General features: G+C 35.3%; 1 protein-coding gene and 1 pseudogene across 3 annotated transcripts; one reads left to right on the top strand and one right to left on the bottom strand.

Annotated features, from left to right (window-relative positions):
- Nucleotides 1-75648: 75648 nt before the first annotated feature.
- On the top strand, nt 75649-282730 carry OLFM3 (olfactomedin 3). 3 transcript variants are annotated; one of them, XM_010360616.2, is made up of 7 exons: nt 75649-76136; nt 106654-106714; nt 249023-249169; nt 255232-255387; nt 260448-260667; nt 279094-279200; nt 280368-282730. In XM_010360616.2, the coding sequence occupies exons 4-7, from the start codon at nt 255241-255243 to the stop codon at nt 281043-281045; spliced, it is 1152 nt and encodes a 383-aa protein (XP_010358918.1). In that variant the 5' UTR covers nt 75649-76136; nt 106654-106714; nt 249023-249169; nt 255232-255240; the 3' UTR covers nt 281046-282730. The 3 variants fall into 3 exon arrangements, with proteins under 3 accessions (XP_010358918.1, XP_010358917.1, XP_010358916.1); XM_010360615.2 differs by lacking the exon at nt 106654-106714; XM_010360614.2 differs by lacking the exons at nt 75649-76136; nt 106654-106714 and adding an exon at nt 238651-238886.
- LOC115899144 lies at nt 193740-214980 on the bottom strand (annotated as a pseudogene).
- Nucleotides 282731-288358: the final 5628 nt, after the last annotated feature.

Here is a 288358-nt window from a genome sequence, read left to right as displayed (position 1 = left end):
AATTAGAAAAAAGTTTTCTAAAATACATGTGAAACAAATAAACAAACAAGCAAAAAGCCAGAATAGCTAAGGTGATCCTAAACAAAAACAATGAAGCCAGAGACTATCGCATTACCCAACTTCAAAGTATACTACAAGGCTGTGGTAACCAAAACAGCATGGTAGTACAAAAATAGACACAGAAACCAATGGAAGAGAATAGAGACTGCTGAAATGAAGCCATTTAGCTACAACCAGTTGATCTTCAACAAAGTCAACAGAAATAAACAATGGGGAAATGACACCCCATCCAATAAATTGTGCTGGGAAAACTGGCTAATCTTATGTGGAAGAGTGAAACTGGACCACTACCTTTCATTCCATAAAAAACTGGCCCAAGATGGATTAAAGATTTAAATGTAAGATGTCAATATTTAATATAAAAGTTGAGCGCATTCTATCTATCCTTTAAGATTACCATGATTCTTTTATCACTTCAGAAACCTGTCAGACAAGTTAGCCTGATTTTTATGCCAATCTTGCTACTTTTTACAGTAATTAAGTCACCTTAACTCTGAGTTAAATGATGCAATTTAGTTTCTGCCTTTCGCTAATCTTATTTATCTCCTATATACTAGAGAGCTCAGTAGCATGATAGCATCTCCCAGCTTATAGAAGACAGCTGTTACTGAACTTCTCAAGATGGCTGTGACATATCTCATTTATTTTTTACTTTCTGCCTTAAAGGAGGTAGTATTGCCTGCGCCCTCTTAGGGAATATACTCTGGTGATATAATGAATCTCATTTATTTTTTTACTTTTCTATGTTTTCTTACTCTTGTTTGGTGCTACAAAATTTCCAACATCTTTGCTTTATTTACTCAAAGATGTTTACTCAAATATTTTAGCTTGAAATAGCCATTCCATCAAAATGTTAACAACAACTCTAGATGTCCTCACCAGAACACTGAATTTTTTGAGATATGGGTGAGTGTTATTAGCTAAGAAAATTACTTCACTAGAAGGTTAATCTTCTACCCTATCTTTTTGGTCTAACACTTTACAAATCACTGCCTCCTCTAGCTTCCTCTCCTTCTGATACCTAATAGCCAAACCTTACGATTCATTTGATGTGTAATCATTTTAATCCTGAAACACAGACTGTATTTCCACACCATTGGATTAAAATATGATTTGGGTGATTAAAATTACAAAAATTGGTGGGGGTGATGTTCAAGTATTATATTTGAAAGTCCATCTTCCAGTTGAGGTATTTAAGGGATCTTAAAGAATGGGGAGATATCTATCCTCTGTCAAAAAGTAGGAAAAGGAATTTTTTATAACACACAAAATGTTGAGGGAATTAGTGTTCCAAGTTCCACAGAATCATGCACCAAAATGTCCCCATCTCATTCTCAGACTCTTGCTATTAAGGCCTCAAACAAAAAGAAAGAGAAAAAGAAAGAAAGAAAAAAAAAAACACACACACACCTTTTAAAGCTATAGATTCATCTTCTTTGCAATTCTGCCTTCCTTACACTTAGATTCTGGTCTGATGTTCAACACTGTCTTGAGACAATAGGAGATGAAGTTCTCCTTATATTATCATAGAGACACATCAGTCTTCAGTTGATGGCTATATAATTTAACCTGTAATTTTTATTTCTCAAGGATCTCAATGCCAGCCTCTCCATAACCTTTGTAATGTTAATATTTATTGCCTCCACAGTTCTCAAATGTCACAGTCACAATATAGCACAATGTGCTTTCTGTGTACACTTCATTCCGGTCCAGCACAGGGAAGAATTATAGGAATTGTAAAACGAGTATGCATCTCAGGGTTTTTCAGCTCCCACTTAACACCAGCAATAGTTTCTTGTTGCCATATGACCTAATTCATAATCGACTTCCAAATTTTCAGCTTTCTAAGCAACTATGGGTACTATTGTCTTAACATGGGCTTTACAACAGAGCAAAACCTAAAATAGAAGGTTAAATATAAGTAATTTACAGGTGAAGAAAATCCAGGAAGCAGAAGTGAGGGATGGGGGAAAAAGGCAAAACAGAGAGAGAGGCAATACAAGAAGGCCACAGTGAATAGGCCATGCTATGGGCAACTAGTTACTCAATATCACAGAATCTTTTTTTATTTTTATTTGTATGTGTTTATTTATTTTTTTTTGAGACAGACTCTCACTCTGTCATCCAGGCTAGACTGCAATGGCACATCCTCAGCTCACTGCAACATCCGCCTCCCAGGTTCAAACAATTTTCCTGCCTCAGCCTCCCGAGCAGCTTGGATTACAGGCAAGTGCTACCACGCCCTGTCATTTTTGTATTTTTAGTAGAGACGGGCTTTCACCATGTTGGCCAGGCTGGTCTTGAACTCCTGACTTTGTGATCCACCTGGCTTGGCCTCCCAAAGTGCTGGGATTACAGGTGTGAGCCACCATGCCTGGCCCTCACAGAATATTGAAAAGATTTCTTAGACTACTACATCATAATGATGAAAGGAGAGAATATCTCCCTATTGGTTCTCATTCTCTGCAGGTCATCCCACAGAGTGTTAAATTCCCATTTCCCAACCGTGTATGTGTCAGATCCAAGAGCCTTGTGCCTGTGCCAGCAAATGCAAGGACAAGGAAACTAGACATTAAGGAGTTAAGGCCTGAGATAAGAAACCACCAAGTGGTCCCTACATGAAGCTGTTTGGAGCCCACACAGAACTAACTATCCAGCAGTGACTGATGTAAGACAGGGGAGGTTGAGCAAATCTGAAAGAGCACACACACAAGAAGTGGCTGATACAGGGGAAAGATAAACAATAAACAAAATGTACAATATGGTAAATTATGACATGTGTATGGAAAAATACATAGCAAGAAAAGGGGATGGAAAGATCAGGGACTGGTGAGTCAATTTTAAATAGGATGATTAGAGAGAGCTGGAGAGATAAAATGTGGCAAAGTTACATATGGCTTTGAAGGACATTTTAAGGAATTTTGCTCTAAGCAACACAGATAGTCTCTGGAAGACATTGAGAAGAGACATGATGTATCCTGACTTAAGTTTGTCTGCTGTCTGCAGAACATGCTACATGTAGGGAAATAGCTAAAGCAGAGAAATCTATTTGAGGATATCATAGTAATCTAGTGGAAGAATATAAAGTTTTAGACCAAAACAGTAGTGTTGGAGGTACTAACAGGTGGTCAAATAATAGATATATTTAGAAGGTAAACCTAGGACCATTTGCTGATTTTATGTGAGTTCTAATATTATGGACTTAAATAATTCAAAGAATTGAAATGGAAAAAAGTCACATATTATTTATTATTTTTAATGTGTTCCCTGCACAACTGGTGTTATTATCACCATTTTCTAGATGAGGAAACTGAGGTTCAAGAGAGGTGAAATGAAATATCCAAGGTCAAGTCGCAAGGAAAAGAGCTGGCATTTGAAAAAAGCCAGATGCTTTTCTCTCTAACATTACACTTAAAAGAAGTAAGGTCAGGTCTGAAAATTTGACAAAAATGGCTATTCTGAGTGTCATAGCTTGAAATAGAGCCTCTTACATCATTCTTGCCTCACTGCAGAATTTAGGAAGGTACACAGTTGCAAAGCATGTATTTAATAATCTCAGTTGTTGGGATGGGAAGGTCTTACAGTTATTTTGAAGTTATAAAAATTAAAGCGTGAAACTCTAAGAATTGTGAATTAAATCAATATCTTTATGATCCAGATTGTCTAAACCAATGCTCAACTTAATAGCTACTGAAACCCTGAAGATTCTCTGTAGTTGTCAGGTCTGTAATGCTGATAGTCACATTGATCCACCAACGGAAGAAGAGAAGGTCTCATGCTTCATAGTTTAACCAATAGACATTATCCTTCAATGAAGGATGGCATATTAATGAGCAGTGATCTTGAAGGAAAGGAGAACTACTCTGGGAATATCAACACTTAATTTATTAGTTTGGCAAGAGGGTATGAAGAAAGCAATCCCATAGTTTGAAAAATAGGTCCCTAGAGACTGTACAGTCTGCCTTTTCTCATTAAGTTCATTAGACACAGGGCTACCACTGATTTCCAAGGGAACTCTAACCTTGCATTGACATCCCGAAAGATGAAGAATTACAGGAAAAACTGTCTAGTTCCACTCGGAGAATCTGTAGAGATGGAGGATGGCAAATTCCTTTACATTGGGCTTATGATCTTATCACTTTAAGAATTCCACAGGTTGAGTGGGTACTAGGACAAGAATGTAAATATAAAAATAGAATATGGTTTAACATCAAATTAAAATTCTAGAATTAAGTTGTCATGTGCCATTAAAGAGATGTAGAAGAGATGATAAAGTATTTCTGCAGAGATTCTTCTTCCAGCTATAAAAAGAACATGAACCAATCTACAAAGCTAATGACTTGGTATCCAGTGACTAAAAGTGAATTAAGTAATTAAGTAAAATGTAAAGTAAAATCTTGGCAATGCAAAATCCTTCATTAATGACTCACCTGACACACTGAGGAGACATCATGGTAAAATCCACTGTACATTTCCTTCCTGAAAGGAAAACCAAATAAAGGATTTTTAAGAGAGTCCAAATAATAAAGCTTTTACTTTATGATTCATTGTCTTAAGTTATTAGTTATTCTGGTGCACTGCAGTGGAGTGTTCTATAATAGTTCAGCTAAAAATGGTGTTATACATAGCATTAAAAGTTTAGCAATTGTCATGGTAATTAAAACTTGATTTCTTAAAAAAAAGAAGTCAATCTGTCTCTTTTGCAATTTCTGCAAAGTATTGATTGAAGGATGTGCAGTTGCATTAATTGCTAAGTTTTGTAGCATCATTGTGTGTATATGTGTTTGTGTTTGTGTGTATGTGCTCATAGTTTTAACTGGAGAAGCAAAGACTGAAGCCATCTTTCTCCAATGGCTTTTTTTTCAAACATTCAACTCTTTAAAAAACTAAAATAAATGTTACTGTGTATATTTGAAGTTTACAACATGATATTACACAATACATATAGATAGTGAAGTGGTTTTAACAGTAAAGCAGATTAACATATCTATCATGCCACATAGTTACTTTTCTTTTTTATCTGTACAAGCAATGAAGAAACACATAGTTACTTTTTACTATTTTCATGATGAGAGCAGCTAAAGTCTACTTATTCAACAAAAATTTTTAATACAATTCAATTTTATTAATTTTAGCCCTCATTTTGTGTATTAGATCTCTAGATTTATTCATCCTACATATCTGCCATTATTTATTTATTTATTGACTCTGCTTGATAACATCTGTCATTTTGTTCAACTCTTTACACCATTTAAAATAGCATCTGATTTATAGAACACACATGGAAAGTGAGCTCCTTTTTATGAGCCTGAACTCATCATTCTAGGTTACATGAAACATGTCTGACCGTGGTTATGAGAAGTGGTAATTTCAGTATTTCAAGAATTTGAAAATTTTATTAGGAAAAACATGATTCAATGTTTATAATTGTCATCATCAGAAGGGGACATTTTGTATACGTATATTGGATGTCTAAGTCCATTTTGTGCTGCTGTATAACAAAAGACCTGAGACTGGGTAATTTACAAAGAATAAGAATTTATTTTTCATGGTTCTGGGGCTTGAGAAGTCCAAGATGAAAAAAACTGGCAGGTTCAATAGTCTGGTGAGGGACACTCTCTGTTTCCAAGATGCCACCTGGATGCTGCATCCTCCAGAGGGGAGAAATGCTGTGTCTTCACATGGCAGAAGACAGAAGGGCAAGCTTCTGAATGCTGTGAAGGCTCTTTGATAAAGTCCTTAATCTCATTTATGAAAGAGGAGCCCTCATGGCCTAATTACTTCTTGAAGTTTCCACTTCCTCGTACTGTTATATTGACTACATCTGAATTTTGAAGGGGACACATTCAAACTGTAACATTGAGTCATAGTATTTATTCCTTAGTTTTGACTTTTAATGTTAAGTCCAGAAACAAAAAGTCTGACATATTGAAATTCTTTTTTGATTTGTAGATATAAATGGTTTATTTGTCCCACAAAACACCAGCTCCTTTCCATTTAAAGCTAATAAAGTTTCCTCCCTAGTAGCCCCCTTGTTTCTCTTACTTTAGCCACTCTCTTCATTTAGATTTTCATCATTTTCACTAGGATTATTTTAATTCTCTGGTAACTGGTATTCCAATCTCGAATATTTCCTACATCTACTATGTATTCAGCAACACAGGGAAAACATATGTCCTAAAATATGGTTTTGATTCTCCTTAGAGATCCTCGTATGATTTATCAGTCATGGTTTAATCGAATAAGTGGAACTACAGGACACACACACATGCGCATACACACACACTCCCACACCACTGTAGGGGCTGGTTAAGCAGTCACTGTAAGAAAGACTGCAATCTTTGCATCTGACGCTAGAGCTTGAAGTCTGCAGGACAGGTAAGCTGACAATGGTGATGGATGTAAAGTGGGAGAGAGTGAGAACAATTTGTTACCTAAAAGCAGTGAGCTGGAAAACACGTGCATGTTAAACTCTGTGTCAGGTCTCACTTCTCCTGACTTTGTTCATATGTATGTCCTCAGAGAAGCTGGCATCCTTCAGGGAAAGATTGAACAGTTTAAAGACTGGCTGCTGCCCCAGGCTGATAAAGTAAGCCAGCAGACTGATGACAACATGTGTGTGCTAGAAAATGCATTGTTCACTTCTCCACCTAAATCTTGCATGAAATTCTCAGTTATAGCCCACCCTAAATGAAAACATATGCAGAAAAAACTTGAGGGTTATATATTTTAGTCTAGCCAATTTGAGACATTACAAAGCCACTACATATGACATACTACTATCTTAGGCTAAAGTTCAAATATTTTAGCACATTTTATAAGGTTTAAAATATTTTTTTCTGGTCTTTCTACCACTCTTACCCCCCTACCAAACTGCATGCTACATCAGGGGCTCAGAAATTTTATCTGTAAATGTTAAATAAATATTAAATATTTTACATATTGTGAGCCATATATGATTGCTCATATTCTTGTGTCTTTGTTTGTTGTACAACCTTAAAACCATTGTTAGCTCATAACCCTATAAAAACAGGTCACAGACTATATTTTGTCTGTGGGCTGTATTTTGCAATCCCATCCTACCCTATCCTACAACATAGAAACTCAAAATTATATTCATTGTCCTCAAATCTCCACATACTTTAAATCTAATTCTTCTTATACATACCTTTCTTTAGAAATACATTTCTCAAATTTTTGTACCTATGCCACTTCTATTTATCTCATACTACTCAGATAAAATGTCCTTATTCCTAGAAAAACTGTACCAGGCAATAAATTACATTTGGTTCCCACCCATAAAACGTTGTACATAATCCTAGTATAATGCCTTATGATTATTAATTTTCCATGCCTACCTTGTCCATTGAACTAAAAGTTAAATAAAATCAGAGTCAACACTTTCTACTTTTTTTTGTTTTGTTTTGTTTTTGTTTTTGTTTTGAGACGGAGACTTGCTCTGTCACCAGGCTGGAGTGAAGTGGCACCATCTCGGATCACTGCAACCTCCGCCTCCCAGGTTCAAGGGATTCCCCTACTGCAGCCTCCTAAGTAGCTGGGATTACAGGTGCGTGCCACCACGTCTGGCTAATTTTTTGTATTTTTAGTAGAGACAAGGTTTCACTGTGTTGGCCAGGATGGTCTCAATCTCTTGACCTCACGATCTGCCCACCACAGTCTCCCAAAGTGATGGGATTGCAGGCGTGAGCCACCACACCTAGCCACTTTCTCCATTTCAGTTCCCCAATGGCCAGGACAATGACTGGCATCAACTGGGCTCTCAGTTGGTATAACTTAAATTATAATCACATTTATGTCCACTTTGCCTTTCCATAAAGGAATTGAGGTGGCTTACAACAAAAGTATAAACAATGAAATGACAAAATAGAAATATAAAAACAGAATCTTGGAAAAGGAGGATACTAAACTATTAAAATACATATCAACTTAGTTTCTGTGGTGAGTTTCAAATTCGGATTTATTGTTTTGGTGGGGGAATGAAAAAAGAAACAATTTTTTATGATGTTTTGTTTATAAAACAGAAGCAGCAGCATACCATTTGATCATGAGAAGCATTTGCTTTCTCACTGTGAAATTTTAAACCATTCTCAAGAAGAACTTGATACAGAAAATTGGAAATTCTCGTAGAATTATAAGATGAACAGTGTCCTCCAGCTTTTTTTCTTAGACACAAGATCTTGCTATGTTTCCCAGGCTGGCCTAAAACTCCTGGGTGAAAGCAGTCCTCTGATCTCAGCCTCCTGAATAGCTGCAACTACCTGCATGTGCCATGGGGCCAGGCAATGCTTTGAAAGCAAATGCAGTAGTGAATTGTATATAGCTTTAACTTGGAGCTTAAGAAGAATGATAACTTTCAGATGGAACCAGGTACCTTGACTAATCTTATACTACCATTTTGGAGTGATTTTCTTACATGTGCAGACATTACATGGGCAGTTCAATTACTATGGTCGTTCCTTGTAGGAGCATAGGCTGAATCATTGAGTATGACAATTGAAGGAAAGAAGATCAATAGGTTGATTTGAAGGAAACATAGAATGAAAGACTGCATAAGAGAACTGCTCTTTCACACCCTGCCTAAAATACGAATTTGCAGCAAAAAAGGTCAGATTTACTTTAATTTATTAATCTGATAATTACTCTTAAGTGGAGGAGTGAATAAAAAGAGATAGAACAAACTGACTAATATTGATATTTCAAAACTGTTGTTCATGGCTGGGCACAGTGGCTCATGCCTGTAATTCCAGCACTTTGGGAAACCAAGGCGAGATGAGATGATTGCTTGAGGCCAGGAGTTTGAGACCATTCTGGACAACATAGCAAGACATCATCTTAAACTGTTGCTTCAATACTGAATGGCAATGAAAGTTTTCTTAAGGAATACATGGGGATAAGATAATAGAGGTCCACCTCACAGTCATGACTATAGGAAATAATTCCCAAGTGCATTAGAAAAAACGAAATTGTGGTTAGAGCCTGTATCCCCCTTAGGGATGATATTGCTGCAACAATACCTGAAGTATTAAATGGCATATACCTAAAATATATTTTCTAAGTATGACTTTTCTCAGTTGGAGCGTGGATAAAAACTCGGGAAGAAACAATTTTCAACTCTGTTTTTTTTATGAAGGCAAAAAAGTTGACATTCTATGATACTTCTATATTTCTTATTTAATAGCCCCATGAAGAATTTCTTAAATGGCTGAAATATAGGTGATTCTCTACTTACCACCATATCTCTTCTATTCTTTGTCCCTTCATAACATGTTCTCTTTCCTGCTGCCTGCAATAATTTTACATCTGTCTTACCTCAGTTTCTTTTTTTTTAATTTTTTACTTCAATAGCTGTTGGAGTACAAGTAGTTTTTGTTACATAGATTAATTATATACTGGTGAATTCTGAGATTTTAGTGCACCTGAGTAGTGTACATTGTACCTAATGTGTAGTAATTTATTCCTCTCTCCCCATGACCCTCCCCCTTCTGAATCTCTAAAGTCCATTTATCACTCTGTATGTTTTTGCATACTCATAGCTTAGCTCCCACTTATAAGTGAGAACATACGGTTTTCGATTTTCCACTCCTGTGTTACTTCACTTGGAATAATGGCCTCCAGCTCCAGTCCAAGTCCCTGAAAAAGACATTACTTTGTCCTTTTTAATAGGTGAGTAGTTTTCCATGGTGTATATATACAACATTTTCTTTGTCCACTCATTAGTTGATATGCACTTAGGTTAATTCCACATCTTTATAATTCAGAATCGTGCTGCTATAAACATACTTATACACGTGTCTTTTTCTCTATATATTTTTCCACTGAGGTAATACTGATTTACATTTCCACCAACAATGTATAAGTGTTCCCCTTTCCCCACATCCATGCCATCATCTATTGTTTCCTGACTTTTTAGTGGTGGCCATTTGTATAGGAAGGTGGTATCTCATGGTTTTAATTTGCAGTTCCATGATAATTAGTGATATTAAGCATTTTCTTTTCATGTTTATTGGCCATTTGTAGATCTTCTTTTGGAAAATGTCTGTTGGGTTTTATGCTCACTTTTTGGAGAAATTATTTGTTTCTTGCTGATTTGTTTTTCTATATGAATTCTGGATACTAGCCCTTTGTCAGATGTATAGTTTGCAAATATTTTCTCACATTCCTTGTGATGTCTGTTTGATTATTATTTCTTTGACTGTGCAGAAGCTTTCGAGTTTAACTAGGTCTCATTTATTTATTTTTGTTTTTGTTGTGTTTGCTTTTTGGGGTTTTAGTCATAAATTCTTTGCCTAGGGCAATGTCTAAAAAAGTTTTTCCAATTTTTGTTGTCTTCTAGAAATTTTATAGTTTCAGGTCTTGTATTTAAGTCTTTTATCCATCTTGAGTTGATTTTTGTATACAGTGAGACATAGGGATCCAGTTCTATTCTTTTACGTGTGGTTTGCCAGTTTTCCAAGTACTACTTATTAAATAGGGTGTCCATTTCCCAATTTATGTTTTTGTATGCTTTGTTGAAGATCAGTTGGCCGCACATATTTAGCTTTATTTCTGAGTTCTCTGTGATGGTCCTTTGGTCTATATGCCTACTTTTATACCAGTACTATGCTGTTTTGTTAATGATAGCCTTGTAGTATAATTTGAGGTCTGATAATGTGATGCCTCTAGATTTGTTATTTTTGCTTAGGACTGCTTTGGTTATTTAGGCTCCTTTTTTGGTTCCATATGAACTTTAGGATCGGTTTTTCCTTATCCTATGAAAAATCCTGTTGGTATTTGGATGGAAATGGCATCGAATCTGTAGACTGCTTTGGTTAGTATGGTCATTTTTACAATATCGACTCTTCCAATCCATGAGCATGGAATGTGTTTCCTTTTGTTTGTGTCATTTATAATTTCAGCAGTGTTTTGTAGTTCTCCTTGTAGATATCTTTCACCTCCTTGGTTTAAAATATTCTTAGTTTCTTTTCATTTGTTTGTTTGATTTTGTCATTGTTGTTGTTGTTTTCAGCTGTTGCAAAAGGTATTGAGTTCTTGATTTATTTCTTAGCTTGGTCATTGTCAGTGTATAGCAGTGCTACTGATTTGTGTAACATTGATTTTTAACCTGAGACTTGACTGAATTTGTTAAGAGTTTTTAGCATGAAACGATGTTGAATTTTATCAAAGGCCTTTTCTGCATCTGTTAAGATAATCATATGTTTTTCTGTCTTTTGTTTTGTTTATCTGATGAATTAAGTTTATTGATTTTCATATGTTGAAGCAGCCTTGCATCTTAGTAATGAATCCAATTTGATCATGGTGGATAAGTTTTTTTTTATGTCTGCTGGATTTGATTTGCCAGTATTTCATTGAGGATTTTTGCGTTGATGTTAATCAAGGACATTGGCCTGAAGTTTTCTGTTTTTGTTTTTGTTTCTCTGCCATGTTTTGGTATCAGGATGATATTGCCCTCACAAAATGAGTTAGGAAGGAGTCCCTTCTTGGTCTTGGGTAATTTTTTTTTTTTTTTTTTCTTGGCAAGCTATTTATTACTGCCTCAATTTTTGAACTTGTTATTGGTCTATTTTGGGATTCAATTTCTTTCTGGTTCAGTCTCAGGTGGGTGTACGTGCCCAGGAGTGTATCCATTTCTTTCAGATTTTGTAGTTTTTGTGCACAGAGGTTTTTTTAGAATTCTGTGATGATTGCTTGTATTTCTATGGGGTCAGTGGAAATATTCCCTTTATCATTTCTGAATGTGTTTATTTGAATCTTCTCCCATTTCTTATTTATTAGTCTAGCCAGTGGTCTATCTATTTTATTTTATTTTTCCAAAACCAGCTCCTGGATTTGTTGATTTTTTTGAAGTTTTTTTTTGTGTTTTAGTCTTTTTCAGTTTGCTCTGGTCTTGGTTATTTCTTGTTTTCTGCTAGCTTTAGGGTTTGTTTGCTCTTGGTTCTTTAGTTCTTTTAGTTAAGATGTTCAGTTGTTAACTTGAAATTATTCTAGTTGTTTGTTGTGGGTATTTAGTACTATAAATTTTTCTCTTAACACTGCTTTACCTGCATCCCAGTTATTCTGGGGAATTGTATCTGTGTTCTCATTAGTTTCAATGAACTTCATAATTTCTGCCTTAGTTTTGTTATTTATCCAAGAGTTAGTCAGGAGCAAGTTGTTCAATTTTCATGTAGTTGTGTGGTTTTGAGTTAGTTTCTTAATCTTAAGTCCTAATTTGATTTTGCTGTGGTCTGACACTTTTATGATTTCAGTTCTTTTGCATTTGCTGAGGAGTGTTTTACTTCCAACTATGTGATCAACTTTAGAGTGAGTGCTATGTGGCACTAAGAAGAATGTATATTCTGTTGTTTTGGGGTGGAGAGTTCTGTAGATATCTACTAGGTCAACTTGATCCAAATCTTAGTTTAGGTCTTAAATATCTTTGTTAATTATCTGTCTCAATGATATGTATAATGTTGTCAATGGGGTGTTAAAGTCTCCCACTATTATTGTATGGGAGGCTAATTCTCTTTGTAGGCATTTATGAACTTGCTTTATGAATCTGGGTGCTCCTCTATTGGCTGCATATATATTTAGGATAGTTAGTTCTTCTTGCTGAATTGATCCCTTTACTATTATGTAATGATCTTCTTTGTCGTTTTTGATCCTTGTTGGTTTAAAGTCTGTTTTGTCAGAAATTAGGATGGCAACCGTGCTTTTCTGCTTTTTTCTGTCTTCTATTTGCTTGATAAATTTTCCTCCATCCCTTTATTTTGAGCCTATGTATGTCTTTGCGTGTGAGATGGGTTTCTTGAAGACATCATACCAATGGGTCTTGTTTCTTTATCCAGCTTGCCACTGTGTGTCTTTTTATTGGGACATTTAGCCTGTTTACATTTAGGATTAGCATTATTATGTGTGGATTTGATCCTATCATCATGATCCCATCTGGTTATTTTGCATACTAGTTGATGCAGTTTCTTCATAACGTCATTAGTCTGAGTACTTTAGTGTGTTTTTGGAGTGGCTGATAATGGTTATTCCTCTTCATATTTAGTGCTTCCTTCGGGAGCTCTTGCAACACAGGTCTGGTGGTAGCAAATTTCCTCAGCATTAGCTTGTATGAAAAGCATATTTCTGCTTCACTTATGAAGTTTTGTTTGGCCAGATATGAAATTCTAACTTGGACATTCTTTCCTTTAACATTGTTAAATATTAGCTCCCAGTCTCTTTTGGCTTGTAGGGTTTCCACTGAGAGATCCACTGTTAGTCTGAAGGGCTTCTCTTTTTAGGTGACCTGGCCTTTCTCTCTGGCTGCTTTTAAGGTTTTTTTTTGTTTGTTTGTTTGTTTTTGTTTGTTTGTTTGTTTTTTGTTTGTTTGTTTTTTGTTTTTTGTTTTTTTTTTTTCATTTCAGCCTTGGAAAATCTGATGCTGATGTGTCTTGGGAATGATCCTTTCATGGAGTATCTTATGGGATTCTGTACATTTCCTGAATTTGAATGTTGGCCTAATTTGCTAGGTTGGGTAAGTTCTCCTGGATAATACCCTGAAGTACATTTTCTAATTTGGTTCCATTCTTCCCATCTCTTTCAGGTACTCCAATCCATCAGACATTCAGTCTCCTTATATAATCTTATATTTCTCAGAGGTTTTGTTCTTTCATTTTCATATTTTTCTCTATTCTTGTCGGCTTGTCTTATTTCAGAAAGATAGTCTTCAAGCTCTGAGATTCTTTTCTCTACTTGGTCTATTCTGCTACCAATACTGGTGATTTCATTGTGAAGTTCTTGTAGTGTGTTTTTCTTTCTTTCTTTCTTTCTTTTTTTTTGAGACAGAGTCTGGCTCTGTCGCCCAGGCTGGAGTGCAGTGGCGAGATCTCGGCTCACTGCAACCTCCGCCTCCCAGGTTCAGGTCGTTCTCCTGCCTCAGCCTCCTGAGTAGTTGGGACTACAGGTGCCCATCACCATGCCCAGCTAATTTTTTGTATTTTTTTCGTAGAGATGGTGTTTCACCATGTTAGCCAGGATGGTCTCGATCTCTTGACATCGTGATCTGCCCGCCTCAGCCTCCCAAAGTGCTGGGATCACAGGCTTGAGCCACCGCGCCCAGCCTGTAGTGTGTTTTTCAACTCTAACAGGTCAGTTACGTTCTTCTCTAAACTGGCTATTTTTGCTATCAGCTTCTGTATTGTTTTATCATGAGTCTTAGTCTCTTTGCATTGGGTTACAACATGCTCCTTTAGCTTAGTCAAGTTCATTATTGCCACATTCTGAAGCCTACTTCTGTAATTTCAGCCATCTCTGCCCCAACTCAGTTCTGAGCCCTTGCTGTAGACAAGTCATGGTCATTTGGAGGAAAAGGGGCACTCTGTTTTTTTGAGTTTTCAGTATTTTGTTGTTGTTGTTGTTGATTCTTTCTCATCTTTGTGGGCTTATCTACCTTCAATCTTTGGATGGAGTTTTTGTAGGTTTGTTGTTTTTTTCTGTTTGTTTTTGTTTTCACAGCCTGGCCTCTCATCCCTAGGACTGCTACAGTATGCTAGGGGTCCACTACAGACCCTAGTTGCCCCAGTTTTTCCCATACCCGGAGGTATCACCAATGAAGGTTGCAAAACAACAAAGGTGGTAGCTTGCGCCTTCCTCTGGAAGCTTGGTTCTGGAGGGAGCTGACCTATTGCTGGTCTGAATGTGCCTGTGGAAGGTGGCTGGAGACCCAGGTTGGGAAGTCTCACTCAGTCAGGAGAAACAGGGTCAGAGACGCACTTAAAGAAGCAGTCTGGCTGCTTTTTGGTAGAGCAGCTAAGTTGTGTTGGGGATCCTCTCAGCCCTCAATTAGTTTGGGCTCTCCAAGACCCATAGGATGGACTGGCTGAGAGGCCCAAAAAGGCCAAGGTGGCAGCTTACGCTGGCCCTCAGGCATTATATCTTAGGGAGAAATTAGAGCTTTTTCAGCTTCATAGAACATGAGTGGGGGTGGCTGGAAGCCCCAGCTAGGAAGACCCAGCTGGGAGGATGTACCTCGTGAGGAGGAATGGATCAGGGTCCAGCTTTAAAAAGCATTCTGGCTATGCCTTGACAAAAGAGCTGTGTTGTGGTGGAGAACCATCTGTGCCCCTGTCAGCTTGGACTCTCCAAAGGCCGCAGGTTGGAAAAGCAGAATTGTCCAACCAGCCCAGGTGGCAGCTCTCTCCTCCCCCAGGCATTCTGTCCCAGGCAAAGATCAGAGCTCTGCAGGTGGACATGGCTAGATGACCTCCCTTGGAGGCCCTGCCCAATGTGAAGAAATGGATTGGGGCCTGGCATAAAGAAGCAATCTGGCCATAATTTGGCAAAGCCACTGTCCCATGGTGCTATAGGGACCCATACTCATCTGGACCCTTTGGATGCTCCAAAGCTCACAGGCTGGAATGGCTGAGTTGACCAAACAGCAGAGATGGCACATACCCCTTACCCTAAGGGCTCTGTGCTGTCTCAGGCAAGCTCCATCCTATTGCCAGTGGCCTGGTTGGAATTCCAAGCCAGTGGGTCTCATATTGTGAGGTGCTGTGTAAGTGGGGCCCACAGAACAATGCTTCCTGACTCTTGTATTCTGCCCCCTTCCTAGGGGCATATGTGGACCTCTCACCTTATCTGAGTTGCAGATGCATTTGCTGGGGATCCCATGGCAGAAGTATATAAAGCACCTGGGTCTGTGCGTGCCTGAGCACCTGCTCTGCCAAGACTCCACAGACCTCTTTGTGTTGGACCCAAGGCCCTGGTGACATGGGCTCACAGAAGGATCCCCTGATCTGAAAGTTCCAAAGATCTATGAAAGAAGCATGATTTCCTTGGATCCCACAATCTCTCACTGCTTTTCTTGGCTGGGAATGGGGTTCCCTTTGTTGTGTGTCACTCTCAGGTGGGTCATTGTTCCACCTTACTTTTCTTCATTCTCTGTGGTTCGAGTTGTTTCCTAATCAGTCCCAATACGAGAACTTGGATATTTCAGTTGAAGGTGCTATATTCACTTGCCCCTTTTATTCCTCTCTGTGAGTGCCACAGATCACAGCTGTGTCTACCAGCCACTAGTCCCTCCCTGCATTAGTGATCTCTTATTGCTTTTCTTCTTCTAGGTTTGGGTTTAGTTTGTTCTGCTAGCTCTGCTTCCTTGAGGTGTGACATTAGGTTGTCAATGTATGCACTTTCAGACATTATTTTTAAACGAAGAGTAATTTATTTTTATCTATGTATTTATTACTGAGACAGATTCTCACTCTGTTGTGCAGGCTAGAGTACAGTGGTGCAATCTCAGCTCACTGCAACCTCCACCTCTCACATTCAAGAGATTCTGCCACTTCAGCCTCCCAAGTAGCTGGGACATGCCACCATGCCCAGCTAATTTTTTTATTTTTTATTTTTTGGTACAGGTGGGGTTTTGCCACGTTGCCCAGGTTGGCCTCAAACTCCTGAGTTCAGGGCAATCTGCTCACCTCGGCATCCCAAAGTGCGTGGATTACAGGTGTGAGTAACTGTGCCCAGCCCAGACTTTTTGATACAGTCATTTTAGTGCAATAAACTTTCCTCTTAGTAGTGCTTTTGCTTTATCCCAGAACTTTCAATAATTTGTATCATTATCATTCAATTCAAGGAATTTTTAAATTTCTATCTTGATTTTATTGTTAACCCAGGTATCATTTAGGAGCAGATTATTTAATTTCTATGTATTTGTATAGTTTTAGGGTTCCTTTTGGAGTTGATTTCTAGATTTATTCTGCTGTGGTCTGAAAATATACTTGATATAATTTTGATTTTTTAAAATTTGTTGAGATGTTTTGTGGTCTATAATATAGTCTGTCTTGGAGAATGTTCCATGTGCTAATGAGAAGAATATATATTCTGCAGTTCTTGGGTAGAATCTGTAAATGTCTATTAATTCCATTTGTCCTAGTTTGTCTATTGTTTCTGTTGACTGCCTGACTTGAAGATCTTTCTAATGCTGTCAGTGGTGTATTGAAGCCTCCCACTATTGTCATGTTGCTGACTATCTCACTTCTTAGGTCTAGTAGTCATTGTTTTATAAATCCAGGAGCTCCAGTGTTAGGTGCTTATACATTTAGATTTGTAATATCTTCATGTTGGATTGATCCTTTTAACATTATATAGTGACCATCTTTGTCTTTTATTGTTGTTCCTTTAAAGTATGTTTTGTCTGATACAAGAATAGTTACTCCTGTTCTCTTTTTGTTTCCATTTTAATGAAGACAGCAGATATTTGGATTGTGATTATTTTATCTATTCTGACATTTTATATCATATAAGTGGAACATTTAGGACATTTGCATTCAACTTTAATATTGAGATGTGACAGGTATTGTTCTTTTCATCATGTTAATTGTTACCTAGAATTTTTTTTCATTGTGTTATTGTTTCATGGGCCTTGTGAGTTTTAAGCTTTCAAAAGGTTCTATTTTGGTACATATCTAGCTTTTGTTTCAAGGTTTAGAACTCCTTTTAGCATTTCTTGTAGTACTTGTTTGGTAGTGACAAATTCCCTTCGCTTTGTTTGTCTAAAAATGATTTTATTTTTCCTTCATTTGTGAAATTTAGTTTTACAGGATACAAAATCCTTGGCTGACCATTGTTTTCTTTAAGGAGGTTGAAGATAAGACCTCGATCTCTTCAGCTTGTAAAGTGCCTACTGAGAAATCAGCCATTAGTCTGATAGGTTTTCCTTTGTAGGTTAGCTGATCCTTTTGTCTTAATGCTCTTAGAATTAGTTCCTTCATATTTACTTTACATAGTCTGATGACTATATTATTTGATGAAAATCTATTTGCAATGAATTTCCCAGGATAGTTTTTTGAGCTTCTTAGATTTGGATATCTAGATCTCTAGCCAGGCGGGGAAAGTTTTCCTCAACTTATCCCCTCAAATAAGTTTTCCGGACTCATTGTTTTCTCTTCTCCCTCAGAAACACCAGTTGTTCTGAGGTTTGGCCTTGTTACATAATCCCGTATATCTTGAAGACTTTATTCATTTCTTTTGATTTTTTTCATCTGATTGGGTTAATTCAAAAGCCTTGCTTTGAGCTCTGACATTCTTTTTTTCTACTTGTTCTAGTCTATTGTTAACACTTTCCACTGCAAATTGTAATTCCCTAAGGGTGCCTTTTATTTCCAGAAGTTCTGATTGATTTTTTTCTTGATGATGTCTAACTCTCTAGAACATTTTTTTATCTATATGCTGAACTGTTTTTTAAATTTCTTCATTACGGTTTTCACTTTTCTCTGATATCTCCTTGGGTAACTTAATAATAGCCCTTCTGTATTCCTTATCTGGTATTTCAAAGATTTCATCTTGGTTTGGATCCATTGCTGGAGTGCTAGTGTGATCTTTCAGGAGTGTTATAGAACCCGTTATGTCCTATTACCAGAGTTAGTTTTCTGGTTCCTTCTCATTGAGGTAGATTATTTCTTCTAATTACTCTTGAATTTATGCTTGATTAGACTGTGTTTCTTTTGTGTGTTTGTTTGTTTGTTCTTTAATTTCCTTTTTCCCCTTAAGGATGTGACTTTAACGCTTAAAGTTAATACATCCTAATTAGGTTTTTAGTGCTTTTGGGGTGAAAGTTCTGTAAGAGTTCCTTGGTTAGAAATAGTTTTTGTATGTGGCTTTCTTATATGCTGCTTGTGTTAGCAATATGCTTGGGGTGTGAGCAAGTTCACTGTCTCTTATGGGGTTGAAATAGTAGAGGTCTTTTAAAGCTTATCTCATTCCTCTACGGTGTTCACTTTTTAAATTATTTTTCCCTAGTATTTTATTTACTGGTTTGATGGTTCAAACTTCAGGCCAGCAGAAGAAGTGTCCCTGGGTGTGAACCGGTGTGGTTATAGCTTGTGAGTAAATGTAATACCCAATGGTGAGCAAAGGTCTTAGCCATGACAGGTGACTGGAGGAGCTCTCAATGAGTCACCCCGAGGTCTTATTAGGGGAAAAGATTGAACCCACCTCTGCTCCCTTGCCAGGTCAGCAGGAAAGTTATCCACCTCTCAGACACACTGTTGTCCCAGTATTTTAGCTATTCACATCAGACAGGCACCTCTTTTCGTCTGTAGAAGTATTGATGTTCCAAGTAGAGAAGAATTGTGACTCTGTCTCTCATGTAAGCCTGAACATGGAGGGTGCTCCTCCTGCAGGGATGCAGTCACATTGACATGTTCCAGAAAGATTATAGTTGTACCCACACCAAGTTCCCATGGTAGAGCCCCAACTGTGCCTGCAGTTGTGGACAAGAGAGAAAAAACATCCCCTTCTCCAAGACACTTCATGTACATCAGGGCTATCTGACTGTTGGGTTAGAGCTGAAGACTTTCCCTCTGAGTCTTGCACTGCAAATGTGCCTCTGCTGAAAGAAACTTCCTACCAGGGGAAAGATCTTGTGCTTAAAACTGCCATCCAGACTCGTTTGTCCCAAATGGTGTTCCCTTGATGTGATGCCCTTCCCATTCCCCTAGGAGTGGGGTTACCTGGGAACTAGACTACTGTGAGTGCTGGTGCTTTTCTGGGTCTAGCCACCCAGTGAAGTTGCCACACTCCAGGCTGACGTTGGGGAATGTCTGCAAGGTATCCAGTGATGTGACCTGTCCCCAAGTCTCCCAGCAGTGGGCAGCAGCCACCAGCTCTAATGGTGGTGGCAGGGGAGTGACATAGACTCTGTGAGATTCCTTAGTTATTGATAGCCTTAGTGTGTTGGCTTTCTTGAACACTGGTTATAGTAGTAATAAACTGGTCATGTGTACAGACTCAGGACCTCCTCATTAGACAGAGTGGTGCAGGCAGTGATGATGGCTGAGATCACACAGCCATCTTCTTCCTGGGCATAGTGTTATTCTACCAATAGATGCTGCAATCAGCTGTTGGTTGGCCTCAAGCCAGGAGGTGGCGCATGTAAAAGAGCATCAGCTGTGGTAGTAGCAGTCAGATTTTTTCTTCCCTTATGTTGCCCAGTGGGGATACTCTAGTTTCTCATGCAATGGGGAGTACCATATAGCTCCCAAGAGATTATGTTGTTTATATTAAGCTACTAGGATGGGTGCTATGGCAAAGCCAGGTTGGGGGTGGGTCACGTGGGTTTGTAGTCTGAGTCTCTACATACAGGACAAGCAGCAGTCCCTGTGGGTCTTGAGGGATGGGAGCAGATCTCAGGCCACTGGGTTGATGTTCCAAAGGGGAGCATTACTGCCTCTGATGCATAGAATTTGTGCAGGGAGTAGGGAGTTTCAGACAGCGGTAAGCCACACACAGATCCCACATACTTGGCAAGGCAGAGCCAGTCCGTCAGTGTTCTACTGGTAGCAGCAAGCTGAGTTCCAGTCAGCTTGCATTCAGAACTTGCAACTATCCTGGGTCATAAGCTTTCCCCATAGAGGTAGCAACTGCATCTTTCAGGCCATTCGCTTCCCCATCAGTCTTGGCTTCTGCATTTTTGGCTCCTGCCCTCACGTCTGCAGCCCACTTTTCACTCTCCTCAGCTCCAGTTCTGGACAAAGGAGTTCATCCCCACCCTTTGATATATCATGAAACTCCAATTGGAGCTTCTTTCAACCTGTGAAAAATGACTGAACTTTCTGGCTGTCTTCCACAAGGTTTCTTCTGACAAACAGTACGAATTGACTTCCTCAGTCCACACTAGAATCTGGGAGTGCATGTAGTGGTCTTCCCATCACTGCTTCTACTTTTATATTCCGCAACCCTCCCCAGGTCAGTTCCGGAATTGGGTAGGGTTAAGGCCTTCCATCATGGTCTGGACTTCCAGGGTCCCTATTGGGGGCTGTATATGTCAGAGGCAATCTCTTTCCTTCTCACAATCCTGACTCATAGTGTAGGCTACAACCTCCTGCTTCCTTCAAAGGGTCTATAGATGCCTTCAGTTTTCCTGTCTAACTCTTGCATAGCTTCTTGGAAAAAAGTTCACAGTGTGAATCTCTACACACTATTTTGTTCTTCAAAGTGGGAGAGAGATACTAGCAAGGCCTCTAGTCCTCCATCTTGAAAAATAAAAACAAAAACAAAAATATCAGTTTCTAATAAATGGTGATGTTAATGTGGCTTCTACCGATGCCTTCACTGGTCCCATATCCCTTCTGCTCTTCAATTCTACATGCTTGTCTCCCCTGCCAGGGTCACTTTTCTCGTTCTTTCTGGTTTACAGATAATATAGTCAGATATTTTTAAAAACTTATAAAATAGAGTGAATGTTTCTTTTTATGTGGTCATCAGATCTATCAGACCTAGGTACGATCTTCCTAACAAAGCCCAACTATCTCCAAATGTTCGGGGTTATTGTTGGAATGACTTTTAAGGCTAGGGGTTTCCTTGGGGTCTAAAAGTTCTTTAGACAGATTTCAGGTAGTTGAGATTTAAATTAATAATGCATCTGTATCACATTTTGTGACATTTAAGATTTCCAATGATTTGTTTTCAACTTACATTTCTGGCTTTTCTCTAAATGTCCCTCTGTGAAATCTGTGCTCTAGCCAACTTAGGTGATCTGTTGCCTCTTAAATGGACCTGGAAAAGTTTTCTTCCTTATGTCTTTCCTCAGTGTGTTCTCTTCTTGCAGTGCCTTCCAACCTGTTCTGCTAGTGGAATTCTGATTGGTGTTTTAAAACCCAGTCCTTATCTGACATCATCAGTCAGGGTTTCCTGACCTTAGCCAGATTTATTTCCCCCTTTTGATCTGCTATGATAATGGCAGGATTAGTTACAATGAAACACAAAATAAGAGACAGTAAGAAATTTTGATTTCTATCTTTAGTTCTACTTATTATATGACTTTAAATAAAACATTTAGTGTCTTATAGTTAATATTTACCCAGCTTAATATCCAGTTCTATTTTGAGCTTCAAAGACTTACTAAGCTTTAAAATTTTAGATGAAAACTAACACCTTTGAAAGTTTTAAAGTGTTTTTCAAATAAAAAGTACTGCTTTATCATTGAACATTTGTTTAAAGTTATTGTTTATAGTGATTTTATACTTTCCTTACACAAAAATTAGGACAATTCTAGTACCCACCTCTTATTGATGAATGAGTTAATATATGTGAAATGCTTAGCACAGAATCTAGCACATAGAAGAAGCCTAATCAATGGTTAACTTGATGCTTTTCTCTGACTACTTTTAAGATTCATATTGTCCTAAGATTCACGGATACTCACTCTTTTCAGTCTTCGTCATATCTATGTTTGACTTTAAATAGTTTCTACTATTAAATTTTTAGATTTACTGATTTTTTTCTGGCATGTCTAACTACTAATCTCATCCAGTGTATTTGCAACTTTATTTTATTTGTTCATCTCTAGAAATACAATTTGCCTCTTATTTAATATCATGCATTTATCTTCTCACTTTATTCTTATATTCCTTAACCTTCTAGAATTTATGGAATATAGTTATAATATCTGTTTTTAATATCCATATCACTAATTTCATCATCTCTTTTACTTGTGAGTCTGTTTCTACTGATTGTTTATTTTACCCTAACTATGGATCATATTTTGCTGCTTGTTCCCAGGCCTGGTAATTTGTGTGTGTGTGTGTTTGTTCATTTATTTATTTAATTTATTTACTTTTTGAGACCAGGTCGCACTCTGTCTCCCAGACTGGTGGGCAGTAGCATGATCACAGCTCACTGCAACCTTGACTTCCTGGGCTCCAGCATTCCTCCCACCTTAGTCTCATAAGTAGCTGGGACCACAGGAGCACACCACACCACCTTACCTGGCTAATTTTTTTTTTTTTTTTTCGGTAGAGACAGGATTTTGCCATGTTTCCCAGGCTGGCCTCAAACTCCTGAGCTCAAGCAATACACCTGCTTTGGCCTCTCAAAATGCTGGGAATATAGGCATGAACCACTGTGCCCAGCCATACCTGGTAATTTTTATTTGGTTTCCAGATATTACAAATTTAATATTGTTGGATACTCAATGTTATATTCTTTTAAATATTGCTGAATTTTCTTCTGGACCATAGTCTGTTACTTGAAATCAATTTGGGTCCTTTTCAGATTTGATTTTAAGTTTTGTTAGGGTACATTTAGAAAGACTTTTATTCTATGGCTTATTGTGTCCCAATACGCAGGCAATAGCCTTCTGAAGGTTCTGCATGAGGTCCTGGTATTATGAGGTGTTTACACAGTGGCTAGTGGGAACGCAAACTCCTCTAGTCTTATAAAAGCCTTGGGGACTTCTCAGCCTCTTGTTTGCTAGTTCTTTATCCATTCTTGATTAGTATCCACTCAAACAGATAGTACTCAGCTTGAGATTCCAGTGGCCCCTTCTGCAGATCCTTGAAGTGCTCTCTCTGCAACTTCTTCCTCCCTTAATTCAGCTCCACAAATTGATTTCCCCTAACTCTGATTCTATCTCCTTCATTCAACGGACCGTCAAGACTTATTTATGTCCCTACTTCCTGCACTACTAACTGAAAGCTACTTCTAGGCAGGAAGTTGAAGTAATCACAGGCTTACCTCGGTTGTCTCCCTTCTCTTAGTGAGCATAGTCCTGAGGTGTCTCCTGTCCAATATCTGAGAACTATTGTTTCGTATAAGTAAAAGAGTAAACAGTTTTTTCAAATCCCATCATAGGCTAAACTAGAAATTCCTATCATAATGCTTTGCACAAAGTAATACTACAAAATATTGCTGTTTTGCTTAAACAATTGGTGGTGAAAACATGACCAATTGAATATCTTCATTGTTGATTTGGCATTATTTTACCTTTATGAGCCTAAATGCTTTAGCTTGAATTTCCTATGAGAAATACAGACACAAGACCCCCTGAAAGGAAAACGGGAAGTAAAAACATGAAGGAGAAGCTAGAGAGAACATGTTTGGAGTGAGTAAAAAAGAACGACTATCAGTTAAATATTAAACTTACCAATTCATGAAATGCCCTCATTATTCTCCTTAGTGTTTTAAGAGGAAAACAACCAGAAATTTAAAAAAAGCAGTAAGAAAATGAAAAAAGCCTGATCTACTGAAAATAAAGAATACTTGGAATAAGTTTTCTTTTGCTGCTGACTGTCATAAAAAATTAAAAGTTTTGGGCATATGGCTTTTGAGGTTTGAGGCTTTAAAACCCTTAGATACAACACTTATGAGTCTGTCAAATTAATGGTAAATTAAGCAAATCCAGAGAAGTAATGTATCATGCATTTCCTATTCTAGCTTATAACTTATAAGCATTTTCTAAGTTTCTTTCTGTTTAAACTCTCTAGATTATAGCCTTATAACTTGCCAAATCCCAACCACAATTCTATTTCTCTTTCAAAATCTTGAACATCATAGACATAGAAATAAAGCAGAGTGAATAAAGAACAATTTAGAAATGCCATCAGAGTACCACAAACTGCTATATTGATTATGCACAGTGACATATACTACCATATTTAAATATAGTTCAATCTCAAACTAGACTACAGCATAAAGACAAATAGTCACACATATATAAGGGCTGCCATAAAGTTAAAAAAAGATTTTATGTCTGAACATTTTGATGTATTATAAATGTAAATATCTACAATAATATATAATATAAATGTATAAAATACAGTATATAACTATTTGATACATTTATAAAACATATGAAAACACATAGATATCAACCAAAAAATCAGTTTTAATCCCTCTTCCGTGTATTGAACTCATGTATTGCTTTACCTGAATTTCAAGTAATTTGTTTACTTTTTACACAAAATCATTCAATCAGTAACACAAGAAGCCCACATATTTTTCTAGATTTTATAGTTGACTTACTTGCATTGCTTTTTCAATATCCACTCATTAGTAAAATGAGTGTTTATGGACAGAGAAAGAATGAAATCAACACCTCCACAAAAATTTGATATCAAGATGTTTGCCAAGGGAGCTAAGTTATGATGATCAGTTGAGTTAACCAGCCACAAACCAAATTCCTGAAGAGTTTCAAAAGATGTTCTTTTTCATTTTTTCATAGTATTTTGTTATTTGATTGTCAGACAAGTGTATAGACTAGCAGCTATTACTTAAAACACACTCCACGAAGTATGTCTTTAAGTCTATGCTAGAAGTAGAGTGTTACAAATGTGGTTTTGTGCACTGATTACATTCAATACAAGAAAAAAGTTTAATTGAATCCTTACCAATTTGTTTAACAAATCATTTTAATGAATAAATTTCTTAATATAATGTCTATATTAAAAAATAAAAATAAAAGCCAACTCTTAAGAAGAGGAACTTCCTGTATACTTTATATTACTTAGCGTCTTGAACAGACAAGCGTTACTGCACTATATTACCATTCAAGAAGAAAAAGATAACTTTCTTGAGCTTTAATAAAAATTAAAATTTGTGTTTATATGTTATAAAAATAGTCACTTTTTAAACTCTATATAGTATGTCAAACAACCAATGTAAACAGTAAAAAAAAAAAAAAAACCTCTAATTTTCATTATTGCTTTGGTGTACATGGTTCAATTTAGACCATATTTTAAATGACTTAAAAATGTCAAATATAAAGATTAATTGTTTGAAAAGGTGATTATAACAGAAGACTTGCATAATAGAAAAGGGACAACTGAGATTATCAGAAAATTAAAAACATAAAGTTAATGTTTTCATGTTTTTCTATTTTTAGTAAAAAGTGACAAGTAAATATCATTCTGAAGAAGAGCAATAGGAAATTAAGAAGTACATGCAACCTTTTATTATTGACTTACAGAGATGTAAATGAACAAAACTATTAGTAAGACCACAAGACTCTCATGTATAAAACGGAAGTTGAACAAACCATGGTTTGCTTAGAATTGAAAATGACTATTTAAAAAACAATAAAAATGGGCGGTCCCGGTGGCTCACTCCTGTAATCCTAGCACTTTGGGAGGCCAAGGCAGGTGGATAACGAGGTCAGGAGATAGAGACCATCCTGGCTAACACGGTGAAACCCCGTCTCTACTAAAAAAAATACAAAAAAAAAAAAAAAAAAATATATATATATATGTATTAGCCGGGCGTGGTGGTGGGCGCCTGTAGTCCCAGCTACTCAGGAGGCTGAGGCAGGAGAATGGCATGAACCCGGGAGTTGGAGCTTGCAGTGAGCTGAGATCCAGCCACTGTACTCCAGCCTGGGCGACAGAGCTAGTCTCCATCTCAAAAAAAAAAAAAAAAATTTTTTTTTGCTTGAAATCAGATGCCTTAAGTGATAAAACGTTACACATAAAGTAAAAACAACATTTCTCTTTAAAGCCTTTGCAAGTTTATCTATACTTTTATGGCAGCTTATGGTATTGTGACTGATGACAAGTTCGCAACACGATGGCATGCCTGCAGCAATCCCAACCCTTGTCTTCTCAGAGGAAAGATTTCAACCGAGAGACCTAGGTAAGTTTTAAAGCAGAGGAAAAGGTTTTTAAAAGAGGCAAAGTACACATGGAACAGGGTCAAGAGGGTGACTGGAGACATCTAGTGCCCATCCAACTCTTGGCTTGGGATTTTTTTTTTTTTCTTTTCTTTTTGACGGTCTCGTTCTGTCGCTCAGGGTGGAGTGCAGTGCAGTGGAGTGTGAATCATGAAGTGGAGTGCTTGATCACAATTCACTGCAGCCTCAACCTCCCAGGCTCAAATGATCCGCTGACCTGTCTCCAGAGTAGCTGGGACTACAGGCACATGCCACCACACACGTCTAATTTTTTCTTTTTTTTTTTTTTTTTGTCTAGACAAGGTTTTGCCATGTTTCCTAGGCTGGTCTTGAACTCTTGGGCTCAAGTGATCCACTTGCCTCGGCCTCCCAAAGTGTTAGGATTGCAAGTATCAGCCACTATGCCAAGCCTGGGATTTTTATACATTGGCTTGGTTCCCAGGGTTTTTCTTCTCTTCCCTTGATCCCCAGCTAGGGGAGAGCTGTTGCTCAATTGGCACATGCACAGTGGCCTGCCAGCACTTAGGAGGGGCCACATGTTCAGTGTGTTTATTGAAGTCGTGTGCATGTTCACTTAGGGTGACTTTCCTTTCCTGGTCTAGTGCCCCCAGAGAAAGGTCATATACCAGTCAAACTTCGCCATTTTGCCCCCTAGTGCACATGCTTAGAAACTTATCAGGGAATTGTGGATTGCTAGTTCCAGGTGTTTTCTATTTGTTGGGAAACTCCTCTCCTTGTTTGCACCAGTTGTGGACACCACTTCAGATGGCCACTTTTATGGTCACCTGACCATCACCTAATGAGTGCCTACCATTTCTGGGTGCCCTCTCTTGCCCTACTCATATTTGGCTAACTAATTACTCTAACATTTCCCCACTCAAATGTCCAAGATCCAGTTCTTAGTGATAATGCGTGAAGGTCAGTTTTCTGTAACTGCTGCTGACAGAGGACCAGTGGTTGCCCTGTGGGTATCAGCCTCTTGCGAGCTGTCAGGGCAGGCTGGCTTCACAGGTTGGCAGAAGTGGTGCCCAGTCAGATCCAAGGAAGACAAAGGTAGGATTTTGTCTCTGTCATGTTCCACTGGTGGGCAGTTCAGAGGTCCCCTGTAGAAGGGTGACACTGGAATATTGAGTGGACAGTATCCTTCACTGAGGATCTTCTGGAGCTTGACAACCTGAATGCAAGAGGAGACAAATTGAGTTATTAGATTCAGAAGACATGGACAAAAAGGAGCAAAATTAAGAGACAAACAACTGAACCCACAAAGGGAAGAGTCCAGGAGAATCATTTCCACGTTCCTTCCCAGCCTAACCAACCCTGAGAGGCTTGTTCCAGTAAATGGGGAGCTTGAACTATGAGTTACCCGATGCTGTCTTGTACTTGTTTTTATTGATTGATTTATCCAAAAGTAACTTTTGTCTAGGGCCAAACAAATCCCTTCCTGTGATGTCATTAACATATATAGTCCTTGGCGATTTTAGAGGACTATGGCTGCCAAAGAGTCGATTTGTTCTTCTGTGGTTGTCAAAGTTTTAGCCATGGCATCAATGCTGTTGGCTGTTTCTGTTGAGAGTTGGCTATAGGTTAAGGAGGCTTGTGTGACTAGTGATTTCTGCTCCCATACTGGCTGTGATACAGAGTCCCACAAAAAGGGGAGTTAATTGTATAGCTCTCTTCACCCTGGGCAAGATGGAATGCCTATAGATTGACACTGGAAGGGAGAAATTGACAGGGGCTATAAAGATGTCCAAGGATAAATAGCCTATGATACAAGTTCTAGTTCAGTTAGTGGGGAGACTCTAACATAGATGGCTTCCTGGGTTTTAAGATAAATAGAGATGTCAAAATGAAACAAGGGAGTGAGGTCAGGTTTAGAAAATCCTGAGACTGCCCATCATGTCCAGGTAGCTGGTAAATATAATTATGCCAGCCAAGATTCGAGTGCATGGGGTCTGGCCCTGATTAGCTCCTCTTCTTTCAATAAAGAGAAGTTAGAGTTTGGTCCAATAGAATCTATTCTTTTGTAGAGCAGAAGTTGGCTATTTGCAGACATTGGGTGGAATTAGCAGACAAGCTTTAAAGGACAGACAAAGGTTTATTTAAAGAAACACAGTATACTTAGAAGAGGGCCAAGCAGGCAACTTGAGAAATCAAGTGCCCTGCCTAGTCCTTGACTTGGGATGTTTGTGCATTGGCTTGGTTCAGGCTTTTTCTTTTCCTTTTTCCTTTTCCTCCCTTGATTCCTTCCTAGGGGCAAGCTGTTGCTCAATTGTTGCCTGCCAGCACTTTGGGATAGGCCACATGTGCAATGTGTTTACTGAAGTTGTGTGCATGTTTATTTACTTGGGGTGATTTCCCCTACTGGTCAAGTGCCCCCTTAAAAAGATCACATATTGGTCAAACTCCACCATCTTGACCCCTATGGCACATACTTAAAACCTTATCAGGGAATTGTGGTTTGCTGGCTCCTGATGTTTTCTATTCATTGGGGAACTTCTCTCTCTCTTGATGCCAGTTGTGGCCATTTATCATTTCAGTGGGACAGTTTTATGATCACCTGGCCATCACCTGATGAATGCCTGCCATTTCTGGGGGCTCTTTCCTACCCTGTTCATATGTGTCTAACTACTCTAACATTATCACTCAGCGCATCCCTTCAAAAGTGTATTTAACAAAATACGTGTATCCAATACTCAATGTGATTTCAAAATACAAGAATTAAAAGTAAAATATAGATAGTAGTTTTGTAAATGATGTCTTCTTTTATGAGAATTTGATTATCTAGACATTAGACATTTTAAAAAAATTAAGGTTTATATCTCCACTCTGCCACTTATTATCCATGTGAGCTCTTGCCAATCACTTACCATTTCGGATCTTTATTTTCAGATTATTCATATGTGTAATATCTATCAAGATGGCTGCAATAATAACATGAGATGACATACATAAGACTCTTGATGTAGCAATCAGCACTAAGACCTCAATAAGCTGTGACTGGTAACTACCCATGCTGATAATTTTCAATGAATGTTTGGTGAAATACTGCCATGTTTATTTTCGTTATTCCTCTTTTTAAAAGTTCTTTTTTTTTTTTCAATTCAATCTTTTGTCCAACTTTGCCCTTAATTAGAATGCTAGTTGAAGGTTTTGTAATGAGAAAAACATTCAAGAGAAAACTGTATGGTAATATGTAACATCCTCAAAAATGTACTGAATCTATGTGATACTTTCATAGCTGCAGGCACCAGTGGATGCACCAGAGCTGGTATTATCAAATCCGTACTCCGTATTTCCTGAGTAATCCTTAGGTGGTTGGAGGCATTGGGAGAGTGGCTGTAGGGGAGGTGAAGATTGGATCTTCAGGAGCTGTGGAAGATCCAAACTTATTGCAAGGCGAGCAAATCTTAACTTATGAAGAAATACGCAAGTTACTCACTGTGATTCATTTATCATTATCTTTTCAGCATTACTACTTTTTGCACAGTTTTGTCACCATTTCCACAAGGGAGTGTGTGTCAGAACCACAGTAGTCTTTATGAAACAATATGACTGTTTATCACTAATCACTAGCTTTCCTTGCCAATCCCATTATATGTGTGTGTGTGTGTGTGTGTGTGTATACATATACACACACACACACACACATATATACACACACATATATACACACACACACATATATATATATATACTAGCTGTTATTACTAGTTGTTTAAAATAAGGATACCTAAATCTGTGTGTGATATGGAAAATACTTAGAAATGAGATGTGAGTTGTATTGGTATGCTAAAAATAGTAACATTTGATGGTAACTTTTGTTCTGTCTTCATATGACTATTGCTATATTTTGTTATATTTGCTGCTTTTTTTCTGAGAAAAATAAGTTAATTTTAAATATCAATAAGGATTAGAGAAAAATATATATATATATATCTCAAAGCGTAAGAAATATTGGGGAATCAGTGCCAATTAACATAAACCTCTGTATTCCACAAATCATAGTTTATTTTTAAAAATAGACGTTTTTTCCTCCATCTAGTTGACATTCTCCTAAATAGAAAGTACTCCAACCTTAATGTTTTGCTTGTTTTTTCTTCTCTGAGCTTTTCACAGGCAAACCAAATGTAAGAAACAGAAAAAAAAACCAAGTCGTCTTATTTCAAAGCAGAAACAGAAAAAAATCTCCAACTTTCTTCAAATTGTGCTGTAATACTGGTAAAGCAGAGGAGAAAGAAAATGCATTCGGAAAGCAATTCAGGAGTTTAAAAAAAAGGTTAAATATGTTTATAGCCCTTGATGCATTAAATTTACTTTTATTAATTTATTCTAATATATAATATAAGATGCTGATAATATTTGTGCCCAGTGTTTTTGTTGAAATCTTATTTGCAATAGTGGTAACTTGAACATAGACTACATGTTCAATAATAAAGTTCTGATTAAACTGTGCATATTTGCATTAATATATTAAATTGTGCTAAATACATTAAATGTATTTAGAAACATATTTTAAAAGTTGTTTAAAAAGCAGATAATATAATGTAATTGAAATGGCAGCATCACAGAGGCCCTGGAGTAGACTGTAATCCCAGTTAACCACTAGTTAGCAAGATGATGTTAGTTGAATGGGTCATTCAGTTTCTCTGTACCTCAGGTTCCTTTCTATAAAATGAAAAAAGTGACATGATGTACTTAATGGGTTGTAGTGAAGAATGAATGCTGTAAAACATTTGAAGTCATTGCAGCATGTCTGACACACACGGGAATCATTCAATAATACTAGCTGTTATTACTAGTTGTATAAAATAAGGATACTTAAATCTGTGTATGATGTGGAAAATACTTAGAAATGAGATGTGAATTGTATTAGTATGTTAAAAATAGTAACATTTGATGGTAACTTTTGTTCTGTCTTCATATGACTATTGCTTTTTTTTTATATTTGCTGCTTTTTTTCTCAGAAAAATAAGTTAATTTTAAATGTCATTAAGGATTAAAGAAAAAAAAAAACATACATAAACAACCTCTACTTCTAAATCAGCAGCACTGTCACCAGGAAAATGTCAATTATATAGCTCAATCACAAACTACAATATATGTTATATAAATCATAATTTATAATATGTTAATATACTGCTAAAAGAATAACAGAAACGCTCTTGGATTTTCTCAAGTACTTTAATAGATCATGCATTCTCTTTCTCTCATCTGAGGAAAAATGTAATGTCCTCATGGCTAGTCATACAATATCCAACTTGCCATTGTTCAAAGACTACATTTTAAAACTATTCAGCATAAATGGAAGAGGAATTCGAGTATAAAATGACTTGTTACGTTGAGTATTTCTCTATTTTGACATGTACTTTGCTATTTTGTAGTGAATTTCTTCCTTCTTGATCTTTGTCATTTATGTCTATTTCTAATGTCATTTTTGAGAGTCTTAACCTCAACTGTCTTCAGAGTTTCCAACTTAATTGGCCCACTGCAAGATTGTTCACTGCGATTACCCTATCCAGTGTTAATAAGTAATCATGATTTCAGCATCAATGGCAACTTTAACAGGCATGAGCAAAAGGTTTATAACAGTACTTAATTTTCAGAATGCTGAGTTGTAAAAAAGTGATTTCACCATGAGATGCCAGTAGAATTTATTACATGTGATGCCTTATTTTGTTTTTATTTTAATTCTTGCACATTTTATATGGAATTAGCACAGTTCAACTGATGTAATGATTCCTAATTTTACCCTGAAAAAACACACACACATAAATATGCTGCTAAGAATTAGAATTAGTGAAAGACATAAGATCCTAGAAATGATACCTGATGATGCTAGTTACATTTCCCAACGTCAGGAGACACATTCACTCTCTTGGGGCTGCAGTCTCTTTAAGTAGCCTACAACTCCTGGTGTACTATATAATACTCTGTTTATCTGATAGAACATATTTTTTAAAATTGGAGACTAGTTTGGTAGATAAGTAATATTGTTTACTATTTTAAGTGTTCTGCTTCTCAATGTGGACTTGTTTTGAGATTAAATTTAATTGGCATGTTTTTGTTTCTAAGGATCCTTATTTACCTCTCTTTTGTGTATGACTGTGACTATGATTAAGGTAAATCCTTGGGGCATACTGTGAGATCAAAAGGGGAAATATTTCTAAGAGTACAGCAATGAGGACACTGATACAAGACAGCCATGAAGCAAAACTAAACAAAACATCAAAGTAAATCTTGGGTAATACATTGGAATTCATTGGGTATCTGTAAGTCAACAGAGAGAATGCAATCTGACGTTGGTGAACACGAAAGAGAAGCTCTATGCATAGGAGTTGTGCCTTGGTAAACAGGGCACAGGAGACATGGCTGGATGGCAGGTAGAATACAACAGACTGTAGGAACACTAAGAAAATTAATGAATTAAAGAAGTAAGGGACAGACAAAAAATGATCGTGGTACTAGACCTAGCAGCAGGAGCAAGAAGGTAAGGTAATTGCCAGAGAATTAAACAGGAATGTGATTTTTAGAGAATAGGGAACTCAAGAAAGTTATCTAAATAACCACTGTAGATATCAGTAGGCAATAATAATTTATTTGTTAGTCAAGCTTTTAACCAAACCAATAATTTTCTAATACAATATCTGTTGAAGTAAGAATTAATCCCAAAGCTTAGACAATTGATACTCTGATATAAAGTAAAAAATAGTATTAAGCTTGGAGAGATTAAGTATTAAGCTAAAAAAGTAGTATTAAGCTTGGTGAGACTGTGGTCCATATGTGAAATACTCAATAGTAGACTCTTCCAAGTAAAATATTAGTGAAACTAAAGTTGTGCTAGATCATTTACCATGAGGATAACTATGAGGATGCCACTTTACCTCACTGGAGCTCATTTTTCTGACTTTGAAATTTAGGTAAGAATTCCCACCTCAGGTAGTTATTGCTAGACTGGAGAGAATATGTGAAATACTTGGTACATGATCAATGCTTTGTAAGCAATAGTTATTTTTATTAATAGAATAAGTCCTCACTCAACATTATTGATAGGTTCTTGGAAACTGTAACTTTAAGCAAAACTACATATAACAAAGCCAACTTTTTTCCATCAACATTACAGCAAAACTACACTAAACAAAATGATGTTATTTAAGGACCTGCTGTACTTCATTTCCCTTACAGCCAAGGATTCCAAGAACCTATCAACGACTTTAAGTGAGGACTTCTGTATTCGAGTCAGAGAAAATTTTCATCTAAATAATTCAAGCTGTAATATGTTGCTTTCTGAAAACTATAAAATTTTACTTTTTATTTAAAATTAGCCTCTTCAGAATGCTACTTCATAGGGATCTGTTACACTTTTTTTGTATACAAGTTACTGATTGTCTTATCTCCATTTTTTGTCTTATCTCATATTTCTTCACTAACGTTCAAAGCCACTTTTGCCGCAGATGATGTTTCTTTGTGTGTATGGGTCTGTTTATGGGCACTATATTTTATTTCATTGATTAGTTTGTGTGTATCCCTGTGTTAATGCCACAATGCCTTAATTTCTTCTGCTTTATAATAAATCTGAAAATACGATAGAGAAAATCTCACCCTTGGTGCTCCTTATTTAAGATCACATGTCTAAGATGAATCTGGCTATTCTGGCTTTCAAATAAATCAGTGGATTTTCAACAAAGGGTATTTTGCATCTCTCCCCCATCCCCCACCCCACTGCTGGAACACCACCAGGGGACATTGGGCTAAACCTGAAGCCATGTTTGGTTGTCACTACTGGGAGATTACTACTTTTACTCAGGAGATAAAATCCAAGGATGCTGCTAAACATCTTACAATGCATGAAACGGTCCCTGATGATAAAGAATTATCAGCTTCAAATGTCAACAGTGCTGAGTGTGAGGAATTCTTATATTGCAAAATTGATGGTCCTAAGTTTGTTCTCCCTTTGCAACTGGGACTTCTAAATTATATTTAACTTATTGTTGTTTCTTCCAGCAAGCGTTCAGAAATAGAAAGAACATGATACCAAAAGAGGAAAAAGAAAGCCAGAGTCTTTTTTGGATCTGGGTCTCTAAAGAAATTTCCTCCATCACTTTTACCAATCCTATTTCCTAGAATTGAGTCACTAAGCCCAGCTCATACATCAGGGAAAGGGATTACACAAGGCTGTGAATATCAGCAAATTAAGATCACTGGAGGCCATTCTATAGGTTGTCTACCACAGTCGTCTGTCTGTCTTTTAATGACTCAATCCCTCACTCATATAAAATATACTCTCCGGCTAGGCATGGTGACTTATGCCTGTAATCCCAGCACTTTGGGAGGTTGAGGTGAGTGGATCACCTGAGGTCAGGAGTTCAAGACCAGCCTGGCCAACATGGTGAAACCCTATCTCTACTAAAAATACAAAAATTAGCCAGGCATGGTGGCAGGCGCCTGTAATCCAAGTTACTCAGGAGGCTGAGGCAGGAGAATTGCTTGAACCCAGGAGGTAGTGGTGGCAGTGAGCCAAGACCACTCCATTGCACTCAAGCCTGGGTCACAAGAGTGAAACTCCATCTAAAAAAACAAAACAAAACAAAACAAAAACAAAAAAAAACCACTCTCCATAAGGCCCCCAAATGTTATCTTATTACCTCATTACAACACCAGCTCAAAGTCCAGAATCTCATCATCTAAACAAGATTCTAGGCTAGATAAGACTACTGAGGTACCCTTCTTAAGCCCTGAGGTGTAGTTATGCATGTGCATAACACACCGTGGAATGAGGATGCATGGAAAGTTGTGCATGGTTTCTTTTAGACCTTGCTTTTACTTTACCATATGTCTTTTCTTTTTGTTAATTTTAATCTACATCCTTTCACTGTAACAAACCGTAACTGTAAGTATAACAGCCTTTTCTAACTCCTTTGAGTCCTTCTAGTAAAACAACAAACCCAAGGGTGGTCTCAACACTTCTCTTCAACACTTTGCTTGAAAATCTCTTTAGCTATATTACTCAATTAATTAGGCACACTTCCTACGTTTTATCTCCCAGAGGTAGATATTATATTATTGCTAAGCTTTCTGCCTCTCCCTAACAAGTATGCCCTTCCTCCAGTTTCCAATAGCATGTTCCTTATTGCCTTTTGAGTCCTTCCAGTAAATCTCTTCAGTCTTCATATTTTTACTAACAGTCTTTTCAAAACAATTATTATTTATCTGACACCCACTTGAAATTTCTTCTAGCCTCCATCCACTGCCTGATTCCTAAGCCATCCCACATATTTAAGTGGGGTTTAGGTATATTTAGGTATTTGTTAGAGTGTCACTCCATGTACCAAAATCTGTATTAATTATCTATAAAAATTTCTCCAAAATACAGTGGCTTGAAACAACAAATATATATTATCGTATAGTTTAGAGTCAGGAATCCAGGCATGGCGTAACAAAAGGCCTCTGGCTCTGAGTTTCTCACAAAGTTACAACCTACATGTTGGCTGGAACTGCCGTCTTCTCAATACTTTATGTGTAGAATGTGCTTATAAGAAAATTAACATGGCCGCTGGCAGGCAGGTGCTCACTGGCTGTTGGTCAGTTACATCAGTTCCTTGCCAGGCAGGCCTCTTCATAGGGCCACTCAAATATGGTATATTGCTTCCTCTAGAATGAGGTATGATAGAGCAGAATCAGAAGTGAGCATGTGTCTATGTGTGTGTGTGTGTGTGTGTGTGAGAGAGAGAGAGAGAGAGAGAGAGAGAGAGAGAGAGAGAGAGAGAGAGAGAGAGAGAGAGAAATGAGAGAGAGAAAGAAAGAGAGAAAAATGATGAGAAATGACAAGAGAGCCAGATGGAGACCAAAGCCTTTTTGTAAACATCTTCAAAGTGACATTTCATCACATTTGTTATACTCTATTCATTAGAAAGAAGTCATTAGGCCCACCCCATACTCAATAGGAGAAAGCTACACAAAGGTGTATATACCAGGAGGTGTGGATCACCAAGGCCACACTAGAGGCAATCTACCACATCTAATTGGACCAGGAAAAATGAGAGGAGACAGACACAATCATGAATCAGAAACAAGAAACTATAATTCTTATAGAAATAAAATAAGAGAATATTCTGAAAAAATGGTGCCAATACACTTAACAATTGATATAGTTTGGATTTGCGTCCCCACCCAAAGCTCATGTCTAATTGTAATCCTTAATTTTGGAGGAGGGGCCAGATGTGAGGTGACTGGATCATGGGAGTGGACTTTCCCCTTGCTGTTCTGGTGATAGTGAGTAAATTCTCACAAGATCTGGTGATTTAAAAGTGTGTAGCACCTCCTACTTCTTTTTTCCTTATTCTCTGGCCCTGTAAGTTGTGCCTGCTTCCCTTTTACCTTCTACCATGATTGAAAGTTTCCTGAGGGCTCCCCAGTCATGCTTTCTGTGCAGCCTGTGGAACTGCAGGCCAATTAAACCTCTCATCTTTATAAATTATTCTTTATATATTTAATATTTATATATACTCTTTATATATACTCTTTATATAGATAGAGTATATTTATATATACTCTTTATCTATGTAAATTACTCTTTATAAATTACAAATTACTCTGTCTTAGGTAGTTCTTTATAGCAACGCAAGAACAGACTGTTACAACAACTTATATCAAAAGAACACATTTCTTCAAAGACAAAAACTACCTGCCATGCTGTAAATGTTTGTGTCCATCAAAAATTCGTCTGTTGAAACCGAATTTCCAATATGATAGCATGAAGAGGTGGAGTCTTTGGAGCTAATTAGATTATGAAAGTGGAGCCCTCATAAATGGGATTAGTGTCCATATAAAATAGTCCCTATGGAGCTTGTTTTTTCTGTTTACTGTGTGAGAACACAGCAGAAATGTGTGATCTATAATGCATGGTTCAGTAACAAATCCTTTTATTTGATTGGTAGTATTTCACTGCATGAATATGTCATCAGTTATTATTCACCTAGGATAGACATTTGTATCATTGAAAGTTTTGTTATTACAATGCTGCTAGTGAGTGCTCTTGTACATGTCTGTTGGTGTATATGCATAAGACATATAAAATTACTGGATCATGTGGAATAAGCATTGTCAACTTTGCATCTTATAATGTAAAATGTACTGATATGTACTTCATTAATTTGTTTATTCATATGTTAAATTAATGTTTATGAAGCATAAATAATGTGTCTGTCACTGTTCTAAGACCTTGGAAAAATTAGTTAACAAAACAAACAAAAAAATGTACGCCCTTGTAAAGCTTACATTTTATGGCTCAACAGCAGTATTTGAAAATTTTTATGATTATAGTGTTGCCTGTTTTATTTTTTGCCAATCTAGATAGTATAAAATAGAATGCCATTTTGTGTTTCTAAACAGAAGTATATATTGTGTTTTTAAATTATTTTATAAAACAGCTTTATTCAGAAGCAATTTACGTGCATTTCATGTCACACATTTTAAAGTACAATTTGATAAGTCTTGACAGAAGTATACACACAGAAAAGGAAACAAAAATAAAGGAAAGGAAGGGAACGGAAGAGAAGAGAGTGAAGCAGGAAGGAAGAAAGGAACTCCAATTCATATTACACAGTTAACTCAAAAAATAACTCAAGTGGTTCACAGACCTAAATGTAAAAACACAAAATGATAAAATCCCTAGAATAAAATATAAAGGAATACTTAAGTTAGGCAAAGGTTTTTAAATACCGAAAGTGTGACCCTTAAAAGAAGAAATTTGTAAGTTAAATTTTATTACAACTTTTTAAACATCCTCTTTTATGGACAGAAGATGTTTTATTAAGAAAATAAAAGTTTTATTAAGAACATAAAAAGAAAAACTAAATAGCAGAAGAAAATTTTGCTAGGAAATATCTGATTTAAAAAAAAAACGTGTATTCAGAATATATAAAGAATACTCAGCTATCAATAACAAGATAATAGCCAACTCAGTTAAAAAACGGACCAAAAATTTAGAAACTTAATTAAAGATACGTAGTTGCAAATAAGCACATAAAGAGATTCTGAACATAATTAGTCATTAGGGAAATACAAACTAAAACAACAATGAGACACCACTACACATTTAGTAGAAAGTCGGAAATTTAAAATATCTGACCACACCACAAACACCAAGTGTTTGCGAGAATCTGGAGAAATTTGAACTTTTATACTTACTGTTGGGAACGGAAAATAGTACAACCATTTTGGAAAACAGTTTGGCACTTTCTTAAAAGTTAAACATAAACATGCCATATTGTATAACCTATCCAGATTATCTGCTTCTCTTTATTTACTAACAGACATAAAAGCACGTGTCTTTATAAAGACTTGTACCTAAAATGTTAACAGCAGCTTTGCTAGTAATGGACAAAATCTAGTAACAACTCAAATGTCCATCAATGGGTAAATAAATAAGGTATTATATCCATACATCAGAATGTTATTCAACAATAAAAAGGAATGAACTATTGAAACATGCTACAATGTTGATAAATCTCAAAAACTTATGCTGAGTGAAAATATACAGACAAAAAAGGTACACATTATATGATTCCATTTATATAATATAACAGGATGTGCAAATTATTATATAGTGAAGCTTATCTATAGTGGAATCAGGAGAGGGTAGAGAGTGGTGGCCTAAAGGAATCTCAAGGTTACATTAGGAAATGTTAAGGGTGATGTATATGTTCATTATCTTTTTTGTTGTGGTGGTGTCATGGGTGTAGAATTTTGTCAAGGCTTACCAAATTGTACATTTTCAATATGTGCAATTAAATACATGAAAATTGTTTCTGAATAAAGCTATTTTACAAAATACTTTACAACACAATATATTCTTCTGTTTAAAAACACAAAATGGCATTCAATTTTATACTAATTATATTGGCAAAACATAAAAACAGGCAGCACCATAATCATAAAATCTTTTATATACTGCTGTTTATCAATAGAATGTAAGCTCCACAAGGGCACAAATTTTTTGTTTGTTTTGTTCACTAATTTTTCCAAGGTCCTAGAATAGTGACAGGCATATCATTTATACTCTATTAATATTAATTTAACATGAATAAACAAGAATGAAGCATGTATCAGTACATCTGACATTACAGGACATAAAATCGCCAATGCTTATTCCACATGATCGAATAATTTTATGTCTTGTACTTGCACAGACACACCAATAAAGTTATACAAAGCATTCACCAGCAACAATGTAATAGCAAAAACTTCAAATGATACAAATTTCCATCATAAGTGAATAACTTCTGACATATTTATGCAATGACATACTATAAATCAAACAAAAGGAGTTATTACAGAACCTTGCATCAGTATGACTGAATCTCAAAAATAAAATAATTATGAATGAAGGAGACAATAATAAATATGTCCAATATGATGCCAGTGACATCAAAATAGAGAATATTCTTGATATATTTGCTTTACTATTAAGATGGCAAAACAATTTATGAAAAACAGAAACATAACAAGCTGTAATTCAGAACCGTGGTTACTCTTGGAGTAGAAAGGTATAGGAAGTGGCAAAAAGCACCGACCATAATATTCTATGTAACTGTGTCTATTTAACTTTTCTTATTATTTGTTGTACCTTATTTATCTTCATTGTGTTTATTTTATATATATAAAATATTCCAAAAAGAAAGTTAGTTTGAAAAATAATAAGGAAATAGGAAAACAAGGAGTTTCGTGCATGAGTGTCAGCCCCTACAGTGAGCATGTGGGGAGCTGAGTTCTTGTGTTGTTTGTGGTGGGAGGAATGGAGGGGTGTGAAGATCTAAACTAAGGAGGCTTTAATTCTTCTGCTAACACTCACATTAACTTCACTCTTTGTCCCAAGATGCATTTCAATGTTTAAGAGAGCATCCTTTTTTGTTTGTTTTTTTCCTGAGGGTAATAATCTGGCTCCGTGGCTCAGTGGGCCAGAGATACATGAGAAAAATAGAAAGTATCATGCTCTCTATACAGATCTTTAATTAATACCTTTTCTTTAACACTGTTGGCATTTCAACATGCAGAAGAACTCCCTTAGCCAATGGGAGAATGTTTCCGGTTTCTACTCTTCTAGGCTGTGCTTTTTCTCCTGTTTTCCACTGTTAGAACTCCTTTATATAACTAATTGTGCACAGATTTATTGAGACGTCAATGTCTTTGATATTTCTGCTCCCTTTTCTTTATACAACATTCTTTAAAAAATTCATATCCTATAAATTTGGGAGTATATCTAGCGGGAAAAACTATAAACGCGTATGTTCAATCTTCATCTTGAACTTGGTTTCTATCATTATTTTCCAGTGTAAACACACACATACACATACAAAGAAATACCAAATCCAAATAGGCATGATGTTTTGAATAATTAGCTGTTTTGAATAATTAGCTGTTTTAAATCATCTTTTACTCTTTAACAGACTAATGAAGAATTGACCATAGAAAGTTGCAATTTTTAGTGTTTTCTTTCTCCTGTGTAGCTTACCCTAAAATAAGAGACATTAAGAGCAGTGTGTTCTAGTTTCTTTTTCTTTTTTTTATTATTATACTTTAAGTTCTAGGGTAGATGTGTACAACGTGCAGGTTTGTTACATATGTATACATGTGTCATGTTGGTGTGCTGCACTCATTAACTCATCATTTACATTAGGTATATCTCCTAATACTATCCCTCCCCTCCAACACACAGTAAGCCCCAGTGTGTGATGTTCCCCTTCCTGTGTCCAAGTGATCTCATTGTTCAATTCCCACCTATGAGTGAGAACATGCGGTGTTTGGTTTTCTGTTCTTGCAATAGTTTACTGAGAATGATGGTTTCCAGCTGCATCTGTGTCCCTACAAAGGACACAAACTCATCCCTTTTTATGGCTGCATAGTATTCCATGGTGTATATGTGCCACATTTTCTTAACTCAGTCTGTCACTGATGGACATTTGGGTTGATTCCAGTCTTTGCTATTGTGAATGGTGCCGCAATAAACGTATGTGTGCATGTCTTTATAACAGCATGATTTATAATCCTTTGGGAATATACCCAGTAATGGGATGGCTGGATCAAATGTTATTTCTAGTTCTAGATGCTTGAGTAATTGCCACACTGTTTTCCACAACAGTTAAACTAGTTTACAGTCTGTTCTAGTTTCTTAAGTCATTAGTCCAAGTCATTTATTTCTTGGTTTTATACGAAGAGTGTCTATCTGACTAAAGGTAGTATGTGAGAAAAACTTGATCTTTCCAACTGAGGGAGAGTAAGAAAATATATAAACGGAGTTTGCATAAGCATCTAGTAAAGATTTAAAAGTGACCAGAAGAGGGTCCGGCTGACAAAAAGACAGTGGTCTATATTCATTTTTAATGAAGTAGCTACATTTTAGCTGAGTTGCTTTGGATCTGAGGACTCAGTAAATCTCACAGCAAAATAGCCTACACCAAGCAAGGCTTAAGTGGCTTGAGAAAAGGGTAAACATACTTGTTATTGAGACGACACTAATATTGGATATACTTCTCTTTACTTTCTAAAGTATTTTAAACTTTTTCAACTTTCCTATATAAAATTGAGTCCTTTGGTTGGGTACAGTTGGTCACTCACACCTGTAATCCCAGCACTTTGGGAAGCTGAGGCAGGCAGATGGCTTGAGTTCAGGATTTCGAGGCCAGCCTGGGCAACATGGTGAAATTCGTCTATACAAAAAAATACAAAATACTTAGCTGGGCATGGTGGCGCATGCCTGTAATCCCAGCTACTTGAAAGCTGAGGTGGGAGGATAATGACCCCAAGAGATTGAGACTGCAGTGAGCCAGGGTCCCACCACTGAACTCCAGCCTTGGGGACAGAGAGAGACCCTGTCTCCAGAAAGCAAACAAACAATATAACAAAAAGTAATACAATTAAGGCCTTTGATACCAAGGTTATTCATATCTGGGTCTAGTGAAATGATTTCCCTGGCAATTGTGTAATCAATAATACAGCAGTCCCCAAACTTTTTGGCACAAGGGACTGGTTTGGTGGAAGACAATTTCTCCACGGAACCGGTCACAGGTGATGGATTCAAGTGCATTACAGTTATTGTGCACTTTATTTCTATTATTATTACAATGTAATATATAGTGAAATAATTATATAACTCACCATAATCTAGAATCAGTGCGAGCCCTGAGCTTGTTTTTCTACAACTAGACAGTCCCATGGGGGTTAACAGGAAACTGTGACATCTGAAGTGTATTGCTTATGTCCAGTCTACTCTATAATCTTGTTTTGGTTGCTGTCACTGCAGAAAACCCTGCTTCACAAAGATAGGATGTTGGAAATGGAAGTAGGCTTTTCAGTGCTTTTGTGGCAATCTCAGGATATTTCACCTTGACTTTAATCCAGAATGTATGGACATTAGAAGTTGTCTCAAACATACTTTCAATGCTACTGTCATCTGCGATCTCAAGCAGTTGATCCTCTTCCAGCATGGACAAAGTTGATTTACCTGGCTTATTAACAAATGTGTCAGGTATCCATACCTTCCCAGTTCAGAGGTCTTTTGTGGTTTGGAAGTAATGTTCAAACTCTTTTGAAAGTTAAGATGGGTGATCGTGCACCATCTGAGAGAAAAAAGGCCCTGGCTGTTTCAAAAATCTCGGCTAATGTTTGAAACACATCAAAAATCCCAATGTTCACTCATTTCCCCCATAATTCCAGTTTGGCTTGGAATGCAGCCACTTTATCTGCCGACTTAAACACAGTTGTCATTCTTCTCTGAATGACAGTTTGAATTTCTTGAGCAGGTTGAATATGTCACACAAATAAACAAGTTTTGAGACCCATTCTGTCACTGAAATGTGCTGCCAGTGATGACTGTTTATCTAAAAGAAATCTCTGGAGTGGCTCTCCTGACTCAAAAACTATGGCTAGTTATCTACTTTTAGAAAGCCATCTCTTGGCTTCTGTGTATAAGAAAAGACATGTGTGCCCTGCGTCCATCTCCTCACACAGCTGCACAAACAGATATAAGTTAACAGAATGTACTTCAATGTGTTAATACTTTTAATCACATTCTGCAAAACGTTGTTAAGTTCAGGTGACATATTTTGGCTAGTCAGCATTTTGCTATGAATGACACAGTGCATAGACTCACATCCAGAAGCTATGTCTTTGACCTGAGTAATGAAACCAGAAAGCAATTCAGTCATGGCAGCTGCTCACTTCAGGCAAATACTGGCATAAAATGACCAATTCAGTTTTCCTGATATGTAATCATTCAAAGACTCAATAGTTGTGCCGCTATAGTGTTGGTTGGCAACAAGAATGCACATAATATAGCCTCATGAACATCCTCCTGAAAAATATATCACACAAAAACAAGCATTGTTGCCTTGTTGTCAACATCGGTAGACTTGTCGATCTGGATTGCATACCACAATGACTCAATTCTCTAACAATTATGCTTCAATATCCTCTCCTATTTTATCAATTCGTTTGATTATGGTGCTAGCTGAAAGAGGAACACGTGCTGCCTTTTTAATTGCTGCCTCTCCTAAAAGTTTATGACAAATGTCCTTAGCAGCAGGCAGGATCCACTCTTCACCCATAGCAAAGGGCTTCTTAGCTTTAGTAGTGCAGTTAGCCACTAGGAATGATGCTCTCAGTGCAACTATATCCAATGAAGTGGTGGCCTTCAATAATTGCTTCTGTTCTTTGTGTTGATATTTGTTTCTTTTGAAAAATTCCTAAAAACCTGTCTTTTAAGGCAGGATGTTTGGTCTCCACGTGGCAAAGCCATTTTGAAGGTTTCATGGTGTCATTGGGGAGGCGGTTGTCATATATTATACAAAGCAGATGATATAGTTTGGCTCTGTGTCCCCACTGAAATCTCATCTCGAATTGTAATCCCCATATATCAAGGGAGGGACCTCGAAGGAGGTGATTGGGTCATGAGGGTGGTTTCCTCCATGCTGTTCTTACGACAGTGAGTTCTCATGACAATCAGTAGTTTCAAAGTGTGGCACTTTCTCATGCACTGTCTCTGTCTCTCTCCTGCTTCCTCGTGAAGAAGGTGCCTGCGTCTCCTTCACCTTCCACCAAGACTATAAATTTCCTGAGGCCTCCCCAGCCATGCAGGACTGTGAGTCAGTTAAACCTCCCTTGTTTATAAATCATCCTGTCTATAGCAGTGTGAAAAATGAACAAATAGAGCAGGCTTGGAGAATGCGAATCACCTGTTGCAATGAACCCATAATTTAAGTAGGACTCTTGGTATTTTCTTTTAAATGCAACTTTCTTTCTGTTGGCAGTCTTCAAGTCTTCTGCTGTCTCATCATTAGGTCTTTCCCCCTTTTCAAAGAAGCTCTCCAGTGATGTTTGTTTTTCACTCATTTTGGCTAGGGTTAGCTTGTGGGCCTACCAAAACTGTGACTGTCCAAGTGCACAGTGCAGGAAAAAGGTGTGGATTGAAGTGGTAAATAAAATAATGGGAAGGCCATGCACAGACTAAAATAAGTGCTGGATTCTGACTTAAAGTCTGCCACGATGTAACTAATTGTCTCTTGCCACTCACTGATAGAGTTTTGATATGAGTCAGCAATCAATTGATTTATTATGGTCTCTGTGTAGTCAAACCTCTCTGCTAATGTTAATCTGTATTTGCAGCCACTCCCCAGTACCAGCATCACTGCCTAATCTCCACCTCAGATCATTGGACATTAGATTCTCTTAACGAGCATGCAGTCTAGATCCCTCATGTGTGTAGGTCACAATAAGGCTCATGCTCCTATAATAATCTAATGTCACCAATGAGCTGACAGGAGACAGAGCTCAGGCAGTGATGAGAGCAATAGGGAACAGCTGTAAATACAGATAAAGCATCACTTGCTTACCTGCTCATCTGCTGTGCAGCCTGGTTCCTAACAGGTCATTCCTCAGTCCCAGAGACTTCTTAAGAGCAGTGACAATAGAATAGGAACAATGCCATTGTATTTATTAAAATGTATATTTTGATACATAAAACCTGAATTCAAGTTCTGGTAGTATTTTTATAGCTGTATTACAATGAGAATATCTACTTAATTTGTTGTGAGGATCAAATTAGACACCATTGATAAATGCTTGTTCATGAAATGGAAAATTCTGGAGTGTGTATAGTATTAAGGTTGCCTAATTGCATGGTAATTAATAAATTAATGATACACTATAATATTTTTTTGGCAATTCTCTAAATGTTTCCATTTCTACAGGACTTTCACATTTTTTGATCTCCTGTTATTGTGCAATTTATCTATATCTGTCTAGAGTCCTCAACAGTTCTTATCTCTCACTACAACCAAAACATAACTATGTAAATTAATTTATCTTTGAGTCCTCCTTATATTCTCTGCATTTTAAAAGTACCTCCAAAAATGTAAGCTTATTTTTATATAAACACTCCTAAAGATAACTGCAGAAGTTCAAATAAAACACCTGACATGAAGTTGGCAATTGCATTCATTTTCTATTGATACAATAACATAGTGTGACAGACTTAGCAGTTCTAAACACCACAAATTTATTATCTCAGAGTTCTTTAGATCAAAAGTTCAACATGGGCTCCTGAGCTAAAATAAGGGCCTGCAGGCCTGTGCTTCTTTCTGAAGGTTCTAGGGAATAATCCACTTTCAGGTTCACCCATATTGTTGGCTGAATTCTATTTCATGCAGCTATAGAATTAAAATCCCTGTTTTATTGCTGGCTAAAGGCCTGAATCATTTTTTACCTTTAGAGATTGTTTGCTTTCCTTATCTTATAGCTCTTTTATCTTCAAAGTCAGCCATCATGGTTCAAGTCCTTCCATAATTCATCTCTCCTGTCATCTGTCATCTACTCTGACGTGTCTTCTCTGCCACGTCTTCTCTGACTGACTCTTCTGACTTCTTCTAGATGTAAAGGCCCACATATTAATCCAGAATAATCTCTCTATTTTAAAATCAACTTATTAGAACCTTAATTCCATCTTCAAAATTGTTTTCCCATATATCATAACATATCCACAGGCATTTGGCACAAGAGGGTGACAACTATGGCTTGTGTTAGCCATACGATAACAACACCTAACAGGTAAACAACCATTTAGAAGATAGAAAAAAAATTTTAATTAACATCTTTAAAATGTTCATATGAATCCTTTATTTTTTTTGAGACATGGTCTCACTCTGTCACCCAGGCTTTAGTTCAGTGGTCCAATCAAGGTGCACTGTAGCCTTGACCTCCCTGACTCAAGTGATCCTCCCACCTCAGCCTCTTGAGTAGCTGAGACCACAGGTGCATGCCACAATGACCAGCTAATTTTTGTACTTTTTGTAGAGATGGGGTTTTTCCCTGTTGCCCAGGCTGGTCTATAACTCCTAGGCTCAAGCAATCCTCCTGCCTTGACTTCCCAAAGTGCTGGGATGAAAGTCGTGGGCCACAGCATCCATACTTGAATACTTTTGGATACTTCAGTTTTAATGACTCGATTTGTCCTAAGAAAAATTGAAAGGTGACAATTTTGAAGGACCGAACCATATAATATTGTTAGTCTTGAGATATATTAAAATAAAATGTTCATGTATACAGACTGTATACATTTAACACATATAAAGACTGTATACATTATATAGTCTGCATACATGTATACTGTATACATTTAACATGTATACAGACTTCTTTTTGTAGTCTACTTATTATTATTATATTTTAAGTTCTAGGGTACATGTGCACAATGTGCAGATTCATTACATAGGTATACATGTGCCATGTTGGTTTGCTGCATCCATCAACTCGCCATTTACATTAGGTATTTCTCCTAATGCTATCCCTCCCCCAGCCCCCTACCCCCCAATAGGCCCCAGTGTGTGATGTTCCCCTCCCTGTGTCCATGTGTTCTCGTTGTTCAACTCTCACTTATGAGTGAGAACATGCAAGGTTTGATTTTCTGTCCTTGTGATATTTTGCTGAGAAAGATAATTTCCAGCTTCATCCATGTCCCTGCAAAGGACATGAATTCATCCATTTTTATGGCTGCATAGTATTCCATGGTGTATATGTGCCACATTTTCTTTATCCAGTCCATAATTGGTGGACATTTGAGTTGGTTCCAAGTCTTTGCTAATGTGAACAGTGCCGCAATAAACATACATGTGCATGTGTCTTTATAGTAGCCTGATTTATAATCTTTTGGGTAGTCTACTTTTTAACTCATCATATTCTGGATTATTTACTTCCAATGATTTGATTAATTAAATTACATCAAACTCTAGCAGAATTCAAAGATTCCTTAGACCTTATTTTCTTTTGCAATCAATATTCCAACTAATTTTCTTCCAAAGGAGAGAAGAAAGGCTGCTTTCCTGCCTCTTAATTCTTCTGTTCATTACTTTTTCATACCGTAGGAGAAAAAGTTCCATATAATTGCAGTGGGAAGGTAATAATACCAAATCCTAACTCATTAAGTATATTAAAATGCCAGTGACTTGGTCAGTACAATTTCAAATGATTTTGTTGTTACACCAGATTATACTTACAAAAAGATATTCATAATTTTCATGAATCAGTCATAGACATTTAAGAATATTTTCCAAATGAAGTAAATAAAAATTTAAGACACTCAATTATTTTTCTTCCTTGTGAAACTTTTTTTTATCAGATAAAATTTTACCTCTGTCAAGAGTAAAGATTCAATAGTGGAATATCTATAATTCCACAACTGAAATTCTGAATGTATTCTTCAGTATTTATATAAATTAAAAATTTTATATTGTGTTATATCTCAGATTATTTATGTCCATATCTTTCAAATAAACTGAATTGCTATCAAACCATTCCCTTATTAATAGAGAACAAAGGACAGATATAAATATAGTACCATCTATTAAATAAATGATTGACTAACATGTTCAACCTGAAGTCAGAATTCATGTCTGTCCTAGATCCAGCACTAACAATCTGAGTCATAAAGGGCAGGTCATTTATTTTTCCACATGTGCTTACCCCTTTCTCTGATTTACAAAATACTGCTGAGTGATAGATCTTTATGTTTTTGTATTTGGAGCTAATTGTTCTAGTGGTAGCAACATAACATCTTGATTACAAGAAACAACACTGGAAGGACCACACACTGGTTCAGATTCCGCCTCTACCACTTACAAGCTCTGTATCTTTGGGCAAGTTAATCAGCCTCCCTATGTTTCGGTTTCTTTATATGCATAATGCAGAAAATCACAGCAAATCCTCACACGGTTATTTCAAAGACTTAATGGCTACTATACGTGAAGCAGTTAGAAAAAATCTTGGCACATAGGAAATATTATAAAAGTATTAAAAATCATTTTGTTTTAAAGTTTATTTAAGTTTTGTGACCAGTAATCCTCTAATACATAACAATTTGTTTAGACTTGGTTATTAAATGAAATTTGTTGTATATTCTAATAATCTAGTTTATAATGGTATATTTACCATTCATGGATGTCCTAATGTCAAAGAGTTAGAATACTAATACATAGACTAACCTCTACAACTAGGCTACTTATGAATAAATTTCAGCTGATATTTAAATAATTAGGTAATTGCTTGAAAAGCGGTTATTGTAAGCAGGGAGAATTATTAAAAGGGGCACAAATATAAAATGGTCTGCCATACTTAAGAAACTGCTAATATTTTTATAGAAACCCCTGCTCTTGTAGGGATTGTAAAACAAGAGCAGGGGTTGCTATAAAATGAAAACCCCAAAAAATCATTGTAAGAATGTTAGGCTGTTTCATTGAACCGAAAGACTAGGTTGGGGCTAAATAATGACAAACCAAAGACTGGAACACATCAAATACACTCCCTAGGGTGTTGCTGCTTTCTTCTTCCTGTCTTTATTCTCCTTTTCTGTAGATCAACTTTCTTTACATGACAAAGGAATATGGTTAATAAGAATTTGCAAAATGTAAATCTTGACTTTTTTAACCAACTGAAGAGAGCATGGCTCAATTAAAAATATCCTAAAGCAAAAATATTAGAAACATAATTTTATTCACCTAGCTTGAGACAGTTGCCCAAACATGGGCCAAACAACTGTGGCCCAGGGACAGGATTTCAGAACACAAACTCATTGCTTTCCTAAAGCCAAGCATCTGAGAGGATCAGGGTAGGTAGGAGTGGAGCAGATCCAATAGGAAAGGAGGATGAGCAAAGAGAAAGACATCCATGGATGTCAATTTTATATATCCATTATATTTGAATATAAATATTTCTCCAGAGTAGCAGACGATACATCAACATCTATTTCCATAGTCAAACATGGTGCTCACTTTTTCACCTTATGGATCTTAAAAGAGTAGCTCCAGGGATTCAAAGCAAGTGGCCAATGGTCATTGAGAATGATAAAGGAGAAAAACAGAAGCAGCACCAGGATGGGGCAGAGAGAATCACAGAGAAAAGTGGTGGAAAAGGACAAGGGAAGTGGAGAGCAAAGAGAAGAGGGAAAAGAGTAGTAACGTAAGAAGTATAAAGAGAATTAAAGACATGAGCGCTATGAAATGAGGCTTTGTTTTAAGACATTTGTGATGCCTGGCTTCAGTGTAAATAGAAGAAGGTGCAGGTAATTGTCATAGACATTTCTCTGGCAGAGAAGCGAGGTATTTAGAGCAATATTCACAGTAACTACAACCCCCTCCTCTAATTAAATATTGATAAAAATTTCATAATGCTACTTTAATTGTAAAGGGAGAAATTGAAGAAAAACACTCTTGTTGCTCAGTGACGTTAAGTAGTGGGGAAATGTAAACTAAATTGGATAAAAAAATAACTAATTTTAAACTTATTTTCAAAAGTAACAAGGCTAAAGGAAAACGTATTAGTTATTTTTGTCTTGAGACTCTTGAATTCCAGAATGAAGCATTATACTAATGGGATAATTTATTTCACATGAGGTTTAGGGAAGATCACTTAACTCAAAGACTTTTTAAATATTTATATATATGATGCACCATGATGTGTCCAAAAACCCACTCAGTTGTCAATTCTGTTAGAAACAGAAATAATTCCTTTACATAAGTTTGTGTCTACACTTTGTACATAGAGAAGAATTATGTGCATATGAAAGACTGTGGTTTTATATGATTTTAGATTCTATGTCGGGCAAACATCTACATTTTTAGTTTCCTAGTAACCCCTGCTAAAACATTAAGCCATTTTAATTTCTCTTTCCTCATCTATCCTTCCCCAAAACCTATAGATATCTCATACATATGTCCTCTTCTACCTGTCTTTTATTGTCCATTTTTTTGGTGTTATTAACCTAGTCCAGAGCTTCTAATTCATACCTCAAACATTACTACCACGTCGGCACTGACACTTCCTCCATTGTCTCCATTCTGTCAAACAGTGCTTTTCCACCTGTTTTGAAATGTGTAATGGCTTCTGGTTACCTGTAGGATAAGTTCCAGATTTCTCAGTGTGCCATTTGTGATTTTCAATACTTTTATCTCGTCCTGTGTTCAGACCTAATATTCCACTCTTTTCACAAACTAATCCTTACACATATTACTGGTATAACTTTTTGTGACAAACTGGGTTTTTTTTTTTTATTTTTAATTTCAAAATGCCTTTAAAATATCTGGTTTTGTTTTGTAGTGTTTTATTTTTTTTGTTACGTACACAACCACCATGCATTGTCCACCCTCAGTCTTTCTATCTATTTAGTTGTTCTCACCCTGCAAGGCCCCATTCATATCAATAACCCAGGCTTTATTACCTCTGAGCTGCTAAAACATTTATATTTATGAAATGTATATGTGTTGACAAATGTATATTGTAATACCTTCACTATAGCTGTGGCTTCTTGGAGACAATGTTTTTAGCTTTATTATATTCACTACAACACCCTTCTTTACAATAAAATTGTGCTGGCTTATATAATGAACACAAACCTTATAATGCAATTGAAATTTTATAATATAACATCATTATGTTTTGTATGTTTCATATTAAATTAGATTACAGTAGGAAATCGGTAGTTCTCTGATACTCTTTCTATTTTTATCAAATAGAAGCAGTAGTTCTCAATGTAATAATGACAAATATACTTTAAGATGATTTAATGTTGCTTGTTTAATTCGAGAAATGCAAATACATGATGCATTCTGGAATTTGGTAATATAAAAAAAGTACAATGAAAAATTTAAAATAGTCCTCCAATGAATAAAAGTGTATTTTGGAAATTGTTTATTGTCTATGGTGCTTTAAAAAATTCTAGGTTTACTACATATCTGAAGAATTGAAGAATTGAAATTTTTTTTCTTCTTTGTAGAAAGGCTTTTTAATGTAACCACTGAGATGGCAGAACAGCCATTTTTTTCTGTCTTTAACTTGTTCCATAATGAGAAGCTTGATTGAAAAAAGAAAAGAGTAAATCCACAATTTCTTAAAAACTTAGAAAATATCACAAAATTTTAAAATGAGAGGTGTAAGGATTTTTTATTACTCTGGAACTTTGGTTTGACACAAACAGATACATTCATTCCTTTCAAGAGTGTGCAAGGTACTTCTAGAAATTAAGCAGATACAGTCATTAAATATAGTTTGTTTATTTGGGAACAAAACTTCAGAAATAGTTACAAAAGATGAGAAGATTATCTAGTCATGTCATTTTTGATAACTATAATTTAAAAAACTAACTGATTTTCTTAAGATTGAGCTTCCATAAACCAATACTCATAATGCCAGCTGATGGATCCTATAAATATTGCTTGCAACTAGGACTTATCAGTTATAAAAATAAACACTAACTTAAAAAGTAATGCAGAGAATAAACTATCTGCTTGATTAAAATTATTTCTGATGCAATATCAGCACACATTTATTACTATCTCTGATAACTGTTTTAAAATGTTAACACATTTCACATGGTACCGTGAACATCATAATGGTTTTATATGCAGATTTATTATTCTTTGCCAATAGACTACATTATTTGTCAGGGAATGCAAGTTTACCCCTGATAAACTGGTTGGCTATTTTTTTTTCTTTGAGTGTTGATTTTTTGTTATAACATGATCAGTTCAAAGACATCAAAGGTGATAATTAAGAGTTTCATTTTATGCCCCAAAGATATTAGATAATAAATTTAAAAGAATTATAGTTTTAAATTGCAAATAATATAAATTTTTATTTTAAAAAGTACATTAGTAACATTTCAATACCTATGAATATTGTAACAGCATTAGTTGTACCATTTTGTATTTTGCTTTCTCTCTACCTTTTGGGGAGAGGAAAGGACTTTTTATTCTCTAAGTGGTCTCACAGACAAACTTATTTTTTATTAATTTGAAATTGTCATTCGTCTACAATAATTATTATTTACATTTCTCTTATTGCTCCAAATTTGGCCAGTGAGATTCTCTTTATATGGGCTCCTAGGCTCTTCTGACATGATCACATCAGTCCTTGAAAAGTTTCGTCTTCTTGGGACATGATATTCTTTGTTCTCTTTTTTCAGTTTTTACTCATGTCTTAAAACCAGTCATTACTTCAAGGAGCCCAAATTGTTTAAGTGGATATACATGTGAAATCTATTTCTTATTTTCCAAAAGTATTAATGCTATTAGGAAAAGGAAACTGGAAGGAAGACTAGTATTTTCATTGCTCTCCCTAGTTCTCAGGAGGATAAGTGAAAGACTCAATAGTCGTCTGTCATTATGTTCTTGCCAGAACCCTGGAAGTTTACAGTCAAAGAAGATATCAAATCATGAAGCCAATGAGAAATCCAAAATCTAGAATATATACAGATTATATAGGTAAAAATAACAAAATATTTTGAAGACCATCAAAAGATAGAAGTACTAAAATATCAAAAAGAAAATGAAGACAGATGCCCAAAAATACAGAGAGGTAGGAAGGAACCATGAAAGATCAAATCCAATCAGACAGATACATCGTTGTGAGGCATCAGTACCAAGAAGATCTAGTATCTGAAGTTAATTATTTTCCTGAAAATATTGTATTTACATGCATTCTACAGAGATTATGTTACATCTTGGGGTTTGACAGTCACTTTATAGATAAGACAAAAAATAATTATCTAGATAAAATAACCAATAATTAAAACTTTTCAGTGTTCGAACTTTCCTCAAAAGGCATAAGCTGATTTACAAATAAATCAATTAATAGTCTCAACAAAATGTATCATTCTTAGTAAGAAGGTTGTAAATTTCGGATACTCAACAACATGACACTAAAACGTCCAACAGCTAATACAAACTACAAGCCACGTGAAGAAACAGGAACATGTAATCCATAAGTATGAGAAAAATCAGTCAATACAAACCGGCTAAAAAATGGCAAGGAAGATGGAATAAGCATCCAAGAACTTTAAAAGAACTATGTTAAAACATTCAAGCACTTAAAGGAAAGTATAAACATAATGAAAAGAGTCATGGAGATTTAAGATACGGAACTTCAAACGCAAAAAATAAAAAATAAAAATAAAAGACCTTAAAATGAAATAATCACTGGGTGGGCTTATGGAAAAATTAGAGAAAGATGAGAAAGGATTAGTGAATATGAAGACAGGAAAATAGAATTACCTGAAATGATGCACAAAAAAAAGTAGGTTGAAAGAAACAAAACGTTCTTTCAGTTTCCTTGTGATAATATCAAGAAGTCTAATATATGTAAAATTGGAGGTGACATATAAAAAGAAAAGAGATACGATGGAGGAAACTACCAAGAAATAACATCTATTTCTCATCAGAAAACAGTTCAAAAGACAATGTAGCATTTTAAAGTACTGAATAAAATTTAAAAGATCTTCAATGCAGATGCTGCATCCAGCAAAGCATTTGAGAACAATAAAAATAAAATATTCACATTTTTAAATAGCAAAACCTGAGAGAAGTTGGAGCTCTCAGGTTCAGACCAACACTACACAAAAGGCTAAAACATTTTATTTTAGACTGAATGCAAAGTTTAAAAAATGGTAAATATAAATAGAAATAATTCTTGATTTTTAATATTGTTAAATAATACTAGACTGTTTAAAGCAAAATTAATAGCAATATGTTGACTGCTTTATTAGTTGTACAGATGTAAAATGTATTATAATAATGGTACAAAGAACAAAAAGGAGGAAATGGAAATACAGTCTACAAGATTCTTTAAATATACATAATTCTATAATATGTTTTACAAGTAGATGGTCATAAGTTAAGGTTATATATTGTAAGTCTAGCAACCATGAAAGCATAAAACAAACAAACAAAAAAATAGTTAATAAGACAATAGAGGAGATGTTTCTCATCCCCTCATTTTGGTTTCTAAGCTCTTTCTGCCTGGAATAAATTTTCCTGCTGTTTTCTCTTTTTCTCACCCTCTCTATACCAGGGTTAAATCTTCTACCTTGGAATTTTTGTCACTGTATCATATATAAAATATGCCATATATTATTTCCTCAAATCCCCAGTCATGTGGCCCACCATACTTTGAGCAAACACCTATTTTAGGTGGTACAACATTATTATGTGTTTTCTTTAATGAGCTAGATTAATTAAAGTGGGTCCTGGAGATGTGTCACTGTGTTAGTCCATATTCTGTTGCTTATAACAGAATACCTGAAACTGAGTAATTCATAAAGAAAATGAATTTATTTCTTACACTATGGAGGCTGAGAAGTCCAAGGTCAAGGACTGACCTGCTGAGAGCCTCTTTGCTGGTAAGGACTCTCTTCAGAGGCCTGAGTCATAGCAGGGCCTGGGACAGGGTGATGGTATTGAGCAAACTAACATTCTAGGTTAGGTCTCTCTTCCTCTTCTTACAAAGCTACTAGTTTCTCTCTCATGATAACCCATTGATTTATTAATCTATTAATTTATAAGTATGTGAAGAAATTAATCCATTCATAAGAGCAGAGCCCTCTTAAGGACCTACCTTTCAATATTGCCACATTGGGGATTAAGTTTCAACATGAGTTTTGGAGAGGACATTCAAACCATATCAGTCAGTGAACAGACTAGAAAGAATTTCTGTTCTGACAAAGCTTATATTCTATGAATAAAGGTGAATATTAAATGTGTGATAATAATAGCTAACGAGAATTTTATTAAATCTGTTTTTTTTTCATCTCTGTTTCCCTATTGCCTAGTCAATGCTTGAATCAGTGTTGGGATTACAGGTGTGAGCTATTGCACCTGGCCAAACTTTATGAGTCTTTTTGGGGCATTTAGAATTATAGTTTAACCTGAATGCTACAGTTTCATCATTTTAAAGTTGTCATTTTATTGTCATATGACTTTTATCTTTAGTGTTGATAAATACTGTAGCTCCTTTGAAAGTAATTTTCTCCCTTTGGTTAGTTTTGAGATTCTTGTCTTTGTCTTTGTCAGCAATTTCAACTATGATGCGCTTTAGATCCACTGAGCTTCTTGAGTCTATTGGTTAATTCCATCTTTCAATTGGATATAAATTTTTGTTATTATTGTAAACATTACATTTGCCACATTTTTAAATTTCCTATCCTGCTGGGACTCCAGTAACATATATGCTAGGATCTTTAAATACTTGTATAGTTGACTGTGTCCCACATGTATTTTGTGGTCTCATCTCTTTTTGTTCTTTTCATTTTTGTTTTTCTACCCAAGAATACATATTTCCATTAAACTGCCTTAAATTTACTACCATGATTTCTGCTGTTTCCAGTCTGCTGTTAATCTCACATAATGAGATCATTATTTTGGACACAGTAATTTTGGAGTTTGAGAATGCCCACTTAATTTTTTTATGGATTCCACTTTTTGTTGAAGTTCTGTATATTTTAATTCTTTTTTATCTTATTTTTCCTCTACTTTAATATTTATAAAAGTTATTTTAAAGTATCTATCTACTATTTCTAATATTTTAAGCATGTGAATCTGTTTTTACTATCTATTTTTCTCTTGGTATGCCTAATAAGTTTTGACTGAATGCTAGGCATAGTATATGCAAATTCTAGAGGTTCTATATAATATTATCCATCAAAGTGGGTTCTCCCTTTTTGGACATAGTAATTTTGGAGTTCGAGAATGTCTGATTAATTTTTTTATAGATTCCATTTTTTATTGAAATTCTGTATCTTTTTATCTTATTTTTTCTATTTTTAATATTTATATAAGTTATTTTAAAGTATCTACTACTTCTAATATTTTAGCCATGTGAATCTATTTCTATTATCTGTTTTTCTCTTGGTATGCCTATTAAGTTTTAACTGAATGCTAGGCATAGTCTACACAAATTCTAGAGGTTCCATATAATATTATCCATCAAAGTGGGTTCTCCCTTTCTTCTGCTAAGCAAATGCATTGATGGACTGGTTGCATTTTAGTCTAAATAAAGACTGAGATGAGTTGAATCCAGTTTGCAAATAGGCTAAAACCAAGAGTACTCCTAATTTTCTCCTGTCCTTAGATGTCGCTCCTCCTGCTTTCAACTGGTATTTTCAAGTAGATTCCTGGTCTTTTGAGCACCATTAGACTACAATCAATTTTGTTATTATTTTCAGAAATCGTCAGTTTATCTGACTATCCAGAGCTTTTGAATTGGGCAGATGTCTGGCAGGGGAAAACAGTTGTTTGTTGATTCCACTCAAATCAATTTTGTCACTTCAAATTCATGTGACTGCCAAAAACTCTGCTGGCTTCTCTGTTCTGGTACTACATCTGTCCAAGCCCAAATTCTTAGCTCTCACAATTGGCAAATAACCCTAAGAGAAAAGGAGCTGTAGGTTATTAATTAGTGTTTAAAAACAACTCTCAGCTATATTTGAACAGTTGACTTTTGTAGTTTATGAAACCATTCTAAGTTTTCTAAGTGTATGGGGGTATTTTTGTCTACTACAAATTAGTTCATCCTACCAAAAAACAGTTTCATTTTTTTGTTTTGTTTTGTTTGAGACAAAGCATCACTCTGTCACCCAGGCTGGAGTACAGTGGCACAATAATGACTCATTGCAGCCTCAACTTCCCAGGATCAAGCAATCCTCCCACCACAGCCTACCAAGTAGCTGGGACTACAGACACGCACCTCCACATCTGACTATTTATTATTATTAGGTTTTTTTTGTAGAGATGAGATCTCACTATGTTGCTCAGGCTGGTCTTGAGCACTTGGACTCAAGTGTCCTCCCAAAGTGCTGGGATTACTGGCATGAGCTACCTGCCCAGTCAAAAGTGTTTCTTAATATGAAAAAAGAATCATTCAAACTCCACTCCACCCCAACAGAATTCCAGTAGGTACAGTGCACTTCTCAATATTTCTTCAGATCACTAGGTGTGAGATGTAATGTGGGAAGAAGCTGAAGGATATATTAGTCTCGTTTCACGCTGCTGATAAAGACATACTCAAGACTAGGTAATTTATAAAGAAAAGGAGGTTTAATGGACTTACAGTTTCACATGCCTGCGTCATCCTCACAATCATGGCAGAAGGTGAAAGGCACGTATTACATGGTGACAGGCAAGATAGAATAAGAGAGTTTGTGTAGGGAAACTCCCCTTTATAAGACCATCAGCTCTCATGAGACTTACTCACTATCATGAGAACAGCATGGGAAAGACCCACCCCGATGATTCAACTACCTCCCACCAGGTCCCTCCCACAACACTTGGGAATTATGGAGCTACAATTTAAGATGAGATTTGCATGGGGACACAGGCAAATCATATTATACCACCCGGGCCCCTCCCGAATCTCATGTCCTCACATTTAGAAACCAATCATGCCTTCCCAATAGTCTCCCAAAGTCTTAACTTATTTTAGCAATAACTCAAAGTCCACAGTCCAAAGTCTCATCTGAGACAAGGCAAGTCCCTTCCATCTATCAGCCTGTAAAATCAAAAGCAAGTTAGTTACTTCCTAGATTCAATGGAGATACAAGCATTGGACAAATACACCCATTCCAAATGGGAGAAATTGGCCAAAGCAATGGGGCTATAGGCCCCATGCAAGTCTGAAATCCAATAGTGAAGTTATTAAACCTTAAAGTTCCAAAATGATCTCCTGTGACTCCGTGTCTCACATCCAGGTCACTCTGATCCAACAGGTGGGTTCCTACAGCCTTGGGCAACTCTGCCTTTTTGGCTTTGTAGGGTACAGCTCTCATCCTGGCTACTGTCACAGCCTGGCTTTGAGTGTCTTCAGCTCTTTTAGGTACACAGTGCAAGCTGTCGGTGGATCCACCATTCTGGGGCCTAGAGAATAATGGCCCTCTTCTCACAACTCCACTAGGCAGTGACCCAGTGGGGACTCTGTGTGGGGACTCTGACACCACATTTTCCTTCCACACTGTCCTAGCAGAGGTTCTTCATGAGGGTTCTGCCCTGCACCAAACTTCTGCATGGACATCTGGGCATTTCCATACATACTCTGAAAACCAGGCAAAGATTTCCAAACCTCAAGAATTGAGTCCTGTGTACCCACAGCCTCAACACCATGTGGTGGTCCAAACTTTTATGCTGCCATATGGGGCTTGCACCCTTTGAAGCCACTGTCCAAGTTGTACCTTTGCCTCTTTAGCCATGGCAAGAATGGCTGGGACACAGGCTCCCAAGTCCTTAGGCTACACACAGCAGGGAGGCCATGGACTCAGCCCACAAAAGCGTTCCTTCTTCCTATGCCTCTTGGGCTGTGATGAGAGGGCCTGCCACAAAGGTCTCTGACATGCCCTGGAGACATTTTTTCCATTGTCTTGACAATTAACATTTGGGCTATTTGTTACTTATGCAAATTTTTGCAACAGCCATCTTGAATTTCTCCTCAGAAAATGGATTTTTCTTTCCATCTCACTATCAGGCTGCAAATTTTCCAAACTTTTATGCTCTGTTTCCCCTTTAAAACTGAATGCTTTTAACAGAACCCAACTCACCTCTCAAATGCTTTGTTGCTTAGAAGTGTCTTCCATCAGGTACCCTAAATCATCTTCCTCAAGTTTAAAGTTCCACAAATCTCTAGGGCAGGGGCAAAGATGCCACCAGTCTCTTTGCTAAAACATAGCAAGAGTCACTTTTGCTCCAGTTCCCAACAAGTTTCTCAACTCCATCTGAGTCCACCTCAACCTGGACTTTATTCTTCATATCAATATCAGCATTTTGGTCAATACCATTCAACAAAACTCTAGGAAGTTCCAAATTTTCCTACATTTTCCTGTCTTCTGAGCCCTCCAAACTGTTCCAACCTCTGCCTGTTACCCACTTCCAAAGTCACTTTCATATTTTTGGGTATCTTTATAGCCATGTCCTAATCCTGGTATCAGTTTACTATATTAGTCCATTTTCACACTGTTGATAAAGACATACCTTAGACTGAGCAATTTATACAGAAAAAGAAGTTTAATGGACTCACAGTTCCATGTGGCTGGGGCAGCCTCATAATCATGGCAGAAGGTGAAAGGCACATATTACATGGCGGCAGGCACAATAGAATGAGAGAGCTTGTGTAGGGAAACTCTGCTTTATAAAACCATCAGATCTCATGAGACTTATTCACTATCTTGAGAACAGCATGAGAAAGACCCATCCTCATGATTCAGTGAGCTCCCATGGGGTCCCTCTCACAACAGGTGGGAGGGACTTGTCCTTATGGCACTTTTCTGTAATCCCTTTTACTCTTTCTAAAGAAATACTTTTTAAAATCTTCTCTCATCTTTAAATTTGCCTCTTCCATACTCCCATCTTTGATTAGTATCTTCCTCTGAGACACTAGATAAAAACAAAAAATTTCTCTTTTTATTTTACGTAGAATATATAACTCTTCATGTCTCTCTTAACAATCCAACTTGTCCTCTACCTTTCTTAATCAAAAGACCTAATAATATTCCAAAGAAAATAATAGTTTTTTCCCCTATTTTCCTTGAACAATTTTTGAAATGGAAGCCAGTACTTAAAATAGTGTTTTCTGAGATACCTGTATACTAGTGCAGAGAAAAGTAATTAATATATAATCGTGGAGTCTCCTGCCTCAGATATGGTTATTGTTGCTGATATTTAGAAAAGATAAACCATTTTTGTTTTCAAATAGTGTTTTTTACTTACCAAATTCAAACAATTCCATTGATTTTCTTTCAATAGTCAATGCTTTTTAGATGGCAAAAACTGGGTAATCAAGAATTTACACAGATCAGTTTTACTTGGGCACATATTGGAAGGGATTATTTGGGTGGTAGCATTATTTAAAATTTGAGAGTTTGTGTTGCATCCTGAATCTGCCATTCATTGGCTATGTCACCTTAAGTAATAAAAAGAATACCCCTTATTTTTGAATCACTCTTTCCTCAAATGTAAAATAATAATTAAAATTACCAACTCTTGGCTGGGTGCGGTGGCTTAGACCTGTAATCCCAGCACTTTGGGAGGCAGAGGCACGTGGGTCATGAGGTCAGGAGATCAAGACCATCCTGGTTACCACGATGAAACCCTGTCTATACTAAAAATACAAAAAATTAGCAGGGCCTGGTGGCAGGCCTGTAGTCCCAGCTACTCGGGAGACTGAGGCAGGAGAATAGCATGAACCTGGCAGGCGAAGCTTGCAGTGAGCCGAGATCACGCCACTGCACTCCAGCCTGGGCGACAGTGTGAGACTCCATTTAAAAAAAAGAAAAAAAAAAAAAAGATACAGTTCCAGGTCTGAAGGTGTTCAGTGTACAGTGAGAGACATGGAGATGCAGACACATGATTACAAGTCTACAAGTCAATATGATTAATGCCATAGCAGAAGCAGGCTTATGATGTGATAGAAATCTAGAAAAGGGCTGTCTAAAATAACCAGAAGGGGATAGCAGAGAAAATTGAGAGGTGAAATCAAACACAAAAGTTGGGAAAATAAATTGAAGGTAGAAGGTGCTCTTTGTTTAGAGAGGCCTGTTGCATAAAAGCACATGGCATTTTGGAAGACTTACAATTAAATCAATATAACTAGATGATTTTCACCTAAAATTAGATAGTTGATTCTAAAGAGGGCTGGGTCCAAATGCTAAAACCCTTGTGTGCCATGCTAAGGGATTTATATTTTGTTGTCAAGTCAATGGGGAGCCACAGAAGGATTTTCAGAAGGATCAGATTTGCATTTTAGAGGGATCTTCACATTTTTGTTAAACACTCAGTTGTGATTATATAAATGATAATCTCTTTGCTGAACCTAAATTCATGGATTCGCAAAAGATTAAAGTTAATTAGAGAAAGGACTCATGGAATAACCTCATTAGCCTAAAAATTTACCAGTCACATTTCTGTCATGTTTGACTAAATGCTAAAGGACTGGACATTAAGCTCCATGAACTATTAAAAATCAGTAAATTTCCATGCCATTCCTACGATAAGCTACATGATGTACACCAAACTTCTGCACATTTTATCCTCTTTCAGTACTTCTAAAATATCAAGCTGTGAGTCCCTTCACAAAAATCAACATTATGGGACTATCATAGGGTAGAAGAGGACATAAATGTTGGCTAAACTAAAGTTGGTAAATAAAAAGTAAGTTTTATGGTGGATTTATGGATTTGTGTTTCTGCAGTATGCTTAACCTACACTATCTTTTCTAAGTTGGTGACTTTGTCATCTGAGTCCTAATCAAAACATCTGCAAAATCAACATTTTTTTTCTTACTTGCTTTAATAGGTCCAGTATCCTCTCTCAAGATAAAATTATATTGGTTTTACAAGATTTGTTCTGCACACAATGTTTATTGTTATCTGGTACCTGAGATCATCAAGGTCTTGTCAAAGTTGATTGATGATTTGTTCTCATATTTGTCCAGGCATCAAGTTAAAAATGGAAGTAAGTTCTGTAACTTCAAAAGTTTTAAGAAGTTCATTTACAAAAGGGGAAAAACGTGCATTAGTTTTGCCTCTTACTTATCAGAGTATTGTAATAATCTTCAATTCTCAAAGGTAATAGCAAAGGAATTTAAAGACTGAGAGCCATGACATTAACATTTCTATAAATGAAAGGATTTTGATTATTTTAGAGGAGAAATTTCTCTACTAAGAATGTGTTGGGGCTCAGAAAGTGATACCCCAAAATAAAAGCCTAAGAAGCAACCCCAGAAGCAAAGTCTCTCTCTGACGTTCTTCTGCCTCCTGTCTCTTGCCTTTCATTCTCCCCCAGGGAAGCCATAGAAACTAGATTCCCTCTTCCTCAAGGCCGGTCATAAAAACCATAACATCTTTTTCCCAAAGTCAGCCATAAAGCCTAAAAACATTATAATAACATCCCCCGCACCACTTCTCTGTGCAACAGCTGGCCATAAAGAAATTAAGACTCTCTTTCCAGAATGTCCTACACCACACCCAGGAGGAAGGAATGCTTCACAGAGAGTCCAAGAAAAATTGGAATAGGCTTGACTGAGTTCCCCCACTCAGTCTGTTATCATTAGATCAGATCCTTCTTATCCAATCATATTTCAACATGGCTGCACACATTTAATTGAACCTAAATATAAAAATGAACAGCTATCCATGTATCTTTGGGTCTTCATTCTGAAGATTCTCAAGTCACTCAAAACTACGATGCTTTACTTTTGTTAACCTGCTTTTTTTTTTTTTTTTATAAGGGTGTCAGACATGACCTTTATAAGGGGGAAGAAAGGGATCGTTTTCTTTCCACCCCTAAAAAGGAAAACCTCTAATCACAGACTAGCTCAGATTTGGTTGCTTGATTACAGTTGAAATTTATTTTCTCAAATTAACATTTATAAATAAAACATTAATAGCTGAGTATCTTTGATATCAGTTTTCTCCTCAACCATCACCGGACATCTTTAATTATCTTATTCTTGATTTATTTAAAGGACTTTTAAACAGAAAGTTTATAAAAATAAATGTTTGCTCCTCTTGTTTCTTGGTACATTTGTTTTTGGTTAAGCTGTTTGGTTGCTAAAAGGTCCTTTTCCTAAGAAAGTTTCTAGGTTAAATAAAATATCTAAACCTTAAGTCACATTTTATAACAGTTAAACATGGAAAATAATCTCAAATCAAAATGTTAAGGCTATTAAAAAGTACTAGAAACCTGCTAGGTATAACCATAACAAGTGTATTCCAAACTTTTTCTTGCATTACGTAGCAGAATATGGTTAAATACAAAAACTACCTTCTTTTAATTTTTTTTGTTTTTTTACTTGTATTAAAATTAATGCATTAAACTACATTGCACAGTGACCAGACTCCGTACTGTTTCCTTTCCAAGCTCAAACTCACGTAACAGATTATAAACCTCAAGTATTGAACCCAATTTGCCAATACCGCTAAAGCAGCAAGTAGACTCCATAAAAGGAAAAGACAAATTCTACTTTCTCTATAGAAATATTTTTCTTACTATTAACAGAATGTATCAACTTTACTTTGTTGAGAGCCCCAAATATAAATTTGTGACAACAGATATGAAAGTCCATTTGATATGCTCTCAAAATCTAAGGGCAGTACTTACAAAAGATAACAGAACATTGAAAATGGAAACATTAATTTCTCTATCTAACTAAGTATAATGACATAGGCTTTTATTTTCCTCATTAAGAATGGTCAATACACTCTCTCTTGAGAAAACATTTGTAGTTGATGGCATGTCGATATTCAGAAATGTCATGTTCAAATAAAAGAATGTTTGTCAGGCTGTTAGTTTTCTCCAAATTATTATTTATTTGTTAAATTATTATAAAATATGCATGACATAAAATTTATCATTCTAATCATTTTTAAGTATACAATGTTTTGACACAAAATACATTCAAAGTGTTGTTAAACCATCATCACTATTTATTTCCAGAACTTTTGCATCATGTCAAGCAGAAGCTGTGTACTCATTAAGTCCTCTTTCTCTTAACCCTGGTAACATTTATCATAATTTCCGTTTCTATTAATTTGCCTATTCTAGGTACCTTATATAAGTGGATTCATGCAACCTTTGTCCTTTTGCTTCTGGCTTATTTCACTTAGCATGTTTTCACATTTCCTAGATGTTATAGTATCAGAATTTTATTCCATTTTAAGTCTGAATAATATTCCGTTACAGGTATGTACCACATTACATTCATCCATTCATCTGTTTATCTTCATTTGGGTTGTTTTCTTTTTGATTCTTGTAAATAATGTTGCTATAAACATTTGTGTGCAAATGTCTGTTTCAGCCTCTGATTTCAATTCTTTTAGATATATACCTAGAATTGCTGGATCATATGGTAATTCTGTGTTTAACATTCTTAGGAGCTGCCACACTGTTTCTACAGTTGCTGCATCATTTTACATTTCCATCAGCAAGGGACCAAGGTTCCAATTTCTCCACATCTTCAAAACGCATATTTTCTGTTTTGTTTTGTTTGATAATACCCATCCTAATGAATGTAAAGTGGTATTTCATCATAGTTTTTATTTTTGTGTCTCTAATAATTAGTGATGTTTAGTATCTTTGCATATGTGTATTGGCTGTTTGTATATTTTATTTGGAAAAATGTTATTCAAGTATTTTGCCCATTTAAAAAATCAAGCTGTTCGTTATTGCTGAATTGTAGTATTTATATATTCTAAATGTTAATCTCTTGTCACACATATGATCACAAATACTGCCTTTTCAGTTTCTTGATACTGTATTTTTAAAGACAAATATTTAAAATTTTGATGAAGTCCAATGTATGTATTTTTTGCTTTAGCCTGTGCTTTTAGAAAATTAAAATAATTGAACTCCAAATAGTTTTGCTGAGAGGAAATTACATATTAGCTTTGTTCAACCACATACTGCCAAAAGAGTAGAATAAGTCCAGCTTATTAAAATTCTTGTATACTTAAAATACGTAAATATGTTTTTTGAAGTTTTTGATTGTTCAGTTATTCTTGGGTTTGGGATTGCATGTCTAAGTAATCCAATAGATGGCTAGATGTTCTCTCTATGACTTGTTTGGTCCTGCCTCCCACTGGATATTTTCCCATACATATCTAGGAGTATGTATTCTAAACTATATCTCAACATCTAATTTAAAAAATTAATAATCAATTTATAAACTTCAAGACACTTAGTATTTATATTAAGCTTTATAAATTTAAAAGGCAACTTCTAAATTATTTTGTAAATAAGTATTAGGGAATATTTCCAGTCAACCTTATAGGTTATCTTTGCCTTTCATTGTTTTGACTAGCCTATTTTCCAATCATAGAGAGATAGAAATTAATTTGTAGAAAATAGATATCTATACAAGCAATTTCTGTTCATAGAAATGCAAAGTCTGTGTGGTGGAGGTTCAATTTATTTTGTTTCCCTAATGGAAGAGGCCAGTTTTGAATCTATTAAGCAAATTCATTTTAGGATTTCTAATGGCCTATACATATGTCTGCTCTGTGGATTCTTCTTCTTACTAGTTATAACTGTTTTTCTGATTCTCTTGTTAACTAAAGAGTTAAATAAAGTCTTTGACAAGTATTTATTTGCTATGAGAGCTGTAATTTTGAACATTAAAAATAGTATTTAATGGCCAGTACCCCATTAAAATAGTTCTTTAAAATAGTCAAGATATTTTTAGAGAAGTAAATATATTTTAGAAGTAGTTTAGTTTAATATCTTCTCTGTGGCATTTTAAAATTATTATCTATATCCTATACATCATTTAAAATTCTTACTGCTTATAGCTTTGCAACTATTCTCTTTACAAAGTGACTACTGTAATGATCGATGCTCTGTTGGGAGGGAAAGCAGCACAAGTGGGAGAAACACAGGGGATTCAAGGCCCCTCATTTCTAGACACTACCTCTTCTACTGATGATATACATAGATGTGACTTTGGGGAAGCTGTGATTTTGATGCTCATACCTATAGAATGAGGAGCCTAGACATTCTGAAAACTTTGTTAAACTCTAGAATGACTCTTTTTAATAATATTTGACCATTTATCAAAAATTAACCAATTCTTTTGTAGGGTCTAGCTAGTAATAGCATAAACTTTGTAAGACCTGAGAATAAGCCTCCCTGGATAATATCATGCAGTTTTCATCTGCTCGGTTTCACATTTAAAACCTTCAATTTTCTACTTTCTGCCTCACCACTCTGCTTCCCGCCTGTATTCATAGACACAATCCATATGCTCAGGCTTCAATCTATTCACCTATCAAACATTGCTGCCCTGAAGAGATCATTCATTAACTTAGTAGGTCTGAAAACCAACATGTTTCGTATATGCAGTTTTTTTTCTTTACTAAAACAATTTAGTAAAAATTAGTAAAACAATTTGTAAAAAATTAAGTTAAATATATATATATACACACACACACACAAACACAAATATTACAAAGGACTTGTGCTTCTAGTAATGCAAGGCTAAATAATTTGGACCAAGTCTCTTACTGGGAATGACTTTAAGAACCAGAAAAAAATACGTAAATACAACTGCTTGAAGGCATTGGCTAACAGCAATGTCAGTGATGAAATATGGGATCAAGGTCTGAGAGAGTAGAGAAATAAGAAGAGAGCCTGGCTTTTAGGACCTCTTTTCCATTAAGAGTGGCTGTCATCTTCAGAAGAAGCTACCTAAAGACTGAGAAACTTGCTGGAGCCTCTGACCTCACAGGGCTAGGGGAACACAAACTAGAATTCCAGGTTTTGGTGCCTAAGAGCCCTGTCCCCACCTCCCCCTCTTCCTACTTTGAGTAGAGACATTTAAGTGCTAAACACCTATAAGAGAGGGTGAAATCGAAATAGAACAGTCTTCACAGGGACTTTTATGACCAGCTTCTGATCATCTCCATCCCTGACACTGAAGTAATATGACCTGGAATTCCTAGTAATCTTAGACCTCTGAAAAAGGTAATTTGACAGAGGTTAAGGGAGATGTTATTGCCTGGAAGGGAGCAAAAGTTGGTTTTGGAGGGAAGAAAAAACTTATACTTTATAATATTTTGTGACCCTTCTGAAGCTTCACATTATAGAACAAAATCTTATTTCTTAGTGCTTAATTACAGTTTTTAAGAGGAATTTAAACTTAATTTATTTTTCTCCTGGGGAGAGCAAAAATGAAGTTGAAAACCACTGGTTTACAGTCAGCCCTAAGGGGTTCTGCAGGCTTTTCAGGGATGGAATGGAAGAAGAGCAAAGTGAATTTTAAGAAGACTAAACTGTATTAAGGAAAAGCGAGCCAAGGAGGCATCCATGGTTCCTGAGTTCCACTGCATGTAAACTTGATGAAAAGAATTAAGATGTCAAAGTATATGCAAATCAAAATCCACGTTTAAAATCCAACTCAGCTAGGTTAGTGATTGGTAAGGGAAACATGGGTGTTTTTAAATGAGTGTGTGAAATAATCCCTTTTGTTATATAATTTCAAATATGCCTGCCCTCAATTTCTTCCCTCCCTGTATGCACATGGCTGTGCTTTACATTGAGAGATAAGAGTCCCATTATTCTTCTCTTACATCTGGTCTTGTTTTAGTTACTTGCTTAAGAAAAAAAAAAAAAGATATAAATACTTGCCATTTTATTTTATTTATTTTATTTTATTTTATTTTATTTTAAGACAGGGTCTCACTCTGTTGCTCTGTTGCCTGGGCCAGAGTTTAGTGGTGAGACCACAACTCACGACAGCCTGGACCTCCTGGGCTCAGGTGATCCTCCCACCTGAGCCTTCCCAGTAGCTGGGACTACAGCCATGTGCCAACATGCCTGGCTAATTTTTTATTTTTGCATTTTTTTGTAGAGATGGGGTTTCACTATGTTATTAAGCTGGTCTTGAACTCCTGGGCTCAAGCAACCTGCCCACCTCAGCCTCCCAAAGTGCTGGGATTACAGATGTGAGCCACCATGCCCGTCCATGAATGAATTCTGAGTATAGGTCATAACGTGATTTTTCAGTATAGGTCATAAGTTTTCTTGCAGTTTCTGCCTAGGTCTTTTATAATATTAGCCCTTAAGATGCTCTCTGAAAACCTAGCTGTCATGTTGTAAGACATTCAAGAGACACAGAAAGATGACACAGAAATGATCCAGTCAATAATGCCACCTGGGCTCCTAGCTTACAACCAGTATCAACTGTAGCCATGGGAGTGAGCCATCTTGAATATCTAGTCAAGTATAACCTTCTATCTGACTGCAACTGTATAAGAAATCCTAAGTAAGAAATTGTAACAAAATCATGACCATTAATAATATATATATTTTTTTATTTTAAGCCATTAACTTTTGGAAGGGTTAGTTGTAGAGTAATTGATAACCTAAATATCCTCAAAAGCTTTACAATCAAGTGAAGAAACACACAAAAGTAGATTTTAATAATCAAGCATAGTAAATACAATGATGAAAGCATACACAAGATATTATAAAACATGATGAGAAGAGACATCTTGAGGGAGGGTACCAAGGGTCAAATAAAGAGAAGAGATGGCATTTAAAGCGAAATTTAAATGTAGAATAAGACTTTTTTTAGGCAAAAGAAAAACTATTAATCTCATAGTAGAACAGTGTTAAAAGACGTGCAATTACCAAACATTTGCTGGATTCCAATTACTGGTTGACAATGGTTAGACTGGATTGTAAGGCAGGGGCCATATCATGCAAAAGTCTGCATGAACCATTTTAAAGACTCCACACTTGATCATGTAGAAGTTAGGAAGCCATTGAAGGCCTCTAATCTGAGACCAATATGATGAAATTAGTCTTTAAATCAATTATCTCAAGTCCTTTGTGGCAAACAAATTGCAAGTTGAAAATAGAAGTAAAAACAAACAAACAAAAACAAAAATTGGTGGCAAGGCAAGGAAATAAACCATTTTAATACTTCAAATGACACCAATAAGATCCTGACCTAGGTGTATGTGGAGCAGTAGGATAGATTTAGAGATATTCTAGAGATAAAATTAACAGTATTGTTGATCCATTGAATGAAGACATAAAAGTGAGAGAGAAGTTAAGTGTGACTTTCATGCTTCTTGCTTTGCAATGGGGAGAAAATTGTGTCACAAACTAATGTGATTTAGGAAAGATATTCGTTTGCAATACTGAGTTTGAGATGGAAGAAATTAAATAGTGACATCTAGTAAATCTTGTGTGTATAAATATGCATGAAGAAATTCAAGGTGAAAAATTCACTCATTCATTCATTTATTGAAGAAATCATTATTAAGTGACTGCTAGTTGCTGGGCACTGTTCTAGATGTTTGAACTAAGGTAGAACACCACACAAAGTCCCTTCATAGAATACATTTTAATAAGAGAGACAGACAGTAAATAAATGACATAAATATATGACAAATAGAGAATAATTGGGGTATTATTTTCGATAGGGTAGTTAGGAGAGGTAGGAGATCTAGATGAAAATGGCTTAAAAGCAGGCAGGAAGAAAAGTCATCGGGAAAGAGAGTAGAAGACCAACAGACAGAAAATGAAAGTGTGGCAGTCCTCTGACAGGTCAAGGACATTAGGAAATGAGTCAAAGGCAATTTTCATTTACATAATGAAAGATGAAGAATTGCTCAAGGGGTTTATATTACATGCTTATTCTTGGTTTTATTCTAAAATAACTAGGTCTCTCAATGATAAATTATAGATGAAACCAAAATAAGGATCGGCATTTTTTAACAATGTGGAATATCTCTGAAAATTTGAGGAAGTATAAAATATATGATAAAAAGTACAGTTGGCCCTTGGACAACACAAGTTGGTACTGCACAGGTCCATTTATACACAAATATTTTTCAATAAATATATAGGAAACTTTTTTTTGTAAATTTGCAACAATTTAAAAAATTCAGACCAACTGCATAGCCTAGAAAAATTGAAAAAGTTAAGAAAAAATGAGCTATGTCATGAGTGCATAAAATATATGTAGATACTAGCCTATTTTATCATTTATTATGATGAAAGATACACAAATAAATTATTAAAAAGTTAACATTTATCAAAGCTTACACACAAAAACAGACTGTAAGTGGTGCCATTCGTAATAGCAAGAAATATAAACAATATAAAGATGCAGTATTAAATCATAACTGCATTAATTTAACTGTATTACATATTGTACTACTATAATAATGCTGTAGCCACCTCCTATTGCTATTACAGTGAGCTCAAGAGTTTCCAGTATCCACTTGACACTAATCTCCAGTGAGCCTTTTGTCTATCTACTAAATTGCATGTCACAGTGAAAAGTGACGTTTTTGGTTCTCATGTTCTTTTCATGATGTTTAGTAAAACACTCTGTACAATACCCTCAAATAACATGGCATTCGTATGAAGTGCCACTAGCAATGTTGGAAGTCCTTCCAAGAAGAGGAGAAAATTTATGACATTACAAGAAAAAGTTGTACCTGTAGATTGGGGTCTGAAGCAGTGACTGCCCATTATTTTAACATAAATGTATTCAGTGTAAGGACCCTTACAAAAACAAGAAAAGGAAATGTGTGAAGCCATCATTGCAGCTATGTCAGCAAGCACATATTTTGCCAAAGAACTTTTGTGTATATGTAAGGTTTCGTGTAAGAAAGGCATACCTATAGACTCTAATGTGATTCCAGAAAAAGCGAAGTTATTATATAACAGCTTGAAGCAAAAGAAAGGTGAAGGATCTAAAGCTAAACCATATAATGCCAGCAAAAGATGGTTTGATAATGTTGGAAAGAGGTTTGGCTTGGAAAAAAAAAAAAAAAAAAGTCAAGATAACAAGAGAAGCAGCTTCTGTTGACCAACAGGCAATAGACAACTTTCCAGACAACATTAAGAAAATTATTGAGAGAAAATGATATCTTCCTGAACCAGTTTTTAACACAGACTAAAGTGCCCTGCTCTGGGGAAAAAAATGCCACAAAGGACATTTATGAATAAGGAAGGGAAGGGAACACTGGGATTTAAGGCAGGAAAAGATTAACTCTACCATTGTGTGCAAATGCAATCAGGTTTATGATCAGGTCTGCCTTTATCTATAAAGCTGCTAACCACATAGCCTTGAAAGGAAAACATAAACACCAGCTGCCAGTCTTTTGGTTGTGCACCAAGGGGACCTGGACAACTGAGAACCCCTTTTATGGACCGGTTCCATCTATGCCTTGTCCCTGAAGACAGGAAGTACCTTGTCAGTAAGGGACTGCTTTTTAAAAATTATCTTGATATCGAACAATGTCTCTGGTCACCTAGAACCCAAAAGTTTAACACTGAAAGCATCCAAGTGGTCCACTTGCTCCCAAACATGTCTCTTTTTCAGCCACTAGATTAGGGTGTCATACAGACTCTTAAGGCTCCATTGCACATGTACTCTATAGAAAGGATTATCAACATTATTGAAGAGAACTTAAATAGAGAGAACTTGATCAAAGTTTAGAAGGCTTATACCATTAAAGATGCCATTGTTGTTATAGAAAAAGCTATGAAGGCCATCAAGCACACAACAAGAGATTCCTGCTGGAGAAAATTGTGTTCAGATGTTGTTCATGACTTCACAGGATTTATGACAGGGACAATTCAGGAAACCATGAAAGATACTGTAGATATGGCAAAAGAAGGTAAGGGGCAAAAGGTATCAAGGTGTGACTCTTAAAGAAATTCAAGAACTAATAGATACTGCACCAGAGGAATTGAAAGGTGACTTGATGGAGATGAGTGCCTCCAAACCAATGCAAGACAATGAGGAGGAAGACATAGAAGACATTGCCAGAACACAGATTGACATTAGACAATCTGGTGGAAGGATTCAAATTATTCCAGATTACTTCTGACTTCTTTTGTGACATGGACACTTCTATGATATGGGCACTGAAATTAAAGCAAATGATGAAAGAAAGATTGGTACTACATAGTCAACCTATTAAAAATAAACATGTTTAGAGAAAATAAAGTAAAAAGTCAGATAGAAATTACAATGTAATTTCTGTATACTTACACTAATAGTGTCTGCATCTCCTGTCTCCCTTCCCATCTCTTACATCTTTTCTGCCTCTGCCACCCCGGAGACAGCAAGATCAGCCCATCCTCTTCTTCCTCTTCCTTAGTCTACTCAACATGATGATAAGGATGAGAACAGTTATGACTATTCAATTTCACTTAAACAATGGTAAATATATTTTCTCAATCACATTTCTTCTCTAGTTAGTTTTATTGTAAGAATGCAGTATATAATACATATAGCAAAAAATATGCATTAACTATTTATGTTATTGGTAAGGTTTTGGGTCAAGAGTATGCTATTAGTAGTTAAATTTTGGGGGAGTCAGAATTATTTGTAAATTTTCAGCTACACTGGGAGTCAACATTGCTAATACTTACATTATTCAAAGGTCAACTGTATATCATACAGTCTATTATCAAAAGAAAATTAAATGCATAAAACATTTAGCTAACACTATAATCAAATATAGAATTAAGAACTTTTGTAATATTAAACACAAATGTTTTAAAAATTTGTATCATTTGTTCTAGGTGTTGTATTATACCACAACTTCATATAAATTTAAGAAGGCCAACTTTGACAAGACACATAAATATCAAATGCTTTGTTATGCATGCACTCAAAAACACAAGATTTCTAAATCTAAGTTATGTATAATTTTGTTATGTTATATATAATTATGTATAATTTTGTAATCGATTAACTACAGTTGCAAATCTGAAGTGACAGCAAAAAAAAAAAAAATGCAAGAAGATGCACCATTTATTACTTTTAGTAGAACCCTTTTGACTAGCTAATGCAAGACACAAGATACAAAGAACTACTTGGAATTTCTTTCTTGCAATGAGAAATGCTCCATAGTTTGCAATGTATGAATAAGATATGATGTTACCTACAATGTTGTTAAATTGATTGTATGGAAATACATTATAAGAGGGTTTTATTACTAAATAAATTACTAACTGAAACCAATAGTTATCTTTAAGAGAAGCTATGCAACTGTATTGTTTTATTTTAGAAGAGAGATAGAGGAAGTAGTGGAGTATTGGTGAATTTGTACTGTTTAGATTACAGCTTTTGTTTTTCAGTGGCATGTTTAATACAGCTTTGATTCATTACTGAACTTGATTATTCTCTACAAATGACGAAGCTTATCTTATGAGAAATCTGTTGTAAGTATGCTAAGATCATCTGTTTTCATTTGTAACATTATCACCACATATTACTTATTTTGGATCTCTAAATATTATCATCTCCTTCCATCACATTTTTTCTGACAAGGTTTCATAGAATTTGTCTGCTTATTAACTTCTTGTTACAAATGGTATTCCAATGCCATAAAAAAGGAGAGTTAAAGAGAATAAAAATCTCTGCCCACATAAAAGTTTTGGTCCAGTCACTAATATTGTAAACCATGTATGAGATCAGCATAATTCTGTTTCCAGGAAAAAAAAACACATTTGTTTCATTATAAGAATATCTGTTTGTCTTGAAGTGATAAAACTGCTATGATTATATTTTCATATTACTGTATGTATCTGTTAAATATAGCTTCCCCTACTCAAACAAGTATTATGTACTATTACCTGCTAATTGACAGGTAGAGATGTAAAAAAGATGGTAGAAGACATCTTGGGAAGAGGGAAAAGCATAGGTAAGTACAAACAACAAAAAATGTATTTAGAGAATGGATAATAAAAATGTACTATTATAATCATTCAATGAACCCACCTCTGCAAATTCATTTTCAATCTGCACAGTCATATCAAAGATTTTTAAATGGGTGCAGAATTTTCAATAATTTCTATGTGTGATTTATTAAAAAATTATGCTGATTTTATCCTACATAGATAGATAAGTATGTAGATGTGGATAGGTAGAAAAGTTTAGGTCAAGAAACAAGTGCAAAAAGAAAAAAAGCTCTTTGACAAATATGTTCTAGGAAGTTATCTCAAAGAGTAGTACAACTCTGTAGTTTTATCTATTACCTCAAACTAATGGAAACTTCTAAATATGGTTATGACTGTTAAGGTTATTAAATTAACACCATCATAAGTAATTTCACTTTCTATGATTTTGCAATCTCTATTTTGCATGATCCATTCCGTCAAAAAGAATTATCAGATGTCGTGAACTTCATGCCATTTATGTTTATAGAAAATAAATACCTCCAGTAACATTTATAATATTAGGATGAAAACAGATGCAATATGTTGTAAATTCTTGCGAGCAATAACTTTCAAATGTATTTGAGTCTTAATTAGGATTTCTTATATTTAAAAATACGATATATATTCCGTGAAAGGTTGATGGAGATTTTGTACTCGGTATGTGTCTGATATCTCATTTCATTGTCTTTTAAATGTGGAAGTAAAAGGAAGCAATGTCCACAGCCCCTGTTTATATATTTTAACCCTTAGGAAGTATAATTTCTAGAAAAATCAACAGAAGATGGAAATATTAAAGACATAATTGTATGAGAGGGATATTTCAGTGTGGCTACCAACTTCTTCCTTTTTATATTATTGAGAACACTTTTTTTACATTCAAAGAAATGAAATTGCTTAAGTAAGGTTGAATGATGCAGGATAAGAGAGTTTGCCATTTACCCTTTCTTTGCTCTTGTGAAGCAGGTATTCTGTCTTTTCTTGAGCCCTAGATTACAGAAGTGTTTGAAAGCTTAGAAATAGTCACTTTTCCCATCCCACTATCCATCTATCAGTGAATTCTTCCTCAAGTAAAAATGCAAGTCAGACCGATAGAAAAACTATATTTCCAGGTATGGCTGTGCATATGGGGTGGTGGGACTGTTTCAGTTGGGGGAACACTAATGGAATATATCATTTATAACTAAAAGAAGAATATAAGTCTCTTTATTTATTTATGCATAGTGTTTTCAGATGACCAAAATCCCTAGATAGATAGATAGATACACATCAATACGTAACCAAAACATATAATTTCAATAAGCTATTCACAAATGACTGTACACATCTATAAATTACCACATTTATCTATCTATAACAGCTGAAAATCGTGTGCCTTGGATGACAAACACACACTGATAGACTGCACTGCAAACTTTGTTTAAAGCACTAAATACAATGTCAAGTCCTCTGTCAATGACAGCAGAAGGTTCCAGTGCACTATTTGTTTCATAATCCTGTATTTAGCTGACTCTTTACTTCTCTGCAGCTCAAGTTGCCGGCAAATGCTGAACTGGAGCACGAGAGTCAATCCTTGTTCGGTTAACAAATTCCCCGCAAAATATCCCCCCGAAACCCCCAGGAGCTGTAGTGATGTCATATCCGTTGTCCAGGTCTCCACACCTCTCTCAGCAGTTACTCCCTTTATCTATTCCTTGGGTCAAAACTTTTGAGGTAGGCTGGCTATATAGCAGCGGAGGAGAGGGTAAACTGGGGCGCGCGGGTTGGAGGCGCTTCAGCACGGCGGCCAGCGCCCACTGCAGCCCAACCCACTCTCTTGAGCTCCCGGACTCCTAGCTCTGAGAATGCCTGCGGAATGATCGCCCCCCAGGGCGGCTGCCGCCGCTGCCGCTGCTGCTGTTATTGCTACTGCTGCTGCCGCCGCCTCTGCTTCCACTCTGCTCTGACTGGCAGGCAGAAAGTGCAACTGACGAGGGAAAGGTCTCTGCAGTGAGTGGAGTGCCTACATAAAAGAGAGTAAAGAGGGGGCAAAAACCCAGATCAGAATGCAGGCGACGTCCAACCTTCTCAACCTCCTGCTGCTGTCTTTGCTTGCCGGCTTAGATCCTTCCAAGGTATGAACAATATTTTGAGTCTTGTTTGAAATATATGTGCAATATGTAACAAACCTAACAAAAATGCAAATAAATATGTCAAAAACGGCACGAGAGACAGCTCTTTCAGCTACCTTATGGTGCCTGGCATATCCCCACTGCCTGGAAGATAACAAGGTGAACTACCAGAGGAATAGCTCCTCAAGGTAGAGTCCTACCGCGCGGGGGGGAGGGACCAGGAGAAAATATAATGTGCATGGGCAGCTGGCAATGCGGCTCTCCGGGGAATTTCGCTTATTCCGTGTCCAACTGCTTAATGCTCTCTTTTCAAGCCGGACGGGTAATGCAAAGGAGTTTGCAGTAGAAACAATGCAATTTATAAACACGTATTAGGACATGGTGAACCGTTTCTTTGTTGAAAGCAGGGAAGCGTTTTCCAGCTGATCCTGGTCAATAATACTCCCATCGCAGACGTGCTGCGGTTTGTGTCCAAAACATTTGGGATGCTGCTTGTAACACACATGGCAGAGCAGCAGAGCTATACTCTCTGCCATGGCTGAGAGGCGTTGGTGAAAGCAGCTTGTGTTTGTTTCTTTCTTTTCATTAAGAAAATTAGGGGGCACTGAGGAAGTTCTGATTATCAGTGTTAAGAAACAGAAAGTGAGAACCTTAACAAACCAAGGAGGGCAATAGGAAGGATGAGCTAGCTCGTAGATGTTGAACTCTGAAAATTATCTAGTACTGGCAATTAAAGTGAACGCTAAACTCCTTTGATAAAAAGACAGGAAAATATGGACAAATATTTTCAAAGATGTCTGAGAAAAGTCTTGACGACAAAGTGAGATAATTTGAAAGCTTCTAAGAAAATCATAATGATAGGGAATAAGAGATAAGCCACCTGGTGAAAAAGACTAAGAGATACAATTTATTTTTTTTACTTATTTAACTGGCCAACAGCAATTTGACACTATAGGAAGAATGATTTCATGCTATAAAACTAATAAAAGCTATATTTTGGAATATTATAAAGTTATTTTTAAAGCTTTACATCATGTGTGCAGTGTAGACAAATTAAGTTTCCTTTCATTACTGAATAGAACTAAGATGTAATAAAGCATAATTTAATACTGTGGTTGTGATATTTGTAGTCCTAATATAGTATACAGTTAAAACTTAGAATCATGTCATATATATTTGTAATCATTTCTGTACTCTTTCATATTTAGAGGGACCTGATAAGAATAAACTCATTTTATTTTAAAGCTTTGATTGTACTGGTATTATTGATGTAAATGCTTCACACTGTGTGAATGTCATCTTAATAATCTTAAAGACATATTTTATATACTAAGGTGTAACTTTAAAGCATTTTATACTTAGGAAAAAGTGTTGATTTTGTTTTTATATTTATTTTTTCTTCTTCTTGACTCTGCACCCTGTAGTGACACATTCTATCCATTGCCACTCTTTTTACATTATATATTGCTTAAAACTTTTGAATACATTCCATTATATATCTGATTTGGGAATATTCTTGGTAGAACATTTTTTAAAGCAAAGTTAATCACTAAGTTACTGCAGAAAAAGTCACTTGACTTAAAGTGAGTTTTATTTGTTTTTCTTTAAAATAAATTCAGAAATGTAGAGCTTCATTAACAATTTTGTGTGTGATTTGATTTGTCTGGTATTTTTGATGCATAAATATCTTCACTGTTTGCACCCCTTTCTTTCCAAAATTAAATATATAGATAATTTTCTGTTAAATATGAAGACAAATTTTTATAATAAGCAATGCATCTTTGGTCAATATAATCTTTTCTAGTTTTGGTGAGTTTATTTGTGTGTATTCAATGCTATAAAACTTTTTAGTTTCTTCAGAATGAACTGTGGATATTTGCCACAAATATCCACATACATTAACTTTTCAAACTGTCCTTCTCAGCTTCCACACACTGCAATACAGTGTGCAAAGAACAAAGATGATTTTTTTCAAAAGATATTTGTTCTATATCATAGACATTACAGAGAATGTTAAAACTTTCAAAACAAGTAATTTTAATGTTGTAAAAAGTTTTAGGACTTTTAGACGAAACATTTCTTTAAAAAATGAAGAGAAGCTCCTATTGTATTATATTATATATTTATATAATATATATTTATATTGCCCCCCCAAAAAAAATTACAGATGGCACCATTGTGTCCTCAAAAGAATTGTCAATTAGGTTACAAGCTAAGAATTTTCTACAATTTTATTTTTTATTCCACTAGTTATTTAAGGGCTTAGATTTTAAAAGTCAGGATTCATAAAGCAAATTATATATGGTGAAATTAAAATAAAAAATCCATTTAATATAGTACTACAAAAAATACAGTTTTTGGACAAATAAGAAATAATTTGTGATAACACTTAAGTGAACAGAAATGCTAACCAACTGCTTTTTTACCTTTTAATACATTAGGAATGATATATATCATAATCAAATTTTCAAATTATTTTAAGTATTATTCTATATTATTTTATTTTCTATTTATTGTAAACATACATGTGTGTATATATATATAAAACATGGATAAACAGAAACTGGCAAAATAGGAGAACTCTTAAAATTGAATAGAGTTTTTTTAGGTGTAGGATTTTACATATATCAAATATTGGAAATCAACATCTTAGAAAGCACTTGTTATATATCAATTCACCTGAAGACTGCTGGGTTTTCTAACAACAGTGCCAATTCTATTTCATGGAAGACCGTATAATATTTACATTTATAATGCTGTGTGTGTGTGTGTGTGTGTGTGTTCTATCACTGAAGCTTACAGGTCTTATATGGCATTTTATAAAGTGCTTAAGTATCGCCATCTTATGGTAAGATAAGTTACTTGAAAGTCAATATTGTTTTTAAATTTTTAAAAATGGCCAAGATCCATTGTTCAGAGACTGAGCTTAGTTTCAGCATGTACTTAGTTTCTTTTCTCTCATTTACTGTATCAAAAAATTGGCAAGATTGGTATTCTCTTTCAACAAAGGAAGGCAATTCACACTAAGTAATTATTTGTATTTTTGTAGGGACAGATGATCAATTTTTCTTTTAGGAAATTTGTTTGAAATACTTTTTATTAATTAAAGTATAATTAGTACCTTTCCAGTTCTTTTTAGAAAAACTCAGATGTATATCACTGCCTATTTTAAGGGAAGTCTATTAATTTCATTTGTAATGGAGTGTTTGACTTATAGACAACATGCCAAATCATTATTCTATAAGCAAAACTTCAAACACTGAAAGCTTGTAGGAATTCAATTATTGCTCAATTTTACAGGGAAAGAACTATTTCTGTGTAGGGAATTTCTGAGGGCGGCTGCTAGATGGCATCTCTGTGCTTTTAAACTGAAGGCATTGATTTCAGTAATGACCTTCATAGTAGGAGAGTGGACTTCTTTCTGTTGCAAGAAGATTTTTAGCGGGCCATTATTTGAACATTGTAACAAAACAGTAATTCCTGTGAATCAGAACCATGAATTTCTCTGCTCTGAACTATAAAGATAGGAGGATATAAATATGACTGTGCAGATTTCAAACACAACATTGACACTGGAGCCAGCCAGATACTTGGGGAACAGTTAAAAAGAGGTGACATGGCCATATCTACACACCATTGTGACTGCTAAACTTTATATAAGTCATACTTGTCTCATAAATATATCAGAAAATGCCCTATCAGGGGAATTGTACCGAGTTTGCGGAAACATTTACTATCTTCTTATGTAGAAATACGTTAAATTTAACTTCATGATACTTGCTGACACTACAAACATAAAATATAACAATGATTCAGCAATAATCTCCATCACTAAACTGTGGTTTCTGTTCAAGGCAACCCAGTCAATTAGATCTGTTGCCCTAAATAAGACGATTGCTTTGAAGCCCTATAAGCACGATGAGAATTAGGAATATTTTAATAATTATATTACTGAATGTTTCAAAATGTAATATACCATACAACCTTCATATTTTGATATTGCTAAAGAAAATAATCAGACTTAAATTGTCTAAGGGTAGCTTTCATACATAAATCTAATTAAAGTTCTTGTTCTTGCTATTTTTTAAATGAAACTGAGGAAAAGCAAAAAAAGCAAGAGAAATAAACTGAGATTACTACTTGCTTTAAAATTCACCTTAAAAATCTGTCTTTTCCTGTTTCTCCTGTGCGCTGGAGACATCCTCTTCATAACAGGATCAACTCAAATTAGAACAGAAATATGGATTGATGACGTTTGGCAAGGACCTGTAATTATGCACCAGTAAACCCTGATATGGCAAAAACTGAAGAGTTCAAGGCAACCTGTCTACGTTTTGAAGGAGCAAATCGCTTCCTGGTCTTATCTTTTCTCGTCTTCCTTAACCTGATTAAACTTTTATTTTGGAAGAAGTAAATATTCTTTCTCACTCTCTCTCCTGGCAACTAGAAACAGTTAAACGGCATCACCTTTCTTCATTTTTCTTTTAAAATTCTTACTGCTTATAGCTTTGCAACTATTCTCTTTACAAAGTGGCTACTGTAATGATCGATGCTCTGTTGGGAGGGAAAGCAGCACAAGTGGGAGAAACACAGGGGATTCAAGGCCCCTCATTTCTAGACACTACCTCTTCTACTGATGATATACATAGATGTGACTTTGGGGAAGCTGTGATTTTGATGCTCATACCTATAGAATGAGGAGCCTAGACATTCTGAAAACTTTGTTAAACTCTAGAATGACTCTTTTTAATAATATTTGACCATTTATCAAAAATTAACCAATTCTTTTGTAGGGTCTAGCTAGTAATAGCATAAACTTTGTGAGACCTGAGAATGAGCCTCCCTGGATAATATCATGCAGTTTTCATCTGCTCGGTTTCACATTTAAAACCTTCAATTTTCTACTTTCTGTCTCACCACTCTGCTTCCCGCCTGTATTCATAGACACAATCCATATGCTGAGGCTTCAATCTATTCACCTATCAAACATTGCTGCCCTGAAGAGATCATTCATTAACTTAGTAGGTCTGAAAACCAACATGTTTCGTACTTCAGCCATAAGAATTTTATTTAACTGAAAGTCATCTAGGGAAAAGTAAAGTAAAAACTTGTTTCCCATATGAAAGGAAGTACTGGATGTATTAAAGAGATGTGAAAGGTATTTGGGAGGGCTACATATTCGGTTGCTGACTCTTCTAGGCAGACACATCCTTAAGGATTTTGGACTGGCAATTATTTTTAAAGCTTCAATTTTTGTGCTAAGAAAATATATAAAGAGAAAAGTGAGACCGGATAAAGCTTCAGCTTAAAAACTAAGACCTTGCATCTGATTTACGTAAGTATTAATTAAACATCAATTTACTTAAAAGCATAAAACACAACTTAATTTGCAGTAGTGAAACTAGAGAAATATGCAAAACCAGACCGTTTTCTTGGTAGGTTAGGTGAAATTAATTACAGTGAGTCGCTGGGATTATCTGTACATTTCCACATATTTGAGTGAAATTATTTCCCAATAGTATTCAAGTATTAGGACAATATCAAAGCTATGTAAACACTCATTACCCTGGTTTAAATCTACAATATGATGTTGAAATGGTGGTCCTTGAACATTTTAGCTCACCTAACACTGGTCATTAATCTATTCAGTCTATGCCCACTTACCAATCAAAAATCATGAAGTACATTTTTAATGAAACTAATGCTATTATGACAATATTTTAAATACAATTTTAAAATTTGTACTTTCAAATCAGTGTAAAAGCAGAAGCTAGACATGAAATAAGAAGTGGCTTTCAGCTCTAATAGTAAAACTTTTCAATAGTGAGTTAACCTATCTGAAGTTCAGTTTACGTAACGGAATAATATAACAGCAATGGAATTTATACAATTATTTATGATATTAATATATGCGAAAACATATTTTAAACCATAAAGTTTAGTGCAAATATTCCACTTACATCAATCAACCTATAACCAAATCTAAAGTCTATTGTGGACCACATATTAAGGACTGATAATAATTTTAAAAAGCTTATCATATTCCTTCACTCTTGCTGTTTCCTCGTCTCAGTTTTGCGAAAAGTGAATATTGTATAAAGTTAGCATAGCTTCTCAGAACCAGTCCATCATTTTGGTCAAAGCTCCAATTTAAACTCGTCACCTTACAAGTTTACGTCATAATTATATCCAAAAAGTCACTTTTTACAAGTTTCTTAGGAAAAAATGTAAAACACGAAGTGTGGTTTCAGAATATCAAAGCTCAACCACATCAAGAAAAGAGCTTTTAAACTAGTCATGGAGAAGAGCTCACAGAAGGGAAAGATAGATTTAAACAAAGAATCTACCAACAGATAAAACTGCTTTTTTTGGCCAGTGTGCAAAGTATGGACTTCTTATGTCTTCGTAAACTATGCTAATGAGAAAGTAGTTTAAATTCTCTTGAAGATTCAAAAATAATATTAAAGAGGGAAGATCAGAAAAGGGATTTTCTCAAGTTAATCAAGGCAGAGGGTCATGGAGAAAAGACCACATTTAGGAATATAATTTCTCTACTCTTTTCTCTTGGATTGCTCTGTGTCCCTCTGTTTATATTCATCTTCTTGCTCTTTTCAGTAGAGACTTCTAAAGAGTTTTTCAAAAGACCTTGACCCTCAATTAGTTATTGTAATATTTCTGCTGATGTTGCTCACCCCATAGCAAATCCACGTCAGTAGCTCATGAGTTAATTTTTTTCTTTTCTATACTCAACCCATGTAAATAAAATGAAGGGTAAAAATCATACAAAAACAAATACGTAATGTCTAGAATAGACCCCACTTACGAACAACTAGTATTTTAAAAATGTTTAAAAATACTTGCACACCATACCATAATGAGGTTTAATTTATCTCTGTTACTTTCTATAAGAGTTTCCAGATTATTTAGGGGAATCTAAAATACGGAAATTGCATAAGACCATCTCTATCTACAGTGCCAGGTAATTTCAATGGCACTAATAAAAATATTCAAAAATGCAGCTGAAATAATACAAAAATGATATTTCCAACAACACTGATTCTTTTTGCATTAAAAACAAGGTGTTGTAAAGCATGTATCACAGAGCTATGCCTTCTGTTATTTTCATACCAAGCCTTCAGAAGTATAAAAATAAGTTTAGAGAGAAGATTGCAGATGCTGTTGTAGTCATGGTTTTGTCTCTCCCTGGAAAGCTTTTTTCCCTTTTCTCCATATGTCAAAATTTTACCTACATTTTAGGATGCAACTCCAGTACCACTTTTTCCATAAATTCTTCCCTGACATTCCTTGCACCCCAAGAGTAGATAATCCTGATAAACTAAGAACTCCTAGAAGAAAATCATGATGTTTTCTTTATATTTGTATCTTTAGCTGCATGTACTATGTCTGACACAGAATAGTTGTTCATGAACAAAGGTTGAATTGTATTTCCTCCCTACCCCAAATTTGCAAAACAATTTCTAATCACTCTTCTTCGAAATAGTATTCAGAAGTATGTACACATACTTCTTTCTTACTTTGTTAGTAGTTATTTTATTGTATCTCTTATTAAATTGTGATGTATTCATTTATTGTGTTTTATCCCTTCTAATAAATTATAAGGGCAGGTTCAGTGTTTTGGACACTATCCTATTCTTTCCTGTCTAGCAGCCAGCACAGTGTCTTATTGATATAAGATATTTAGTAAGTAGTTTTTGCATGAAAATAATGAATAAATGAAGAATAAATAAGTCAAGGAACACCTAATAAACTTGAAATCCTGGGTTAAATGATGCATGAATATAATCTATGTTTTTGATCCATTTTTCCATCAGACAAGATACTGAGGCAAGGAAGTGAGACTGAGTTTAAGAACCTTTAAAGCCTTAGAACTCTTATGCCAGGTTACTTATCTTGACTTACGCTAAAAATTATGTTTCTTTAAATTTCTTATTAATTTCCTGCACACCCCACTATCCTTGGTGCTATTTTTGACTTGTGGTAGCTCTCTAGATTGCTACAACCTTAATACTCCTGTGAATTACCTGTGTTTAATGATGCTTGGTGGCAAAGTTAGTATATTCTCTTAGTGTCCATTTCATTTGCATAGACTTATAAGTACAAACATTTTATTAATGTGTATATGTTGTTTTGACTACTTTCGTTGTACGTAATCTCTTAGCTTTATTTGATAAATTAGTATATAACCTATATTTTTCCAACTCTTTTTAAAGACTGACTTTTTTTTTTACGTATCTAAAGGTTCTGTTTAAATTATTATCTTAGTATATACACTTATAATGGTACTGTGCCATATAAAGAAAAGCCATATTGCCTCTATTTTTCTACTACATTATTCTAAGAACATAACACCACCATTAAGAATAATTTTTAATAATTAAAAACAAATATAAGTATAGTGGAGTCATATTCATCTGAATTGTAACTTCTAAATAGTATCAGAAATTAAATATTTTGTATGATTAACTTTGTGGTTTAAAATGCTCTGGAAAAAATATCAGCAATAAAATTGCTTAAATATTACAAATAAACAGATACCTAGATAACCCCAAAGGGAGGACATAAATTGAATAGACAAGCTTATTAATTTTTCCAACTAAGTTGAAGGTGATTAAGAAGCATTACCCCATGATGGTTTAAATAATATTATTAGAGGGACCAATTCCAGATGGCAGGATTTCTTCAAATAGAGAATCAGTACTGGAAATGTTGATTAACTAGCACCAAAATGTCACTGGTAAAATATGACTTACAAAAGATGCCATCTCTTCTGGGAGCGATCTACATTTATGGCTGCATCGGGAATTATTTATCTGGAATCAGGACCAACAGTCATTATTTTTACACTTACGTAAGTTTTGTGTCATAATGAAATCTTCATACATATCATTGTAGTAAAAACAAATTGAAATATTATTTGGTTAAAGACTCTCTAAAGACTTCTTATTATACTTATTATTTATAGATGCTACAGATATATTCTACTCTTTATGAAGTTGGGTACAAGAAACAGAGAGTAAAATGACTTCAATTTGATTGATCTTAAAGTACTCAAGGGATATGCAGAAGGAAATGTAAAAAGAGTAAGGAAGCTTATGCCGAAGAGATAGCTATTGTAACATAATGACCCCAAACTGAGCAGAAGGTATTTGAGGGTAAGGAATCAAGTGAATGTAAATAATTCATTATTTATTCATTGCACCCCTCATTGATGCCAAAGCTTCATGACCTCCTTGTTGGTCAAATCAAGATAAGACTCCATATCTAAATATTTGTTCTAAAACAAAAGTAAAACAAGACTTTAAGTGATAAAATTACAAATGAGTTTATATGTAGCATGGAGGTGAGCACATTCAAATACAGTTAAAAGAAAAACAATTGAGGAAAGCTATTTGTTTACATATCAGGGATGGTTTAAGTTGTTACAGATGATTCATTTGCCAATATGTATTTAAATATTTCAGTTAACTTTATTGCTTCCTACACCCCCCCCCCCCCCACAGAGAATGATTATACTAATTAATACGAGACGTAGTTACCCTTCTATGACTGCTGGCATTAAACTTTGGAATAAGATCTTAGTTCAACTAATCTTAATATTTCTGGCCGGGCGCGGTGGCTCAAGCCTGTAATCCCAGCACTTTGGGAGGCCGAGACGGGTGGATCACGAGGTCAGGAGATCGAGACCAACCTAGCTAACACGGCGAAACCTCGTCTCTACTAAAAAATACAAAAAACTAGCTGGGCGAGTTGGCGGGCGCCTGTAGTCCCAGCTACTTGGGAGGCTGAGGCAGGAGAATGGCGTAAACCCGGGAGGCAGAGCTTGCAGTGAGCCGAGATCCGGCCACTGCACTCCAGCCTGGGCGACAGAGCGAGACTCCGTCTCAAAATATATATGTATTTCTTAGAAAGAATAAATACAAGAAAGAAAAAGGCAAGAAAACATCATTAAGCTCCTTTTTCTTTCCCTACTTAAATCTGAACTTTGCAGAGAAAGAGGAAACAAGCTTGACTGCATTTGGTCTATTTGTACGTAATGATATTGGAAAAGATCTTATTTCCCTCTCAAGAGACTCAACTAAATAATATTAATTTCGTATACAAAATGGAGATTAAGGAAAAGAGAAATTATACCAAATCAGAGACAATCATATACTAAGTAGGATATTGAAAAGTTTATGGTATTGTGGACAGAGTACCAAATTAGGAGTTAGCAAAGCAGGGACCTTTTAACAGCTCTGTAACTATCTAGTTGTATGGCCCCGGGCAAGTCACTGAAGTTTTGTGCTTTCCATTTCCTCATGTACGAGACGAGTATGTTGAACCACCAAATGCTCTTATATTTTTGGTAGGTCATCCTGAAATGGGGCACATCAGTCTCTCAAAAATATAGCTCATTATTTTTTTCATTCATTTCACTTCTGCTCATAGCCTTTCAAATTGACTAAGTTAAAGATAAAAATGTATATTGCTTTCATTTTGCTGAAAATCAGAATTAAAGTCTTGGAGAAAAATCACCGCAATTCATTGTATGCATATAGTGACACACACACAAAAAATACAAAAATATATAAGCTCATTTCACATCCCAAGCATTATGGCACATTTAACATGTATTCTGTATCTTCCCTTTCATTAGTTTTTGCAAATTTAATTGAAAGATTAATGAGTAAATGACTTTGTGTTTCTACTGTCTTTATGAAAGTTAAAGCAAAAGAGATGGCTAAAGTTATAAGAAAATAGAGAGAACCTCTATTTCAAATCTATAACATAACTGATGGATAGTTATCTAGCTTCTGTCTATATGTTTCTAATATTGGAGAATAGAACAGTATTCAAGGAATAGGGTTTATTTTTAATCAGAAATAATTATGGGAAAGTTTCTATATTGAGTTACACGTACTTCTAATGATATTTACTGCTACTGTGTTATGGTTTTTTGGCAAAATATAATAAAAATTGCACACTAACTGTGGTAGACAAAATAACATCCTTCCAAAGATGTTTGCATTCTAATCCACAAAATCTATGCATATGTTAACTTCCATGACCAAACGGAATTTGTAGATGTGACTAAAGTAGGGATCTTGAGATAAGAATATGATCCTGGATTTTCTGGGTAAGCTCAATATAATCAAAATGGTCCTTTTGAGAGGAAGACTGGAGACCCAGAATCAGAAAAAGAAGCAAGGATGACAAAAGCAGAGATTGGGGAGATGCACTTTTAAAATGGGGAAATGATGCACAAGCCAACCCATGCAGGCTGCCTCTAGAAGCTGGAAAGCAAGAAGAAATGGATGCTTCCAGAGACCTTTTAGAAAGGAATGCAGCCCTACCGACAGTTTGATTTTAAGCTCGTAAAAGTCTTCAGGTTTTTGTCTGCCAGAACTGTAATAAATTTGTGTTGTTCTAAACCATTAGGTTTGTGGTAATTTGTTACAGCAACAATAGAAACTAATACACTGGCTTATATATATTAGTAATAATTGGCAATTGCCTCATTAATTAATGTGTACAAACATAATCAGGCAAATAATGCTAGAGTCTATGATTGTGAATATGAAAATTAGAAAGACCATAGACATAAATTACAGTGTGGTCTAAGTATTATAAAAGAAGATAGCTAATATAGAAATGAAAAATTGCAGCCGGGCACAGTGGCTCAAGCCTGTAATTCCAGCACTTTGGGAGGCCTAGGTGGGAGGATCACCTGAGGTCAAGAGTTCGAGACCAACCTGGCCAACATGGTGAAACCCCTCTCTACTAAAAATACAAAAAAAAAAAAATAACTGGGCATGGTGCAGACGCTTGTAGTTCCAGCTACTCGGGAGGCTGAGGCAGGAGAATCGCTAGAACCGTTGGAGGCCTAGGTTGCCATGAGCCAAGATGGCGCCTCTGCACTCTAGTCTGAGAGACCCAGCAAGACGCCTTCTAAAAACAAACAAACAAACAAACAAACAAAACTGCTTATTGAAGTAGGCTATAACTGGATTACACATAGCCCTAAGTGAATTACATGAAAAGTTTAGGTTTTCCCTGATTGACATTTATAATATAAAAAATAAATCATTTTGTTGTTAGGTAAAAATCTGCCTATAGAATCTCACCTGCAATCTAAGAACTTTTTGTTTGTTTCTTTGTTTATTTGTTTGTCTTTGAGACAGAGTCTCGTGTTTGTCCTTTCGTTGCCCAGGCTAGAGTGCAGTGGTGTCATCTCGGCTCACTGCAACCTCTGCCTTCCAGGCTCAGACAATTCTAGGCCTCAGCCTCCCGAGTAGCTGGCATTACAAGCCTGCGGCACCACGCTCAGCTAATTTTTGTGTTTTTTGTAGAGCCGTGGTTTCTCCATGTTGCCCCAAACTCCTGACCTCAAGTGATCTACCCACTTTGGCCTCCTATGGTGCTGGGGTTACAGATGTGAGCCACTGAGCCGGCCTAAGAATTTCATTTCTTTGCCATCATAGGTCTTTTAAAAGCACTGGATGAAAACTTCTTTATATTGTTTTGTAATCTACTTTTTTTGGTGAAAATACAAATAAGCAGGCTACCCATGATTCAATACAAGGATGACTATGATTCCATCTTTTTCCTTCTCCATCGCTGTTATCAGTCAAAATGTGATCTACCAAAGGCACTGGCAAGTCTTCCAATGAAAGCAATTTTGTTTAGAAAACCAATGCATATTTCATAAAGAACAGGCAAATAAATGATGATTGCTTAGTGACACATGTCTTAAAACATATCCAGGATTTCCTCTTTCATGTGCAATTGGGAAAAAAAAATTTGTGTTTTTGAGTTTGCTTATTTAATTGCAGATAATTGAGAATTGCTTTTAGGCTTAAGAAAATTTATAAAGAAAATTATTAAAGAAGAATATAATTAGTTCAGGTATTAAAGATTCTCAATGTTCTAAATTATCGCATGGGATAGACTGGACTATTAGTATTTATGTGGTAACTACTTTTTCAATAAATATAAATATTTACAACTGGCACTATTTTAGGAGTTGGACATAAAACATGTTTTTGTACAGTTTCTACCCTTCTGAAGTGCTTAACACTTGGAGGACCCAAAGATGTTTATTAATAATTATAGTATAGGATGACATGTCTCACAGCAGAAACTTGTATAAGACACAAAGAGAGAATGTGGCAGGATTGAGGGTGGGGGACCTATAGCAGAATGGAGCACAGAGAGAGTTCCCTGGGGACAGGAATCCTTAAAGAAAGGTTAACTAGACAATGAAGAATGAAAAAGTATTCCAGTATATGGCAATAGCATGTATGAAGTCAAAGAGATGTACAAGCCTGTGAAACACTGAAGAGCTTTTTTACATGACTTGAGTTTTTCTTATCCCTAATTATGTGAGATGCAAAAAAGGCTGATGAAGATGTAAAAGAAAGAGAGCCACTGGTGGCATTAAAATGATAAAAGTATAATTACTCAAATATTTCAGGACTTAACCTGTACCAGATTAAAAATATTTATGGAATTTAGTTATCTTAACTCCAAACAACAGGTAAAAAAACAAATTTAAAAAACACGCACTTTAGTTGTACTATTAGGGGTTCTCCAGAGAAACAACCAATATATAAATTGTGTGTGTGTGTGTGTGTGTGTGTGTGTGTGTGTGTGTGTGTGTGTGTAGAGAAACAAAGAAAGACAGGGGCAGAGAGTGACACTCATTAAAGAATTTGGCTCACATGATTAGGTAGGTGGATAAGTCCCAGATCTTCATTTAGCGAGCTGGACACCAAGGAGAGGGTGTATTTCTAGTCAGATGTTCTGGAGGGTGAAGAACCAGGAAGAGCCAGTGTTCCAGCTCATGGATGAATGCAGGAAAAAGTGGATAGCCACACTCAAAAGCAGTCAGAAAGGAGCAGTTCTCTTCTGCTCAGGTTTATTGTTCCATGCAGGCCTGCACCAGATTGGAAGAGGCTCACCCACATTAGAGAAGTTAATTTACTTTACTCAACCTACCAATTCAAATTTTAATATCCTTTGGAAGCACCTTCACATATGCATGCAAAATATTCTTTGTTCAAATATCTGGGAACTCCATAGCCCGGTCAAGTTGACACATAAAATTAACCATCACAGTAGTAAAATATTTTAAAAACTATAAGTGTCTCTATATTCTCTATCTTTATCTTCCTGTCTCTGTCTGTGTTTACGTACCTAGCTAGCTATGGGACCATCTATTTATTTTAATCATCTAAACAAAAATTACTGAGAGGAATCCCAATGCATATCTTACCTCAAGGTCTCCATGATTTTATTGTGATTGTCTCTGCTTGTTGAAATTACACTGATTGCACTCCAAGATAATTATAAGTGAAGATTCTTTGCACTGTAGATTCCATCACCATCACCATACATGCATATTAATCAATTATTTAATTTTTTATGAATTCTTTTATAATAAGTCTGTTGTTGGGGAGGTTCCCCCAAATAAAGAATCTTCTACTATAGATGACTCTGGCTTGATTAAACTGACCTTCAATTTAGCATAACCTAAAACATTTTAGTCATTTTGATTTCAGATTCGAACGATCAATGTTTTTTCAGTGTTTATTCATCTTGGGATAAGAGTAATTATTTCACTCATATCTTTCTTATATTTCAATGTCTTTCCTTCTTTCCTCCCTTCCCCACTTCCTTCCTTTATTACTTCTTCATATCCTTTCTTTCATTATTTTATTCATTCTATAAATACAATAAAACTCCATCATAATGCTACAATTTAGGCAAAAAAGTTCAAATCATGTGTAATGGTTTGGTATGTTATAGAAAAAAATAACAAAATGACCAGAGTAAGCCTGCTATACATGTTTGATATTGATTCCAATCATCAATTACATGACAACTGTATTACCAAGGATTTATGGTCAAAATTTTTCAATGTATTTTCAGAATGTCTGCCATGTACTTGTATCTAAGATCTAAGGATACAGCAGTGACCAAGAAGACACAAATTTCTGTCCTAAAGCTTACAAAATAGTTGAGAACAAATAATAAACAAACAAGCAAAAACATATGTAAGATAGTAAAACATCACGTGGAGGGAAAACAATACAGATGAGAGAGAAACAGTGGCATATTGTAGTGCAGGGACAAATGATTGGAATCAGTATCATGGTGCACACAATACTTGAAAGCGAAGATGTGACGAAGGTGGAGAATTATTTCGTAGATACTTGAGATAAATTGTTCCAAGTAGGCAATTTTAAGTATAAATTCAATAAGCCAAGAGCATATGTGGAATGTTTGGAAAAGGGCAAGAAGGATAGTGAACTTCAACTAGAAGGAGCAAGAATGAGACCAGCAGGAAATGAGATCAGTGATTTATCAGAAGGTTAGATCACATGGATCTCTGTGGGTGGTTTTAAGAATTCTGATTGACATGGAAAGATATTGTGAGTTTTGAGCACAGATGTGACATGACATGATTTATGTCTTAAAAGAACCATTTTTGCCTTCTGTGGGAAAAATTTGCTTTTGGTGGTAAGGGAGGGAGTTAAGAGAGCAGGTGATATAAAATAACTAGGTTAATGTTGACATTAGCTAAAAGGGAAGAGTCATGGATGACTCCAAATTTTTTGGCTTGAGCCAAAAACTTCCCAAAATTTTCACAACTGGAAGGGAATATGTTTCTTAAGATGGGAAATTTTGGTAAATGAGAGAGAAGATCAGGAGTTTGATTTTGAACATGTAAGTAAGTTTGAAATGTTTATTAGACATCCAAGTGGAATTGTAGAGTAGGCAGCTGTTATTTGAAGTTCAGGGGAGATATCTGAATGGAATATATCATTTTGAGAATCATTAGTGTGCAGACAGTTTTTAAGCCCATGAAACTGGAGAATTCTGAGGAGTTTTGCTGTAAAAGAAAGGAGAAATAAAGTATACCTAGAGGAGAATATGGCGTCAGACATGTTTGTTTTTGTTAATGTCTAAAATGGAAGAAATAACACTCTACTATGATGCTGATTGGAACGATACATGAGAGATTTGTTTTAAAATGGGAATGCAGGGACTTCCTTTAGAAGAACAGGTGGGAAGACAAAGTATATGATACAAATATTGTTGGCAGTTCAGCTAAGAGTGTGTGAGTGCGTAGAAGCTCCCTTGTAATTGCTTTCATTTTCTCGGTGAAATAGGAAGCATGGTCAGCAGCTGAGAGGGAGGATGAGTTATCTGTAGGGAGAAGAAAAGAATAATGTCCTGAAAACTGCAATTAGGAGCAAGGAGGACAGCTTTTCACACTGCCAGGCTCAGTGACAGAAGTGTGGCAAAGGGTTTGAGAGTTCTTTTGGGGCAGCTGTGTGTTCAGAGGAGAATCAGATTTCAGTAGAAGTTAAAAGGTGAAAAATATTTTCAGAGAAATGAGCAGACATGAGGAAATGTCACTAATGATTGATTGTGAGTTCCTCACTTGTTGCAGTCTGAACTAAATCGGTAATGAATCTTTCATATGCATTGAAAGACAAGCCTGAGTTTTCCCCAGGAACTAGTTTTTTTTTTCACTGACCCTATGAAAAGGTTTAGTTAGTCCAATTTTCTTCTGATGTGGAAAATGCACAAAGCCATAAACTAGTTGGAGGGCATTCAACACAAAATATAATAGAAAGTGGGAGGATGTATCACTCCCTTCCCTCTCACTCTGGGCCAGATTTACCCTAGGTGGTTGTGTTAGTGCATTCTCACACCGTGGTGAAGAAATACCCAAGACTGAATAATTTATAAAGGAAATAGGTTTAATTGACTCACAGTTCCACATTGCTGGGGAGGCCTCAGAAAACTTACAATCATAGCAGAAGGCAAAGGAGAGGTGGCCACCTTTTTCACAGGGTGGCAGGACAGAGTGACTGCAAGCAGGGAAAATGTCAGATGCTTATAAAACCATCAGATCTCATGAGAACTCACTCACTATATTGAAAACACCATGGAGGACACTACCCCCATGATCCAATCACCTCCACTTGGTCCCACCCTTGACATATGGAGATTATGGGGTTTATAATTTGAGGTGAGATTTGGGTGTGGACACAGTCAAACCATACCATTCCACCCCGGCCCTTCCCAAATCTCATTTCTTTTCATATTTCAAAACCAATCATGCCTTCCCAGCAGTCCCCCAAAGTCTTAACTCATTCAGGCACTAACTCAAAAGTCCAAACTCCAAAGTATCATCTGAGACAAGGCAAGTCCCTTCTGCCTATGAGAATAAAAATCTAGAGCAAGTTAGTTACTAGATACAATGGGAGTACAGGCATTGGATAAACGCTCCCATTCCAAATGGAAAACATTGGCCAAAACAATGGGGCTATAGGCCCCATGCAGCTCTGAAATCTAAAGGGCCGTCAGTAAACCTTAAGCTTCCAAAATAATCTCCTTTGACTCCATGTCTCACATCCAGGTCACGCTGATGCAAGTGGTGAGCTCCCATGGCCTTTGGAAGCTCCATCCCTGTGGCTTTGCAGGGTACAGCCTCACTCCCAGCTGCTTTCAGTGGCTGGCATTGAGTGCCTGCAGCTTTTCCAGGTGCACAGTACAAGCCGTCAGTGGATTTACCATTATGGGGTCTGGAGGATGGTGGCCCTCTTCTCACAGCTCCACAAGGTAGTGCCCCAGTAGAGACTCTGTATGGGGCTGCAACCCCACATTTCCCTTCTGCACTGCCCTAGCAGAGGTCTTCCAGGAGGATTCCACTCCTGCAGCAAACTTCTACCTGGACATCCAGGCATTTCCATACATTCTCTGAAATCATTCTACATTGCTGGGGAAGCCTCAGGAAACTTACAGTTATGGTAGCAGGTAAAGGAGAAGCAGGCACCTTTTTCACAAGGCAGCAGGATGAAGTTAGTGAAAGCAGGGGAAACACCAGATGCTTATAAAACCATCAGATCTCATGAGAATTCACTCACTATCATGAGAACAGCATGGGGGAGGGAAACCGCCCCCATGATCCAATTACCTCCACCTTGTCCCACCCTTGAAACATGGGGATTACGAGAGTTACAATTTGAGGTGAGATTTAAGTGGGGACACAGAGCCAAACCATATCAGTGGTCATATTTTACTCAAGGGAAGACTCATCCATTGAGTGTTAGAGGTGGATATGATATAACTATGAAAGAAGGGCAGAGTAGACAGCAGGTAAGACTGTATATTTTAACAACATTTAGTCAAAACTCCACACTGAAAATTCCCTTGGAACATCTTTAAAGCAATGTAAAAATTAACCCACGTCTAAGAGAATGTATTATTTCTGCAGCCCCCTGCAAGACATACAGAAGAATAGGGTTCACTTTTGTTCATTCTAAAAATTCTAAGACCAAAAATAAAATTTAATTTAAATATACTACGTTAATGGAAATAAACTTGTCATTTGTTACATTTAGCAATTTATTTCTGCTCTAACTTATGCCTAAAGAGACGTGGATCACATATGACTCTTAATCTATTATACAATGTCTTTCTAATTATCCAACAAACATAAAAGAAGAAAAATGTTAACTTTAGTTTTATGTGACTAAAGCAAGAAAAAAAAAAAAAGACCTATGTGACATTCTTCCCATTTCCCTTGCTATGGGATGATATAATAGAATGAAAGGAGTACGTAAAGTACTGCAATGTTGTTGAGCTATAAATCTGAAAGTGAAAAAATTCAAGTGCCTGTCTGTGTGAGCATATATATGTTTGGCGTAAAAGAGCAAGAGTTTGATCTGGTAACTACTAAAGAGTGAAACCTCAATGATCAAAACTAATTACATTAATTCTAGAAAAAGTAAGTGAGTGACATAAATTACATAATTTTTTAAATGTACTTTATTATTTATAAATTACATAATAACCTAAGATAATTCTATGAATTTTATTTGAGCTGTTGTCTTAAACATATTCTTGAAACTCATTGAAAAACTAAATGAGGTGACTTTCAAATTATCCTATCAATTAAATACACATAACAATTTAAAATTATTTTTTCATATAATTTAAAGTCCTACTGAAAATTTCATTTACTCTAAGAAAGCTCAGACCTTTTCTTCTTTGTATCTTATCTTTAATCTTTGTGGGAATTATTATGTGGTTCAAATGATGCAAAATTATAATAAATAATTTTTCTTGTTTGAAATTACAATAAAAGACTTGTCTCATTTGAAGCATGTTACTTCTCTCCAAATCACACGTTTCTCCATAATACAATTGGGAAAATAATACTTCCCTCAAGGGACTACATAAACATTAAATCACATAACATTTTGAACTGAATCCACTGCCCTGGCATTTAGTAAATGCAAGATAAACAGTAACTTATTTTTCAGTAAATTAGTCTTCAAAAAATATTGCTCATGCTATATGTTCTACCTTGTAACTAATGTACTAAATCTGTAACCTGATGTTACCTATTCAGTTCATCTTATTCAACTTTACATGATTCCAGTATATGTTATGAGAAAGAAACAAAGTATAAACATATTATTTTTCATAAACTCTCTACCTGTTCCTAACCCCTCTTCATGAAGTTTAATGTTTTCAGGTTAATTTATGAAGCAATGATGTTAAAGTGTTTATGTTCATGAGAAAAAAAGAGAGAAAAAAAAAAAACACAAAGACCCTTCTAAACATAAAAGGCTATATTTGATGGAACAAATCATGAGCACAACTATTAAAAAAATATAGCAACCATTGATTTGCCATGAGAGTTGACTAAAGAGAGGTGAAAGGAAGCCATTTTAAATATTCTGTCTTTCGGTGAAACCCTGTGTCTACTAAAAAGTACAAAAAAACTAGCCGGGTGAGGTGGTGGGTGCCTGTAGTCCCAGCTACTCGGGAGGCTGAGGCAGGAGAATGGCGTAAACCCAGGAGGCGGAGCTTGCAGTGAGCTGAGATCCGACCACTGCACTCCAGCCTGGGCAACAGAGCCAGACTCTGTCTCAAAAAAAAAAAAAAAAAAAAAAAATTCTGTCTTTATTCACAGATCATCTATACATCACTTCTGCTATTAAAAATTCTTTTGCATAAAGTAGGATAGAATTCAACTAACAAGTGATCCTTAATGTCCCTCCCAATTCTGAAATGTATTTTAATCCAACAAATCTTTGCTGAGCACATGTTCAGTTCAGGTCTCCCAGATGTTGTGATTTTAGTTTGTTCCAACTCTCTATGCTCTTTTTGTACTCATGAGCCATTTGGTATTTATTCATAATCACAGTCAGTACTGAAGGAAAAGAGAAATACAAACAGATCTAAATGTGACTTTTTGTTCTGACTCTTAAGCAAGGTAGAATATCTCCAAAAACTCAAAAATTAACTTAAAATGACCATTTTAATAATCACGTGAAAAGTTTCTCCAACTGCTATGGTGAAAATGTTTCAAATGAGAAAAGTGTTGATTATAATCGCCTAATTCATTTTATTTAATTATAAATGCTTTCATATTCTTCCATTTTAATAAAAGATGTTAATTCTACCTTCTGAAAAATTGTTAAAACACATAGTTTGTATAACTACTACTGAGATTTCCAGAGTAGTTTTTTACTCTGGAAATTTCTAGTTTACTATCACCTAATTTTTATTGAAAGCATTGTTTAGGGCAAATTATTCAGGAAAGGTTTTAAAAATTGTCCACGAGCTAGGGGGATATATACACCTATAAAGGCACCTTTCCACTTTGTATTGCTTCTAATAAAATATACCTTACTATCAAACCAAGTAAATCTTTAATGTATGTGTTAAGAGTTTTGAGATTCTTAGAATAATTTAGATTCTTAGAAGGGAAGAAAGGAAAAGTTATATTTCTTGGAGTCCATTATATGGTAAAGACTTCAAATTATTTTTCTAATTTACAGAATATACCATAGTGGTTAAAAACTCATGATATGGAGATGATATTTTTGAGTGTATACTTATTAGCAGTAAAATCTTGAGAAATTACAAACTTCTACAAGCCTCAGTTTACTTATATACAAATTTAGGGAAAAAATGAAGCCTGACTTATAAGATTATTATGGGAAGTACATGAGATACTAGTTTCTGGCAGCATCTAAAACACAACAAGACAGAAATAAGCAAAAACACTAACACCAATTATAGCCTGATAGCTAATTCTATTACTGTATTAGTATTTGTATCTGTGTGTAATTGTCTCTTTTTAGGTTACCAATTATGTAAATCCTCTCCATTTGGTGAAAAAGGCATGGGTGCAGCTAAAAATCAGCAATAGTCTGTCCAGTCTTGGGCAGCTGTCCAGGGACCAGATGGTCACTACAGTCTACCTGGATACAATGTAGTTCAGCTACTGATAATACCAGGTCAGAGTTCCTTAAGTGGGATTTAAACACAAAATGGAGTAATTTAAAATTATTTAATCAGATAGAGCAAGACTCTGTCTCAAATAAAATTGTTTAATCCTATATTTGGTAAATTTATTTTAAAATAATAACAGAAATACCCACACATCACCAATTGCAAATTGACTGTATTGTTTTGGAGTGTTTTGGAGACTTTCATGTCTCAATCTTATGTTCTTTTCTACTCTCTCCTTATTAATTATTCAAAGACATTAAAATCTCCCATTAGAATTTAATAATGTCCACTTAAGTATAGCTAGACTTTTGTTAACTTGTAGAAAATCCTTAAAAGTTTGCTATTTTTTTCTTCTGTCGTTTCTTTCTTACTTTGCTTTTTTTACATGCTCTTTCTTTGATTTTTGCATAATCTTTGTTTCCCTGATATTTTCAACTCTCTGTGTGTGGGTACTAAGCTGCGTTCCTCCCTGTGTCTCCTGAATATTCTTTCCTCAATATAGTAGCCTCTGTGCAATGGGCTACATTCTGCTACCTTCCCCTTACTTCTGCTATCTCTTGTGATAACTCTGAGCTGTGTGGAAATAGCAATCTCTGTTGAAATCATTGTACTCTTTGTTGTGTTACAAGCATTAATAATAAGTGGTTTACCTTTTCTGTGACAGTGGTTACTTGTAGTTTCAAATGACATTTTGCTGGCTGCAATGAGACTATTTTTATCCTCAAGAAAACATTGATATTTTGACAGAAAAGACTGGCTGTAAGTCAACTGCCAAAAAAAACCTGTTCCCTTAAAAAAAAAAAATACAGCCAACTATTTCATATGTTTTAAAGATTTCTCTATCCACCGCAAAAAAAAGACATATTTTAAAAACTGAAAACTTTTGTTTTAATGTTTTACTATTAATTATATAGTGTCCACAGGATGTTGCTTATATTTCCATAGAAATAAAAGCATCAGCATACAGATAATAAGCTTAATTTCATTTCTGAAACTAAATGCATGTATGTGATTTAGCCAGATATTTACTTTCTATCCATGAGACTATGTAAGTGTGTTAATGTGTCACTGTAAGTGTTAATATAAATGTTTTCTGACAATATCCACACCACTGTCCCCAAACAGCAATTGTTTACCTAGGAGAAGTCTAGATGTAGAGTTAATTTCAGATAATTGAAATAATTTGCTTCCTGTGGAGCAGGGATAATTATATGATTTACTTCCGTCTTTACAGCATGTCCCTGCACAGACCATGAACTGATGAGTTTATATTGGCTTCTCATTGTTGAGTTAAAGTCGTAATCAACTCAGGAGACAAGTGCCATGGTAAAGGTGACTGAGAAAGAGCTTTCTGACATCTCTTTTATGAAAGATAGAATGAAGAACCCTGAAGAACAACAAAAATGTTATTTCACGTTCCCAATTTAACCTGCACCATTTTCTAGAGAACATGGCTCAGAAATACATCAGGAACATTCCCTAGTACATGGGGCTTATACTCTAGTTGTGAACCCAGGACCAAACAAAGAAATAGATAAGCAAACGTCAAAACTATCTAGTATTTGCAAACTGTCTGCCACAAGCCTGGTTCGGAGCACAGGCATCCGTTGGTTGTAGGGTTATGTACCATTAGTAGACCCTGTCAGAATTAGGTTAAAGCAGTGCTTTGTTTCGAGAAACCCAGCAGAAGCACAGCAATACATTCAGAACACTATGGGTCCTTATAACCTGGATAAGAGGAATTTTATAGCATCTCCACAGCGACATAAAATTATGAAAGAAGAGCCATTGTTTCAATGTCTAAAACTAAAAAGTGAGGGTAAAACTGGTCCAATTAAGGGATCAGGATCTCTAAGACACTCCTTTAGTAACTATGAAATTATTGAGCTGAGGAATGATATAAAGATATTTACAGCTTAGTTACCCTACTAAAAATAATTAGCAATCAGAAGGTTGATGTCAAATAATATACTTTGTGTGGAAACACTCAAAACCCTCGAAAATCCATTTACCCCCTCATACACTAATTCCTTCCACAAACACGACCAAGTGCTAGTCATTGGCAAAAATAAATAAATAAATAAATAAAATTTAAAAAATTTAAAAAGCATTAAACATAGACCTGATAGTGGGTGAAAATAATTGTTAAATTTGTCAATGTCTTTTTTTTTTTTTTTTTTTTTTTTTTTTGCATCTACCATGATCCAGCCACTAAATTTTTTGTTAGTGGTATAGAACCTCTACGAGTTAGGGAAAGGAGAAAAGCTGACTACTGGAGAGTCAATAACAGCCATGTATATATGCAGTGTAAACAAGGTCTTGAAGCTAAACAAATTAAAAAAAAAAAAAAAAAAAGGAAATGAACCAAAGTGCTCGGACTGTAATAATCTTTTTGAAGGGTGAATGGTCTTAGCTATATTATTTCAAAATCCTTGGGGAAATAGTAGAAGAAAGCAAATTTACTTTCCATCTGCTCCTTTTATCAAAACTGCCAACAATCAGAAACTGACTTTAGAAAAAAATGAAAAATTCCACACAAAATCCTTGTCTGCGACCTCATCTCTCTTTCTAGTCCTTCTTGATACTTTCTACTGTAGGCCTATTAAAATTACCATTCCCACATGTGTGCCTTTGGAGTCTTCATTCCTTTGCTTTACAATATTAATTTAGCCTGGAAGACCAATTGTTCTACTCTTTAACTCTTAAAGCCTACTGATTTTTCATAGTTTCACTCAACTATTTCTTCTTCCCCCAGGCAGAATTGACTTTTCTTTCCATGGCTCCTATGATGGTTAATTTTAAGTGTCACTTTGACTGGACAGACAGACAGACATTCAGGTAGCTGGCAAAACATTATTTTTAGGTATGGTTGTGAATATGTTTCCACAAGAGATTAATATTTAAACCAGTAAACTCAGTAGACAATACCCACCCTGGACAATGAGTGAACCTTGTCCAATCCCTTGAGACCCCAGAAGAACAAAAAAAGAGGAAGGATGAATGTACTCTCTCTTCAATTGGAACATCTATGCTCTCCTGCTGCAGACATTGGACATGGAATCTCGTGGTTCTCAGGCCTTTGGCCTCCAGGGCTTACACCAGCACCCTGCCTGATTTGCAGGTCATCAGTCTCAGACTAAATTACAGCACTGGGTTTCCTAGTTCTCCACTGCAGATGGCATGCCTTGGGGCTTTGGGCTTCTACAATTATATAAGCCAGTTCCCGTAAACAATCACCTCTCATACATCCATATGTACCTATTGTTTCTGTTTTTCTGAAGACCCTAATACAGCCCCATAGCACTATTTTTTTTTTTTCATTTCTTCTATAACATTTAAACAGCCTATTTTTTTAGAGTCGTTTATGTAGGTATCCAATTCTCTCATGAATGCCTCAAGGCCAGAAATTTAATCCACTTTATTTTTGCCATTGCTGCAGAGGAGGCACACTGTAGCTAGTTCGATAAGTGGTTGTGGAAGGAATTGAGATCTATCAAGATCTATAAACCCACTTTCTATGGTACATACAGTCTATATTCAATATACCGTGCAGCTTTCTCCACAAGTGAGAAAAGGGTCTAAGCTTTTGAGCATAGAGATGGCTTTAGAAAGTAATTACATGTAAAAAGCAAAATGGAGCCCTGTCGAGAATAAATAAAGCCTTGTTTCTTGTAGTTGTGAACATTTTATATCAAGACCCAACCTGAAAAAACTACTAGATTGTGCTTCAAAGCACTGTAAGTTCTAGCCCCGGCTCTATAATGTTGTCTAAGACATTTATCATCATTGAATTCTCTGGACTCAGTGTTCTTATCTGAAAATTGAAGGAGTTAGATATAATCATTTTTAAAATGTTTTCCAAACCAAGATCCTAAAGTCTACTCTCAAGAATTAGCCAATGAAAGATAACAGACATTTCAGTCAGACAAGATAATCCACTGGAAAGTACTATTGATCAAGTAGTAGAAAGGGATGCATTTTTAATATTATGATCAATGCACTAATTTTCAGTTTTTGCCACTGAAATGTATGAAAAAATAGCAGAATCAACAGCATTATGATAAGACATTGAGTATTCACAAAGAGATAATTTCTACTATAAAGTGAGATTTTTAATACCTTTCTGGAAATATCACAAGACTATCTCCTAATGGGACAGAAACATTCAATCTGTTCATGGAGCAGTAGGTGCCACATTATCATTACTTTCACAAAGGAAGATGAAAGCAGTAAAATCAAATGCCGAAGGCTTGAAAGAAATTGAACATAAACTTTAAAAAATATTAGTTATGCCACAGCTATAGATGTACAAGGGTAAAAAGATCTGATTTAAAAAGAAATAAACTTTGAACTAAAAGTTTACTTTAAAAAATTATCTTAAAGTCAAGTTTATATTTATATATTACAGTTAAATATAATACATGTGTATATATGCCATATATAAAATATATAAAGACACACACATATACATCCTAAAATTATTAAAGCAAAACTAATTTGTATTGTCTACCTACTGGGACATAAACTACAAACAAAAAAGATTCCTTTAGTTCTCATAGGAACAGTCCCCATTCTCCTAACAACATGATTAATAATAAGTGAACAAAGAGAAATTAAGAAATGATCTGACCAAATTTTTATCATCTCTGGTTCTCGAGCTATAATATAAATATAGACATCTTCAGGTCACTAAAGCTTGTCTAAGTGGCCCTCAAAATATCTTTAATATTGAAAACAATACCATATACCCAATTAAGTTACTTATTCATTTGAACTCACCATGTTTTCTGAACTTTATTCTGGAATTTTTGCATCTTTAGAAAGCATTGAAAATGTAGCCTTGCCATCAAAGATCTGTCAACAGGTGGGGCTGTTCTCTAATTTGCAACAAGAACATGATTTTACCAGAAGACTTGAAAATGCAGACTTCTTCATTCTGAAGTCTTCACAAAATTTTCTATGCAAATTGCAATTTCATATTTGGCAGAAACCAGCTGAAAAGAAAACCATAGGGTCACCCTCAATTCTAACGCAAAAGCTATTCCAAATATCTTCCACATTCCACATTCAAGCAATCACCAATCCCTGTGTCTGCACCAATAATCTAATTTAAATCAGCCCTTCTATTCCAGTTCTTTCATTACTGCTCTGGCTTAGATCCTCATTTCTCACCAGACCAGAACAATTGATGCCCACTTCTCTCCTATACTGTATTTTTAATAATACCTGGCCATCAGCACTGCTGTGAGCATAATCTTTCCAACGATGGCTAAAAATGTAATTATTTCAGAATCCCACTCAAAAGTCATCAAAACAGTTTCATTATCTCAGAACAAAACCTAAACTCCTTTATATGGCATACAGAGGCTTTCAAAAGCTGGCTGTACATGGCTCATCTGCCATCACTCAGCTACTTGCACTTTATACACAGCAGTAATGTGCTTTAACATTCAAAACATGATTTTTGTCATGCCACAGTCTATTATGTATGCGCTATCCCTCAGGATGAGAATATCCTCCCCTCCATGTTATTCTGCCTTGAAAACTCCCACCCATGCTTCAGCTCAAATTGTTCCTCTTGCATGAAGTGTACTCCAGCAGAAAATCGGGTGGGGGGAGCATGGTCCTTTTCTTCTTTTGTATTTGGGGAAATCGTTATAAAAGCTAACTTTACTATGATTTTCCTATGCTTGTGTTTGTCTCCCCAGTAGAAGGTGAGCATCTAAAAGACAAGAATCAGAGTCCTGTCTTCATATCATATCATATAGAGTCCTATATCCCCAGAGCCTGGCAGAATGCCTGACAGGAAGTAGGTACCAGTAATCATTTGTAAAAGGAGTAAGAAAGAAAAGGAGGAAAGAGGGGGAAAAGATTAGAGAAAGTAGGGGTAGATGAAAGGTAGAAAGAAAAGAATTAACTCATTAGGAGAAAGTAGTGTTTAGACAAATTACTTTGTCTTCATCTTCTCCTCACTATTTTCCGTTCGCTACTTGAAATATTTTTATAGTGATATCTGAAGTAAATAAATGCCAAGAATAATCTTAAAGTAAAAAGAAAAAGGCCGGGCACAGTGGCTCATGGCTGTAATCCCAGCACTTTGGGAGGCCGAGGCAGGTGAATCACCTGAGGTAAGGAGTTCGAGACTAGCCTGGCCAACATGGTGAAGCCCCATCTCTACTAAAAATATAAAAAATTAGCTGGGTGTGGTAATGCACACCTGTAGTCCCAGTTACTAGGGAGGCTTAGGCAAGAGAATCGCTTGAGCCCAGGAGGCGGAGGTTTCAGTGAGCGGAGATCGTGCCACTGCACTCCAACCTGGGCGACAGAGTGAGACTCCATCTCAAAGAAAGAAAAGAAAAAAGAAAGGAAAGGAAAGGAAGGGAAGGGAAGGGGAGGGGAGGGGAGGGGAGGGGAGGGGAGGGGAGGGGAGGGGAAGGGAGAGGAGGGGAAGGTCTGTCATTTCAAAATGGCAACCAGTAGCCTGAAGGGCATGAGGGAGACCTGGAGGAAACTCCTATGTCAGTTAATCACTCCAGACCTCCCCCACTGACTTGCTGGTTGGTATAAGACGCTCTCCTTTTTAATCGAGTCTCCACTTAGAAATACCTCGTCCTTTACCCTTGGTTCCAGTACCTTCTCATAGTGCCGACTCACTTATCCTCACTACCATTCTGACTGACATCCTTTCCCTGACATAGACACAGACACATCTTAGTGATGGTATGGAGGAAAAAAAAGCCCAAAGAGGGGAAAAAAAAAAAGAAAAAAAAAAAAATCAGTAAGAAGGCAAATCCAGAAAAGATTTGTGCTCATGGACAACATTAAGAATTGCTGGACATAGAAATAGAAAGTCTCATCTAACATGTTGGAGTTGGCTACATATTATTAAAGTCTGAATAACACAGGAAGAAAATTGATTATTTAAATGGAGGAAAAAGTATATGTACGTTGACATAATCATTCTATAAATCTTTATTGAGTACCTAATGCTTTGCCTCTTTATGAAAATAAAAAGACAAATGTCCGGGCACGGTGACTTACACCTGTAATCCCAGTACTCTTGGGAGGCTGAAGTGGGCAGATCGCTTGAGTCCATGAGTTCAAGACCAGCCGAGGCAACATGGCAAAACCTTGCCTCTATTTAAAAAAAAAAAAAAAAAAAAAAAAATTAGCCAGGTGTGGTGTGGCACGCCTGTAGCCCCACCTACTTAGGGGTTGAGGCAGGAGGATCGCTTGAGCCTGGAGGGAGTCAAGGCTGCAGTGAGCTCTGATCATGCCACTGCATTCCAGCCTGGGTGACAGAGGAAGACCTTGTCTCAAAAATAAAAACAAAAATACGCGTAAGACATGGTTTAGTTTGTAATCCAGCTAAGTAAAATAATAAGACAAATAGCGCTGCCATGCAATGGCTGTTCACTCTGGGTCACTAACGTCATCGCTAGGAAAGCAATGGAAAACCTCACAGAATCTGTAAACACTGAAGTAGAGACAGGAGAAGGAATAAGAAGGCAGGAAAGGCTCCATGGAGCTATCTCAAGCAGGAATGTTCCCATTCTTTTTTTTTTTTTTTTTTTTTTTTTTTTTTTTTTTTTTTGGAGATGGAGTTTCTCTCTGTCACCCAGACCGGAGTGCAGTGGCGCAATCTCAGTTCACTGCAAGCTCCGCCTCCCGGGTTCACACCATTCTCCTGCCTCAGCCTCCCGAGTAGCTGGAACAACGGGGTTTCACCGTGTTAGCCAGGATGGTCTCGATCTCCTGACCTCGTGATCCGCCCGCCACGGCCTCCCAAAGTGCTGGGATTACAGGCGTGAACCACCGCGCCCGGCCAGAATGTTCCCATTCTTAATCTCTGTGCTTCCTGATTTCACTTGACTGCCTTGTTATCTTTCGTAAAATTCTACGAATCAATTCACAACAAAATCATCATTCTTTAAAAACTCCAGTGATTCAGTGATTTCTGAGAATGATAAGGAACTGTTGCTTTTTGTTCACATATTAGTGAAATTTGTTAAATCCTATAACATTCTTCCTCTCAAACTGAAGTCATTGAGAGACAGGGACAATTTTATATAGCGGGAGTAGCTAATATGAAGGTAATGAGAAAACACAGTATTGGAATAGAAGTTAGTTTTCTTTTGCCTTTTCCATATAAGTGGCCTTAAAAAAGCAAGGGTATATGGAATACTAGTGGGATATATGAGGAAGGGGTACCAACGCTTTTTTTTTTTTTTTTTTTTTCAGAACAAAAAGAGAGGAAGTTCTTTTTCGTTTCAGTTTCCTTTACTAGATGATACCCCATTCCTAAGATCCAGAATTGAAAATAGTGCTACACATTATCTACACTATGGACTAAACACTATTCTGTGGGTTAACTGGAAAACCTAAGCTCACTTTGGAACATTATTTCTGTGAAAGCTATCTTCTCTGACTTGGAAATCTCTCGCAACATAATTCTTTATGGTGTGAAGTTTTCTTCTAGATGAGGAGAGCAATTGTAAAAAGGATGTGATGGGACGATTCAAACTAGTGGCAAATGCATCATGTAGGTAGAGAAGCTATGAAGTCATAGGATTAGGAGATTTTAAAAAACATGTGGACTCACACAAAGTTATTTGCCGTTCACTCTAGTACTCAAGCTTATAGTGACTAGGCAGAATGGCAAGCCACTCATTTTGTTGCTTCAGCTGCCTTGTTAAAACCAATGCATCATGGAACTACTGTTAGGTCAAGAAAATAAACCAACTGGCTAGTTGGCTTCCTGAAACTTGAAACTTCCAAAAGGAGAAGTTAAGGGCTTTCTTCGTATGTTTGATCCAAAAATAAGAGGCAACCAACCTTTCAGGAGAAGAGTCAGTGGTAAAAGGAAAAAGAGTGAGAGTGGATGCTGGGGGCGGAAGAATACTCTGAAGAATGACTGCCGTATACCACCTCCCCCAACTCCTCTAAAGGAAAAAAAAGTTATTTGTTACCATTCCTGTTTCTCAGGATATGTCAGGGCAAGGAAACACAGGCCAGGGTGGGAAAATGGTCTGCATCTCCATGGTATGACTGTGTAACACAGTTCCCAAGCCAATTTCTGTTTCTGCTGATAAGTTTTCCCACTTTCAGACCATGTCCTTAAAATGATTGGTGTTTATTCCTTTCGTCCTCCAGTTACTTTCTTTTTTTTTTTTTTTTTTTTTTAACTGACTAGGATGGAAGTAAAAAGGCAGGACCTTGAGCAGTCACCTTGGATCCCGAAATGAAAGTGTTATGTAAGTGGTTAGCAGAACCCTTTGTGACCAGCCCTGAACAATTGATCTTTTGACAGTTACATGAGGGAAAAATCAACTTCTGCCTTTCTTAAGCCACTGTTTTTTATATTACCTTTTTTCTCTTTTTGCTACAGCAGCTTAGACTGAATTCCAACACAGTAAAGTTGAAGGCAAATCACTTATAGCCACAGAGGTCGTGGTATTTGTTTTTTTGTTTTTTGGTCAAAATGAAATGAGAAATTGTCAGAGTTTTGAATAGGGAAGACATTTAAGGGTAGGCATGAGTACACAGTTGGACTACAACTCAGAAATATAAACAAGAAACCCAAATTCCTGAGTGATTTAGATATAGATATAGTATATTGAAATCCTGCTGTGTGTTAGATCCCAAAAGAAATAGGTAGTGTAAAAGATAAAAATGTGAAGGGCAATATACAGCCTGAAGGAATTTTAATATGAATAGCAACTGGTGGAGGTTAATGAGCAAACATGATAAAAGAAACAGAGAAGTAGAGAAATAAAATGCTAATGAAACAACCACACTTGCCCTAATTTCTATAGCAGACATTCAGAATATTTCCCTTTGGGAAACTTACACTGTACTTATTTTTTTAATATCTGAATTTTATCCAATGATCAGATATAAGAAATATATCAAACCCAAACTGCTAACAATAAAAAAGGAAAAGTATTTTCAACACACATACACTCTTCAAAATCAGAAAGACACCTGCCAAAATTAAGCCCTCATATCAGTGTATTAACTAGAAATATGAGAGCACCAAGCCAGGATCTCAGTAAAGACCTCCAGATGCTTTGGTAAGTGTCAAATAGAATGTCAGGGCTCACTCTCTCTTCCCTTGCTCTAACTAATTGGTTTTCTGTCATCTTGTACATTTTCCTAACTCCAGATCAGCACATAACATGAAAACATTTCCCCACAAGCTAAGCCATTTACCTTTTAGTAAGTGGATACTTATCAATCAGTGCCCTGAATGGGAACGAATGGCAAATTCAAACAAAGAACTTTAATAAAGGATTCATTTACCAAAGTATGAGAAGGACCCAGCACAGTGGCTCACACCTGTAATCCCAGCTCTTTGAGAGGCCAAGGCAAGTGGCTCGCTTGAGCGTAGGAATTTGAGATCAGCCTGAGCAACATAGTAAGCCCTTATCTGTAGCACAAAAAAAAAAAGAAAAAAGAAAAAAGAAAAAAAATTAGCCAGGCTTGGTGACAGCTACACAAGAGGTCGAGGCATGAGGATACCTTGAGTCCGGGAGATCAAAGCTGCAGTGAGCTATGATTGCACCACTTCACTTCAGCAGAGCAAGACCCTGGCTCAAAAATGAATAAAGTAATAAATAAAAATGAAAATGAAAAATAAAAAACATATGAGAAGGTTAAATAAAATCAACAAGAAATGTTACAGCACCACGGGGCTAATAGCAGAAGAGAACAACTACTATCCCAAGCTTAATGAAAGAAGGGGAGTTAGCTATCTAAATTGGAAAGGTATACACCTTTTGGAGAGGCTCATGCAAAATAAACTAGGACTTTTGGCAAACGCAGATAATTAAGGGAATAAATATATGGACTTCATTTTCCTCCTGTCTTTGATGTTCTACAGTATCTCCCATTTACCAAATACAACCAAAAGGCAATGATCAGCCCCTCTCCCCACAAACACATTGCAGGAGGTGAAGAGTAAAGAATGGATCTGGAGATGCAAATTGAAAATATATGACTCTTCAGTACATAAAATATATGCCTCTTCAGAATATATTTAGAAAATATATAACCTCTTCAATTTGGTTTAGTGGGATGGGTACTATAAATAAACATGTTGTGTTATTTGAACTAATGACAAAGTAGAGTAAATTGAATCTATGAACAATATCTTAGCTTTTCCCTGGAATGAGATATTTATGGTTCTTGGTTTGATACCCAGTGACACTAAACTCTGCATAAAGATATAGGACATCTGGGCTTGTACGTTTCTGCCAGATGGTGTGGGATGCTCAAAGATCTGGATAGCTAATTTTACACAATAACTGCTTCTAATAGGAGTTTTATATTGAAACCTCTGACATTCTTTTACCAGCAGTTGTACTGCCAAGTCTGGCTACAATAAATGTGCATGACTTAATGGCTAATTCTCCAGAAATATCACATTTTTTTCCTTCCTTCGAATCTTTGTCCTGTTTTGCAGCTCACATTTTAATTCCACAACATTTTATTCTTCTTTTGATTGTTTTCTGCCCTGAAGGATCTTTCCCATTAGCCTGGGTGTTTATATACTATTGTGCATTTATTCAGGTTATTTGAAGATAATTTTTGCCAAAACTAACAAAAGCACTGTTTCCTAAGTACTAAGGAAATTTCAATTGATCCTTCTGTACTTTCCTGGGGTCCTTTACTACCCTTTAAACAATTGCTGCTCTCTCCTAAAAGAGGTACTGTCATTACTATTTTCTTTGCTTTTAAACTTCACCACAATTTAAAGAGGTTTGAATGATCTTCCCTCTTTAAGCCAGAACATAGACTTGAGTGTCTTATACTGACTAATTTGCTGTCACAGAAATGCTTCTTTATACTTTACCCACACGACAGGACATACCCTCAAATAAATGAGAGAGGTTATGGCAAAATGCCAGTTCCCTTGAAGTATTGCCTTTCATCTAACCCAGTTTCTACTTTCTTCCCTTGGTTTGTACCAACTTGCTTAAAATACAAATGGGTTTCTCTTGTATACTGTCAGCTGATATTCTCGTATTTAGTTTTACTTTCTTTAACTCAGAATTAAATGAGCATTTGTGGAAAGAATCTACTTGCAAGGAGTGGAGAGCAAAATTCCCAGGTCCTTTTCTTCATGATTGTGAGGTGAAAATAGCAATAACTTTCATAGTTTAAACAATAATTTCTTTTTTTTTCCTAAAAACAAAGTTTAGAAAGTGCAAACTGCTTGATAATGGTGAAGGTCCATTTAAAGTACTACATAGTTAATCAACAGAAACATAAAACTTTATTGCTGAATATTTTAAAACACATTGTACTTTCAATTAAATTTTTTACTTTCAGTCTTTCTCTTATAAATTTGTAAAAACATATTCTATTCTCAATTAATGTATTTTCCAATTAAAATTCTTCAAAATTCCCCCAATCTCCTAAAGATAAACTGCACACCCTTTAGTGGGGTATATAAAACCCGTATGCTGTTTTCTAATTTCATTTATTGCCTTTTTCATTCTACCACACACTCCAGCAATATTCAACGTTTCCCAACATGCTTTTCCTCACACCCCCATGTTTTAGTACTTGCTGTTCTCTTGGCCATACTTTCCTTAAACTTTCTTCCACATACATATACAACCACCATCACCACCTACAATCTGCTTCAAGACTAATTTAGGAATCTCTTCTATAAAGCTTTGCTCAGTGTTAACTGAACTGAGAAGAAAATCAACGATCAGACATATCAATGAAAGTGAAAGCTGTGCAATATAAGCATAAACTTTATTTTCACTACTACTTATTGAATATCTGTATGCCCAGGCACTGTACTAGCTACTGTGGTATTAACATGAATAAGGAGAGTCCACTCCTTCTAGGACATGGTTATCCTTGATGAAAAAAACTCATTTGTAAGTCAGTATTTACAATACATTTAATAACTGTTATGTTGGCAGTGTAAACGGAAAAAAAAAAAAAAAAAAAAAAAAAACCTAAAATGAAACTCTTCCTTTCCTCACTTTCAACAGATAACAGGGTAGGTTTCCAATCCCATATGAGGAATTTATTAAAGGGATGAATGTAAGTGTCCTCCCAGCTCTTTTGGTCTCCTTATCAAAACCAGTGATACAGAAAGGATATAAAGGAATTCACAAAGAGGTGAAATGAAACTTGGTTGTATCTCTTGGATCTCATTAAACTCAAAGACAAAGTAGTCTGAGATTTTTTTTTTTAAGAGAAAGAAAAAAAATGATGGAGACATTTCTCCTAAGAGAGTCAAGCCAGGCTGTTTAAGTCTCAGCCTCCTTACCCCAGATACCTGTGGTGCTACCTTCTAATACAAATCGTAGTGAAGAGGGCTTCAAAAGAACCACTCGCAGAACTTTGAAGTGGATTTTCTGCAATTAGACACATAAAACTTATACTGGACCCAGTCGAAGTTTACTGTGGTCAGGGGTTACCCTCCCACCTGAAAAGATTTAGAAGTCAAGGGAAAAGCTGATTTTCTGCTGTGGAAGCAGAACAAGGAGCGTGATCATGGAAGTGTCTGTACTCCTTGAGTTTGTCAGGAAAAGAAATACGTGAGAATTTCCACACACTATGGGTGGTAATGGGGGAGTAATGCATAATGAGAGCTCTGAGTCCTGCCCAATAGGGTGACCCAGAAGCATTGAAGAGACCCCAGCAGAATGAATCTGAAGGTGTACTGCCAGGCGTCCAGTGCTGAGAAAGGAGCTCCATTCTGCACATGGTGCATCTACTAGTATCAATTGAACTGCAGGAAAGAGAGCCCACCAGGGAATTCATGAAAATCCCAAAAAGTTGCACAATGAGATGGTTAGCTTCAATTAACTGAACACCACGTAGGGTTGCCAAATTTAACTAGCAGCCCAAAGAGCGTAATAATATTCAAGCAAATAAGAACTGACTTTTCCACCTCCGCTCCTCTCTATGTACCACCCTGGACTGTCAATTTTGACAGTGACTGACAACTATTAAGGAAAAGCAGAGACAAACAGGTTGAAATGATAAAGAAAACTACAAGTAAAGCTCCACGTTTTCAGTTTGAAGTCAGATTGAGATGGGAGAAGAATATTTAACACAGAACAGTTTCTGTTCTTTGATTATTATGAGGGACAAGATAATTTCTGAATCAAAACTGTTTGTTTTTTGAAGTAACTTTAAAGCTGTTATTTTTATCAAAATGTAAAAAGTCATGTAACCTGCTAGAATTTTCATTGGGAGGCAGAGAAACTCACCCCATTGGATACATTATCAAGGATCAATAAAAATCAAGAAGAAAGTTGCATTTGCCCATAATCCACTCATCATTTGTGCTCAACAATCCAGTTGGAGAATAAAGCTCAATTCTCTATAAAAAAAAAAAAAAAAAAAAAAAAAAAAAAAAAAAAAGTGATTTTTTTCTTTTATTTGGTGTTTCTGTATTTTATAAAGGAAAAGAAACAAAAAAAACCCACTTTACTATAACTTACATTAACTAATCACATCAAAATCTCTACTAGAAGGAAAGAGTTTTGCTAGGTACTCCAGATTGAAGGGGGTGGGATATATAATATTCAGTCAAAACTCCATACAAACTGATTGCCTCAAATTGCAGACCTCCATGAAGTTTATAATCCCTGTAATTCCATCCATCACCCCTTCTTCTTACAACACTGAACTCCCCAAAAGAAAAAGGTGCTGATAACTAATGAGCAGTGACTAACAGTAAACTTTTAATTTAGCTTCAGTAAACTTTTAATTTAGCTTCAATAAACACCTCTACACCTATTACACGACAAGCAGAAATTGTGCTTAAAGAATTGAGTAATTTGAAGATTTTGGTTAGTAAAATGAAAAATGTTGACAGGAGTGTTAACAGATGAAAGGGAAGCTGTTGTGGGTGGTAGAAAAGAAACCTAGAAGAGAGGAAAGGAAGCTTAGTAGCTGAACCCTGAGATCTTCTCAGAACTCTCTGTACCCTTCAAGGTACACATTGCTATATGGCTTTCTTTCTTTTAATTTTTTTTTTAAAACATACTAGCTCTATGCAACTCACCTCTTGTGAAAACTTTATGTCCAGTGTCCTGAATAACTTTATAAGTTATATCTTTCAGTCATGAAAATATACTGGTTACCTTGCGACCTATTCTGATAATTTGCTTATATCTAATGCATGGTCTCTCCTCACTGTCTGCAGTAAATCTCTATCTCCTCTATTCTGAAATACTACAAGACTATAAATCAGAACAATATTAATGACTGTTTATTATATAATTCCTTTAGTCTTTCAAGGATCCGTATCATCAGGAAAGGGATTTCTGCAGCTATTTTCTATATCTAACTTAATTTTATTTACTAAATATTTTAAAAAGATTTTTTATAAAAAATGTCTATGTTAAGAAAAATGATTTCTTATGTCTCTGCTATTTTTCACTAACAAAAAAGGCTTCAAATGTGGTATGTAGTAAGTTCTAGGAATGAAATATAAAATGCAAAATTTGATAGATTACTAAATACAGTATCTATCTTAAATATGTTACTATAATTTACAAATGACTTTGATCATCTTGTTTACTGAACTTAAATTTCTCCATTTACAAATTAAATGTAACATTATATATAAATACAAATTAGTTTCTCTTTCAGCTTCTATATGCAACAATCTATCATTAACTACTTGAGAAATTTACAAGTCATTAATCCTCTAAAAATGTACTTCTGAGAAATTTTTCTTTTCCCCATGATCTACTCTTCCCAGTTCTATAGATAAGCATTCCTACAGTAAATTGCCATTTCTAAAAAGATGACTCCTAGAGCCATTGAACATTTTACTTATGTTATCCAAATAGTCTCATCATTGTCTCCAAATCAGAATTTTCTTTCTGTCTAATTTATTCTTAAACTTAAGATTTATTTAAGTATTTTGTCCTTTCTAAACACTCAAAATGTTAGAAATATTATGATCATGTGTGTTTTTTATAAGTAGATGAATAAATGGGCCATCTTAGAAGTCAGTGAACTTTCTATCTCTGTATAAATTGAAGCAGAGTGGTTAACATGAACGATGGATGCTATTCTGGGGTTTTCTCAGTTGGACTAGCAGAACTCTAGAGTTCTAGTTAACTCTAATCCCTTCCGTCTGTAGAGGGGGTTGAAAGACCCTGACTAAAGATATTACAGAGCTTAAGAATGTGTCAATCAAACGGGAGAGTTGGTCAGTCATATATAAATATAAAATGAGCATTACTAAGGCAATTTGGCAATACTCACCCCAGAACTACACAGGGCTAAGAGTACTCTCTTAGGACAACACAGCCAGACTGCTCCGTTACAATATATCTTCTGTAACACCAGGTAGCTCATATGATTGGCAAATACAGCAATAATGCTAGTAAAACAGAAATGTTGTATGGTTTTATACATAATTTATTCTAGGCAAGTGGAGCTGGAATAGTGAGAGTGAAATTATAATGAGCCCTTGACCCAGGTTACCCTCCCCAGATCTCTTCACTCCCTGCCTTGCTCTAAGCTCCTGGCATGTTGCGGTTACTGCGGAGTGCATCTGAAGAGCAGTCACAATGAGTCTGAGTTCTGCTGTCTTCTGCGTTGTCAAACAATGCTGGCTTAAAAGTCAGCATTTCCATTCAATTGTTTTCAGCCTTTATAATATTTCATGGTGCAAAGTCCAGCTATCTTGAACTCCCTTTCCAAGTTATTCAAGTAATCTCTCTAGGTAACAATCACTGTTTATGTTAGTGCTTTGGGTACACAATTACATAGGTTTCCTCCATCAGCCTTGTAATTTTATTTTTAGTACATAGTTTTGCAGAATACACGGTTTTTCAAGAACACAAGTGTTGTGTTGCAACAGAAACACTTTTATCCTCTGTAGAGAGAATTAAGGATATAGACACTGATATTATTAGTGTTATGTGACGAGGCATTCTTACACAGATTATTATCTGATAATTAGGGGTCAGTGTAAATAAAATAATTAATCCATTTTTCATATTTCTCATGGGAAATTATAAATTTGCTTTTTTATTATGTATTCCACTTTCTTGTGAGTTTGGTTGACATATCAGCAACCCTCAGTTCTGTCATGTCCAATCACTAACAGCTTCTGAAATTGAAGGAACTTACATAGATTAATGCTGCCTTATGGGGTCTTGACTTAGCAGCTATCTAGCCTCATTGGAGATTGAGTCACCTTTCTATCTTGCCATGCAGCCTTTCTAAAAGTCTAATTTCTGTATTACAACCCAATGGAGACAGATCTAAATTCAAATTTAAAGATCTCTCTATGACTAATTTTCTGCATTAAGAACTGATAATATCCAAATACCTATTGCATAAGGTTGTGGTAGGTGTTTTATGAGCCGAATACAGTGCATGTCATGTAGAAGTGCTTGATGAGGGATACCTGTGATTATCAAGATTCACAGTGAACAATGCACTCAAGTTGGGGGCCAGTCTTTTCTCATCCTTATGCCTCCAAATTCAACAGAGCTTTAGAAAGTGAAAGTAAAAACGTTAAAAAAAAAAAAAAAAAAAAAAAAAAAAAAGCAGGGGAGGAAAGGAAGAATCTGTTGACATTTTAGAAATATGTATTTTTCCAAAGTCTAGGACCTATCTTGTTTGGCTTTATATTTTTACCGCCTTTAACATATTCAACAATAAAACATTATTCTGTAATGTTGAAAACAAGGATGCACTATAACTGATATGCCTGCACTGCAGCCTCAGATGCAGCTTCTAGGTAGTCCGGAGCACCTTCTGGTCAAAAGCTTTGTAACTATTTTATCCAAAATTGTTTTCTAACACCAGGGGCTGAGACTGGGGCAGTGGGGGCGAATGGGGAGATGTTGGTCAAAGGGTACAAAGTTTTAGTTAGGAGGAAAAAGTTCTGCAAATCTATTGTACAGCATGGTGACTACAGTTAATAATGTATACTTGAAAATTGCTAAGAAATTAGATTTTAAATGTTTTTACCACAAAATATAAGTATGTGAGGTAACAGATATGCCAATCACATTAATTTAATCATATATATCATACATATATATATAATCATGTATATATATAAGACATAACTTTGTATACATAATAACATAAATTTTCATTTGTCAACTGAAAATAAATAAACTTTTTAAAATAAAGTCATTTAAAAGACTATATCGCTCTATTTGAGGGGAAAAAATCACTTTAACTCAAGAATCCACTCTCATGCTCATACATTTTATACAATAAATTATTCTTGTGTCTTCTCCAAACCCCCTCTTTATCTCGCCTGATTGGAGATCACAAACACTGCTACGTTCTAAAATTAAGATGATAAAAAGCATACATGTTCTGAAGAAGACTTACGATGCAGCTAATCTGTATGCTCTGCTAGTCCCCAAATCTACAATGTAGTATTGTAGCTAGAACTCTCAAATAGTGGAATAATGTTGACTTCAACACTAATAAATTATATGAATTGGGAAAAGCATTAGACATTTCTGAGCCTATTTTCTCCTAGTAGAACAGGACTGACAACATCCGTCATACCTACTACCTCACAGTGTAAAAAAGAATCACTGAAATGACTTAGTTGAAAAGATATGATGGGCTAAATAGTGAAAAATCTGTGACATTCTAATACTGCAATGTTTTAAATGTGAAATTTAACAAAACATTTCAAGCTAATAAAAACAGTGGGCACAATGAATATGTAATTCAAAACTTCAGTACTGAGTAAAGCATATAGTGTGCCTTTTTCCTGCTATGTTTTTAAAATTTTCAATGTTTCAGGGAAACTGGGTTAGTTACTACAGGCTCAGTAATTAGAGGCAGAATCGGTGATATAAGCCATTCACTTGCCAACGTCTTCAGAATGCGGTAGCAACTCTACAGCTCATTCATTTAGTCTCATAAATCATAGCACAATCCACAGTTGCTGCACTTCTTTCTGCTGTGCACTCACATTTTTCTCTGGTTGTCAGTTAAATGCAAGCATTATGTTATCACCCTCCCTATCCCTTGGGATAATTTCAGAATTAAATATGCTTAGGAGAAAAGTAATGTCTACAGTTTCTCTAATTTCCATTCTCACTTCCTTATTATTGCTAGATATCTGATGCTTGGAACTGGTTATTTGTCAATGTCAATAGTCTCTAACCTTTTAAGAAGCCACACTGTTATTCTCTTACTTCCTAATTATTCAGCCTCTTCCCAGAGAGACCTCACTTATGTAACACAAGGAAGAAAAAGAAAGTACATGTAACTTCTTAGCAATTATTTAATTCCTGTGCAATAACCAATCATGCACATTGTTATTTCAGTTACATTTGGCTATGAAATTAGCAACATTTAGATCTTTAGGTGATGTTTTAACTGAACATTGTGTTAGGTGTTTTATTTTTAATCTGAATTCCCCTGGGTGATTTACTGTGAAGGTGAAACTGTTTTTCATTTGTATTCAGAGTTTGCTATGCAGCTTTCATACTGTCCCTTTGGTGTTTCTTGATCTACTTGCCTTTTGATCTTCATTGTCTCTGACACTGATGGAATACATTACATGGACATTCAGCCTAATCGTTCTTCAAACATCTTTCATTTTTTAGCAATCAAAACAACAAGAAAAAGGTTCTGCTCACTATGGGTTGAGTGGAAACTCAGAGATAATCCACAGGTCTGGGACAATAGCTATAAAATTACCTTGTTCTTTTCAAGCAACAGTTAGTTCTGGAAGCAGCCTTTGAATGCACACCTACATAGTTTATATTTTTGGGAGTACCTGTATTCCCTATTGGAAATCATACACCATATACCAAGCCTCACAAAACACCACCTGATCATTTTGTTTTGGATGTAATCAACTTGCCTAAAACCACAGAATATTTGCAAAGACATAGTACAGGCAAGAAAAGACATAACTAAGTCTAGAAGCTTATCAACCTAATTTTGTTATCATAAGAAAATTGGTTGAATTACAAAATTTAAGATTATCGGAAAGAGAGAAATTGATGAGTAGTGTTTTCAAAAATTCTTCCCAGAAATTAGAGCTGTAGGAAAAGCATCACTTGCCTGACTATATTCCTCTCACAAAGGACCATTTGCTAGTCTTCAGTATGTAATGAAGTTTAATGCCTCTGAGAATTAACTCATTCTTTTCCATTATGAATGACAGTGCTCAATATTCTTTTTTTTTGAGATGGAATCTGGCTCTGTCTCCCAGGCTGGAGTGCAGTGGCGCAATCTTGGCTCACTGAAAGCTCCGCCTCCTGGGTTCACACCATCCTCCTGCCTCAGCCTCCCGAATAGCTGGGACTATAGGCACCCACCACCACGCCCGGATAATTTTTTGTATTTTTGCTAGAGATGGGGTTTCACCGTGTTAGCCAGGATGGTCTCAATCTCCTGACCTCGTGATCTGTCCACCTCAGCCTCCCAAAGTGTTGGGATTACAGGCATGAGCCACCGCACCCGGCTCAGTGCTCAATATTCTTACAAAACCCTGCTAAACTTTCATGTATCCTGTTATATTTTCTCATCTTTATACTCCAGACTCACTCACTCAACAGAATTATTTGCTTCCTTCTATATGGCTTCATAGCATTTGGTTTATACCTCTAGTATGGTACTTAGGGTATGGCTAGAAAATACTTGTGGTTTTTACATATGTATGCCTATCTCTCTGAATAGGTAATAAACTCTTAGGATAGGACTGTTTTAGCTATCTTTGTACAATTCAACACTGATAAAGTCTCATAAAATACTAATGTCAACCTTTTATCAATAAATTTTTTCAAATGTCAAAATTCTATTTTTAGTTAGTAAGGTAATTAATTACTTATATTTAGTGATACTACTGTGAGCTCTAAGCTAACATTACAACAGCTACTTGACATCTTGTAGATGTCTCAAAAGTACCTCACATTTAATATGTCCAAAAATTAATTTGTGGACTTCCAGTCCTTAGTGTTAACATATATTTGGTCTAATTATTTCTGCTTTAGTGAATTTTACCACCTATCCATTTGTACAAATCAGAAATTTTGAAGTCATTTTTGACACCTTCTCCGTTACCTTCTCCCTTTCCATTTCTCTTGATTTTGCCTGCCAAATACCTTTTGTCTTTCCAGTTTTTTCCATTTCTGCCATCCCATCCTAACCCAAGACACCAGCAGCACAAGTTGGTTTAGGGATAGTGAGCTAAAGGTGGATAATTTAAAAGTAAGTAAAATATAAATTGACTTGTAGAGTTTTTTGCTGATGAAAGAAGGGAAAATAAAACAGTACAAAATATTAAACAATCACAAAATCCCCACATATTGGGATTAAGCCATATAGATATGAGACTGACTCCAAACATCTAAAAAGTGTATCTCTCATCACAGCCCTTCCCAAATGATATCTTTAAAATCATAGCTATGTAATTGGTTTTATTTGGCCTCTCAATGAACATTGAACACCAAGAGAGGTCTTGTGGAACTAAAAGAAAGATTGTGACTTTAGTATTTCAGAGTTTTTCTCTAATGATTCTCCTTTGATATTATCAAGTTATCTTATCTGAAGTTTGATCTACAGCCACTTTTTGTTATTGTTTCTGCTATTAGAGGTCCTAGGATGGACATTCTCTACCTTGGAGGAGTTCATGATCTGATTAGGAAGACAGAGGAATAATAAAGCATTAGTTATTATGTCATGTCATAATATATGGACACAGAGTTAAGACAAGCAAAAACCAAATAGATGCAAAAGATCCCATCTCTTTCTTTGATTCCCTATAGATTATGTTTGGGGAAATCTGTCCAGTTGTAGTTACATGTTTTTATTTCTTACTAAATGTTCAAAACAGACATTTGAAGAACTACTAAGTGCTATTCAAAATATCAAGCTTTCCATTGACATTATAGTAAGTCTAGATAAAATGAATAAGCTTATAATAAGCTTATATTTACAGACTCAAAATTTTCAAAGCCAAATTTATATTTAATATTGAAGGTATTCACTAGTCCAATGAAGGTAGAGCTCTGCCAAAGTGTCAAAGAACAAAAAGGATATTTGAATATTGGAAGACAAATAGATATTTCCTAGGAAGAGAAGGTGAGAGTAGATGGAGTATTACCAGCAAGAAAACAGAATTGAAAAAGGTATGTATTTTTTGAAAAATAGTTGATGTTTGTGGGTCCAGTGAAAAGTGTGGTATACCTGGAATCAAAGACAAATGAGGGGGTGGGAATGAATAATAAGAGATGAGACTGGACTAACTCAGTAGATCAGGACCACATTATAAAGGCCTTTATGTGGTACATTAGAGGCTTTTTATTTTACTTTATAATCAAATATCTAGAAGAGGATTTTCAGCAGATTTTGTTTTTAGTAAGATTGCTATGGTAGTGCTGTAAAGTTTAGACTGGTATAGAAAAAGATTGGAGATAATTCCAGAAAAATTCTGTAAAGGTTTTTTTTTTTTTTTTTTTTTTTAAATTGTTACTGTGTTGAATTGAGACATGACAGATGCAAGAAAAAAAATCATAAAGTAAAATTGGCAGAATTTGGTGACCAGTAATGTATAAACTGAGAAAAAGAATAAATTAATAACTCTGTGACTTGTAGCTTGATGGTGGAGGATGATGCCATTAACTGGGAAAAAGAATACAAGAATAGGAATCGACTTTGGAGGTGGTGGTAAAGGGAAAGCGTGAAAGTACTCCTTGGTACTCATAGCATTTGAGGAACCTGTGGTATGTACAATAAGCAATTAGATATAACTATGTATAGCTTTCAAGACTGAAGATATTGATCTGAGAGGTATCAACACATTGCAGATAGTTGAAACCATTGGGTAAATGAGATAACTCCAAAATATATATAGCTAGAAGTGAAAATAAAGAACCAAAATGTGTTGAACTTCAACAAGTTAGAAGAAGACTTCAGTAAGGGGAACTGAACACTAGTGCCAGAGAGATGAGAAAAATAGAAGTGAGAATTGTCTTAGAAATCATGGGATGAAAAAACTTTAAGAAGTAGAGGATGGGCATTAGTAGCAGAAAGTGCACATAGAAGTCAGGTAGTGCTGAAAATAGGTTATCAAATATGGTGTTTATTCGTTTGTTTAAAACTCTAAAGTTTTGTCCACAAAAAAAACAAGAAAGGTTAAATAAAGATGTCAAGTAGGTGTGACAATTCATTAAAATCTTACTTTTACAAAGAACGAGATATATCATAATTTGAGTAAGAATAGCCCAGAGTGATAGTGCCTTGGATAAGAATGATTATTTTGTTAAAATGTGATTGAAGTCTGTCTCCCAATTCCAGCTGGGATGGCATCATGATGATGTTCAGCAAAACTAGGAGATACCTAAATCCTTCCTTAAATCCAATCACTTATTTTTCCTCTTTGGATCTCCAATGAAGATATAGGTACCACAGTAGAAAAACAATTTAACGTTTTATCCTACAAACTTTTAATGTGGAATTCTAGCATGCCAAAATGAACCATATGGAGACTTGACTTTACATAATACTTCGTCTACTGAAATAGCCTCATAATGAACCAGGTGGTGTGATTGGCTCAGCCTTTCCCTCCCCAGCAGTAACACTGTTGAAATTGAGTTTGGTGTACAGAAAGGTTACATATATCCATACACTTACAATTCAGTGTATTTTGACCCAAAGCATGATTGGGAGGAAGACAATTCTCATGGGAACAACATTGAAAATAGTCATATGTAGCTGTCTAACATCACTTGAAAATGTCACTTATTAGCACAGTAGCCAATAAAATGTTTTAAATTTGGATTAACCCCAGTCACCACTCCTACTGCTTTAGGATAGAATAAAAGAGGATGGACTTCATTCTTGAGGAAAGGAATTTATTGATAAAACATTAGAAACACTGTTATTTGCCTTTTAATTTATTTTATCTTCAGGTTTAGGTGACATATCTAGTTCAAAATGTTGAACGTAGAGTTCTTACTTTTAGCCACAAGTTATTATTTACACTCAAGGTAAGTACACATCTTAGAAGAGCTATGAAATTATCAAAAGCTAAAATTAAAGCTAAATTAAAACATTTTAGAGTACATGTTCATTACAAGCAAGAAACAGTGTGTCATGTTTCCAGAAATAGAATGAAATCCACTTTGATTTCACAATAGTCATATATATCCATCTGTTCTAGCCAACTTTGCACAGTTACTCATGTTATTTCTGAAATAAAACTTATAGGTAGAAGAAATTATACATTCTTACACGTAAATTTGAAGTAAATCCTTTTATAAAGAAAGTTAAAAAGTTAATTTAATTTATTTCATTCTGTGACATAAGATAGAAAAGCAATTTGCTTTTGGATTATAATTCTATTCAAAGGGTTGGGCAGTTTGGTTAGTTCTTAATTATAAAAGAAATGGTTGTATCATTAAAATAATTTTAAATGGATAATATAAAGGTCATTTTTAAATTTATGTTAGAATACATATTTTAATACTTATACTCAGATCTAAATGTATACTACAAGTAAACTTGATTTAAAATAAAGTATTAGCACTGTGACTCATAAAGATCAAGGAAAGAAATCAGAAAGGTGAATAATTTTCCTTACTTTCTTAGCTGTCAACCAATGCTTCCTTTCCCCTCAAAGCTTTCTATTAAAGACTCTCTCTCATAACCCAGAATCTGAGCTAGTTGTCTCTTGTTATATAAATCTATATTTGTCACTCTCTTATCTTTTTTACCCAAGGACTAATACAGTGCTAAATATGTTGGACACATGTGTCACAGTACCTGCTGGGCCCAGCAGCCTATTCTACCTGCTCACAGAAGTATGTGAAGGGTAAAAATATTAGGTTTAGTTTTTGCCCAAAGCTGGTCACTTACTGGACTGAACTACGCATTTGATCTATAGGTTGGATAATACAGTCTGGTCGAAAATACTCTGAACAAGTAGGATTAATAGTAATTGGATAAACCAAAAAGTCTGTTTACTTCTAGAATTTGGTTATTACAAGGGGGTTTGCCTAACTCATAGCAAGAAGGGGCAGAAAGGCAGATAAAGAGAAGCAGAGATAGCGAGAGGAAACAACATCTAGTGTAGGCGTCTTTAAAATTGTTCTATAAAGTGCCAGATCATAAAGGTTTTAGACTTTGTGGGCTATACAGTATCTATTGCAACTACTCAACTCTGCCAGTATAGCACAAAAGCAGGCATGAACAATATGTAAACAAATGAGTGGGGCTGTATTCCAATAAAATTTTATTTACAAAAACAGGTGGAGGGATGAATTTGGCCCACAAGCCAAAGTTTGCCAATCTCAGTCCTAGAATACTGTTGTCCAGTGGAAATATAATGTGAGCTATATATGTAATTTGACATATTCTAGTAGTCACAATGAAAAGTTCAGAGAATCAGGTGAAATTAAGTTTATTAATAAATTTCATTTAACCCAGTATGTCCAACATGCTATCATTTCAATGTGTTATTAATAAAAATATTGAGAAGTTTTACATTTTTAAGTTAATAAGTCTTGGAAACTAGCATGCATTTTTATACATTTACTCATGTTATTTCTGAAATAAAACTTATAGGTAGAATAAAACTTACAGCACACCTCGATTAAGACTAGACACATTTCAAGTGCTGAATAGCCACTGAAGACTAGTGGCTCTCATAATGAAATATGTAGCTCCAGACCATGAATGTGGTTATGAGAGTAGTCAGTCTCCTGTGATGTCCAGAGTCCTTTTGATTTTTAATTACAGCATTTAAAAAAACAAAAAAAAAACAAACAAACAAAAAAAAAAAAAAACAAAAAACAAACAAAGAGGCCGGGCGCGGTGGCTCAAGCCTGTAATCCCAGCACTTTGGGAGGCCGAGACGGGCGGATCACGAGGTCAGGAGATCAAGACCATCCTGGCTAACACGGTGAAACCCCGTCTCTACTAAAACATACGAAAATCTAGCCGGGCGAGGTGGCGGACGCCTGTAGTCCCAGCTTCTCGGAAGGCTGAGGCAGGAGAATGGCGTAAACCCGGGAGGCGGAGCTTGCAGTGAGCTGAGATCAGGCCACTGCGCTCCAGCGTGGGCGACAGAGCGAGACTCCGTCTCAAAAACAAAAACAAAAACAAAAACAAAACAAAGATAGCTCAGGAATATCTTGTTACTGGTAGCCCCAAAAGCTTTTGTGTGAATAAATAAGTGAATGAACCAACAATGGAATGAATGCTCATTGGTAAGTGGTTGTATCATCTCCTGCTATACATACTTCATTTATCTTAGTAGTTTCATTATTTTTAGATAATTTTTTTAGAAAAAAAGATTTGTCTTGGATCTTGGATAAGTTTATAACTCTATATCTCCTTTATAAACATATGCAAGACATATACACATATGCATGTCTTACATATATTTATAATACTACATCTCTTTTTCTTTTTCTTATTTCATTGCAGAGAGATGCAAAAAATCTATTTACTAGCATTGATTCTATTAGTCATTATATTTACTATCTACTCACAAAATGTTTCTGTTGCTTTAAAATAAATAATTGAGCTGTAAAATCAAATTGTGTTCAATATTAGGTAACTAAAAAGATTCAATAACTCTGAACTTTAAAATAGAATTGTATTCAGCACTAGGAAACTAAAACAAAAGAAGATTAAATAACTCAAGGACTCTATAAATTAGCCAAGAAGACCTATATGCAAACAAGTTAGTCCAGTAAAGGAGAACATAAGAAATTATACTTTCTTCATAAAGGCAGGCTTTCTTGAACCAAGTCCTGAAGGCTGGATCTGTGTTTCTAAGACAAATCAGTTGTTTATGGTGGTAAATAGCAAAGCCAGGGTACATTTAATAAATAGTGACTTTTGATCAAAAGTACCAGTGAGAAAGTTAATCAGATAGATAGATAGATAACTATTAACCAGCTACGTATTTGGTAAAGTATTTTTCAGATCATCTGAAAAACTTTAAATATTTACATATTTTAGTTTTATTTAAAAGAAAAATTATCCCAATCAACACCTCTCCATTTACAATCCACCTTGTTTATAAAGATAGAAAAATTGAAAAAAATGAGTATTTGTTTCACCAGTGGCAATCCTTTCATTATTTGGAACAAAGAAATTTGAGTTTGAATGGTTTTGCTGACTCAAGCTCAAAACACTCCTTATCTTAAAGATTGGAAGATCTTGTAATTTATGATTCTGAATGAAACCTTTATAGATGCAAAATATTTCAAAGTCTATCAAGAATACTGCATGTTTGCTAAAGAAATGACACCTTTGAAATCTTGAATCTGGCTGACCTTTCCTGTTTTTGGCTTATTCAAGATAAATGGCTACAGAAAATGACTAAGTATTAGGGAAAAAAATAGAACCTAAGAACCTTCTGAATTCTGAGGCACTTACAGATAGTAGATCATTTCCTTTTATTACAGGAACCCTTGCCAACGTCTGATCGTTCTGATGATTAGTTCAAACTAATCATGAATGATTCATTAAGTCGGTCTTCAGTTTATTATGAGGTCTAAGCTATATACACCAGGAATATTGAGATAGGAATGAGACCATTGTGTTTCATTTAACATATTTTGCCAAAAATGTAGGTTAATACTTTGGTTTTCCTTTGTATACCACAGCATAAACAAACAAACTTCAGTGAAAAATGTTATAAATTATCATACAGCATTCACCATTACTAATTCAAATTTTGTGTATTTGTCTCATTTGATCTTCCAAAATACATGTTTGTGATGGTCATTAATTTTTGTCAGGTGAAACTGACTCATAAATAAATTAGAATAGGAAAATTCAAGTGCTAAAAATCTGTGCTAATCCAAATAGTTCCTGGCTAGACTGTCAAAGCAACATAAATTATTCATTAAGATATACTACATGCTCAGGTATCCCCATAGCATATAGTGCCATTTAACCTTAAATAGACTGTGTAAGTTAGGTTTTCTTTCTTTTTTGCTAGGCAAATAGAGAAACTGGGGCATTGAGAGTTGACATTACTTGCCCATGTTTGCAGTAAGTGGCAGATGTGGAATTCATTTATTTGTTCAATCAATAAGTATTTATTGAGTTCCTTTTCCAAGCTTGGCACTTTTGTAAGGAATATAGCAATGAATAAAGCAGACAAAGCCTTTGTTCTTACAGAGGATACTAGTAGACAGAGATAGTAAATTTTTAAAAATGCAGATAAATCTACTACTAGTAATATGGGTGTGGTAAGTTGAGAAATCCACCTACATAAAGGGATAAAGGGTAAAGGGTTCAGTTGGTCTATGAATTTTATACACTAAAGTCATGGTTGGCCTCTCTGTTAAAATGACATTTGAGCAGAAATGTGAAGAAAGCAGAGGATGGGGAGGATTGGTGTTCCAGGATGGAGAGAGTAAAAGGGTTTAGCGGTGAACCATGTTGGTGAGTTCAAGGAACACAAAAGAGGCCAACGTACTTCTAGGCGATTAGGGAGGGATCAGAGATGATATTAAGAAAGTAGCTGGGACCAGATCCCAAATGGTCTTAAATATGGTAAGTAGATTTTAGATTGAATCCTCAGTAAAAACTGCGGCCATCGGAGGCTTTTTAACAGAGGAATGGCTTGTTCAAATCTGTTGTTATAAAAAGATCGCTTTTGCTACTCTGGAGAAAGTAGGAAGATGGAGATGTAGGGGTTCAAAAAATTGGAATATATACTAATGTATATTTGTACAGTTGGAATAGAAGTCAAAGCGTGAGGACAGCTCTGATTTTGAAAGTAGCACCAATATCATTTGCTGACCTATCATGAGATAAGGTATATGAGACCATTTTGAGAAACCTCAGCATGTACGTGATACTTTAAATGATATGATTGCATGAACTCATTTAGGAGGTGAGTTCAGGAAAGTAAAAATACCTTTCTGTCTTTCTTGACCTGAGGACTAAGCTCTCCAGCATTCAGAGGTCAAGAAGATAAAAAGAACCAGCAAAGAAGGTTGAGGAGGAGCTTGCAGTGAGGTAGTGAGGGAACACAAAGAGTGGTGTTTTGGAAACCATGTAAAAAAGTGTTGTAGAAGAAATAAGTTCTGGATATTTATTGTGAAACTCAGATATGATTAGAATAGTGTTATTGTATATTATACAATTAAAAACAGGCAAAATATAAGACATATAATTTCATTCCAAATACATAGGAAGAACTTTTTTTATATGTGACATTAAAAGATATAATTAGCAATCACTTTTTAACGATCCTAACTTCCTGCATAGTTTGTGTTAAAATGGCAGGCTTGCTTTTATTTGTTTGCTGTCGTTGTTATTTATTTTATTGTATGTATGCATAAAATATATAACATCTATAATAATAAAAATATATAAATATGTAATATATAAAATATATAATAGTATATATAGTCACAGCATTGCCAAGAGAAAAGACTCATTTCTATTATACTAAAGATAACTAGAGATATAAAATCAGTATTTATGCAGAGGGGAATAAAAAGAGAAAACCCTGAGTGTTTTGACATCTGGTTCTTTTAGTACTCAATTTGATACAACAGGGAATGAAGGTATGTGTTCACAAATGTGTTTCAGTGAGACTTATTTAGACAAAAATTTAGAAAACTAAAGTGAAATGTGAACATTGAAAGTTAAGAGAAATCACCAATAATGGGAGGAACCAAATAACATTTATTTAGCACTAAACTAAAAAATAACTGGCAAAAAAAAATTACCTAAACAAATCTGACTCAAGTCTTAAGCGAAGACACACACCACACACACACACACACGCACGCGCATGTTCTCTCTCTCTCTCTCTCATACAAACCTTAACACAAAACTTCAGGATAAAAAGAAAGTCTCATCTACTTCCTTAAATCTTCTCTGATAATTGATTTGGTAAGAAAAGGAATGAAGGAAGAATGGGAAGAAAACTTACTTTCTGAAAATTTCTCCATTCATTATCTCCAATTAATCAATGTAATATAATTTCATAGGTAAAGAAAACAAACCTGACAGGATTTGAACCACTTATTATCAGTATCACAGACAATAAGGGACAGAACTGACATTAAAGTCTAGGCAAACTTAATTTCAAATACTTAGTTTTTGTTTTATCAGTAATTGTATTTTTTTCAAGTATGAGAACCTTGTTTCAATGTTAAAAAGGCTTGCATCTCCCTATTTTAATAATTTGCTTATAATTTTTAAACCAGTTATCTTTTGGTTTTCATTTGAATTTTCAGATCTATTGTGATAATTCCCAAGCCTCTAAGATTCCCCAAACACACTGGTGGCAAAAGTTGGCTTGGTCAACCACCTTCCCTTTCACTAAACAATACTAATTGACAACGTGGAGCTCTTACTTGTGCAAGGTATCATTCTAAGTAACTTAATACAGAAATTGTCTTGTCAACAAAGCTCATATAAGTTAGCAACTATTATTATCTATATGCCATATAAAGAGCCATGGAGCAGTTAAATAACACACCGAAAATCACATGCCTATTAAGTGATGGCACTGGGACTTGAACTATTGCGCCACATTATCTCACTTTAATCAATGACTAAAAGTTCATAAGCATTTCAATACTTGTAACACTCATATTGAAACTTAATTCTATACTACATTTTATCTTTATTCTTAGAAAAATAATTTTTAAGAAAATTGCTATGTCTCAATATGTTGTCTAGGCTGGACTTGAAATCCTGGCCTCAAACAATCCTCCCTCCTCAGCCTCCCAAGTAGCTGGAATGACAGGTATGAGTCAACACATTTAGTAAACTAGAAACAATTTTATTTCTAAACGGCAATCTTTTTGTCTTACCTTCCTAAACAAATTATGAACTTCTACAAATTAGATGCCACAACTTGAACTTTGCTTGTATGTACTCTTCAACTATAATTACATGGAGAGTTAACACCAACTGCAAAAAGGAAATGAAATTATTTTGATATTTCAGTTGGTTTCCTCCTGGTAAAATTCAGATCATGTAGTGAAACTTTAAAATTATATTTTTTGCAACAAGCAAAGCATTATATGGTATTAAAATGATCTAAACGTTTTAATATTTAGATTAATATTATTATAATATAATATTTAGATTAATATTAAAAAGTATATATTATATAATACTATATATATTAATATTAAAAAGTAATTCATAATAATTATAATTTTCAAACTTTGAGAATATGCTTAAAACTGAAATAGAAATTCTCTTGGGAAAGTATAGCAAAAAATTATCAAAGCATCTCAAGGAAAAATGGAACCATGCAATTGTCTGATTGCTGAGGAGACAATCAGCCAGATTTTCTCACTTAAAAATTTCTCATTTTCTTTCACATTAACAAAAGCACTTAATTTCATCTTCCAAAAGGCGTTTTGTTTTTTACTTCACTATATGCAATAAAACAGAATAATTGTATTTTTAATTTCACTGTGTGCTATGTATTTATGCTTCACTTGTTCAATCATTGTAAGTATACACTTATTTAAAGTATACGATCCTACAATATGATTTTATAGATTTTATTGGTTGTTTTATCTACTAAAGTTTCCATTTTACTTACTTCAAAAAAGTTTATAGAGTTCAGCAGAACCTCCTGGGCCATGGGAACTATATCTTTAATCTTTGCATTCTTCATTATTAATGACAGTTCCTGATACACTATTTAACAGTAAATGATCAGTATAAACATTGTTACATTAATGCCTAAATAACTAAATGACTAAGAATATGGTTAATAAGATTGCCACTTATCCTCTTTGTAACTTTTCATTTCAAATTATAGGTACTCTAAAAATATAAGTTGAATGACTCTATCAAACAATTCTGAAAGGAAGTTTTAAATAATTTAAGTACTTACTTGCTTGCCTGTTTATTTAAAGGGTTGGAACCAGATACAGTCTTAACATTCTGACTTGCTTAACAACTTTGACAACCACTTCTGTTGTTCAAGTAGCATATCTTTGCCTCTGGATTTTCAAAGGATTCTCGTGAGAATCAAATAAATTATGTCTAACACGTAAGTGTTATTTATGTCATTAACATATTCAACATATTCACATTTGCAGAGACAATTAATTCGTTACTTATCATTTGACAGATATTGAATCAAATTGGATTCTGATTACTTAGAGAAATATCTAAGCCATCAGTTTTACACTGCTTTTCTTTTTTACTTTCTGAAGTATTTCTCAGTGATCTGCAAGCTTAAGAATGCTGCTGACCAACACAGCGAGTTGAGGTTTGATGATAGTGCTGGGAACACACTAACCTTATGCATTTTCTGAAATGATAGTCTCAGCAACAGCATTCTCACAAGACAACACTTTTGGCACTTAATTCCATTTTTAAAACATTCAGACTCTTGCCATGTCCCTGCCTCAATATTATCAACCAGAAATACATTCACCTCATTATAATCATTATAATAACATTATTTATTTGTGCTCTTTAAAAAAAAATAATTGTTGTTGCTGCGTTTGTTGTTTTTGTTTTGTCAATTATATCCCAATAACTTTATTGGGATAACACACTTCTTTTACTAGAGAAGATGTCTCACTATGCTGCCTAGGCTGATCTCAAACTCTTGGTCTCAAGCAATCCTCCTAGCTTGGCCTTTCAAAGTGCCAGGATTATAGGCGTGAGCCACTGTGCCCAGCAGATTTTTATTATTATTTCAAAACCATAAAGATAAATGTACAGTTTTATGTTTTATAAATTTCAACATATGTATTAATAAAACTATCACCAATATCAAGAAAACAAAATCTATCACCATGCCAATCTTCCCTTTGTAATCTCTTCCCATTTCTTCCTAACCCTCCTCCCACAGAAACCACTGACCTGCTTCCTGCAACTATAATTGGTTTATATTTTCTAGAATCTTATATAAATGGAATCATATCATATATACTCTTTTTGTCTGGCTTTTTTCACTCAGCATTATTTTCAGATTCACTCATATTGTTGTTTATATCAATAGTTCATTCCTTTTTATTACTGAATAGTACATCATTGTGTGGACATATCACATTTATTTATTCATTCACCTTTTGATAGACATTTGAGTTGTTTTCGTCATTGGTCATTACAAATAAAGCTGATGAAACATTTATGTACATGTCTTCTGTATTGGACATGTACTTTCATTTCTCTTGGATAAATACCTATAAGTGAAATGGCTGTCTAATATATGTATATTTATTTTTTTAAGAAACTGCCAAAGTGTTTCCAAAGTGGTTGCACCATTTATATTTTCACAAGCAGTGTATGAGAGTTCCAGTTTTTCTACATTCTTGCCAAAACTTGATATGGTCAATCTTTATAATTTTATTCATTCTACATGTGTGTAGTGGTATTTCATTGGAGTTTTAATTTCTGTTTCCCAATGACAAATAATACTGAGCATCTTCTCTGGCATCTGGTAATTTCTTCACAATGGCACATGCCCAGGAATTTTTTTTTTTTTTTTTTTTTGAGATGGAGTCTCACTCTGTCACCCATGCTGGAGTGCAGTGGTGCTATCTTGGCTCACTGCAACCTCAGCCTAAAGGGTTCAAGCAATTCTCCTGCCTCAACCTCCTGAGTAGCTGGGATTACAGGCACCCACCACCACGCTCAGCTAATTTTTGTATTTTTACTAGAGACGAGGTTTCACCATGTTGACCAGGTCAGTTTCAAACTCCTTACCCTCAGGTGATCTGCATGCCTAGGCCTCCCAAAGTGCTGGGATTATAGGCATGAACCACTGCCCCTGGTGTCCAGGTACAATTAATGGCAGGTTGAATGTCTCAGATTGAAGAATGAAGGAAGATATGCAGGTGCACATGTGGAATCAAAATAAGGAGAGTTAGATTTATCCATGTCTAGGTTAGGAATGGTTTTCTGCAGGAGTTAAGCCCCTCCTTTAAGCACTGCTTGAACAGTGACTATGGAACTTTGTCTCCGGCTCTTTCCTTTCCTTTTCCTGACCAACTACCGCTTTTCATTTTCTGCATCCCTCCTCTGGATTATTATTACAATGAAGTTATAGGCAATTCTTGCAAGATTAGAGTCTTTAGGTGTAAATTTTAGTATACGTTCTGGTCTGTGATAACTTGACCTTAATGTAAAGTAAGCCCTTAATTTTCAGAGCTTACTTTCCTAGGTATTGGCAATAATTAAATATAATTTATATGCAATAATAAAATATAAAATAGAAGTAGGCATAGATTATTTAACATCATTGATACATCAGTAATCTAGTTACTGTTATGTATATGTGTGTGTGTGTATATATATATATATATATATATATAAAACCTAGATATGGATATATATATAGTGGGAATAAAACTTTCAATGAAATATTCTGTTGAGGTTATTTTATCATAAGTTATTAGGCAATGTTGTAAGAAGCAAACATTTTTATTTCAATCAGAAATAATAAGCAATTGGATTTCATTTCTAGAGTTTTGGGAATTTAATCAGTTATGATGTTATTAAATATACCAATATACAATAACAGCAGTAATCCTCCTTTAGATATAGCTATGCAAATACATACTAAATAGTATTACATACAGACGTGGATATATAATAGGTGATCTATAAATATATAGATACATACATCTATACATTTTTATTTAAGAAAACATTCCAACTGAAGCTGATAATTAATATATTTGCAAATTAAGTTAAAATAATAGATGACAGTACATCTAGAGTAGCAACGTTCTGATCTAGACTAGTTCAATGTTTTGGAATCTTCAAGAGAATCATCACATTTCTCTCTAACTCAGGGTAACTCCTTCTGTTGAACTTGTACATTTTTTGAAAAATGAGGAGGTACCTGAAGTTATTGCTTTAACTCAATTGATATTTGCATATATGTTTGTGCCAGTAAATGGACAACCAAAAAAGCAGAACTGATAGGAGGTATGTAAGATATTTATTGCAAATAATTGTCTTACAAAATTGTGGGGCTAGCTAGACGAATCTGAAATCTGTAGGACAAGCTGTCAAAAAGGGCGTGCTGAAACTCATAGCCCAGGCTGAAGCCACTGTCCACAGGTGGTATTTCTTTTTCAGGAAACCCTCATCTCTGCTTTTAAGGTTCGTCAGTCAATTGATTCAGGCTCATCCAGATTATTTAAGACAGTCTCCCTTACTAAATGTCAATTTTTATGAACATTAATACAATTTACAAAATAACTTTCACAGCGATACCTAGATTTATGCTTGAAAGACTAACTAGAGGCTATAGCCTCGTCAACTGGACACATCTAAAAGACCATCACGATGCTCCATTATCCTGTTAGCAGACAGAAGACTAGAAAGCTAAGAGTTTTGTTAGTCCAGTATGCATCTGAGCTCAGACATTCATAAATCATTCAATCCTAAGGTACAATGAAATAAATGGAATTGTAAATAGTGACTCTCAGGAGTCACTGTTAGTAACCAAAGAAAAAATTATGATCTAATTTCTAAAAGGCTAGAGGTAATTCTTGATTTATTTTCCCTCTGGTTTTGTAAGTACAAAGCAAGAATGGAAATTTGGCTTCTCTTAATGCAATACTATTATTCAAGTATCACTCTCCAGTAACTTATTCATTAACTGTGGTAGAAAAATAAGTTAACAGCCCTCATATTGTATACCACATGCATCAAAGATCAGTTCACCTCATGGCTACCAATTAGGACAGGCAATTGTCTAGTAGAAATTGGAAAAACCTTAGCGGTACATAAAATAACAGAACTGTAAAGTACCATTTTATATAGCAATGATGTGGATTGCTGCTACTGGAATAGAGAAATACAAAGAGGTGTCTCAGAAACATACAGAAGAGAAATAAGAACTGCATTTACATAAAACCTTTTCCCTCAGTATGAACATATGAATTATATTAGGAGAAAACTTTTAGTAATATCACCAAGGAACACAAAACATAAGACTGCGATTACAAAATTAAATTTCTTGAGTTTCTTTTTCTTTTTCACATAAACTCTTCACTTATTAAAGATTGTTACAGCACCCCAATTTACCACTTTCAGCCTAGATTTTTTATCCTGTGGTCTTTAGATGTGTAGCATATCCCTGAATATGTTTCAGAAGTGTTTCTGAAAGAATATTTTAATTTTATATATATGCATATCTATGTAGCTATTCTGGGGCGACGGTTTACCACTTTCTTTTTATTCTCAAATATGCCATTACCCTAAAACGATTAAGATGCACTCTGGGCTTTTATACTTATAGCTAGACAGTTGTAATTAGAATCCAAATAATTAAGTTCAAAGTCCCTATGTCCTAGGGTGTGTCTTCATATCTCTGAACCTTGCTTCGTCATTTACAAAATTAGGATAAAAACATTTTCTTGAAAAGGCTTCATTATGAATAATAAATGAGATGATGAATAAATGAGGTTTGGAGATTACAGTGTTTTACATAAGTTTGTTTTACTGGTATCTTTTTAAGAGTGAAAAAGCATGGTCTTCTATCTGAGAACTCTTTCTGACAGCCTGGAAATACTACACAGCCACCTTAAGAAGCAGGTAATATCAATGCCCCACTTGTTTGAACCTAGGCTGTGCTTCAGTTTTAACAGAGGTTACTTACATCTTCCCTTAGCAAAGATGAAGAAATACCGGAGTTAAAATGTGAGTAACCTCTGATTATAACTTCTGAAACGTCATATGCTTTTTAAAAGTTTTTTAAATGTTTCTACAATTTTAATTTTGTGATGTCTCTAGATTTTCCTTCCTTTTATTATCTCATCATTAGTCAATATCATGCTTAAGTGGGGTAACAGAAATAACTTGTTTGTGCTGTCTCACCAGCTTCATTCATGGACACAAATGAGGTTGCATTCATAAACTTATTTTCCCCAAAGAATATAACTATAATCTCTCAGTTCTACTTTTAAAAATGATCTCTCTGCTGGCATATTGCCAGGTGACCCCAGGGAGATTCCTACATTCAGCAATTCCATCCAGGAAAACCAACTGTTCTACCCTTCCCTGCTGAGCCACACCCTGATCCATGCTTGCCATTATTATGCTGCTGCTTTTCAGTCTTCTTGCTGTGATGCTGCAATTTGGGCCTTACCTGGACCATCCACAGGCCCCAGGTGCCAATAACTCTGCTGCTGCTCTGGTTGATCTTTGTTGCTCTGTTCTGCGATGGACCTCCGTCAAACCTTGGGGACCTGTGCTTCCAATCTGCTGGTGCCATCACACCTCACACTTTTCTGTGAAGTAAAATGGAAAATAGCACACTTCCTTCTCTTATGACGGTTCAGCAGAAGGGTTCCTTTAGCCTCACAATGCTGCAAAATTTAACGAAGCAACTCTTTGCATTTTATCTACAGCCTATTGTTCCCCGTGGTACAAATGTATCCACCAGTACAGATTCAGGAAACAGACACTTGTTGTAACCTCAAATACTACTTTTGAGTGCCAATTTCTTAGGCTTGGATAGTGAGATAGTTGGATTCAGTTAGATTTAAATGAATTATGTATTTGGATATAGCTACATAGATAGTTATAGTTATACGTGTACCTTATTTTGTGTATATATATACACAAACAAATATATATATATATATATATATACACACACACACACACACACACACAGTTTGGGGAATATCAGGGAATGTGTGACACCTTACTCCACCCACCAAACATACCCGTATTTGCCTCCAACATAGCTGGGACTTGGTGTAGCACAAATGTAGATAGATGATTGACAGATAGATAGATAGATAGATAGATAGATAGATAGATAGATAGATAGAAAATAGATTAGATAGAGATAGATGATTGAAAGATAGATAATAGGTTAGATAGATAGATAAAAATTTTTAAAAATCAAGGCCTAGATTTTTTTTCAAAGCTCCAAAAGAGAGGGATGTGAGAAGAACCTGAATGCAGAACCAAAAAAAAGTTCCAAGACGTTTCCATAGACCATGGATCCTGAGAATAGCACGGCTCTATTGTGGTTCTGAAAAATGAGTCAAACTCAAGAAACAAGAAATCATCCTAAAGTCCTACTTTTTTTCATCAGTTTTTTATTGACCCAGTATCACTATTCTATATTACTGGCTGGAGACACCTCTCTATAACTTCTTCCTTCAGAATATTAGAGAGAATGCACGTGCTTGCCTATCACAAACATACTCAGACTATGTCTATTACACTCCAATTGGCCCATATGAATTCCCACATTCATGAGTAAATAATTATGAACATTAAATCAAATTGAGATGAAAATGTGAAGTTGTTACATTTTTACCATAATTTTATAGATTCTGAATTAATGCTCTTTTTAAATAACTGATTTATGGACTAGATGAAAATAATATAATGGAAAGATAAGCACTGTGTGGGTAGAGGCTATGATAATATCATTAAGTTTGATCACCCAAAATACTCTAAAAACAATGTAAGTATAACCTCTCACCAACACAAAACAAGCAAAAATAAAAGACTTCTCTTATGACTGTTTAAACTTCCACCACTTTGCTCCTCTGAAGGTAGTCCGTATTTTCTAAACAGTCTACTTGATACATCTTTTTCCTCAATGCTCTCAATCCTGCATCTCTTTAATTTTTCCTTCTGAAGCCACACACATTGAGTCTACTCTTTCATCCACATGACAGACTTTCAAATCCTTGAAGACAGGTATCCAGGGCCTTCTGAATGTTACCTTCCCCCTCAGCTGCTCCAAAGATCCTCAACAGTATCATCACATTTATGAAGATGCACTCAAGTTTGTCAATAAGCCTCTTAAAGAGAGTGATTTAGATTTATATATCTACTATTATTAGTACTTGAGGGCAAACACTTTGTATATTCATCTCTGTTGGCTCAACATGTCTGACCACTAATGGGCAATGAGCATGTTTGCTGGATGAACACACACAAGAAAAGCCACTTTCAAAATATTCTTCTAATATAAATTATGTTTGGCCATTTACTGTCCTATGTATTAACATTTTGTCATCCAAGTTTAGTTGCCAAAGAAGCGCTTAAGCAAACAACAGGTAGAAATGCAAGTGAAATTAGTTTCTTGGGAATAAAACTCATGAAGTTTAGTAAATGGGTTGCAGTCTTTCTCTTTACCTGTCTGTAGCACTGGATGATGTTGGTGCAAGTTGTGAAATGGTTTATTTTCTCATGAAGGATTTTTGAGGATTTTTTTAAGCACTGCAGGGATCTTACCAAGTGAGACCTACATTATACATTAGCATGAGAATTTATAAAAGATACTCAAATTAGGACTACGGAACAAAAAAAGAGAAAGAAAGAGCCACTGCCTCTCTTCAGTCCCAGTCTCTCAACAAGGACTCCTGGTGGGCAGAAAATTTACCCTAGACTGAGAGACACAAACCATCTGGGATTTGTCCTGACAAACATGTTGATTCTCAGCATGGGAAGATGATTTGGGTGACTACTTGATAGAGACACTCCAATTTTCTCAAGCCTCGGGGAGGACTTGTTACAAATACCTTGAGAGAGGCAGCTGTAAGAAACTGAGATAGTGGGCTTAATAGATCCCTCTAGTATGTGCCAGGGAGCAGTACACAAAACTGAGCAAATGGGAAAACTCAGCAGGAACCCCAACAACTTTTAACACAAGTGGGCCAAAGCTTCTCTCTTTTCCTTGCAAAAGCAGCCTGTGCTATGATGTGCGTAACTTTAAGAGACATTCGTGTTAATGATCTTGGTGGGAATAGCAATAATCATGTCACTATCTGGCGGCCAGGTATGGGTCACAAGGTAGACCATCAGAAGACAGCAAAGATAAGCAAAAGAAGGCTAAAGTGGAGGATGTGTTCATGGTCTCCTAAGGACTCATGCATGTATTTCAGGGGACTAGAAAAACTTGGAGGATCCCCCAATGATTCATCAGGATCAGAGGTAAAGGCCTGTTCTAGTTTACATTGGTGTTTCTAGTCATGGATTGTGCTGGAGTTGCCTATATATAAAATATTACACAAGTAGCAATAGATTATATAGAGAGAGCTCAGTGAAATACAAAGCACAATAGTGGGCCCTATTTGTTTAGGAATTATATCTCTGATAAAGGATGTTAGACAAATACTGAGGAGAAAAATGCATCATTCTGAAGAGTATTGATATTGAAGTAATTTGTTAATAAGTTACAATGAAAAATATTCAATTTCTACATTAAATTTGCTATATCTCACAACAGAAAGCAAGAAGAGCATCATGCAATAAATATTTATTGAGCAATTGCTAAATGCCGAAGTGTTCAGGAAGCTCAAGGGACAGCAATAAATAGAACTCATAAAATCTTGCCCTTGAGGAATTTACATTCTAGCGGGGAAAAACAACCAATATGGAAGTAAACAAGAAAATCTATAATATGTAAGGGATGAATAAGTGCTTAGAATAATGATAATGCAAATAAGGAGAACCAGATATTGTGTATGTATAGGGTGGTCAGGAGATACCTTTGATAAGAAAGTGTTTGAGATATGAAAAAAATGTAAAAGTGAACCTTGATATATCTGATGTATTAGTTCATTTTCATGCTGCTTATAAAAATATACCTGAGACTGGGAAGAAAAGAGATTTAATAGACTTACAGTTCCATGTGGCTGGGGTGGCCTCAAAAGTGTGGCAGAAGGCAAGGAGGACTATGTCACATCTTACATACATGGCAGCAGGCAAATAGAGAGTTTGTGCAGGGAAACTCCTTATAAAACCATCAGGTCTTGTGGGATTTATTCACTGTCATAAGTACAGCATGGGAAACACCTGTCCCCATGATTCAATTACCTCCCACTGGGGCCCTCCCACAACATGTGGGAATTCAAGATGAGATTTGGGTGGGGACAGAGCCAAACCATGTCATCTGGGTTGGAGCATTTCAGGAAGAGGGAACAGAAAACTCACACTGGAGCATTTTTGTATTGTTTTATGAACAGCAAAAATGCCACCTCAGCTGGAATAAACAGACGCAGGAACAGACCAGTAAGAAATGCAGTTAGTGATGTATGAGTGGGTGGAGTAAAAAGCATGTAGTGCTTGCAAGCCTTTTAAGGATTTTGGGGATTACTCTGACTGGGAAGGGTAAACACTGAGGTTGTAAGACTGAGAAGTAGCCACTGAGGAAGAAGAACAAAGAGAGTGGTGTTTTATACATCAAAGGGAGCAAATATCTCAAGAAGCAGAGGCTTAAATGTACAAATATAGTCACAGGAAAGCTGACATACAATAGAAGAATGTGTTTATTAATTCTTGTGGGGAAAAAATAACTTTCTTAACCTTGAAATAATAGAGTGAATCATATACTTAGTTTTGATGGTACAACAATTTGAAAATTCTAGAGAGGTCATTAAAATAAAATGTAAAAAAAAGTTACATCAAATACAACAAAAGATTCATAAATAATAATGTACAATTTACTAGTTCAGAAAAGGAGAAAAAATATTGAGACCCAATAGCAGATGAGTAACACAGGTTAACAAGAAGTAATGTGAACTGAGCTAAAATGTATTTGAAGTCTACTCATGTGATTTTTTTTTTTTTTTTTTTTTTTTTTATTGAGACGGAGTCTTTGTTCTGTCGCCCAGGCTGGAGTGCAGTGGCGCGATCTCGACTCACTGCAAGCTCCGCCTCCCGGGTTTACGCCATTCTCCTGCCTCAGCCTCCCGAGTAGCTGGGACTACAGACGCCCGCCACATCGCCCGGCTAATTTTTTGTATATATTTAGTAGAGACGGGGTTTCACCGTGTTGGCCAGAATGGTCTCGATCTCCTGACCTCGTGATCCGCCCGTCTCGGCCTCCCAAAGTGCTGGGATTACAGGCTTGAGCCACCGCGCCCGGCCTTACTCATGTGATTTCTATGTACTAGAGATAAAAAGATAATGAAGAAAGCTTTTATTCTTGGGCAGGTCACTGTACAATGATTTAGAGATTTCAGTTTAGGGAATATTTTCTGAATTTCTACAATGTGTCATGTATTATATTAGATGATGAGGATAAAGAAACAAATAAGCAGGAAAAAACCATATATGGACTACTAATTGTCCAAAAACTGCATAGAAAATATTGTAACTCATTGATTTAAATTTTAAGCTAAGTTTAAATGTCTTTTTTTTCCTACAAAATTAACAATTTAAAAGATGACCACACCTATTTCTGAAACGAAAATAAGTATGGGAAATAGGTATGTAAATAAATATGTGAAATAGGTATATGAAATTATAAATATGCTTTCCAGAATCAGGTTTGTTAAATTCAAGTCATCTGTTGCTCACCACCGGGATAACTCTGGGTAGGGATTTAACTACTCTATTTTTCATTCTCCTTATGTGTTAATTGGGATAGTAATAGCATCTATATCTTGTTTGGCTATATTACAATAAGTTCATTTAAAATGTCTGCACACAGTGGACACTTAATGTTTAAGCATCTACTATTAATATTTAAGTGTGTATTATTATTTACTATTAATATAATTACAATAATGTAAAATTAAAACAATTTAAATCTTCCATTACAAGGGCTATGCTGAGTAAAAATGGTAAAATATTCATTAAAATTATATCTATAATAAAAAATGAAATTTCCACTCATTCATTCATCCATCCATCCCTCCATCCATACGTACATACATATAGCTCTTATATGACAGATACTGTGAAAATACTTCTATCATGAGCTTTCATTATGTAAAAGAAACCTGGGTTTTTCTTTTCAAGTCTCCAACCTTTCTAGACCATAACTTTGTGTAGAATGCAAGTAAAACAGAAAGAGATATTTCTCTATATAGAAAGATGGTGGAAATTTAGGTGTTATCACCTGAATCCAACTAGCATGTCAGAGAAGTGTGAGCAACCAGGAAGCATACAAGAATGACGGGTCAGCAGTGAGAGGTCCAAGGAGATAATAATAAGCTGATACCAAAGAAGGAAAATGGAAAACAAGAATTCACCTCAGAGGAGGATATGGTTGATGAAAGTTTAGATAACAGTAGCTAACTCTTTGATATTGTTTTATATCTTGTTTTGTACTATGCAGAGTATATATTCCACAACCTTCATCCCTGCTTCTAATCAACACAGTTTTTTATTAGTGCTGCTTAGGGTAATGGGAGATGGGCATCAGATCCATGTCTGGGTCAATATGGCACCGAGGTGAATGCAATGCAGGAGGCAAAATAGAAGAGGCTTCAGATTTCACCTGTAATGGGGAATTGGAGTAAATACTAAACATTGCATAATTTGCAGAACCTCTGTGAAGCAACTGCAATTACTACTTTTTGGAGAGTGTGCCTAAGCCATCCTATTAATAATTAAAGCAAGAATCTTCTTATATGGCTGAAAGACTGTATAAGAAGTCTTTCTTACAGTTTCTTACAGGGGATGGGGACATTTATGAATATCCAGTGGACGTTTTTGTAAGTTCTTACATGCAGATGAGCATATATAGAGGTAACATTCTTTACTTTGGAGGCAAGATAAGGTGTCTCAGGAAGTGTGTCTGAAGACGTGGTGACATTGAAATATTTTGGAAAATAGGTAGGAATTACTCTGAGAAAAAAAAAATAGTGTATTTATGCCACGGAAAAACATGAACAAAGACCCAGAAACATGAGAGAGCATAAAGGATTTTGTAGGCTATGCTTTATATAAATAGCTTATCAAAACATAATTCTAATTTGTTTTATGGGAAAATTAGAATCCAAGAATGTTATTATTAGAACTTTGTGAATATAAGTTTATTTATAAATAATATATAGAGAAAAAGCTTGGAAAACATGTTCCTGGAAGTGTCAGGTTATGTTATTTTTATATTATTTCCATGCCAAATTGAAAGACTGTAGGGAATTTCTCTTACATTATACTCTGTTTTTTCTCAAGTAATAAGTAGATTTGAGAGCTAAAATCACTGGCTTAAGACTTGGTTTTACAAGCATATTTTCACATTTGGGCTTCTTTGTAAAGCAGTAGTCTGCTGCTAATCAATGTAATACACACATAAAATAAACATATTTTATAAGAAAAAATATTTTTAGGTAATCTCTTATTTTTATTTGTGAAACAATAAACAGGAAACATAACAGGAAAGGAATAGATGAAAGAAAACTTATTAAGCACCTCAGACACTCTAAATATCTTAGCGCACTGAATATTCCTCACAGTGTTTGTTGATCATTATTTTCATTTTTCTTAAGGAAACAGAACACTTAGGTTTTGAAAATCTTGAGCAATCTTCTGAAACCATCTTAGAATTAGTTTGTACAAGTTGATCTAAATTCAAAGTACAGACTTTTTCTGGTTTAATGTTCTTTCATTTGTTCTGCAAATACTTATTGAATGACATGATATGTCATATAAAGCAAAGGAGACTTCACAGAAAAAAAAAAAAAAAACCAGATCCAGCATACCCTCACCAAACTTGTAATCTACACTTTTCAGTGAAAAGAATGTATAAGAGAATTCTTACTGCATGATTCCATTTATACATCAAAAGTAGACAACAGCATTCTTCAGACTTGGAAGTCAGGATTGTCACTACTCCTGTGTTGTGGCGGATAGTGATAGCAGAGTGAAGAGAGTTTTCCTACACTTCCACACATTTGTAACTAGAAAAAATGTTATAAATATATACTTTTAAATATTTAAAAACATTCTTTTAAAATATTTACTTCTAGAAAACTTAAGAAGCAAACCTAGGACACTAGTCTGGAAGGCAGACAAATGGGATACGTCTCCCTGATTTTTGCTGCTTGATACATCATTGTGTTCAAAACATAAGGTCTGAAGGGATTTGGGAAAAGAGACATCAGTGTATAGGGGTTTTCTGTTCTAGAAAAGAAAAGTATTAGCTTTGCTTTAAGGAGCCTCATTTTAAATAAAGGGGTGATGGGAAGAAAAGGTGTCTGTATAGTTTTATTCATTAACATGCAGAGTTGTTCAAAGTTATGAATATTGTGACTGTTTTAGGGTAGCATGGAATGCTATCTTGGTTTACTCTGCAAATACATTTTCCACTTGTGAATATGGTTGTAATAGACTATATTTTCCAAAGATGGCCAAATCAACATTTTTCCCATTTCATGTGATTTTCTTATAATGAAACATTAACACTCCTCCACTGAGAGGTAGGTTCTATTTTTTTTTTTTTTTTCCTTGAAGCTGGGTGGGTATTTGTAACTGCCTTGACTAACAGAATGTAGCGGAAATAACATTTTCTGAATTCTAACACTGAGTCATAAAAGGCAATATGAAATCTGTCTGCTATTCTCTTTCTTGGGAGATATGCCTTTAGAATCTGGTCACTGTGTTGTAAGAGAAGCCCAGGCCACATGAAAAGACTGCCTAAGGTTATTCCAACCAACAGCCCTAGGTAGGCCCCCACGAAAGGCTATGCCAACCTCCACATGAGTAAAAAAGCCTTCAGATGATTCCATCACTTAGTTTTTGAGTCTTTTACCTGAGATATCAGACATCATGGAACAGAAACAAGCTATCCTCTCTGTAACCTGTCTCAGTTCCTGACCTATGGCAACCATAGAAAATAATACTCAATATTGTTGTATAAGCCGTTAAGTTCCAGGGTAATTTGTTACATAACCAGAGTAACCAGAATAATATATTTAGATATTTACAACAAATATTCATTTGAACTAATCAACAAATCCAGGTACATGTGGTTACCATATTTGCAAACCACATATCATTTTATTACAATCATATTTACGTAAAGCTTGTGGTGTTCACAATATTTTCTCATTCAAAGCAGTATGATACAGTAAGTAGAAGATCCAGTTCTGAAGTCTGGCTATGTGAATTTGGATCCCGATTTGCCATGTACTAGTTGTACAACCTTAGAAAAATTAATTAAGCATTATGGGTTTGTTTTCTCATCTATGTATCTTACCATGGGGATAACAGCATTGCTAACTAAGAGTGCTGTAATAAAGATAAGGGAGATACAACACATAAAGTACTCACAACTTGACTGGAACACAATAATCATTTATTAATTCACTAAATGTTAGCTGCTGTTATATTATTCTTTGATTTGCTCAACAATACTATAAAATTAAGTGCTAATATTATTCACACTTAATAAGAAAGAAAGAAAAGCTCACAGAAATTAAGTGTTTTACTCCAAGACAGGCAACTAATAGGTAACAACACTGAGAGTGAAACCTGAGTCTTCTGACTCAAGTTCCTATTTGATTTCACTTTATTATTTAATATCTTTTTAAACTTTTATTTTAGGTTCAGTTGTACATGTTCAGGTTTGTTATAGAGGTAAACTGCATGTCATGGGGTTGGGCATACGGATTATTTTGTTACCCAGGTAATAAGCATCATGCCCTATAGGTAGTTTTTCTGATCCTCTCCCTCCTCCCAACCTCCACCCTCAAGCCGGTCCTAGTGTTTGTTTGTTCCCTCTTTGTGTTCATGTATTCTTGTTTAGCTGCCACTTACAAGTGAGAACATGTGGTATTTGACCCTCTGTTCCTATGTTACTTTGCAAGGATAATGGCCTCCAGCTCTATCCGTGTTGTTGCAAAGATATGGTCTCATTCTTTTTTTTATGGCTGCATAGTAATCTGCATTTTCTTTATCCAGTCTACCATCGATTGGCATTTAGGCTGATTCCATGTCTTTGCTATTGTGAATGGTGCTGCAATGAACGCATGTGTGTGTGGATTTTTATGGTAGAAGGGTTTATATTCCTTTGGGTATATATATACCCAGCAGTGGGATTGCTGGGTTAAATAGTAATTCTATTTTAAGCTCTTTGAGGAACTGCCATGCTGCTTTCCACAATGGCTGAACTAATTGACACTCCCACCAGCTGAGTATAAGAGTTCCCTTTTCTCCACAACCTCTTCAGCATCTGTTATTTTTTGACTTTTTAATAGTAGATGATCTGAATAGTGTGAGATTGTATCTCGTTGTGGGTTTGATTTGCATTACTGTAATGGTTAGTGATATTGGGAATTTTTTCATATGCTTGTTGGTCGCAAGTATGTCTTCTTTTGAAACGTGTCTGTTCATGTCCTTTACCTGCTTTTTAATGGGGTTGGGTTTTTTGCTTGTTATTTTGTTTAAGTTTCTTTTTGATTCTGCATATTAGACCTTTGTTAGATGCATAGTTACAAATATCTTCTCCCATTCTGTAGTTTATCTGTTCACTTTGCTGATAGTTTATTTTGTTGTGCAGAAGCTCTTTAGTTTAATTAGGTCCCATTTGTCAGTTTTTTTTTTTTTGTTGCAATTGCTTTTGGCGCCTTCATCATGAACTCTTTGACTGGTCCTATGTCCCAAATGGTATTTCCCGGGTTATCTTCCAGAATTTTTAAAGTTTTAAGTTTCACATTTAAGTCTTTAATACATCTTGAGTTGATTTTTGTATATGATGTAAGGAAGGGGTCTATTTTCACTCTTCTGCATGTGACTAATCACTTATCCCACCAGCAGCACCATTTATTGAATATGGAGCCATTTCTCCATTGCTTGTTTTTGTTGACTTCATCAAAGATCAGATAGCTGTAGATGTGCAGCTTTATTTCTGGGGTCTCTATTCTGTTGCATTTGGTCTATGTGTCTGTTCTTGTACCAGTACCATGCTGTTTTGATTACTCTAACATTGCAGTACAGTTTGAAGTTGGGTAACATGATGCCTCCAGATTTATTCCTTTTTCAGTGTCTTTTTGGGTTTCATATAAACTTTAAAATCATTTTTTTAATTCTGTGAAGAATGTTGTTGGTAGCTTGATAGGAATAGCATTGAATCTGTAAACAGGTTTTGGCAGTGTGGTCTTTCTAACAATATTGGTTCCATGAGTATGGAATGTTTTTCCATCTGTTTGTGTTATCTCTGATTTCTTTGAGCAGTGCTTCGTAATTCTCATTGTAGAGATCTTACACTTCCCTGTTTAGTTGTATTCCTAGGTGTTTTATTCTTTTTGTGACTATTGTAAGAAGGATTGCATTTTTCATTGGCTCTCAGCTTGGACATTGTTGGCATATAGAAATGCTACTGATTTCTGTACATTGATTTTGTATCCTGAAACTTTGCTGAAGTTGTTTGTCAGGCATAGGAGCTTGTTGGCAAAGACTGTAGGGTTTACTACGTAGAGAATCATATCATCTGCAAAGCGAGATAGTTTGAGCTTCTCTATTTCTCTGATGACTTTTACATTTTTCTTTTGCCTGATTGCTCTGGCTAGGACTTCCAGTACTATGCTGTATGAGAGTGGTTAGAGTGAGCATCTTTATCTTGCTTCATCTCTCAAGGGGAACATTCCAGCTTTTGCCTATTCAGAATAATGTTGGCTATGGGTTTGTCATAGATGGTTCTTATTATTTTGAGGCATGTTCCTTTAATGCCAGTTTGTTGAGGGTTCTTAACATGAAGGGACGTTGAATTTTATTGAAAGCCTTTTATCCATCTATTAAGGTGATCATGTGGTTTTTGTTTTTAATTCTGTTTATGAGATGAATCACATTTATGGATTTGCGTGTGTTTAATCTTGTATCCTATGGATAAAGTCTACCTGATCATGGTGGATCTGCTGTTTGATTCAGTTTGCTGGTATTTTTGTTGAGAAATTTTGCATCTATGTTCATAAAAAATATTTCCCTGTAGTTTTCTTTTTGTTGCATCTCTGCCAGGTTTTGGTATCAGGATGATGCTGGCTTTCTAGAATAATTTAGGGAGGAAGCCCTATACCTCAATTTTTTGGAATAGTTTTAGTAGGAATGATAGCAGCTCTTCTTTATACATCTGGTAGAATTCAGCTATGATTCCATCTGATTCTGATATTTTTCTGATTGGTAGGCTTTTTACTGCTGATTCAATTTTGGAACTCATTATTGGTCAGTTCATGGATTCAATTTCTTCCTGGTTCAATCTTGGGAGATTGTATGTTTCCATAAATCTATCTGTTTCTTCTAGGTTTTCTAGTTGTGTTCATAGAGGTGTTCACAGTAGTCTCTGATGATTTTTTTGTTTGTTTGTTTCTCTAGGGTCAGTAGTAATGTTCCCTTTGTAATTTCGCATTGTGTTTACTTGGATCTTCTCTTTTTATTTCTTCATTAGTCTAATTAGTGGCTCATCAATCTCATTTATTCTTTCAAAAAGCAAACTCCTAGATTCGTTGATGTTTTGTATTTTTTATACAAAAGATCAACTTTCTTCATTTCAGCTCTGATTTCAGTTATTTCTTGTCTTCTGCTACCTTTGGGGTTGGTTTGCTGTCGTTTCTCTAGTTTCTCTAGGTGTGATGTTAGGTTGTTAATTTGAGGTCTTTCTAACTTTTTTTATTGGGCATTTAATGCCATAAACTCCTCTCTTAATACCACTTTAGCAGTGTCTCAGAGATTCTGGTATGTTGTATCTTTATTCTCATTAGTTTCAAATAATTTCTTGATTTCTGCCTTAATTTTATTCCTTACCCCAAAGTCATGTAGGTATATGTTGTTTAATTTCCCTATAATTGCATGAGTTTGAGTGGTTTTTATAGTATTGATTTCTGTTTTTATTGTATTGTTATCAAAAAGTGTTTTGGTATGATTTTGGTTTTTTTTCAATTTACTGAGGACTGTTTTATGGCTGTAAGCATGTTTGATTTTAGAGTATATGCTATGTGCAGATAAGAAGAATGCATATTCTGTTGTTTTTAGGTAGAGAGTCTGTAGATGTCTGTCAGGCCTATTTGGTTAAGTGTCAAGTTCAGGTTCTGAATATCTTTGTTAGTTTTTAAACTTGATGATCTGTCTAACATTGTCAGTAAGATGTTGAAATTTCCCACTATTATTCTATGGTTATCTGAGTCTCTTCGTATGTCTCTAAGAATTTTTTGAATCTGGGTGCTGTGTTGAGTGCACATATATTTAGGATAGTCAGCGCTTCTTGTTGAATTGAACCCCTTATGATTATGTAATGCCCTTCTTTGCCTTTTCTGATTATTGTTGATTTAAAGACTATTCTGAGGTTAGAATAGCAACCCATGTTCTTTGCTTTGTTTAATTTTGTTTCTGTTTTCTATTAGCTTTGTAGATTTTTCTCCATCCCTTTATTTGAGACAATGAGTATCATCACATGAGAGATGTGTCTCTTTTTTTTTTTTTTTTTTTATTATACTTTAAGTTCTAGGGTACATGTGCATAACGTGCAGGTTTGTTACATATGTATACTTATGCCATGTTGGTGTGCTGCACCCATCAACTCGTCAGCACCCATCAATTCATCATTTATATCATGTATAACTCCCCAATGCAATCCCTCCCTCCTCCCCCCTCCCCATGATAGGCCCCAGTGCGTGATGTTCCCCTTCCCGAGTCCAAGTGATCTCATTGTTCAGTTCCCACCTATGAGTGAGAACATGCGGTGTTTGGTTTTCTGTTCTTGTGATAGTTTGCTAAGAATGATGGTTTCCAGCTGCATCCATGTCCCTACAAAGGACGCAAACTCATCCTTTTTTATGGCTGCATAGTATTCCATGGTGTATATGTGCCACATTTTCTTAATCCAGTCTGTCACAGATGGACATTTGGGTTGATTCCAAGTCTTTGCTATTGTGAATAGTGCCGCAATAAACATACGTGTGCATGTGTCTTTGTAGTAGAATAATTTATAATCCTTTGGGTATATACCCAGTAGTGGGATGGCTGGGTCATATGGTACATCTAGTTCTAGATCCTTGAGGAATTGCCATACTGTTTTCCATAATGGTTGAACTAGTTTACAATCCCACCAACAGTGTAAAAGTGTTCCTATTTCTCCACATCCTCTCCAACACCTGTTGTTTCCTGACTTCTTAATGATTGCCATTCTAACTGGTGTGAGATGGTATCTCATTGTGGTTTTGATTTGCATTTCTCTGATGGCGAGTGACGATGAGCATTTTTTCATGTGTCTGTTGGCTGTATGAATATCTTCTTTTGAGAAATGTCTGTTCATATCCTTTCCCCACTTTTTGATGGGGTTGTTTGTTTTTTTCTCGTATATTTGTTTGAGTTCTTTGTAGATTCTGGATATTAGCCCTTTGTCAGATGAGTAGGTTGCAAAAATTTTCTCCCATTCTGTAGGTTGCCTGTTCACTCTGATGGTAGTTTCTTTTGCTGTGCAAAAGCTCTTTAGTTTAATTAGATCCCATTTGTCAATTTTTGCTTTTGCTGCCGTTGCTTTTGGTGTTTTAGACATGAAGTCCTTGCCCATGCCTATGTCCTGAATGGTACTACCTAGATTTTCTTCTAGGGTTTTTATGGTATTAGGTCTAACATTTAAGTCTCTAATCCATCTTGAATTAATCTTCGTATAAGGGGTAAGGAAAGGATCCAGTTTCAGCTTTCTACTTATGGCTAGCCAATTTTCCCAGCACCATTTATTAAATAGGGAATCCTTTCCCCATTTCTTGTTTCTCTCAGGTTTGTCAAAGATCAGATGGCTGTAGATGTGCGGTATTATTTCTGAGGACTCTGTTCTGTTCCATTGGTCTATAGCTCTGTTTTGGTACCACTACCATGCTGTTTTGGTTACTGTAGCCTTGTAGTATAGTTTGAAGTCAGGTAGCGTGACGCCTCCAGCTTTGTCCTTTTGACTTAGGATTGTCTTGGCAATGCGGGCTCTTTTTTGGTTCCATATGAACTTTAAAGCAGTTTTTTCCAATTCTGTGAAGAAACTCATTGGTAGCTTGATGGGGATGGCATTGAATCTATAAATAACCTTGGGCAGTATGGCCATTTTCACGATATTGATTCTTCCTATCCATGAGCATGGTATGTTCTTCCATTTGTTTGTGTCCTCTTTGATTTCACTGAGCAGTGGTTTGTAGTTCTCCTTGAAGAGGTCCTTTACATCCCTTGTAAGCTGGATTCCTAGGTATTTTATTCTCTTTGAAGCAATTGTGAATGGAAGTTGATTCCTGATTTGGCTCTCTGCTTGTCTGTTACTGGTGTATAAGAATGCTTGTGATTTTTGCACATTAATTTTGTATCCTGAGACTTTGCTGAAGTTGCTTATCAGCTTAAGGAGATTTTGGGCTGAGACGATGGGGTTTTCTAAATATACAATCATGTCATCTGCAAACAGGGACAATTTGACTTCTTCTTTTCCTAACTGGATACCCTTGATTTCTTTCTCTTGCCTGATTGCCCTAGCCAGAACTTCCAACACTATGTTGAATAGGAGTGGTGAGAGAGGGCATCCCTGTCTTGTGCCAGTTTTCAAAGGGAATTTTTCCAGTTTTTGCCCATTCAGTATGATATTAGCTGTGGGTTTGTCATAAATGGCTCTTATTATTTTGAGATACGTTCCATCAATACCGAATTTATTGAGCGTTTTTAGCATGAAGGGCTGTTGAATTTTGTCAAAAGCCTTTTCTGCATCTATTGAGACAATCATGTGGTTCTTGTCTTTGGTTCTGTTTATATGCTGGATTACGTTTATTGATTTGCGAATGTTGAACCAGCCTTGCATCCCAGGGATGAAGCCCACTTGATCATGGTGGATAAGCTTTTGGATGTGCTGCTGAATCCGGTTTGCCAGTATTTTATTGAGAATTTTTGCATCAATGTTCATCAGGGATATTGGTCTAAAATTCTCTTTTTTTGTTGTGTCTCTGCCAGGCTTTGGTATCAGGATGATGTTGGCCTCATAAAATGAGTTAGGGAGGATTCCCTCTTTTTCTATTGATTGGAATAGTTTCAGAACGAATGGTACCAGCTCCTCCTTGTACCTCTGGTAGAATTCAGCTGTGAATCCATCTGGTCCTGGACTTTTTTTGGTGGGTAGGCTATTAATTGTTGCCTCAATTTCAGAGCCTGCTATTGGTCTATTCAGGGATTCAACTTCTTCCTGGTTTAGCCTTGGGAGAGTGTAAGTGTCCAGGAAATTATCCATTTCTTCTAGATTTTCTAGTTGATTTGTGTAGAGGCGTTTATAGTATTCTCTGATGGTAGTTTGTATTTCTGTGGGGTCAGTGGTGATATCCCCTTTATCATTTTTTATTGCATCTATTTGATTCCTCTCTCTTTTCTTCTTTATTAGCCTTGCTAGCGGTCTGTCAATTTTGTTGATCTTTTCAAAAAACCAACTCCTGGATTCATTGATTTTTTGGAGGGTTTTTTGTGTCTCTATCTCCTTCAGTTCGGCTCTGATCTTAGTTATTTCTTGCCTTCTGCTAGCTTTTGAATGTGTTTGCTCTTGCCTCTCTAGTTCTTTTAATTGTGATGTTAGAGTGTCAATTTTAGATCTTTCCTGCTTTCTCTTGTGGGCATTTAGTGCTATAAATTTCCCTCTACACACTGCTTTAAATGTGTCCCAGAGATTCTGGTATGTTGTATCTTTGTTCTCATTGGTTTCAAAGAACATCTTTATTTCCGCTTTCATTTCGTTATGTACCCAGTAGTCATTCAGGAGCAGGTTGTTCAGTTTCCATGTAGTTGAGCGGTTTTGATTGAGTTTCTTAGTCCTGAGTTCTAGTTTGATTGCACTGTGGTCTGAGAGACAGTTTGTTATAATTTCTGTTCTTTTACATTTGCTGAGGAGTGCTTTACTTCCAATTATGTGGTCAATTTTGGAATAAGTGCGATGTGGTGCTGAGAAGAATGTATATTCTGTTGATTTGGGGTGGAGAGTTCTATAGATGTCTATTAGGTCTGCTTGGTGCAGAGATGAGTTCAATTCCTGGATATCCTTGTTAACTTTCTGTCTCGTTGATCTGTCTAATGTTGACAGCGGAGTGTTGAAGTCTCCCATTATTATTGTATGGGAGTCTAAGTCTCTTTGTAAGTCCCTAAGGACTTGCTTTATGAATCTCGGTGCTCCTGTATTGGGTGCATATATATTTAGGAGAGTTAGCTCTTCCTGTTGAATTGATCCCTTTACCATTATGTAATGGCCTTCTTTGTCTCTTTTGATCTTTGATGGTTTAAAGTCTGTTTTATCAGAGACAAGGATTGCAACCCCTGCTTTTTTGTGTTCTCCATTTGCTTGGTAGATCTTCCTCCATCCCTTTATTTTGAGCCTATGTATGTCTCTGCATGTGAGATGGGTCTCCTGAATGCAGCAGACTGATGGGTCTTGACTCTTTATCCAGTTTGCCAGTCTGTGTCTTTTCATTGGAGCATTTAGTCCATTAACATTTAAGGTTAATATTGTTATGTGTGAACTTGATCCTGCCATTATGATATTAACTGGTTATTTTGCTTGTTAGTTGATGCAGTTTCTTCCTAGCCTCGATGGTCTTTACATTTTGGCATGTTTTTGCAATGGCTGGTACCAGTTGTTCCTTTCCATGTTTAGGGCTTCCTTCAGGGTCTCTTGTAAGGCAGGCCTGGTGGTGACAAAATCTCTAAGCATTTGCTTATCTGTAAAGGATTTTATTTCTCTTTCACTTATGAAACTTAGTTTGGCTGGATATGAAATTCTGGGTTGAAAATTCTTTTCTTTAAGAATGTTGAATATTGGCCCCCACTCTCTTCTGGCTTGTAGAGTTTCTGCCGAGAGATCTGCTGTTAGTCTGATGGGCTTCCCTTTGTGGGTAACCCGACCTTTCTCTCTGGCTGCCCTTAAGATTTTTTCCTTCATTTCAACTTTGGTGAATCTGGCAATTATGTGTCTTGGAGTTGCTCTTCTGGAGGAGTATCTTTGTGGCGTTCTCTGTATTTCCTGAATTTGAATGTTGGCCTGCCCTACTAGGTTGGGGAAGTTCTCCTGGATGATTTCCTGAAGAGTGTTTTCCAACTTGGTTCCATTTTCCCCCTCACTTTCAGGCACCCCAATCAGGCGTAGATTTGGTCTTTTTACGTAATCCCATACTTCTTGCAGGCTTTGCTCATTTCTTTTTCTTCTTTTTTCTTTTGGTTTCTCCTCTCGCTTCATTTCATTCATTTGATCTTCAATCGCTGATACTCTTTCTTCCAGTTGATCGAGTCGGTTACTGAAGCTTGTGCATTTGTCACGTATTTCTCGTGTCATGGTTTTCATCTCTGTCATTTCGTTTATGATCTTCTCTGCATTAATTAGTCTAGCTGTCAATTCTTCCACTCTTTTTTCAAGATTTTTAGTTTCTTTGCGCTGGGTACGTAATTCCTCCTTTAGCTCTGATAAGTTTGATGGACTGAAGCCTTCTTCTCTCCTCTCGTCCAAGTCATTCTCTGACCAGCTTTGATCCGTTGCTGGCGATGGGCTGCGCTCCTTTGCAGGGGGAGATGCGCTCTTATTTTTTGAATTTCCAGCTTTTCTGCCCTGCTTCTTCCCCATCTTTGTGGTTTTATCTGTCTCTGGTCTTTGATGGTGGTGACGTACTGATGCGGTTTTGGTATAGGTGTCCTTCCTGTTTGATAGTTTTCCTTCTGACAGTCAGAAGGACTGTCTGTTGGTCTGTTGGAGATTGCTTGAGGTCCACTCCAGACCCTGTTTGCCTGGGTATCAGCAGCAGAGGTTGCCGAAGATAGAATATTGCTGAACAGCGAGTGTACCTGTCTGATTCTTCCTTTGGAAGTTTCCTCTCAGGGGTGTACTCCACCCTGTGAGGTGTGGGGTGTCAGACTGCCCCTAGTGGGGGATTTCTCCCAGCTAGGCTACTCAGGGGTCAGGGACACACCTGAGCAGGCAGTCTGTCCGTTCTCAGATCTCAACCTCCACGTTGGGAGATCCACGGCTCTCCCCAAAGCTGTCAGACAGAGTCGTTCGCGTCTGCACCGGCTCCTGCTACTTCCCCTGTTGGTCTTCAGCTATGCGCTGTCCCCAGAGGTGGAGACTACAGAGACAGGCAGGCTTCCTTGAGCTGCTGTGAGCTCCACCCAGTTCGAGCTTCCCAGCGGCTTTGTTTACCTACTTAAGCCTCAGCAATGGCGGGCGCCCCTCCCCCAGCCTCGCTGCTGCCTTGCGGATAGATCGCGGCAGACTGCTGTGTTAGCAGTGAGGGAGGCTTCGTGGGCGTGGGACCCTCCCGGCCAGGTGTGGGATATATTCTGGTGTGCCTGTATGCTTACAGCGCAGTATTGGGGTGGGAGTTACCCGATTTTCCAGGTGTTGTGTGTCTCAGTTCCCCTGGCTAGGAAAACGGATCCCCTTCCCCCTTGCGCTTCCAGGTGAGGCGATGCCTCGCCCTGCTTCAGCTCTCGCTGGTCAGGCTGCAGCAGCTGACCAGCACCGATTGTCCGGCACTCCCTAGTGAGATGACCCCAGTACCTCAGTTGAAAATGCAGAAATCACCGGTCTTCTGTGTCGCTCGCGCTGGGAGTTGGAGACTGGAGCTGTTCCTATTCGGCCATCTTGCTCCGCCCCCTCGAGAGATGTGTCTCTTGAAGACAGCATACCATGGGGTCTTGCTTCTTTTTACAACTAGCTTTTCTGTGTCTTTCAATTGGAACATTTAGCTGGTTTGCATTCAAGATTAATATTGATATGTGCAGATTTGATCCTGGCATTGTGTTTTTAACTGGTTTTTATGCAGACATGATTGTATGATTGCTTTATAGTATCAGCAGTTAATCTACTTACATGTGATTTTGTCTCAGCCAGTAATGGTCTTTCCTTTCCATATTAAATACTCCCTTAAGGACCTCCTGCAAGGTAGGTCAGGTGGTAATGAAGTTCCTTAGTATTTGCTTGTCTAAAAAGGATTGTATTTCTTCTTTGCTTATAAAGTTTGGTTTGGCCTGATACGAAATTCTTCTTTGGATTTTTTTTCTTTAAGAATGCTCTATATAGGCCTCCAGTCTCTTCTTACTTGTAGGGTTTCTGTTGAAAGTTCCACTGTTAGCCTGACAGGCTTCCCTTTGTAGGTGACCCGCCCCTTCTATCTAGTTGTCTTTAACATTTTTTCTTCATTTTGATCTTGGAGAATCTGATGGTTAGGTGCCTTAGAGATGCTTGTATTCTATAACACCTCACAGGAGTTCTCTGCATTTTCTAAATTTGAATGTTAGCTACTCTATTGAGGTCAAGGACATTTTCATGGACAATATTATCATATGCTTTCTAAGTTGCTTGCTTTCTCTCCCCTTTTTTCAGGGATGCCAATGAATCACTGATTTGGTCTCATTACATAATTCCATATTTTTTGGAAGTTTGGTTTATTCTTCCTCATTTGATTTTTCTTTATTTTTATCTAATTGAGTTATTTCAGAGAAGCAGTCTTTGAGCTCTGAGATTCTTTCCTCAGTTTGGTTGATTTTGCTGTTAATACTTGTGACTGTATTCTGAAATTATTGATGTGAATTTTTCAGCTCTATCAGACCAGTTTGTTTCTTTCTTAAAATTCCCATTTCATGTTTTTTCTCTTGTCTTTTTTTTTTTTTTTTTTTTTTTTTTTGAGATGGAGTCTCACTCTGTCACCCATGCTGGAATTAAGTGGCATGATCTCAGCTCACTGCAAGCTCTGCCTCCTGGGTTCATGCCATTCTTCTGCCTCAGTCTCCCAAGTAGCTGGGACTACAGGTGCCTGCCACCACACCAGGCTAATTTTTTGTATTTTTAGTAGAGATGGGTTTCACCGTCTTAGCCAGGATGGGTTCAATCTCCTAACCTCATGATCTGCCTGCCTCAGCTTCCCAGAGCGCTGGAATTACAGGCGTGAGCCACTGCACCCAGCCTCTTGTATTGTTTTATTGTATTCCTTAGATTCTTTGGATTGAGTTTTGACTTTCCCCTGAATGTTGATGATCTTTGTTTCTATCCATATTATGAGTTCTATTTCTGTCATTTCAGCCATATTAAGAGCCATTGCTGGGGAACTGGTGTGGTCTTTTGGAGGTAACAAGACATGCTGGATTTTTGAGTTACCAGAGTTATTGTGCTAGTTCTTTATCATCTGTGTGGGCTGATGTTCTTTCAATCTCTGGAGTTGCTATTCTTTCCATGTTTTTAGTTTAAGTTTTGTTTTGCTTTGCTTTGCTTTTTTTTTAAAATTTTGTGTGATGCCGTTGGGGGTTTCATTGTGGTATAAGGTGGGTTCAGTTGACCGAGTTTGTTTCTCTTCCCACAGTGTTACCAGGGTTTAGGAATGAGTCCCAGTGTTCAATAGCCCCGTGCAGGATTTCCAGCTTCCTCCCACTTCAGCCCAGTGTCTGTGTCCTCCCTCCATCCACCCTCAATGCCTTTCCTCCAAAGATCTGCTCATAGTGTGCCTGTCTTCCCAATGTCATGGTCTATTGGTAGCAGCTGTTTCTCCTGGTTGTATCCAGTCATTCATTTTATGTAATACTTTTCTCAGTCAAAATCCAATTTTAAAATGCATACTCCTGGGTCTCACCACTATCTTACTGAATTAGAATATCTGAAGACGAACCCACCAATTTCAATTTAAACATGATTCCAGAAAGTTCTTGGGCACACTAAAATTTAAAAACCACTGCAGCTAGTCAATACACAGAATATAGTATTTCCACAGAAGAAAAAATAAAGCCTTATGGTACAGCAGGGAAAAAAATTGCACTCTACACCTTTTATCTTCATCTTAAGTAAAATAATCCAGAGCCATGCAGATTTTTGCCATGAGATTCCCCAATGTATTTAATACATTCATGCCCTATAATAAACAATTATTTCATTATTGTAGGTCACCTTTAGTTGATCATGTGAGAACAACATGAGTGTGTCTCAGGTGATGTGCTGCCCTGTTGCTTTTTGTCAAAGATGAATTGCCATAAGTATTTTGATTCCGTTTATCTAGCTACCCACAAAGCTACAGAAAGGTTCTTGTGCCTGTAAGATGGAAAATTCAGGTAACCCCAGTGGATTGCCATTTATTATTAGGAGATGATATTGATGAGCTCCCCACAGCTATATTAGTGACACAAGTCAAAACACCTGTGGATTCTGGAAAGCATGAGCAGTCTTCTATCTTCTCCCACTTCCCATTAAAAATCAGGCATCTCCTCAGTATAGCTATCGGCACCTTATTCTCATTATCTGTGTAAACACTAACTTGGACTCTGCTATATAGTCTCTCTGTGATTGCTCATGCAGTAATACATGAACCATTATTGCATCCACAGTGGAGGCAAAGGGAGGAAGACGATGACAAAGGCACTTACTGAGAGTCACTTACTATAAGATCAATTCTAGCAATTCCTCAGCAGCTGTACCATGGGATAGCAGCTGCCTTCAAATGGCAGGGGAAAGTGTCACCAGCATTTCCCACCCTCTACGAGAACAATGGGAAAGCAGGGAGGAATGAGAAAGTACAGGATAGATTTCTCCCCTTTGAGAGGATTGATTTATATGAATGTCCTAAGCAATGAGAAAAAAACAATTTTTTGGCCTTATGCATTTGTACAAAAGAATAGTGCCTTGACATAGGATAAAAATATGCATTTGGTGAGGTCACGAGAGCTTATTATTGAACTACAGAGACAGCATATTTTATCTCCACTGAGATGGTTTGGAAACAAAAACTCTTTTTGAAAGTAACCTGAAACTAGAAGACTTCTTAAATATTTCCACATACTATTCAAAAGCCTGCTTTGCATAACAGTTATATGAGTGAGTATATGTCACCATTAATCATAAAAAGTAATTGCTAAACAAAATGTCAATTTTTTTAAAATGCTCTGAGATATTGAGGTTTGCACATTCCCATTGATGTAAATGATTCCTTTAGCTCCCGTGACTTTGATAATCCTTTTCAAAGCTAACACAGAATTGATTGCCTCATGTAAAAATGCTGGAGCCCTGGTTTCTGGCTCAGCCACTTAGTAACTGTCCACCCTGGGGATAATTATTCAAATGTTCTTAGCTTTCATTTTCTCATCTGCAAAGTAAAGATCAAAATGGCAGCTCCTCTACAAAAGACTCTGGATCTCCCTTGAGTAGTAGTGACCACACTTTTCTTTAAAGCCCTGCTATATATAATCTGCATATCCATTTTATCATAGCACTTACCATACTTTTGCTGCCCAACTATACTATAGCCTGTATAGCTATAGAACCAGGCAAACAGCAATCAGTACATACTTCTTTATGGATTAATAAACAGATAATGAGAAAATCTTGTAAAAACCACTTGTGAAGTGCATCTTATATCAAAAGAAGCTAAAGCTCTAAAAGTTTAAATAATTTCCTAAGACCCAAAATTAGAAGGTGGAAAAAACAGATTTAAACCTCAGTTTTATATTTTCTCACTCTACCATGCAGACTTCAACATGATTTAGTTTCCTTTCAAAAAACTCACAGAGCATTCTGTGCTTTGCCTGTGGCTACTATTATATTCTTCCTGGCACTGTAAGATGCCAGTACTTGCCTTATCTAATAACTAAATTGTAGATTACTTAAGGATAGGACAGCACTTTACTGACCTTTATATTTGAATTCATAAGCCTAGTTTAATAAATATTTGTGGAATTGAGAAATTTAGCTCTGGAAGAGATTTCAGCAGTCCCTCTGGGTTGGTTTAAGTGAAGCTCAATCTGTAACAAAGGAAAGGATTAAACGGTTTTCAGCAGTAAGTTTATTATGTCTCTTCTAAAGCAAAGTCAAGGTCCCTTTTCATTCTCTTTCATCCATCATATAATTTATGTGGTTTCTGCACGAATACTACCCTTTTCCTCTACACTCTATATTCTATATTGGATCATAACTTTTATAGAATTTTAGAAATTATAAAATATTTTATGTAAGTTTATTATACGCTAAAAGTGTTTCCTACATGTACTTTAAAATGTGTAAGCAATCTTTAAATCAGATCTTAAAACATTTAGAACTAATCAAGCAAGAAAACATTACTGGGATTATTTATTTTGCAAAAGACTTGGAAAAATTCTATTCTCTCTGACTTTAATAATTTTTAGATATTTCAAATAAATTTAATTTATTTTGTGTGGCACAAAGTTTGAACTGGACTATTATGACCTCTGCATGTAGTATTCTAAATTTGATTTTATAGGGCCCTAAATGATTTCCTAAGTTATTTTTAATTCGTGTGAATTACCTGAATTGGAGGTCCATTAACTTTCATTATACCGTCTCAGGAGCTGACTGGGTGGCAAAGTGCCAAACTCTTGGAGCCCGAAAGATAGAGATAGATGAGGATCTGTCAGAGCGAAAAGAAAGGAAATAAAGGTATACTTCCACCAAGAGCTGAGTCCACTTACTCTTCTGCATTTAAGTGTACAAGACTGTAATTCAACTAGCACTTTTGGCATTAAATAATCAAGATCCAAGAAAGCTTAGTGTGACACAAGAGGTGGGTTTCCCAAAATACCTCTGCATTTGGCCTATACTTTTGGAAGGACTTGGCATTATTCTAATGCTTCCTGATTTTACTCATCCAAATGTAGCAAAGAAACAAAAGGATGGTTACACTGAGAGCACTTATGACATTTTACAGTGCCAGAATGATTGAATATCTGCTTAGTTAAGAAGTTTTACCTGTGCAATTGCTGCTGCTAGAAATCCATCACTAATGAGTTCAGGCCCATTTATCATAGCTAGAAAGCATGTGACAGTTTGAGTGCAATCCAAGTTCTGGCATTTCAGGATTGTACTCTAATTTTCATCAGAATTTCCTAGGCTATGCACACTCTTTACATAGAAGGAGCAGCTGTCGAGTGAAGCCATAAAAACAATGGATTATAGGAAAGTTGCAAAACAAAACAGCCACAGCAGTAAACATCCTTAGATCCAGACCCATCAGAATTGAGTCTCAAGTAAGTCATTTTAATACAAGCCTCATTTGAGTACATTTAATATCTCTGAGCCTCAGTTTCACCATCTAAAAACGTACATAAAAATGCCTACCTTATAAGGTTTTTAGAAAAACTACATTAGAAAATGTATTTAGTGCCAAACACATAATAGGTCTTCAGGACACAGTAGTTGCTGCTGCATCTACAGTTGTTGTAGACATATCTAAGGAAAGTATTACCCCTTATCACACCCTTAGAATCTCTGTGAGACAAGAAACCACCAGGAATGAGCGAAATTCTAAGACTCAATGAATTTTCTCAAGTTTTCTTTGTTAGAAAGTGGAAAAGTGCTTATGAATGAAAGTAAAAGGAAATATGAATCCTGTGCTAGTGTTTCTGGGTAGACTGCCAGTAAAACACTCTCTCAGAAAAAGAAGACACAAGTAGATAAGGAGCCAGTAGCTATTCCTCTCATTTTGTAGATCTTGCCAAATTCAAAATGTGTTAAGTCATGCACAATAAACCTCTATAATCCTACAAAAAGAGCCATTCTAACAAACATAATGAACACACTTTTTATTTGTTTCTTGCTGAATGACTATATTTCCAAAGACTTGCACCTGAAAGTATTTCCAAGGCATGTATTCCCACGGTAGTGGGCAAAGATGTATTATCCTAGTCTAACAACGCAAATGTTCCCATATGAAGAAAGATTTCTTGTGTTCTCTAGAGACAGCTTCTAAATTAGTTGCGGCAGCTTCTTTAATGTTTTGATTCATTCATTCAAGAAATATTTATTAAGTGCCTTCTGTGAGACAGGCACTATGAAACACAATCCTGAGCAAGACAGAAACAGACTATCTTAATGGGGTTTCTACCTTCTCCTTCACATATCACTCTCTTAATATGTTGATCTACTAATTTTGTTAGGAAATATTTTCTAATTACCAAAGATACTTACGTTCTTAACAAAAATTCAAGAGATATAGCCTAGAGAGAAAACTTCCTGTACCATATATTCTCTGTGAATGTACCACCAACAATAGTCTGGTATGTGTTTTTTTACTTTTTCTTATATATAGACAAAATATTTATAATATTTTTAGTATATTATATTAAAACTTTAAATATTTAAAATAAATATAATAAAAGTGAAAAATTGTGTAATTATACATATTATATATATTCTTGCTTTTGCAAAAGCAGTATGTTATAAAAATGTTACTATCTAGCATAATGACTAAGTGATAGTAGTTAATATATTTCATGAACTTGGACTTAAAGTAAGGAGGTTTGGGAACAAGACCTTAGGCTTTAGAAAAGCCAAACAGTCCTTGTAGACTCAAGAAAGAAAATTTTCCACAGTGCTGCTAGCTTTAACCTCATTATCTTCTTACCAGATAATCATTATTCTTCAAATCTTAAAAGATTGACTGACTTTATGAGACAAGGCTTCTTAAAGAAAATTTTGAGTGATGAGAAGTCTTCTTCCATATTGCCAAGAAATGTTTGAATGGATTATTTTTTGAAGAATGATAAAAAAAAATATATTCTAGATTAATAGGAAGCTAGTTCTTTTCTGTTTCATTCAAAATATTTGAAAGACAAGTCACAATCATTTTAGAAAAAAAATGACATTTTACATCAAACCATTTCAGGCAGTTTTTACTTCTTCTCTCACAATTCCCCTCTAGGCCTTTACAGCATAGGGTTATAGAAGACTGTCATTTTCAGTCTCTTCTATTTTTATAAAAGATGGAAGTAGTTATATGTAAAAAATAAAAGCTACTCTTCCTTAGAAATAAGGCTAAATAATTCCAAAAAGATTTCAAGCTAAGCATGGCTGTCAAATGCTTTTCAATTCTAGAAGTGCTGCATCATTCATTCATTTATGGATAAGCAAAAGCAGTTGTATTATTCTTCCAATTCTTTTGCTACTGCTGTTGTTTTCCAGAAAGCAATGCTAGTATTAAGGGACTTCTTTTATAGAAACGCATTAAAAATAGTAAGCCTTTTAAAAACTCAATGTTAGAAAACTTTGTTCAGTTTCCCCTTTTAAATGTTCTGCCATATTTGAGAGACAATTGTTTACCCTATGTGAAGTGTAAACAACTAGTTTTATAATTAATCTTAATAGAATAATACACTCATGATGACATCAGAAATGACTGCCACGAAACCTCTTACTTTAGTAAGTGAAGAAACTCAGGGAGGTGACCAGGGAGGAGCCTAACAATTCCAATATGCCAGTTATTGTACTAGAGACTTTGTATACTTTACCTCACTTAAGTCTGCTAAAATTTGAAACCAGAAGCATTAGCTCCAGCCTCTGATAACTTATCCAAAGTCACAAGAGAGTTTAATTGCAAGGTTGAGACTTTTGTTGAAGACTTCTGTCTTAAAACAGGGTTCTTCTTGCTACACCAGGCTGCCCTGTTCCATTGATCTATTGCATGAATATAATGGCAGCCTAGGTAAGTAGAAATGGCTTGGGGTACTGAATCATACAGTCAAATCTAAAGGAAGATACTGTAAATATGATTTTGCCTGTGATACAGACTACACTATTAGATATAGATTCAATATCATCATCCCCATATTAGTACTATCTCTGTTGCCATAGTAAAAAAGAAAAGACATATGACAAAATAGTTTAATGTGGTTGAATATGGCTTACTTGCCTTAAGCCTATAGTTAGAAAATTCTAATATTTTAATGGTCTAGTTAAATTAACCTAAGGCTTCAAACACTGGATTATTTATAATGAACAAAGCATAGCATAGTCACTATATACACTTTAAACTAATCTCTCAGGTTTAAATTCATACTTTGCCACTTTCCTTGATTATCCCATCTCACTTCTCTGCATCCTTGACACTCATGTCAGAGTGCTCATTTTAAAAATGGGATTAATATGTTCACCAAATATTTACTAAGACTCCACCATGAGCTAAGCCAAGTGCTAGGTACTGAGTGTATAACCAAGAATAAGGTATGTTAAAGTCCTACAGAAGACCGCAGTTTAGTATAGACTACAGACATAGGCCAGGCACAGTGACTCATGCCTGTAATCCTAGCTCTTTGTGGGGCTAAGACAGGAGGATGTTTGAACCCAGGAGTTTGAGACCAGCCTGGGTGCACATACAGAAACTCCTTCTCTACAAAAAAAAAAAAAAAAAAAAATTAATTAGCCAAGAGTGGTGACATGTTCCTGTAGTCCTAGCTACTCAAGAGGCTGAAGCGGGAGAATTTCTTCAGCCCAGGACCTCAAAGTTGCAGTGAGCTGTGATCATGCCACTGCCCTCCAGCCTGGGTGACAGAGCAAGATCCTGTCTGTAAAAATAAATTAATTAAATAAAAAGTTAAAATAGACTACAGACACACACACACATACACACACTCACATACACAAAACTGTGATGAGTACTATGGTAGAACTAAGTACAACATGCTATGAAATCTGGGAATGCCTAAGAAAGCATCTAATTTAGAGGTGGAGAGTATGATACTGCTTCTTAAAGAAAGTGATATTTCATTTAAAAAACTTCAATTTAATATAGATCAATGTCTTTCCATTTCCTATAAGGAAAATACAAATATTATAGGAAAAAAATAAAGACAAATATTTAGGCCCTTCCCAATCTGACTGCCTTCCATCTGTCTAACATTATCTCCCACTATTCCCTCTCTGGCACCCTGTGTCCATATACAACTATTCCATTCTCTTTGCCAAGTAGGCCATGTTTTATGAAAACCCATAACCTGGTCTTATTCCCTGTCTCTTCCTCCTCCTTATTCATGAGAAATGCTTCTACTCATTAATTAAAACACAAATTGAATGTTTTGTATTTTATTTCATGTCTCTTACCCTCTTTCCAGCCCTAGATTTTATTCATTCCCCTGTGGTCCACAACACTCTGTGTACGTCCACACTATAGTGCTTCTTACAAATTGCCTTCAAAATTCTTGAGTAGCTTATTCATCTATGAATTTTCAGCTTCTTGCTACATTATTTGACCTATCTCAAGAACTAAATAAATATTCATTGAATTTTGAATAATTTTGTCCTGATACTGAAGAGCTTTAATCTGATTGGAAATACTACTTTTCCAGAACTGTAGTGTTTAAATAAATAAATAAAAGAGTTTAAAATTAACCATTATGGGAATTAAATTGAGAGACCCAAGAAGCAGCCAGTTAGGTGTGACTTGGAGGATGCAAGTGGAAATATTTCACTAGACTTATTGGGAATGACGGTGTTGCATAGAATTGTCAGAAAGACAAATGAGAATTAATGAGGAAAGCAAACATCCTTTGTAAAAATATACAATATTATATCATGCAAATGGTATCTAATACAATGTGGTTAATTTTCCAGAATTCAAACTTTAGTAGTGATAGGTTGAACACGCATTACTCAGATTAGATTTGTTTTCAACTCCATGTCACTCTTGCTTCATTTCATCCTTTGTTAGTTCAGATTCAATGCTGAAACAAAAGTAATGTATTTTAATTCTTAGAATCAGGAATAAAAATAAAATCCATAAGAACTGTGAATTTCACTCTGGTTTTGATAGTGGGTTTATTTGCTTCCATGCAAACATGCTGAAAAGGCCACAGTGGCACTCTGTATCCACTATTATGCAAATAATTCACTATAAAAATTTTGATAACCAGTGTGAAATTGATAGAATCGTGTCAACTTATGTTTAAATTTAACAAAGCTGGTTCATTTTCTAAGCAAAAGATGCACAATGAAAGCATTTTCATTGAAGACTGTGGATACAAAGTTCATGTGATTTACCTCTGTTATTTCTTAGCTAATGGAAATAATTTTCAGTTCTCAACAATGGTTTCCTGCGCTTAAAATAATACTCAGGCCTCAAATGTGGATCAGAAATTTTAATCCTCAATAAATTAACCTCAACTATTATTTTTTTCAAAGTTTCTGTTATCACAGTTATATTTCTAAGTGGAGAAAATAAAAAAGTAGAGACTTTTAAAAAATATGTATGGAAGAAATGATACAGAATATTTTAGAAAAAAACACAGTCCTAGCCTATTGAAGGAAAACCACTGTAACTGTAACTGTCTAAGTTCTGCACATATGTACATAAACTGAATTAGAAAATGGAAGAAACTATCAAGAGAATTACAAGTTGAGAAGATAAAAATAAGTAAAGAAGTTTTAGAGACTTAGAGTTTCTGATAATTAACTCAATTTTTCTCTTCACTTTTTGAGAATAAGTAAAAAAAAATCCATATACATTTTATTTGTTAGAATTTAGTAAGACTTTCCCCCAAAGCTTTGCTAATTACATTAAACTTTAAACAGATTCTACCCATGCTTTAATTACTCCACTAGCAAGATGAAGCTAAGAATATAACTTGAGACATCCCTATTTTCAGGTTGTTCAGAATTCAGAAATGCTGAAGTGTTTTAGATTCCCCTGTAGAATTTAGTGCAAAAATGTAAGTTAAAAATAAGTAATTGGATTGATATTATAAATACACAGATTTAAAAGGACATGGCCACAGGAGAAGCTTAAAATATGTATAAATTCTACCACATCTTATATTATATTTGGGAGCAAATATTCAAAAGCAAAGAAAAGAGTCACCCAGGAAGGAATATATCCTTGTGTAAATTTTAAAATTTACATACATTGGGGCAATCAAGTTAAAATCAGTCACTCTACAGAGATATGCCTATGAAATAAAGGGCATTGTCTGCTGGATAAGACCACCTGGCATCTTGAAAACGTCTGAACAGAATCTTCTGAGGTTCATGGTTAAGCCATAGGGCCTTGTAGTCAGACTGCCTGGATAATACTCAGACGCTATGACTTTGCTTGTTTGAGCTAAAACTGAGTCACACTTTTATCTCTATATTGGGAGAAATTCTAGCAACTGCTTTATAGAGCATCCATAAGAATTAAATGAATTATTGGATGTCAGCTGCTTAGTACAGTACTCCCCTCATCATAAACTCTAAATATGTTAGCAATTATTCCATTTAATTTCCAAGATATTCTTCACATTTTCACAGGTATTGATTTAAAAGGCAAGCTTACATATTCACAGGCACATTGTGATACCTCTGGGGGAAAATATTCTGAGTAACAACACATTTTTAGGGGTTCCAGGTAACAACACATTTTAGGGTAGAGTGGGAGAGTTTGTATTATAATTTTAATCTTTCTTACTTCAGAGAAGACAATTACAAGACATCTCTGACAGGTATTCATAGGAATAAGTGGTTCTAAACAGCTTAATCCATAGGAAGGATGAAGAAATGAAGAGGTAAAGTTAAACAGAGGAATGTCCTTATGAAAGAAACAAACGTCTGACCTGTCTGCTTGGGCCTCAGTTAGCCCTGCTTAGCTAGAATCAGGGAGATTCTATTCTTGAAGGTCAACCACATCCCATTCCTCTCCAGTCTTTACAATAGCGAGATCAGGTGTATGTATGGGCCTGTATGTATGGTGTTCAGAGGACGGGTTGGAGTCAGATGAGTCCTGGTTATACTCCTAACTCTGCTGCATAATAAATTAAGAGCCAATATTTATTAAGCACTTACTAAAACTAAAGCACTTTACATGTATTAACTAATTTAGTACTAATAAGAACCATATAAATAACCATAATTTTTAGTATTAAAGATGAAGAAAGAAAGCACAAAAGCACAAAGTAACTTTCCCAAGGCACACAACTCACAGGAAATGGAGTCTGGTTTCACACAAGGCAATCTGTCTGTGGAGACCACACCCACTCTTGTGTCTTGTGGTACAACTTTAGGCAGCTTTTTTTTTTTTTTTTTTTTTTTTTTTTGAGATGGAGTCTCGCTCTATCACCCAGGCTGGAGTGGAGTGGCACTATTTATGCTCACTGCAACCTCTGCCTCCTGGGTTCAAGCCATTCTTCTGCCTCAGCCTCCTGAGTAGCTGAGACTATGGGCATGCGCCACCCCCCCCCCCCCCCCGGCTAATTTTTGTATTTTTAGTAGAGATGGGGTTTCATCATGTTGGCCAGGCTGGTCTTGAACTCCTGACTTCAAGTGTTCTGCCCACCCTGGCCTCCCAAAGTGCTGGAATTATAGGCGTGAGCCACTGCACCCAGCCTGGCATGTTTCTTAAACTTTTTGAATTTCAGTTTTCTCATCAGTTCATACAGAGTTGTAGAGATAAATCAGATAGCACCTTTAATGCATTTATTATGCTCAACAAATTTTGTTGTAAACAAACAAACAAATTTCTGAGGTAAGAGATTTACCCCTCTGTAGTTGAGGACAGAACTCTAAGGCTTACTGACTCACTGGTCCCAAATGGAAATGAGCCCGAGTGCCTTCTACTCAAGCCAAGCTTCTCTGAGGATTCTAGCACCATTCCTCCTCTCAAGGAGCCTACACCAGCTGTAACTATACCTCCCGACTGAAGTTCCTCTCTTTCTAGAGCAGAGGAGCTTAATGTTGGGAGGAGGTGAAGATAGTTGCAGCAGCCTCTGTTCTTCTAAATATGTTTCTTTTGTGGCTGAATTTTAGATTTTATATCTCAGAGACAAGCATTTGACTCTTTTACTCTTGTTCTGCTGTAAGAACCTTGTAATCACCAGCCTTATGAGAGGTTGGAATGAAAGGAATATTAGCGTGTGTGTGTGTGTGTAAACTTAGATTATCAACTATCTAATAATTTAATTGTTATATATCTAATTAAGAGATTACCAGACATTTTATTATAATTATTATTAACTATTACATTTTCCACTCACCACTGAGCATCTCTAAAATACTGAGTGAAATAAGAAAAATAGTCAAGACATTTCTATTTGGGCTTATGGAGAATAATTCTCAGTGGAGGCAGGAGAAGGTGAATGATACAAACAACCTAACAGAATATTGTACCTATAACAGTAGAAGTAATAAAAACACAAAGAAAAAACTTTTGAGAAAAATTCAAAGAGAAATTGTAATAGCTTTCAGATGTTTAAGAAATTCAATACACACATAAAACAAACAAACGAAAAACAGGACCTACCTGGTTGCTATTAGCAGCAGCCAGACTGACAGTGAATAAAGCAGTGGGTATGCGTCTCTATTGTTAACTAAAGCACCAGCGATAACTCTAAGGACAGCTGATACAAGAGCTCTGGCAAAAGCAGAAATTTATTTAACCCCAATACCTCTATCACTTGTCAAGTAATCCTTAATTCGAAAAATACAGGCAAGTCACTGGTTACATACCATTGCTCAGCCTATAAATTCTTTTAGAATCAGGTGCTAAACACAAGCAGGAAAAATAAACCCTCCGCATTTTTGTTGTTATTAGATTTTCTAAGAGGAAAAGTAGTGAACATATTTTACTTCACATTTAGTTTTAGATAGAATATGTTCACCTATTTAACATTCACTGAGTGCCTTCACTGTGCCAGCGTCTATGTCTGAAACTGAAAATATAAAGGAGACAAATACTCTGCCTTCATGGGAAAGAAGAACATTCCAGAAGGAGAAAGAGCGTGTGAAAACCTGTGAGTTGAGCTCAGGTAGGTAACGGAAAACCAAAGAATGCAGGAGTTTATAGGCCACTATCCTGACTTTGGATTTTACTCAGACTGAGTTTACTCAAACTGAGGTTAAGGGGTTAAAGAAGAGAGGTAAATGTGGCTGAGGACTCAATGGTGAAATAGTATGAAAATTAAGAGAGCTGAGGTTCTGAATGTCAAATTAAGAAAGAATTTCAAAAAGAGAATAATCATCTGCTTTGAATGCTACTGAGAGATCCAGTAAAATAAGGACTGGGATTTGATCTTTGATTTAGCAGTGTGGTGATCACTGATAACTTTCACTAAAATTAAGTTTCCATATAATGGGAGCAAAACATGACTAAAATGGGCTAAATGTAGAATGAGAAAAAAAATTGTAGATAGAAAGTTCAAAAAAATTTTTCAAATCATTTTGTTTTAAGAAGGAACAGAGAAATGGGATAATAGAGGGATATGTGAAATAAAAAGATCTTATGAAGTATTTAAATATTTTTATTAATTTAATAATTTTGTTTTCAAAACTAGTATTTCATTGTTTTACAAGTCAGCACAAGAAATTTCTGTAGAACCAAATTAAGTTCTGTCCAGTTGTGTTTCCTTTCTAATAAGATTTTTCAAATAAAATTAAAGTACAGTTAGGTAGTTGATATGTGACAGTGAACTAAAAATACGAATGTAAATTATTTATTAAGACTTAATCTATGCATTATCAATAAATTTGCTCCCTTTTGAAAACTGAAGTGGAAAATTTTTCTTGCTTACTTAATTGGGTATGATAAACTTTTGGCCTTATATTCTTCCCTGTTAATATTTGAATGTTTTAATACGAATAGGTTAAAACAACTTAAATGTTGAATTTTTGAGTATGTCAGTGTTTACATTTAAAATGTGAAGTATTTATCACTTCACCATAGTTTAGTCAAGTGTGACAGGCAGAAGAATGCCCCCCTCTAATAAAAGATACTTATACATTCAAATCCCCAGAACCTGTGAATATGTTATCTTACATGGACAAAAGACCTTGCAGCTGTGATTAAGTTAAGGATTTTGAGATAGAGATGTTATCCTGCATCATTTGAGTGGGAATAATGTAATGGAAAGGCATCTTATAGGTAAAAAAAAAAAAAAAAAAAAAAAAAGGAGGAAGGAGAGTCAGAGTGAGAGACATATGGTGGAAACAGAGATCAGAGTGATGCAATTGCTGGTTTTGAAGATGGAAGGGAGACACAAACCAAGGAATGCAGGCAGCCTCTAGAAGCTGAAAAGACAAGGAACTGAATTCTTTCCTGGAACTTCCAGAAGGAACTCAGTGCATCAAGAGTTTGATTTCAGCCCTATTTCAGCTTTCTGACCAAAAAAACTACAAGATATTAATTTGTGTTGTTTTTAGTCACTAAATTATTGGTAATTTGTTACAGGAGTGACAGAGAACTGACACACTATGTATTAGGGCAATTGTTGAATTTGTTCTAGATCCCTCAGGAAATTTAACTGTTCAAAGACAGGTTGTGATGTCCTTCATCTCTTTATTTTTTACAGATCTCCACAGTACCTTGCCTTTAGTGGTTGTTCAATAAATGATCGTTGAATTTCTTTGGACAATTTAATTAGTATTGAAGTATTATATCAAAACCAGAACAGTAATTATAAAAATGTCTGTGGAAAGAAACTCCCAAAGGGAAGAATGATAAAATGTGGTATTTTTTTATCAATGTTCTTTCCAGAATAAATACATTTATCAACATAAATAAAAGAAAACCTCAATAATTATAAATTATGTGTGCTTTTCTGCTCAGGAGAATACCACTGTAAAGGCTGAACATAAGAAGAAAAATACATTATTTGATTTCTCCAAGTTTGTACTATGATTGCATTATAGGATTTGTATATTTTTAATTATGGGAAAAGTAATAAGATAATTCAATATTTTTAAAAACTTCAACAATAATGAATGTGATTTATAAAATATAGTGTTTATGGGCTGGACATTGTGGCTCATGCCCATAATCCCAGCATTTTGGGAGGCTGAGATGCGTAGATCACTTGAAGTCAGGAGTGTAAGACCAGCCTGACCAACATGGTGAAACCACGTCTCTACTGAAAATATAAAGATTAGTTGGGTGTGGTGGCGCATTCCTGTTATCTCAGCTACTCAGGAGGCTAAGGGAGAAGAATGACTTGAACATGAGAGGCAGAGGTTGCAGTGAGCAGATATCCAACCACCGCACTCCAGAATGGGCAACAGAGCAAGACTCAGTCTCAATGTAGATATATTATTTATGGCTTTTATTTTTATTTTTGGTGCAGTGTTTACAAAAAGAAAGACTAACAATATATCTATTTAAAATAGTGTTTTCTAAAAACAGTTTGTTTATTACACAAAACAAAATCTGTGTTTATTTACATAAACCATGCTGTATTTTATTTCAACCTTTCATTGCAATGTTGTTACTACAACAGATGATACTGCAATTTAGGAACAGTATTAATAATCATCGTGATGGTAACTCTTGACTTAACGCTAAAATATACTGACCTTCCTCTTGGCACTCATAACAGAATATTGTACTCTTAAATCATAAATAACATAAATAGTCTCAAATAAAATTGTCCAGATGATTATTTTATATTTAACAAATAATGTAAATCTGTTGTACTGCTTTCCTGTTTGTGGTTTCTTTACGCTATGATTAAATATTAAATTGCTTATAGCTTAGTGAAGCATTTTCCCTGATATCTAGTTGTATCTTGTTCGGAACTCTGATGCTCTCAGTATTGGAAAATCTAATTCATGTGCTTAGCTCACTCCTACGTCTATCCCCTTTGCTATAGCTTAGTATCTGGCTCACAGTAGGTGTATAATAATAAACCAATTACCCAGATCTCACAATCACAAAAACTCTTTGACATTAATAATTTATGTTTAAAAGCAATATTCAGTCATATGTGATGATCAGTACAGATTCAAGCCCATATGCTACCTTCAATATTTACACAAATGTTTTGCAAAGTAAGATTAAAATAATGTCTTTAGCAGTTGAAAAGACAAGTTGATGGGTGCAGCACACCAACATGGCATAAGTATACATATGTAACAAACCTGCACGTTATGCACATGTACCCTAGAACTTAAAGTATAATAAAAAAATAAAATAAAAAAGATAAAAAAATAAAAAAAAAATGTGTCCCAGAAAAAAAAAAAAAAAAAAAAAAAAAGAAAAGTAACCATCTTCAACCAAAATTACAGTTGCTCTAATTGTATTCTTCTTAGTAAGGCAGGAAATTTAATTATATATTTTAAAAGAATTGTCAACAATCACTAAAATTGAAAATCCAGCCAGCCAGAAAGATGATTCTTCAACCAGTGTTTTCTTGTAATATTAACTCTCTTAGATCATTTCCAGGTCTGTTTAAAAAAAAAAAAAAAAAAAAAAGGAGAGACACTATACCTACTTCAAAGTGATAACGTAAGATTTAGATGAAGTAATATCTCAGAGGGAAGATCTTGAACTTGGAAGTCAAACAGATCTGAATTTAAAATTTATTATGCTACCTCTGGGCTACTGCATTCTCACCTGAAAGAAGGGAATGATAATATCTGTCTTTGAAAGTTTGTTTGAATTTTTAAAGATAGGGTTTGTTAAATTATCTGGCACAAAGAAAATATACAATTCACGATAACTATTATTAGGAGATGAAAGTGACTGCCCATAACAGATGTTTAATAAATATTTCTACTACTTTTTAAATTACAAAGATTCCTGATCTGTAAGTCACAGTTTCCCGTTGTGTAACTTGTAGTGTCAATTCAGTCTTTTTGTGTCAATTTCCCATATATACAATGGGGATAATAATACTAGTCCTTTCTACCTTGCAGAGTTGCTGAAATAACTAAATGAGGCAGTACAAGTGAAAGCTCTTTGAAAACCACAGGGTAGTATTATTAATAGCTGTGCTAATACTCATAATAATTTTAACAGTACAGATAAATCTGGCATTAATTTAACAATGGACCTTCTTACTGAGGATATTACAATGATGTATTTTCAGAATAGAAACTTCCCTATGATTTGGCAAGTATATGGAAATAACTTCTGAAAGGATGCCAAGGTTGGAATATCCTCAGCTGTGTGTGGTTTCCAGCGATAGGATGTGAAACCATTCTACCTTGCAAAGATGATTATTACTTTATTTTAACATTCATCAATTTCTTCATGTTTTGAATATTTGCCAACTTATTTTCTAGAAATGTTGAACTATTTCTACGAAGAGAGGAGAGATATTGTATTTTAGCTGCATCAAATGATTATCATTATGTTTAAGCTCATCAACAGCAGATAATCCATCTATTAAAAAATAAGGAATTTTAAGATAAAGCTCTTCATTGTTTCAATAGCATGATACTTCATTTGGCTTAAAATAACAGAGCTTTATTTATTGGTGCCTTTTACTTGTTTTAAAGATGCTTTTTTTTTTAAACAGATTGAATCCTAAGAGGATTATAGTGTACAATTATTTATAGCAAGTTTTTAAAAAGCAGAAGTAGATATTATTTAAATAGTAATTCCAGCTGGTTAAATAAAGCATACCAAAAAAATTCACGTATTTTCTGTATCCTAAGAGCATAAAGGCCCGATTATACATGAAATTTTGATATTAGCATAACATTTTGCAACTTAAAAATCAAATTGACTTTCTTTTTCTGCAATGTTGTATTGCGAACACTGAATGTGTACAATGTAGTATGTAGTATGAACCTACTTTATGTAGTGTTAGTACCTATATAATTTTTGGAGCTCTTGAAATTGTTAATGTTTGCTGACTTTACTTGACTTGAAATATACATACTTTAGTAGGTCAAGTGAGGAATGAAATCAAGATAAAAAGTGCAGTATCTTCATCAAGTACCAAGAGATGAATAATGCAAACATTAGCCAAACTGTCAAGCATTTAAATTACCATTCTACAAGGAAATTTCCCAACCTCTTCTTTCTGTTAAACATGTTTTTCTAGCTGGGCTCCATGAGCATACATGTATTTAACTTCAATGATTTCCCTTCAGACCACTGAAAACTCTTTTATTGTTTTTACCACTGCAACAGGTTAAAGGCTGGAAAGAGCCCCATGCAGGATTTCCCCCCTTTGGCTATACCTACACAACATTAATTTCTGGCACTTGATACCAGCTTCATCATGTTCTCACCCTTGAACAATTTTCAGCATTGTAGCACTATTAGAAGTAACACATATGTTGGCACAGGTCACTGCAATATCACTCCAAAACAGTGAGCTAATTTAATAGTATTGAAAGAGTATTCTAAAAATTGAGAAATTTAGGTGGGAAATAAGTCAGGTTAAGCTCTGAATTTGGGACTCAGACTTGTTTAAGAACTACTGTTGTATACAACTATCTGAAAAGCAATGCTGAGGCAGCAGATTATTACCAATTCGTAGAAAACATGTTTACCCCCCTCAGTTATGCTCCCAGTTACTGGCAGAGACTGATATTTAAGTAGACAATTTCAAAAACAATGTGGTAAACCCTAAGAAATTCGGTGTGTGCAGTACACAGTAGGGGCAAAGAGATGGGAACCCAATTCAGATAAAGGGATCCAGAATGCCATCATGATGATGGGTCATCAGGGCAGACTTGCAGGATGACTAAGAACTGTTAGATGTTAGTTCACTGCAACACATAATAAACATTTTAAGGTTTATGTAATTAATTATGCATGTCCACATACCTGAAAAGGGAAGGATATGCTTCGAAAATATTGACAAAAATAATTAAAATTCTTTATGAAAGTCTCATTGTAAATATTTAGTTTTACGTGTCTAATTTGTAGTTTTGTGCGTCGAGTGTAGCATTTATTAGCTCAGTATACAGGGAATATATTTGGAGTTTTACAGTGGGTTCTCTGAGCAAAGTCTAGATTTAGTAACGTATTGATCTTCCCTGGTCCCTTTTATTTCATATTAATTTACTTAATCTATGTCTTCTCCTGAAATGTTTAAATCATTGTATTTCTGTTGATAAATTTTTAGATGAATTCCAGTCCTAATGATGATGGGGGTCATCGCTTACTATTGTCACTTAATGGCCTTGGGGATATCAGTCATTTTGACAGTTGAATAGTGAGTGTTGATTTTTTTTTTTTTTTTCCTGTGGGGCTTTTGGGATTAAGGTTTGAACTCAGCCTCTGGATGACAATAGTTACTAAATGATCATTCTGACCTCATCTTCTTTACTTAAATACCTCAAATGTTAACAACAATGTCAATAAAAATGATGTCAGTTCTAAAGGGGAAGTAAGTTTTGAGTAGTAGTCTATATCACAATCAGCAAAACCAATAATGGCAGAACATTCCCACTCATAAGCTAAGGTTATTTGAAGTTCATGTCTTTTATTTCAGTCCAAACTTTAAATATTTTCTGTTAATTGGTAATAGTAATACTCCTTTTCCAAGAAGTGCAATGTTTCTTATAACATTCTTAGCCTCTTGTCTGTTGAGGGAGTTCAAGTCACAAATTATTTAATGCAGAATTAGTAACCTCAAACATTTCTGATCCAGCTTCATCTTAACCTTTCAATTAAAACGTCTGATGTGGAAAATCAATAGCTGCAGTTACATAATCTGTAGCCTTTCATGAGAGTGAAGATGGTGCAATTATGACTAAGTCAGATGTATAATCATTTCTTTATATCCTAACTAAAGTTAGAAAGCTAAACTTGGAGCACTGCTTTAGAAATTGCTTTGCTCCTTACACACTTTTAAGACTTTTTAAATAAAAAGGCTTTCCTACTAATTAATCATTTCTTGCTTTGAAGTTTCATATTCCTTCTAGTTACTAGTAGGACAAACCTTAAACAAAATAAATAAAAGTGAAATTTGACTTTGTAGCTCCTTTACCTCTTTTAATTTCCCTTCTTTCCCTGTGATTTTTATATCCTAGGACTGGATTATACTCTTTCAAAGCTATTACTCTCAAATAGCTAACAACTAGCCCTTTTTACCATTAAGTTTATAGTAATTTTTCTAAAAGGTATTTGCATTTGAACAGATCTTGAAGACCTAATAAATATCTAATGGAGGAAATACAGATAATATCGTAAGAGATTGTGGGTAGAAGGCATCATCTAGATATTCTCCAAATCATTCCAAATTGGAAGACATCATATTTGAAGTACTTCAATTGTATGATTCTCTTTCTCTCCCTGTAGGCATCTCTGAAGCTTTCTCAAACTCTCTCTTATATCCCTTTAGCATTTCTGCAGTGAATAAGTGTAGTTCGAACCTCACGTTCTTCATTAAGAAATTGTGTGACTTTTGGAATTTTGCTCTACATCTCTAAACTTCAGTTTTGTCATTTTAAAAATAGAGATACAGAATTTATGTCATGGGGTTGTTGTAAAGATTCCATGGATGGCAAATGGAGTTATTGCCGATGACCTTCAGAGAAGCCAGGTTGAATGCACCTCGGATTGCTTACATAAAATGATTAAAAGGGGAGTATTTATCCTCTGGCCCAGGTCTCCAATTAGCTGAGATTAGAAATGTTAAACTCCTTGCACTTCCAGCTTTGCACATATGTCAGTTCACATGTCTGCGTGGGTTCCCATAGGTATTCCAAAATATAGCAGTAGAGAAGGTCTAAGCAGAGAAACCTGAAAAGGCATATGATTGATAGACCCAAAAAAAAAAAAAAATTCCTATTAGGTTATATCAGCACAGCTCATTGCCAAGAATAAGTATGTGGGCCAAGGGTATGTCAGGCAGAGCTCAAAGGTGCTCGATAAACCCCCTTCTTCTCCTGGCTGGGGACCTGTCATGCCTCACTGCCAAAGCTTCACCACTTGTGATATTTTTAATATTAATAACATATGTACTCCATATGAAAATAACAAAGCAACTTGAGCTATTAAATAAACACCTTTCACAATTACCTACTTAAATAAGGTTAGAGATTCAAGATATGGGAGAGAGTTCAAAAAAGTAGTTCGAAATCTTATAAGTTTAAGGTAGTGTGAAGACTCATATTAATTGCCTATATTCAAATTAATAATCTTCCTTCTTCAATTTACAAACTGTTGGTTTGGTGGTAGCTTCTTAATCTGATTTAGCCTGGATTTCCTCCTCTCTGAGAATTGGGAAATTACATTTTTGTTGTGCAGGTATTAGCCCCTTAAAACATTAACTGTATGTGTAAAGCTCATTGCTTTCTTTTTACTGTAACTGTTCAATTGACATTTGTTATCCTTCTGACAATCTTGGGGATTGTTGTGAGGTTAAACTTGGGTAGCATGTAGAGACCCAGAGTATGTTAATTTCACTTGTTTTTTTCCCCACTGTATTATAGTTAAATAGGTAGCTATGCTATCACAATCCTTAAAGTAAGTCCCTTTCTTACTTCCTAAAATCAAGTAAGGGGCCCAAGCAGTTTCAGTCATTTATCTGTTTTGCCTCACCGCTGAATTTACAATGTGGCCTCGACTCAGAGTCTCAATTTTAATGTTGCTCTTCTGGTATTGACTCTTCATTTTAAATTATCATTATTTTTTTCTGTGTAAGTTAAAAATCTCATTTTAATATTCTGCTACCCTTCCTTCCTATTTTCTAGTGTCCTTTTCTAAATATAATCATATTTATCTTAAGTTACGGAAGATCATGCCTTTGCCCTACCAGATGTTTGCTTCCATTTTGTTCAAAAGATACCCGCTGAGCTCCTTAGTAAATCATTGACTAGATTTACAATGGTTTTACACACAGAGTAGCTATGTGTGAAATCATAACGAGATTCATAAAATATTACCATTGAGTCACTATGCCATTGTGCCGTTTTCCTTTCAAATATTTTAACGTTACAATGCTAATAACTATTGTGTGAACATCCTCTCTGGATTGTGATTAAAAAAATGCTCACTAAAATCCTAAGTTTCCCAAAAGAATCACTGAATCTTAGTTTTACCAATGGCTCTATTTCAGAAGCTTTAAATATAGCTGTTATGTAATCTGGAAATAGTAGTGATTTCTATCAGGGATTTAGGCATAGCTTCACTCCCTCATCAAAAAGAATTTTAAACTACTAATTCTTCATTGTGCTATTTTAGGATCTGTACAAAGAGAATTATTTAAATAAAATCCCAACCCCTCAGGACTTTATAATCTAAGAAAGTACTGCCAAGGAGAAACATAAAAAGACATGCAAAACATTAACCCAAGAAGAAAACCAGGAAATTGACACAGCTAATCATGATTTTAAGTATATTTTATGTATACAGCATACATTTTTCAGTTCATGTTGATAAGCTTTTGAGGACAGAAGGCCGAATTTATACTCTTTACAGTATATTTAGAAAGTAGTTTTTTTTTCTTTCTTTTTTTTTTTTTTTTTTAATTGAGACAGAGTGTCACTCTGTCGCCCAGGCTGGAGTGCAGCGGCACAATCTCCGCTTACTGCAAGCTCCGCCTCCGGGTTCACGCCATTTTCCTGCCTCAGCCTCCCGAGTAGCTGGGACTACAGGCGTTCACCACCAGGCCTGGTTAATTTTTGTATTTTTAGTGGAGATGGTGTTTCAGCATGTTAGCCAGGATGGTCTTGATCTCTCCTGACCTTGTGATCCATACGCCTCGGCCTCCCAAAGTGCTGGGATTAAGGGCGTGAGCCACCGCGCCCGGTCGAGAATGTGCTTTTTAACATGATACTGGATAAACATCTTGTGATGATGAAGAGGATTATTTAACTGTAAAGCTGAAGCTTCTCTGAGACAAGGGATATGAAGAAGGAGAAGAAGGAAGGCAGGAGGAGGAAAATGGAGGGGAAAGGTGAGGAGGAGGAAAAATAGCCTTAATATTATAAATCAAGGTGAGATGTGGTCTAGCTGTGCTTATATGGTACATTGAAGATTTTTGGATGAGTCTATAGCTTACCTGGACACCAAATCTGCCTTGAAAGATAGCTTTCTAGCTTAGAAATCTTAATATTTTTCAAACCAGTATACACCCTTTTGATTATAAACATTTTTAATGTCCCCAAAAGCAATTCTTTCCATAAATAAACCTCCCAGCCTACACACAAAAATAACATGGCTTACCAGCATCGAAATTTAAAAACTCATTATAACTATCTAACTGTAATATAATTGAGAAATATATGACAAGTAATTATAATGGAATAATACGCATTTCAATATTTAAAATATATAATTAAGTAATTAGGTGCTCACACTTATATGCAGAATAACTGTAAATGTGAGAGTTTCAAATGAAGATTAATGAAGTGTGTGGTATGGGTAATTCGCATATTGTTGCTAACAGAACACACTAAATTTGTTCATAGACAATTTTTAAAATTGTGAACTAGTCTTTCTTAAGTTCCAACCCAAACAGAATACAATGTATCTTCCCTCAATTTACATGATGAATATATTCATGGAAAACTCAGTGTATATTATAAGCCTGCCCAAACACTTTTCATTTGTGCAAAAAATGTTATTTATAGGATCAAATTACAAATAGAATTTTTGCACGTATGAATGTCTCCTGAAGCATTTGAATGTCTTGAGGGATACAGGAGATTTTTGTTTTTTCTATCTGAGGCTGTCCTTAGATCTACAATACCTGTGGCCTCTCTGTGTGTTAGCCCTCAGAATGACTGAGTGGTTTCTCAGAGATGTCCAAGTGGCAGCAGAGAAGCCCCACGCAGAGTGAAAAATGTATTGTACAACTGAGTGGAGACAGGAAATTCATAGCAACAGCTAAAGAAAGAAGGTAAGCAAAGTGAAAGGGGGACACAAAAATATAAAGGTAGGATATACCTTTATGTTCACTTCCTGTGACTACTGTAACAAATTATCACAAGCTTAGTGGGTTAAAATAACAGAAATTTATTCTCTTATAGTTCTGGAACCGAAAGTCTGCAATCCAGGGGACAGCATGACCTCTAAACCCTCTGGGGTAAACTTTAGTTTTTGGCTGTTCCAGCTTTCTGGTGGCTCCGGGCATTCCTTGGCTTATGACAGAATCACTCTAATCTCTGCTTTGGGTCACACTGGCTCTTCCTCTTCTCTGTGTGGCTGCCTACCTTTATATCTCTTATAAGAATATTTATCACTGGGTTTAGGGCCCATCTGGGTAATCCAGGATCGTTTCATCTCAAGATATTTAACTTAATTACATCTCCAAATACCCTTTTTCCAAATAAAGTTCCAGGGTCTAGGACATGTACCTGCCTTTTAGGGGGTCACCACTTAACCCACTTCCATTCCAGGCTGTGACTTTCTTATGCCTCATTGTGACAACCAAAAACACTCCTACAAATATTCGAAATGCATCTGTGTGTGCAGAATTGCTCCATTGAGAACCACCTGGTCTGCCTAGTTTTTCAGTTTACACCCTTCCTTCCAATAAAAGGTGTGAAGTATTCAAGAGCTTCTAGCACATATAATTTATTCTCCCCCACTGTTTACTAATTGGGTTTAGATTGTTCCTCATAATACTTTGCCTTTGTTCTTTTAGTTATAGACATTTTTCCTACTATTGACATATGGCATAATCAAGAACAATATGGCTGTTGAGAAAGGATTTAATTCCTCCTACTAAGATGTTATCCCCCATTTTACTGGTCAAATCACTTAAACTGTCTATGACTCATTTCTCACATCTGTAAAATGAGGATATAAGTTTTTTCCTCAGGCATGTGCTATCATTAAATGAAATTATGGAGGCGAATCCATTTGTAACACATAAAACACAATGTAAAAATAAAGTGTATTTGTTACAGTTTGGATTGTATCTACATATTTAGTGAGGAAAAAATTCTAAATATATGACTTTTGCAAATATTAACTACTATATCTCCATTTAACATTTTTCACAATTAACATGTTTTGGGGATGCATATAGATAATAATATGTGAGTAGAGGTTAATAGGTGTGTAGAAAATTTAATTTGAACTGGAAAAAATTATACATGTTTTCGTATTACTTCCAAGTGTCCGAGTGATTATTTTAAGGGAAATAGAACTTTCTAAAGAATCCAAATACCTTTCTCCTTTTGCAAAAGAGAATCTTCTGAACTCAAAGTAGGTAACCATGAAATATCCCAGACTGATTAGCAACTTTTGTCTCTTCATTAGAAGTTAGCCTTAGAGCACACAGTATCCAAAAGAGCTTTGGCATTGCAGTAATGCCAATGACATGTGATGTTGAAAACAAATGAATATTTACAAATGTGCATGCAATTTGGAACATACCCTGACATCATCTCCTTCCCCCCTTTGCTATCCCTACCTGGTGTCCTGGGTTGCTTCTGCAATTCTGCTAATTAGCATCACAGAAACAGCTATCAAAGTCAGAGTGTCCTGGTTATTTTCCTCTACAGTCTGCACAGATAAGATCAAGTAAGGTCAAGCAGTCAGCAGGAGTGAGGCAGAGTTTTGAAACCAGCATCCCATTGTCTGCATTTAATACCACCTGGCTCTTCCAGGGCAGAGAATGGCATTGTCATCAAAATGGTTTTGTATATAAATAGTCCTAATAATTGATGAGTGATTGGTGTTTGTATATGTGAGTTGTGTATTTTAAACATATTCCCTACAGAGATTAAAACTTAAAAATTCCTTTTACTGCATGTAAATAATTATCCAAATATCTCATTCTGTTTATGATTTTTATCTGAATCCCATGGCAAAAAAAAAAATGCTAAAATCTCTGGTCTAAGAGCACATGCCATATAGTCACATTTACCTTGTAACTCAATTTTAATCTTTTTTATTGTCACAGAGAACAGTTAGAAAATTAAATATTTTAATTTCAAAATTAAGTGCTTATGAAAAATATGAAATGTAAATATGAAAAATAATGGTTGATTATCCTAATCAAAGACTTCTCCTAGGTTAGTTTGAGAGTAACATATACATATGTATGCATGCATGTTTGTGTATGTGTGCATATATGTATTCATATATATCATATTCAAAATGCTTGTATGTAAATGATTCATACATATATGTATAAAATCTGGTCACTGATGGTGATAATCAACTGAATGAGTCTAGCTGTCAGATTTCCAAATGATTGTGGTAGTTTTCCATTTCATTTTAGCTTTTGTCAAGACTGTGTAATCTTCATTTACAGACTGCCATTGCTTGGGATAAAAGAGTGATACTTGCTCTACATTTGTGGGCACTGGAAAATCTTAGGTTCTTCCATGGTTTTATTGTTTTGTTTTCAAATATGACAGAACTTACATATAATTATAAAAAGATTATTTAGCTAAATTCAAAGGAAATTAAGTCCTTGACCATTTATCTTTCTAATCATGGAAATCAGTTTAGCTTCATTGGGCCTTAGTTTTCTTACATGTACAATGAGGGCATTAAAATAAATTATTTCTAAGATAACCTTTTTGGTAACATAAAATACATGAAATAGAATATGAGAATACTATTCAAGAGGCAATGCACAGTTGAAAATATTGAGACATACCACTTTTTTTCAGATATTTGCATTTTCTTGCTGTGTCTAGGCATAAAATTAAACTTAGATCTGTGTCATTTGTAAATAGATATTTGTTCCAATTCAGTAATTTAGGAATGATATAAGAAATCAGAGTATTTTATAAGTATACTTATCACCAAAACATTAAAATTACTGGAGCTATAAAAGGCATTTCTCCAAGACTCTAGACTCTGGTTTCTATGGAATTGATTTATTAGTCAAGGAAACATCTTCAATTTGTGGAGAAAAAGATAGCTATTTCTTTCCTGGCTCCTCAAAAAGAAATCACTCAAAATTCAGCTCTATTACAGCTTTTCTTTAAAAAAGGAAGAGATGTGAGAAAATGAGTTTTCTCTCATCTTCACTGGTTACTAGTGATTTAACCAGATAGTAAAGAGAAAAGAAGCCCATACAAAGTTAATACCATAAGAGTAGATCATTTCCTGGTTGCATTGCTGAGAATTGTGGTTCTCTGCTTCAAGTCAGAGGCAGATTATTTTGGGTTTTGAATTATTCTTTCAACTTTAAAGGTAAATTTGGGCCAATCGGTGTGTGTTTTCATAGATGCTTGCTGCTGCCAGTAACTCTGCCTTGAAAACACTGACTGCAGCTGTGATTTCAGGCATTAATGACCAATCACAATTCTGAAAGCCAGTGATCACAATTTTTAAAGCGCCTTCCCCTTGTGATGTCATCTCAATTTCAGAGGCTTTATTTATTCCCTGGAAACTGGCTGTTAGCTTGATGAGCACTCCCCACTGAGAAATTTACTTTACAACTTCCTTAAATTTACAGGGGAACCCTTACAGAACAAATTGTAGGCTTCCTCCAAGAAGTAAATAGATCTAAACTAGAACAACTCTTTTGGCAATATAGCACCAGGATGAGTTAACAGTTTCTCACACCCAGTCTGGATACAGAGTATTAAATTACATTTGGCCTGACTCCATCATTGAGTGTATCCTAAGTGATATTTTTATTCAATAGCTGCTTTTAATGAGATTTTGATGTTTCAGGAAGTTTCATTGAGTCAATTGCAATCCAATGAATGTTTCTGTGTCTTCACATTACTCTCACTGTTTCAAAACTGGGGGAGGTGTTTTCTTGCACAGTTACGTTAGAGTTTTGCAATATGGATAGAGGCATGGTATTGACTGTCCAAGAATGTACACAGAAGTAAAAGTAGCTAGCTGATTGAAGACTTACTAATGAAAAACAAAAACTAAGAAATACACAAAATATATGTTCTGATGAGTAACATCCATCAAATCCTTTTTTGCCACAACCTCACTACCAAAACCTTCTTTCAGAAATTTTCGAAAGGTTCCTTTTATCTTACCCTACAGCAATAATTTTTGACCAATAACTCTTCAGGCCTTACCAGTTTCTACCTTCTATTGTGCCCAAAGATTACAAGTTTTATGTGTCTACCACATGCTGATAGGGAGTTATCTGAGACATTAGCTGGGCATTGGTTTTGTTGTGATTGTGGGGAGTAGAGGTAAACAGGTGGGAGGAGAATTCATCTCAGCATTTTATTTTTTCTGGATGGCTGCTTTTCATAAATGTAAGAGTTATTCTCAGTGATAGGGAGAAAGTTGCTTGCCTTGATTTGTTTGCCATCAATTTTCTCCTTCCAGGAAGAAAATTTCTTTGGAAAACAGTCATTTGTCATCATTGAATTGTATTGCTGGCCACCAGCTTTTTGGAATTCTGTTCACAGCGTGGTGTATGGCAGTTTTCATGTATTTATCAACCACTTATTCAAGTGCTCAAACAGGCTTAGCTTCCCTCCACATATTAAAGGATAAACAATATATTCCAAGTTACTTAAAAGTTAGATATTGACAAACTCATTCTCATCCACTCTTTCTGTAGAATTATGGACCGTGTGTCAGGCTAGCACTAGCAGCTGCATCTTCAGAAATGAAAAATGGAACTTCTCTCTCTTCCTCCACCCTACTAAATGTTACAAATAACTTCTGACTCGTTCCTAAAATAAAGTCAAGATATTTTTTCCTCCTGCCTGACATGATTAGTTTTTGGAGTTCTGTTCCAATTTACCCTGACCATATCCTCTCCCATCTTCAATCATTCAAGAACATTTCCTTTTAACTTCTTCCATTTATTTTTTGATGATCTTAAACAGTTTCTTCAAGTAAGTGTGTTATTGTGGGCTATTCGATATGAAGAACTATAACTTGGCAAACTGTAATGATGACTGAGTCAACAAAAAATTCCTCACAATTGCCCATATTCTCTAATAAATAATAGTTGTTACAGAACAGGCAAGGTTTGAAAAAGTTTGGTTTTGTTAAAATAAAGGGATACATTGTTCCTGTATCCAAAGCCCTCTGAATAGAAAAGTAATAAAAATTACTTTGTTAATAAATGTAGAGGTATCCAACATCATATTAATAAATCAAGCACAATCACATTTCCTTATTGTAACCAGTCATTTAAAAATAATACCTAAAATAATATATTGCCACGTATAAGTATTATAATGGTAAAAAAAATCTTTTTATCTGCTTAAAATATCACAATGTTTTGTTTCAAATCTTTTTTCAGATATCAAATTTCCTTAAGAAGGACATGCTTTGAAATATATAAAACTATATTTTTACAAAATAGTTTCAAGGAATATTTTTCTTTGATAGGACATGCAAGAAGCATAGATTTTAGCTGAATCTGTAAAAAAGCAGTTCGTAAGTGTCACTAATCATAAACAAAGCATAAAATAGCAAAAGCAATAAAAACTATATAGCATACAACCTTACTAAAGTCAATATTATAAACCTTACAAACTCAACAGTTAACATCATGCACGGACTAAAATTTCTGCCTATCTGTGGGTTTGGACCCTTAGCTCCATGACTGCAGCAACCCCAATTTCCACTCATTTTCCTTGGTATTAAATCTTTCTCTCAGGCAGAACTATGTCTAATTAACCTTTAAATATCCTGAGTTTATCACAATGGCATCAGTTTGACATATAAATACTTTTGAAGGAATGAAACTCCTCTCTTAACACAGTTCTTCATTCTCTTCTACATAACAATTGTCTTTGTTCTTGTGTTGCCCAAGCCCTTGCTTATTCCTTGTGCTTCCAATTAGCCACTCTCTTTGGGCTTCCCTTCTGTTCCACTCAGACTGGACTCCAGTGTCAGTCATTTAAAACACACGTCAACTCTCACCTTGGAATTTTCTTTTCCCGGCCCTTCTATAATGCTTGTTTGCAAGTCATGAAATTATCTACTATCTTTGTTGTCAAATTCTGGAAGTACTCACAAAACCACACTAAATACAACACATTAGAAAGCCAAGCTGTCAAGTGGATTTCCACTGCTGCTGGAGAATCCCCTTTATCCTTCATGCAGTGGTGAATCTTCATATTTCAATCCACTCACCCAGCAAGGTGGTCAAGCGTATGGGCTTGGGAGCCAATCTTAGTTTGATTCACAGATATAACTCTCACTGACAGCCTTGAACAAGTTCCGTTCTCTAATGATACAATTTCCTACATTTAAAATGGGGATATTTATAGTACATAATCCATGGAGCAGTTGGAAACATTAAATGAGGTAGTACATGTACGCTATTAAGCACAGTTCCTGGAAAATAGTAACCCCTAAACAAATAGTAGCTCTTTTTAAATTGATTACTGCAGTTAGAACCAACCAAGTGGTGTTTGTTTAACATATCAATTATTTCTAGAACTTCCACTTCTTTTTTTTGTATACCTGACTGAGACCTTCTTTCTTATAAACATTTCTCTTTTAATGTGTACTTTTAGTCCCCTGACTATTCTAAATTTCCTAGTTCCTCTTAGTTTCATTTCCATCTTTAATGTCTCCCTCTCTACGACTTAGTTCCTTCCCTTTCGGGTGGCAAACATGCTCAATTTCTTCATTTCCTCTGTGTGATGCTACTATTCCAAGCTTCCACACCATCTGTCCCCCTGCCTTGCTGCCAAACTTATGGAAATAGATCATATCTTGATGTCACCACTTTCTCAGAAGTACTTACTTCTCAAATTTAACCATTATAATCAGGATTCAGTGTGGACTTATTCTATTGAATAGATCTTTTGAATATTATTTTGAAATTATTCTCTCCAAACTATGGTTGGCCTCCACCAACCATGCCCTCCTTCTTGCACTCCCTCCCCATTTGGCTTCCATATCATACAATCATCATTCACCTCTCTTTTTTTTATAGCTATTTGGAAATTTATTCCTTTTCTATTTCTAGTTCTATCTCCCCTTCCTCCTTTCACCTTTTATTAGTAATATCTCTCATCAAAGACAAGTTCTGTTTTTAACCCTGTTGCTCTCTAATAATTTCGTTCATTCTGAAGTTTTTTTATCTCATCTCTATGCAGATGATTCTTGAATATGAAATTCTAATTATGACCTCACTTCTGAATTTGTAACTCAAAATTTAAATTGAATGTTTAACCTCTCAACTTTGATTTACCTGTAGCATTTAAATCAAATCAGAAAATACCAATTTATTGTACCTATTATTTTTCCACTTACTCTCCTGTTTCTATTGAAGTACCACTGCTCTCCCAGTTGAAATTTAGTAGTCATCTTTAACACCATCCTTTGCCATTGCCCCCATAGTCAATTATCTATCAGGTCTAGAAGTCACCATATAATTCTCACGTCTACATTCTTCTTCACTCATACTTCCTTTATTCTAGTTCAGGCTCTTATTAGTCCTTGCTGGACTTTTTCGATAGCATCCTAGTTGGTATTTCTGTTTCTAATCTACTTCCTTTTCCATTTTCCATTTTGCTGATGATGTCCCTAGCCATCTTGAAAACGTTCAGACCCGTATAAGTCCAGACTCTTATTCCTGTAGTATTATTCTCTATCTCACCATTCCAGCTCTAAATCTCTATACCCATATGTAAGGACATCCCATGTTCTATGTACAGTACTCATTCTTTCTCAAATGCTTGTCTCATTTGATTATCTCTACTATTTTCTCTGAGATTTTTGTCTCCATCTGAAATTCTACTTTTTCCTATATGATTGATAAAATTCTATGTATTTTTCAAGACCCACTCAGACACAATTTTTCTGAAGTCTTTCCCTGGTTCTTCCAACTGTACAACAGCTGTTTATTTTGCATGTCCCAAACTATGTAAACTTCTTAGAATATTCCCTGCCTGTCTTAGCCAGTATTAGTCTTAACCAGTTTGTTAAGTGAGGAAATCTCATTTGTCTTTGTAACTCTCATACCATATAGTAGGCTCTGAGGAAAAATAATAAATTACATTATTGATATTGACTTATTACTAGGAATATTATTAAAGATAAATAGAAAGGTCATAGAGAATCCAAAAATAAGGGAATCAATTGCTGCATTTCACCCTACTTTTGAACAGGTTTAACAATTTATTTAAATATAGGCACCCACTTCTGAAAGGAATTTCTAAATTTGCAGTAAATCTGTAAAGTTAATATTTTAGGACATTCCCAAAATAGATTCCATTAATCTTTATCCTCAATCCACTTTAGCCACCCATTTTCCTGTCTCATTCTGGCCTTGCCACCTCAAATATCCTTTACATCTCAATCATAGTATCATATCCCAAATTCAACTCTTTCACCTATTTTTTTTACTTTATTTAGCTTTCCTATTTCAAGCGAAGATCTTGTAATTTCTTGTGACAATTCAACTTCCACTACCTTACCTAAAATTCTAGGGTCAAGATATGACAGAGAAGAGTTCCTTAAGTGTTGTAGGAAGTCAGGGACCCTGAATGGAGGGACCGACTGGAGCCGAGGCAGAAGAACATAAATTGTGAAGATTTCATGGACATTTATCAGTTCCCAAAATTAATACTTTTATAATTTCTTACACCTGTCTTAGCTGCAATCTCTGAACATAAATTGTTAAGATTTCATGGACATTTATCACTTCACTAATAATACTCTTATAATTTATTATGCTTGTCTTTACTTTAATCTCTTAATCCATTGTCTTTGTAAGCTGAGAATGTATGTCACCTCAGGACCACTATTGCAAAAATTGATTGTAAAACGTGTGTTTGAACAATATGAAATCAGTGCACCCTGAAAAAGAACAGAATAACAGCGATTTTCAGGGAATGAGGGAAGATAACTATAAGGTCTGACTGCTTGCAGCGTAGGGCAGAATAGAGCCATATTTTTCTTCTTGCGGAAAGCCTATAAATGGATGTGCAAGTAGGAGAAATATTGCTGAATTATTTTCCCAGCAAGGAATAACCCTGGGGAAGGAATACGGGGAGGTCTATAGACAGCTGCTTTGGGAGAGACTGTCTTATGCGGTTGAGATAAGGACTGAAATACACCCTGGTCTCCTGCAGTACCATCAGGCTTACTAGGATTGGGAAATTCCAGCCTGGTAAATGCTAGCCAGACTGGTTCTCTGCTCTCGAACCCTGTTTCCTGTTAAGATGTTTATCAAGACAATACATACACAGTGGGACATAGACTCTCATCAACACAGCAGGACATAGACCCTCATCAGTAATTCTAATTTTGCCTTCGCCTGTGATCTTTATCGCCTTTTGAAGCATGTATCCTTGCGACCTACTCCCTGTTCGTACACCCCCTCCCCTTTTTAAATCCCTAATAAAAACTTGCTGGTTTTGCAGCTCAGGGTCATCATCATGGTCCTACCAATATGTGATGTCACCCCCGGAGGCCCAGGTGTAAAATTTCTCTCTTTGTACTCTTTCTCTTTATTTCTCAGACCAGCCGACACTTAGGGAAAATAGAAAAGAATCTAAGTTGAAATATTGGGGACTGGTTCCCTCAATACTTAAGAAGCTGAAATTAGAACAAAGAAATAACATTACAAGAAGCTAACATTAGAACAAAGAGCTGACATGAGAATAAAGAATGAAGTTAAATAAGTAACTTATGTGTTAAATGTTAAATTAAAAAATATAAATACATTTTCAAGTTTAAATTATTTGTTTACATTTTAAACTTATCAATGTATTTCTTCAATCCATTTTTATTGAAAATTCAAACCATTTTGTTTTTTCTAACAATTCAAATTATTCTTGCATAAGTATGTTTAGAATTTTTTGTCTTTCTAGTTATTTTGGGGAGGAAATTCCTATAGATTGAATTTATGAGATAAAAGGCCTGCAATTCATATGTCAAATGTTTATCAGCAACTAACACATGTTAATTGCTATGGTAGGCAATTTCTACATTATCTCCCAAATTCCTACTTCCTTGTATTTATGCCCTTGTGGAATCCTACCTGCTTGAATATGGGAGTCCACCTAGTAACTCCCTTTTATGAATAGAATATGCAAAGGTGATAAAATTATGCCTTAAATATTAGTTTCAAAGACACTTTTGCTACAGTCTTGCCCCTCGTCTTTGTCTTTCATCTGCTCTTATTCTCCCTTTTGCTTGCCAGGAGGGAAACAAGCTATCATATTGTGAGCTTCCCTAGGGAGAGGCCTACATAGCAAGAAACTAAGGGCAGCCTCTGGCCGGTAGCCAATGAAAAAAATGACACCTCAGTCCCCATCGGTGGGGAACTGAATTCTAGCAATAACCGTGTGATTGAGTTTAAAAGCAGATCTTTCCCCATTTGAACCTTCAGATATGATCACAACCCCAGTCCTGATTGTGATATTGTGAGAGACCTTAACGTAGAGCCGCCCAGCTGAGCTGTACCCAGATTCGTGACAAAGAAACTGTGAGATAATCAGTGTTTGTTGTTTAAAGAAAATAAGTTTGGGGTACTTTGTTACATAGCAATAAATACTTAATATCATTGCTTTTTTTCTCTGTACTCCATGGCACCTGTATAATGAATGAATGAATTGCTGAATAAGTGAATTAAATACGTGTTCAAGATTTTGTACTGCTGTCATTCAATTCTGTTTTGTTTGTTTGTTTGTTTTTGAGACACAGTCTTGCTCTGTCACCCAGGCTGGAGTGCAGTAACATGATCTTGGCTTACTGCAGTCTCTGCCTCCCAGGCTCGAGTGATTCTTTTTTTTTTTTTTTTTGAGACGGAGTCTCGCTCTGTCGCCCGGGCTGGAGTGCAGGGGCCGGATCTCAGCTCACTGCAAGCTCCGCCTCCCAGGTTTACGCCATTCTCCTGCCTCAGCCTCCCGAGTAGCTGGGACTACAGGCGCCCACCACCTCGCCCGGCTAGTTTTTTGTATTTTTTTTAGTAGAGACGGGGTTTCACCGTGTTCGAGTGATTCTTATGCCTCAGCCTCCTGAGTAGCTGGGACTACAGGCACACATCATGACACCTGATTAATCTTTGTATTTTTAGTGGAGACAGGGTTTAACCATGTTGGCCAGGCTGGTCTCAAACTCTTGGCCTCAAGTAATCCACCCACCTTGGCCTCCCAAAGTGCTGGAATTACAGGCATGAGCCACCATGCCCAGGCTCAGTTCTGCTTTTTATTTTATGGGAAATGCATACTTGCTGATATAAATTAGTTCCCCAAACTGCTCAATATTAAAGAGAAATGCCTAAATGTGGAGAAGTCAGGTCTGAACATAATTTAGAATTATGCTTAACCACCCACTATAATTTCAGAGTTTTGGTACACTTCACAATAAAGCTGTATGTGTTTGGAATCCATCAAAAAACAAATCCTGAATCTGCCACTTACTAGTTATATAATGTTGGGTGAGTTTCTCAGTCTTACTACATATTCTCAGTTTCCTGATCTGTCAAAAGGAGATTATGTTACTCAATTCAGATATTCCACTCAATATTATATTCTATATAATGTTTGCTCAAAAATATTCAGTTTTTTTATACTTATCCTTCTAAAACTGAAAATATGGGATAACTTCTCCAAAATACTTTTTATTCAGTAAGCTATAGATATTTCTATTGTAGGTAAATATTAGGGAAGGGTGAATTATTTCTTTTAAAAATTTTTCTTATCCCAATTCAAATAAATATAATAAATGTCTAGAAGGAAAATAAAATAAAATTTGCCTTCAGACACATAGTACCTCAAGCTAAGGGTCAATACTCAATCAAAACATAGTAATTGTTTATATGACTTATAAGAAATTTTGGAAAGTTGCTTTAGAAAAACGAAGTTTTGTTGTCGTTGTTGTTTATGATCTTACAAACTATACTTCTAAAAATAATCTTAAAAGTTCTATTTACTCTAGAAATCATGATTTTCCACTTTGCATCACGTGAGTTACTTGGATTATGTTAATCAATATCCTCAGCTATATATTCCAGATTAAATCAAATCTAGATTTATTTAATATTTTAATATAGAACAATGTTATTTACTGTTCTAAAAGTTGGTAAATTATAACTATTTCTAATATTATATTTAAACATTTAGTGTCGTGTCTCATAATGTATGGTTCATTACCCACATGAATTCTTGTGGTTGCAAACTGATTTTTTAAAAATATGCACTCTAGTCCCATTAATTTACAACTGGTTTTCACTCTTTTTTCACTTGAGGGCTATATTAGTAACTTCTCAAGAGAGTAAATAGAGATTATTATAATTTGGCATTCACAATCTAAAATTAGGGAGTAGAGTTCACTTAGCATTGCAATTTAGTGTTCTCCTGCCATGTAAAACTTAACCATTTTACAAAGCTCATTGTATACATACACAAATACAAATTGTTGGAATTCTAATAAATTTTAGAAAGAATATTTTGTTATAAGTACATTATAATTTCTGTCTTGTGTTGGTAATGGTATGTATTTTAAAATATTTTTATAGGCATGTATTTATTTTTAGCATAGTAGATAGTATTAATTTTGAACATGTATAATTCCTGCATAAACATTTTATTTCTTTCAATATTTTTCTTATCACAGATTATTTTTCTACAGGTAGTTGGTACATATGAAACACACACACCCCTGCAGTTACAAAATGTGAAGAAATTATCTAGATCAGGTTTTCCACATTGGCATTTATGAACATCCTAAGCTCCAAGAATACATTCTGGAAGTTTTATGACAGATTTTAAATTTCATATTCTGAATTTCAAAGATAAGCAAAAAAGGAATTAATCCAATCATGTTCTGGATCATTTTGTGAGCATCTTTTCTCCTAAGAATTTTATTGTTTTCCTTTACTTGTTGTTTCCCACTGCATTTGTTCTGAGCGAGAGTCAAATGAATTCAAGGAATGATATAAAACAAAAGTTATGCATCAGTTCTGAAAGAAAAGAGATCAGAAAATGGAGATATTGTATGGGTTAAGAGTGTGCAAGCACGCTAAATCGAAAAATAAAAATGTCCTGCACGACTGCAGTAAATATCAGATGCAAATTGTGAGTGCACGAACTGTGCCCACTCTTAGAACACATGAGCTTACTGCAGTTTTTAGTAACAAGTGCCAAGGTAAATGTGCATAATAACTACAATGACTTTCACAGTAATTCAAGGACAACACAACATTCTTAAAATTAAAAGATGAAATCAATAGCAACTGAAAATTAAAAGATACTAATACATCTTCATATTATTAAACACAACCTCGTCAGTTTAAATTCAGGAAAGCAGGTGCATGTGCCATGTTAATGTTATTAATTTAAAATGTATTATTTAACTGAAACTTTCTGGCATTTTTGCTATGTAAAGTAAAATGAATAATAAATTTATTCCTAATCTTTATACATATTTGTTGCATAACTTTGTACATGTATATTTTATTACATAAATCGTTATAAGCAAATAATATACATACTATTATTATTATTATTATTATTATTATTATATTACCTATGTTTTAAATGGATTATTTGGTAACTCTTCCATGAGAAATCCTGCTCTAGGCTTTAAAACTTTTCAAATACAAACCAAAGTAAGTAAAGAAAGTAATATATTTACCACAGGCATATACATACACATGCGTACACTGAAAATTTTACAAGTTTTTCATTTTCAGTGTAATATAAAAATTAAAAAATTCAATATGAGTTATTTTATTCTATTCTATTTCAATTTTAAGTCTGTTCATAGCCCATTAAATTAATTGAACATTAATTTAATGAATGTGAGTGAAGCCACACAATTTGTAAACCACTGCTTTGGAGACCTTGCCAAACAGTTCAACAGTCTTCACAGGCTATCTTGATATGGATCAAAGGTCCAAAAATGGGTTGAATATGAGAAGACTGAAGTTTCAAAAGCAGAAAAGGAAATTGTTAAAAGCTCTCATTGATGCACAAGATTAATATAAAATTCATGGAAAATGATTAATGAAACATGGAATTTAGGTGTATTTTAATATAATCGTGTGTGTGTGTGTGTGTGTGTGTGTGTGTGTGTGTGTGTGTGTATTCTTGAGCTTTACCAAGGTAGAATAGCACATAAGTCTAAGGTCAAAATCCCAGTTTAAAAGTAATTTTGTCAGAGTGTGCTGATATGCTTAACTTAGCTGTAGCAACAGAGATAAGTGGAGGTTTGGGATTCTAGTAGAGTGCAACAGAAAAAAGACAATAGATTGTAAACAAATAAACAAATAGAGGAATTTAGTCCAAAGCTATGGTAAAACTGATGGAGAACTAAGTCCCATTGCGGTTAGAAATAAAGGTTATACAACATGCACAAGGGCATAATGACCCTCAGAAAGGGTTTAAAAATAAACACGTTAAACCTAAGCCCATTTGTCTTATTTAGTCACTCAAATTCCAGCTGGCTTGAAAGTAGGCAGGGTATTTACATTTATTAGTATTATATTTATTCTCTTTATACAAGGTGAATAGCTCATTGCTGGGATCATGTCCCCTGTGTCCTAAGTGTTGTGAACCAAAGAAATCTCTCAGATGCTTCCATGCCACAAATAACATGCTTAAGCTCCATGTAGGGAAAATATTTCCAAACATGCTAATGGAAAGCTTAAAGAAGGAACCTGTCATTTCAATATATATAATTTGTGTTAAAGGTGCTTAAGGTTACACAGTTATAGAATGAATAGTTTAAATTACTGAAATACAATTACAATCTGTGTTAGTGTTCCCTTTATTGGACTGTAAAACACATTTAAAATAAACTTTAAGAGGAAAAATTACATATGACCTAAAGACAAATAGTAAAATAGACATTCATTATGCCAAATACTCTATTTTTCTTTAAAATTGGAAATCTTAAATGACATGGTCTGAAAAAATGTAATTCCCTTTGAATTTATGCAAAAGAAAATAAGTAAAATAAGTAAAAGTCAATCTACTGGAAAATAAAAGTATTCTTAGTGTTTAAATTATCTGGATTAAATAGTCTCACTGATTTACTAAATGAGATAATTTATATGTTTACAATTTTATGATCCTCAGTATATATTTAGTATCTCAAAAGAGATTGTTTTATAAAATATCAGATAATAATTAGGAATAATCACTTCTCTTCTGGCATCTCACTAATAGAGCACTTTGTATTGATGGCTCTCTGTGTTATACCTTCTATTAACTTACACTGGAAACCAAATTTAAAACTATTTGTTGCGAAAGTGGAGAGAGCTTTATTGGCCATGCTCATCCTTGTCAACTTTTTAAAAATTTGTATTTATTCTTCTTTCAATTTTTAAAACACTACTCTAGTTGAATAGTAAAACAAAACAGTAGCAAGTAGTGAGCATATTAGGATTACAGTCCTCTGCTCATTCACTACTGCACATAAGATGCCAGCAGCGTGTGTTATCACTGGTCCGCTTAAAAGGTTTGACACTGAACAGCTCTGAAATGATGTTTATCACCTTCATGCTTTTCCATTGTAATAGTCCTGCATTTGCTTCTCCATTGTAGTGGCATCAGCATCGTCTTTCCTGATTTGAATCAAAGTCCACCAATTCTACTTGATTCATCTCATCAGTCTCTTCTACTTCTTTCCTCTTGGGTAGGAGTTTTTCCAACAAGAAGTTTGTCAAAAAAGGGAAAGCCATTATCAAGAAAGTTTACCTTAAATTCGATGATTAAGTGCCTCTTCATGTGGTCTACAATAAATTGGCCTGCCTTCATTTAACACACACTTGATGGCTCCATGCTTGACAACATGATCTGGATGAGAGATGATGACTATAGTTCAGTTGTCAAGAGTGGATATTGGTTTTCAGAAGCCATGCAATACTACAACCAGCTGTATGTCCATATATATGAAAAGGTCTTCTCTTTGTCAAATAAAAACAGCATGGTCTTTCTGATCTAACGCAATGATAATATCTCCTGGCTCCAGTCCTGGTTTTTGGTCTCCTTCATCATGGGATGATATTTTCTGGCCATCTTTCATGCTTTATCAATATGAATTACTAGAACTGTCTTCTCCCAAAACTATCTTCTTTCCATTGCAGCTTTTACATCTATCTTGAGGACTGATCTGTTTTGCATGGCCCTGGGTTTCCATGCACACGGCTTGAATTTGCTGAGCCATTCTGGGTTCTATCTGATGAATTCTTATTTGCATTCCAATACCTCAGCAATTAGGACAACACTGTGCTGTTCTATTTTTCTTTTTCCACCTCTGACTTCACATCTGTCACAAATCACGTTATGTTGCAGAGCCCATTTTCTTGTTGAAGCATCAAAAAATCTTCTACCGTTACTGAGAGCTGGTGTACAACATTTTTACCTTTCCTTTTAGTCTGCATCCTTCCTCCTCTTCGGAAACCAAAACTTGGCTCACATGGACATTAAGAATCCTTTCACCTGTAAGAAAGATCAAAGATTCAGGAACTGAGGTTGATTAGAATGAATAAATGAATGAATATAAATGTTACCATACAATCTACTTGAAAAAATTCAAATCCTACTTATCCTGTTACCCTTCACCAAAAATATTAAGAGTAAAATTTATAGCAAAGTATGAACAGAGTTAGCTTTTATTTTGAATAGGTAAAGGTTGAATAGAGAGGACAAACACTTGTTTATAAACACATTCTCTTTTGGAGAGAGCCTGTTTGCCAGCCTCTGTGGATTTCTTTGCCGAGGCTATGATAATGCTTACAGTAAAGAAGAAAAGAAGAGTTGGGCATCAGCCACAATGGTGGCTAAACTTTGAATTCAGTGCAAATTTTTCACCATTTTTAAAGTATAAGTAGGCAAAATCATGTAGTTTCTTTAATAGCCTTGCACATTAAAATGAAAAGAACAAAGAAAAGGGAGGGAAAGGGCAGCAATGGGAGAGGAGAAAGGAGGAGAAAAGAGAAGCAAACATACTGTAAATCAGATTGTTTAAAGTCATTTCTTAAAAATTTGTTAAAGAGTGACCATATTTTTCTACTAAGATTTAATGTTTGAAAAAGGAATTAGGAAAAGTATGTTTGTTAGACACATGCGCAGATCTCAAAGACTGCTGTTCAGTTGTTGCTGCTCATAAGCTTCTATAGATGAAGTCTTTGTAGAGAAGCTTAAATTTGACTGGCTATCTGCTGGGATCTCTTATATCCACCAGCTTGTTGTTAGAAGGGTTTTTGGGGAATACAAAAGCTTTATTATCTCTCCAGGTTGCTCTAGTCATCACAGAACTGAGACTAGAACCAGTACAATACATCTCTTGCTTGGCACACCTGTATAGTGTAAACAGGAAAAATAAATTGCAGAATCATTTATTATCAAAATCAATAAAGTCTCACACAGGGCAGAGTTTAATTTCATTCTTGTCCAGCAGGGCCATAGAAAATATGAAGCGTGAACTAACAAAGAACTTCAAGCTTTATACAATTAAGTTTACACATTAAAAAATTTAAAATGTTGTTCAGTATGCCTAATTCTACAATCCACAGTGTACCTAAAGACAAGTTTAAGATTTGGGGAGAACTAAGTATTAGATAAATGCATATCATACTGGTCATGTTCAACATTTATATCTTTTAAAAATGGCAATTCCATATAATTCTAATGAATGCATAGCGGAATATTACTACACTTTATGATTTTCATGGTAAATAATGTCCATATTAAACCTGAAATTTTAAACATCAGTAATGAGTATTAAATGTAAATAGCTTTGCCTATACACATTGGAGATTTGGCCACTAACATTTATTTTCTTTAATAGCTAAGCACCATGCTTGTCTATGAAAAATGACATTACTGTAGATAATCTAATGCATATAATTACTAGTCTTTAATATTTATCACAATATGAAACATTCAGTGAAACATTCAGTAGTATCTCAAACATGCGATACTATACAAGAAAGTGGTCCATATTTTAAGAAAACAAACAAAACCGTGCTTCCTATGACTAACAGTGATTAGCAGCTCATCAGTATTTTTGATTATTCTTCTAGTGCTTACATTTTATTTTTATTGCTTTTTTTAAATATTCATACAGTAATAACTAGCATGTTATTCATATAGTATCTACCTCCCTTATCTGGAATACTTGACAAAATATACTATTATTTCCTTCAAAACTACTGACCATTGTAAATATCTCCTGAATCTCTGCAAAATATTTAAATTGCTGTGCTTAACCCAAGTCACTGTTTATTTTTTATACTAGGTTAATGATTCATGGGATGAATTAACTAGTGCAAATTTAAAATCTCTAGCTAAATGCTGCCAAACTCTGAGGCCTGAGTGGAAGAAATATTCTCTCACACCAAGAACAATCTGCAGGGTGCTAACATTAGTTCAACCAAAATAACTAGAAAGATAAATTTGCTAAATCACTGTGAAAACTAATGTATTACTAATAATGTATGGGAAAAGAGGCTGTTTCATTAAATTGAATTTCCAGATTATCTAAATATTTGGTTAGGCTATATTGCATAAGGCATGAAGGACAATGGTATCTGCTGAAAAGTGGAAATATTTGCTGTTTGAAGGCTAATTTTTTCCAACAATATTAATCCATTCTGTTGTCTTCAATTTGCTGAACTATTACATCTTTTTATTAGTATTCAAATATTCCCAAATTATTTCTTGAATTTCATTTTTATAATCATTTAAACAATGAATCAAGAAGTTCTTTCTTCATTGAGTTTTAGAACTCAGGATATTCATTATATTCAGTACTACTTCATGTAGTCATTTTTGTTTGTTTAATTTTTTTTCTGCATAATGACCTTTGGTGAATAAGCATGGGAAATAATTAAGTCTTTTATACAGATATCAGAAACAAAGTTTTACCTTGATTAGAAGGATAATCAACTAATACCTTCTTAAAGAAGTCACAAAATTCCTGACTCATTGTGATATTTTCATGTTGACTGTGATATATTCTTTTGCAGAATTAGAAAACCAATGACAATTATTATAAAAATTTCAGAAATTATAGAAAAGTCTAAAAAGTAAATTGAAACTAATATCACTCCTAATTGTAGCAAGATTTCATCACAGTAGTTTTCTTCTAGATTATTTTTATCTTTCTGTGTATATGTGTGTATCTCTATAGGCATAATTGTGTTTTAAGGTTGTTCATATTATTGTACGCAAAGATTATCCTCCTTTTTTCACTTATACTACATCCAAGTATTTTCCAAGATCATTAACTATTTTCCAAGATCATTAAAAGCTCTTTGAAAGACATACTTTTAATATGAAGAAGTATCATGTTTTCCAAGATCATTAAAACTATTTTCCAAAATCATTTTCCAATATCATTATTTTCCAACATCATTAAAAGCTATTATTTTCCAAGTTCATTAAAAGCTATTATTTTCCAAGATCATTAAAAGTTCTTTGAAAGACATACTTTTAATATGAACAAGTATCATAATTAAGATTTCAACCTGATTTACTTGATCAGTTCCCTGTGACTGAATTTTTTGGGTGTTTTCAACTTAGTCATTATATATAATATGAATGACAATAGTTGTTCTCCATTTTTTTCTGGCTTTTTTATTATCCTTAAGATGACTTCTGAGAAGCAGAATTATAGGTTCAACTGATATGAAAAATAAGATATTTAAAAGTAGAAAAATATTTAAATTTGACAAATACATATAGAATAAAAGTAATCATCTTAAACTCCTTTTAATCTTTTACCTCTTAGTCAAATACTACTAAGTTTTATGTACATTTTTATATAATTATGGTAGATCAGTATATCCAAATACACAAATTTATTACATGCACGTTTTTTGTTTATTTCTGTTTATTTTTTGACCAATAAAAAGGAATCGCACCATAATTTCACATTTAATTTTTCCCACTTAATAATATAAGTATTTTTCCAAGTCAATAATTATAAATGAAACACACTTGTTAATAGCTGCATACTATAAAACTACACAGTTTGGATATATGATTTTTTAATTTAACTATTCTTATTGATTGGCATTTATGTTGTTTCAAACAGTGCAGCCGTAAGCATGAGACATGTATCCTCATATACTGATGCTTTTTTTCTCTATAATAGACTCAACTGTGGGATTTGTAGAATTTTAACAGACAATTTTAAGGTTGTTTGTATTACTTATACACAGAGATTTTCACTTTATACTACATTATAACTGTTTGGAAAATAAGTATTTTCCAAGATGATTATATTATTACTTGTACACAGAGTACAATAATACTGAATTTGCAAAATATTTTAGCAATCATGTTGCATAAGAGACTGCCTGTTCCCCATATCAGATTGAATTAAGAGATGTTCTAGACATTATTGACCTTAAAACCTTATTGCAGAGAAAATTCTCTTAAGGAGAATTTCTTTCAAATTTTTTTTTCCTATTAATGAATTTAAATATGTTATTATATGTATATTTCTAATTTTCATTTCTTATTCCATAAATTGTATTTCCACATTTCTTGCCTATATTTTATTGGTTTGACATTTTATTACAAATATCTAGGAGCTCTTTAATATTAAAAGTTTTTAACATTTTCTCTGTCATAGATATAGAATTCTTTTCTTTCTAATGTTTGTTCTTTTATTGTGTTTATTATGTTTACTGCCACAATATTTTTTTTTTTCCATTCATGGAGTCAAATCTTTAAATTTTTTGATTCATGGCTTTTTGTGTCCTGATATTTGTATAACCTCACTCACCAAGAGGTTATAAAAATATTTCACCTATATCTATATTTTTATGCATTATAATTTATTCAAGAAAACAAAATTTTCTGCAGATAATTTGAGAAAAAAGGGTCAAATTAACTTATTACAGAGTATTAACTAATTGTTCTGATAGCAAATACTAAAATATCCATTAATTCCCCTCTTAAGATTTTTCAAGAGAAACAATTATATAACTGAGGGTAGTCCATTGGAGGAAAGTATGATATTTTATTTACCTTATTATACCCAGAGCCTGTCATAGGAGATAACATTTAATAAATGTTTGATGAATAAATTGGAAAGAATCAACAAGGAGAAAATATGGTCTCATTAGCAATCTGGTAAAGGAGTTTGTTCCAATAATCAATTGCTGTGCAACAAACCATCCCAAAATTTCACGGCTTCATATGGTGATTTTTTAATTGTCTGTCTTACAGCTCTGTGGATTGGTTTGCCTCAGCTATGTGGTTTTTATTTGGAGATCTTTCATGCAACTGCAGTCAGATAACACCTGGAATCATCTTAACTAGTGTCCCCACTCACATGTCTGATGTCCTAGCTGGAATGGCTGCAGTAGCCAGGGACTGGTTCCCCCAAGCCAACATGCTATGCCTTGGATCCTGCTTCTTCCCCCTCCAGTCTCACTTCACTTTTTTCCTTTGCCTTGTGACTGAACTGGATGAGAAACATCACCACTTTATTTTATGTACATACAAAATTATCACCCTCCACCTACCTACCAGCCGGCCTCCTCCCTCCCCGAGACTTTTATGTATCATTGCATAATGTCTGAGCCAAAAGTTGAGCTGCACTTCTATAAAATGAACAATTTAAAATTAAGTATTAGTTAACTTAAATCTTTCTACTTTTTATTACATTTTTTTTTCCATACCATGTATGTTTTCTCCTCCCTCGCCTCTCTTTTCTTACACATTTCAAATCTTGGGTGGTTGCGGGGAGAGGGCGGAACCTTCTCATTTTTGCATGAACTCAAAAGGAGAAAGTTAAACATTTTTTAAAAGACAAACACCTTTGTTTTTGTATGTACTCCCTCTTGCTCATATTCCAAATTAAGCTCAAGCTTGAATATTCAAAAATTCAACTGAAGCTTTTACATCACTTATTATAAAATATTAATTGAGTGTTTACACACCTCCTCCTTTGTCACTAATATCTATACATGTACACTGGACCCTTGAACAATGAGAGACTTAGGGGTGCTCATGCCCTGTGTAGTCAAAAACCCATGTGTAACTCTTGATTCCCTCAAAACGTAACTACTAATAGCCTACTGTTTACTAGAAGACGTACCAGTAGCATAAAGCATTGATTGACACACATTTTGTGTGTTATGTGTATCATATACTGTATTTTTATGACAAAGTAAGCTAGAGAAAAGAAAATATTATTAAGAAAAACATAGAAAACAGAAAATTTATATACTATCCATTAAGTGAAAGTGAATCATTATAAAAGTTTTCATCCTCATTATCTTCACATTGATTAAGCTGAGAAGGAAAAGGAAAAAAAGGGGCTGGTCTTGCTGTCTCCATGACGGAGGCAGAAGAGATGAGGGAGATGGAAGGAGAGAAAGGAGAGGCAGGCACTCTCCATGTCACTTTATGAAAATACATCGTAATTTCTTTCTGACTTTTGCTTTTTCATTTATCTAAAAATGTTTCCATATTTTTCCTTTTTCCATCATTTACTTTACTTCAGTGCTTGTATCATGGAAGGGCCCATGTCATAAAAAGCAAAGGAAGTCTTGAATAATCATAAACTTTCTGTCTGTTACCTGGCTCTGGTTCTGAAACTCCCATCTCCATAAAGTGGTCTTCTGTTAATTCCTGTGGTGTGGTGTCTACTAGCTCTTGAACGTCTACAAAATCTATAGCTGGAAACCCTGTATTCATCACCTTTTTTTTCATATCCACAATCTCTTTCATAGTTTTCCTGACTGGCTCTGTTGTAAATCCTGTGTAGACATGTGCAACATATGGACAATTTTCTCCAGCAGAAATCTGATGGCTTTCATGGATTTTTCTATAAGAACAGTGACATCTTCAATGGAATTTCATGGTGTTCTGTCTTTTGGGGTTCACTTTCATAGCACTGAAAATACTTCCCATAGAGTAACAAGTGTAATGAGCCTTGAAGGTTCTTATGACCTTCTGATCTACGGGCTGAATTAGAAACGTGTTTCAGGGCAAGTAGAACACTTAGAGGTCTTTGATATTGAACTCATGGGATTCTGGGTGGCCACGGGCATTGTGCAGTATCAAAAGAACTTTAAAAGTCAATCCCTTACTAACAAGGTACTTCCTGACTTCAGGGTCAAAGCATCAAAGGAACCATTCCAGAGAAAGTATTTTCATTGTCCAGGCCTTCCTATTGTACAACCAAAAGACTGGCAGCTGGTGTTTATCTTTTGCTTTGAAGGCTTCAGGATTAACAGCCTTATAGATAAAGGCAGTCATGATTATAAACTGACTGCATTTGCACAAAACATTACAATTAGCCTATTACTTTCTGTCTTAAATCCTGGTGCTCGCTTCTCTTCCTTACTAATATATGTCCCTTGTGGCATTTTTTGTCTGTTTTTGTTTTTGTTTTTGTTTTCAGAATAGGACACTTTTCTCTGCATTAAAAAAACTGGTTCAGAAAGGTGTCTTTTCTTCTCAACAATATTCTTAAGGGTGTCTGGGAACTTATCTGCTGCGTCTTAGTTAACAGAGGCTATTTCTCCTGTTATCTTGACATTTTTAGTCAATCTCTTTCAGAAAACATTAAACCATCCTTTGCTGGCACTAAATTCTCCAGCTTTAGATTCCTCACCTTCCTTTTACTTTAAATTCTCATGTAATGACTTTTCTTAGTAAAGAGGGAAATCCCAAGGGGACCAGGAAAATGGAGAGGATGTTGGGAGAGGTCTGGGACTCCAGAAAGTCCATAGATGGGGATAGAAAACAGAAGATCTAAGAAGTCAAAGAAAGTGCAGATTCTTCTAGATCATTGATGGTGTTGTGACCGAATGTTGATGAATAAGCCCAAACTTTCTCCCATATTTTCAAGACTCCTGGTGATAGTGGCTTAAAAGATGGTGAGAATCAATACAGATCAGGATTAAAAAAAAAAAAAAAAAAAAAAACAAAGATAGCAAGTTTTTATTTCCCTTTGGAAAGTCAGATGGAACCTGCTCTCTTGTCCTTTACTCTTAATGTTTATTATTCTAAATATTATGAATGTCATGGATGTATTTAACTCTGAAGACGTTTGTCTTGTACACATGTAAACAGTAACTCTAAAAGTATACATTCTTGAGAATGCAAAAATGCAATTATATGTATGTAAATAGATATAATAATTATTAATTGCACATCAGTTCTTTTTCATACTATTCTGGCAAGAAAAAGAGAGGCAGGTAATTATACTAAAATTGATATTGTACCCAGGTGGAAAAGCCAAGTAACTAGAACATGCCTTAGAAAAGTGATGCAGTGAAACACATAATTGGACATTATCAACGACATTAAGGGGATGTCACAGACACATATTGATAAGGAAGAAAGGGATTCTGAAATATACAGTAGGAGGTACTCCTCCTACTACTTAGGGAGCTTATACCACAGTGGAATAAGAAATGGCTTGAAATATTTTATGACTATATTATTTTAATTGGAAGTAGAAATCTGAATTTCCATATTTTTGAATCATATGTGTGTGTATATATATGTGTGTGTGTATATAGTATAGAAGTTGTATATATGTATATATATTATATATAGTATATATATAACAGTAAATATAAGCAGGCAAATATTCAGGTTTGATATTAACCAGGCTCCTCCAGGAGTCAAGCTAAAACCATTGATTTTTTTAAAACTGTAATACCCATTACCTTCATCTTCTATTCCACTGGAAAAATGACAGCCACCTGAGACAGTTTTGCAGAGTAAGATTGACTGATAGAAGTAACCTTAGGCTCACTTGATCTTCATTGGTCATGTCTTAGTTCCTTCCTATTTTCACTCAAGAAGGTCTTTGGTAAACAAACTACTACCCAAAGCCTTGAACTAAGGAACTATGCCCAGAGCCATTCTGACTAGATTATTTGGGGTAAGTAGATATGAAAGATAGAACTGTCAAAATGGGAGACAATTTTATTTTTCATGTCTACTTTAACCTTACTGTTGTTACTGTAAAACAGGTGATCAGTCTCCTTCTCAGGAGACCGGACTTCATAAAACACCAGATGATTTCCTGGACTTCACCATCCTTGGCAGCTGTCCCTGCCTTGTTGAGGTTGGTCAAACCTTCATAGGTTTACTCACTACTGGAAATTACATCTGGGGCAGTGTCATTTGGTACTGCCCAAGAGTCTATCTAGATTGTGGTCTTCTGCACCAAAATGAAGCAGATGTAAAACTCATAGCAACCATCTCTCACTTTAACTTATCATGCCCTGTCAGGCTTACATCAGTGTTGTCCTGGCAGTGGTGTCCTGACAGAAAAAGCAGTTCTCCAGGTTCCAGGAGTTCTCAAGGATCCAGATCAATACTATCTTATAGGCAGCCCTGGCAGCAGGATTGGCAAGATATACTGACTTGGGTTTGCATAGACATGAAAGGTGGCTTAGTTAAAGATTTGTTTGGCAAATTTTAGTTACCCTAATCTAATATATGTGGATATTCTGTATATGACTATATAACAATAGCAGAACTAGAAAACTTCTTTTAATCTTTATATATATATATATATATATATGCACTTACATTAAGGGTAGAAGTAATATACTGTTGTTTTGTTGTTTTTTTGATTTTGACATACGTAAATTTTTGGATATAGTATTTTTGAAAATTTGATTGTTATATAATCAATACTCATGTAGTTTTCCAAAACACCATTAATTTTCATTTTAATTTCGCATGTTATACTCAATGGTATCTTAAAATCAAATGAATGTCATATGTGTGTGTGTGTGTGTGTGTGCGTGTGTATTTCATGACTAAATTTTCATTATCTGTATTTAAAATAAAACTAATTAAATTATGTTATGTGGTGTGAATTTTCATGAGGTTAATTTCTAAAGTTGTAATCAGTGAAGAAATGGTTAATCTCTTTGAGTTTTTATCAGATGTCTAGACATAATTATTAACTATTTAGGCAAAAGTACAGAAAAACAGATGGCATTTCTGACAGTGAAAGGTCTGAATGCTTGTTGTACAGCTGCTCTTTTTATAATCCTAGTTTTTAGGAGATGGAAGAAAGAATGTTTTGTGAGATTTTTCATCAATTACATGCTATTTTCCTTTACAATAAGAATGTAATTTAAGAGAAACTTTATTTTGGGGTGTTATTTTGGCCTCTTACAAATTCATAAAGGAGTGACTACTGACTCAGAATATTTATGAAATTCAGAAAATGCATTTACCAAGTAAATCTTGCGTCACTTTTCCTTAAATTAAAATTTCCTGAATACAGAATAAAAGACATTTGGCTATTTGCTATTCAGAATTACATTTACCAAAAGGGCATTCAATCAATCCACAGCTAAATCTAGGCTTCTATATAAATCCACTTATATTAAGTGAATTAGTAATATTCCAGCCATTATGAAAGATAGGAATACATGATTTTTGACCCAGACCCAATGTATGGCATCAAAAAGCAAAATAGCAGCCGGGCGCGGTGGCTCAAGCCTGTAATCCCAGCACTTTGGGAGGCCAAGACGGGTGGATCACGAGGTCAGGAGATCGAGACCATCCTGGTCTACACGGTGAAACCCCGTCTCTACTAAAAAATACAAAAAACTAGCCGGGCGAGGTGGCGGGCGCCTGTAGTCCCAGCTACTCGGGAGGCTGAGGCAGGAGAATGGCGTGAACCCGGGAGGCGGAGCTTGCAGTGAGCTGAGATCCGGCCACTGCACTCCAGCCTGGGCGACAGAGCAAGACTCCGTCTCAAAAAAAAAAAAAAAGAAAAGAAAAAAAGCAAAATAGCTCATTAAGTAAGACATAAAAAATACCAAACAAATATCAAACAAAATCTTTTACAAACAGAAGAAGAAATGATATAGAGCCCAGCATCAAATAATTTAAGATATAGCAAAACAGCTGAAATATTGAATTGAGAGAAAATTATTATTGTAAGGAATAATTTCTCATTTATATAAGATAGAGGTATGATCAAGAATAAGAAGAACTATAAATACATTTGGAAGTTCAGATTCAAACTATGCTATATAGTCAGTAGCATGTATAAATAATGTCATAAAAATTGACATTGAAAGAAAAAAATGTAGTGTTTAATAAAATCAATCCATGTTTCCTGTGTTTTAAGCAAAAAATTGATTCTCATTAGTCCTTGACAAAAGGGTGATACAACAATCCACTGAGACTCTGTGGCATCCTCTGAATAAGGTTCATAGTTTTTCTTTAACTTTAGTACAATCTCAAAGCTGAGGTGATAATTCAGCTCATTCCAAATTATCCCTTCTCTGCTTCCCTCCCTTGGTGATATTCCTCAGAACTTTCACAAGCATTGGTGGTCAATATGTTACCAAATGTGGTTCAGTTACAAATATTTTGCAGCTCATATGATTTCTCTAAGGGGCAATGATTACTGGTTGAAGTCCATGATGAGGTACACACCTAAAAGCTATTTCTACAACTGCTCTCTGCCAACTGAACTATAGCTGATCTGAATTGCACACATTTGTACCAAGGCTAATTCTTCATTAGTTTTCAAGGACTGTGGTTGCTTCTGTCTTGTAGAGCTGTCTAGTAAGATTTTCTGCCACCATCGTGAGTTGCTTCCTAGAACTCTGTTGCCATTGCTCAAAAGATGGACCCAGAAGATGCATGGCAACTAAGGCTGCTACTAGCTCACAGGTAATGGCTTCCGGCATGAGCCCAGGTCAATACTGGAATCTTGTCTCCATTATTTCTACCCCTACTGCTTCCTATAACCACTAATCTCAAGCCAGTGTTAGAGCCTCAGTGCTACAGATGGCATCAGTATTCATCACTGTAGCTGATGTAGAATACAAATTTGTCAGCTTATGAAAGTTATCTTCCCTCTGATGTGACCAGTTTAATGGGTGACCCAACATATATGAGTGCCTGCGTGTTTTGTGGACTCTACATAGTAAGTTTACATGTGCTTCCTCTGGCACTGATGGGGTCCACACAGAGCAGTTCGGAGAAATTAGTTCAGTGTGCTGCGTCATCACTGCCTACCACCCAATATCCAAAAATGAAGCATATGACCATTAACACAACAATGGAGATAAAACAATCTAACCACCATCACATTAATTAAAAAATAGTACCCACACTTCTCTGATAAATGTCTCTAAGACATAAACCCAGCTTTGGGTCTTTCCAAAGATTTTTCAGTTTTCAGAGTCTCAAGGTCTTGCATTGAAATGAAAGTCTTAGTGTCTAGTTGTAGCTTCTCTAGGACATGTGGTTGAGAAGGCACTTAAATTCCCGTTGTGTCTCAAGAGTATGCTCCTGAAGTCCTTCCACTTTGTGAGCTGTATCTAAGGTGATGCCATCAGCCATACATATCCTAAGCCAGTTTTATAAGTATTAAATAGAAAAAAAAACTTATCTAGCAAACTCTAAAACTCTAAGGGAATCTGAATAACACTAAGACTTTATCATAATGATATTAAAGTTACAACTAAGCTTTAATAAAAGATGTGCTGTAAAAATAAAATTTGAAAAAAGATGCTTCATTAAAGACTAAATATTTAAACACAATGTTAACAACTAAGGGACTTTAAATACTTAGACTAAGATCATTTTTAGTAAGATTGTACACATTAAACTTACTCTTACGTTAGTTTAAAAAAAGGTTGATAATGAACGTAACACTAAACACTAAAAGTCCAGAGTAGGTTTTACCTATTTATCATTCCCTCTTTCTTCTCCTATTCCAAAATTCTTATGCAACATTGTCTCACAAAAATTAAAATATACAAAAGTAACTTCTGATGATGCTGTTTATTTTATGTAATAGTGTTGTTTTGGAAATACAGCTCATTGAAAAATTGTTTTCTAATATGTAATATCAGTTTCAACAAAATTGGAACATGTTTAATCAAACAAAATACATGTTCTGTATTTTGATCTCCTGATCTCTTTACTATTATAAAATAGTAGCCAAGGGATAAAACTTGTTGGTATCAAGAAGTCCTTCAGGAATGAGGAAGAAGTAATGGAAAGAGAGGAATCTAGTTATCCTAATAGATACTGATGGTGTCACTCTTAAAGCTTTATCTTAAATGAACCGCTGGGCTAAAAGTTTCAACTTTCGAATCCAGACTTCTTCAAATGATCAGCAAATTAGAAATAACCATGGTTTGTATATTTACTATTAGTCAAATATTGCAACTATCTGAATATTTTACAACATATTTGCATACTACTTTACTGTGTACAAAGAAACTTTCATATGTAAGCTTATTTGTTCTTCAAAATGGCTCAGTGAAGGATCCGTTCACCAACAAGTATGTTTCAGATATTGTGTGAATAGGTTGGACTCTCTTTTTCTAGACAAACGGAAATTATAACCCAAGTGATACACCTAAGAGGATGACGGAGCTAGATAAGGAATTGAGATATAATGATTGCAAACCTTGTGTCCATCCCACTTTAGGATACTGACATTTACAAGACAATATGAACGCAATTATATGGCACAGTGATTTGTTACAACCTGTACTAAAACCCTGGAAAAACCACCATGCAGTCTTCTAAATGATTTTAACATATAGAATTCAGGTAGGATGATTATTAAAAAATAAAAAATAAAATAGAGAAAAGCTTAATAAGCTAGATAAATGACAATATTTAATTTGGAATTTTAATGCTAAAATAATCTCTTATTTTGGCCAGACTTAAACTTGTTTTTATTCTAAAGCAAACAAATACAAACCAAGTAACAGAACTAGAGCTATTAAATTGACTGCTCTAAATTTCTGAATGTAGGAGTAATTTTTTTAGATACTTTTCGTGCCAGAGATATAGAAGTACTTTAGAAACAATAATTTTGTAAAAGCATTTTACAGAATATAGGTATGTAGTGGCCCAATAGCCACCATTTCTCTGAGTGCTCATCGCCTAGGCACTTTTGGACTTGCTGTATGGAGGAGGGAGCTTAAGAAGCCAGCCAACACTTAACACCACTGTCTTCTGGCATTTGCCAATTCCTTTTAGTATGGTTTGCACTCTAAGGCTGTTCAAAGCAGGTGGCTCCTGCTGTAAGAAGAGAGTTGTGGGAAGATATCCATGAAATGAATATTTATAAACAATCCCAATCTTCATTTTAAGTATAAGAGAAAAATAAATTTTAAACAGTGAGGTCCTTAGGAATTGCTGATCTAAGGCATCATCTCTTAAATATTTACAACATTCTTATGTTGTGAAATTCTTTAATCTGAAGTACTGTAAATAAATTAAGAGTGCAAAACTGAATCTGCCAGAGAATTCTGATAAATTCTCTTTTAGCGTGAGCAAGCCAGTCATTTATGTAAATAGTTTCCTCATTTTTTTGTGCAAATTGTTTTTCAAGGAAAGTTAAATCATTTTGTTATTTAACTGAAATCTACTTTGTGACATCCACTTAAACGATAGTGTTGAAGTCTTTTCTTGTAGTTGTTTTAAAACTGTCAGGGCAATTCCAGCAAGATTACTGGAAGTTAGGTATAAGACTTGATGACATTCTCCAACTCAATTCCATGCATACATATTTTGAGCTCTTGATATGGCTTTGAAATGGAGACAAGTGGTCTGATGACAGACAAAATAGAATATTTGAAATGATACTCTTAAGTTCAGCATAGGGACTGTAGATAACCACTTCTTGTATGCACATTTTATATTCTATTTAACTCATCCTATGTCCTAGAATATACATTTTATTTTTTTTAATTAACAGACTTTATTTTTTAAAGAAGTTTTAGACTTACAAAAAAAAAAAGCAGAAATTAGTGTTCCTATATATTCCTTCTATTCCATACACATGCACATAGTTTCTCCTATTATTTACATCTTGCATTAAGACGTTACATTTATTATAATTGATTAGCCAATACTAATGCATTAACATTAAACTCCACAATTTACAGTAGAATTTGTGTTGTATATTCTATGGATTTTGGCAAATATATAATGACATGTATCCACCATCGCAGTATCATATAAAATAGTTTCACTCCTCTAATGTATTTTAATTGCTTTTTCAGATTGCTTACTGCCATCTCAGTATTCTTCCTCCCAACCTAGGGGAGATTATCTATTTTAAAATTCTGTTTATACAGAATCATTTAATTTTTCTTCATTAACAGTGAATTTAATTACTTTTTCATAAACTAATATCTTTAAATGGATTTTACCTAGGACTATGAGGTCAGAAATAATTCTACTTAATGAAATTGTTAGTCATGAGGGGATTCATAGTCATTGTGACTCAGAAAGTCTAATCCACAAATAAGAGAAGCTGGGATTTAGAATTCTGCAATGACTTTCAGTGTAATGTCTGCTCATTACTAAATCAGGATGGGAAAATTCCAGCTGGCCAGTTGGAAACTACTTAGCCAGTTGGGGAAGATGAGCCTAGATCCCTGCTCCTATTTCTTAAAGTTAGATTTGCAGATAATCTGCCTTCTCCCTCCATTCAATACCTCAAACAGTATCACAACACAGAGCAACAGATCTAACACTTGAGATAAAATAATACCAGTTACACTGTGTGGCCCTGGGCAAGATATTTAATGTTGTTGAGCCTCAAACTCCTTACTTAAAAATACTGAATGTGGGTAACAGGTTGACACTTGCCTCAATATCTGTAATGATCAAATTATTTAGTATATATCAAAATTATATACATAGTACCAGACATTTGACAGATGCTCAATAAATATTTGTCACTGTTGTTACTATTACTATTATTATTATATTATTAGAATTCTTACTATATTGTGAAGATACAGAGTAGAAATTGACCATAGCAACAGCTGACTGCGGTTCAGGCAAAAATGATCAAGGTACTTACTAGATCTTCCATTCCAGACATGGATAGCTTTAGCTGTACAGCCAAAGTAAATTAGCATTTTAGTGGTGGGTACAATGTTCAATTCAAGTAATAGTCATTGGAATTTCTCCCAACTTCCCTCTGGGTTAGTTTGACATGTGTCTATTTACTTTCTAATGTGAAATCATCCAAAATATAATTAATCTTTGAAAACCACATGGTCAAGAGGCAGAAAAGGCAGAAATAGTTTCACTCCTCTAATGTATTTTAATTGCTTTTTCAGATTGCTTACTACCATCTCAGTATTTTTCCTCCCAATCTAGGGGAGATTATCTATTTTAAAATTCTGTTTTAATTAATTTGTTTTTTTTCAAAAACCGCTATTAATTGTAAAAGTATTACATATTTTAAAAAGTTCCCTATCTATTTTTTCAACTTACAGAATTAGAGGACTACAAAGCTATGATGAGTATTCCTGCTCTCAGGCCAGTCTGCTCATAATAAGCAATGTAGGTAAGAGGAAGAAATGAATAACTAAATGTTGAAATCATATTACATTTTAATAGTCAAAATATTTTCTCTGCTAGATCCTGAAGTTGGAGATTACTTATTTTAATAAATAAAATGTAAATTTTTGGAGAATAACAATAAAAGTCAATATTTATTAGTGTTTAATTGGTCTGGCAAAATTTAAATGATGAGCAAGTATTGCATCATTTAAACCAAACAGCAGCTCTCAGAGTACCATTATTTTCTTCATTCTACACTAGAGAAAACTGAAAAAATGATCTACTAGTAACTTGACTAAGCTAGAAAATGGTGTGAATAGAATTTGAACACAGGCCATGTGGTTAACACAGACTCTGTACTCAACTATTCTGTTATACTAGGGAAGAACAAATACATTATAAATAAAAAAAAATTAAAACCCAGATCTACCACATAGTATCCATAACCATGAAAAAGTTGCAATACTTGCACCCCCCACCTGAGCCAGTTACATTTTCCTTAAATTAAGGTCCTATAGGCCTTACAGGGTTGCTGTATTTTGTACAACTTCTACAAATCACTAACATGATAGTATTACAATGTGTATACTTTTCTATTTTTAATATAAAAGCTTGCATTTTATTAGCCTATCATTTTATGAGCCTGAATTTCATATATTGAAGGCAATTTCTCCCATACAAAATAAATTGTGATATATAAAACAGCAAGAATACAATGTTAAATCACTTTTGGGATTTTCTTGAGGCTCTTCTTTCCTGCTTATGTTCTTATAAATGAATATACATATGCAGAAGGAAGAACAACAAAAGGGAAGCTTGTAGGCAATGTAAAAGGACACAGAACTCTTCTCATCCTCACATGTTTATTATCATATTCTATGAAGCCATTCAGATCTTCTTCATGTTTATTCATATTAAGGTAGCTATGTTTTATGGTGACATTTTGATACACTTCATCTTATCTTAGCAATTCACTTAATTTGTGAAAATGTAAGTTGTATATTCTAAAATTTTTAAGTATTCACTGAAATACAAATTTTCAGCTGATATCAGCTTTTAAATGTTCTACAATCATGTAATTAAAATTAGGTTGATATGCTTTTAAAGATTTTAAAATTTAATCCTTTTTTTGGTCTAAAACTAACTTATTTTTTGCATTGTACCCATTAAGATGTAAAGTGGTAGACAACCTTCAGTAGCGTTTCTACAGAAGCCAAAATGATAGAACAAGCCTTTTGAATTCTAAAAAGTACCAAAATGTTCATCTTCATTACTAAAATACAGTAATTAGAGGCAAACTTTTAATCCCCATTTCATGTTGTCTTGTTTGTTGATGCCAAGTTGAGGTTTCATTACAGAATAATTATCATTCATCATCATTTAGCTTGGAAAGTCTAACTTCTGAGGAAATGAAATTGAACCAGAACAATTGAGATCTTTCCAGGGAAGCTACATAAATAGTTTTTACGGACACTATTTTTTAAAGTTGAGAAGTAAGCTATAATTTTAGTTTTAAAAACCAATCCCCTCTAAGGAAAAGTATAGCACTTACTTCAATCAGACTTATATGTATTAAAGCTTCCACTCATCTCTTTATTTTCTCCTATTCAACCAATCCTAAATAGCTTTTTAATATATCATCAGTCATTAGCCTTTTTCAGACCTCTAAAAGTAAATTTTCTGAACTCTTGCCATAGCCACCTAACTTTACCAGATCTATTCTCCACTCAACCACTTGGGTTTTCTGACTAAATCAAAGAAACAAATACATTTGCTCATGCCACTGCATTTGATAAACACCTTTGCTAACTTCCTGTTGCCAATATGTTGATGCACCTATAGCCTATGAGGCTTTCCATCTCTTTTCTTTCTTTTTTTTTTTTTTTAATTATACTTTAAGTTCTAGGGTACATGTGCACAATGTGCAGGTTTGTTACATATGTGCACATGTGCCATGTTGGTGGGCTGCACCCATTAACTCATCATTTACATTAGGTATTTCTCCTAATGCTATCACTCCCCTCTCTTCCCTCCCCATAATAGGCCCCAATGTGTGATGTTCCCCTTCCTGAGTTCAAATGATCTCATTGTTCAATTCCCACCTATGAGTGAGAACATGCGGTATTTGGTTTTCTGTTCTTGCGATAGTTTGCTGAGAATGATGGGTTCCAACTGCATCCATGTTCCTACAAAGAACACGAACTCATCTTTTTTTATTGCTGCATAGTATTTCATGGTGTATATGTGCCACATTTTCTTAATCCAGTCTGTCACTGATGGACATTTGGGTTGATTCCAAGTCTTTGCCATTGTGAATAGTGCCACAATAAACGTATGTGTGCATGTGTCTTTATAGCAGCATGATTTATAATCCTTTGGGTATATACCCAGTAATGGGATGGCTAGTTCTAGATGGTATTTCTAGTTCTAGATCCTTGAAGAATCGCCATGCTGTTTTCCACAATGATTGAACTAGTTTACAGTCCCACCAACAGTGTAAAAGTGTTCCTATTTGTCCACATCCTCTCCAGCACCTGTTGTTTCCTGACTTTTAATGATCGCCATTCTAACTGGTGTGAGATGGTATCTCATTGTGGTTTTGATTTGCATTTCTCTATGGCGAGTTCCATCTCTTTTCAACATCTCTGAACTTACCTATTATCTTCACCTTCCTACGATTCAAGGACATGAACCTTCTTACCTTCCTCCCAAACACACCAGGTTCTCTGAGCTTCTGCTTTCACTCCTGCAAAACTGCCACCCATTCTTTAATGCTCAACTCAATCATCATCTAACATATTTCATAAATCTTTAACTCAAAGTGAGTAGCTGACTTTGTGATCACACAATTATAATTCATATTTCTATGACAACATTCATCATATTATGTACTCATGATGTGACTACTTCACTTCTCTCTGTACTACTTACGTTCTAGCACATAAGTAGCTAAAACACATATGTTTTAAATAATTTTAATGTAAATTCTAGTTTCACTGTATATTCAAAGTATATAATGCATATTTGTGTGCATTCTATTTTGAAAGTATTTAATAGTATTATAAATCATATTTATATTACTTGTATCAAATATAAAAGAAATTTAACTTTTTTGATACAACCTAGATTATAGATATGATTTGTTTTGTTCGGTTTGGCTTTGGTTCTGTTGTGCCTGAGTGACATATCTATGGAGATGTTTATTGTCAAATTAAAACACATGGAAGTTCTCAACAGTTTTAGGATTTGTTCTATTTTAGGGTTTGTGTCTACTAGCAGCCTATCAAGCTATCAATTCTTACTGCTGATGATGCATCTTTCTGCAGAAGATGTCAGACAAACCACTCAATATTTTTACACAATTTATTATGAGTAAATTAACTAGTAAAGTAAAACTAACCTTATTTATTTTGTGTACAGTAAAAGTGAATGGTGACTTTCTTATAAAACAAAATATTTGAACTTTAATGTTTAGACTGTTTTTTCTCTGTTGGAATCTAAAAAAACTTTTTTTCAACACATGTTTTGTTATTCTACTTGAGATTTATAGTTAAGTGACAATAAAATAAGTAAAATGGTCTTAAAATATATTCATCATGTGTCAGCATAAAAAGACACTTACTGATTTTTACCAAGTATTTAGCATTATACTTTCTTGGTATTAAAAAGATAAAATTCCTGCTGTCAAGGATTTTGGTAAGGGTGATAAATATAAAACTAAAATGTTATAAAATAAGGTGACTGCACAGTGACTGGGTATGTATAAGAGTTATAAAGTCAAGAATCAATGTTTATGTGTAGTGTCATAGGAAAAGGAAGGAGTGGATGCTTTATTAAAGTTACCTTAGGAAATTTGTATATTATACATTCTTGCACTCATTCCCACAACATTTAGGGAAGAAAAGCCCTCAGCATATGGATATTTAAAAAGAAAGTTCTCTAGGTATTATAAATCTGACCTTTCTGCTTATACCCCCACAGGAAGCCACTGTGAGAAAAAAAGACCCACATTATCTCCTAAGTTTGCTTGAGGTCAGGAGTTGGAGAAACCTTCTGAGAGGAAATGAACTTTGAGTTTAATTTTGATGTGTTAGTAGGCCATTAACAGTCTGTAATATCAAAGGAGACAGAGGCATTAGAAATGTAGCAGTTGGGATGTGTGAGGAAGCAGTAGAAGAAGCAGTTGGAAAGCTACACAAAGATTACATAAGCTTTAAGAAAAGTTAGGAATCTCAAATACTTGTACTGCAAGGCAACTGTATTGTCTTTAGCTAATTCAGGGTGGATACTTTTATATCCAATAGTCCCAGTGATAGCAGTGGGGAAAAATATGACACCAGAAGCCATTGCCGTGCACTGTAGCTGAAACTGTGTCTGGGAACATTGTGAGGGAGAAAGGTGAGAGCATGATGTTGTTGATGAATTATGGAAAATTTTTAAGGTAACGAACAACATCCCTTGAGCTACTGATGTCTCAGAGATTTTTTTTTTTCAGCTACAAAGAGATATATCCACATTATGGGGGAAGGTGAAGCAATTATTTTGTAATTACCAAGTAAAATTTCACAATTTTCCATCAACTACATGCTATCTATTGGGACTATTTAACAAATAAATATGATGGGGATGTTAATATTGTTAACAGCTAATATTTTTGAAGTGTATTAATATATTTCTGGCATTACACTAGGCATTTTAGCTGGTCAATTATTCCATAATTACCTGTAGTAGTCCACTCTTACGCTGCCATAAAGAACTCGAGACTGGGTAATTTAGAAAGAAAGGAAGTTTGACTGATACTTCCGCAAGGCTGGAGAGTCCTCAGGAAATTTACACTTCTGCAAGACTGGAGAGGTCTCAGGAAACTTACAGTCATGGCACAATGGGAAGCAAATATGTCCTTTTTCACATGACAGCAAGAAAGAGAAAATGCCAGATGGTTACAAAACCATCAGATCTCGTGACAACTCACTCCCTATCATGAGAATAGCATGGGGAAAACTGACCCCATGATTCAATTACCTCCCACTGGGTCCCTCCATTGACATGTGGAGATTATGAAAGTTACAATTAAAGATGAGATTTGGGTGGTGACACAGCCAAAACATATCATTCTGCCCCTGGTCCCTCTGAAATCTCATGTGCTCACATTTCATAACACAATCATGCATTCCCAACAGTTACCCCAAATCTTAACTCATTCCAACATTAACCCAAAATCCAAGTCCAATGTCTCGTTTGAGACAAGGCAAGTCTCTTCCATCTATGAGCATGTAAAATCAAAAGCATATTAGCGATTTCATAGATTAAATGGAGGTACAGGCATTGGGTAAATACTCCCATTCCAAAAGGGAGAAATTGGCCAAAAAGGCAGTCATTAAACCTTAAAATTCCAAAATGATATCCTTTGACTGTATGTTTCACATCCAGGGGGACTCTAATGTAAGAGGTAGGGCTCCCAGAGCCTTGGATAGCTGTGCTTTTGTGGCTCTGCAGGGTACATCCCCACTTCAGACTGTTTTCATGGGTTGACATTGAGTGTCTGCAGTTTTTCCAGGTGCACGGTAAAAGCTGTTGGTGGATCTACCATTCTGTGATCTGGAGGATGGTGGCCATCTTCTTACATCTCCAACAGGTAGTGCTCCAGTGGGAACTCTGTGTGGGGCTCTGACCCCACATTTTCCTTCCACATTGTCCTAGCAGTGTTTCCCCATGAAGGCTCTGCCTTTGCAGCAAAATTCTGCCTGGACATTCAGGTGTTTCCATACATCCTCTGAATTCCAGGTAGAGATTCCCAAACCTTGGTTCTTGACTTCTGTGCACACACAGGCCCAATAGCACCGGTAAGCCACCAAGGCTTGGGGCTTGCACCCTCTGAAGCAACAGCCTGAGCTGTACATTGGCCCCTTTCATCCACAGCTGGAGCTGAAGCAGCTGGGATAGAGGGCACCATGTCCTGAGGCTGCACACAGAAGGGGGAGCCTGGGCCCAGCCCATGAAACCATTCCCTCTTAGGCCTCCAGTCTTGTGATGGGAAGGGTCACCATAACATGCCTTGGAGGCATTTTCCCCATTGTCTTGGTGCTTAACATCTGGCTCCTCATTACTTATGCAAATTTCTGCAGCTGGCTTGATTATCTCTCCAGAAAATGGGATTTTCTTTTTTACCACATTGATAGTCTGCAAATTTTCCAAATTTTTATGCTTTGCTTCCTCTTCAATGCTTTTCTGCTTAGAAATTTTTTCCTCCAGGTACCATAAATTATCTTTCTCAAGTTCAAAATTCCACAGATCTCTAGGGCAGGGGCAAAATGCCACCAGTCTCTTTGCACAGCAAGAGTGACTTTTACTCCAGTATCTAACAAGTTCCTTATTTCCATCCGAGACCACCTCATCCTGGACTTCATTGTTCATATCACTATTTGCATTTTGGTCAAGGCCATTCAACAAGTCTCTAGAAAGTTCCAAACTTCTCCACGTGTTCATATCTTCTTATGAGCCCTCCAAACTGTTCCAATCTCTGGCTGTTACCCAGTTCCAAAGTTGCTTCCACATTTTCAGTATCTTTACAGCAACACCCCACTCTCGGTGGTACCAATTTACTGTATTAGTCCATTTTCACACTGCTATAAGACATACCTGAGACTGGGTTATTTATTAAGGAAAGAGATTTAATTGACTTACAGCTCTGCAGGCTGGGGAGGCCTCAGGAAACTTAAAATCCTGGTGAAGGGGAAGCAAACACATCTTTCTTCATAAGGTGGCAGGAGAGAGAATGAGAGCTGAGCAGAGTGGGAGCCCCTTATAAAATCATCAGCTCTTGTGAGAACTTACTATCACAAGAATAGCATAGGGGAACTGCCCCATGATTCAATTTCCTCACACCAGGTCCCTCCCATGATACATAGGGATTATGGGAATTACAATTCAAGATGGGATTTGGATGGGGACACAACCAAACCATAGCATAACCCTCATGATGACTTTATGAAGCAAAAACTATTATTTCTTCCTGTTATAGACATAGGTAAAAGAAATATTTATAAATTAAATAACTTTCTGAGTCAAACAGTTGTTAGGTAGGAGAGGCAGAATTCACATCTAGGTCTGGCTAATCATGGAGTACAAATTCTTCATCACTGAGTTATTGTGATCTAATGGGACAAATAACTGTGAAATTCACCCTGCCTCGGAAAACAGAAAACTGTCTAATATGGAAACAACTGGGTTGGGGAATAGTATTCTAATCTCGATTGACTTTATAAACATTATGTGGCTGACAAGGAAGGTAACAATCCTTCAGGAGTTCTCCATATTAAGAACGTTAAGAACAATTAAGATACTAAGAACATGACACCATTGTAATATTGAAAAGGCAGTCTATCATTTTTACGTTAGTAATGAGGTTCTTTTTTTTTTTTTTTTTTTTTTTTTTGAGACGGAGTCTCGCTCTGTCGCCCAGGCTGGAGTGCAGTGGCGCGATCTCGGCTCACTGGAAGCTCCGCCTCCCAGGTTTACGCCATTCTCCTGCCTCAGCCTCCCGAGTAGCTGGGACTATAGGCGCCCGCCACCTCGCCCGGCTAGTTTTTTTTTTTTTTTTTTTTTTTTTTTTTTAGTAGAGACGGGGTTTCACCGTGTAGACCAGGATGGTCTCGATCTCCTGACCTCGTAATCCACCCATCTCGGCCTCCCAAAGTGCTGGGATTACAGGCTTGAGCCACCGCGCCCGGCCTAGTAATGAGGTTCTTATAGCAAATGCTTTAGTCTTAGAAGATCAAAAAGGATAGAATAAGTAGTAATGACTATCTCCAGATTTGATACATAAATCAGAGGTTCAACTTTTCCTGTTACATTGCTGTGCAACAGTGGTCATGTTTTTAGCCTTTCTTGGCCTCCAATTACTCATCATTAAAACAAGTATAGCAATACAAATTGACCACCAAAGTCTGTTTAATGTATAGGCAATATAACTGCTCATAAGAGGTTGTAAAGTAATGTGTTGTTTAAATATAGTGTCATAATGCTGTCCCCATTGACTGCATGAAGGTGCAGACCAGTAAGTCACTATTGTCCATGTCAGCAATGAGCCAAGTGTATGGGGTTTAAATAATGGCCTTATCCTCTGACTCCATTAAAATGTAATATTTCTGCTCTTCTCTCAGGCACAACATGTAGTAAAACCAATAAATATTTTAAATCACACACACATAAAACTTGAAATTAGAGAGGATACATTCCATTACCAAGTCATACTTACTATTTATATTTTAAAACCTGGCAAATATTTGAATAAAGGATAAGTGATATTACATATTGCATTTAAATTATTACCTAACTTGCAAAAATTTTTATGCAGAATGCATATGTAAAACAGTAATATGAGCAGATGAATGCTTGTTTAAGTAATTTACTATGTTTATATTAAGTAGTATTAAATGTTCTTTAATTTTCTATGTTCTTTCATAGCTATTTTTTAAATTAATATTAACAGATTTTAAAATGCACATTACATTCCTAATATACTTTGACATTTAACAAACTACTTATGCTTTTATGAAGCAAGCATTTAAATTACGGTACTAATCACTGTAAGCTAAAAAGGATGTGGCATTATATATTTTTAGAATTTTATTATCTATTGATTCAACACATAATTTACAGTATTTGAACAATAATATTGAAGATATTTTATTTCGGTAAAATTAAAACAGAATGGATATATTTAAAGCAGTTTTATTTGATTTAATACCAGCTCAAAAATACATTTTATTCAAAATGATTCAACTGACTAAAATAAAAAAGTAGTGATCTTCTAATTCCAACAGAGCAATTATATTTTAATGTAGAAATAATTATATAATATTTATTTATATTACTAAACATAGTGTTTCCTTAAATACATTTGGCTGGATAAAACAAGTTTCTGGAAATGTGAGACATTTTATTTCATCTGGCTATATTTTAAATATACAAATGAATGGTCATTAGTGCTCTACATACTGATAGATTCCTTCAGCTGATGAAATATGATTGCTGTTTTTTGTGTGTATTTGGAAAGGCAAACAGCTTTGTTGCATATAATGAAAATCACTGGCCTAACTTTCTCTTTAAGAAGAATTCTGACCAAATACAATAAACACTCAACCAAATAGCCATGCTGTGTAAATTCATTAAGATGTTAATACAAATTATTTATTTTCCTTTTTAAAGCAAATCTAGTAGAGGTAAATGTTATATAATTTTATGGTTACATAATTTTGACCTCGTAGTCCTTGAATTTTCCAACTCTGAGCCAATGTGGGCATTATTAGACTTTCAATGACAGCACTACAGCCAGTGTCTCCCAAGATTTGTCCAGGCTGTGACTTTCTGGGGCTGTTGGATATGCTAGGATAGATACTAATGATTGTCGGGTTAGAAGTGGTTATATGGTACATTGGCACAAAGCACTGCTGAATGACCTGTCAGTGATTTGAAGGAATCAATGTGTCTTTACTTTCTATTCCAATATCCTCCCACATGTGGAGTAATATCACATACTTGGAGAAGCTACCAGAATGTGAAACAGCATTTAAAAACACTATAAAAGAAGAAGTAAAGGCTTAGGGGTCTGCAGTGTAGATTGAGTTATACTCTGGGTTTGTGCTAATAGCTCGATTGCTTTTGCAGGTATAAAGATTGAAAAGGCATAGCCTTATTGGAAAGTAAAGTGACTTTGAAAGTAAGCCCACAGGATCAAAAATGCCATTATATTCTCTCATGACAGTCTTACTAAATCAACTTCATTTTAAGGATTGGCCAGGGCTGTTTCAACGAGGAGCACTGCTGAGAAATCAGCCTGGTGCAGGGGGCTCCATAATGCTCAAAACTGGAACACAGAAGACAGAATAAGCAAGAAACCACACAGAAAGTCCATGGTACAAATGACTGAGGGAAACCAAAGTGAATTCTACATAAGGAGGAGACGGAAATACTAATCACCTTTGAGGCTCTGAGCCAAGAAGTTGAAGCCAAGGAGTTAAGCTAAAGCAAATTACTTTTGCACCAACCTAATAGATAAAACCAAATGGAATGGGCTAGAAGTCATTAAGATGAGGGCAGAAATGGGAGAATCCTGAGAAACTGTTTTTATGGGCCAGCGTCTATTTGTGGTAGTGTGGCATGTCTTAAAAGCCTTGAACTGGGAGATAAAAATATCATATTTTCAGCCATTAACTTTTCACATTCAGTGAGACATATTGACACTGATATTGAAGTTGACCACAAATGTTTGAGGTAAAGGATTTACAGCCATTGAGATGAGTTCAGAGGACCCCAGCCTCACAACCCCCCTTCAACCACATTGTCTCTTGGCCTGTTCTGGTTGGGAGACTCCTGATCATGGTGCTAATAAAATGCAAAACACACATTTCTCAGGAAAACCTCATGCTTTCCAAAATAATGCATTATGAACAAGAGGGTTATGGCAGACCCCTCAAACCTATACAATTTTGTTAGAGAATTAACAAAAAACAGTAACTGTGTTACATACTAACACAGCTAAAAAAAAAAATTATATTGCTAATAAATAAAAAATACTTCAGTAAATACTGTATAGAGTCTTAACTTTCATGTTGAAAATTACTTGACAAAAAATGGATGTAAGGATAGATTGAGGTAGCTGAGCTACAGAGACAAAAGAAAAGGCACAATTAGGGAGTAGCACAGGCAACACATATCCAAATCAAGTCAAGAAACTAAGTATAAGCAAATTATCATTGTGTAAAGGACTACATAACTGCAGCTTACTGCTTTCAGCTATGATAATACACTTTGCTTGTTATTTTTGGTATAAAATATTAAAGATTTTGGGGGAAAAAAAGCATATGAACCAGAGCAAATTCACATTATACTGACATCACTCCCCAATTAACCAATTGCATATAAGTGGATTCAATAACACTTGAAGTTGTTAAGAGAGTTAGGAGAAAGGAGAGTGGGCTAAATTTGAAACTAAAGTCCAAAGCCCTGAAGCAGAAGAGAAGAGGCACTGGTGCCCTCTAATCCGTTCTCCCCACGGAGTCTCAGCCCATTTCTGAAGCATCAAGTTGCTTAGAGATCCATCCTATAAGACAATTGTCTAGGAGCCAATAGCAATTAGGGAGAGTAAATCTTTAATGAGATTTAAGAATATAACTTAAATCATTATGTGCAGTGATAAGGAAATTTTAATTCAATTTATCACTGAGATATATATTATCCTAATTGAAAAATAACCATGTCCTCTGCAATGGAACTTCACTTTAGCAGACAGTGTTTTTTGAATTAGAATAAAAATGTTTTCTTTGTGTCAGTTATATAACCACAATTCTTCATGAAAAAATAATATATTTAAATTGTGATAATTTTCCTGATTCTATAAGGAAAAATATGTTGACATTTTTATGAATAAGCCTCCTTACTTTCCTGATCTAGGCTCATCACACCAACCTAGAATGTTTCAGAGTATATCATTCTGTAGTGAGCCTAGTAAGATTAACCAGCAAGAGTGTGTCCAGCTGAGAATAACCAGGAAGGGGGAAGCTCTGAAAGCATATCATAAGAGAAATGTTCAAAAATCTGGGCCATATCTTCCCTAAAACATACAAGTTGAAGTAGCTTGACATTTGAAGGGCTATTATGCAGCAGAAAGAAGTAAATCTTGACTAGTGCAGCAGAAAGGAGAACTCAAAAAATGAATGGAATATGAATATAGCACGGACTTTTTCATGATTGGGAATATCCAATATCAAAAGCAGCTACTGGCCAGGCACACCGGCTTAAGCCTATAATCCCAATGATTTGGGAGGGGAAGGCAGGTGAATCCAAGGCAGGCAGATCACTTGAGTCCAGGAGTTTGAGACCAGCATGGCCAACATGGTGAAATACTGTATCTACTGAAAAATACAAAAATTAACCAAGTGTGATGGCTCATGCCTATAATCCCAGCTACTCGGGAGACTGAGGCATGAGAATCGCTTCAACCTGGGAGGCAGAGGTTACAATGCGCTGACAGAGCAATACTCCATCTCAAAAAATAAATAAATAAATAAATAAATAAATAAGCAGCTAATTACATAGAATTTATTTTTACCAATATTGAAGGTATTCAACTTGAAAAATCAATGTATCAGGGACTTTCAAAGGGCATTATAACACTGAGCGAAATCTATTTATGCCACAAGATCATATTTATGCCACACTTTTTAATGTTTTAAACTTTTACTTCTGATCATTTGGGAATAGTGTATGTACTGCAATGCTTCCTCATGGTCATTTGATTATATGAGTGTTTCTGAAATTTGGTTGCATATCAAAATCAGGAGCTTTTAAAAAGTGCAAATACATATTACCCTGTAAGCCTGTTTATTGAATAGCATTTTTGGTGAGGTGGGATCAGGAAATCAGTATTATCAAAGGCAACAGGTGATTGTGCTGCATCTAGACTCCTCTTGAAAGCATGGGGTACCTAAGGTCATAAGGATGAATTCATCCCTTTATTGGCTAGTTAAGTTTTCGAAATTGTGCTTTTCAGTAACTAAAGTTTGGTCATTTTAAGTCGGCACCCAGTCTTATTATGGGATATTTATTTGTGAAAGGACAGCTAAACAATACTAGTAAGAGTAACAATTGCTTATAAGATAAGTACTGTGCTCAGTACTTCATGTACATTGCTTCATTTGATTTGTACAAGCCTATGACTCAACCTCTCAATTCTGCTTTTGCTACTTTACCAAAGGATGTAACACTGAGACACTTTGTTCTCTAAAATCATAGACTGTTAGAAGCTTTGCCATTTGAAATCAGATCAGTAAAAATGGAACAACCTACACTTGCCTGGAAGATTTCAGTCACTCACACCAAGAAACAGCCTCAATTTTCAACCCAGGTGCAAAGTTTCAGATAAGGGTTTTTCAGATACAATATTCAACATCTATCTTAACTTTGGAGTTTCCAAGGAAACAGAATCCAGAGTCCACTTCTTAACTCTGGCCTGATGTTAACCTCTTTACTTTGAGCATTGCTCATTTTTAGCACTATCAAGATTCTGCTTTAAGTATGCCTAAACACTATTCTTCCCCAATCCTATTTTTAACCCTGTTTCTTCCTTTGCCTGATAGGATGCTCGATGCTTCTGCTGTGCAATCTCCCTTCATACAACAAACTAATAAACCCAACTTCGTTGAACTATAAGTATGTCTTTGGTGTACCTTGTCAGATGGGCTTCATCAGTAGATATTATAATCTCTAATTTGAAGATTAGTAAAATGAAGTTCAGAAAAATAATTAACTTACACAGGGTCACACAGTAAGTGACAAACCTGGCATTCCAATCCAGATCTATATGACTTCAAAGCCCATGCTCTTAACAGAATGCAGAGAGTCAGAGAATGTTGAAGCTTCAAAAGAAACTAAAGCATACCATGCTGCTAACTTCACATGGACAGTAAGACTAGAATTCCGTTATCGTGACCTTCCAATCCACTGTCACGTGGGAATAGCTTTATCTTTGTTCAGCTGCCAATTGGCTACTATTCAGGCTTTCCCTTTTCCCTGAACCTTCTATGGTGTTTCCTGGATACTCAGGCCTCACTGAGACAGTAGTAACGTAGATAACTACAAACGCTGGTAACGTCTAGGCAGCAGCCAGTGATGCAGTTATCTTCTGATCATCTTTTTTCTGACAGACAAAAGCATAATCAAATCTCCGAGCACAGTGGCTTATGCCTGTAATCTCGGCACTTTGGGAAGGCAACAGAGCAAGAATTTTTCTCAAAAAAAGAAAAAAAAAAAAAAAAAAAAAAGAAGAAGAAAAAAAGAAGTATAATCAAATCAAACTATTTCATTTCAAATTTCTGTAGCTGCTGAGAACACAATGCATTAGCTCTTCTGCATGTAGTTAGCAAAATCCTTCCCTAAAATGAGTGAATTATGTGAAAGCATCATCCTTCTCTTTCTTTTCTACCTATATCAAAAAGTCAGAGCATATGGGTGACTGGCTACTATGTTTAAGCCTCTAGACAACCCTGAGTTAAAGTTATCAAAGTATGTGTTATCCAAGCCATCAGAAATATTCACTAATTATATGGCCACTTATTTAATGAATTACCTCTCAATCCCACTAAAGTATCCCTTATTGCCTAACAGTGGCAATCCCACTAAATTGAGTGAGATCCCACTCAATCTCACTGAAGTATCCCTTATTGCCTAACAGTGGCAATCCTTCTTGAGCCACCGATTTTTGGATATTATGACTACTTAATGGTATTTATTGTAAATATGATGGAAGTTAATATCATGTAAAAGACACATACATGATTTCATGAAGTTGATGGAAGTGTTATGAGAGAACTGGTCTGACCAAATACAAAGGAATTGATAAGAGTAGCTGGAAGGTACATATTCTTTAACAATTGAGGAGAAAATTTATGGGACAGACTCTTCAAAAGACAATGATACGGATATCAAAAGAATAAAAGAGGCTCTGAAAAAACTATGGAATTCCTTGAAGAGTTTTGCAAACACAAATCTCTTTATGATTGTGGGATGAAACTAAATAATGAGATTGTTAAAATAATTGCATAAACACATACATACATGAATTAAGACTTCATTATTCATGCTGAGTTAACACGCAGTTGCAAATACGTCCTCACGATAAGGATAAGATTTTTTTTGTTGTTGTTCAAGATAAATTTTTAACTACATATTTTCTCTGCTTCTAAGGAATATTGATACCTATTTAAAATGGATTACTTTTAAATGTTTTCTGTTAACAGTTAGCGCTGGATGGCAAGAACTCTGGACCCCCTTTCTTGATAAGAAGCATGTGTGCCTCTGGGCAATCCTCACTCTCACTTCTCTTACATAGTTGGCCTTTCCCCCAACCCCACTTTGGTTGTGCCTCCTTATTGTCTACACACATCCTCACTCCACTTAATTCCACAGTCTCTGAGCTGGCTTCCATGGCTCCTTCTACTCAAAGAGTATTTTCTTTACCAGCTCCTTCTGCATCACTTGGGAGCTTGTTAAAAATACAGAATCTCATACTCTATCCCCAATTTCTTGGGCAAGGGCCACATTAACCTTCCCTGTATCATTTCCATTTTAGTATATGTGCTCCTCAAGTGAACACTCTATTCCCAACTTCTGAACCAAAATCTACATTTTCACAAGATCCTCAAGTGATGCATTTGCACCTTAATATTTAAGAAGCACTGGCCTAGACAATTCTTAAACACTTTCTGTTTTATAGGTTGAATTTTCCTAATCTGAAAATCTAAATCTGAAATCCTCCAAAATCCAAAGCATTTTGAATACCAACATGACGCTCCAAGGAAATGATCATTGGAGCATTTTGGATTTTGGATTTTTGGATTAGAAATGCTCAACCAGTAAGTATAATGCAAATATTTAAAAATCCAGAAAAATTCAAAATCCAAAACACTTCTGGCCCCAAGCATTTCAGATAAGAGACATTCAACTTGTATTGTATTTTGTTAAATCTAGAAGCCACTTTTGTCTTGTTTCTCTCTCTCGTCTTTGTATCTAATTATTCACAAAATCCTGCGTAATGTGCCTAGCCCATGTCTTATTCTTCCCCAGTCTTTCTGTTATTTCTTATGCTGACACTAAAATGGCCCCCTAACTACTCTCCCAGCTGGCATTCTCACTCCTCACCCACTCCCTAATATTTAATGAATCTTTTCTGAATGATATTCATCTAAATAACAAACCGGTTTGGTATCATCAGTTTCTCCCTGAAACTCCGTAAAGACATAGTGGTAGCAATGTTTAATCTTCTCTTTGTAGAGTTACATGTTTCTACTACCTCTGTTTCCTACTACCTTTCCAACTCTATTTCCTCTCTCCCTTCCCCCATCATGCATTTTTCACTGCCCCAACTGCGAGCAACTCAGATCTCCTAAATAACATGGGATCTTTCACACTTCAGAAATGAGTTTTCACATGCTGTCACCAGTGCTGAAATGGCCTTTCCTTCCTGATTTTCTTGGGAAATTTATTGAAGCCATGGAAATTCACTATCCCTCTGAAGCCTCCTCTATTCCACCCAAATAGAATTAATCACTAATGGTTTATGACTGTATTAGTCTGTTCTCACATTGCTATAAAGAACTACCTGAGACTGGGTAATTTATAAAGAAAAGAGGTTTAATTGACACACAGTTCTTCAGACTGTACAGGAAGCATGGCTGGGGAGGCCTCAGAAAACTTACAGTTATAGTAGAAGGCAGAGGGAAAGCAGGCACATCTTACATGGCTGGCACAGGAGGAAGAGAGTGAAGGGGGAGGTGCTACACGTTTTAAACAACCATATCTTATGAGAACTCACAATCACAAGAACAGCAAGGGGAAAATTCACCCCATGATTCAATCACCTCCCACCAGGCCCCTCCTCCAACATTGGGAATTACAATTTGATATGAGATTTGGGCGGGGACACAAATCTAAACCATATCAATGACCCATTGCACATTGTACACATTACGGGTCCCATTATATTTAAATTATACTTACAGCTATATTTCTTTCTTGTTCCTGTCAGTATCCCACTAGAATGGGAGATCTTGAGTCAGAGTAAATTGCATTAATTCCTGATCTCCAGCATTTAGTGTCTAGCATGTAGAGGATGATCAATAAATCCTTACTGAATGCATAAATGCCTGTTTCATGTTTCACTGTGAAATAGACCTTGCTCTTCAAATAATTTTAAATATATTTTTGGTAGAAAAATATTGACTAACTTATATGGATATTTTAATAGCTATTAATGCACATATTATTGAAATGGAAAATATATGAGAGAAAATTTATTTTTTATCATTGACATATTTATTAACCAGTCCTGTAAGAAAAAGATATTAATGAGGATCACATGAATAATATACCATGATTATTAAACACCAGTTATGAGGAGTTTCCAGTTTTAAGATCAATAAGTTCTTGAAAACCTTATGGATTGCAATAAAATGTAAATTGTGACCTACACATGCATGTTTCAATGTTCAGATAAGAAAATGGTTGTTTTGTTTTGTTTTAAAAGAGTGTTGAATGAATGGAGAGGTAAATCAAAAGTTCCAAATATGAAGTGCAAAATATTACAATGATCTGTGCTTAAATTGCAGCCATATGGCCCAGGCAATGGTTAAAAATGAGAACACATCAAAATTACCGGGGAAATACTTGGAAACCATACTTAAATCCTACTTCAGTGCAGAACACTTAGAAAGGACTCAGTAAAGTTTGGTGAAAGTGAAAGAGAAGAAAGGAGAAAATACGGATGGAAAAAAAAGGAAGAAAAGGAGACCGAGGTAGAAAAGAAGGAAATATGGATGAAAGTAAGAATGTAAGAGAAGGAAGGCAAGGAGAGAGAAGGGGAAAGGAGAAGGGAAAGGAGAGCATGGGGAGGAGTTGGAATGCTTTGCAAAGTTGATCCATTTTCAGTAATAGTAAATAGCTTAATACTACTCATGTTATAATGTTTATAAAATGTATATATACCTCTTTGCAGAGACCTGACAAGAAGCCTCTATACTAGATTTAAAGTTTTAGCTCTGTATTTTATGACTTATTATGTGTAAATTTATAATCCAAACTACTTGTTGGATAATATTTGTTTGAAAAAACATTTCATCAGTTTTTTCATGTGGGTCAAGTAACATAAAGAATCTTGAAAGGATTCACACGAACAATTTTGAATATATTTTCTTGATAATGCAAGGTTCTCCAAGAACTCAGATATTTCTACATGTCTGTTGTGCTTCTTAAGGAAAATACTGTTTTCCTGACAACGGTTACTTCCTTTTCACAGTCTCTTTACATTCAGTAGCTCTGTATTATGTACTAGGTAAATATCACTATTTTATTTTATTAATGAAAAGAGAGACGAAAATGTAAAGTACTAGGGCAACAGATGTACATTGATAAAGAAAGAGCTAACATATATAAATGTCTTTTGGAGTATAGGACCAAGATCCTTATGACTTAAATTTTATCTTATGTTTACGGCCCGTAGTAAATTTTACTGTCAATTTCTCTGAGTGAATTAGAAATTTAGATCTGAATTTGTAAAACTAGCTCAAGCATTATCTTTTCCACTCTGGTCTTTCCTGACCATTACATTATGTGATACTAATTCCCTCTTCTTTTACTCCTCCATTATATCCCTATAGGTACTTACAAGCTTGGAACTATTTGAATCCAATATACATGATCACTTGTATTCTGTTACAATCCCAGTTTGATAAATTACTCAAAAGAGAAGGCTGTATCATATTAATCTTATTTCAGAATAGTACAGTTCCTGCCCCATAGAATGCACTTGATAAATGTTTAATAGATCAGTGCCTTTAAAGGTCAATGAGAGAGACACAACATACTTCTGCTTATGTTTTTCTGGCAACAGAAAATAATACATAATTAAGCTGGAAAATGTGAAGAGAACAAAAAAAATTAAGTAGCAGAAAAAAATCAGCTATTTAATTTTAATAACAGGAGACAACCTTTATCAACACTTTTTCCTTCACTTATTTATTGATAAGTTCGTACATAAGTCACTGGTCTCTTTTCAGATGAGTATTTGCAAAGGAAGTTGTTTTTAAATTGAGTTACTTATGTCCTCCTGAAACAGTTTTTATAAGGTTAAAAGTGTTTAATTGCATTGAAGCCAAAAAGGGCAATTTAATGAAGCAAAGGCTTTACACGGCTCATCTATGTGGTGGTTATTTTAATGAACCAGCCTTAACTGTTTCTGGGAACCTCGCATAAAAATGTGTAACTCTTAGGATGCTTTCAGTGATAAATAGTGCCTGACTTATTTCAACACCAGATCTTTAGAGGTTTATATTTAACCTTATTTGTCTGCCTAGAGCTTTCAAAACAAAAAATAACCTTTACTACACATATTGACAAGAGGACGATGATGACAAACAGTTTAACTATGTTACTGCATAAAACCCTACTCTGCAGATCTCCTATTTGCATGAATTTGTTAAAAAGCAGGCTACAAATGTAATCCTCTTTCATACTTTGATGTTTGGGGTTGTTTACTACCACCAGATTTTTGGTACCTGCTAAACATACATTTTATATGCCATGAGGGAGATAAGCTTTATGAAACAACTCATAACAACTTTTCAGAAAATTGCACATTTGAAGATCCAATTTTGTTCTTTCACACAACCATTGAAACAGTCTCCTTTCTGATCACCAGGCAATTTCCCAATCTCTTTAAAATTTCTCTTTCTAAACAATTTCTTCCAGAAAAGCCTTTGGCAATAATTTAACACTTCAGTCTGCCCTAGTGAGTAGGGTGAATTAGAAAAGTCTGAAAATAGATTGCAGTGAAAATAAAGCAGGGGCACCAAGCCCTTACCTGAGTGTCAGTGCCTCCCTGGTGAGAGCTTTGCTCCATCACATTCAAAGATAAACTCAGTAAGTGAAGACAAGTTGCTTTTAATTTTTGTGCTTAGCTTTTAGCACTCATTTACTGATAGAGCATGCAAATAACTAACCTATAATGCTTCACTCACATAAGTCTAATTATTTTAAAAAGACAAAATTTGAAATCAATATTGGCTTTTTTTTTTTTTTTTTTTTGCAGAACTATGATGGTGAGTGTGTGTATGAGACACAGTGAGATAGCATAACTAACAACACACTCTCTGGGGTCTGACTTGGGAGTTCGTATACTGGCCCTATCATTTATTAGCTATGTGACCTTAGTTAACGTATTTCACCTCTCAGTGTCTCTGTTCCTTAACTATAAACTGGTTACGATACCAATACTAACTCATCAGGCTTGTCTGAGGATTAAACAACTTCATACATACAAAGTTCTTAGCATAGTGCCTGCCTGATGGGTTTAAATAAGAAAGCTTCTCAATAAAACATAGGATGGGCACATTGTATATACTTTCTAGAATGTTTGACGTCAATCCATATGAACAAACCATATGAGAAAGATGAATATTTAAACTCTAAAGATAAACTTTTATATTGTTAATTTACTCCAAAGTTTGATGAACTTCACTTTTTTGTCACTAACATCTGTCCTTATGCTTTCTTCCATGAAGATGGGTAGAAGACGCATACATTTCTTTTGCATAGTGGTGGCAAACATTGATTGAGCACTGATCATGTTCCAGGCCCCGAAACAGGGCTTTCTATGTAGCAGTTTATTTTATCTTCACAAACACAAAAGAGCATCTCTTATTTCCCCCAACTTACACAGGAGAACACCACAGCTCTGGGAGGTCACATGGCTCGTCATCTACTAGTGCCAGAACAGGGAGTGAAAGGGTACATGTGAGACTGCAGGGATAGAGACTGAGCTTTTGAGAGTGGCACTATATTATGAAAGAGGCTAGATAGGAAATTCAGTTTAATAGCTTTATTTCCTATTTGAAGAACCTAAGCCGCAAAGCAAGGTAGTGACTAAGCTGAAGGTTTCTGTCACACCACTCTGCATTCTTCTTTTTTATTTCTGGACTAATCCTGGATTTATATTTTCCCACTTCTTCAATTTTGAGTAGAAAGAGAAAAAAAATGTTTGCCCTGAATATATTTCTCTCCCACACATCCATTTTTTCTCCTTTGAAGTAGCAACAGCAGCTGCCAACGGAGGATCCCCCGGGCTTATAGAGCATCAGTCAGCTTCACAGATGAAGACACAGATGAGAAGACAGAAATCCTTCCTTTAAAGAACTTTGCAAATGTTTTTCATTCTAAATTCATTCTTTCATTAGTGAGTACTTTTAAGACAATACTGAAACCTCAAGGCAAAAGTGACAAAGCACTAATTCTAGGACCTACAAGTGGTCCCTAATTGGTTGCCAAGGGCCAAATTGAAGGAGATTTGGTTCAAAGGAGACTCAGATCTCTATCTTCTCTAAACCACTTTTTTTAAATCTGTCTTTTCTTTTTAAATTTTATCATATTTATTGAGGGTGTACGACATGATACTTGATATACATATAGGTAGTGAAATGGTTTTTTAAAAATATTCTCTACATACCATACAGTCCCTTCTACCACCCCTATGCTATTAGAGAAAACTTCGGCTAGCCAAAGGCAAGAAGAAGGAAAGATTACTTCCATATTTATGGAGGGTTCCAGTGACCCTTGAGGCTTATCAACAGAAGACAGAATCAAAGTTGTAGCTAGTACTTCTTTGCTTAGACCAAAAGTGCTTGCATTTTACATGCGAAAAATGGAAGGAAAAAATACATGTCACTATAAGCATAATGTTTCAATACTTTTCACTATCCATTACCCATGTATAGATCCATCATGCACCCATAAAAACATACATGCAAAACACAATACTGGAATATATTGTACTGGTTTGTTTTGCAAGAATAAGCTGTACTGTGTATTTACACTAAAAATGTTTTCCTTTTTAAACTGACAGCAGGCGAGGCATTAAATAGTAACATATTCATTTTTCCATTTCTCTCATAAATATTTATTGTGAAACTACTGTGTGCTAGACATTCTTCTAGGCTAAAAATACCCCCGTAAAGAAACCAGGAATCATTTCTCCCTCGTGGAGCTTGATTTCTAGTGGAAAAAACATAAGAAGCAAGATGTATAAATAAAATATATAGCATGCTAACTAGTTCTAAGGAGAAAAAAAGTAAAGCAGAAAAGACAATATAAAGCAACCAGGTGACAAGAGTAGGCATTTTAGATAGTGTGGCCAGAAAAGACCTTACGAGAGATGATCTTGGGAGGAAAGAGAAAAAGAAGTGAGAAGATATTTGAGGGATTGCAATTCCACAAGAGAAGAGCAAGTGCAAAGGCCCTAAAGTAAAAGATTGCCTTTCTCTCTGAGAAACAGCCAGGGGACCAGAGTGGCTCCAGTGGCGTTGACAAAGGGGAGAGCTGAAAGAAATGAAATCAGAGTGATAAGAGGAGGCCAGATTATGTAGAACTTTACAATGCAAGCTAAATATTTTGACCTTCACCATGAGAGACAGGAATCTAGGCACTGGAATAACATAATTTGATTTATATTTTAACAAGATAACGTCAGTTTGCAGCAATAACAAATGGGCTGAAGTGATACAAAGTCAATAACTCGTGACTTTTGTAACAATCCAGATAAAAGACAATGGAGGCTTGAAGCAGCACAGTGGCAGCGGAGATGGTACAAAATACTTGAATGTTGGATATATTTTGAAAGTAGACATTAGCTGACTGAATTGATAAGAGATGTGGAGGAAAACACATTAAGATTGAAACTTAACTTTTTGGCCTGAGCAAATTAACCATAGTGTTGCCAATTAACTGAAATGGGAAGACTGCAGGAATGGCTGCTTGTGTATTTTTGTTGTTATTTGTTTGGTGTATTTTTCTTTTGTTTTCTTTTCTGGGGTTGGGGGAGCCATAACAGGAGCTCACTTTTGCAATGTGCTCAATTTAAGATGTCTATTAAACATTGAAGTGGAGATGTCAAGTAGATAATTGGATATGCAGGTCTGAATTGATAGGAGAGGTCTGCTGGGAAAAAATGAATTTGGAAATCATTAGCATATAAATGAGGAAGAATCAGCAAATGACACTAAGAAAGAGGTCATAAAATTGGAGGAAGACTAGTGAGTGTGGCATCCGGGAAGCCAAGTGAGAAAATTATTTCAAAAAGGAGAAAGTAAATTCTCATGAATGCTGCCCATAGGTTAAGAAAGTTGGGGACTGAGAATTGACTGCTAGATTAGCAATCTGGGGGTCACTGGTAGCCTGATGAAAGCAGTGTCAGCGGAGTGGAGAAGTGTAAACAAAAATGCAATTTGGAAGAGAGAAATTGAAGATGGTGAGTATAAACAATTCTTTCAAGAGGGTATGCCATAAAGGGAGAGTGAGAAACGGTGGAATTACTGGAGAGAAAGTAAGATCAAGAACGTTTGTTTGTTTGCATAAAGTAGGAAAAGTATGGTGGCATTTACATGATGCTGGGAATGATCTGCTAAAGAGGGAAAGTGTATTGATGTTGGAAAAAGAGGAAATAAGAATTATCTTTGAGTAGGTCAGAGAGATATAAGCTAGGGCAGTCTACTCAAAGGGTGGGCCAAAAATTGCAGCATCAGCAACATCTGGGAGCTTGTTAGAAATGCAAACTATTTTGTCCTGTCCTAAAGTTAAATCAGACTCAGGTGAGACCTAGAAAATTGGGTCTTAACAGGCTTGCAAGTAATTATTATGCATGACTGTCCAAAAAAACTGATGTGTTGCACAGAGGAGAGATCTACCTTATCTAGGAACACAGTCAGTTTATCCATGGCAACCAAAAGGAAGGTACAGTATGTGGGCATAGGTGAGGAAGTGAGCAGATGTGGTAGTGGAACTTTATGGAAGTTTTCTGGTAATTACCTCGACTTTTCAATTAAGAAGGAAGCAGAAATAGCAATCATTCCCTTTCCTCTACTTTGAATTTATTAGCCCCAGAGCCACAGACTGATGATGTCATGCCACAAAGTTGTATTATTCTATTAACCCAAGGTGACTGAATTGCAAGACAGACTATACTCCAAGCTCCACTCAGCTACCCCTTTGCAAAGCTGCAAAACTTTCCACCTTCTCTAGGCCTGATTGTTCCTTCAGCTGGTCTATTCCTTTTGGTCAGCTCAAATCATGGTATTTCTTATCAAAATTAGGGTTGCCATTTATTTTGCATTGGACATAGTATAGACACTTCCAAAATATATCATCTCATTCAGTCTCTCAAATAACCATTTCACAGTGGTACTTCTATCTTCATTTTACAGGTAATAAAATGGAGACTGAGAGACTAACTTAGTCAATGGTATCTTTCTAGTAAGTGGAAGAATCTGGAGGACAATTCACTAAACTGCTTTTAAAGTGCCACAGGAGCTGGAGAGTTGTTTATGTGCCTGGTCGTTCTCAAACCACACGCCATCCAGGATATCCAGCATTCCCGAAGTGATTTCAACACAAGTACTCTGTCTTCCACCTTCTTCTATTTTATGCTACTCTTCCTATTTTTCCTGCTTAACGTGCTAACAAAAGCCCAATGTTTTTCTCTAGAGGTCACTCTGGTTTAATCAATCAATACAGGTCATTTTTCGGTGTTCTACCCAATTGCCATCTTCCTTCTTATCTCTTTTTTCTTCTCCTCCTCCTCCTTCTTCAATAATTTCTTCAGCCTATATTTGTACCTTTGCAACTACATCTAATAAACCACTTTCCCCTCTGCCTGAAGACATTCACAAATTTAAATTTTGGTTTAAATAATAAAAATAAAGTACAAGTACACTATTTCTTCTTAAAGTTTCTACTGTTTAGCAAAAACAATCTAAGTCTCTTCTCATTTTACCTAAAGTCAAACTTTTGGGTCACAATTACCTCATTAACTGTTTATTTTCTACCATATTTTGTGTGATCATCAGGTTTTTTTCATGTATTTGATTTTTCATATCTACCTAGGTTGTGTTTTCTAGAAACCTTCCCACATCTAGCATACATACAGTCCCAAACTAGGAAATATGTATTATTATATGTCTGTGTAGAGTCATTAAAGCAACATTTAACTTTTGTTCTATAAATAAAAGAAAAAATAAAATTCTAATGACAGAACATGCCAATATTATATAAATTACCTATGAGTGATTCTCACTCATTTATTTGCTTATTAATTATTTACTATATAAGTCTATCATGAAATATACTCTCTGGGTAATAAAAAGGACAGGTTACTATAAAAAATTAATGAATAAATGTATTAACCAATAGCTTTCAGCATTCCATGAGCAATAATGCACAATTGGAGGTTATATAATTATTGATCCACTATGAAATTCTACAAAGAAAATAAGTGTGTAGTCAGGTCACATGTTTTGTGAGATTATTAGATTTAGTAATATATCACTATTTACTAGTGATAGAGAGATTTTGCTTTGCCATTTTTAAGGAAGACTGTGTAAGTAATTAAGTTTATAGATTGCCATGAATTGAATAAATGAAAATCGTGGTAGCTTTAAAACTGCATTTTAAAGTTAACCATTTTTTTTTCATACATGTATGATACATTATTCTCACTAGTCCATTAAGTTGTTGTGGCCTAGGGAAATTAATTCTTTTCTGAACTCTAGGTGTGGGGCACATCATCATCCAGTGACCCTCTGTGCTACAGGTAATGCATATCAGCTGCAATAAATTCTATCTTCTTCATAAAGTTATCCTTCTACCTGTGTATCTTATTCTGAGGATTGACACTCATCATCCAAACCCCAAAACTAAAAGTGCTCCCAGGTAATTTCCACTGCCTCACATTTATTCGGTCACTAAGGACTGCCAATTGTTGTGCAAACCTTTATGGAATTCATCCTTTTGAACCTCACTGACAGTTTATTATTTCAGGACCTCATGATCTCTTGCCCAAACTGTGAGAATATACCTCTAAGTGACCTTCCTGTCTCTGATATGCTTTGCACTCTCTGCAGCCCCCGCCTGCCTATCCTGCATCATAAAAATGACAAAGCAATGATTCACGACATAAAACTAATGATCTTACTGCTTTGCTTTAAACTCTTGAATTACATACAAGATAAAGTCCAAATGCTTTGGGGTGACCCTGAAGCCCTCGGAGCTGGTCACAGCCAGCATTTGCAGCCTCATCTCATTGCCAGTGGTAATGTCATTATCACTCACACTATGCTTGTGGAACTTCTGCAAGTACTGAGTTGCTTGCCCTGAACACAGTCCTGCTACTTCTAAATAGGCTAATCCCTTCTCCCATTTGCAAACTAGGACTCAACTTTTCAAATGGATATCACTTCAGTAGACTACGAGAGTACTGCAAACTAGTTAGCTCTTTGCAAATTTCAGTTGTTTTAATTTCCCACAACTAATAATTATTGTAATTTGAGCTTTTATACTTCAATGTGTGCCATTTAAACCTGCTGCTAAAAACAACACAGTTTAACTTCTATGTTGTTCATAAACATCGCCGAGTCATAAACTTTCACCATTGTTCTACTTCAATTCTTTAGTATAGTAATTTGCATCTCTAGAAAATTACAAGAAGTATCCCATTTGTATTGTTTTTCTCTATTTCTTCCTTTCTTTATAATTTGCAAATCAGAACACTGTTTTCCCCTGACAATCAATCTTACATTCTTCTAAAAATGCTATTATTTTGTGGACTGATAGTTCATTAGTAAGTATAATTACCATCTGCCACCTCATATCTTAAATTATCTAGTAATTATATGTATATTGTCTTTCAATTTTGGAAATCAAGCTCTTGAAAAGACACCCCCCTTCTTTATTACAGTAAGGTAGAGTTCCAGGTGTATTTTTCAACATCAGATTTGTAAATCCACTTTGCTTTTTGTCATTTACATTGTAATACTAATGTAAAATTTCACAGGGCTTTCTGCTAAATTTAATACATAAATACTGTGTCTTTATTGGTTTTCATATGGCATGATTTTTGAAAGAATAGAAAAGTAATAACATTTGGTTTTCTGGGCACAGTGGTTAAAAAATAAGAATCGGTTGAAGTCATTTGGATATATTTTGAAAAAATAAAATGGCCTGGATTCTAAGCTAATAGTTACAAGGAAGATTTGAGGAATCTCTTAGCATCCACCCCAGTTTAAAGCTGTTTTTGAGAATAAAGTATACACACACTATAAATATATATCTCTTTCAATTTTATTAAGGATATTTTATTTATTTCTCCTGTCAAAACTGTTTAGGAAAAATATACACCTTTGGCTGAAGATTCCAAATACAAACAAGTCCAGAATTCTCCCAAGAAATCAAAACAATATTTTTGCTTTTTGTAACCAATTTCTTTTAATTTAGTTTTTATTCATCTATATTTTGTTTTGTGTCCTCTCTTTATATTTTTATTTTAAAACACATATATTGGATTAGACAAAGACCTCTGATTTCTTTCAATTGGAACCTGAGATTTAGATGTGGGAAATTTATAGTATTTATGAAAATAACATAATAAAGGTATCCATAAACCCTGGATTCTATATACCACACTTGCTAATGGAATCTAATAAACAGATCATTGAATTTGAGAGCTGGAAGGGGCCTTGTAGAGCATGTTTTCCAACACCCATATATTGTAGAAAAAACTGAAGCCAAGGAATCTTATCACTGGCCAGTCACATGGCTAACTAGAGGAGAACAAAGACTAGATCCCCAGACTTCCTGAGTCCAAGTCCTGTGCCCTTTATACAAAATCACATGTTCTCTCAAGATACAGACTTTCCATATCAGTCCATCATTCCTCACAAACTGAAAATAGAGTTAACTGAGTTTCCTGTGTGACTGAACACCTACGAAGCAAAGCCTTCATTCTCAAAAGCAAAACTGGAAACATATAAAATTTCTATAACAGAAGTTTTTCTGCAAGGCTGCCTTTTCTGTCTGTTCAGGTCTAAGATGCCTAAAGGTAATGTTTGCCACAAATAGTAGCTATTAATCTTTGACTATATTTTTAAAGCAATGATGCTAATTTTAGTTTACTTTCAAAAAAAAAAAACACAATTATCTCTTACTTTCAATATGATCATCTTGAAAATTATTTGCAGAGTTTATTTTCATGTTCTTCCTAAAAGCACTCTATCCTTGCCCAGAGAAATCTGTAAATATTAAATTTGGTGTTGAAATGTGCACTTTGGCAGACCTCCATTTAAAGGTGTGGTTTTTTTTTAAAATGAAAGATAAAAAGTAGCTGATTATACTTACACAAACCCCAGAGGAAATGGATTCCTGTTGATATGAATTAACTAAAGTGGAGCTGGGAAAGCTCAAGTTTCAGCCTCCCTCCAGCCTCTGCTCTCTGATAATTACCAACCAAGCCTATCAAGAATATTTTGTTTGATGATCCAGCAAAATGTCCGGCAAGGGAGGAAAAAGAAGGGCAGGGCACTTCCCACGAGGATAGGGGAAGGAGGTTCCGTAAGCTTTCCTGGGTGATTAGAGCTGGGGAAGTTGATCTCTTCTCATGCTGTAGATGTGGCGCGCTGCAGTCACGCCTCCCGCTGCCAGCCCGGCACTGGGATCCTAATCAGTCACTATGAAAACTCATTAGCTCCACAGCAATGAGTCTTCCACTGCTGAAGCTTGGCGCTGTGCTTAGTACCATGGCAATAATCTCAAACTGGATGTCCCAAACTCTCCCATCCTTGGTGGGACTGAACACCACGAGGCTGTCGACTCCGGATACCTTAGTAAGTTACTGCGGTGGGTTTGGCCATCTTGAGAAGTAAGTGCATTTAGTGGGCTTTGTTTGTAAATTGCAAAGGCTAAGATTTTGCTTCTCCCTTTACAGGTCAGCTTCAAAAATGTGGTGTCTATGTGGTAACTCTCATCATAGATATTTCTTTATGAACACTTTATAGTTACACCCCAAAAATGGACTGCTTGAGAAGTAAGCTATGAAAGAGAATACTAGAGTCATTAAATTCTTAAGGATGAAAAGCTTTAACTATATTACTTGGAAACTTGGGCAAATCTTAAAAATATATACATATGTTTTGTTTCTTATTCTTTTACTTATTTTAATATCTGTAAAAATCTTCATAATTTTTCCCACAAAGTAAGCTACAAAGTATATTCTGTCAAATCTAGTTTTACTACAGCAGATTCTTCCTTGGAATGCGATGCCTGTGATTATTTGCAATGAATTCACTCAAAGAAACTAACATCTTTTAAGCATAAATGCATTAAAAAACTAACCAATTTAAAGCCTGCCCAAAATTCCTTTAAGAAAGCTAAGAAACATGAACAATAGAAAACTAACTTGATAAAAACATCTTCGTGTATTTTTAATATTTTATGAAGACTTCCTATCACAAGACTATCTTGTATAATCTTCATTCATCTAAAATTAATGGCTTTTTAATCCTCCCTACATTCTAACAAAGTGTTTCCTGATAGTTTGAAGCAACGTTCAGTGAGCAACATGTTCGACATTTCAAACAAAAAGTGAAAACTATTGTTTTTTGAAATAGAAATTCACAAATTCAAATAAAAGGAATTTATTAGAAAATAATTCCTCTGCCCTGAAATAAAAGGTACAGAAGCAAAACTAGGGGTTTTCACTTTCATGTGGGTTACTCCAGTGGATCAGAAAAAGTTAGATATGAAAAGAAAAGTAGCCCTCCATTTCCAAGTGCTATTTATTATAGTTGCTAATAATAAACTATCAACCAATGTTACTTAACTTTAATAGTCTGACCAAATAATTACATAATTTTCCAGAATCTCCCAGTGTTTACGGCACCAGCAGAGCACATACAAGCCACACTTTGACCTGCTTTTACATTTTCATTTCCCTTAGGTTACTTATGGAACCCCAGAGCCTCCATTGCTGAGATTCTCTTCCCTACCTGCATGAAGTGGCCCTGACAGGAAGGATGTAAATGATATTTGGAGTTATAAAGAAAACAAGATAGACATCAATAAACAATTACAAAACATAGATTTATATTATCTAATATTTACTGAGCCAATTTTTTTTTCAATGTCCAAGTACCTGATTTCAGCAACATCATTGTTGAATTCACTCATGCAGGATAATGAATGCAAACTGAGGTACTAATGAATGAGTTATATTTCAAACTTGGCACCTTGATTCTCACATGTATTTTTTTGTGTATATAGACATTGGCTTGGTTATTTTTTTTTTATTGTTGACTGATGAGAATCAAATTTTCAAAATTATACACGATTCTCTTAGGATTTCTAGTTATGTTGCAAGTGAATAAAATATCTTTACTTACTGACTGAAAAATTGTTAGTTGAAAAATATAAAGCATTGTTGTATGTATGTGTATGTTTTGACAGACAATTCTTACTTTTGATCCCCCCTCTTTGCAAATAAAATAAAAGAAAAGAAAAGAACAAAAACAGAAAATGTAGAAAAGTTTGCACTATGGCTACTGATAATAAATCAGTAAATGGTATTCACTGGAATGGAGAAAACCTTTTTTAGATGTTTCTTTTTTTATTTTTAGTATACTTTACAGAAGAGCAATGCCTGTGGCATTTCCCTAATTATCCAAATGAGTGCTCATACTTTAAGATTCCCATGGTGAAGAAGAATGCATCAGTATCTCTTAGACTAAGAACATAAAATGTTAATGATAGAAAGGTGGAAAGGATCTTAGAAACCATCAAGCCAGTTATGTTCATATTATTTTTAGCAGCAGATTTTTTGTGCAAATTAAATCTTGCATGTGCTACATAAATATTTTTCAATAAAACAAAATGAAATTTCATAATATAAAAGAGGTCGTGGGTCGGATAATAAATGATTGGGAGAGGCATTTACTGGACCTCCACCATGTGTTATCTCCTCACACAATCAACTCCTTGCCTCAGTCAAGATATCTCCTTAGAAATCTTAGGGCTCTCAAGAGTTTAGCTGGAAATACGACTGATCTAATTCAGTGTCCTTATTCTACAAGTGGGGAGACTAACTAGAAATATGTAAGCCACCAATCAGATTTCTCCCATTTGGTTAATGCCAGAGCCAAGTGTAGGACCAAGTTACATGACTACCTCCCTACTGAACAAAGTCATTTCACCATTGCCTTTGCCAGTCATTGGTCCTCTTGGTCCCGGGTGCCCCACTAGGTTCTCACTACCCTTCTCGAATTGTTTCCATGTCCCCGGATTCTTCTTCTTTCCCTCCTACACACCAACACTTTCATCCTTTAAAGTGTATTTTCTCATCTCCCTTGCCTCACAGAGTTGGAGAAAAGCTATACTCTCAATTATGTCATAACCATTCCCAAAGTTTTTGCATTTGTAAAGAAGAAAAAAAATCCTCCTTTGTTGGCATTTTAGGCATGTGGCAAAGCAGTGAAAGTGGTTCTTTTGCTTAGGGGATTCTTCCTGCTGCCTCTCAAATAATTCCAAGGGACTCTTACTGCTGCTTCCACATGGAGGGCCAGCAAAACTGTTCCCTTAGATGGAAGGGTTGACAGCTCCCTGGCTCACTAGGTATTGCTGTAAAGTAGTAAACCAGCTCCTCTCATCAGTTTTCTCATTCCATGTTCTCACTTTAAACAGTATGAATGGGATGAGCCTGCAATATACCACATGCACACGCACACGCACACATAGGTCTTGAAATCTGAATGTTCATGGAATATGCAGAGGTTAAAAAAACAGATTAACATGAATTCGATGGTTTAAGAAAAGGAGATTTACACAAATATGATCATAGTCCTTTTTTAGAATGATAGTTTCAAATGACCTGGAAAAAGAAAACCAGGAAAAATAGGATTTGAATCATTAAATGGCAATTGATTCAATTTATGGCAGGTGCCTCTGAAACAGGGCACATTTGATTATCTCAAAAGCTGAAAGGGGTTTTTAAATTTCCAGGATGTTTTTATTAGTAAATAGTTAAATATAGCTCCTTAGGGGAATAAGCTCCCTCTTGCTTTTCTCAGAATCTTGAAACATTCCTTTATGCTTCTTGTTGGCCCTGTTTTCTTTCTGTTTTATTCCCCTTCCAATCTATCCACTGGGCCCACCAGCCTTTGGAGGCATTGGTTTCTGAGCAGAGGAAGCCTTAGCTCTCAGAAGGCTCAGGCTCCCTCTAGAGCGTCTCTTGAATGCAGAGTAACTTCCCCTTGAGGCTGAGCTTCTGAGAAATCCCCCACGCTGTGGGCTTCACACCAGGAAGACCCTGGAAGGAGCAATTAAAATAGTTGAGGACATTCAGCAGACACCCGCTGTTCTCAAATAGTCAGCCCAACTGCTGTGGTGGAAAGAGGCCTCGAAGGAACCTGTGGGCATGTCATTTGTTTTGGTACATTTTCAAAGGTCTAGCTGGCTTCTCCTCATGAATAACTACTTAGATGAGTTAGTCAATTTAGAGTTATGTAAAATGAGTAGAATACCCTGAAATGAACTGTCATCAATATCTTCTAATTTTCTTAACCTCAATCAACCAATGTGTTTTAGTCCTGGATGAAGATACTTGATTTAACTGATTTGTCCATGACTGTTTTTTTTCCCCAAAATTCTGTTTTTCTTCCCTAAACTCTTAGGTAATGCTCATTTTGTGATAGGGCAACTGAACAAATTAAGGAGGGGAGCCAGGTGAGAGAACAGAATGGCAAGTCTTGATGGTGACAGAGAATATGATCATTGCTTTCTTATAGAAGAATCATCACATGAATAAGAGAGTAGATTTATTCTAGTTTTATTTATTCTGTGGATTTATTTATTCTAGTAGATTTATTCTGAAGCAAAAGTAGGGCCAAAGAAGGAAAACTGTAGAGAGAGAAGTTCGGCTCATGCCCCTCTGCTTTTCTTCAGTGGAGGGGGCTGCCTGTAAAGTAGTGAAATCCCTTTCACTCAGAGGTCAAATGGAAACACAAGGAGAATTTGGAGATGGTCCATTGTGTGGAAAGACATGGGACTAAATATGACTTCTAAGGAACTTCCTAACTGTAAGTCATTGTGATTTCCAAAGGGCATGAGCAGAGATGACCAACCTAAATTTATTGTTATTATTATTATTATTATTTTGAAACAGGGTCTCACTCTGTCACCTAGGCTGTAGTGCCATGGCACTATCTTGGCTCACTGTAGCCTCGACTTCTCAGGCTCAAGCCATCCTCCCACTTCAGCGACCCCCCACCCCACCCCACTGAGTAGCTGGGACTAGGCTACCATGCCCAGCTAATTTTTGTATTTTTCCTAGAGATGAGGGTCTCATTACTGTTACCCAGGCTGGTCTCAAACTCCTGGACTCAAGCCATCCACCCACCCCAGCCTCCCAAAGTGTTGAGATTATAGACCTGAGCCACTACACCCTAATCTAAATTTGATAATGTCTTTGGTTTTTGTTTAATTATTATTATTATTATTATTTTGCTTTTATAGTTGTTTTTTCTTAAAGCCTGGAGGTTTCCTTCAGTGAAGAATATGAATTTCTTATTCAGTCCTAAGTATTCTTACAAGTAATAGCAACTATGCAGTGACATCTTTATTAACACATCCTCCAGAACACAGCTTCTTTTGGTGTGGTCTGTCGACATCTCTCTAATTCCTGTCCTCACATTTCTCTTGTCTCCACAACTGAAGTCATTAGCATGTTAAACCACATGTCACTCTCTGGGACCAAGCCTATCTTCAGACAGAAAATTTATCAGAGATTTTTCATCACGCAGGTATCTCCACTCTAAATCAAATAAGCTTTAATAAACAGACTTATTTAGGCTTTACTTCCTCCATCTGTACACCACTTTCAGTAGCTATGTCCCTTTTTGTCCTTTTTATGAAATACCCAGAAAATCAGCATAATACAGAAAATGTAGCAATATTCAATCTCTTGATTTTCTTCTGTTCAAAGGATCAGAATTATCTTATTTTGCCTCTCCCTCCATCCAGACCCTGATAAATGATTGCCGTGCCTTCCACAGGAATATCTGACTATATATTGCAGAGCCTTTACTGCTATATGTTCTTCTGGGTTACCAATGGCTACTTGTTTCCATACTGTTTGGATAATGCCCTCTACCTGCCTGGGTACATCTCTTCTCATCAACTACAGTAGGGCCTGTCTTCTCTATAGCAGTGTTTATGGTTACTGGTGAATGGACATAGATGATCTATCTACATTTATCCAAAGAGGATGAGCATAAAAAGCTCTGGGCTAGAAACTGGGGAAAGCTGGTATAAGTCCTATATATGGGATTAACTAAATGGATGACTTGGAAAAACATGTTTAAATTCTTTGAGTCTTAGTTTCCATTTTCCTCATAAGTAAATGTAAATACTGTCTATTTCTAAGGATAAGTGAGACTGAAACAATAGAAAGTATTTTATGAGCAAAAAATCTATTGAAATGCAAGGTAGTTTGATTATTTTTTACTTTTACCTGTCAAGCCTCAAGATCCTTCTTTCCTATTACAAAGCCCCTGAAGCTTTAGAACTGTCATACAGTAGCTTTATATTTATAAAGCACAGCTTTGTAATTAAGTTATAAGCAAATAATCCAGATCTGAAATATAATTGTTAAAATTATAATTTTAATTCTCCTATTTAGAGCATTCTTAAATATTTTATGAGTTTTACAATATTAAAAACTGCTCAATACTTCATTTAGTTCTTCCAATTAACACGAAAGGTTCAAAGAGAACTGCATCAGTAATCACTGTGATTATTAATGCTTTGGGTACCAATAAACTATATGTACGCTCCAGGTCTAAGCACTGAGCTTCACAGCAGTTCAGAAAATGCTACTAAGGTTATAATCATTACATATGAAAGGGGATTAAAATAATTGATGGTATAGTGTGGTGGTTAAATTTCAATCTCTATTGGGAGGCTGAGGTAGGTAGATAGCTTGAGCCCAGGAGTGCGAGGTTAGCCTGAGCAACATGCTAAAACCCCATCACCAAAAAGATAAAAAAATTAACTGGGCGAGATGGTGTGTGCCTATAGTCTCAATTACTCAGGAGACTGTGGTAGGAGAATCACTTGAACTCAGGTGACAGTGGTTGCAGTGAGCTGAGACCACCCTACTGCACTTCAACTTGGACAACAGAGCGAGACCCTGTCTCAAAAAAAAAAAAAAAAAAAAAAAGTTTCAGTCTCTGAAATAAGACTATCTGAGTACAAAGCCCAGGTCTGCTTAAAATGCAGATTTACATAAACCTCCCTACTCGCTGATACTCCCTGCGTGACTTTGAAGAAGTTCCTTTGTGTCTCTAAGTCTGTTTCCTCATCTGTATAATGGGCAGAATACCACCACCTAATCCATGGGGGTTTTATAATATTCAAAAGCAATAGTACATATGAACTGCCAGGTAATGAATAGAACTCCATTAATGATTGCTATTATTATTGTATGTTTTATTGACACCTGAATAATTGCTCTTATAAGTTAAAATTAGAGCAAGTCTTTTCTTACGGGTATCCAAAAAACATCTAAATACATCCTTCCATCCAAGATCTTAGTGGTTTTATTTTGATTCTCTTTTCAATGCCAGCATGGGTTCTCTAAAAGAGAACACTAGAAACACTCATAAAGCTTCTTTTATTTATCACTGACCCCAACACAGAGGTCTCTAAAAACCCCACAGGACTATCAAGCACTCATCTTTTCTATTAGGCTTTTTCCTCTTTTGAGTTACCTTTTTCTTGTCAAAAAGGTGACTTTTTATAGTTTAGATCATTCAAAGTAACTCTGTAGTAGAGAAGGTCATGGCTCTTTTCACTGATTCTTACAATAAGACAATTGGAAGTACAAACAAGTCTGGAGTCTTTAGTTTTATTGAACTGACACTTCAGGGGAAATGCTAAATGAACATTAAACCCTCTTCACCTTTCCCACTTCCCTGGTTCCAGAGAGCAACTGACATGGAGTTCTGTCATGATGAGCTCCACACTAGTTAGCCAAACACTTGGCAAGTGCACATCAATATTAATGCTGCCAGGTTTAATAATCAGTGTTTGGACTGCTGTTAAAAAATTTTAATATGATAATTGGGTGGCCCCTCATCCTTTGTCCAACAGTTTAATTTATCCTAGTGACAAGCCTTAATTTTCTGACATATTTTAGACTCGTGTCCAATGTTAGGAGAAGCCCAGCTAAAACTCAGGGCTGGCCAGGCGCGGTGGCTCAAGCCTGTAATCCCAGCACTTTGGGAGGCCGAGACGGGTGGATCACAAGGTCAGGAGATCGAGACCATCCTGGCTAACACGATGAAACCCCGTCTCTACTAAAAAGTACAAAAAACTAGCCGGGCGAGGTGGCGGGCGCCTGTAGTCCCAGCTACTTGGGAGGCTGAGGCAGGAGAATGGCGTGAACCCGGGAGGCGGAGCTTGCAGTGAGCTGAGATCCGGCCACTGCACTCCAGCTTGGGCAACAGAGCGAGACTCCGTCTCAAAAAAAAAAAAAAAAAAAAACTGCAGGGCTTATGTCCAGATATATCAATCGCATACTGTTACTCAACTTGAACTTTTAATTATATCATTAAAATTACTCTGCTAAGCTGTTTCTATCTCCATTCTGTGGGTAGCCTGCATTTAAAAAAAAATTAAAAAACTAACCCAGTAATCTCTAAGATCTTATTTAATTTGAATAATGTGTAATTTTAAGTACATCTTTCTATCCTAACTGGATATTCAGGCATAAGAGCTAGAAAGAAGGGATGTGGAGAATGTTAATGAGTCTGACCCCCAAAAATAAAAGGCAATATTGGACACTTCTTTGAACTAATTTTTTTAAAGGAGTTAGAAAATAAGACATTCAAAAGATATGTCTGGGGCCATTTGCTTTACGTAATAGTTCAAAGACAATGCCTGTGTTATCATCATGAGTTTTTTGAGTTTATAATTTTTAACTTTCCCAATATTTGCTCATGCTTATTGCTGGAAGGCCTATCAGCACCTAGAAGTAGTTATCATTGAAGCTTTCAAAAGAAAAAGACCTTTGTGGTGGTTTATGGTATATTATGAGGTGGAACCTAGGACAAAGTATACAGGAGATTGTGTCTGTTCTACTGCGAACTCTATAGACAGAAGACTCCACACATTATGGCAAATCTGTGGAGAAAGAAGTCAACCTGGCTCATGCTTTAGTTACTTTAAGAATTTGCTCCTGGCCTGGCATGGTGGTTCACACCTGTAATCTCAGCACTTTGGGAGGCCAAGGCAGGTGGATCACCTGAGGTCAGGAGTCTGAGACCAGCCTGGCCAACATGGCAAAATACATCTCTACTAAAATAGCTTCTATCTATATAATGAAATGAACTTTTTAATGGAAAATCAGGAGAAGCTAGACAAATAAAACCATCAAGTTTATTAATACAGACACTTCTAGTTTATAGAATTTCAAGTCTACATGTGGTAACTTTCTTCCACTGAAATTTATTTATGAAAATAAGTTTGGTGTACATTATTTGGAAGTCTATTGATGTTCTTGCTAAAAAATGATTTGATAAAAAATAATAATGCTCATCTTTGTGCTTGACAGAGTCTACTTGATAGGGCAAATAGGAAATATTTACATTTCTAGTAGCTGGGCTGGGTGTAGTGGTTCACTCCTGTAATCTCAGCACTTTGGGAGGCTGAGGTGAGCCTAGGAATTCAAGACCAGGCTGGCCAACACGGTGAAACCCCATCTCTACCGAAAATACAAAAATTAGCCAGATATGATGACACATGCCTGTAATCTCAGCTACTCAAGAGGCTGAGGCAGGTGAATCACTTGAACATGAGAAGCAGAGGTTGCAGTGAGCTGAGATATCGGCTGAGGTGGGAGGATTGCTTAAGCCCAGGAGGCTGCAGTGGGCTATGATCTCACCCCTGCACTCCAGCCTGGGCGACATAGTGAGGCTTTGTCTGAAAAAAAAAAAAGAAAAAGCTGGATATAAGTTAATTGTTGAAATGAGATATGTGAAAGGCAAATGACAATTCTAGACAATATACATTAAATACCTAATGAATAGTACAGACAATTTCTTCACAACAGGTAGAAATCACAAGGGCTGAATAAACTGATGGTTTATGAAGGAGGCATTCCGAGCAGGAAAAATGAAATGAGCGACATACAAAGACGTGAATCAACATGGCATGCTTGCACGACACACACAGACTGATTTGGTTAAAGGTTTCTGTTGGATGGTACAGAAGATAAATCTAGAAGCATAAATCATAGAAAAACTGCAGTAGAACTGGAATACCACCCCTTCACACTTGAGTTCTAAGAAGGTAGAGTGATAAGTTCACAGAAGGGAAAATCAATTTGGCAGACTCTGCCAAAAACTCTAAGTCCTCTAAGAGTCTGCATTTCTTGCAAAATAGTGCTGGTCTAATTATTTTTACCTTATGTCATCAATGATCTCTTTTCCACTTTATTAATAATTAAGCCTTAAATATATAGGAAACCTCCCTGAAACTGGACTTTGTTTCAGAATGTCACACATGAATTGTAATTAGAAAATAATATATTAATATTAGTAATTGCCATTTACTGTTAAGAAGATCTTATGTAGAAAGACTAGTCATATGTGATGAAGTAGTTACTAGATGCTTCTAAACTTGCATTAAAGTATCACAATATGGAAAAAGCGTTGGGATATAGTATGAGATCAAAATCAGTTACTAATATGGCACCTAAAGACGAGAAAGGATCTTGTTTTGGACATTGATAAGGAGGGTATACTGAATGAAGCTGTGCTGCCTATGTAAATTGTTTAATATCTCTCTGCTAACTTTAAAGAATAAAAACACAAACTTAAATTATCAAAAAAGTGTTTCACTTGAAATGCTACAAACCAACACTCTCTTTATCCTGTAACGGGAGTTTTATGTTTCCCATTGGTTTCCTCAGACTCAGATTAGTCCTAAAGAAGGGTGGCAGGTGTACAGCTCAGCTCAAGATCCTGATGGGCGGTGCATTTGCACAGTTGTTGCTCCGGAACAAAACCTGTGTTCCCGGGATGCCAAAAGCAGGCAACTTCGCCAACTACTGGAAAAGGTAGGTGTCCTGTGTCCCCTATGCATGTTTTTAGTAAAATCCACCATTCTTTGCAAAGGAAGTATGGCAGAGCCGATAATAGTGAAGAGGATTCTTTCAATTTTTGTCTCCTTTCTCAAATAAGCTTTTTTCGGGCCCTTGAAAGGGTTACCTCAAGCTTCCTGCTATTGTCCTTGTCCTATTTCTATGACTTTTTACTTTTTCTAACCTTGGCACCTTAAGACTGGCTCTCTACCATATATCTTAATCTCTAGTTAATATCTCATTAAGAAATAAAAAAAGCATCTTATTCTGAAGCCAAAAATTCAGTTCGACTCTCAGGGTCACACTACACTCTTGGATCTCAAACTTTTGAATCCCATGAAAACCTTGCAAGAAAGTTAAAATAATTGCATGTGATATGCAAGCTATCTGGACAGATAATGAATAATTCCAAGTGTTTATCATCATTCTCTAAGTCATTCCTTTTAACATTAAGCACTTCAATTTCATTCAATACCATTCTCTCCATAATTTACTTAATATGGATTCATAACAATCAAACGCAGAATGTCTTTGATTTTTTCTCTTTTACACATAAGTGTGAGCTCATGAAAGGTTATTTATGTTTAGTTGGGAGGGAGGAAAACCAATGAATGGTTCTGTCAAATATTCTCACTCAGACTTTCACCGTGCTGGGCTCTAAATGTAGTAAGACAGCTGGGGTGGCCAGATTATGGAAATATGACGTGTTTGGATTCTAAATGTCATTAGGAATAATAAGATAAATTAGTATGTGTTTTAGAGGTCATCATGTTTAACGATTCACTCTGTATGATGTCATTTTCATGATCACCCACACATTTATAGCATTGAATAGAAACTTTTTAACAAAAAATGAAGAGAAGATAGAAAAATGAAATCATCAAGTTTTATTTTTAATAGAGACACTTCTTGTTTACACAATTTCAGGCCGCCATGGTGACTTTCTTCCACTGCTATATAGTGAAAATAAGTTTCCTCTTTGTATATTATTTGCAAGTATATTGATGCTCTAAGATTTTAAGATTTTTTTCATGTGCTTATGCAAAGCGTAGTCTGTTTCTCCTTCCCCTCTGCTTGAAGCTATCATCACCTATTGGCTTTTTCTTCTTAAGCCTCCTTTTATGGTAAGATCCCATCCTTTCAGCTTCCTCAATATCTGTCTTCCAACAAGAGCATATGTCATTTTCGTTCAGAATAATGACTCCAGCTAGCAGGCATCTGACTAATAGAAACCATGACAAGGCCGGATGTGCTGGCTTGCGCCTGTAATCCCAACACTTTGGAAGGCTGAGGCAGGTGGATCACCTGAGGCCAGGAGTTGGCAACACAGCCTGGCCAGCATGGCAAAACACCGTCTCTACTAAAAATACAAAAATTAACTGGGCGTTGTGGTGTGCACCTGTTATACCAGCTACTCGGGAGATTGAGGCTGGAGAATCTCTTGAACCTGGGAGGTGGAGGTTGCAATGAGCCGAGAACTCACCACTGCACTCCAGCCTGGATGACAGAGCAAGAATTATGATTATTCTTGGGTTTATTTTCCAATGTTGATTTTTTATTTATATAAAAATTCAAATATATATTTTAATTTTGTTTGTTTACCAGGGAAATTATTTACATTAGTAAAAAGATCTAATCTTTCACATCCAATTTTGCTGTTCTGTTAAATTGTATTTCCCTTCAGATAATCAACATTCTTCACCAATCTTCTTTTCTACCCAGAAATACCTTTTTTTCTACATAAACTAAGGTGAGAGATTTTCTTAGACACCATACTTTATCTTCTGTGTTGCTATTTTCCAGTACAGCGTTAGATACACCTACACATAGACTCAAACATTTCTTCAAAAATCAGTTGAAAAAATTCAAGTAAAGTATAAATGTCAAAAGGTGGATAATTCCCTTTACAGGTTCAAAGTGAAATGTATTTCAGAGCTATGATAAACTGGGAATTAGTGAAAGATGAATAAAGCAAAAATGTATGAAAGCATTATATTGGTTGGTTGAAAATAATCGTAGAAATTCATATGACCACTTCATCCATCCAACAGATAATTTGTCATCCAACAGGTAATTTGTCTGAATGTTTTCAAGAAATTCTAGAACATCATGCTTTTCAAAAGTTATTAATACATAAATGACAAAAAACCCCACAAAATGTATTAACAAATTTGAAGTCATTACAAGGTAGATGTGTTAAATTTACCATATGGTAGTTTTAGGGCAACAAAGGAATCGGAAATTGTGTGCACTCTTTTACAGTGGCCTGAAGGAGGTTAAGTAGCACTGGTTTGCTGCACTGATCCAAAGAAAAGATGTCTGGGATATCACAGTATTTCAGATTGAGCCAGTCCCTTGCTCATCTCTCTATAGTTTCACATACATGCAAGGCACCAAAGGGCAAACAAGAGCATGACCTTTAAGAACCTCCTTCACTTTTAACCAAAAAGATTGATTTAGTCATATAGAAGGGAATATTGTTAATAAAAACAATATTCACAACAATAGTTCCCATTATTAGTATATTTTTGTATTATGTTTTGTATCCACTTCATCCAATCCTTGCAGAAGGGGTAGCTATCTTTCTAAGTTTATATGAAAGAAAACTGGTGGTTTTCAGGTTGAAAACTCCAGTGTCACTCAATCAGTAGGTTGTGGGCTGTAACAGGTCTGTTTGCATTTTCTCAATGCTATACCAGTATCATACAAAATGCCGTTGGTATATCTACACTTATTTAAGTGATGCTCTGTTTACCATTTTTAACAAGTATTTATACTATTGAATATTAGAAAAAAATATATAATTGGTTTCACAGTATTTCAGGTCTTAGTATGCCAAAACTAAAATTGTTCACCTAAAAAAAATTGTTTGTTAACTATGTAGCTTCCCTGTAAGTTACAGATGTCTTCTATTATCTAAGTCAGTATTTCCTAAAGTGTGATTTTTTGAATAGGACACTGCCATCATCCTCACCAACAACATAAATTTAAGAAACATTGTATATGATATTTCACTCTTGAAGATTTCTAATACACAGTTTACTACTAAAGGTTTTGTTAAGTCCTACAGTCAAGACATCTGTTTATAAGTGTTAAACTCAAGGCTGTCCAAACATATTTAATTAATAGAATTTTTTTTCAAGTAGCTGCACTAATCATGAGTGAGACTGAAAATCTAAGTTAATTTGTGTTTAAGTTCAGAAAATCCCCAGATATTTTATTTAAACAAAGAACCAGAATAAATAAAAATTCCAAAAAAATTATCCGGGAAGGGTGACAATGAACTTACCAATCTATGCTGAGAGATCCTAATCACAGAAACACCTCTGGAAAGATGAATCACAGAACAACCGCAGAGATAAGCCAACAAAAAGAGCGAACATAGCAAACAGTTCTCCTTCCCTATACATATCGTCATGGGTATCCAGTCTCCTGTATCATCAGGACACTGATGCTCTGTGGGCCTCCATAGCCAGTGGGAAACTAAACAATCTTAGGTACAGCCAGCAGGAGATGCTTAAGACAACCTGAAGCCAAATCCTGCCCAATTAGACAGCTCTAGCTCTAGCTATTACCCTTAATGTAGCTCCTCTAATTACACATGATTCTGCAATATAGGTCACAATCAAGTCTTAGCAAAAATTATCTCAGTGCATTTTCCTGTAACACAAATGAAATTGAAAATTAACTTTATGGGGTGAGTCAAAGGCAGAAATAAAGACAGTCTATTTTAACTTTATCCAGAATACCTTATCTTTCCCATCATTTTCTAATTGTAGGACTTGGCCCAGGTACATAGAATTATTTCCAGTATATCAGCTATGCTAATGATAGGTGTCCTCACAGACAAATGGCATATGTAAATAGGTAGACAGTTTTATTTAATGCAAATGGATTTTCCTTATTCATGTTTAATCACAAATGAAGTTAGAAAATTATGTTGAAAGCATTGCATTTATTCACAATGTCGTCACCGTGCTTTCAATGTTGTCTTAGTAATTTTGTGCTAGACTAAATATTTTAAAAAATAAAAATAAAGCTTTCTGAATATTAAACTTTTAGTAAATTAAGAAATACTTATAGTCCTATAATGCTGTTGCTTAACCAGAGACAGGAGGAGGAAGACTCTCCTTAAAATTCTAATTACTTATTATTACTATTACAAACCCAGATAATTTCACTCAACAAATATTTATTGAACACTTATTCTGTGCCTGGTTCTGTGTAAGGTTTTGGAAATGGGAGATATGAGTAAGACACAGCTTCTAACCTCATGGAGCTCACAGAGGAAAAGCCACTTCCTTACCCCTACCCCACACTCACATAACACAATTAGTTTTAAGATAAGCCAGACTGTATTATGTCCTAAAAGGACAGGATTCAAATAGGGCAAGGTGATGGATCAAGACAGCAGAGGGAATAGAAAAGGGTGAAAAAAAGGCAAAGAACTGAGGCAGGCCAAGGCAGTATTCATTACCTTTTGCCAATAGTATAGTTCTAAGGAATGTACCAACTACGGGACCTTTACATCTGGTTGATCCATTAAGCATTGTCACTTTATCTGATGACAAAAACTTGTGTCTGAACAAGTCATCCCTTTGTAATTCACATTTTTTCAATGAAAATAGCTTTTTACTGATTATGTGTGTGTGCAAGTATGTGTATTTGATTTAGAATAAACAGATTGGCCGGGCACGGTGACTCACACCTGTAATCCCAGCACATTGGGACGTCAAGATGGGTGGATCACCTGAAGTCAGGAGTTCGAGACCAGCCTGACCAACATGGTAAAACTCCGACTCTACTAAAAATACAAAAATTAGCCAGGAGTGGTGGCATGCACCTGTAATCCCAGCTACTCAGGAGGCTGAGACAGGAGAATTGCTTGAACCCGGAAGGTGGAGGTTGCTGTGAGCTGAGATCACACCACTGCACTCCAGGCTGGGTGACAGAGTGAGACTCCATCTCACAAACAACAGCGACAACAACAGCAACAAAAAAGATGAAATTATGTAAAGATCTTTACGTTTGCTTTTCCTCATTGAAATCATTCCATGTTGAGCAGTACTTCTCAAACTTTAATAGACATAGGAATCACTTGGGAATCTTGACAAAATGTAGATTTTGATTCAGTAGTTCTGGATGAGCGTTTCTGAGATTTTGCGTTTCTGACAAGCTCCTAGGTAATACCAAAGTAAGAGAGATCTATCTTATTCTTTATAATGGGTCATTCATATTCTATTTCTCTATTTAACAAATCCCCCATTATTAGATGCTTTCTCTTTGTTTTCAGACTTTTGTTGCTACAAAAATTAGACCAGTCATTTTTTCCTCTCATTTCTGCATGCTTTATAGGTTGCCTCTTCTTTTACTTCTAAATAGCCCAGGGTTCAGCGAACCTGGGATGGTGCCATTGGCTTAAAATGTGTTTAAGACCTGTCTACCAAGCACTTGATACAGTTACCATTTTCCAGGTTCCTCGAACACCATGCTGTCCAATTTAGGGAGTCTTCTAGTACTGCTACTTGTCTTGGTCAATTCAGTCTCACCTCTGGGAGTACTTCAGACCCATTAAGAACTTATTGAGCTAGAATGAATGCATTCTAGGCCTCTTCAACTCTTCACTACCATCCACAATTGCTAAACATTCTAGATATTTAAGAAATTAGAATTAGTATTTAGAGAAACAACTTATTTTGACATTTAACAGGTTGGGGTGTTATTAGCTTACAAAGCCTTAAAATGAAAATCCTATTTTTTAAGCTTATTTTTCTAATGTATTAAACTCATTTATATTCAGTCAGTTCTAATGATAGAATGCCCATTTTTAAATTTCCTGTCTAGGTATAATTTTCTCTTGCTGAATTGTTTAAATGTTTATCATGAAGAATTGTTCTTCTGAAAATGTGTCATATGGGAATGCAATTATGAATTTGGCACTTCTAGTTTTTATGTTAACGACATTTTTGCTATTTTTTTAGTGATTACACAAACCTGCAAACAGATAATAATGTACAGACAATATTCTTGTTTAACAGGTTCAGAACATGTCCCAGTCTATTGAAGTCTTAAACTTGAGAACTCAGAGAGATTTCCAGTATGTTTTAAAAATGGAAACCCAAATGAAAGGGTTGAAGGCAAAGTTTCGGCAGATTGAAGATGATCGAAAGACACTTATGACCAAGCATTTTCAGGTAGGTTTGACTTCTGCAGTCTTGTCAATCCAAATCAGACACGGAATGGGATGGACAGCAGTGGGGCACTCAGCTAGAAATGACTATGCATTGGCTTATATGTGCAAGGTAAAAGACTCATAGGGATTTCAGTCATCTCTCCACTGAAACTGACCATTAGCTGGTAGGAAGACATAGAAGCCTTGCTATAAAAAAAGCTTCATCATTATAGAGTTTGGTGGAGTTTCTGAAACAAGGAAAATTTCCCCAAGGAAAATTAATAATTAAATTATAAATGTTTCTCTAATGGTTTTATGCCCTGCTAATATGAAGAAAGATGTAGATGGTATAAATTATTTAAAGAGATAACTATGCCATTAATATGAGCATATGGAGAGAGTTGTTTCATAAATTTATACAAATATTTTTCTAGATTTTAAGTATTTTATTGGCAATTATTTACAAATACCGAAAATGGAGAAAGAAATCATGCTATGTGGACTTTTGTTAACTATATATGAAAGAGTTATGAATTTTAAGAAAAAACTCTTGGCCTGCTAATGCAATTTGAGCTCTCATTAAAAGTAAACCATTTGCCTTACCAAGGCACAGCCCATAGTTTATAAAACACTGTGGTTGCCCACTTAATAGCCTCTAGTTTTCTTGTGAATTAGGAAGTGAGATTCACGGCTGATGTTGAGGGAGTGGATCTGAATTCAAGTCCTTGGAAAGGAAAGGAGTGCTTCCTACACATAATGGTTTCTGGTGGGGAGCTAGTGAGGAACATGTAACTGAGTCTCTGCATAACATATTTGAATGTGGCAGAAAGTTTCATGATTTTGTAATTTTCTTCAGTGGTACTCAAGAGACTGAGTAAAGAGGTGTGGAAGAGGGTTACACCCTGAACTCGTTTTAAACTTTTACCCAGAAGGTCACAACAGAAGAAAAAAAGGGCAAGAAAGTTGAGGGTATTGAAAAGAGAGGGGACTGAAGTGATTAATCATGAGGTCTAAATAGAAGCGAGAAGTAAGCAAAGCCAGCAGGTTAAGAAATTAGGACAAATTAGAGCAAGATTGAGAATATACTTAAATTTAAAGATTATTGAAAATGAGAGTATGTTTGAACCGGATAAATAGGAAACTTATGGATAAATGGTAAACAGAGAAGAATATGAAGTTGAAGGGCAAAATAATTAATTTTAGCCAATATCTATTGAGCGCATACCACACACAAGGTGCGACTGGCCCCTCTGCTGGATGTATAATACATAATCTCTCTTCTATGAAAGACAACTAACAGGCAGGTGAACTGATGGTGAATGGAGGTATAAACATTACTTATGAGTGCAAAGGGAGAAGCAATTAATTTTGTTTTAAAAAGACCAGGAGAAGAGTTATGAGAAAGCAGTTTCGTACTAGTGACCCTATCCCTCCACTACTAAATTATAGGGAGAGTCGAGAAAACCAAAAGATTTATTATGTCAATTTTCAGTGCTCAGGGTTAGAGTGTAGATGGTAAAATAACAATGTGAACCCAATGCTGAGGTCATCGGCAAAGTAGAAAATAGTAAGCTGGCACCTTAGGTGTGGGAAGAGCGTTCCCAGAAGGAACTAGTCAGGAGGAGAGGAGCTCAGATTGTTTGGCACAGATGGACAATGCAGTGAGAATTCTGCAAAGCCAAAGGACAGCTTGAGAGTGTAAGGGTTGACAGGGCTGGGAAATGCATGATGAAGCATGTGCATCTTTGGGAACTTTTGACAGAAGACAGGAAACTAAGAAACAAAAAAGATACAAAACTGAGATAAACCCCAAGGAAATAATGTGCCTAGTCCTATAAATTGCCTAGCAGCAAATCAGCAGGCTACTGATAAGAAAACAATTTTCAGGCAGCAGCACCTTGTGACAATGACTTGGATTTTCCTAGTTCATGTATTCCAAGTATATGCTGAAGTTATATGTCAAAATCCAAATAACAGTAATGATAATAATAATGATTTTTCAGAATACTATACATATTCAAAGTACAGTTCTAAGCACTTTCAGTATATTAACTGTATAATCCTTACAACAATCTTGTAACTCAGGCACTATTTTCATTTCCATTTTAAAAATAAGGAAACTGATGCACAAAGAGTGTATTGGTGTATTCTTAACACTGCTATAAAGATCTGCACTGAGACCGGGTAATGTGTGAAAGAAAGAGGATAATTGACTTACAGTTCTGCACGGCTGGGGAGGCTTCAGGAAACTTATAATCATGGTGGAAGGGGAAGCAGGCACCTTCTTCACAAGGCAGCAGGAGAGAGAGAGAGAGAGAGAGAGAGAGAGAGAGAGAGCATGAATGCAGAAGTACCACACTTTAAAACCATCAGCTCTCATGAGAACTCACTCAGCATCAGAACAGCATAGGAGAAATCGCCCCCATGATACATTCACCTTTCACCTGGTCCCTCCCGACATGTGGGCATTACAACTTGGGATAAGGTTTAGGTGGGGACACAGAGCCAAACCATATCAAAGAGGTTGAGTAATTTGTCCAGAGACATATATCTAATATGCATGAGAACCAAGATTCAACATACAAAATCCATCTCCAGACTTATACCTCCTAATACTAATGCTGCATTGCTTCTCCAAGTAGACTTTAGGTCTCTGAATTACAAATAATAATAATAATTAGGTGCTCAACATATATTTGTGGAGTTTATTTATTTGTTGAGACCTACCATGAGTTAGATTTTGTTCTAGATGCTAGTACTATACTTGAAAAGAGGAAATGGAACATTCCAAAGTAAATTCAATATTGAATACTTTTTAAAAAATCTTCCTACCCTGTCTCTACTAAAAATACAAAAAAATTATCCAGGTGTGGTGGCAGGTGCCTGTAGTCCCAGCTACTCAAGAGGCTGAGGCAGGAGAATGGCGTGAACCCTGGAGGTGGAGCTTGCAGTGAACCGAGATCGCACCACTGCACTCCAACCTGGGCGACAGAGCGAGACTCCATCTCAAAAGAAAAAAAAAAAATTCCCTCTGATACACAATTTCCATCTTATCAAGAATGTTAAGTAGGTTTTGTCTTCTACACTCTTTCAGATAGAAAGCTTATGGCAACTACTATACTTGAGATTGTCATTCTTATATGAAGAGATTGATGTTGGCTTACTCTAGCTAAGAACTTGGATAAAAAAGCAACATAGTAGAAAGTGAAATTTTAGAAGAGATTAGCAAACATAGGTCTATGCTATTCTACTGTAATTTTTTAAGTATTTGATATGAGCATTGGGTGGACTTTCCAATGCTCTCATATACGTTTCCAGAGTTTCACTATTGATTGCCAATCATCAACTTAGGAATTGTTGAAAAGATTAACAAATCTAAATACCTAGTTTTGAATTGAAGGAGAAGAAAACTACTAGCATTTTCACATTGAATTGCTCTCTTTTAAATATGCCCATGGTACAATGTAAAACCTTTGATTGTAACAGTTGTTATAATGTACAGAAAATGATACTAACAGAAATATTCTCATTAAAATCCTAATGAAACAATTGTGTCTTCCTTTAGAGATGCTGCAAGATACTCTAATAAGTCTGTTTCCAAATGAGCTGACAAAATGAGCAAAGCTCTGCAATTCTGCCTTTGACTGTGATATTTATGAATCTTTCTCATTATTAAGTCTCTCCATAGCCTCCCACTCAATATGTACATGTGAACAAATTCAAAGATTCTGAACTTACAGAGCAAGTGGAAATTTCCCCACAAGAAACTCAAGCCCATAAATCAGGGCAGCAATGGGAGCTCCTGCTGTTTTAATGCATTTATAGTAATAACATCTCCTGAATGTAATCTAAAAATGCAATTTTCAGCTCCTTACATTAGTGTACAGTATGATTTCTGACAGCACCTATGTATTATTCTCAAATAATCATAAGAGGGGCAACTTTTTCCACAAATGATATTATTTCCAATAAATTAATAATTGAATCAAACTCCTGAAATACATATATACACCTATCCACTACTATGAAGTTAAAGAGAAAAAAGTAAAGGTCACATGTCTAGAAACTCAAGGTGAAATTGTAGGCATACTTCAGTCCTGTTATGGCTAGGGGTGAGGGATACTGCTTGACAACAAACACTTCGTGTGTGTGTGTGTGTGTGTGTGTGTGTGTGTGTGTGTATTTGTGTGTGTCTGTGTGTTGGATGAAAGTCAATGCTTCAGCTTCAAACAACTGTGTGTAACTGGCTCATCTGTTACATAAATTACACACTTTGGTTTCTTAAAGAGTTAACTCACTACATGGGCAAGCAATTCTGCCATACATGACGGCCTCTAAATTATCTATGGTAAAATAAATGGAGTTGAAGTATAGGTAATAATTCAAAATAGTAAACAGTAACATACATTTCTTTGAGCATTGGGAAGCTTCACGTGATTTATTATACTTTCTAAACTTACGTCATAATGAAGTTGTGCTAAAATTGGTATTTAAAAGATCAAGGAATACCTGAGCACAAAGGAAAAACAAAGTTGGTAGATGGCCATGATGGAAAAATTCTAAGTGTCAGAGAAAAGCTGATCCAGAGTCCAAAATTTTCTGTATGTGCCCCGTAACATGGATATTTAGTAGGTGGATGATTAGACTCAACTGGACAATCATAGGGTATTTGATCTATTTTCACTTTATCCAAACTTAATTCATAATTAGAAGATGGATTCTGCTTATATTTCTTAACTAGATAATACATCGTTCACTATGTAAAATGTTACCAGAAAACGAGATAGTATATAACCCATAGTTTCTACTATTGCAAGTTTTTCTAATTATAATAAGGAGACATTTGCTGTAGAAAAGTAAGCATTAAAGAAAGATTCTTGTATGGAAAAGCTGAAATAGATGGACTTACTACTAATCATCACATGACCACTTAAATTTTCACAAAATACCTAATTTCAACCAAAAATCAATAAGAAATGTTGAAGCTATTTTAATAGTTTCCTTTAAGTATCATAATAAAAGGAACAGAGCAGCATGATCTGTTTTAAATGACTCTCAGGAACAATAGACTGCTTTTCACAGGAGTTGAAAGAGAAAATGGATGAGCTCCTGCCTTTGATCCCTGTGCTGGAACAGTACAAAACAGATGCTAAGTTAATCACCCAGTTCAAGGAGGAAATACGGAATCTGTCTGCCGTCCTCACTGGAATTCAGGAGGAAATTGGTGCCTATGACTATGAGGAACTACATCAAAGAGTACTGAGCTTGGAAACCAGACTTCGTGACTGCATGAAAAAGCTAAGTGAGTATGGTAATTTCATTTGTCTAAGGTACATTTTTATATAATTTCAAAGAAAATTGTGTTCTTACGTTTTATAAAGAGTCATAAAATATCTAATTATAAAGAAACCAGAGCCCATTTTCTAAGTGTGAATTGTCCCCTAATAACTTAAGCATGTCTGGGTACTCTGTGCTAGACTAATGATTTCTTGATTTTTAGAGCACTGTATTACCATTTGGTGGCTTCAAATAAGTAGTCTGGCAAATACAGTCAAATCTATGGACTACACTAGTGGATATACATTTTATTTTCCAATATGTGATATTAGTCATTGCTTGGCTAGAGGAAAAAGGCTTTTTTTTTTTTTTTTTTTTTTTTTTTTTTTTTTTGGTTAGTGGAGAAATTTAGAGACTAGGGAAAGGTAAGTTGCCCTGGGACCAAATGTCAAACAGCAATTATTAAAGAAAATGGAAACAATTCCTCCAATTTACAGAATTGCCATCAACTGCTCTGATCTACTCAAGAAATGACAAGGTGGCAACTACTTCAATGGGAACTCACCACTACGTAAAGAATCAAGCATGTGACATGCCTGGGTCATGAACTCTAGTTCTTGCCTCCTAAAATGTGTGGTCCAAGCTGGTCTGAGTTACAAATTCTTTCATGATATCCATGAGCTAATTATTCAGTTGAAGTCAACATGGGACTAGTCTGCAACTTGAATGTAAAATAAACAAGTGGTCATGAATTGAATAAGGAAGAGTTATAAGTTTATTTAGGATCAGTATTTTAGTTGTTGACATGATGTGACATGACAGGGAGGGCAAGTCAATACCCATAGAAAGTGTTCTCTCAAGATAAATACATCCTTTTGTGGATCAGGAAAATTGGGAAGAGAAGTAAAGAACACACAAAAAAATGATTGATTTTTAGTAAAGAAAGCTTCAGTGAATAAATGTAAACATTTAAAATAAAATCTGAGTGGCTTACAAGAACATTGTAAAGACTATTTTACAAATATGCTTCAAGTGATAAAAAGAGATCCAAAATGCAAAATATTGTATTTGGTTATCACAGTCTCAAAATAGTATGGGAAACTGCTACATCGGAGGCTCCTCTGTCATCATAACAGGATTTCTAAAAGAATCCAACAAAATGAATCAGGAGGAAATAAGGTAAACCTGAAGGCCTAAACACATGTTCAAGAATCCTCAGCTCTTTATTCCTCGTCAAACACAGTCTACATTTTTTCATTTACAGTTGTTCTCCTAACAATCAACTTTGTATAATAGATTCTGTGAATTCAGTTTTCATTCCTCTCTTCTCATTGTACACATTGTTGCCCAAGGGATTTTCTGAAGTATAAATCTGAAATTATTTTGCTCTGCTTGAAATCTCCTATGGATTCCTTATGTCATAGGATACAGTCCATGGCTTATGTGACCCTTCACGTGTGGCCCCTTCTGCTTCTCCAGGCTTAGTTTTGGCCACTTCTCTGGTCACACACTAAGTCCCAATCATGTGTGCCTTACACTGTCTTACCATGGAGCTGTTATAAGATGGTGTTTGTTCCTGCTCCTGAAACACTCCTTCCCCTGTGTACCCAGCCTCCATCAACACACTTTCACCTGCCACATGTGATAAACTATTCACTCGTCAGGTCTCAGTTTAAATGTTGTGTCTTGCTAGAATCATTCATTGCCCTCCCAGACTAGGCTGGTGTCCTTGCCAGGCACTTCCAAAACCTGATATTTCACTGATGATTGGATTTCTCTTGTTTCATTATCATTGCATGTGTAGTACAATGTGTCTTGCTAGACTTTTTTTCTGAGGACAAGAACAATGTCTATCATGTTCACTCTACATGTTGTATCTTCCAATGCCTAGAAAACTACCTGGTGAAGAAAAGTCACCCAATAAATATGTGGTGAATGAATTTACTCTATAAGGAGTCATAGGAATAATTTATACACTTTTCAACAGAGTATTACCTATTTCAAGTAACAGAGAATTATCTGTTTTACTCATAACAAGAAACGCATCTTTTTAGCCACATCCTATTTGAGCCAAAATGGCAGGGCATTATAAGACTAAGCAAGGGAAAAGTTATTTATTTAACATAACATTTAAATAATTATTTTACATGCTCTGCTTTTATAATTCAAGTTGTGGAGTTTATGTTTAATATACAATAGGTAAACATTACTTACATAAGGAAATTCTGCTGTTATATTTGATTCTTTTTATATTAAGAAATATCTTTAGTTTAATGTCCATATTAGTGACAGGGCTTGCCAGATGGTGTCTCCACAAAATAAGATAAGAAGTAAATCTCAAATGAAGAATTACACAGTGTCCTCAATAATATGAGGTTTACAAAGAAATATCCAGATGCATTTTGTATTAGCTCATAAAATATCTGGTTAAAGATTTTCTGCAAGTGACAATCTATAGGATTTGTCTTTGTGGGGTTTTGACTTTCTTTTGAGGAGGAGGTCCATTTGTTATAGCAAAACCATTCCAGACCCTGAGAATCAATTCACTCTTTTATTCCTAGCATGTCACAATAAACCCAGGCACATAGGCATTGCATGTAGTGACCCAGCATCTGCTAAGTACAAATGCACTCTACTGAAGTAAGGATAGGCAATAGAGTGATTCTAGTTAGTAAACCTCCTGAAACTTAAAGGTATGTCAGTTATATTTTTGAATGAACAACACAGAAAACAACTTCTGGGATTTGCTCAATTTTAGAAATGAGCTTTCCTTCTACAGGTATTCTGTCTGGTTTACCTAGATGGAAATAATCTGTAATGCAGTTGAGTAGTTCTATATTCTCCTCAGCTCTTTTTTAACCCCATTTGTTTGTTTTTTCTAACCCACATATAACCCCCCACATATAGCCCCTTCCAATACTGAAAAAGATATTTTGGACAAAGAGGGTTAATCTAAATAGGCACATATTCGTCCTTTTTATTCTTCCTGTTGAACTTTGCATAATATTTCTATAGCATCCTTATGCTTAGGACTTGATCCTTAATATCTGTAACATCACGGATCTTTTTAATTCATTTTCTCCAGAAGATCACAATGTTAGAAATAATTTGATTGTCAAATAAATTGCATTAATTAATCAATATTTATTTTTATTTTAGCTAATCTAAAACAAAACTTGGCAACTAATATAATACAAATATCAAATAGCAATAAAATCGGTATTCAACTTTCTTATTTAATGAGATGGTTGCTACATAAATTAGTGGAGATGATTCTATAAAATACTGAAAATAGTTCCCACACTTCATAAATGCTTTGTAGATTATTAGCCATCCTCAGCTTTTTATTCACTTAGTAGAGAGGCCATTGCCACAAACAATGAATGTAACTTTTTTCATACTTTTTATCTCAAGAACTGGATAGTTTTTACTATCCCACCATGTTTAGGTCAATTAACCACTTATTGAGCATCTCCTGAGCAAAGAGGATATTTTATCGACTGGACCACAACCCTTAATTACAATGTAGAAAACGTCCAGGCAGAGCCATACAGTCATTTATACAGTGAAATATAAAGCCACATGGTTGCTGAAAAAATAAATAATTGAAACTTCATATTTTTTATTTTTAAAAGAGCCACTCTATTTGAAAGAAGATGTGTGGTAGTATATATTATATATATTATTATATATGGTGCATAAATATATGTATGTATATACACAATTGCAGAAGAAATGAAACATATAACTTTAAGTATAGCAGTAGGTTATAGTTTGATTAACACTCAATTTAGTGTTTACATTTCCTGGCAATTGGTACAGTTTGGATCAGTTCATCTCTGAGAACCCTTGAACTCCAAGGCTAATATTATCTCATAAATAAACGCCCAGTTATCCATATATCAGAATGCATACACTTGGGGAAGAAACCTGATGTTAACATAAGGACCATTAACAGAAAGGGTAGAGGAAAAAAAGCATATCAGGGGTTCAGTTGTTCCAAAAGGGCCTATAATTCAGTTGCTATGCTGCTCAGATCTAGAGTGGGACATTGGATAATTATGGAATCAGCAATATAGTAACAAGAGCAAGAAGGCTTATTCATCAATAGCATCGTCTCTCTACACAAATGCTTCTTAACCCATATGGCCAATTAGTACAGGGTAGAAATGGATTAGAGAGAAACAATAAAATTGCAACAATGATGAATGTGTTTTCCCTCACTTTTTCAGTGGATTTGCTTTTAAATAAATGTCACAGCGTACATCACATGAATTTTAAGATGCTAAAAACAAGCTAGTCTCCTTGCCTACAAAATCTAAGTTACCCCCAAATGGTAAATAAGGCCCCAAAGGAATCACAACTCATCAAGACCACTGGGGCACCATGGGCACCATTTTGCTTATTTCTACTACAGAATTAAAGATTTGGAGAAATTAGGAAAATCTGTCAACAGCAATGGACCCTCTGGCCTGAATGAGGTACAGTAATGTCCTTTTCTAAGTCCTTAATGTACTCCAATGAAAGACGGAATAGAATAAAGTCCCCTGTTCTTAACTGAATCATGTCACATTCCTAGATATGCAGAATGTAATTGTATGTATGTGAGAATTCTACTGAAAAAACATGGTTAAAGTTTGTACACACCCCTAAGAACACCAAATAGATATTTAATGTAGATTATAATAAGACTTTCCAGCTTTCCAGTCCTCTGCCCCTGACACGGTCGTGTTAGTGCTGTTTTAGGGCAGTAGTTTGGTGCCATCTAGGGAAGCACTGTATTCTATTACACAACTTTGAGACTTCATATTTAACAGAAGGAGCATTAGAAACTTAAGGTCACAAGTAGAGACTTGAGTTACTGTCTTTACTGTTTCTGCCAAATTAATTTTTAAATGAGAACCAAATTATCTATAGGCTAATACTTTAATTTAACAATTATTTATTGACTCTCTAACGTGTGCTGGCACTTTGCTAGGTATTTGTGAATACAAAGATGGGAAAGAGACCATCTTCTTCTTGTCAAGGTTACATTTTAGTGGGGACATCTGACACATAAGTCAATAACTACAGCAATATTGAGTGCCTACTGCTTGACAAGCACTAGACCAGCTGCTTCACATGTGCTATTTCCAATCTATGCAAGATCTCTGGTTTAGGCATTAGTATCAACAACTTCACTAAAACAGATACGCAGAAAGTTTAAATTAACTTGTCAAAGATTCATGTTAGAGGCAATCACTTCACATGGAAGTCCTTCTGAGTTCAAAGACTGAAATTTCTTTCCTCACACATAATGTCTTTTGTGGGGTACAAAATAATAAAGAACCCCCCTAGATACATCTATAACTTTCACTTAATGAATAGAACCACCATCCACCCAATTGTTATGGAAAAAAAGAAGTTAGATTCATTTTTGATTCTTCCCTAAGCTTCACACCACCATTCAATCACCGCATCTTTTATCTCCCCTCTCACCAATTTCTCAAAACCACCTCTTCTACATCCTCACTTCCACCACCCTAATTCAGAGTGTCATTTGTGATTTTTCAGCTGAATTACTCAAATGACCTCCTAATCAATTTTTTAGCTCTCCCTCACTAAAAAATATTTAGTGTGATCTTTCCCCAATACAAATCTTGTTATATTATACCTGTATTCAAGTAGTTTACGTTTAAAATGGAATCCAAACACCTTTGCATGCTTTGTCTTCATGAAATGAACTCTGCCCAATTCTCCAGGCCTTGAGTTCCCAGGTTCTCGTCATGCACTCACTCTAAGTTTTAACCATTCTCATCTTTTGGTTTCTCAATTGTGCATGCTTTCTTTACCTTCTTGACATTGAACTTGCTCTCCCTTGTCATGGGACACTCTTCCTTCCCACTTTAACTATTCCATGATTTTTCCTTAATGTGGTTGGATTCCCCTGGCATAGTCTTCCACAACCACCTCCCCTACTCTCCCATGACGCTTAGTACATTAACACATTTTACAGAAAATGCCCATTTGTTTTTCTGTTTTAAATCTTCATACCCTTATAGATAAATTCTCCCTGCACTGAGAGATCAGAATCAACTTATTGTTCTAGTTGAATTTTGGGAGACCATCACAGTATACCTGAAACATAGTGGACAAAAATTAGTGTCTGCAGAATGTTCAAGAGCAAATTTAATTTGTAAAATCAAAAGCTTCAAGTTGTTTTCAAGAAATAAATCAATGTGTGTCAAATATAAAACACATCAATATCTTTTACAAAGCCAAAAAGCTTCTGGGGTGAAAGGAAAATAAAAGCACAGCCTTTTTTTCATGTTTGTTGTCATTGCCAACTGTCCTCTCTTCAATGGCAATGCAGTATCTCATTCCAAAACATCTGATACTTTGCTTTATTAGCACTTAAAGCAAGAGACACTGAAGATCTCAGTGAAAGCAGGAATTAACAAAAAAGTCAAGCTGTGTGCCTCAGGTAGAGAGGAGTGAGGTTTGACTCAGAAATGCAATAGAGGAAATTTATAAGAATATTCCTTTAAATTAAATTGAACCTTTAAATAAGTCATTTATCAAAAGGAGTCTTGCTCTTCCCAAAATTCTAGGTTGTAAAATAGAATGGCAATGTCTCCATTGTCTATGCATTTTATTCATTCTTCTGGAACTCTGGAACCTTAGTTATATTTTAGCCACATTTTTGGTAATTGGTAAATTCTATCATATATTTATTTATCATTAATTCTCCTCTTTTTACCTCCTACATTTTTCTAGATTACACCTAAATTATGAGCCTCTTAATGATATGAAACCTGTATTTCCAAAGGCAAATAGGAATTGTAAAATTAGTTGGGATTTCATAACACAAGTCATCGTTCAGTTTGAATGCTGAACAGGCTTCTCCTTAAAGAAATGTTCATAATCTAGGCTTAATCCCAGAAAAGGTAAAAGGAAGAGTCAAAGAAGTTTCAAAAATAATAAAAAAGGTGAAACTGTGTTAACATTGCAAAATGTGTGTTATTTGGACATGTTCATATTATTCTTGATCCCATTAGCCAGATAGTCATTAGAAACTCATTCAGGGCCGGGCGCGGTGGCTCAAGCCTGTAATCCCAGCACTTTGGGAGGCCGAGCGGGCGGATCACGAGGTCAGCAGATCCAACGACCATCCTGGCAACAGTGGTAAAACCCACCCCGTCTCTACTTAAAAGGATACAAAAAAACCTAGGCCGGGCGACCTGGCGGGCGCCTGTAGTCCAGCCTCCGGGAGGCTGATGAGCAGGATGAATGGCGTGAAACCCGGGAGGGCGGAGCTTGCAGTGAGCTGAGATCGGCCACTGCACTCCAGCCTGGGCGACATGAGCGAGACTCCGTCTCAAAAAAAAAAAAAAAAAGAAACTCATTCAGGTGCTCTATCCAATAAAATATTTTAAATATCCATTCTTGTCCCTACCTTTCCCTCACTAGTATAACTCGTAAGGCTAGACAAATAAAAGTTTAAATAATATAAATTTATTTTACTACCAAATGTATGGTACAGACAAACTTATTTTAAGTACCTAAATAGGTAGACTTTAAAGAACAAATCAGCAGTATTTCTTAATGCATGAGTTCTCTAATGGCCTTAAGTAAAAAGAAATACCATTCTGTCCATAAACATATTCAGTAATCCATTTGATTTGTTTATAAGGGCATGGCCTTAGGATTCGAATCCAGAAGGTATTAGTGCAGAGTATTACAGAGTAAGAAATATATATACATAAAAGAGAGGACAGATGGTTTTTACGCTTCGTTAGTGCAAACAACTGATCTTCTGCTGAATCCCAAATGATATCTTTTCCTGAGCTACTAATTGATAAATATACATTGTAACTGATTATAAGAAATTTAATGTCCAAAAGTCATGATAGAAATAAAATGATCACTTTCTTCAATTATTACATTTGGTAAGATACATATTTCAGTACATTTTCTGAATATACACAATGTGCACATGCAATATTTGATAAATGCTAATGTTTTCATATCTTACTGCAGACAGAAGAGCAGAGCAGGAGAAAATCAATGAAGTAAGACTCCTAACTTCTTTCTTTGCCATCCACCTTTGCAGGAACATTTGTCTTCCAGGCATTTGGGAAAATTACCCTTTCTGTCTGGCTCCCTTTGTCCTCATAAAAAGTGAGAGTAAAGTGAGAAAGATAATGATTTCTTCGAACAAAAGCTAGTTTGAGGAAGCTGAGAAATAAAAAATGACTCTTATTGTTTATTTTATGTTACCACGTTTTACAATATCTGTGCTCCATTAGAATCTGGGGATACCTATGTTTACTTAACACTAAGGTACACAAAATTATAAACAAAAACGCTGTCAGTTTTATACATTCCTGTAACTTTAATTTTACTAATTTCATTTGGCAAGATGAATTCTAGCTTAGGAAATCAATAACCATTTGTAAGGGAAGCATCTACTGAGAAGAAATCAACATTGAGAGCTCTGTCAGTTTTTTGCTTCCTGAGAATAACGGTAGATGATGGTGATGATAAACATAATGCTGATAGTGTTTATTTTACCACAACCACAAATACCACCTTCTCTCCATCAGCATATACATGCTGTTGATCCACTATCTAATCAGTGTTCCCTTAGTTAAAATGAAAAAATGTCAAGCTCAGAATTTTCATGTTATAGATGAGGAAATTCCACTCCAGAGAATAAGTGCATTGTCCAACATCATACGATGACTGAAAGCGGTGGCCTAGATTTGAAACCAGGCTTGCTAACTCATGCCTCAGTGTTCAAACCTGGATGGAATATAGCACTCTAAGAATGTTTCCTGGGAAATTAATGGGAGTAAAAACAGACAGACACTCACATACAAAAATTATAAAAAAAGGAAAGATAGAAGCATGATTACTCATGGTTACTAAACAGATTAAACTACCATCTGCTCATGGGCTTCATTTATTTAATTACTGTCTTTCACAACATCAGCATATTGCTCCCTACTAGATTATTTGTATAAACAAAACTTTCTTAACCAACATCAGCACAACAATAAAAATATCCTGTAATCTCATATTTTCCTACCCCTATCTTCCTGCTTCCTTTCCCTTGAAAGAATATTTTATAGCTGCTGCTTTGGTTTACGTTCTTTTCAAACCAACTTCAATTCATTTTCGGGGATCACCACTCTTTATCTGAGTTTTGTAATCAGCAGTGACTCTTGCTGCCACATTTTATGGTTATTTCTTTGATGTTCTGTTGCTAGACATCTTAGTGGTATTTGTCACAGGTCAGTACTACATCCTTCTTAAAACACTTTCTTCTTTTGGATTTCTTAATACCATATTTTTTTTTTTATCCCACTTATAGCTTATTCATGGGCTTCTTTGCTGAGTCCTATAAAAATTGTGAGTTACAGAGTTCTGTGCTAGATACCTTTCTCTTTTCTGTGTATGCCTTCCCTCTGAGGTAATATGTACTCCTAGCATTCACTGTCATTATTATGCTAAAAATCGTCAAAGCTGTGTCGTCAAAACTCAAAGGAGTATCTGTTCCCTAGATTCATATTACTGTGCAACAGTCATGAACAACTTAGAATTGTCCTTGTTGGATTCTTGATTTTTGCTCCCAAACCCATTCCTCCCTCAATCATTTCATCTGAGTAAATGACACTAAAATCTGCCTAGGTGGAGAAGTCAACAATCTAGATGTTATCCTTGATTTTTTTTTTTTTTTTTTGAGTTTTTAAATTCCCTTTCTTCACATCTAATCCAAAGCCTAGTCCTATCCACTGTATTCTAAAAACATACCCCAAGTCCATCTACTTTTCTCCATCTCCACAACTGCTTCCATCATCACCTTTCACCTAAATCCGCCTGATAACCCTTTTTTATTATTTGTTTGTTTATTTATTTATTTATTTTGAGACGGCGTCTTGCTCTGTCGCCCGGGCTGGAGTGCAGTGGCATGCTGCAAGTTCCACCTCCCGGATTCACGCCATTGTCCTGCCTCAGCCTCTCGAGTAGCTGTGACTATAGGCACCCGCCATTACGCCCGGCTAATTTTTTTTTTGTATTTTTAATAGAGACAGGGTTTCACCGTGTTAGCCAGGATGGTCTTGATCTCCTGACCTCGTGATCCACCCAACTCGGCCTCCCAACAGATAACCTTTTAATGCGCTATCTGTTTATACTCTATCTACTCTGCAATTAATATTCTATACAGTAGCTAGAGAGATCTTTCTAAGGTGCAGCTTACATTCTGTCACTCCCCTCTCCCTTTAAAATAATCCAATGACTTTCCATCATTCCTAGAGTAAAATCCAAATCTTTCCTTCACAAATTTTACAAACTTAATGTGGACTACTGGACTACTCATCTCTCCAACCTCGTCGTCTTCTGTTCCAAGTGTATTCTAAACACACTGATCTCCTTTCTGTTTATTTGTTCCTCTTAACTCATCAAGCATATTAAGGCCCTTGCAATAACAATAATAATAGCTAATATTTATTAAGTACTTAACTATGTACCAAACACTATTTTAAACATGTAGCCTGTATTTTTTATTTAATCTTCTCAATAACACTTTGATATAGATATTATATATATTGTTACACGTGAGACACTGAGAGGTTATAAAATTGTTCAAGGTCTCCAGCGAAAAAGGGATAAAATCAGGATTCAAATCCAGGCAGACTCTTTCGCCCATGTCCCCCACCACTTTAAGATGCTGCCTTCCCTCTAAATGGCTAAATCCACTAAACAGCTGCTCCAGTAAATAAACTAAAGGCCTAAATGTCCTTCTCTTGTCAATAAGATCTCAAATTAAATATCACACAGAGAGGTCTTCCTTACCCTCCCAATGTCAAGTGACCCTCCCAGTCACTCTTATAAAATTGCCCCACTTAAATCTTGGCCTTACATTTATTTCTGTATGATGTGTTTAGTTTGTTTTTTTATATATTTTTTAATTTATTATTTCTCTCTTCTCACCAAAATGTAAGCTTCACCAGAACAAAGGTGTCATGCTTTCTCATTATTGTTAACTCTAGTATCTGGAACAGCGCTTTCTGCTAAACAAAAAACCTTAGCTGGATGAATGAATGAATAAATGAATGAAGCACTCCGGTTTATAGGTCACATACAAAAGCTATTCTTTTAAGCACCTAAAAATTTGCTTTCTAAGGTAAGATTGACTGGAGTAAGAATCAGTTTTCCCCACAAAACCAGGTAAAAATAAAAGAGTCAACTAGTCAAAAGACCACTTTACATGGTCACCAAATGTAGAGAAACTTTATGCAAAGCACTTTGTCCCCTACTCAGTGAAAAGTAAGGGACATTTTCATACATAATTATCATATACCTATTTTGGCTTTTAAGCAAGTATATTGCTTTTGAGTATAACATTTTTAATGTACTCACTATTTCAGAATAAGAAACTGAAGATGCAGTTATCATTTTTACATTGTTAATGCTTTGGGACATTAACTTCATTTATAGTATGTTTCTTAGATTAATACAACAAAAATTAGTTTACCCAAAGGATTTGACTCCAGGAGTAAAAGTTGTGATGGACTGAGGTCAAATAAAGATTAATACCACGAAGACAAAGCCTGGAATTGGACATTTTGAGTCACTGGGCAGAGACAAGACAGCTAATGGATGGTAGACATGAAGGAACATAACCAAAAGATTACACAGAGAAGAATCAAATAATGCAAAACACTAAGTACATAAGCGTTCATAAGACCTTCCTTGGCCAACACTATATATAGATTGATTTCCTGATTATAGGGATAAGCTTCTATCATACAGACAGAACAATTACCTATAAGATACATGTGCAGGAACAAATCAGTGAGATTTGGTGAAATATAACTTTATTTGTTTTTTTTATGTATTCACTTTTTATAAACACTAAACATGGAGCAGTAGTTTAATTTGCTTGTTTCTATGTTGACAACTTATGAGTATGTTTTGTGGAAGAAAAGTAGAGGCAAATATTGCTAAACATAAGCTATATTTCAGGTTATCTAAGAAGACTGTCTTAAGGAATGCTGTTATGGTACAGTACTCATGACTGAATTTCAATAATTTTTATTTAATATTGACAAATATTTAGTGCACTCATTGCTATGTCCTTTTCTTCTCAATACACATTTGGTCTGATATAGCATCTTTCTTTAAATTTCTTTGCCAGTTGATTTTAAAAAAGAGATAAAAAGAAGAAAAAAGGCAACAGTAGAACCATAAGCAATAGTATTTTGAGAAGCTGTAACATACAACTTGCCTCCCTGTTCACCTTTGTATTCCCAGCACCTAGAATAGTTCTGGTACAAAATAAGTTCACAGTAAATGGTTGTCAAATTAATAAATTAATTATTAAATCTTTAAATAGTAACCATTGTTTTTACCCTCTAACATATTTCAGAGAAATGCTTAGTGCTACAAGAAAGTAAAGTTTGCTTTCTAAGATTGACTGGAGTAAGAATCAGTTTTCCTCACAAAACCAGGTGCAAAATGAAAGAGTCAACTAGCCAAAAGACCACTTTACTATAGTCACCCAATGTTTAGTTTAAGAGCCAGAAGCTTTTTTTTTTTTTTTTTTTTTTGAGGCGGAGTCTCGCTCTGTCACCCAGGCTAGACTGCAGTGGCCGGATCTCAGCTCACTGCAAGCTCCTCCTCCCGGGTTTACGTCATTCTCCTGCCTCAGCCTCCCAAGTAGCTGGGACTACAGGCGCCCGCCACCTCGCTCGGCTAGTTTTTTGTATTTTTTAGTAGAGACGGAGTTTCACTGTGTTAGCCAGGATGGTCTCGATCTCCTGACCTTGTGATCCGCCTGTCTCGGCCTCCCAAAGTGCTGGGATTACAGGCTTGAGCCACCGCGCCCGGCCCAAGCCAGAAGCTTTTAACCTCCGGTACAAATTCTGTCCTAAGTTTTGGCCAAAATCACCTAAGGCTCAGCAGTGTCCCTTTGCCATAGAGATGCAAGGCTGGATTAGATTCAAGCACCATCGAAGCCAAAGACACTCCAAGCCAGTGATATGCTGTGGATTGTTCGGAAATGTTGATTAGATAAGGCTCATGGTATGATTACAGCCCCACGGACAGTTCTTGTTCAGGTTTCAACTAATCAACATCTGATTATGTACACCTCAACGTCTGAAATATGCAGATATTTGAGACAAATACCGGGATCGTGTCTTCTTGCTTTGTACAAATCATGCTTCAGTCTGGCTAATAAGGTACCTATACCATAGGAGGCAGTTTTTCTGGTAAAGCGAACTTCACTTTGAAGTTTAATTTTATAGTTTGGCCATCTAAAATGTTTAGTCAAACTCCATAACTACAAAATCTATATTCATTTGGACAACAGAAAGAACTTGAGGTCACCATAAATTTTTACCTATTGTGTTTCCACTTGGTAATTTCCTCTGAGTATAAAGTTTTGTGGGAATGCACGTTACATTATGTTTATGTTTCATATTTGAGACATTATATTAATCTGTATTCAGAACAAAATTGGACTCAACTGACTTCTGAGATCCTGTGTATGTATATTTTTTCAAATAATCATAAAAACCATTCACATTTTAAAAATATTTTTAAGTTTTAGACTAACATTTTCTCCTTTAACTAGTGGATCTTCAACAGGAGTATATTTTTCCAAGATTGTAATCATTTAACTACTTTGAAAATGCACATCATTCCTACTTGAATCGTATGTACAGCATCTTTTATTACAGCTCCTGCACATTTAGTAACCACTGTAAATTTTATTAGCTTTGATGTATTAAGTGATAAATATTATCACAATTCATAATATAAGTTCTATTTTTTTAAGGTTGAAAGAATTAAAGAGCAAGAGATTGCCATGTCAATTGTAAGAGCTAAAAGTTTAAAGAACAGAGTTTCAATCTATTCCTTGCAGGATGAAGACCAAATTAAAATGCAGAACATTCACAGTTTAAATTTCTGCAAACTATTTACATCTTCCATTTTCATCTACTTCTTGGCCCCAAGGAAGCATGGCATATTAAACCTGGAAATGATTTTTCAAAAAGCAATATATAAATGTGATTTTTGCTTTATAAAATTAAAGGCTACTAAATGTTGTAGCTATTTTAACTTTTTACATTATAACCTAAATATTATATGCATATAGCTGGGAAATTGTATGCTTAGAATAAAAAGCAACAGTCTCCTTCTTTAGCTCTGCTCCCCAGTTTCAACCGCATTTTACAGTTTAATTTTAGGGCTATTAGTGATTATGTCTATATTTTTAATAACATGCTTTTTTTCTTCAATTATTTTGGCTTACAGTTTTAGACATTGTTTATTGACTTCCTGCTCTGCAAGATGAGGATTTAGATAACTTTGCCAACTTCACTTTCTTTCGTGTTTCTTCCTAATATGATTTCATGGCTATTCACACTTCGACCCTACCAATTTTGTAGTTTCAAGTCTTAGATTTAAATCTTCATTATTTTTCAACAATCGGAAAAATCTCTTACCACCATATTTTTTAAATATGAAGACAGTTACACCCCCATCTTTCATTCCATTTCCTCTCCCAATGTTTAATTCCCTAACAATGTGGACTTTACTTATTCTTCCATGTTGTCATGGTTGGAAACATTTTGGCTTTCCTGTAATCACAGAGCAGATGAGATGTCTAACAAGTTTTATGTCATTAGTTTATGGACTGATTCTACAAGTTAGACATGAGTGTTTAGATTATTATAGCAATGTTTATATTGTTCCTTGGGAGCTAAGTGGTGGACTTAGACACCTTTCCTTCCTCTTTACCCCCAAGGTCATATTTGTTCCATTCAATGGAGACTATTACTAGAGTTAAATTCAAGTGAATTATTTTATATACATCAATAATTGCCTTTGCATTACCCAGTTTTTCTAGAAGATCTCATATAGTCTATCTATGTATCCATTCCACTTATTTCTGAGACCTCCCTCTTGGAACTGTGTTTCCATTCTGGGCTGGTTGTTCTCAAGGTCCACTGCATAGTTGTCATTCTGGGACAGAAAATCACTATTTTCCTGTCTGGTGCCTACCCCTGTCTTGGTGTACTCACTGCAATATATATCCAAGTAATTTCTGAAGTATGTTCTGAATTCATTGTAGGTAAATTTTTGGAAAGTGCACATGTCAAAAAATATCTTTATTCTGTTTTCTTCTGATTTTCTTCCTCAATATAAAGGCCGTCATCATTGTCTTCTAGCATCCAGTATTGGTGATGAGAAGCCCAATTCTGGTCTAATTCTACCTGTTTGCATGTGACAAGCTCATATTCTTTCTCTAAAAAGTTTCCATTTCAATTTACTCTTAATCTTGTAACATTTCACAGTAGTTTTTTTAGAAGTAGATCTTTTTTTCATTCATTATCATGTGTTCTTTTAATCTGAATATTTAGGGTTAGTTACTGGGGAGATTTCCTGTATACTTTCTTTGATAATTTTCTCCCCTCTTTTTCTCTCTCCTCTCATTCTAGAAACCTTGCTTTCCAGATGTTGGAGCTTCTAGATTGATCCAAGACGTGTCCATATTTTTTCTCTTATTTTCATTTTTATCTTTTTTGCTTTATTTTAGGGATAACTCTTTTTATCTTGCAACCTATTTTTCAATATAATTATATTTTTGTTTTCTAATAGTTCTTTTGTGTTTTTCTCTTACAATACACAGTATATATTACACAAATCTCTTAGAAGGTACTAGGATCTTGTTTATTCTCTGAGTCATCTCTTCTGTGGGGAGCCCTGGTTTTCTGAACATTTACATCAGTCATTCTTACAAACTTTTTGAAAATATCTGGCCATCCTTGGATATGCGTACATTTTTAAAGCTTTGAACAATAAATCTGCTTGGAAACTCTTATTATTAAGATAGGGCTTGACAATTCTTTCTATGGTCAGTAGGAAGGGAAACCACCAATGTCATTGTGTAGAAGCCTTTGTTCTGGCCCTCCATTGTCTTTATTAATCACCCTAAGTACTCTCAGATCACCAACATAGTTTCATTTTTTTTTTTTCCTTTGCCTTCTGAAGTCCTACATCTACAGATGAAGATGGAATCAATTGTTTTTAATGCATGGTTTAAGTGGTGTACCTGTTTTCAGAGTCCCATCTCACTCCTAGCATTCTTTCTGCTTATATTTCTGAGTCCTTTTTTTTTTTCTCTTCAAGGCAGATCATCTCCCTCCTTGGGTCTCACTTGCTCTGTGTAGACACAAATGCATCTTATTCCATCTTCATCTTTAATGACCACTCTTCATCAACCCTGCCTTCTGGAAATTGGTTAAAACTTCTTCACTAATGGCTCTTGTACCTTTCTTTTCTTTTTCCTTTTTTCTTTTTTTTTTTTCCGCTCATGGTTTACTCCTTTACCATCATTTTAATGAGATCATAGAAAATGAAAGCAGATAAAATCATGTATCACTCCATCATCTTAAGTCAGAATTACTTTTTTATGCTTAGAAAAAAAATCACATCTTTTATGATGTTTTTAGGGGAAAGAGAGGCCCTTCTATTTGTTACACTCTATTTACACTTGAAATTGTTATGCTCATATGATCTGTGGATTAAAAAATGTGTATGGGACATTATTAAAAATAATATTACTCCCACTTATTCTGCATTCAGAAAATATACTCAACTAGATCCGTTCAGAATATGATTAACATTTTCTAGTTCAAACTGATACTACTTTACTCATATATTGTTTATGTGTTTATAGCAGGTAGAGCTTATATATTCTAAATAGGCTTAATGCAAGGTCTTGCTATTCTATAGATAATGTCATAAAGTCTTCTGAACTATTGGTCTAGTTTTACTGATTTGAGGAAATCATAAAGTAACCCACTCTATGGATATAATGATACTATCACATTTGATTTCTTTTACATAGAGGGAAAAATATATTCAATTCAGGTTTTATGAAATGCTAGAGATTACTAAATTTGTAGTTATCACTGAACTAATAATGCAAAATATGTTACCATTCATCATCTTCCTAACTGCAAAGCTTAGTATTCTGCCAATTATAAATTATTCTTATAAGAAGTACATATAGAGAAAACTGAGCCAAAATAAGTTTCAAGTTATAATTAGTTTGTCTTTGATTTGCTTTGGGTATGTGTTCTTGTCTTTCCAAACAAACAAGGACCAACAGGAGCTAATAGAAATTGATCAATTCTAAATAGTCAGAGGAGGAAAGAAGATATGTAGAACAAATAGGACCCAAAAAGTTTTAAGAAAAGAAAGAAATAGCAGAAAATAACATGATATAAATGGATGAAAAAGAAGACATTTTTTGTTTGCACCAAAATCCAGCATTTATAGGCAGTCATATTGCCTTTCATAATGTGTATAATTAATAAATCACTTTTAAATTTTGCTGTTTAAAAATCTCATAAAACTATATATTGGGTGCTATGCTTACTATGTGGGTACAAAATACCTGTGTAGCAAACCTGCACATGTACCCCTAAAATAAAAGTTGAATTTAAAATAAATAAAAAGAAAGATAAGCATAATAAGTGACCCAAACTAATATAATCCAGATAAAGGGGCAAAAATATTATTTTATAATATGGTTAAAACTTTATAGTAATCTTTTTTTTTAATCTCACAAAAATGTGTAGCTTTCTGTTTGGTTTTGGCTTTGGCATTTATGAAGTCCAAGCTATTTCTAAGATCTTATTCACAGGCAGATTGGGCTGATAAAAATATTACAACTTTTTACATGAAAGTCATTAATATTTTGTCATGTATTATGTCTCCTCATCTTTCATCTACATGTGACTTCAGAGTCTGAGGGTTTGAGTTTTGGGGGTTTTGTTCTTTTTGTGTTCATATCTGCCCTATCAGACCTGTTATCTGTATAAGGCATTTACCTTTAAAAGCTCTATATCTTTCTTATAGACTGTGGTTGAATTTTTTATTCTTATAGCCTGTAAAGTTATCTTTCTTGGGGACTGCTTCTTGGCCAATATAGAATGAAAATCAATTGGTAGTGTTTTTCTGGCTGGTATAAGTTATCCATAGTCACAAAGCATAGGGAAAGGGGAAGGGCAGGAGTTTCTAGCCATCAATTGAACAGATCCATGGGCAATTTGCTTCATTTGTCTAACTTTTTACTAAAGAGAAGCTGCCACTGAATTGGTATAATGATAATGATGTCCCTCATTTATTTCTTTACAGATTGTACAAATCATTTCCTGCTTTAAAATTTTATGTTTAAAATTTGGAACATTGAAAAAGCAACTCCTCATGGTTCAATGTTCGGTTAAAGGCCCAGCACTCACTGTGAATAATCATTTATTCAGAAATGTTATATTAATCCCATGGATTGGCTTAGTTCTATGATCCCCTTCTTTGCTCTTAGTGTGAGTATGCGTACTGGAATCATTGGCTTTGTTCACCTAACATGTTTGTGTTTCTCTAATTTCAGCATGTGGCAAATTGATGAAAATCACAGGCCCAGTTACAGTCAAGACATCTGGAACCCGATTTGGTGCTTGGATGACAGATCCTTTAGCATCTGAAAAAAACAACAGAGTATGTTTCTCCCACAAACACCTTTGCTTAGAATTAAGTTCTGCTTACACTTTTTCTCTTCTAGACTATTCATTTTCTTCAGGGATATTTGTTTGTACTTGAAAACTGTTACATAATTTGCAAATAATTTGTTTGATATTAACATATCTAAGAAAGAATGGCAAATCTATTTTAGTAAAATGCTATATCTTCTAATTCATCAGTTTAGCAAATCTAATTTTATTGATTTTAGTCATGTTTTATGCTTGAGAAGGGCTAACTTCCTGTATACTCTTTCTAAAATATGTTCCTTAATATGAAAACATAGCACTAAATAAGTGAAAAACTCAAGGGCAAACTTCCCTGCATACTCTTTCTAAAGTATGTTCTTTAGTGTGAAAAAAATAGCACTAAATAAATGAAAAACTCAAGGGCAAAACCAATTTACTAAATAAGCTTAAATATCCCTGAAGTCTAGAAGTAATTTTAAAAGCAATAGCACTGAAACTTTTGGGGGGTATTTTCATAAGTTGTCAATGTTTGTGTTATATAAATCAATATACTAGAAACTTACCATAGCTCTATTTATGTCATATTACAGAACTCAGTATAAATTAAGATTCTCTAGGGTTCCTTCCAAATAAGTTAGTTATTAAGTTAGTAAAATGGTTTCTTTAAAATGTAGTTGTACTTACAAGCTAGCCCAATAAACAAGTGTTTCTAGAAGATTCTATGGTACTTATTTCAGTTTAATATGCAAAACTAGACTATACATTTTTTTCAGAGCAAGAGATAGAATAAATGTAATTTGCTGAAGGTTACGTTTGTTGTAGTTTTCACTGATTGCATTATTTATCAGGTGTTGTAATTTTCATTGACATATGTTTGGTTCACTCAGTGATATGCACCAAATGGTCAGGAATTTAAAAAACAAAGAAAGAAAAAGCAAAAAAGCAAATTGATGTCCAGGTAGCAAATTCAGTTATTTCTTTTCCACATAGACAGACCATAGCAATATTTTTACAAAAGCCTGAAATGCGTTGCAACAGGTCAGCAGTAAGATAGTGTGGCTTCCAGAGCCTGAGAATTATAATAATAAGTGCTGACTCTCACTGTCTTTCTTTTGGAATTATCAGAAAAGTACAGAATTTAGTCACTCCATTTTTTTTTTTTTTTCCTTCTTCTCAGGTCTGGTACATGGACAGTTATACTAACAATAAAATTGTTCGTGAATACAAATCAATTGCAGACTTTGTCAGTGGGGCTGAATCAAGGACATACAACCTTCCTTTCAAGTGGGCAGGAACTAACCATGTTGTCTACAATGGCTCACTCTATTTTAACAAGTATCAGAGTAATATCATCATCAAATACAGCTTTGATATGGGGAGAGTGCTTGCCCAACGAAGCCTGGAGTATGCTGGTTTTCATAATGTTTACCCCTACACATGGGGTGGATTCTCTGACATCGACCTAATGGCTGATGAAATCGGGCTGTGGGCTGTGTATGCAACTAACCAGAATGCAGGCAATATTGTCATCAGCCAACTTAACCAAGATACCTTGGAGGTGATGAAGAGCTGGAGCACTGGCTACCCCAAGAGAAGTGCAGGGGAATCTTTCATGATCTGTGGGACACTGTATGTCACCAACTCCCACTTAACTGGAGCCAAGGTGTATTATTCCTATTCCACCAAAACCTCCACATATGAGTACACAGACATTCCCTTCCATAACCAATACTTTCACATATCCATGCTTGACTACAATGCAAGAGATCGAGCTCTTTATGCCTGGAACAATGGCCACCAGGTCCTGTTCAATGTCACCCTTTTCCATATCATCAAGACAGAGGATGACACATAGGCAAATGTGATATGTTTTCATTGATCTAAACAGTGTAATTTGTGATAAACTCTATAGGACCCCTTCCATTTTTTTTTTCTTCATTATTATTTTTCATCATTTGTCCAAAGCAAAGCATTTTTATTGTAAAGTTGGTGTTTCAAAAAAATAGCTGAGCTTGTCTAACTTACCATGTTGGAAACACATCTTAACTTCTAAATTTATAAGGCCTATCATGTCCTTGTCATGAAAAGCACTAAAACAAAAGAGTTTAAGTGGCTAAAGTCATAGTTTTGCAAGAGATAAATGATCTGCCTTATATTAGAGTCAGAGACTAATGGTGGCTTAAATGCATGAATGTCTTTTTTTTTTTTTAACTGTCATTTTTTTACTGTCTTTTGCTCCATACCAGGAAATATTTTGGTAGGAATTAGAAGAACAAAAAGCACTTTTACCCCATCTATTTCTTTAAAAAAAAAAATGTAAGGATTTCATTTATATTGAAAAACAATATTAATCATTTTGTTGTTAACACAATTCTCTGATGCGGTGCTGTACAGTCATTTTTAAATCTCTTGCTAACATTTTATTGGCAGTATGTATTTCTACCATTGTAACCACCATTGTGCTATTGTATCTCTTCACTTCTGTGAAAGTAATATTTTTTTATAAAATACACTGAAATTTAATCTCAGTAATTGAGTCCATTTTCAAGTGTGGTCAAGAATAATCTTCTTGGCTTACCCCTTTACATAAGCATTATAAACTAAAATGAAAACTAAACCAGATACCTTACATAGAGTCTTTATTTTACCCCAAGTTTATTGGGCCACTGACATTGAATGCAACACCTCTTTTCGTACACCTGAGTTACTCTGCTCACTCCACTGAATGCAACCCATATAGTTTTTTGCACAAGATGCAGCTGGATTCCAAATATTGGATTTGAGTTGACTCTACTCATTTCTTATATACTAAAGAAATTTTGTTCTTCATAGTTAAATGTACTAGCATTTAATTTATAATTTACATACAACTTGCAGTAATGAAATTCCTTATGTCAGGACCCTGAAAAGTACATAAGCACATTTGAAAACTATTAGAAAAAAAATTTCTGTAATGTCCTCTAGATTTAGATTATGAGGCTTAAGGAGTTATTGGCAAGATTTGTGCAAAACAAAATGATGGGGAGACTTGGGAGTTGTCTTTGTGGTTTCAAAAGTGTAAATAACCAATTCAGAAAACAAAATGGAAAAACAACCCCTTGTTACCTTGATTCACTGTATGTGGAAAAATAATGTAATCGAAAGGGAAGAGCTTTAATAATACTTACATTAATAACTCTACAAAACATATAATCAAACTATATATCAAACGTTTCATTGAGTTTGACTGTATTTTTCACATATTAAAAAAATAGTTCCCTAAGGCAGCTTTATGGAAACTAATATGAATTTTTTTTTCAATTTAAAAAGTATATTCTATAATAAATAATAAAACATTGTTTTAAATATTTAGTTTCACACATACATAGTACCACAATTTTCTTTGAAAGATAAGGATGTAACAATTTAGATAAAGCATCATGTAAAGAAATCCTAATATGTAAGTGTAATTCATTTCAAATGTCACAAGTAAAGCATCATCCTCAAATATTTCACTGTCAAAATTGTAGAATTAAATGACCCAATATTGAAACTGTCAAAGTTTAACAATGATTTCTTTTTTTTGCCTACAAAAAGTTAGCATGATTTAATGACTACTCTGGGTCTTTTTGCAATATTTTATTCTTTTTTTACAAGTTGATGTAAGCTCTGGTTTGCGACTGGGAGTTGGAAAATTTCGGAGATTCACTTGTCATTGCACACACACCACAAAAATAATCAGTCTGTGTTCCATATATTGAGTTTGTACGAGGAAAGGAAGTCACTTTAATTTTAAAAAAGAATGAATTTTTAAGTAGAGAGCCTCTAATAGATATCTGTATCATCACTACTTGTTTGTTTAAAACAATGTTATATGGTACCACATACATTCAAAATTTGGCTGATTACAGCTTATTCATGAGGTATGAAGCTTGCAAACCACTTTATTGTTTTCTAAGTAAGATTTTATCACCATTTCCAATTTATAGTGTATGTGCTGCTAGAGTAAGCACAGATATTATTGTCACTGGAAGTGGGGAAACATGAATTTTAAAATGTGATAATTATTAAACATTTACAGTTTAAAAGCATTTTTCTTAATAAATTATTATCAGTTTTGTGCCTGAAATAAATAAGAACTACTCTATTCACTGTTTTTTAAATCTCCAACAAATAAAATAAATCTTATGAGGGAGATAATGAGTATTTTTAAATCATGCACATAATCAAAGCATTGGAGAAATCCAAGCTCAGAAAGTCTTAATCCTAACTGAACTATGTAACTGATATTTTCTGAATTAGCCAGATCATTAACAAGCTTTCATATCACTCATATAATAATATGTTCATGGTCTGATTGTGTCTGTGTGTTATTTGTGGCGCTTGAATCACATGCTTATTATTTGCACCTAAACTTACATCTACGAGTTCAGATAATGATAGTATTTCAGTATGTTTCCAATATGTAGAGATAAAAGAAAAAATGACAGCAGATGTGTTATATAAATAGAATTATGATTAGTTAAGGTTCATTACAAACTCAGTATCTCTGATTCGTGTCTCCATACTCATGAAGTCATTTCACCTTTGTAGTCAGTAGTATTCTCTCTGATGATGAAATGTTATCTTCAGAAAATGATGTTAATTTCTTATTGTTTCTTATTCTTAATAAGAAACACGTTTTTATATCTTAAAATAATTACCAAATTTAGGTGTATGAATTTTTCAACCAGCAAAATTATTTTTAAAATGCAACTATATAAAATTATGCTTATGTTCATTTCAAAATAAAACCAATTTTTTCCCTATTAAGCTAAGTTTTACATGTAATAGTTCTTTAGTGTTATTCTCCTTAAAGAATAATTTACAAAAATTTTAAAAACTTATCTGATCACTTTAACCATTGCAGAGTATGTAAAAGCCAAGCTTTATAGAAATATAATATTTGGAAAACAGAATCAAAAAGTCATCTTGTTGAATTGATGGAACAGTTATGATTATATTCTTTATTGTACTCTATGTGACAAAGTTCCCATGACATGATCAAAGGATGGATGCTCATGTGAAGACACGGCAAGAAGGAATCACCTATGAAGCAGAAAAAGGCCCTCACCAGACACAGAATTTACTGGCACCTTGAGCTGGAACTTCCCAACCTCTAGAACTGGGCGAAATACATTTCTGTTGTTTATAAGCTTTAAACAAAAAATGGACATCTAGAAATGAAGTGTACTTCACTTCCTCCATCATCAGATGATAAGTAGAACATGAGATGTGCTACTATGAAATAGTCTACCTAGTGTTCTAGGAAAGGAGCATGAATTATATGCGGACTCTGTAGGATGAAACAAAGCCTTCATTACTTAATGTTTATAGCTTTAAACAGTTATTTATAGACAATCCCAGAGTCATAAATATTCAGTTCAGCAAGCAGTATCCTTACTGAAATCAAGATTATAGAATCATTTCTCATTCTAAAAGTTAACTAAACTCAGCATAAAACTATTAGCTAACAATTTGTCATTACTAGTGGCTTCAGAGAAAGTCTGGGACTTAATAAAATCTGTTCTTTTGAATTGTTGGACTTCTACCAGGAAATAAAATAATGACAGCATTAACTTATGGAAGAAGAAACAACTTTGTGAAAAATTTGTCATTATTTTTCTAAGAAACCATGAATGCAAATCTTGAAAATCATTTGAATAAAGCATAGAAAACTATTGCTCTACTATTTAGCCAATCAGAAAAAAAAATGTTCCCTCCAACTGGATTTACAAAGCTGATTTATCTGACTTACATCTTCAAATTATGTTATGCAGTTTTTCTCTTTTGGTTGATCTATTCCATCAGGCTTAGTGGAATTTTAATCCTGTTTGGAGCCTACCTTGTCTCCAGAATGTCAAACTGATTGGCATAAAACTTACTCCCTTTGAAGCTCAGTTTATCAAGTGCCAAATAGGTTTTACAGATATAAATTATTATTAAATATGACTTACAAGTGACATAAAAGAAAAGAATAAAGTTGTACATTGCTAAGAGGATATAACTTTTATATTTTGTATCTATGGCAATCTTAAAACATAGTATTAATATAATTATTCCTAGTTAAAGATATGAAGTGATATGGTGAACATGGAAAAGTTCTCGGGAATATTTTAGTCCCCTGAGAAGTCTGCGAGTAAACCATACACATCTATGCAGTTCAGCATCATGTTTCATCCCTATCAATGTTATATTATGCCTGGAAGAGCTTGCAGCTGATTTTTATAAATGACTAAAATAGTGCCATAATATATATTCCCTACCACAAGTTAGACTTGAAAACATTGGATATAAAGAGACATTTTAAGAAAATTAATATTTTGTGACAAAAAAATGTTTAAATGGAGAAAGAAATGAGCTGGATAAAAGAAACACTGACCATATAAGTATGTTATGGAAGCGTATCATGCTGCAGTAATACATTTCCAGCCAGCTGTTTGTCTATATCATTCTTGACTTAACATGAATTCATATATATTACCAGTGGGTAGTCATCCAACTTTACAACCAGATACTACTGCATTATGTATTCCCAGATGACATTCTAGATGCTAGGGTTATAGCTGTTAACAGACAAATAAGGTGTTCATGTGCTTACATTCTAATGGGAACAGGCTGCAACAAAAATAAGTTCTAATTGTATTAATTGCTGTGAAAAAATAAAAAAAATTATATGATAAAGAGTGACTGGTTGTTGCTAGGGGTAAGGTTAAGGGATAAGAGATAATGTTTAGAGGAGATAGTCAAGGGAGGTCTCCTGTAGAAGAAGTCTACCATGGTAAATTCGTACAAAGAATGAAATGTCATCACTTATTCCATGTAAAATAATATGTCCTCTTTATTTCTGTTCTTAGAAATCTATGGACCAAACATTCTTAACATTTCTCAGTTACAGAAGTTTTTTTTTTTTTTATTTTTTTAAACTGAAGTCCAAAAATACCGTTCTGGGAATGGCTGAACCCCCTGAAACTATATGCTAAATGTAATATATAGATGTGGTTGTGCACTATTTCTGGTAGAGGATTTCCAGTTTTCATCAGATTTCCAAAGAAATCCATATCCCAGAATACCACTACTCTGTCAATTTAATCTAATTTAATCCCAAATGTATTAAATATCCTTTAACAAACACTGAATGGCTGTCATCTTTCTTGAAATCTTCAAGAATTTCAGCTTGATTCAGAAAGAAAAGAAATCAACATCCCATTATCAGTAATTTTTTTGTGTTTTGTTTTCATAAGAATTCAAGACAAAGTAGTTCCCTGTAAAACCTCTAAGGAGATTATATATATATATGTGTGTGTGTGTATATATAATATATATTGTGTATGTATATATGTGTATATATGTATACATATGTGTGTGTATATATGTATACATATGTGTGTGTATATATGTATACATATGTGTGTGTATATATGTATACATATATATACACACACACACACATATATATATATATATATATATATATATATATATCTGAATCCAGTTATTTTTCTGTGATAGAGCCTTACAGGCACGTTCTTGTTAGATTCAGTGACCCAAAAGTCTCTATTATGAAGCCTATCCTACGTCTATTTGAGTCTGGAGAACATTGTCTTATAATGCTAATGCAGCCTTTTGGCAGCACCATTAGACTGTGACTGGAATTGAGCAAATGCAGTGTGCTCCATCAAATTTAACTGCAAATTCCTCTTCTGAAATTAGCTAGTGCAGCAACATATACACAGAAAAGAGAAAGCTTTTAACACTTGCCATGGTTTAGAAACTATGGTGGTTGACGTGCACATACTCTACAGCTTCAGGATTTTAAAAAATGTTTTTATTTAAAAAACTGCAGTCACACACAGATAAAGTAATGCTGAGTACAGAATTGAGGCTGTTTCCATCAGTGATGTTTACTTTGACTTTTTATCATGAAGGACTTGAGAAGACTTACCCATTAGCTTCCATTTCAATGTAAACCAAAAATAATAAAACTAAGTATTTTCATTCTCTAGTAACTTTATTAAATTTCATTAGAAACTATTATTGGAATATGAAGTATGCGTAGAAAAAGAAGTTGAACAATTTCTTACATCAGATTTTTATGAAAAGATAAAATCTAATCATGTAAATAAATGCCTGTTCCAAGTATTTATTCTCAGCAAGTATCTTCCAACTTTTTCTGTTCACTCAGTGATTTCAGCTCTCATTCAATCAATTTCCCGATCTCCATCTCTATGCCCAGAATTTGGTGCCCTGTTTGGAAATGATTCTTTTGTTTACTCACCTCTGTTACTTTTCCTGTATAACCAGTTTTACTTTTTCCTTTGGCCAAGGAGTACTGCCATCAGCTACAGCTTTATGAAATGTTCCCTTACGAAGTAAGCCATTGTTTTCCAAATCAGATGAAAGAGTGAGTTATATAGCCTCCCTCATAATTCACTTCAAGGTTAACCTCGAACTCCCTTTCATTAAATTTTGATTAATCTTTTAGAATTTACTTAAGACATCATCTTATTTCATACAAAACCATCATTATTTTGTGTTCCCTTTGTATTTATTTTGTATTATCAAATTATCACACCACATTGCAATGATTTGCTTCCTTCATGTTAGTGTGGACTCCTCAAGAATGGGGTCAATGGAATATTTGCCTTACATACCTGCCCCAGCAAAGTGTCTGACAGAGTAATACCAAAATTAGTGTTAATAACCAAAGAAGTATAAGACTAAGTAGTCAAGTAACTTCTTTACCATATATAAAAACACTAAAATATTTGTTTCATTCTGGGAACATCATGATAAATTAACTTTTCCAAATTTATTTTATTGGAAATAAATTTCTATATCTTATTAAGGTAAAATTCTAAAGATAAGAAGTGTCAAAAAGGTAAAACTAGGCTTAATTTGCTCTCTTGGATTAGTGGGCCCCTCCTGATACAGTACATTTTATTCCAGGAAAAAGAAGCTTAAAAGGGCTCCCATAGTTATTTTTATTATTTTTCTCATTAATACCTGTTTTTAAAATTAAAAAAAAAAATCATTTTAACTTTCACCCACTCAACGTTTGATTCCTGACTTTCCCCTTTTTCTCCTGTAAGTAAAAACTTTTCATAGAAATATGATTTGTCTTTGGCAGAACAGACAGGATTTTATCAA

Source organism: Rhinopithecus roxellana, chromosome 8 (genome assembly GCF_007565055.1).
Source record: "Rhinopithecus roxellana isolate Shanxi Qingling chromosome 8, ASM756505v1, whole genome shotgun sequence".
Lineage (NCBI taxonomy): Eukaryota > Metazoa > Chordata > Mammalia > Primates > Cercopithecidae > Rhinopithecus > Rhinopithecus roxellana.
Note: the sequence above shows the minus strand (reverse complement) of the source record. Positions and strands in the feature narration are given on the sequence as shown.

Bases quoted from the DNA above. Each gene is read 5' to 3' on its own strand.
- OLFM3 (XM_010360614.2), top strand. From the start codon at position 238,758: ATGAGTCTTCCACTGCTGAAGCTTGGCGCTGTGCTTAGTACCATGGCA. The intron at 249,170-255,231 runs GTAGGTGTCCTG...CTTGTTTAACAG, and splicing joins TTCGCCAACTACTGGAAAAG to GTTCAGAACATGTCCCAGTC. The intron at 279,201-280,367 runs GTATGTTTCTCC...CCTTCTTCTCAG, and splicing joins CATCTGAAAAAAACAACAGA to GTCTGGTACATGGACAGTTA.